Source organism: Macaca mulatta, chromosome 15 (genome assembly GCF_049350105.2).
Source record: "Macaca mulatta isolate MMU2019108-1 chromosome 15, T2T-MMU8v2.0, whole genome shotgun sequence".
NCBI lineage: Eukaryota > Metazoa > Chordata > Mammalia > Primates > Cercopithecidae > Macaca > Macaca mulatta.
The window spans coordinates 45,591,765-45,833,047 of NC_133420.1; the positions used below are offsets into that span (position 1 = coordinate 45,591,765).

At 39.8% G+C, this 241,283-nt stretch overlaps 2 protein-coding genes across 9 annotated transcripts; one reads left to right on the forward strand and one right to left on the reverse strand.

Moving 5' to 3' along the window:
- The first annotated feature begins 3,978 nt into the window (after positions 1-3,978).
- INIP (INTS3 and NABP interacting protein) lies at positions 3,979-39,852 on the forward strand. 6 transcript variants are annotated; one of them, XM_077968323.1, is made up of 6 exons: positions 3,979-4,109; positions 5,236-5,316; positions 11,315-11,417; positions 28,503-28,605; positions 34,443-34,533; positions 36,129-39,852. In XM_077968323.1, the coding sequence occupies exons 4-6, from the start codon at positions 28,568-28,570 to the stop codon at positions 36,222-36,224; spliced, it is 225 nt and encodes a 74-aa protein (XP_077824449.1). In that variant the 5' UTR covers positions 3,979-4,109; positions 5,236-5,316; positions 11,315-11,417; positions 28,503-28,567; the 3' UTR covers positions 36,225-39,852. The 6 variants fall into 6 exon arrangements, with proteins under 6 accessions (XP_077824449.1, XP_028690809.1, XP_077824448.1 ...); XM_028834976.2 differs by lacking the exon at positions 11,315-11,417 and adding an exon at positions 20,941-21,024; XM_077968322.1 differs by lacking the exon at positions 11,315-11,417 and adding an exon at positions 25,315-25,458.
- A 21,890-nt stretch (positions 39,853-61,742) lies between these two features.
- Positions 61,743-236,363, reverse strand: KIAA1958. 3 transcript variants are annotated; one of them, XM_015116995.3, is made up of 5 exons: positions 236,073-236,363; positions 150,927-152,121; positions 100,829-100,912; positions 73,029-73,201; positions 61,743-64,013 (listed from the first exon to the last, which is right to left on the reverse strand). In XM_015116995.3, exons 2-5 carry the CDS (start codon positions 152,095-152,097, stop codon positions 63,207-63,209), a joined length of 2,235 nt encoding a protein of 744 aa, XP_014972481.1. In that variant the 5' UTR covers positions 152,098-152,121; positions 236,073-236,363; the 3' UTR covers positions 61,743-63,206. The 3 variants fall into 3 exon arrangements, with proteins under 3 accessions (XP_014972481.1, XP_014972482.1, NP_001181725.1); XM_015116996.3 differs by lacking the exon at positions 100,829-100,912; NM_001194796.1 differs by lacking the exon at positions 236,073-236,363 and having other exon boundaries at positions 63,127-64,013; positions 150,927-152,128.
- Positions 236,364-241,283: the final 4,920 nt, after the last annotated feature.

The window sequence follows — 241,283 nt, forward strand, 5'->3', positions numbered from 1 at the left end:
GGCACGTGCCTGTAGTCCCAGCTACTTGGGAGGCTGAGGTGGGAGAGTCACTTGAACCTGGAGGCAGAGGTTGCAGTGAGCCAAGACCACATCACTGCACTCCAGCCTGGGTGGCAGAGTGAGATTCTGTCTCAAAAAAAAAAAAGCTAGTCAAGTGGAGCAGTGAGAGTAGAGAAAGAACAAAGAAATCTGAAGAAATCTGTAATTGGTTGTGATCAATTAGTTGTAAATACCACTGAACTCGGACCAGCCAAGGCATTTTGTGGATCCTGATGTATTAGTTATATAGTGATGTCTAATAAGTTATCCCAAAATTTAGTGGCTTAAAACAAGACACAGCCAGGCATGGTGGCTCACGTCTATAATCTTAGCACTTTGGGAGGCTGAGATAGGTGGATCACCTGAGGTCAGGAGTTCCAGACTAGCCTGACCAACATGGCAAAAACCCGTCTCTGCTAAAAATACAAAGTTAGCTGGGTATGGTGGCAGGCGCCTATAGTCCCAGCTACTCAGGAGGCTGAGACAGGAGAATGGTTTGAACCTGGGAGGCAGAGGTTGCCATGAGCTGAGATCGTGCCAATGCACTCCAGCCTGGGTGACAGAGTGAGACTCCATCTCAGAAACCAACAAAAACAACTACAAACAAGCCATATTTACTATCCTACATAGTTTCTGTGGATTGGAAATTTGTGAACAGCTTAGCTCGGTGGTTCTAGCTCAGGATTGGTTTCAAAGCTGCAATCAAGATGTCAGCCAGAGCTGCAGTCATCTGAAGGCCTGCCTAGGGCTGGAGGATCCACTTCCAAGGTGGATCATTACTTGACTGGCAACTTGGTGTTGGTTTGTTGGTGGAAGGCTTGCCTCAGTTCTTCTTTATGTGGGCTCTCCACATGCACTGCTTTAGTGACCCCATGACATATACATGGCTTTCCTTAGAGCAAGTGACCCAAAAGAGGCCAAGGTAGACACTGCAATCAGTGTCACACACTGACACTTCCACAATATCCCATTGGTTACTTGGGTCAAGTTTATTCAACGTGGGAAGGGATGACAATAGGAGGGCTGTCTTGGAGGCCACCACATTTTGTTGTATACAATCTTCATGATATTTCATATTAATACTCTGAGTTAGAATTTATTTTTAATAGAAAATAATAGCTTATAGATATGAGGCATCTGGTTTGATTTTATTTAATCTTTAAAACAATGGTATAAGGTAGGTGCTTTTAATAATACCCCTTTCCACAGATAAGGATGTTGAGGAACAGATAAATAACTTGTCCAAATGTTCACCCAGTAAGTGCAGGGCCAGGTTCTAAATCCAAGTTCTAAACTGTTAAGATTCAGGGTAATTTGTTACATAGCAATGGATGACTAATACCGTAATTGTCTCAAAGTGCTACACATTATTTTAAAGGTTGTCTAGCCTCATGCAGATCCCCAAATACTTTATCACAAAATACCAGAAAAGGAGGTTAGGGTGGTTTCAGTTGGAAATTAGGGACTATTGTCAACTCTACTTTGATATTGAAGGTCTGTAACCACAGTGGTTTCAGGATAAAGTAATTCACAGACTGCTATTAGTTAATAGAGCCAAGGGGCTATAACATGCACTCCTGTCTTGGATTTTCTCCTAATATATTTCTCAGCTGACCTTTTTTTTTTTTTTTTCGAGACAGGGTCTATTGCTCTGTTGCCCTGGCTGGAGTGCAGGAGTGGAGTGCAGTGGTGTGATCATAGCTCACTGTAGCCTTGACCTCCCGGGCTCAAGCGATCCTCCTACCTCAGCCTCCCAAATAGCTGGACCACAGGTACACACCACCATACCTGGCAAATTTTTTAGATTTTTTCTAGAGATGAGGTCTCACTATATTGCCCAGGCTGGTTTCAAGCAATCCTCCTGCCTTGGCCTCCCAAAGTGCTGTGATTATAGGCATGAGCCACCACACCCAGGCTCAGCTGACCTACTGACCACTTGCCAAGATACCCAGTACAACAGATTGTTCATTGTTTATATTCTAATAGTAAACATTTATTGAGTACTTATTATGTGCCAGGTGCTATTCTAAGTGATTTACGTATACCCAATCATTTATTTTTATTCCCATCTTATAGATGATAGAACAGAGGCACCAAAAGGTTAAACCAGGGCTCACAATCATTAAGTGTTAAAGCTCGAATTTGCATTCAAGTAAACTGACTCACTATTAACCATTGCGTTAGAGGTTAACACAGTGAGGCAAAAGTTCCAAAAACTCTAGGAGAAGACAGAAGGGTTTCAAGGGCTATGACCTACCAAGTAAAAGGCAAAAGAATCGGAAGCAAGTTAAATTTATCTTTCTCCTGATCATGTTCTTTCAACTCTCAGAGGCTGAATTTACTAGGAAATTATAAAATGTTGTTTAGGGTTAGAACTCTTTTTTCTCTCACCTCCTTAAATAAGCTTTGTTCAGAATGTCCATTTGAAACTTAGACTGGAACTTTCTGTACCCTAGTTTCTATATTGCCTAGCTAGGCCACAAAACAAAAAAAATTCTAAGGTTCTATCAGCCATTTAGATCTCAGTCATCTTTTTAGTCATACTAGAACTCACGAAGTCCTCTTAACTGAAAGGGCTCCTGGCCTACCATCAAAATGCTCATGTGTTAGGCTTTATATCTGGATTAAAGTAAAGTCAGCAAGAACTGGTCTCAGAGGAATTCTTTCCTCCAGAACAGAGGCAATGTGTGAGATTTAAGAACTCAGGACTTAGCATCTGGCAGAACTTTCAATTTGAATCTTAGCTCACTATTTGACATAGAGCAAGAAACACGAGTCTCAAATGTAAATCAGGAAACAACAGGACCAGAGCTGATGCACAGGAAGCACTTCGCATTGTAGAAGGCACTCAATAGCTGCTTGGTATAGAGTAAATACATGCTTGGTTTTGAGTAAATAAATACTTGGTATTGAAACGATTATTTCAGTCATTGATCTGTGCACAAGAAAATTGTGTATCATAAACATTTTACTCTTGAGCAAACATCGATTATTAAAAACACATGTTCAAATTCATTATCCATTCTATTTAATTAAATGCTTGAGGCGCTTGGGGAGCTTACATTTGTGATTTAAGTCTGTGTGTTTTACAAATGTATCTTTCAGAAGAGATTAAGACACTGCAATTTTAAGCAGGGCAGTGTGGCTCACGCCTGTAATCCCAGCACTTTGGGAAGCTGAGGTGGGCAGATCCCTTGATGCCAGGAGTTCAAGACCAGCCTGGGCAACAAAGCGAGACACTGCCTCTATAAAAAACATTTTTTTTAAATTAAAAAAAGTGCAATTTGAACACATGTAAATATAAGATTACCTTTTAATTCAAATGTGTAGATATCTATTGTGCTGGAATCAGGTGGGCAGCAGGTGATCTCACTCATGGCATCTTGGTGTTCTGCGATGTGGCACATCCACTTCTTAAATGCAGATTATTGCACTGTAATAAAAATCCTCCATGTTCAGTGCTTTCATTGTGTATAATTGTGTAAACTGTAGACAAAAAATATTCCTGAATTTGTGTGTGTGTGTGTATGTGTGTGCGCGGATGTGCAATCCGAGATGGTTGTTAAAGCTCGAAAGCGAGCTTAGCCTCTAGACTCGCCTCTCCTCCGAGGCCCAGCCAAGGTGGACTCGCACCGTCACAAGACCGGCCAGGCCGTGGCAATGAAGAAGAAGCCAGTCTTGGTGCTAGGGACCCAGTTGTTCTCCGTCCCGCCCCTGCCTGACAGCCCCGCCCTGCCCCGCCCCGAGCCACGCCCCACCCTGGCCCCCCGCCCCCCAACAGTACTGCTTGCATCTCCCGTGAGCCTCTTCGACTGTCACTCTTTGGAGAAAAAGTGACGTCTGCACTGAGGTGGCCGCTAAAGTGCGAATCGCGACGGGTGGTGGCCGTTGGGTCCCGGCGGGAGGCGGGGTTTCCGCTCCCTGGGGCGCACGTCAGTCAGGAGGCGGAAGCTCAGCGGGGGCGGGAAGGTTGTAGTGCGGTGAGTTGAGCTCCTTTTGCCTAAGTGGTCGCGCCCCCTTTAAGAGCCGCGATTGGAAAGCGAGGCGGTCCCGGTGTCCTCGGGTCCCAGGTAAGTACGACAGTCTGGCGGCCCCGGGGAATGGAAAAGTGTGGCCCCGGTCCTAACCTGCCGCCGCCGTCTTTGTTGCTACAGGCAGCGACCTCCCCTCCGACCTTGCCACCCAACATTTCTCGCTGCTACTTGCTTCCTTCGTCTCGTTCACAGTCCTGGCCCAGTCGGCTCTGCACGCCCGCAGGCAGGGACCTTTCTGGCACGCCAGTCTAGCCCTGTCACAAGATGGCCCTGTTGTCCTCCAGTCCTAACCCGGCATTGTCAGCCGCTGTAGACACCTAACGATTCGTTTATTAAAAACCGGTGCCTGTTTTCTATTTCTTATGTCTTTCCCGGCTCCCTAGACTAAGGCGTCACTCTTTGCTCCCAATGAAATTAATTATGTGCCTCCGGCACTGTGCCCACCTTTTAAAGAGCGCGTTTGTTAAGCTTTTTTTTTTTTTTTTTTTTAAATTAATAGTATATGGTTGCTTGAATAAGACTTTATTTTCCCATCGGATTATATGTTCCTTGAGAGTAGGAGTAGGATCTTGCTCATCTTGGATCTCCCCAGGATTTAGTACGAAAGCACGAAGTTTGGAAACCAGCAGCCCAAATAATTCTTACTAGCTTTATGACCCTGGGTACGGTCTCCTCATCTATAAAATGTTGATAAATAAATAAAGGAACTAATTTCGAGCATCTTACACAGTGTATGGTGTAGAGCAGGTACACTACTCCTTTTCTTTTTTTAGCTTTCAGCGTACACAGTAGTTGCTGGGTATGTGTTTTAGACGAATGCAGAGACACCATAGGTGAATGATTTTTTTTCCTAACAGCATGATTGTATTGACTCTTATCAATTGGTTGATATATTTGGTAAATACAACCTAATGTTTATTAAAGACAGTAATGCTAAATGGTATGAACATCTGCAAGAATAAACAATGCCGTATTTAATTAAATGCTTGAGACACTAGCAGAGTTTACATGTGGGATTTCAGTCCGTGTACATTTCAAATGTATCTTTGTGAAGAGGTTAAGAAACAGCAAACATTTCATTGTAAGGAGGGAGGCTAACTGTTCCTTTTAGTTTGTGATTAAAATATGGTGCATTGTATATGTGTGTACACATATTTTACAGGTGATTGTGAAGTGCTGACCAATTGCCACTGGACATAATTGAAACAAAATAGGAAAATGGCAGCAAACTCTTCAGGACAAGGTAATGACAGCGGGAATTTCTTTACTAGGAACATTTTCCCCGTATAGTAAATGTATTTGAATAAGAGAAAATTTAGCATAGGGCAGTTACTGTAGCCAGAATTTAAAAAATGAATAGCAGGACAGGAGCGGTGACTCACTCCTGTAAGCCCAGTAGTTTGGGAGGCTGAGGCGGGTGGACTGCTTGAGGTCAGGAGTTCGAGATGAGCCTGGCCAACATGGTGAAACCCTGTCTCGACTAAAATACAAAAATTAGTTGGGTGTGGTGGCAGGCACCTGTAATCCCAGCTACTAGGGAGGAGAATTTCTTGAACCCAGGAGGTGGAGCTTGCAGTGAGCCGAGATCGCGCCACTGCATTCCAGACTGGGCGACAGAGTGAGACTCCATCTCAAAAAAAAAAAAAAAAAAAAGCAAAGAAAAAAACTACATTTGAAATACACTCATGTGCTGAATAATGACATACTGCTTATAGGATGGTGGTCCCATAAGATTATAACAGAGCTGAAAAATTTCGATCGCCTAGTGATATCTTGATAATCCTGACCGTGTGTAGGCCTAGGCCAATGCATGTGTTTGTGTCATTTTTAACAAAAAAGTTTAAAAAGTAAAAAATTAAACATTTTAAAAATAGAAAAAAGCCTATAGAATAAGGATATAAAGAAAATACTTTTTTTTTTTTTTACAGCTGTACAGTGTTTTGTGTGTTTCTTGTTGTTGTTGTTTTGTTTTGTTTTGTTTTTGAGATGGAATTTCACTCTTGTTGCCCAGGCTGGAATGGTGCGATCTTGGCTTACTGCAACTTTTTTTTTTTTTTTTGATACGGAGTCTCGCTCTGTCGCCCAGGCTGGAGTGCAGTGGCGCGATCTCGGCTCACTGCAAGCTCCGCCTCCCAGGTTTCCGCCATTCTCCTGCCTTAGCCTCCAGAGTAGCTGGGACTACAGGCGCCCGCCACGCCTGGCTAATTTTTTGTATTTTTAGTAGAGACGGGTTTTCACCGTATTAGCCAGGATGGTCTCGATCTCTTGACCTCGTGATCCGCTCACCTCGGCCTCCCAAAGTGCTGGGATTACAGGCTTGAGCCACTGCGCCCGGCCAGGCTTACTGCAACTTCTGCCTCCCGGGTTCAAGCAATCCTCCTGCCTCAGCCTCCCAAATAACTGGGATTACAGGCACACGTCATCACGCTCCGGCTAATTTTGTATTTTTAGTAGAGACGGGGTTTCTCCATGTTGGTCAGGCTGGTGTCGAACTCCCGACCTCAGGTGATCCACCCACCTTGGCCTCCCAAAGTGCTGGGATTACAGGCTTGAGCCACCGTGCCCAGCCCAGGATTTTGTGTTTTAAGCTATGTGTTATTACAAAAGTCAAAAAGTTAAAAAAATTTAAAGGTTTATAAAATAAAGTTACAGTAAGCTAAGGTTAATAATGTATTATTGGAGAAGGAAAAATTTAATAAATGTAGTGGAGCCTAAGTATACAGTAGTATACAGTAACGTCCTAGATTTTTACATTCACTCACCACTCACTGACTCACCCAGAGTGACTTCAGTTCTGAAAGCTCATGCACAGTAAATGCCCTGTACAGGTATACCATTTTTTATCTTTTAAACTGTGTGTATGTGTGTGTGTGTGTATATGTGTATGTGTATGTGTGTGTTTTAAGATCTCGATTGGCTTTATTTGTGATTCTAGAATCAGGCAACACTTCATTTCATAAAATAGAGTAAGTGTTCCCTAAGCCATATTTTTACTCTACCTTTTCTATGTTTAGATGCACAAATATTTAGCATTGTATTACAGTTGCCTACACTATTCAGTACAGTAACATGCTGTACACGTTTGTAGCCTTAGAGCAACAGACTGTACCATACAGCCTAGGTGTGTAGTAGGCTATACCATCTGGGTTTGTGTAAGTACACTGATGTTTGCACAACACAAAATCACCTGACAATGAGTTTCTCAGAATGTATCCCTGTTGTTAAGCAACATATGATGGTAGATCTGGCATTGGATCAGATATACAACATCCTTTATATTATTAATCCTATATTTTAATCTATGTTAAGATTATTTACATTGAAATTGTATTCCCATTATTCACCTTGTGGCCTCTTCTGACATCTATATTCGCTTGCTCTTTTACTTGAAATCAGAACCACTGTTAAAGAAGTTTTATTGTCATCATGCATTATCCGTGCCTTTATCTTCATTGCTGTAAAAACTTTTGTACACATTTCACCTGTGTTAAGATAGCTCCAAAACAAATCAAGTCAGACACATTTGCTGCTATCAAGGAGTTTTTATTTTAAAATGTTTATAAAAGTAAAATTTACTCTCTATAAAGTATTGAATCTCATTTGGCAAGCAGTTAACTGCTTAACTACTGGAAGGACGCCTGTATTTCTGTTCTGTGTCAAGTCTGAAGTCCTGTTTGACTCTATGTATATTTGACCTATCTTCATATTTTTAAATTACTCATCTCTGTTCTGACTTTTTAAATCTTAGTTTTGTCTTAAACTTATGAACTCTTAAAAGTGTATACTCCTTTTGGTTAGGAGATCAAGACCATCCTGGCTAACACGGTGAAACCCCGTCTCTACTAAAAATACAAAAAATTAGCGGGGCATGGTGGCGGGCGCCTGTAGTCCCAGCTACTCGGGAGGCTGAGGCAGGAGAATGGCATGAACCCGGGAGGCGAAGCTTGCAGTGAACCGAGATTGTGCCACTGCACTCCAGCCTGGGCAGCAGAGCGAGACTCCATCTAAAAGTGTATACTCCTTTGGTCCAGCTTCTTTCATTCACCATACCGTCTGTGAGATTCATCTGTATTGTCATATTTTGCATGGATCAGTAGTTTGTTCCTTGTTATTGTGGAGTAGTATTCCATTGTATGACTATATCACATTTTGTTTATTCATTCTTCTGCTTGTGAGCTTTGGGGTTTTCTCAGTTTTGGCTGTTGTGAATAAAGCTGCTGTGAGCATTTAAAGTCTCTTTTGCAGATACTTTTTTTTTTTTTCTTTGAGATGGAGTTTTGCTCTTGTTGCCCAAGCTGGAGTGCAAAATAGCATGATCTCGGCTCACTGCAACCTCCGTCTCCCGGGTTCAAGCAATTCTCCTGCCTCAGCCTCCCGAGTAGCTGAGATTACAGGCACATGCCACTATGCCCGGCTAATTTTTTGCAGAAACAGGGTTTCACCATGTTAGCCAGGCTGGTCTCGAACTCCTGACCTCAGGTGATCCGTCTGCCTCGGCCTTCCAAAATGCTGGGAATTACAGGCGTGAGCCACTGCACCTGGCCTCAGATACTTTTTTTTTTTTAAGAGACAGGGTCTTGTTCTGTCACCCAGGCTGGAGCTCTGAGGTGGATGATAGCTCACTGCAGCCTCAAACTCCTAGGCTCAAGCAATCCTCCCGCCTCTACCTTTCAAAGTGCTGGGACTGCATGCGTGCATCACCATGCCTGGCTAATTTTTTTATTTTTTTGTAGAGAGAGGGTCTTGCTTTGTTGCCTGGGCTGTTCTTGAACTCCTGGCCTCAAGAAATCCTCCCACCTTGGCCTCCCATAATGTTGGGATTACAGGCATGAGCCACCATGCTGGGCCACTTGTACCATTTTATTATTTTAGTATACGTGCTGCCGAAGTGAGCTCTCTACTGTTTTATATTCTCTCTAGCAATATGTGAATGTTCTGGTTGATTCACATTTACTTTTGTCAGTCTTTAATTTTAGACATTCTAGAACATATGAAGTGACATCTCATTGTAGTATTAAAATGCATTTCCTTGATGACAAGTGCTGAGCACTTTCTTTGTACTTACTGGCCATTGTGAATCTTCCTTTACGAAGTGTTTGTTCACATCTTTTACTTATTTTCTAAAAATCGGCTTATTTCTTTTCTTAGCAGGTTGTTTTGTTTTCATTTTTCAGTCTGGATACAAATCCTTTGTCGGATATGTTTTGCACATATTTCCTCCCAGTCTTCCTTGCCTTTTCATTTTCTTAATGAGCTTTGGGGTTGTCTTATGGTGTTGTTCTTATCCTGTATGTCATGTGTTATTTTTCTCTGGCTGCTTTTAGGATTTTCTCTTTGTATTTCAGTGGTCTGACTGTGGTATGCCTAGAGGTGGTTTTCTTGTTTGGGGTTTGTTGAGCTTTTTGGATCTGTAGGTTGATGTCTTTCACTAAATGTGGGATGTTTCTATCCATTATTCAAGTACTCCAAGGCTCTGCTTATTTTTCCTCAATATTTTTTTCTCTGTTTTTCAGATTGGATAATTTCTAATGCTCTAACTTTAATAACTGTTCTGCCATCTCCAATCTGCTGTTAATTGAACATTTTGTTTCAATTTACTTTTTAGTTCTAGAATTTCCATTTGATTATTTTCCATAGTTCATATTTCTTTGCTGAAATACCCTTTTTATTTATTGTGTCTTTTTCACTTGAGTCCTTGAACATATTTATAATGGCTGATTTTAAATCCTTGACTGATAATTATATCATTGGGGTTATCTTGGAGTTGGTTTCTGTTGACAGCATTTCGGTGCATATGTGTCATGTTTTCCTTTTTCTTCCTATAACTCGTGATTTGTTATTGGGTACTGGACATTGTGGAAACTCTGGATTCTGTTATATTCTTCTGAAATGTGAATTTTGTTCTAGCAGACAGCTTGACTCAACTCAGACTCGACTCCAAAATCTTGTCTCTCCTGTGTTGGGCAGCAGCTGAAATCTTGCAGCGTTTTTCAGCTTCCACCATCTGCTTTATTGATGGGCTGCCTGGGATCTCCCCTGGGTATGTGTAGTTCAGCAGTGAGAGAAAACTTTGAGTGGATTTTATATGCATGAATTGGGCTTTATTCCTTCTGCCTTTCCCTCAAGCCTTGCCCCTAATTTTTTGGCTATTCTGTCAGCCCTGAACTTGAGTTCTTCTCTGACACCTCAAGCTAGTAAGGTGAGGCTAACCAAGCTGTTAGTGGATTAGGGAGTGCTTCAGGCAAAAGGCCACAAGTTCCCAAATCTCACCAGTTGCAGTTTCTGCCTGATATTAGTCAGACTCCAGTGCCTTTAAATAGTGAATTTTTAATATTTTAGTATTATATTTGTGGCAGGATTAGCCCAACCAGACTACTCTGCCAGTTGAAAGCTTGCTGATTCTGTTTTAGTTTATTAATTATATTTAGGACAAACTAAAGGTTACATGAGTTTTGTAGAATTATAGTATTGTAAAAATCAAGCTTACCAGCTGTAACCAGCTAATACCATTCTGTTCTCCTCTCACATAGCCATGTGTGATTTGTGTGCTCTGTGGACTAATCATAGGTCCACATTCCCTTGTGGTTGTTGACCTCTTTATTTTTCCATTAAATTATAAGGGCCCATATTAAAAATAACTTAATTTGAGCTCAAATGAAAACTAAGAGAAGTCTATTTTGGAAACATAATACGCTGCTAAAAACCACACAATGCACTCCAAATGAACATAGATTTTCAATTATCCCACTATTAGCACAAATCATTGAGATTTACAATATGCTGGTTACTTTTTTTGTAGTTGTAGTAAAAATGCAATCATTTTTAGTATTACCTTTGACTGATCCATAGTCAGGTCCACTATGAAACATCCCCTAATCTAAATAGAAATGAATTTAGCCTTTTGGCTTCCGTTGCTCCTTTGTCAGGGATCTTTGTTGGTGTCATGGAACTGCTGCTACTAGGAACCAGCAGAGGGAGTCCACATCGTGTTCTAGAGACTCCCAGACTCCAGTGAAATTTTAAAATTCTTATTTATTCAGATCTATTGTATTTTTTTTCTCTCTGTCTTTTTAATTTTTTTAAGAGGCAGGGTCTTGCTTTGTTGCCTAGGCTGGAGTACAGTGGTGTGATTGTAGCTCCCTGCAGCCTCCAACTCCTCAGCTTAGCATCCCAAGTAGCTGAGACTATAGGCACATGCTACCACGCCTGGCTAATTTTTTTTCCTTTTTTTTTTCCTGTAGAAACAGGGTCTCGCTTTGTTGCCCCAGCTGGTCTTGAACTCCTGAACTCCTGTTCTCAAGCAGTTCTCCCACCTTGGCTTCCCAAAGCATTGGAATTGCAAGTGTGAGCCACCGTGCCTGGCTGTATTTTACTTTCTGTAGTAAATAATTTCTGTACTGTTTGTATGTATAAGAATTACTTAATAGGGAGATTTATGCCAAGGGCCGTAATTACCTTAAAATGACAACTGAAAGAACCATGATTTAAAAAAATCTTTATGTGTTGTAATTTATTAATGTAAATAAATATATTTTACTTATTTTGTCTGGTGTAGAGAACAATTCCATTGTTTTGGGGACTAAGCCCTCTTTCAGATCTAGCAGTCTTTCATGCCGTCATAGTAATCAGGACTGCTAAATTTCATATGCTCTTGACAGTCACTGCCGTCCCATGTTCTTCATACTGTCCAATGTAGTGTGGAACATTTGGTAGGCTTTCAATCATGAGAATTTTAGTATGCAGAGGCAGACTGTCAACCTGGAGTTTGGACAAGATACCAAAAGCAGCAGAGTCTTTCATTATTGGTAAATGTCAAGGTCCTGTGATGATGTGGTGGCATCGGATTGGTTCAGCCTGATTTCAGAGAGACCTGGTGAAATACTGAGTAAGGAACATGAATTCTTTTGTTTGATTTTTTCAATTTTACAGATACCTGAAAATGCAACCATAAGATCTGCAGATCAGGTAGTAGGAACTATTGCTTTTGGGCCAGTCCAGGTGCTCTCAGCTGTGATTTCAGCATGCTGCATAGGCATGGAATTGCAAGGCTCCTGGGAAGTGTCTTGTTTGACCTCAGACCCAAGTACAAGTCTTCACCTAAACCATGGATGGTCCAGAAGGAAAGCAAGTTTATTCTTCAGGTTTATACTAAAGTATGCCACCTCTCAATTAAGAATTTGTCCCAGTGATGCATAAAAAGCATCTGAAAATTCTTGTATTTGTACCTTTTTAAAGATGAGAGTACGGATACAAAGACACAATTTGGAGTAGGTTTCTAAAGGCTAAATTTCTTTTTGTTGCATTTTAATTGCTACAGCAAAGAGAATAAATTAGATTTCTGATGCTAGGCCTGACCTGTAGGCTCCAGATTGAAATTGTAACTGGAAAGAATATTATGTAAAGTAATCTGAGACTGTATAGTTAGGAGAGAGTATGGGATCCCCACGTGCACTCAGAGTGGCCTGGGAGTCTGAAATGTGAATATAATTAGAAAGCTGCATGCTAAGTAGTTGTGGCCTATCTAGTGAGAAACTGTTCACTGATAGAGAATTGTCGATATGGGATGACAGGAATCTAGTGATGTTAACCTAATGACTAGGGAGAAAGAATGCTAGATAATAATAAAAATAATAGTGTGTATTTATTAAACAACTACCATGTGGCAGGCAGTGTTCTAGGACTTTTACTTACGTTTTTCTGTATTTCCTGTAACCACCCTTTAAAGCTGTTACTGTTATCTCCATTGGTCCTGAGGCATGGTGAGGTAATTTTCCCAATATTCAATAGCAAGCAGTAGTGCTGAGATGAGAACCCAAGTTGATTCCAAGTCCCAAGTTCGTTGTTCATTCTGTTTTCCCATACTGCCCTTCAGTAGGGGGAATTACAACATTCTGATGATAGCACTGATAGGAAACCACTGGGAGCTCGAGACAAGGGGCAAAAGACCTCTTCTAAATCTTTATTGGGATTAATCTAATCTTCTACATTGGTTGTTAAGCAGAAAATCCTTTAAGTGAAAAGGGCCTGTGAGTTTATATGTGAGAAGAAAAGAAAAATGAGTGGGGAAGAAAGATTGATTCAAGCAGAAGATACATCATCATCTTACCAACCTCAGTGGGTAGAAAAAGTGGCAGTAGTGTTAAGAGGAGTGAGTCCTTAGGTCTAGGTGAAAGAGAATATGAACACAGACAAATCACCTGAGCAGACATTAGGACTTGATTCCTTTTCTTTGTTATGTATTTTTGGTAAACTCTGAAAGGTGGCTTATGATTTAGTAATTTTTTAATCTTGCAAGATATAGGAAACGTTCGTCATTAACTAGATTTAGGACAGAGCAAGAAAATGGATTCTTTCCTAGAATCCGTTTAGAGACCCTGTCTCTAAAAAAAAAAAATTAATAAAAAAAATTAGCTGGGCATGGGGCTGAGGTGGGAGGATCGCTTGAGTATGGGAAGTTGAGGCTTCTGTGAGCCCTGATCATACCACTGCACTCTAGCCTGCACAACAGAGTGAGACCCTGTCTCAAAAATAAATAAATAAAAGAAGAAATGCAGCCCTGGCAACACCTTGATTTTAGCCCAGTGAGACCTCTGACCTATAGATCCGTAAGACAATAGATTTGTGTCATTTTAAGCCACGAATTTTGGGTAATTTATTACAGCAGCCATAGAAAACCAATGCATATTTAACTGCAAGAACCAAAAAAATCTAGGACCCCTCCATGACACCTTCTTCCTCATTCCTTCCTAGTCAATCCATCACTCTCCTCCTGAGTTAACTTCCTAAATAGCTATTGGATCTGTTTGTATCTCTGCATTTCCATCCACTAATAACTTTTATTATCTCTAGCTCTTTCTACTGTGATAGTTTCCTATTTTCTCTTGTCTGTTCTCGACATTGCAGTTAGAGTGATCTCTTTAAAGGCGGAAAGGTTATTTTGTTCCTCACCCCTAATTTTATGCCTTAGATTTCAGTTCAAGCATCACCTCCTTTGAAAGCCTTCTCTGACACTGCTCCCCCAACTTTCATGCTAGGTTAAGTTTATTTAGCATTCATTCCTACAATAATGATTGTTATAAATGCTCATCAAATGGTTTCTTTATTTCAGACTACTCATGTTAGATTTTAATGACACATTCATTCATGTGATTATTTGATTGATCTGTTTTCACCGGACAGTTTGAAAACCATGAGAGCTAGAATCATGTCAAGTTTTGCCTTATCATTGCATCCTTAGAACCTAACTTTGTGCCTGTGTGTGATAGTGTGAAAGACTGCTCGATCTGAAAGAGGGCTTAGTCCACAACACAATAAATATTTGTTGAATCAATAAAATAACTGAAAACATGTTAAACTAATAGTGCCATAGTGACATTCCTCTAATACTAAACATAGGTGTCTCAGGTATGGTACTTTAATGTACTATACAGTTGTGAAGAGTCTATAGCTTGTAGGATAACCACTCGACAGGATTTAAGTAATCTTTTAAAAATTATTGTTATGAAAGTGTAGTAGATTGTCCGTAACTATATAATCAAAATAATTTTCACTTTTAGCTTGAGATTTTTTTACAATAAGAAGAATTTCAGTTAGTCTTCATTTAAGTGTGATAGAGCTGTTAAAGGAAAATGATTATCAGCTCTTAGATTTTAAATGCAATCTGATGTAATGCTAGTTACTTGAGAGTGTTTTTAGTGACAAAGAAATGTGCGGGAGGAAAAAAAAGAAATGTGTGGGAGTCAAAATGTTTCCATGAATGAATGAGAAAATGAGAACATACGTGATTGTGAATGGAGATAGTGTTATAGTTCCAAAAGTGGAAATGTTTTTTCAAACAAAAGCCAGGCAACAGAGCGAGACCCTGTCTCTTAAAAAAAAAAAAAAAAGTTTGAAACAGATTTTTTAATTTGTTTTTTAAAAAGGTTAGTTATAAAGGGATATTAAATAATTCCAGCCAATTACTTAGAAACATAGCTTGGTTAAAAAAAAAAAAAAAAAAGAGGCCAGGCACGGTGGCTCACGCTTGTAATCCCAGCACTTTGGGAGGCCGAGGTGGGCGGATCACCTGAGGTCGGGAGTTTGAGACTGGCCTGACCAACATGGAGAAACACTGTCTCTACTAAAAATACAAAATTAGCCAGGCATGGTGGCTAATGTGTAATCATGGTGGCATGATTATGCGTGCCTGTAATCCCAGCTACTTGGGAGTCTGAGGCAGGAGAATCGCTTGAACCTGGGAGGTGGAGGTTGTGGTGAGCCTGAGATCACATCACTGCACTCCAGCCTGGGTGACGTGAGTGAAACTCCATCTCAAAAAAAATAAAAGAAAAATAAATAAATAAATAGTTTCTGCTAGGTTTGCTGTAATCCTGGTATTTTGGGAGGCTGGGGTGGAAGGATCACTTGAGCCCATCAAGACCAGCCTGGGCAACACAGCAAGAACCCTGTTTCTATACTATTTTAAAAAATTAAAGTAATAGTTCTTACCATACATGAGATAATATATTAAACATCTTTGTGCTTCTGAGACTGAAAAGAGATGCATTGAATTATATCAGGAGACTATATAGGTTAAAAAGAAACCCTCATGTAGTGAGTATAACATTGTTAAAAGTTATATATTGATGCCCTAGTTAGAGTAAGTTTGAACCCTGAAATTAACAGAATCTTACCATAGAAAATTGCGGGCTGGGTGTGGTGGCTCATGCCTGCAATCCCACTACTTTGAGAGTCTGAGGCAGGAGGATTCTTGAGGCCAGGAGTTTGAGATGAGCCTGGGCAACATAGTGAGACCCTGTCTCTACAAAAAATTGAAAAAAAAAAATTAGCCAGGTGTGCTAGTGCACACATATAGTCTTAGCTGCTTTGGAGGCTGAGGCAGAAGGATCGCTTGAGCCCAGGAATTTGAGGCTTCAGTGAGCTCTATTTTTAGTTTTTTGAGGAACCTCCAAACTGTTCTCCATGGTGGTTGTACTAATTTACATTCCCACTAACAGTTTACAAGGGTTCCCTTTTCTCCACATCCTTGCCAATGTTTGTTATTGCCTGACCTTTGGATAAAAGCCATTTTGACTGAGGTGAGATGATATCTCACTGTAGTTTTGATTTGCATTTCTCTGATGATCAATGGTGTTGAGCACCTTTTCATATTGCACTATTTCTTGAACAGGTCTCTATCTCACTGCCTGTCTCCGATCCTGGATTAACTTTTCCCTGCAGCAGGTCTCTTCTACCCTGTAATCTATTCTCTGTTACCACCAGAGGGTGTTCGAAACCGTGCCAAGATTGATCTCTGCCTCGTCCTTTTCTAAATACTCTCAGTAGCTCCTCATTGCCTATTTGATGAAACTAAGAATCTACATGTAATACAAGGTCCCTAAATATCTGACTGCTTCTTAACCTTCCCAGCTGCTTCTTTCACTGCTTTTTCCACACATAATTTGTGCTAGAGTCACTTGTATTTATTTGCCAATTCCCAAGCATTCCGTCCCATTTCATTCTTTAATGTCTGAAGAGATTTGGGGCATGGAGAAAATACTCATCACTGCTCATAATTTAATACTCAGTTTAATAAACCTACTTATCTAATACACTAAAGTTCTAAAATAAAATGTTTTAAAACATTTAGGTGTGGTGGCTTACGTGTGTAATTCCAGCACTTTGGGAGGCCAAAGTGGGAGAATCACTTGAGCCCAGGAGTTTGAGACCAGCATGGGCAACACAGGGGGATCCCATTTGTACAGAAGCTTTTAAAAATTAGCCAGGTGTGGTGGCACATGCCTGTGGTCCCAACTACTTGGGAGGCTGAGGTGGGAGGATGCCTTGAGCCGGGGAGGTCAAGGCTGCAGTAAGCCTTGATTATGCCACCTGCACTCCACCCTGGGCAACAGAACAAGACCTTGTTTCAAAAAACATTTTTTAAAAACATTTAGACATTGTTTACAAGCTTAGTTAAATTATGTTTAATAACAGTTTAAATTACAATTATAATTAATTATAATTATAGTGTCTGTTAAACTTCACTTTATATAGTGGTCAAAAATTTACCTAAAATTAAATGTATTTTAAAATACTAACCTGTTGGTTTAATTTATACATTCTATACTTGTTTTTTCTTTTCTTTTTTTTTTTTTTTTGAGACAGGGTCTCTCTCTGTTGCCCAGGGTGGAACGCAATGGCACAAGCATGGCTCACTGCAGCTTTGACCTGCCAGGTTCAAGCCATCTTCCTGCCTAAGCCTCCTGAGTAACTGAGACCACAAGTGTGCACTACATCCAGCTGATTTTTCTTATTTTTAGTAGAAACGAGGTCTCACTATGTTGCCCAGGCTGGTCTTGAATTCCTGGGCTCAAGTGAACCTCCTGCCTTGGCTTCCCAAAGTGCTGGGATTACAGGCATGAACCACTGCACTCGGCTGATATACTTGCATTTTTATATTTCCCTAGAGTTACAATACTCTTCCAGATTTCTATTTCTATACTTTTCCAGAATTATAGTAATTTTTCTATACCTTTGTAGGTTACAGTAATCTTACCACTACCAAAACAAAGCAAAATTTCAAATTACTGAGAGTTCAGAGTTGTTGATGGATTTGATTCTTAATTAAAACACAAGGTTTGGTTATGCCTAACGCTTATCCAAAGGCTGTGCTGATGGGAACCTAAAGTTGTGTTGGTGTGCATTAGTTCCCCTCTATAATTGAATGTTACCTGCTCAGGGGGATTTTTTTTTTAAGTTCATGCCTTTCTCCTAGACTGTTAGTTTCTTGCAGCCTAGAGTTATTCCAGGAATTGAAATATTCTTTATTTTGTGTGTGATCAGTGTTTCATAGCTCAGTGTTCTGTTGTCATTATAACTTGCCCTTTTCTGGCAGCAGTAGTGCCAGGAATTATAGATGTCTCCTCTCCTGAGCGATCAGGGATGAGTTACGTACTGTGAGCTCTCTAGGATATTGGACTAATTCACCCTTTTAGAACTCACAATGTCTACTCGGGCATTGTGTGTGATTATAGGCAGTCATCAGCCACTGCGTCTCCTTTAAAAATACATCCTACTGTATGTGTTCGGGCCTGTGCTGATCTGAATTTCTTGTTGTTGGTACATGACCTGCTTTTTTTTGGAACTGTTTGGCTTAGTCACACATAATTCCTTGCATCCACCCTACCCTCCTTGTACTGAAACAAAAAAGTACACGGCTATACTTCATAAATAGACATATACTTAACAGGAGAAACAAAATACCTAAGTGTTAACACCAACCTAGTTATTAATATAATAAGACACTGGATACCCTATTATTTTCACCCTTCTTTGCAACTATCATGTATCTTAGCTTTCCCTTTTGCATCTCATTATGAATTCATGGCTTATCACAGACTTAATTTATTCCATTTAGCTGTAATTATTATTCTCTTTTTAATGTTCAAATTGTGACAGCCTGGCTAACCTCAAATTGACTTTTTTGTCCTTTTATCACTTACCTTGGACCTTTTTAAAAAATTCTTCTCGGCCGGGCACAGTGGCTCACGCCTGTAATCCCAGCATTTGGGAGGCTGAGGTGGAAGGATTCCTTGAGACCAGGAGTTCAGGATCAGTCTGGGCAACACAAACTTTGTCTCTACAAAAAATAAAAAATTTAGCTAGGAGCATGACTGGTGGTGCCTACATGTAGTCCTAGGTACTTGGGAGGCTGAGGTGGGAAGATGGGTTAAGCCCCAAAGTTTGAGGCTGCAATAAGCCATGATCCCACCACTGCACTTGAGCTCTGGGTGACAGAGCAAAACTTCATCTCTAAGAACAAAAAATAAATGGATACATAAAAATGTTAAAAGTCTTCTTGCTTTCTGACAAGATAGTCCAATCCCATTTTGATATTTTTTTTTCTGCCCTAAGACATTGAACTAGTATTCTCCCTAAAACTCTGGGTTTTTTTTGTTTTTTTTTTTCGTTGTTGTTGTTTTGTTTTGTTTTTATAGAGACAGGGTCTCACTGTGTTGCCCAGGCTGGTCTCAAACTCCTGGCCTCAAATGATCCTCCCACTTTGGCCTCCCAAAGTGCTGGTATTATATGTGTGAGCCACTGTGCCTGACCTCTGGTTCCTTCTTAATGGAGAATAGTATTAGAGACCAAAATCTGTTCAACATGGAGTTGAGGATAAGGAGGGAGGCATTTTTACTGGCCGTTGTAGTGACAGAGCAGGAGACCATGTTTCTTTTAGGGCATATGTTAATAATGGCAGTCCAATTTAACATTACTAGATCTTTTTCCGTCTTACCATTTTTCTTTATTATAAGGTTGCATTGACCATGACCACTATCATATTGGCATATAACTTTCTGTGTGAAGATCCCTCTGCCAGGAATGCTTCTTCTCACCCCTTTTCACTAGTTGGCAAAGTTCTTGCCAAGTAAAATGAGAGGAGGAGGGAGTAGAATGCATTTCATTTAAAGCTCAACCTAGTTCAGAAATGTTAAATAAAACCAGAACAATTGAATATTCTTCTGATATCTTCCAGTATTTTTATTAAATTTGTTTTCTTCCACTAAAAAAAAAAAAAAAGGAAAAAAAAAAAACAATATCGAATCAAGCTATCCTGTCAGCTTGGTGTTAGATTTGAAAATCATTTGTCAAATTATAGTTACATCATACTCTCAGCATTTATAAATTTTTCATCTGGGGACAGTGGCTCATGCCTGTAATCCCAGCACTTTGGGAGGCCCCGAGCAGAAGGATCATTTGAGGTTAGGAGTTCAAGACTAGCCTGGCCAACATAGTGAAACCCTGTATTTACGAAAAATAAAGAAATTAGCTGGGCATGGTGGCATGTTCCTCCTGTAGTCCTAGCTACTTGAGAGGCTGAGGTGGGAGGATCGCTTGAGCCCAGGAGGTCAAGGCTACAGTGAGCTGTGATGGTGCTACTGCACTCCAGCCTGGGTGAAGGAGCAAGACCCTCCCTCTAAAACTAACTAAATGGATAAATAATTTTTTAGTACTTCTAAAAATTACTCTTCAAATTTCATAGTATTAAATTTTAAAGTGTTTTTAAAATTCGCGGCCAGGCGCAATGGCTCATGCCTGTAATCCCAGCACTTTGGGAGGCTGAGGTGGACAGATCACGAGGTCAAGAGATCAAGACCACCCTGGCCAACATGTTGAAACCCTGTCTCTACTAAAAATACAAAAATTAGCTGGGCGTGGTGGCACGTGCCTGTAGTCCCAGCTAATTGGGAGGCTGAGGCAGGAGAATCACTTGAACCTGGGATGCAGAAGTTGCAGTAAGCCAAGATCATACCACTGCACTCCAGCCTGGTGACAGAGCAAGACTCCATCTTGAGCACAACTCAGTTGTGCTCCTATTCATATGAACATTATCGATCAGATTATCTTTATATAGGCTTTTTAATGCTTTTTTCATTGTTGACTGTTCTTCATATAATTTTTATGTATGTATAATTACAGTGACCCCAAAATATTTTTGTGTGAACAAGTTAATCTTGAGGGAAATTGATACTGCTGTAAACAACAGATCAGGATTTTCCAATATGGCCATTTATTTTGCTCATGACAAAATTTAGACATTATCAGATTTTAAAAATTGCTTTTCAAGACTATGTGTGCTTTTCGAGAACTGTGTGTGTGTGTGTGTGTGTGTGTGTATGTATATATATATATTTTTTTTTTTTGAGACAGTTTCACTCTCTTGCCCAGGCTGTAGTGCAGTGGCAGTCCAGTCATGGCTAACTGCAGCCTTGAACTCCTAGGTTCAAGGAATCCTGCTGCCTTATCCTCCCAAGTAGTTGGGACTGTAGGCACACACCATCATGCCCTGCTAAATTCAAAAAATAATTTTTTTTTTTTTTTTATACAGACAAGGTCTCGCTGTGTTGCCCAGGCTGATCTTGAACTCCTGGCCTTAGGTGATCCTCCTGCCTCATCTTCCCAAAGCACAAATGTGAGCCACCTGGCCCTATTTTATATTTATAGTATCTCTAAATCGCTAAAAAGATGGAACCACATGATTATCTTCTAAGAATGTAGTAGCCTCCACTGAGAAAGAACAAGTCTTGTGCTATAGTTGACAAAAAGCATGTGCAATTTGTATATATAAATGGGAGAGTACCAATTTCCCTTGGAAAACATTCTTCACTTTACAAAGAACTCACCTTTGGATTCCTCTAAATGACACGTTCCAGTATACTTAAACATGTCTTTCCATAATTATCTTACCTTAATTCATATTACGTAACTTTTAGGGAAATGTCTATTGTATAAAATCAATAATACCTGTGTTTTACATCTTTCCATTTGATTATTATAAGAGCATGATTTGTTTGCTTATTTGGATAACAGGCTCACTATGAGGTAGTAAATAGAGCAATATATGAGAACAACATAACTCTCCTTAGTGGACTGCTTTTATTTTTATTTTTATTTTTCGAGGCAGAGTTTCGCTTTGTTGCCCAGGCTGGAGTGCAGTGTCACGATCTCAGCTCACTGCAACCTCTACCTCCCAGTTCAAGCAATTCTTGTGTCTCAGCCTCCTAAGTAGCTGGGATTACAGGTGCCTGCTACCACGCCTGGCTGATTTTTTGTGTTTTAGCAGAGATGGGGTTTCATCATGTTGCCCAGGCTGGTCTCGAACTTGTGAGCTCAGGCAGTCTGCCCATCTCAGCCTCGGAAAGTGCTAGGATTACAGGCATGAGCCACCGTTCCTGGCCAGTGGGCTGCTTTTATAACCAGGTTAATATATAGTTGATTAACAGTCAAAGGAAATTATAGGTATATATGTTTTTTGTTTTTTCTTTTAGAGACAGGGTCTCTCTTTTTCGCCTACGTTGGAATGCAGTGGTGCAAAAATAGCTCACTGCATAGCTCACCGCTCCTGGCCAGGAACTATATTAATGTTAGTTTAGAGCCCATAGTTACAGATTTTCACCTTTGATTTCCACGGAAACAGGGAGGTTACTATACCTACCTATGCTCTGATTGTCAGACATGCATGAAGTTTTTAAAAGCGAGGCTCTTCCTTTTTGACCAAGCCAATCAAGACATACAAGTATGTAATTTTTAAAAAAGTTGATGAATCATATAAAATTGTTTTTGTAGGTAGAAAATCATCAAATACAGGCAGTTTTAACTTAATGCATAAAAATTATAGTAGTTATTATGTTTATATAATATCCTTTATTATATAAACGTGAGTTGAGACTTGTGGTTTATGATGGGCACTGTCATTAGAGAGAGGTCTCTGCATCTATAAGGAGGTTTTTTAATAGTTGGAAGATACTTTATTATGCACTTATTTGTATAATACCTAATTTATAAGTCTTTTTGAAGATTGCCCTGATAAAATGGGAGCGAAATTGTCATTCAGTTGTTTGGGTAGTAGTTGAAGAAAAGATCTAAAGCTGTGGTTTGTGAACTCTACACCATGGCATCCTAGGACCCCATGGAGAAATCCCAGAGGCCTCATGGAAAATTGTTTTGAAAGCAAACACAAAACTACCTGTATTAGTTGGACACCACATGAAGTAGTTTGAGATAGTTTACAGTTTCAACAGTGCACTCTGTTCTTTTCAATGACATCATATCTTTGCAAAGTTAGGTTTTTAACAATTGCCTTGATAACCAACAAGTACTGTGTGAAAATCAGTGTGGAACAGGGAATGAGGATTGGTGGTGTCTGAACTGATTCTAAGGTTTGAAAAGTGATACAATGCCCAGGCACACATTCATTAGTAAGTAACTGTGGTTATTTAAAAATGAAATTAAATATTTTTTATTTTACATTATGTGCATTATTTTTTTAAACAACTACAAGATGTTAGGACACAAATACTTACTCGGTTGTTTGGACCTGACTATTTACTAAACAGAATGGTTATGTATTTGTTGGCCTGGGGTGTCATGCAAACATTACTGAGATACTAAGGCACACTGTGAATTAAGAAATTCTGGGAACCTCTGGTTTAAAGTAATTAGACTACCCAATCAGAATTCACATAGCTGAGCAAGTCATTGATACCAAGTGGAAAGGTACATTCAACTGAAATTTCTCATGGATAAAGTTTTTAAAGTTGCCACACCATTCTACTTGTTTAGTATTACGTGACAAACATCTGTACAGTAATCCCCCCTTACCCAGGGGGAATATGTTCTTTTCAAAAACCCCAGTAGATGCTGAAATCACAGATGGTACTGAATTCTTTATATACTACATTTTTTCCTATACATACACACCTATGATAAAGTTTATAAATTAGACACAGTAAGAGATGAACAACAATAATAATAAAATTAGCAATTATAACAATATACTGCAATAAAGGTTTCGCGAATGTGGTCTTTCTCTCTCTCTCCCCTTCTCTGTCTCTCAGAATATCTTACTGTGCTACCCTGACCTGTTTTTGTGCTGTGGTTGACCACAGGTAGCTGAAACTGCAAATATGGGCTGACTACTATACGTTTTAAATTTAATTCTGATTACTACTAAAGAGAAAGAATCTTTTTTAAAATTTTGTTATTACTTTCTTAGAGACAGGGTCTTGCTCTGTCGCACAGGCCAGAGTGCAGTGGCACATCATAGCTCATTCCATTGAGCCCAAGTGATCCTCCTGCCTCAGCCTCCTGAGTCACCGGGACTACAGGCATGCAGCACCACACCTAATTTAAACAAAAATTTTTTTTTTTGAGATAGGGTCTTGCTATGTTGTCCAGGCTGATCTCAAACTCCTGTCCTCAAGTGATCCTCCTGCCTTGACCTGCCAAAGTGCTGAGATTACAGGTGTGAACCACTGAACCTGGCCCATTTTTAAATAAAAATAATAATGCAAATAAGAAATAATTTCCTAAAAGATGTCTTAGGTATTAAAACACCTAGAAATTCAGAAAATCAATGAAAAGAATACTGTAGCCTGGAATTCAAACATTATTGAAGTCTGAAGAACAATTCCCTTCTCTATGTCTGTTTCTGGAGGGAAAGAAGGCTATTATATGAGAGTCACTGTGGTATTCTAAAATATAAGAAAGAGGCAGACCATTTTTCTGCTCCTCAAGATAGTTATCTGACCAGCTTTGTTAAAACTGGGAATCTAAGGATCTCTTAACTCCATTTTAGTTTGAAGAAAGATATTAACATTGAAATACATAGTTGCACACCAAATGGCAGTGGAGTCAAGGCTGGGGTACACTTTTATTTCTGCTCTCAATTTTCCATCCCTGCCAGATACTTGTTATTTCTGGTTCTAGTTGTTATTTCTGATTCTCTGTATCAGTGGACTTGTAATTACATATTGCTTTGCTAATTATGTTTCCTTAACATTATTTTGACAAAGTTTCAGTTATTATTTACATAAGGCACCTTTTACCATCACATTGCCATACACAGGCATAAATATCACAAATATTAAGATAGTTGAGGTTTTGAGAGCAGCAGACATTTGGGGAAAATTATGGAACCTTCATGTGTTGGAGCTGGAAAGAGCCTTTCAGGACTACTTTAATCATTTCTTTTTTTTTTTTTTGAGACAGTCTCGCTCTGTTACCCAGGCTGAAGTGCAGCGGTGTAATCTCGGCTCACTGAAACCTCCACCTCTCAGGTTCATGCCATTCTCCTGCCTCAGCCTCCCAAGTAGCTGGAATTACAGGCACCCGCCACCACGCCCGGCTAATGTTTTGTATTTTTAGTAGAGATGGGGTTTCACAGTGTTAGCCAGGATGGTTTCGATCTCCTAACCTCGTGATCCGCCCGCCTTGGCCTCCTAAAGTGCTGGGATTACAGGCGTGAACCACCGTACCTGGCCTACTTTAATCATTTCATTTAACATGAATTAATTTGCCTGTTTTGGGATACTTTGAGCAAACTGTCCTAAGCAAATAACAACTGTTTATGGAAGGATTTCCATAGGTAATGATGTTTTCTTAAGTCTGATATGAGATTGGAAGGAATTTTTCATTGATTGTAACTTTAGTATTTCCTACTTCTGTTCTGTCTCATTTCTTCTTACTGAATCCTAAATTGAGATAGAAGAATACCTTCTTACTGTCCTTTCAGAAATAACCAATTGTGTAAGTAATGCATTCTTGGAATTTGGTTGTTGTGATACCAAGATATAATAAGAAACACATATTTGGTCATTGACCATGGTTCCTAACATAGAGCTCCTAAAACTCATAATTTCCTGAGTAGTAGGGGTACTAGGAGAATGTTTCGTTCTGATATTTGTTTTTGTTTTGTTTTAAGTGACAGGGTCTTGCTCTGTTGACCAGGCTGGAGTGTTAAAGGCACGATTGTGGCTCACGGCAGCCTCTACTTCATGGGCTCAAGCAATCTTCCTGCCTCAGCCTCCCAAGTAGCTAGACTACAGGCACATGCCACCAAGCCTGGGTAATTTTTAAATTTTTTGTAGAGACAAGGTCTTGCAGAACCATTCTGTTTAGTACATAGTCAGGTCCAAACAACCTAGTAAGTATTTATGTCCTAACATCTTGTTGTTTTAAGTTGCCCAGGCTAGTCTTGAACTCCTGGCCTCAAGCAATCCTCCCACTTTTGGCCTCCCAAAATGCTGGGATTACAGCCACCCTGCCTTGCGCTGATATTTGTCCTTTAACCCATTTCCTAACACAGAGCTCTGAAGACCTTTGTGATTTCCTGGGTGATGGGAGCATCTTTTGTTCTAATGCGATGACTCTTTATGGGCCCTGGATGGAGGCTGGTTGCCAGGGAAACCAACCCTATAATTTGAGGGTTGGAACTTTCAGACCCACCTACTGACCTCTGGGGAAGGGAGAGGGACTGAGGTTGAGCTGATCACAAATGGCCAATGATTTAATCAACCATGCCTATGTAATGGAGCCTCCATAAAACCCCAAAAGGACAAGGTTCAGGTGAGCTTCTGGATAGCTGAACACGTGAAGGTGCTTGAAAGATGGTGTGCCGGAGAGTATTGAGGCTCTGTGTCCCTTCCCATGCGCCTGGCCCAATGCATCTCTCCATCTGGTTATTCATCTCTAACCTTTGTAATACCCTTTATTAATAAACTAGTGAATGTAAGTAAAGTATTTCCCTGAGTTCTGTAAGCCACTGTAGCAAATTAACCAAATCCAAGGAGTGAGTCATGGGGGCCCCCAGTTTATAGCCAGTCAGAGGCATAGGTGACAGCCTACTGCATACTTGCCACTGGCGTCTGAAGTGGCGAGCAGTCTTGTAGAACTGAGCCTCAGCTTGTGGGATCCAACACGATCTCTAGGTAGATAGTGTCAGAATTGAATTACAGGACACTCAGCTGGTGCCCACTGAAGAACTGCTCGGTGTCAGAAGTTTTGTGTTGAATGAGAGTATAGTGTTTTTTTTTCCAAAAACAGTTTGTTTTTTCCTCTGTCTCTCAAAACTGTATTAAATCTTTCCTTGAGTAGAAGACTTCTCCCGAGACATGCCTGTCTGTAAGACTGGGTGGAGCAGGTCGTGACGTGCAGCATGGAAAGGCCCCGCAGAGCTTCTTCTACCAGAAGATTAAGCTCTAAGAGATCAGGCAGGAAAAGGGGATTGGAGTTAGGATGAGAGTACATGACCAGTACCCTGGAAGGCTTAGAAAACTCTCTTCAGAAAGACCACAATGAGCTGAGCTCAGTTGCTCACACCTGCAATCCTAGCACTTTGTGAGACTGAGGTGGGAGGATCACTTGAGCCCAGGAGTTCAAGAGCAGCCTGGGCAACATGGTGAAACCTGTCTCTACAAAAAAAAATACAAAAATTAGTAGGGCATGCTGGCTCACACCTGTTGTCTTAGCAACTTGGGAGACTGAGGCAGGAGGAACGCTGGAGCCCAGGAGTTTGAGGCTTCAGTGAGATATGATCACATCACTGCACTCCAGCCTGGGCTACAGAGCAAGACCCTGTCTTGACGTATGTCTTCTTTTTTTTTTTTTAATGAATTATCTTATCCAAATAGAGGGAGTCTGCTATTACTAGAGTTTGATGACATAGCATGAGTGGGCAGAGAGGGGAAAATGGGAGATGATAGAAATGAACGTGCCAGAGATATATTTTGCCCAGAATCCTGGCCACAGACAGTATGCTAATGCCTGATTGAAGAACAGATTTAGCTGAAAACACTGCAAAAGGATTATGAATACTCCTCGTACAGCCTACACCATCCCTAGCCAGTCTCTGCTCCTCTCCCAAAGAGAGGAAAAAGTTTGCATCCTACCACCTAATTCTTCCTCTTTATAATCAGTATAAAATTCTTAGAATCCCTCATGTGGGTACCCTTAGGAGTACCTAGGTCTGCTCTGCTTGAAAAATGTGGTTTCTTCCCATATTCATTCTGCTGGCCTAATGATTCCAGTCTCCTGAGCCATCATCGTCCTTATCTTTTTTTTTTTTTTTTTTGTAGTTCTGTTTTTCAGTCCTTTAATCTTTTTGTTTCTCTAAATTAGGGATCAGAAACTCAAATGCTTACAGATAATGTAAACAAGGTGATAAGGACTGTAATGAGCTGGAGAGTGCCCAGCTAAAGGGGACAACTATTTCTTAGTTCAGGTGAATTGTTGCCATGGGGGCATGCACATCACTTGTTGCCAGATCTTGAGATATATTTCAAGAGAAGCTAGAAATCTGAGAAATTAGTGTACAGTTTCTCAATGTTTACATGTTAGTATTTAATTCTGATTTTAAAAACATAGCTAGGTGTTGCTCCTGGACCATAATGTGGCAGCCTCTACCCTATATCTTATGTAAGTGTGAAGCTGAAAATCCAGCCCAGTATAAAGTATTTGATACAGGCCATATCTCTTTGTATCCTGTCAGTTACACTCCATTTCTTTCTCAGAATTGCTTTCTGGTCAGTTGAAATTTTTTGACATGTTCCCTGAAACATTGTCTATTATATCTGAATGGAAGCAGTTGAGAAAAAGAAATATTTTGATCCGAGTATGTTTACTGTTTTTTCCCCCATGAAAAAGGCATGCGTAAAGAGGCTTCGAATAGAGGACGACGAACATCTGCCTTCCCAAAGATTGACGCTGCCGGATAGAGACTGCACAGGCCCCTGCAGCATTTGCGGCCTCAAAGATTTTGTTACAAAGCAAATGCTGTAACTTATACCTTGGTAGATTAAAATTCTTTAGAACTCAGTCTTAAAAGTCCTCAGCTACACTTTAAATATAATATGATATTACATTCTGCTTAAGTATTCGTGAATGATGCTGTTAAAAAGTTGCTGGGAAGTAGGCAGGAGGGAAGAAGTAACCATTTAGGGAAAGTACTTACTGGTGAATTCATTATCATGTTAGAGAATAGGAATTTTGCTTTCTTGGTTCTAGATGGCTTAGGTTTATAAAAATAGGTCTAAAATGTTTCTTATTATGTTTCTCTCTTTCTCCCCTTTCTCCTATTCCCCTCTTTTTTTTTTTTTTTTTTTTTTTTTTTAGGTTTTCAAAACAAAAATAGAGTTGCAATCTTGGCAGAACTGGACAAAGAGAAAAGAAAACTACTTATGCAGAACCAGTCTTCAACAAATCATCCTGGAGCTAGGTATTGACACTATAATGTGGTTTTTTGTTGTTTGTTTTTGTTTTTTGAGACAGAGTCTCACCTTGTCCCCCAGGCTGGAGGGCAATGGTGCAATCTTGGCTCACTGCAACCTCCGCCTCCCGGGTTCTAGTGATTCTCCTGCCTCAGCCTCCCAAGGAGCTGGGATTACATGCACCTGCCACCATGCCCAGCTAATTTTTGTATTTTTAGTAGAGATGGGGTTTCACCATGTTGGTCAGGCTGGTCTCGAACTCCTGACCTCAGGTGATCTACCCGCCTCGGTCTCCCAAAGTGTGGGATTACAGGCATGACCCACTGTGCCTGGCCTATAATGTGGTTTTTATATTCAGTGATACACAAAATTTCTTGGACGAAATAAATTGGCTGGCAATGATTTTTTTCTTTAACACTGCTATCTATTCATTGTGTTTCATTTCTATAGGGGAGGCTAAACTTTACATGTGCCCAACTTAGTTCTTATTGGGAGGGACCTCTGTAACAAAAGACAGATTAACCAGAGAAAAACAAATTTATGATTGCATGCAGCACACGTCGCAAGGGAGAAACCTTAATGAAAAGTAACTCAAAATCGTGGCTCAGAACTCTACTTATATAGCATCTTCAACAAAGAACAATAAATATGGCACAAACGAAAGGGATTTTAGGCTTCCAGGGGTGGGAAACTGAGAAGGTAAATACATGGAGAAAACAAATGGAGTAAGGCTTGTGGGCAGAGTCCTCTGCTGCTGTCCCTAGGCTAAGAGTCTACAGTTGTCTCCAGTAAAGGAGAAGTTATAGCCTATCTTTAGGCAGAAACTGGGGAGGGGTGAGAGAGAGCTTTTCCTCAGTTTGCTGCTGCCTGTTTTTTTTATTTTTAAGCAACCCTATTAACTGAGCTGCTGCTTAATTGCTGTCAGCTCAAAAATAATTTTATATCAAAGAAGCATATTTTAGGTGACATATTCTGGTTCCCTTCATTTCCTAGTCAGACTCAGACTTAACAATTAAACTATTTAGTTGATTAAATTGTAAACATTCTAACTAGAATATTTAATTTTCCCTATAGCCTTCAGCCTTTTTTTTTTTTTTTTTTTTTTTTTTTTTTGAGACAGGGTCTTACTCTGTCACCTAGACTGGAGTGTAGTAGCACAATCATAGCTCACTACATCCTTAGTCTCCTGGGCTCAGTGATCCCCCCCTGAGTATCTCACACTACAGGTGCACCCTACCACACCTGGCTAATTTTTTTGTTTTTTAGTAGAGACAAGTGAGGTCTTGTGTTGCCCAGGCTGGTCTCAAACTCCTGGCCTCAAGTGATCTTCCTGCCTCGGCCTCCCAAAGTGCTGGGATTACAAGTGTTAGCCACTGCACTTAGCCCTTATAGCCTTTTTTTTTTTTTTTTTTTTTTTTTTAAGAGTTTTGTATGGTTTTTTATTACTGCAATTGCTGCTGGTGGCCAACTTTTTAATCATTCTGCAAAGTAGGTCAAATTTAGGTAGCTTGATGATCTTTATTATAGGTATTCAGTCTCTGCCATATTTAGTATCTTCCCTCAGATCCATTATCGCCAGGCATGGTGGCCACGCCTGCATTCCCAGCACTTTGGGAGGCTAAGGTGGGCGGATCACTTGAGCCTAGTAGCCCGACAGCAGCTTGGGTAATGTGGCAAGACCCATCTCTACAAAAAATACAAACAATTAGCTAGGCATGGTGGTGCGTGCCTGTAGTCCCAGCTACCTGGGAGGCTGGGGTGGGAGGATCACCTGAGCCTGGGAGGTTAGGGCTGCAATGAGCTGTGATTGCACCACTGCACTCCAGCCTGGATGATACAGTAAGACTCTGTCTTAAAAAAAGAAAAGAAGATCCATTATCCCCTTCAGCCTCCACCCTAAGTCTCTTCCGTCTTTCTCTTAAAGCAATTGTCTGTACTCACCTTTACTTTCTCACTTATTCATGCCTCAACCCACTGCAGTGTGACTTCCAGGCTCTCCATCAAAGAAAATGTTCTTGCCTACGTCACTTGTAACCTTCCTGGGCTAAATCTGGCAGACCAGAGTCCTTTTCTTATCAGACATCTTGGCGTTATTTGACACCACTGATCACTCTCCTTCCTCCCTCCCTCCCTCCCTCCCTCCCTCCCTCGCTCCCTCCCTCCCTCCCTCCCTCCCTCCCTCCCTCCCTCCCTTCCTTCCTTCCTTCCTTCCTTCCTTCCTTCCTTCCTTCCTTCCTTCCTTCCTTCCTTCCTTCTTTTTTTGACAGGGTCTCACTCTGCTATGCAGACTGGAATGCAGTGGCACGACCTTGGCTCACTGCATCCTCTGCCTCCTGGGTTCAAGTGATTCTCATGCCTCAGCCTCCCAAGTAGCTGGGATTACAGGCATGTGCCACCACACCCAGCTAATTTTTGTATTTTTAGTAGAGATAGGGTGTTGCCATGTTGGCCAGGCTGGTCTCAAACTCCTGGCCTCAAGCGATCCGCCCACCTCGGCCTCCCAAAGCTCTGGGATTACAGGCCTGAGCTGCCGCACCCGGCCCACTCTCTTTCTTAAAGTACTCTCTTGGCTTCCATTTGCTCACTCTGAGAATATAAAACACAGTAGGAGGAGACTGTCTTGATTTCTTTTGTGGACATTTCTCTTATTTGTCCCTTGAATGCTGACAGCCCTTCGAATTCTGTTCTAGACCAGGCTTCCTACTCTGCCTCTTTTCCCACATGCTGTTACGTATGTGCTAGTACGCATTTGCAGCTCTAGTCCGTCCTTTCTTCTAAGCACCACCTCTGCCTCCCGGACGTCTCTACTTTGATGTCCACAGGCATTTCAGATGTGGTATGTCCCAACCTGAACTCATTCTCCCTTCCTGCTGTCCAATCAACTACTGAATATTCTTGTGTATCCTGTGTCAGTAAATGCTTCAGGCTGCCATCTACTAGTTACAAAGGCAGAAATGTGAACTTCAGTTGTTTACCATTCCTTTCACTTTCATCTCCAAGCATTCACCATTCTCTTGTGATTATACTTTGAAAGGTGTCTCACATCTGTCCATTTTCTTCATTGCTACCGATGCTATCCTGATTCCTGGCCACTCTCATTTCTTGCCTCAATTATTATAACTGCTTCAGATTTCCTGTGGTCTTACGCTTCTTGAACACATTCATCAGTTGTGTCATTTAGCAAGCTTTAATTGGGAAGTAACAGAAATATAACAAAATTGGCATAAACGTTAGGGTATCTGTTAGCCAGGAGTGTGAAGATAAGGTAGTTCCAGAGTAGCTTAATTCATTAGTGATGCAGCTTCATTCATCTTTCCTTTCGGCTTTACCCCATGGGTCAGTGGCTCCCTCGGGCCAGAATATGACTGCGGTGGCTTAGGCATCAGCCCGCACTGAGCCACCTGTAGAAGTAAAAGCCTGAAAGGTTGCTATGGTGTGTCCCATTTGTAAGAGTGTGGAAAACATTCTCAGAAGCCTTCCTGTAGACACCCATCAAGTCTGGTTGCCCAGATTATGTACCTTTCTCTTGCCTAAACCAGAAACCAGCTACGGGAATGACACTGTTTTACATCAATCAAGGTCTACCCCCCTGGGGCATGAGCCTGGCCTGCCTTGACGCATGTGACCGCTGATAATTGAACCAAGTTTGGGTTCCATCAGCAAGGAGGAAAGGAGATAAACAGCTCTGAGGCGGTGACCAACACTGTCTGCCACACTAGTGCAGTAGTGGTCTTTCTGAACTACAGGGTGATAGTTCTTTTTTTTGAGACAGGGTCTCACTCTGTCACCCAGGCTGGAGTGCAGTGACACAATCTCTTGACCTCCCAGGCTTAAGTGATCCTCCCATCTCAGCCTCCCGTGTAGCTGGAATCGCAGGCACATGCCACCACACCTATTTAATTTTTTTTTTTTTTTGGTAGAGATGGGGTCTCACTTTATTGCCCAGGCTGTTCTTGAACTCCTGGGCTCAAATGATCCTTCTACTTCAGACTCCCAAAGGCCTAGGATTACAGGCATAAGCCACTGCGCCTGGCCAAGAGGGTGATCCTTCTGATCATGTCACTCCCCTGCTGCTTAACACTCTTTGGAGGTCTCCTATTACTGTTAGGATAAGGTCTCCTTTTTTTTTTTTTTTTTTTTTTTTTTTGAGACGGCGTCTCGCTCTAGGCCAGGCTGGAGTGCAGTGTTGTGATCTCAGCTTACTGCAACCTCTGCCTCCCGGGTTCACGCCATTCTCCTGCCTCAGCCTCCCAAGCAGCTGGAACTACAGGCGCCCGCCACCTCGCCCGGCTAATGTTTTTTTGTATTTTTTAGTAGAGACAGGGTTTCACTATGTTAGCCAGGATGGTCTCGATCTCCTGACCTTGTGATCCACCCTCCTCGGCCTCCCAAAGTGTTGGGATTATAGGCGTGAGCCACCGCACCCGGCCAGTTCTACATTTTATGACATTTTCCAGAACACTATCCTTCCAATATATTAAGTGTCCTTATTTATTCTCCTGTTATTAATATACATCACACCTCAGCAGGATTGCTATTATCTGTGAGCCTTGTCCTGCATATACCCCTAGTGTTCAGTACAGAGCTATGCATCTAGTAGCTGCTCTAGAATCTGGTAAGTGTCTCTAAGTTTGATTGTTTATTCATAATAGTTCTACCTATGTGGAACATGGTTATGATAATTTAAGTTTAATTATTATTAATTTATTTATTTATTTTGAGACAGAGTCTTGCTCTGTCACCCAGTCTGGACGCAGTGGCACAATTTTGACTCACTGCAACCTCCATCTTCCGGGTTCAAGTGATTCTCCTGCCTCAGCCTCCCGAGTAGCTGGAACTACAGGCATGCGCCACCATGCCTGGCTAATTTTTGTATTTTTAGCAGAGACAGGGTTTCACCATGTTGGCCAGGCTGGTCACGAACAAGTTTAACTATTATACAAACAAAAGGGTATGGTTTTACCATTGACTGAATCATGTGATTTAACTGTTTTTTAAAATAATGTTAATAGAGATCATGATAGATCATGGTATCTCAAATCTGTTTGAGAGTAGGAGACCATAAGTTATAAATTTTAGGCTGGGCATGATGGCTCATGCCTGTAATCCCAGCATTTTGGGAGGCTGAGGCAGGCAGATAGGCAGATCACTGGAGGTCAGGAGTTTGAGACCAGCCTGGCCAACATGACGGTGAAACCCCGTCTCTACTAAAAATACAAAAATCAAATATAGCTGGGTGTGGTGGTGCATGCCTGTAGTCCCAGCTACTCAGGAGGCTGAGACATGAGAAGAGCTTAAACCCAGGAGGCAGAGGCTGCAGTGAGCTGAGACCACACCACTGCCCTCTCTCCAAAAAAAAAAAAAAAGATAAATTTTAAAAAAAAGATCATTTAAAATCTCAATAAATAACATAGACTTTCTTTATATAAATTCATGAAGATAGTGAGAGAAGGAAAAAAGACTTATTCTTGGAGGTCTTTTTCACCCCTATAAAGAATATATAATGAAAAGCTGTGATTCAGAAGTAAGGACATGTCTTTAAGAGATTTATTGTATAGCACAGTGACTGTAGTTAATAATACTTGAAAATTGCTGAGAGAATAAATCTTAAATGTTCCACAACCAAAAATGGTAAGTATGTGAGGTGCTGGATATGTTAATTAGCTTGATTTAACCATTTCACAACAAATACAAATACTAAAACATCACATTGTACACTGGAAGTATATGCAGTTTTTGTCAAGGATACCTCAATTTAAAAAAAAGAAGATAATTTACTACCATCCAAAAAAAAGTAAGGATGTTTCTGCCTTAAGCAGCCGAGTAACCAAGATTCCCATTTTAGCATTGCACTCTCGAGACCCTCTCTTAATAAGGACTTCCGGGATCACGCTGAGCAGCAGCATATCGCAGCCCAACAGAAGGCAGCTTTGCAGGTGAGCGAAGTGTAACTGACATTCTTGCCTCAGTGGAGGTTTCCTGGGTCTCAGAAGCCAGCACGTAGTTATTTTATATTTCAGTGGAGCAATATCAATAAAAATGTTCCACACATAATTGCAGTGGTTTGCTGATGTTCAGTCATGCCCAGTGGATTTGAAGGACCAGTGCAGCAGTAATGAAAGTCTCTTTTATGGTGTTGACTCGGTCATGATTGATTCTGTGCGTGTACATGTCAAGGGATTGCTTGTGCACAAAAAAGTTTAAAGATGTTTGGATGGACAGGAATGATCTTAAAAATTGAACTGGCTAGTTAAATAGTACATGCATTTTTTTTCAAATCTATCATGTCGTTATATCCTTTGATAGTTGTATTAGTTTATTATTGTTGCCTGGTTTTTTTGTTTTTTTTTTTTTATGCTCAGCACAACTGTTGTGCAGGAAATGTTTAAAAGCTAACTCTTACTATAGGACTAGGAATGTGATGCTTCATCAGTTAAAAAAATATTCTTCAGAGTAATAAATAGTTTCAGTGTTACAGTCTTATCTTGAATAATTTAAGATTTCCAGAGACTTTGGACAAGACATTTTTTTTTCATAGGCATAATTTAATCACTTGTATTTTTAAACCTTAGAATCCCAGAATTGGAAGGAACATTATGAAGACCGTCTCACTTTATTTTATTTTATTTATCTATTTTTTAGAGACAGGGTCTCACACTCTGTCACACAGGCTGGAGTGCAGTAGTGCCATCATAGCTCACTGTAACCTCAAACTCCTGGGTTCAAGTAATCTTTTTGCCTCAGCCTCCTAAGTAGCTGGGACTACAGGCACATGCCACTATGCCTAGCTAATTTTTAAATTTTTTGTAGAGATGGGTCTCACTGTGTTGCCCAGGCTGGTCTTAAACTCCTGGCCTCAAGTGATCCTCCCATCTCAACCACCCGAAGTGTTGGGATTACAGGTATGAGCCACCATTGCCCAGCCCTCCATTCACTTTACATGACCTAAAAACAGTCCTTTTTTTTTTTTTTTTTTTTTTTAATGACAGAGGGAAGTTACTGGTGGTTTTCTGTTACTTACATTTCAACATTCTCTACCAAATGTTGGTATTTTAATCACCAGTAATCTCACTGCCTTTTTCCCCCTCTCCTTCCCACTACTGCCCTTCTTTCTCAAGTTCCTGGTTTGTTGACCAAGATCAGAGTACTTTGGGATCTTTGATCCTCCTTTTCCTCACTGGAAGGAACAAAACAATTCATGTCTTTGAGTCATTTATTGACTGAGGACGATCACAGCTAGTAGATAGAGAGGATGAGAAATGAGTACTTGGTGTAACTTGTTAACCCAGATTCTGTATTACTGTCCACTTCCTGTCTATTTAAACACAACCAGCAGCAGCAGACTGATTTTAAAATAAATTCCGTCTCAGCCATAACAAGGAAAAATAAATGAATAAACAAATAAATTTGGTCTCAAGCATTCAGAAAGAATAAGTAATTTTAATGCCTTGGTTGAAGTTCGACTTGGTTGAATAATGACTCTGTTTCATAGCTTAATTGCCTTTTTTTTTTTTTTTTTGATCTTTCCCAGCATGCTCATGCACATTCATCTGGATACTTCATCACTCAAGACTCTGCATTTGGGAACCTTATTCTTCCTGTTTTACCTCGCCTTGACCCAGAATGAAGAAAATATTTGCGATGGAAAAGTGACTTTGTAATATCAAATGCCAAAGCTACTATCATTCAGTGCTAGATGAACTGTGACTTTCAGAAATTTGGTGAACTTTGATATTTTTTGTTTGTCTGAAAGAAAGGAATGTGTAACTGAAAGCAGAAAGAAGAGTAACCAGGATGGTGAGAGCTGTGGAAGCTATATTATCCAAGGAATTGATTATGTACCGTGACTGCAACTTTTTTGTAATGCTGTTTAACTCCCAATCAGACTCTGAATTGGATGGTCACAAAATCATTCCCCAACTCCTAGCAAGTTTGACTGAATATATCATGTCCACAGTAGATTTTCAAGAATCATTTATAGTACTTAACTTTAAAGAAACAAGGGTGCTTTTAAAAAATGAACCAATAGGCTTAAATCAATTACATCCATATTTGCTGTTTATAGGATTGCTATCAGTATACCTTTTGAGTTTATAGTCAACATGTATCATCCTGAAATATTCTTTCTGGACTCATAACTACTTCCACCTTTTTCACTTTAAAACAAACCCCAAGAATAAATTACTAACCAGTCTTAACCATCTTTTATAAACATATGCTCTTATAAATGTTGTGACTAAATGCAATTAAAAAGAATAGGAAATGTGGTGGTTTTTTAATTTGTACATCCTCTTATTTAGTGTTACCACACAGGTGATGAGTTTGTGTGGTTCTATTTTCCATTTTTGTTCCAACTGAAAACTTATTGACTGGGTGCGGTGGCTCACGCCTATAATCCCAGCACTTTGGGAGGCCGAGGCGGGCAGATCACTTGAGGTCAGGAGTTTGAGACCAGCCTGGCCGACATGGTGAAACCCTGTCTCTACTAAAAATATAAAGAATTAGCCAGGTGTGGTGGCGCACACCTGTAATCCCAGCTACTCGGGAGGCTAAGGCAGGAGAATCTCTTGAACCTGGGAGGCAGGGGTTGCAGTGAGCTGAAATGGCGTCACTGTACTGCAGCCTGGGTGACAGTGAGACTTTGTCTCAAAGAAAAAAAGAAAAAAAACTTATTATGGAAGTCAAGCTCCTTTTTAATTACTTTAAGTAGGAAGGGGTTATGTTAAGAAAGTCTCTCAACATGACCCATCTTTAGCAGTATCTAGGGTGGTTGTTTATGCAGTCCCACTACCCTACCCTAGTCCTACAGAATTAGAATCTGATTCAAAATAAAGTCTGAAAACCATGAGATAGAGAATTCTATGAAATATCTTGTACAAATTTTCATGATATATTTATATACTCATGGGTTTGTAGATCCCTAAAACTTAGAGGTCATTTAGCTAAAATCTACATTTTTTTTAACTTTTAATAGGATTGAAATGATATTTTACACTGTATCACAGATAGAGTATTTTATATAACTTTTTGTAACTGACCTCATCTTGGCCTTGAGTTCCATCCTCTCTGGTGGTAGGGTAAAACTGAAAATTCCAGTTTGGGTAAATATTTAGTGAAAGTTCTACTTTCTTTTCAGAGAGTTTGTTCCCTGCCTTCTTCCTTAGATATTTTCAAACACACAGCCCCATCCTACTCAAACCAAGTGAAGCAAGGATGGACAATTCTAGAATTGGCTGTGCCATGTAGGTTTTTTTTGAGAATTTGAACTGATTTCCTTCATTTTGATGAGGTGGCAACTGTCCCCATTGTAATGGTTACCATTGCAACGAGGATAGCCTTACTTCTGTGGCACAGAGTTCCTCAGGGGGCCTCTGGCTCCTGTCCTTCCTCAGGTCCATCCAACGACTCCTTGGGCCTCCTTATGGTAGCCCTCATTGTCTCCGGTTAATTTCACTAGGTTTCTGTTCTCTGTGATCTACAACACAACTGACATGGTTCTAAATCTGTCTCTAGGGAGATAACACATTAGTATATTTTCTATACTATTGAAGCCTCTACCTAAGGTATGACTTATGTAGCTCAGGTAAAGAGATCTTTTTACCAGTGGTATCCTTTCTAGTCTGTTAGCCTTTTAAATAGATGTGGCCTAAATCCTGTAGTCCTGGCTAGGAAGCACTTCTCTCCACCCCTCTGCTTTGAGTCACAAACTCAATTCAATTTCCTATGTATTTATTAATACCTACGGAGAAAGCAGATAGAGCACTGTGCTTTGGGGGACACAAAGGTGACTGGCACCTGCTCTTTTAGGAGGTCACTGTGCAGAGGATCCTATTCTGGTACACCAATAGTCATAAAGCAAGCCACAGCCTGGGCAACATAGCGAGACCCCTGTCTCTACTAAAACTTAAAAAAAAAAAAAGATTGGCTAGCTGCATGCGTAGAGTCCCAGCCACTCGGGAGGCTGAGGTGGGAGGATCGCTTGAGCCTGGGAGGTTGAGGCTGCAGTGGGCCATGATCACACAACTGCACTCCAGCCTTGGCAACAGAGTGAGGCCCTGTCTCTAAATCAATCCATCAAGCGAGCCAGAATGCAGTAGTGGCCTGAGAGAGGCATCCTGGAACGTAGCGCGGTCTCGCTAGGCTTAAAAGTATTCATGTGATTTTACCTGACAAGGGAAGGAAGAGCTACTCCATGTGCAGAGCAAGGTTTCAGAATGAGAAGAGAAGAGCAGGCACCGCAGAGGGTGAGGGAAAGGGCAGCAGTGGCCTGGGAAGCCCTCTGGTTGAGTTCAGCATTGCTTCCCTCAGATTCTGGGTGAATTTGAGGAACTCAGTTAATATCTTTGCATGCTCCTCCCTCTGTAGGATAAGACCAGCACGTGTTCTGCCTGCGTCAGAAATTGCCTAGACCAGTAGTTTTCAAAGTGCAAGCCTCACCCCATTACTGAGTTGAGAAGCCAACTTAATGGTTTAACAGGCTGTGTCCAGCATTTTTTCTGAAAAAATCAGAAACATCTGAGTGTACTGCATGTAGAAATAGGTGGTTTTGCCTCATGAATATTCTGTTTCTGCGTGTTCATATATGTGTATATTTTACTTTGTATTTTGTTCGTTTTTTAGGAGACGGTCTTGCTCTGGTTGTCCAGGCTGGAGTGTAGTGGTATAATCATAGCTCACTGCAAGACTCCTTGAATCCCTGGGCTCAAGCAATCCTCCATCCTTAGCCTCCCAAGTAGCTGGGACTACAGGCACATGCCACCATGCCCAGCTAATTTTTTTTTTTTTTAATTTTTGTAGAGACAGTGTCTTGCTATGTTGCCCAGGCTGGTCTTGAACTCTTGGCCTCAAGCAGTCCTCTCGATCCTCCCACCTTGGCCTCCTAAAGTGCTGAGATTACAGGTGTGAGCCACTGCACCTGGCTTACTTATTTCGTCTGCTGTCTGTTCCACTAGTATTTAAAGTCTTAGAGGGCAAGAATTTTTGTTTATTTCCTTCTCTTCCTCCATTCCTTTCTTCCTCTTCTACTTCGTTCACTACTGTATTCCACATAAAATGTATTTGGCATATAGTAGGTGTTCAATATGTTGAAGGAATGAAAGAAGTTATATGACTTGAGTTGCAATATAAAATGTATATTTTTTTTACTGTGAGTTATGGCAAAAAAAGTTTTGAAAGCCGCTTCTAAATAATGCAGATGTCAGTGCTTTGTATGACCCTGGAATAAAAACTGAAATGTCTTAGTGATTTCAAAGGCATATTTGTTTTCCTGAACAATCTATAAGCTGTCTCATTAAGTTGTCTCAGTTATTTGCTTGGTTTCGGCAATAGAAGCTCAGCCTTTATATGTGGTTAAAGCCTCTTGAGGCAAGGGATTTGGCAAATATGGTTACATGGAGAATAGAAGATAACGAGAGAGTATCAATTCATTAGTGCAGTCGAATCCCTCTCTAGAATCCCATCAGCGAGCACAAGTCCCATTTAAACAGCATTAAATGCAACAAGTATTTGCTGAGCGCTTTTCTTATTCACCTCTATATCCATGGTGACTTCTACACAGTTGATACCCACTGTTTTTTTTTAAAGAGATGGGGTCTCACTGTGTTGCCCAGCCTGGACACTGGGCTCAAGTGATCCTCCCACCTCAGCCTCCCAAGTAGCTGTGACTATAGGTGTGTGCCACCATCCTCAGCCACAGGCTTTTTTTTTTTTTTTTTTTTTTTTTTTACACAGGGTCTCACTCTGTTGCCCAGACTGGAGTGCAATGGCAGCATCTCAGCTCACTGCAACCTCTGCCTCCCAGTGTCAAGTGATTCCCATGCCTCAGCCTCCTGAGTAGCTGGAATTAAAGGTGTGCGCCACCACGCCCAGCTAATTTTTTATGGTTTTAGTAAAGATGGGGTTTGCCACGTTGGCCAGGCTGGTTCTTGAACTCCTGGCCTTAAGTGATCCCCCTGCTTCGGCCTCCCAAAGTGCTGGGATTACAGGTCTGAGCCACCGCACCTGGCTGCCCACAGGCTTTTTAAAGAAGTGCAAATAATGAACATGGTCAGTGAGGAAGAGGAGGAGGACAGTCACTGTCCTCAAGAGTCTGACAGTCTAGAGTGGGTGAGACAAGCACACTAAAAGCTAATCCTGGGAGCAGCCTGGAGAGGAGAGAATGGGGACGGGAGCCTGAAAGGACCAATAAAAGCTAAATCAGAACAAGCATTGGAACTTGGTTTTCAAGATGAGAAGGTTTCCAGGAAAGACAGCAACATTGAAAGCAAAGGAAACACCTGCACAGAGGCAGGAGGAAAGCAGGTTTGGGGGCATTGTGAGGAGACCAAAAGCTCGATTTGCCTGGAGCACAGAGAGACCTGTCTAGGCAGATAACTGGAAACGAGGCTAACCGGAGGCTAGGTTCATTCCACAACATCTGGAATTCCAGGTTGCGCCAGAGACTCTAGCTCAGTACACAGCTGGGAGACACTGAACATCTGTGGGCAAAGGCAGGTACAGAGATAAACCCATCCGGCCCTCATCAGCTCTTCGGAAAGGGGAACATGTGAGGCACTGAAAGAATATTACTCTTCGTGTCTGCAAATTCAGAGATAGGTGTGTTCTGTTTACATCTGCCTTTCAATTCCAGCCCCATCTGTCTTCGCAATCTCTTGCATTTAGTTGTTGGGTCCTTCCCCAAATTTCTCTTTGCTCACCTCCCTCTCCATCTACCTTTCTTTCCTCCAGTTTTCTTTTGTATCTCTACCTTCAAAAGCCTTTTAAGAAGGAAAAAGTGACCGGGTGTGGTGGCTCACACCTGTAATCCCAGCACTTTGGGAGGCTGAGGTGGGCGGATCACGAGGTCAGGAGATTGAGACCATTCTGGCTAACACAGTGAAACCCCATCTCTACTAAAAATACAAAAATTTAGCCAGGTGTGGTGGCACGCACCTGTAGTCCCAGCTACTCGAGAGGCCGAGGCAGGAGAATCGCTTGAACCTGGGGGGCGGAGATTGCAGGGAGGCGGAGATTGCAGTGAGCCGAGATCACGCCACTGCACTCTAGCCTGGGCAACAGAGGGAGACTCTGTCTCAAAAAAAAAAAAAATGGAAAAAGCAAGGCGTCCTCACACGATATTAATTTTTTCCCAAGAGCTCAGTGAGGTAGCAAGATGGATATTCTTAGAACTCTATTCAGCATGACTTTTCCATTTCCTAACATTACTCAGCGTTCTTGGAACGCTGTCTCACTTGACTTCGTCAACACCACTCTCTCCTGGTTTTCCTCCTACCTTATTGGTTGTTCCTTCTCAGGGTCATTTGCTGGTTTCCCCTTCCAAGTGCAAAAGGCTGGAATAGCCTAGAGATTAGCCTTTTCATCTTTTCTCTATCCACAGTCATTCCCTGAGTAATCTTATCCAGTGGCACGGCTTTAGGTACCAACTATCCTTTGATTACTTTCAAACTTATACCACCAACCCTGATACCCCACTCGGTGGTGGGTAGTCTCCAAAGATGGCTGCCATCAATTCCTCCCATCCCTGTCAACATATGCCACTGTTCTCATCAAAAGGTGGAGTCTGTTTTCCTTCCCTCACATATGTGCTGGCCTTGTGACCTGTTTTGACGAATAGGATATGGCAGAAGAGATGCTATGTCAGTTTAGACCTAGCTTTAAGAGGCCTGACAGCTTCTGCTCTTGTCCTCTGTGGACAGCCAACCACTATGTAAGACATCTGACTCCCTGTGATCGCCATGTTGTGAGGAAGCCCAAGCTAACTATGTGGAGAGGTCACATGGGGCACTGAGGTGCCAGAAATGTGAGTGAAGCCTTCTTGGACCTTTCTGCTCAGCCCAGCCACCAGCTGAATGCAGCCAGATGAGTAACCCCAACTGATGCCACATAGAGCAGAACTGGCCAGCTGTATGCAGTCAACCCACAGAGTTGTAAGAAATAAGAAATTGTTGCTGTTTTAAACTTCTGAGTTTTAGGGAAGTTTATTGTGCAGCAAAAGATAACAGAAACACCCTTGATCTCCGGACTCTCGTACCTAATGTCAGCATGTATTGTCAGTATCTCCACGTGAAAATCCAATAGGGATCCAAACTTACATGTCTACATGTTCACTGGATTTTATTTTATTTTTTTTGGTGCATTGGCTGGGAATCAAGACAATTGGTGTTTTTGTTTTGTTTTCTTTTGCTTTTTGAGACAGGGTCTCACACTGTCACCCATGCTAGAATGCAATGGTGCAATGATTGTGGCTCACTGAATCTTCAACCTCCTGAGCTCAGGTAATCCTCCCACCTTGGCCTCCCAAAGTTGGGATTATAGGTGTGAACCACCGTACCCAGCCTAAAATTGGGTTCTTGATATCTCACCCTCTCATGAGGGTGGGTGAGATATTACCCTCCCAGTGTACTATTCTGCCAGCATTCTCCATCTCAGTAGATGGCCATTTGCATGGGCATAAAGATAGGAGTCATTCTAGACTTTCCTTTCTTTCACATTCCTCTTTCAATTTTATCAGCTCTGGCCTCAACATATATCCAGAGTCCCATGAACTCTTACCACCTCCACCACTGTCATCTTGTTCCAAGCCACCATAATTATTTGGCTAGAATACTGCAACAGCCTTGTAAATAGTCTTCTACCTTCCATGTTTTTTCCCCTGCCCTCCATCCCATCATCCTACAGTTAACAACATTCAGCACAGCCTCCAGAGTGATCTTTTAAAAATAAGTAAGGCACATGAAAGATGGTCAACATTGCTAAGCATTAGGGAAAAGCAAATCAAAACCACAGTGAGGTTCTACTCCCCACTTACCAGGATGGCTACTATTTAAAAAAAAAAAAAAAAAGAAAGAAAATAATAATTGTTGGTGAGGATGTGGAAAAACTGGAACCCTTGAGCACTGTTGGTAGGGATGTAAAATGGTACACCCTCTGTGGAAATAGTATGGTGGCTCCTCAAAAAATTAAACTTAGAATTATCATCATTTGATCCAGCAATTTCACTTCTGGGCATATATCCAGAAGAACTGAAAGCAGGGACTTGCACAGATATTTGTACACCCTTGTTCATAACAGCATTATTCACAATAGCCAAAAGGTAGAAGCAACCCAAATGTTCATCAACAGATGAATGATTAAACAAAACGTGGTATATCCATGCGATGGAATATTATTCACCCTTGAAAAGGAATGACATTCAGATACATGCAACAAGATGGATGAACCTGTAAGACATATGGGACAAATATTGTATGATTCTATATACATGAAGTACCTAGAGTAGTCAAATTCATAGAAAGTAAACAGTGGCCAGGCACTGGGGGAAGGGGAGAATGAGGAGTTACTGTTTAATGAGTGCAGGTTTTCAGTACAAGATGAAAAAGTTCTGGAGATGGATAGAAAGTAGTATCAGTCACATAGCAATGTGAATGCACTGAATGCCACAGAACTGTACATTTAAAAATGGTTAAGATGGTAAATTTATGTGTATTTTACCACAATAAAAATTAATAAAAACTCTAATGAGTGTCCATCTCACTAAGAGTAAAAACCAACATCTTTACAATGGATTACAAATATACAGAATATTATGAGATGAGTCTATTTGTTGGAACAAACAAAACAGGAAAAGTGAAGGTTTTTTCACCTTGAATTTTAATGTATACTTTCTCTGATCTTTTTATTTTATTTTAGTTTTTGAGACATGGTCTCACTCTGTCACCAGGCTGGAATGCAGTGGTGCAATCTCAGCTCACTGCAGCTTCAACCTCCTGGGTTCAAGTGATCCTCCCGCCTCATCCTCCTGAGTAGTTGAGACTACAGGCTGCCACACCTGGATAATTTTTTGTGGGTTTTTCTTTCTTTTTTTAATTTTTAGTAGAGGCGAGGTCTCACTATGTTGCCCAGGCTGGTCTGGGATTCCTGGGCTCAAGTGATCCTCCCGGGCTCAAGTGATCCTCCTGTCTTGGCCTCCCAAAGTGCTGGGATTACAGGCATTAGCCACTGTGCCTGGCCTCCCCCTTGAATTTTTTGAGATGGAGTCTCACTCTGTTGCCCAGGCTGGAGTGCAGTGGCGCAATCTCAGCTCATTGCAACCTCTGCCTCCTGGGTTCAAGCGATTCTCTTGCCTCAGCCTCCTGAGTAGCTGGGACTACAGGCATGCGCCACCATGACTGGCTAATTTTTTTTTTCTTTTGCATTTTTAGTGGAGACGGGGTTTCACCATGTTGGCCAAGATGGTGATGAACTCCTGACCTTGTGATCCACCCGTCTGGGCTTCCCAAAGTGCTGGGATTACAAGTGTGAGCCATTGTGCTATGCCTGAATTTTTTTTTTCTTTTTTTTTCTTTTTTTTTTTTTTTTGAGATGGAGTCTCGCTTTGTCGCCCAGGCTGGAGTGCAGTGGCCGGATCTCAGCTCACTGCAAGCTCCGCCTCCCGGGTTTACGCCATTCTCCTGCCTCAGCCTCCCGAGTAGCTGGGACTACAGGCGCCCACCACCTCGCCCGGCTAGTTTTTTGTATTTTTAGTAGAGACGGGGTTTCACCATATTAGCCAGGATGGTCTCGATCTCCTGACCTCGTGATCCGCCCGTCTCGGCCTCCCAAAGTGCTGGGATTACAGGCTTAAGCCACCGCGCCCGGCCTTTTTTTTCTTTTTTAAGACAGAGTCTCACTCTGTCACTCACGCTGGAGTGCAGTGGCACAACTTCAGCTCACTGCAACCTCCACCTCCCAGGTTTAAGTGATTCTCCTGCCTCAGCCTCCCAAATAGCTGGGATTACAGGTGGGATTACAGGCGTGCACCACCAGGTCAGGCTAATTTTTGTATTTTTAGTAGATATGGGGTTTTGCCATGTTGAGCAGGCTGGTTTTGAACTCCTGGCCTCAAGTGATCTGCCTGCCTCAGCCTCCCAAACTACTGGGATTACAGGTGTAAGCCACTGTGCCTGGCCTCCTCCTTGAATTTTAACACACAGGTTCCCTTTTTCTGTTAGTGTTATTTAGCTCTTCTGTGGAGAGGTTGCTGGTCTATTGAGAATGGCCAATGGCCGGCCGGGCGCGGTGGCTCACGCCTGTAATCCCAGCACTTTGGGAAGGTAAGGTGGGCGGATCACGAGGTCAGGAGATCAAGACCATCCTGGCTAACATGGTGAAACCCCGTCTCTACTAAAAATACAAAAAAAAAAAAAAAAAAATTAGCTGGGCGTAGTGGCGGGCACCTGTAGTCCCGGCTACTCAGGAGGCTGAGGCAGGAGAATGGCGTGAACCCGGGAGGCGGAGCTTGCAGTGAGCTGAGATCGCGCCACTGCACTCCAGCCTGGGTGACAGAGTGAGACTCCATCTCGAAAAAGAAAAAAAAAAAGAATGGCCAGACGACAATTGGGATTTGAGGCAAAACTCTATATGCCTCCATCCAGCTGTGGAACTAGCATGTCTGAAAGATGATGAATGTCAGTCTCCGGCCCAGAGCCATATCCTTATTTTATGCAGCTTTAGATAAACCAGCCTGGTCCATCAACAGAAAATGGTTTGACCTGAGCAGCTCAGCCCCTCCACTCTGCCAGAAGGTGATGATGTTTTCTTAGCCCCTGCTTCAGCTTTAGTGTCAGGCGAAAGGAACTTTGAAGAGAGTCTTCTGGATACCTCTGGGACCTCAGGGCCTTGCCCTTGCGGTTCCTTCTGCCTGGGATGGTCCTCTTTCTGGTATCCATGTCGCTTGCTCCCTCAACAGCCTCAAGTCTCAACTTAAATGGCATCTTTTCAATGATGCCTTCTTTGACCACTCTATTTAAAATTTCATCTCCCTTTCCCAGTACACTCTTGCTTAATTTTTCTCTGTGGCACTTAGACTCTTTAACATAGAATGTAATGGGCCAGGTGTGGTGACTCATGCCTGTAATCCCAGCACTTCGGGAGGCCGAGGTGGGCGGATCACGAGGTCAGGAGATCGAGACCATCCTGGCCAACATGGTGAAATCCCGTCTCTACTAAAATACAAAAAATTAGCCAGGTGTGGTGGTGCACGCCTGTAGTCCCAGCTACTCGGGAGGCTGAGGCAGGGGAATTGCTTGAACCCGGGAGGCGGAGATTGCAGTGAGCTGATTGTGCCACTGCACTCCAGCCTGGCGACAGAGCAAGACTCCATCTCAAAAACAAACAAACAAACAAACAAAACCGACAACAACAAAACATAGAATGTAATTTATATTGTCTTCCTTCTCCATCTAGAATAAAAGTGCCATGCGTGCCGATGTTTTTGTGTTTTCTGATGCATTTCTCTATTGCTTAGAACAGTGCCTGGCACATCATAGCAAGTGTTCAAATATTCTAATGAATAAATGAAATCGGTCAGGCGTCCAAAGGGAAAACTGGCATCTTGGTCCTAAGCAATGGACTCTCTGGAGAGTGGACCCTCCTTCCAAGTGGACTTTCTCCCCACATGCACATAGACAAAAAACTATGCCTGTAATTGTAGGGGTCCTTGGACTCCCTGAAGCCCAGCCATGAGTCCCAGGTTAAAATCTTTTGATCAAAAGGAGGTTAGCTGCTACCTTAGTAGATGCTTCTCCAATACAGTGTTTTGGAAATCTCAATGCCACAGACATTACCAAGGCTCTTGGAGGATCTGGAAACTTGCAATATTGTAGCAAATACAGTGAAGCTGTCAGCATAGTTCTGTTAAGAAAACATGGGTTGTGCCAGCCCCTTGGTCTTCATTGCTGAGCCTATTCATTCAAGTTCTCTGAGGGAAACATCCACCATTGAAAATACAGGCTCTGAGGCCGGGCGCAGTGGCTCACGCCTGTAATCCCAGCACTTTGGGAGGCTGAAGCGGGCGGATTACGAGGTCAGGAGATCGAGACCATCCTGGCTAACACAGTGAAACCCCGTCTCTACTAAAAATACAAAAAACTAGCCGGCCGAGGTGGCGGGCGCCTGTAGTCCCAGCTGCTCGGAACGCTGAGGCAGGACAATGGCGTGAACCCGGGAGGTGGAGCTTGCAGTGAGCCGAGATCGCGCCACTGCACTCCAGCCTGGGTGACAGAGTGAGACTCCGTCTCAAAAAAAAAAAAAAAAAGAAAGAAAGAAAAAGAAAATACAGGCTCTGAGCAGTCACTGGCTGAGACACAGACCTCTATGCTAGGAGGTGCTGACCTTTATTAGATAAATGACTTCTTTTCCTAATTTAGCCACTCCATAAGTCAAATGCTCACAGACGGAAAGCTACTCCATTTGAATACATGTGGCTCCTTGGGAATGGCAGATGCCTTGCAGGTGACCGTGGTTGGTTTGTAGCTTTGTTCAACATTGCTGTCCTCTGAGGCAGCAGAATGCAAGAGGCCTAGCTTGCCTCTCAGGAGGAGCTCTCATATATCGTGTGCCAGATGAGAACTGAAGAAGCAGCATGAATTTTACGAGAGCAGGGTGTGTTGGCAGAGGAGCAGGTGGGAGGGAAGGGCGGGAGAGAGGGAGGGCATGGCGTAAATGCAAGATCCGACAGTCCACGTGGCCAATGTGGAACTTTATCAGAAAAGTTTTGGCAAGCCAGGAAGGAAGAAATGATAGAATAAGACTTGTGTGTAGTGAGGCTTCTAGGAAGCAGTTGGGGAGGGACTGGTGGAGGCAAGAGGCAAGGAGGCCACTCAGGCAACTTCTGAATAATAATTGGGCAAAGTTGTGTGCGCTGACCAAGTTGGTGGCAGTGAGGAGAATGAGAAGGGAAGATATTCAAAGGCAAGTAGAATGACTAGATAATGGAAACTGATTTTGGAGGAAGGAGAAGAGGAAAGAGGGAGGTCCTAGTATGACCTGTCAGGTTTCTGGCTTGGGCAACAAGGTAGGTACAGGTGCCATTTCCTTAGGAAGGAAAGACAGGGTGGGGCATGGGGTTGAGGAGCCTGTTTCAACTGGGATTCCACTGCAGGAGCCAGCCGGAAAGCCCCAAGGCTTCAGTCTGGAATGAATGAACGTCTCTACCTGCACCTGGAATGGTACTAGTTATGCACCTCAGTTCTTGAAGAACTGAGAAAATAGGGCCTCGAGTCGTTTTCTGTGTTCTGTGGTTCAGCTGAAGAAGCCCAGTTGATAAAGGTTTAGAAAATCTAGGTCTACAATGCAACAGACTAGAGAACCCCAAAATAAGGCCACACACCTACAACCATCTGATCTTTGACAAACTTGATAAAAACAAGCAATGGAGAAAGGACTCTCTACTTAATAAATGGTGCTGGGAGAACTGGCTAGCCATATGCAGAAAATTGAAACTGGACCCCTTCCTTACACCATATACAAAAATTAACTCAAGATGGAATAAAGACTTAAATGTAAAACCCAAAACTATAAAAATCCTAGAAGAAAATCTAGGCAATATCATTCAAGACATAGACACGGACAAAGATTTCTTGACAAAAATGCCAAAAGCAATTGCAACAAAAGCACATATTGACAAATGGTATCTAATTAGACTAAAGAGTTTCTGCACAGCAAAAGACACTGTCATCGGAATGAACAGACAACCTATGGAATGGGAGAAAATTTTTGCCATCTATCCATCTGACAAAGGTCTAATATCCAGAATCTACAAGGAACTTAAACAAATTTACAAGAAAAAACCAACCCCATTAAAAAGTAGGCAAAGGACATGAACAGACACTTCTTAAAAGAAGACATACAAGCAGCCAATAACCATATGAAAAAAAGCTCAGCCTCACTGATCATTAGAGAAATGCAAATCAAAGCCACAATGAGATACCATCTCACACCAGTCAGGATGGCTATTATTAAAAAGTCAAATACTCAAGCCTGTAATCCCAGCACTTTGGGAGGCCGAGACGGGCGGATCACAAGGTCAGGAGATCGAGACCATCCTGGCTAACCCGGTGAAACCCCGTCTCTACTAAAAAATACAAAAAACTAGCCGGGCGAGGTGGCGGGCGCCTGTAGTCCCAGCTACTGGGGAGGCTGAGGCAGGAGAATGGCGTAAACCCGGGAGGCGGAGCTTGCAGTGAGCTGAGATCCGGCCACTGCACTCCAGCCTGGGCGACAGAGCGAGACTCCGTCTCAAAAAAAAAAAAAAAAAAAAAAAAGTCAAATAACAGATGCTGGCGAGGTTGTGGAGAAAAAGGAACGCTTTTACACTGTTGGTGGGAGTGTAAACTAGTTCAACCATTGTGGAAGACAGTGTGGCGATTCCTCAAAGACCTAGAGGCAGAAACCATTTGGCCCAGCAATCCCATTACGGGGTATATACCCAAAGGAATACAAATTATTCTATTATAAAGATACACGCATGCGTATGTCCACTGCAGCGCTATTCACAATAGCAAGGATATGGAATCATCCTAAATGCCCATCAATGATAGACCAGATAAAGAAAATGTGGTATCTATACCCATGGAATACTATGCAGTCATAAAAAGGAACAAGATCATGTTCTTTGCAGGGACATGGATGGAGCTGGAAGCCGTTATCCTCAGCAAACTAATGCAGGACCAGAAAACCAAATACGGTATGTACTCACTTATAAGTAGGAGCTGAATGATGACAACACATGGACACATGGTGGGCACAACACGCTCTGGGGCCTGTCAGGGGTGGGGTGGAGGGAGGGAGAGCATCAGGAAGAACAGCTAATGGATGCTGGGCTTAATACATAGATGATGGGATGATCTGTGCAGCAAACCACCATGGCACACATTTACCTATGTAACACACCTGCACATCCTGCACACATACCCCTGAACTTAAAAGTTGAAGGAAAAAAAAATCTAGGTCTGCTTATGCTACGACCATGGAAGTAGACGAAACCATCCTGAGAAAGTGTATAAAATTGAATCCATATAAATGAGAGTGTCAAAGGATGAGGAGCCAGAGAAAGAATCCGGAGATGCTGCAGAAAAACCTGGAGACAGTGATACTTAAGATCGCATGGAAACCAAGAAGATCATTTCAGGGGGACGGGGAGCTATTTCCCAAAGTGCCACTGGTGATGCTAAGAAGTAACTCTTAGGGGTACATATGGGCAAATACTTTTAATAGCTATGTATAGTTATTGCAAGTAATATAGCATTTATATAGTAATATAAATAATAATAACCATAGCTAATAGTTACTTTTTGTTCTTTCTTTCCTTTTCTTCTCTCTCTCTTCTTTTTTTGGCAGGGTCTCATGCTGTTCCCCAGGCTGGAGTGAATTGGTATAATCTCAGTTCACTGCAGCCTCAACTTCCCCAGCTCAAGCGATCCTCCCACCTCAGCCTCTCAAGTAGCTAGGACTACACATGTATGCCACCAGACCTGGCTAATTTTTAATTTTCTGTGGAGATGGGGTCTCACAATGTTGCTGAGGCTGGTCTCAAATTCCTGGGCTCAAGTGATCCTCCTACCTCAGCCTCCCAAAGTGTTGGGATTACAAGCATGAGTCACCTCATCCAGCCTAGTTACTATTTTTTCTAGACAGTTACTCTGTACCAGGTATTGTTTTGAGTGCTTTGCATGTATTAATATTCTCATTCTTTACTTTAATATAAATTCAAGTAAAAATGAATCAATTTAAAGAAAATATCAAATAAATAATAGGACAAGTGGACTCAGTTATTACAAACATTGTGAAGGTACTACATAAATGACTGACCCCTGGGCAACAGTGCCCCAGCTGGATAGTTTACACTGAGAAGTAATGAGAGAGCAAGAGGCATCCGGCCAGGCGCAGTGGCTCACGCCTGTAATCCCAGCACTTTGGGAGGCCGAGGCAGGTGGATCACCTGAGGTCACGAATTCAAGACCAGCCTGGCCAACAAGGTGAAACCCTGTCTCTACTAAAAATACAAAACATTAGCTGGGCGTGGTGGCGGGTACCTGTAATCGCAGCTACCTGGGAGGCTGAGGCAGAAGAATCGCTTGAACCTGGAAGGCGGAAGCTGCAGTGAGCTGAGATTGCACCATTGCACTCCCGCCTGGGCAACAAGAACGAAACTCCATCTTAAAAAAAAAAGAAAAGAAAAAAGAAAGAGGAATCCATGGTACTGACCAATACCTAGTAGTCTGCACATGTACTGAGAATACAGAACAAAAGGAAACATCTGAAACGTAGTTTTCCCTGCCTAGTGGGGAGGTCAAATCACATCCTCTCAATTCTGGGCCATTATCCAAGGACACACAACAAAGCACAAATATATATTAACTAGTAACTGTCAAAAATGTATTTGTTATTGGTGGCCTTTAGATTCTTTAATAACGTCCAAAAAGATTCACTGCATTCTTTGAATCTGGCCAAACTCTTCAACGTGATTGCCATAGTTAAGTATATTAGAAACGTGCTAAATTACTTCCTTGATTGCATTTTGAACATTTCAGCAGCTGAGTACATTGTAAATGCCCCGGCAGGAATTTTTATTTCTCATCCTTATTTCTTTGGGATCCCCTGAGAAATACAGGAATGTTGTTTATTGCTGAAATACATCTTGTTTAATGTCTTTCATGTCTGTCCCTGGTGTCTAACCAGAAAAGATGGTGATGAAAAGTCTCCTAGGCGGAGGAAGGAATAAAACAGGGAAACTGAAAGGAAGAGAAGGAAAAGGAAATGTATTGAGGAGGGATGGGAAGATGGGGACACACATCTTCTAAAATACGCCAGGACATATTGGTCACAAGGCCTCTTCAGGCCCGGGGAGGCAAGGTTGTGACACATCAATGAGGGTGGTGGACGCCAGGCACCCAAGGGCCCTGAGGTATCTACCCCATGCCTCACTAGCGCTGCCCAGGAATGTCTGTCCCAGAGGCGGAGGCGAAGGCCACGTGCCATTCCAGCCCCTTGGACCTCCTGGCTCAGTTTGCCATCTTCACAGCATGACTGGATCCCATTTCAGTCCGGGCGTCATAACTACAGTTCTCTTAGGCCTGATCTGCTTACTGTCTGCATTCAAGGGAGAGAACAAAAGGTGTTCCAGGCTCCACCTTGTGGTAGGTACAAATGAGGCCAAGTTCAAAGCAAGGGCCTCAACTCCACCAGCTCTTATCATCACTGGCACCACCCAGCGTGTTCACCTGGAAAATCGACCTGCAATCTGCTCTTGCCAGCATCATCTTCTCAGGCCTCTCCTTTTAGCTAGAAGATTCTGTGGTTCTATGAGATCGATGAGGAGGCTTGTGGAATCTCTAGTGTTTCCTCTTACATGTTCCTCAACGGAAAATTTTAAACATACAGGAAAGAACAGGGAAGAGGGTAATGAACCCTCACATACTCATCACAGATAATTTAACAATTATCTGCTCAAGGCCAATTTGCACTTCATCTATGCCTCCATGTACTCTACGCCTCTAAATTATTTTGAAGGAAATGCTTAAATAATTTAGAATATACCTCAAAAAATAAACTCTCTTTAAAAACATTGAGTACAATAATTTTTAAAAGTGGATTTCTTACTTTCAGAGGCCAAGGTGGGCAGATCACTTGAGGTCAGGAGTTCGAGACCAGCCTGGCCAACATGGTGAAATCCTGTCTCTACTCAAAATACAAAAATTAGCCAGACTTGGTAGCAGGTGCCTGTAGTCGCAGCGACTCGAGAGGCTGAGGCAGGAGAACTGCTTGAACTCGGGAGGCAGAGGTTGCAGGGAGCCGAGATAGCGCCACTGCACTCCAGCCTGGGCGACAGAGAGAGACTCCATCAAAAAATATATACATATATATTTTTCAGAAACTTGTTTCTTAGAAATTATTTTTTAACTGCTCTCTCTATACAGAACAATACATTTCTACATTAAAAGTTTTGAGAATTAAATGTAGTCTCCAAAAGCCATAATCATTTAAAGAGCAGAAAAATATTAATTAGCAGCATGTACACAATGGTCAATATACATTCACCGTGATACTGTCCCACACGGGACCTCAGGCCTGCCCAGTGAGGCAAATCTAAGTCAGAAAACCAGAGGCAACTCTGCTGGAACAACTATTCCACCCAGAGGATTGACTCAGAGGCACAGAATATGGCTGTGGAATTCTCGTAACGTCCTAACATCGCAAACTACAAAGACAAACATTACCTCCAGGAACGTGACACTAAAACACTATTCAGAAACCAGACATGCCGCTGATTAAGTTAAAATAACTAAGTTTAGAAAACAGAAAGTATACATGAAATTTTTTTATTGTTCAAAAATCTGGGTTGAACAGTCAAGCTGCATATACATAAGTGAACCCAAAACAACAACAACAACAACTTTTAAAATATAACCCAGACCCTTACAAATTGTTAACAGACTACTGGACTATCAACTAGAGGGCTGCACTGGATGAACAAAAAAAAAATTCCTTCCAACGCTGACGCTCTAAGACAGAAAACAGGAGTGACACCCGCTTTCCCACTCACGTGCCCCCGCATGCACAGTGATGTATGCACAGGTGCGCCCATCTAGGGGAAGAAAGAAAAAGCTGGAGACGGTACAATAACATCATTCACATTACTGACCACTTCCTACATCGTTCAGAATGATGTTTCCAGTGTTAAGAAATTATGGATATCCTCTACATTAAAACAAAATTACAGAACAGTGAAAACATTAGGACAGTTTTGTTGCTATTATTTGGAAAATACAGCCCCATAGAAAATATTAAATTTTTAAATAAAAACATTGCGCTTATCTAAATAGTTCAATTGAACAGACTTTTGTCAGTTACAGCTAAGCAAGCGGGCCCTGGGACAGGTTATACTTGGAATCTACCCAGAAGAGATTCTCTCCATCTCTTTGGGAAGACGTTTTGCTCTGTTTCAGAATGAAAAACTAAGGAAATGAAAATCAATCAATGCCTATTCTATTGCTAAATTTAAAGCAAACATGCTGGTGTCGTTGAAAATTTAGTTTAGAGTTTAAATTGGCAAAAACTTAGGGCACAGATAAAACTGTTCTATTGCCAGGGAGAAACTGAGCATCGGAGCTGACGATACTCTACACTCCTGTGTGTTTCCAAGGCCTTCTAGTGCAAGCAAATGAAAACAAAACAAAACAAAACAATCCAGCTTTAGTTCTAACACTGACATTGTAGACTCCAGAAGTAATTCGGATTTTTAAAACTGCATTCATTCCCTTAATATCTGAATTTAAACAGCGTTCCATAAAACTTCAAGTACAGCTAAGGAAAGCACCTCACTGCCCCAGGCCATCTTTCTGCTGTTGAAATTGAACTTTTCTTGCATTTGTATTCTAAAACAAGTTTTTGGTTTTTTTTTCTTGATTGCTTTTTGAAACACAGACGTCTATTGTGCAATTTTCTGATTTTCTACCTGTTTTTAGTTCTGCGTTTGAGCATGGAAAAGCACGTGGGCTTCAGTCTACAAGCTCTAGTCTAGGCTACTCAACCCCCAACGGTGGGGACTCTTGGCTTTTCTCACTTGAAAGCAATGGACTCTTTCAGGATACAGTGTTTTAAATGGTGGTGGGGGAAAATTGAGAGCAATTTATATTTTATTTGTAAAAGACATACTTGAATTTTCTATTTATACCAGAATTATCATGCATTACTTCAGTAATAAAAATGAAGAAACATGATGCTGTGGTATGGCATTTATTACATCTTCTTGTATTAATTTAGCCATTCATATGAGGACTTTGGGTGCTTTTAGATATGTAGCTTCTAGCCATATTATCTATTTAAAAGCATACATACCCTTCCTCTAGTGGATAATGTCCTGGTATTTAACAGCCCAGAGCCCACTGAAATTATGATACTAAGCAAACACTGTTTTATTTAAATCAAGCCTTATAGGTTGCTGTACAATTTATTATCTTCATAAGACTATTACATAGCTCGTATATTTCCTGGATGGTTATCATAACTAAAAAATTCTGTATCTTAACATAAAAAATATGTATAAAATTCCAAAGTCACAACTTTTCCCCTCACAATTCTCTATTGTTTCCTGGCATTTGGTGCTATAGAGCAGAAGTCTGAAGCCAGATGCTCTTTGGTTTTCTTATAGGCAATGTGTTACTTTTGTTTTTTTTTTTGAGACAGAGTCTTGCTTTGTTGCCCAGGCTGGAGTGCAATGGCACGATCTTGGCTCACTGCAACCTCTGCCTCCTGGGTTCAAGCGATTCTCCTGCCTCAGCCTCCCAAGTAGCTGGAATTACAGGCGTGTGCCACCACACCCAGCTAATTTTTGTATTTTTAGTAGAGACGGGGTTGGCCACGTTTAGTAGAGACAGGGTTTACCATGTTGGCCAGGCTGGTCTCAAACTCCTGACCTCAGATGATCTGCCTGCCTCGGCCTCCCAAAGCACTTGGATTATAGGCATGAGTCACTGTGCCCGGCCCGCTGACTTTTTTATATGCCTCATTTTACTTTTTTCTCTACACTCATCCTTAAATGTGGTCCTTTCTTCCCAGACCCTGTTCATGTAATGTTTGTTGAATCCCTTTTTCAGTTAAATCCCAGGTCAATGCTAAGGTGATGAACATATTTCCAAGTCCAATTTCTAGTTTGCCACTTTTCTATTGAAGCAGCATCCTTTTCCTTCCTATTGCCTGGTTTTGTGGATCTCTGAACCAACATCATACATAAAAAACCATAATATTCACATGTTCTGCTACTCGGTATTTATTGTTTCTACCTTCACCTAAAGTGCTTTATTCTCGGGATGCCAGCATGGGTCTAATAGTCAGTCCTTCTCTGCTTTCTGCTCATGATTTAGCTCTAAGATTTATGTGGGACAGAATGAAGAGGAAATGGATTGGGGAGAAAGAAGAGAGGGTGGATATGAACTTCTCTTCCCAGGGTAACAGTGGTTAAGAGCATCGGCGAGTATTTCTCCGGCTCAGGAGCTCTGACTTCGAGTAAGGTGACAGACATGACTGGGGAAGAGGACAACTACTAAATAGTTTTCATGTTTTTAATTTCACAGGGCCTGTTTCATGAAGTAAGCCAGGAATTGAGCTACTTGGAAACTTTTGCCCCAAGCCACCTCCACATGCCTCATAAATTACGTCAATTCCTTCTAGATTCTAGAATTGAGATTTGGCCTTCCTCTGGGTTTTTCCGGGAAGGTACGAGAAGCTCACTAGGGTCTTCTGCGAGCCGGATGTCATTCTGCCAGATGCAGTTCTGTTTATTTTTGAAAATGGAAATCTTCCCAGCTATGATATGGAGGAGAGAGTTCTGGACTAGTTCTCTAGTCCTGAATTGATTACTTATTGTTTGGCTGATCTTGGATGGCCCCTTTAATATCTCTGGACTTAAATTTCCTTATTGATAAAAATGGGGAAATTTGACTAGATGATCTCGGAGTTTCCTATAACCTATTGCTTTATAAGTCTGAAAAGAGAAAATAAATATGCCCTGATAAAGGAGAAAAGAACACAAAACAAGTGAGTAAATAAGTATATTTTTCCATTTTGGGAGGTCAAGGCGGGTGGATCACTGAGGTCAGGAGTTTGAGACCAGCCTGGCCAACATGGTGAAACCCCATCTCCACCAAAAACACAAAAATTAGCCGAGTGTGGTGGCGCACGCTTGTAATCCCAGCTACTTGGGAGGCTGAGGGGAGAGGATGGCTTGAACCCAGGAGGCAGAGATTGCAGTGAGCCGAGATTGCATCACTGCACTCCAGCCTGGGCAACAGAGTGAGACTCTGTCTCAAAAAAGAAAAAAAAAAAAATATATATATATATATATACATTTTTCTATGACAGTGCTGTAGCCTACAGATTATAAAAATCCTCTGACCAAAATTAAATAGCAAAAGTAAAAAACCTGAGCATGTAATTGTGGCGTAAGTTGGCAACTCCTTTACTTTTCAAGCAGGGACGCCGATGTTGAAACAGGCGCAGCTTGTAAACTAAGTTTTATTAGAATAAATACACATGACCATCTTCCCTTTAAGGTCGATGACAGGTAATACAAATTACTTATTGGATAAAGACCGAAGGTTCTCAGTAGGCAGAAAATGCTGGGGAACCGCCAGGCTTTCCAGGAACGGTTCAATTCCCAAGTGACCAATCATTTAGTAAGAGAGTACATGGAGGGGTGACACAGTATGGCTTGAGATGAAATAGTTGCCAAACAAACCAAAACTGTGTTTAATTTTCTTTTAAGTTAATGGACTTCTATGGCCTTCAGGAGGCAGTTTTGTCTCATGGACTGAGCACTAGATTTGGAGGCAGAAAACCTGCATTCTCCAACTTACAAACTTAAATTCTCCAACTTATCGGTGAGATTTTGGGAAGTTTAACTCCTCTGAGCCTAGATTCTCAGTAAGTAATACGGAAATAATTAGACATACCTTGTAGAGCGGTTGTAAAAATTACATGAGAATATATGGCAGCTGCGAAAAAGCATGTAACACAGTGTTAGTCAAATCTGAGCCTTCTAGAAATTTTTATTTGAACAAATCAGTAGATGTAACAATAACCACAGTTAAATGCAAATTAATCAAATCAGTTATATTGACCACCAAGTATCTAGGAGCCCATTCTCACCTCAATGTGGGGAGGGAGAGTTATCTAATTGCTATGAATAGTAATGGAACTAAAATATATCTACATATTATCCAGTGATGTTTTGGGTCTTATTACATATTTCCTGAAATAATTAACTTCCATATGAGTTGTATTAGCTAAATAATAAAGGGCTTTCATTGAGCACAACAATCAGATTCTGGTCAACCACTGAACATGGGGAACTTCTGTAGATTTTTTGGACTGTAATGAACTAGAAATATTCAAAATCATAATAATAATGGGTAAGCTTTGTCTGAAGCATGGGCAGCCTTCCTCAAAGAAGTCTTGGGAAATTCTGTTATGTCAGAATACACATGTCAGATGGAGGAACTTCCAGAGATGTTCATTTAGTTATCATATCCCATGGCCTCCTCTTCTCTTAGAAGGGGAGGGCAGTGGTAGGTCACCACGAATCCCTCCCTCCTCCTGTTTTAATAAGGGTGATTCATTTATATGGGAAAATGCAACAAAGATTTTTACTTAGGAACACTGCCTACACGATGGAACGTTTTTCTTTTAACACAGAGCATTAAAAATTCACTCCAAAAACAAAAGCATTCAAAAATATATACAAGTTTGAAACTTTTAATGCATACTTCTGTTCAGAGCTGTTACCAGCTTTTAACTATGTATGGGCCTTATCTTAGACTACACTGGAGATCGTGTAGAGAAAATGAGGTCACTCTTCTCTGAGGTCTTCACTGTTTGTGTTCATTGATGCCTAAAGGTAACCAGTTACTACCTCAAAAGTTTTTAGCAATCTACATCTCATAAAAGCAACAAAGTGATGGATGTTTGATAAGGACAATATTTAAGCATTCTGTTACTTTATTTTAGTGGTAACGGTGTGGACTGTGTTAGCCTAAACTGAGAAAAATGATCAATATTCTGCTGCTTCGAGATAGCAAAATAATTTTAGAAGTTGTGGAACTTGAAAGTTAAAGTCTTATTCCTAAAGAAGGCATCCCAATATGGTGAGAAGCACTAAATTAGGAGATTAACTATCTTCAGGAATTGGGAATTCCTTCAGGAATTAGGAATTTTGCATCCTAGCTCTGCCACTTCCTAATTATATGACCTCGAGGAATTGTAGAAGTGCAACACGGTTCACCGTGGAGATCCATCCCACTGATGGCACTTTATAGCTAAGGAAATTGATATCGGCATTTGCCCAAGTGAGGAGTGAAGCAGCTCCGAGTCTAGTTATCTTTCAAGTACAGCGAGATGCTTCCTTTTCTACAAGAGTATTACTTTGTCCAGATTCTCCTAATGACTATGTCTATGAAAATGCTGAGTGTGGCATATAATGCTTGATGCTTTTAATAAGCTTGAATTAAAATAAAAATCAAAGTAACCAAATTTCACATTTCTTCAAACACCACTTATCAGCCAGGGCAAATTAATGTAGCATAAAATCCAAGGAAAGCTGGAAAATGCCACATGACCACGAAGACCCATCTTTCACAGCTTTGGTTAGGTACTTCCATAAAATTCCTGTTTGCAAACACACTAAACAATGGAAAAACCTTCTCATAAAGCCCCATAAGGCTTTTCTGTTCTTCCTTCACTTGTTTTTGCTTATATCTGAGGTATCAGAGCTTGGTTGTGTTGGAGGTAGAATTCATGGGTGAAATGTGTTAACTTGACCAGATTATCAGGTTTGGTTTCTTTTTCAAGTTTAACAGTTTAAGGGAGACAGAATCTCCATAATGGAAGAAATAAGTGGTATAATGCAAATTAGTTACATAATATTAGTTATTACCAAAAGCTATAACTAAGCTGGCTAACATTTATTGCGTGCTTATGATGTTCCTGGTACTGCCCTAAACTCTTTATATTCAATTGAATCATAACCTTTAAGGCGACATCCTAGCTTCTGTGCCAGAGTAAGCTTCCAACATGGAGTCTGCTTAGATTCGGCGGGCGGGGGGCGGTAGCCAGAAAGTAGGGCTCACTTTAGAGCAGATATGAAAGGTGCTGTGGACAACAGTTCACCTGAAGGACACTCTACGGATCCTCTCATAACACCTGCAGTACCACCAGCCCTGACACACAGCCCAGGGGCAACCTGTGCTTAAGTAAACTTGTGAATTCTTGATACGTATTTCTACTTGGGAGCACAAAAAACCCAAAGGTAAGTGGAGAAAATGCTCTTTACCGCCCCACTTCTTTCTCTGGGGATTCTCCTTTCTCTTGCATCAGGCCAAGAGCAGAAAATCCTGGAGTCCCCAGAAGGTAAGGTTTAGAGCTGACTGGAAGCCAGAACAACTGCCTTAGAACACCAACGAGGACTCCTACTCCGGCCCCCTTAAGATCTCGGAGGATGGATTTGGCCAAACACATGGACAGGCGCTTCACCATTTTATTTTTTATTTTTTTGAGATGGAGTCTAGCTTTGTTGCCTAGGCTGGAGAGCAGTGGCGTGGTCTCGGCTTGCTGCAACCTCTACCTCCCAGGTTCAAGCGTTTCTCCTGCCTCAGCCTCTCAAGTAGCTGGCATTACAGGTACCTGCCACCACACCAGGCTAATTTTTGTATTTTTAGTAGAGACGGGGTTTCACCAGGTTGGTCAGGCTGATCTTTAACTCCTGACCTCAAGTGATCCGCCCACCTTGGCCTCCCAAAGTGTTGGGATTACAGGCGTGAGCCACTGCACCAGGCCGCTTTGCCATTTTAGCAGGCTTACCAGGCTTAACCACATATTGTGTGTGTTTGTGTGTGTGTGTGTCTGTGTATACATTTATGTATACATGTGTATACACAGATTCACACACACACATATACATAAATGCATAATAAAGTACCTAGTACAACGGGTAGCACATGCTAGCACTTGATGACTGTGTTTACTTCCTCACTCTTGTTCCCCAAGGTGGAATGTCATAAACAGCTTTTAGGCTGCTCAGACACTGCTTTTATTCCATCAGATGCCACTGAAGATTTGCCCTCCTGATTTTTTATTATAATAATTCACTTCAGAACCCAGGGATTTTATGGAACAACAACTAGGTGATAGGCAACACATTTGAGGGAGAGATGATTATTGAGCTGATGAAAAGCCACTACCAACAGAAAGATTACAACCTCTGCAGTCGTTATTGCTACCTTTGAAAAGGTCAAAATCTGAAAAGATCCCAGTGATTCCTAATGGCAATTTCTTTTTGACTCTATTCAAATAAAAATGGAGGTTTTATTTAATTAGGCTACAGGCTTTGCCCAATAGTTCACATAGCTTGTATTTCAGTTTAAGTGCAGAACCAACAAAACAAAATATCCTTTGGGTGTTTAGCAAACTAAAGGAAATTGTACCTAATGTTTTGTGTATTTCTTTTAAATCAAAACCCTAAGATCACTACAGGAAACCACACCAGAACATTATGTGATATCAAGTCATACACTGATGATTAAATATTACCTGTTATTTATATACAGATGGAGAAATACCAAAATTAATCTCTTTTCAGGAAATGTCAACTAGTAAACAAACTTATAAATGCACAGTGACTAAAAAGGGAATAACATTAAATCTTAAGGCAGCATTGGTTGAGTCTTCTCTGGTAAAGGAAGTATTACATATCTCAATGACTAGCATATGATTTTTTAAGAAACCAATTAATTAAAATAAATACTAAAATAATGTTTTTAAAAAGAAAGAGGACTGATTTTAAGACTTCTACAAAATGAATTTGTATTAGAATTTTAATTTGGGATTAGAAAGCATATTAGGAGCATAATGGAATAAAGTTACAGGAGACTTTTCTCAAATACAAAGTCAAAGTCCCTAGAAATTATTGTTACTATTACTGTGCACTCTTTGGGCTCCTTTTTCAGTTGTGGTTGCACTCAGAGTAGTTATTAGAAAATTCTGCTGATTTTTAAATAATGTGGTCAGGTTGCATTTGACCTGAGTGAAATGGTTTCAAACTGCATTAGCTACCATGCTGCGCTCATTTTATAACTACATCCTTAATGCTGGGTTTGCTTACCTGCTGGGGTGCCTAAATCATCGTGTCCCAAGCATTGGTGCCAGCCTAAAATGATGACATCTAATTGTGGCTGAAAAGTTATACATTGACAAAAATATTCCAAAGCTCTTTAATAAAGAAATTTTGGGGATCTGTGTTTTTTGCAGCTTGTTTGGTTAGCTTTTCTTGGCTAAGACTAAAAATTACCTTTACTTGTTTTATAGATCCAGTGCTATATGCTGACAGAATAATGGGATGACACAAAGAACAGACAGAAACCTCAAAAAATGTTCCAAACGAGCTCTCACATGGTGCTGAGAAATAAAACATAGGCACTTCTGCGTCAGGAGGTTTTCACATTTTGATCACAGATTGGCTTCTCCAAGCCATTTTCCTTCACTACTAGAAATTCCCTCACGGTACAAACTGTCTAGTTCACTAGAAGCCTTGTTCTCACAGACACCCTTCTGGTGCGTGAATCTTTTGTCATAAAATTTTCTCATTGGCAGCTGAGATGGGGTTCCTCCCGCTGCTGGGAGCCGTGGGAGCAGCCCGAGTCCCTGTCAGATGACCGAATGTCGCTTGAGGATCTTCCCTGACACAAGGCTTCCTACCCTCCAGAACCACGTTATCCACCAACAAAAAAAACAAAGGCGTGTCAAGCGCAATCTGTCTGCTGGAAACAGGGAACGTGTCTGCCTCTCTCCAGTTCCTCCTTGTGAGTGTAATTCAACAAAGTGTACAGTCTTCCTAACATTCTAAAGCTACTGCGCTACTGGGAGTTTTTAAATGACTACTTAACAGTTTCCTTTTTTTTTTTTTTTTTTTTTTTAGAAAACCTGTGCTAGAAAGGCACTAGAGAAAATGAATTTCCTCACTCTTGCATGTAGCAATTATACATTGTGTTAGATTCTAAAAGCTAACAAAGTTGACACACATTTGGATAAACCATTCGAATGATTTAGACTCATCTAGTTTCATTTTAAAAAGCAAACCCCAAGACAAAGGGAGAGCGGGCCACACCAGGGGGAGAGCTGCCAGACCGGAGGTCACACCCAGTCAGCCCCTGCCTCCGCGGAGCTCCAGCTGCTCCAGCCCTGGCCGCCCCAGGGAGCGCCCACTGAGCAGGTGACAGGGCAGTGGCTGGGCCCCAGGGAGGGCTCACTGGCAGCAGCTGTGGGAGCCAAGCCTCCGGGAGACCTGAGTGAACGAGACAAAGGTGAAGTTCTCACAGTTTTCCAGCTTGACCTTCTTGGCTAAGTTTGGGACAATTCCCCGAAGAGAGCGCAGCCCCATTCTCTGCTCCTCGTACCACACGCTGCCCATGTCTGTGGCCTCCTTCCTGGCAGTCAGGTAGAAGGGGGATTTGGCCTCCATTTGGGTGGGCGGCCGGTGGATGTACATGTACTTGTAGAGGAGGCAGTAAGGGCACTGTTTGTGTCCCCGGGAATGCTCATGGTAGATTTTCCCGTGACACACTCTGGTGGAGCCGCTCCGACTCTCCCGCTTGACGCTGTCTGTCCGGGCAAAGTACGGCTGGTTTTGGGGGTCTTTGAGCAGCTCGATGTCACCGTACATCAGATCTGCATGCTCCTGCAGCGTCCGCATGTTCAGGTACTGGCTGTTGTACTTGACCACAGTGGACAGGAGAGTGATAGGGCTGTCATCCCCCAGACACCCTGCCTGCCACATCTCCTCCTCGTCAGAGAGGGAGAAGTAGACGATGTTGCGAGAACGCGCGCCCGACATGCCTGCCTTACTCAGCACCCACAGCTTCTCCTTGAGTTTCTTGGTGGAGGAGCTGAAGGTGCTGCTGGTGATGGAAAAGCCGACACCTGCATTCTTCAGGATGCGGTCCAGGCCTCGGCGAATAGCATGGAGTGAGGTGGCCAGGAAGTCTGAGCCGTCGCTCTTCTTAACGGTGACATAAAAGTTCTCAAGCAGCTCGTTCAACTTCACTGCAGGGATCTCAAATGAGACAAACATGGAGGTTACACACTTGACACTCACACAGCCAGACCCCTCCTTCCTTCTAATCCTCACCAGGGGCTGTGTTGAGGACATTTTGTGACCCCTTAGCAGGACTTAATGGAAAGAACAGTGAATTTCAAGCTGGAAGATCTAGGTTCCATACTTGGCTCCACCTGATCTCTTTAAACCTCAGTATTTTTTTTTTTTTTTTTTTTTTGAGAGGGAGTCTTGCTCTGTCGCCCAGGCTGGAGTGCAGTGGCACAATCTCGGCTCACTGCAAGCTCCGCCTCCCAGGTTCACACCATTCTCCTGCCTCAGCCTCCCGACTAGCTGGGACTACAGGCGCCCGCCACCATGCCTGGCTAATTTTTTTGTATTTTTAGTAGAGACGGGGTTTCACTGTGTTAGCCAGGATGGTCTCGATCTCCTGACCTCGTGACCCGCCCGCCTCGGCCTCCCAAAGTGCTGTGATTACAGGCGTGAGCCACCGTGCCCGGCCTAAACCTCAGTATTTCAATCTGCAAAACAGAACATCATAATCAATACCCTCTCCAAGGCTGTAATGCTTAAAGCAGAGGACTGTGAAAGGGTGTGTAAATAGTAATTAACACCCCCCATACACATATATACATGTGTGTCTGCAAACACATATATATACACACTTATTATTACTGGCTGTTTGTAACTTTCACTATTTCTCTTGGAAGGCCTGTGGTTTTGTTTGAAAATAGTTGCTTCCCTCTCCTTTAATAAAATTCAACCCAAACTCTCTGAAAAATTCCTGAATTAAACAAACTCTGAATAACTTCATCATTGATTTCCTTGACATCTGCACAGAACATTTGGTTACTAGACACAGTGCTGTAGGGTAAGACCATTTCCCTACATTGTCCATTTTGCACAGCAAGTTAATGCTCCTTGATTTTTCAGTTGAATTTATCTGAATAGGTCCTGAAATATCTGTGGTTTAATGAGCCACAGGCTTTCAATATCAGTTGTTTGTTTAAAATATATGAAAAAGCTGGACACGACGGCTCACGCCTGTAATCCCAACACTTAGAAAGGCCAAGGTGGGCGGATCACCTTAAGTCAGGAGTTCAAGACCAGCCTGGCCAACATGGTGAAACCCCATCTCTACTAAAAATACAAAATTAGCTGGGCACGGTTGTGTGTGCCTGTAGTCCCAGCTACTTGGGAGGCTGAGGCAGGAGAATTGCTTAAACTGGGAAGGTGGAGGTTGCAGTGAGCCAAGATTGTGCCACTGCACTGTAGCCTGGGCGATGAGAGTGAGACTCCATCTCGAAAAAAAAAAGTGAATGACTATCCTGACAGAATGAGCTCCTTATTTAGAGAGAGTCAGAAGAGAAGGGAGAGCTTGGCTATTAAGAAAGCTTTATTTTCAAGATGGAACTACAAAGGGCAAAGCAGCCCTTGCTCATGGTCTATTCAAGCTGAATACATATTCTAGGACAATTAGAAAGTCCCAATAAAATATTTTTTTTTTATCGAGTAGACACTGGACAGGTAACATTCATTCTTCTAACAGCCCTTAATCAAGGAGAAAATAAAAGCTGAACTATAGATTAAAAATTAACCAAACTGAAGATATTATATATCAAAATGTATGAGATATTGCTAAGTATACATAATAAATATACATCATAGTTTTGGATGACATTGTTAGAAAACTTTATTGAGAATAAGCAAACTGATTATTCAACTCAAAAAGCTAGAAAAAGTAAACTAAACTCAAAAATCGTAGAGTGGGGTTGGGCATGGTGGCTCATGCCTGTAATCTCAGCACTTTGGGAGGCTGAGGCAGGAGGATCACTTGAGGTCAGTTTAAGACCAGCCGGGCCAACATGGCGAAACCCCATCTCTACTAAAAAAAATATAAAAATTAGCCGGGCATGGTGGTGTGCACCTGTAGTCCAGTCCCAGCTACTTGGGAGGCTGAGGCAGGAGAATCGCTTGAATCCGCAAGGCAGAGGTTGGAGTGAGCTGAGATCATGCCACTGCACTCCAGCCTGGGCAACAGAGCAAGACTCTGTCTCCAAAAAAAAAAAAAAAGTAGAGTGAATCAATAAAAATAAATAAATTAATTAATGGACTAGAAAAGAAATAAATTGGGATAGATAAAAATGTAATCATTGAAAAGACCCATAAAGTTGAAAAACTTCTAGCAGGTCTGACTTTATAAAGGGAGTGAGAAAGGAGGAAAGGAAGTATGTATACACCTAAACCTTATTAGGAATAAGAAAGACTATATAGAAGATAAAAGAGTAAAGAATATGAAAGAACATCACATACTTTATACATATTAATATGAAAATCTAGATAACCTGAACAATTGTCTAGCAAAATATAATGGGTTCAATAAAAGGTAAAGGATCTGAAGAGCCCCAAAGAGTGTGAAATGATTGTCAAAGATGTATATTGTTCCTAAAAGTATGCCTTTATGGAATCAGTTCAGCTTTTCTTTTTCATTTAAATAGTTTCAGAGCATAGAAAAAGACAGAAAGGCTCTTCATTTTTTTCTAACCCAAATCTGACCAATATTACATTAAAACCCAAAGTATTTAAATATAAACTACCCCCAAGTAAAATTCAAGCAATTTTCATTTTGCATGTTATTAGATTAAATAGGATGTGTGAACATTAGTATCACCCACATCGAGGGCATGGCTCTGATACACACAGGTTCCAGTTCATATAGTACCTCTCAAAACAAGGACTGCCTGTGTAACCAGGTATTCCAGCTTTGAAAAGCATTTTTTTTTTTTTTTGAGACAGATTCTCACTCTGTTGCCCAGGTTGGAGTGGAGTGGCATAATCTCAGCTCACTGCAGCCTCACCTCCTGGGTTCAAGTGATTCTCATGCCTCAGCCTCCTGAGTAGTTGGGACTACAAGTGTGTGCCACCACACCCGGCTAATTTTTGTAGTTTTTAGTAGAGACGGGATTTCACCATGTTGGCCAGGCTGGTCTCTAACTCTTGACCTCAAGCGATCTGCCTGCCTCGGCCTCCCAAAGTGCTGAGATTATAAGCTTGAGCCACAGGGCCTGGCTAAAATGAATTGTAAAGTTTTGTTTTCCTTTCCTTAGCCTCAGAATGTAGCCTTGACATGTACCTTAAAACCCTTTGTTTCTCTCCTTTCCCACCAGACACTCCCTTACACCATGCACATTTATCTAATTATATACTTATTCAACTTACACTTATCTAACTATGTGCTTACTTAGAAGTTCCAGGGCTAATCTGGAGACAAACCAGGCCTGGAGACCCAGTTGCAAAATTCCAGAGATTACCTCAAGGCCACTGGTCAACAACCCAGCTATTGTTGAGATGAGGCCACCATGCTCCAGGTGGACCACGACTCAAGATAGCCACTGGAACAAGACACGGAGACCTTGTGCCCAGCAGCACTCCCGCATGCCTCCCGTTCCAAGTTCCTTTTTTATGCCCCTCTCTCCAGCCAAAGTTGAAAATGGTTTCTTTAAGGCACTAGCCTTGGCCATTTCCCCACTGCTAGCTCTGGAATAAAGTCACTTTTCTTTTACTGCATCTCATCTTTGTTGCTGGCTTTGCAAGTGGTGAGCAGCTATACCTGTGTTCGGTTACACCTGTATTATAAGTTAAACTTAGGACTGAATGGACTAATGACAATACATTCAACGCATTATGGGAAGACAGAATGAGGCATCGAACCTATCCTGTGGGCATCATGGGAAGTGTTTGACTCCTGAAGTGAACACAAAATGATCCCATCCTAATAAATATTTTAATATAATTGACATTCACACATTAAAACAAAAAGTAATATGAACTTACACATACTTGAAAAGTATTTGAAAAAAATGTGACCTCCATTACAAATTTTTAAAAATTCAAATTCAAATTTAGATAGGAAGAAAAAGATCTTCTTACTATGATGAAGCGTAATTTACAGGCAAGAGCTAGAAAAACTGTATCCACAAGGAAAACATTCGAATCTTTCTTACAAAGTCAGGAACAGGAAGAGCTTACTCAATATCACTGTTATTATATAATACTGTTCCGGAGGTTCTAACCAACCAGATAACACAAGAGAAAGAAGTTACATACACACACACATACATATGTATGTATATGGGAAAGGAAAAAGACAAAATATAATTGCTTTCTGATAATCTGGTTGTTGGTCAAGGAAACCCCAAGAGATTCAGCTGAAAAGCTATCAGAGTAGGTTAGTGGTATGCAACTATAAGAAAAACAGCTTTCTTATATACCAGCAATAACCAGTTAAAATAACTTGCCAGAAACCACTGTACTAAAACAAAGCTGGCTTTGGATTTTTATGTTGTCACTTGCAACTCCCTACTTGCAGGTGGTCAGCTCTCTTTATAGTAGTTGAGACTCCTTTGGTTGCAAGAGACAAACCAAACTGGAAGCTGAGGCAGAGAGGGATATCAGAACGAGTGGACTCCAAGGCCTCCAAGATTCTCATCTTTCATCTCTGCTGCTTTGTGCGGAGTGGCTTTTTTCACATAGCTGCAAGCACAGCCACCTAGCACTCCCCCAAATTTCCATCTTAAAGTTTCAGGTTTAGCAAGAGACCAACTCTCATTTTCAGGAGCAAAACACCAAAAAGAAGGATTCTGATTGGACCTAATCCAAACAACTTGCCAAAAGGTAGTTCATTCAATTCATTCTCCTAATGTGATGGCTTCTGCAATAACCATGTGGATTATATAGGAGAGGAATGGTTCCTGAATAAGGGATGCTGAGTAGAAAATCTTATTTTTTATGTTAGCGCTTTCAACAAAAAACAAAAAGCAAATCTTTGATAGTTTCCTGTGCCCCTGGGATAAATTCCAAACTGTTTACTTTGCATGCAAGTCTTCACAATCTGCTTCTGACAGTATGAGAAGACACCTACAATTCCCCTCCGTGTACACACACCCTTTGGCAACCAGACTTTGCTGCTTCTCCAATCAAGTAGAATCCATTTTCCCACCCCTTGAATCTGGGCTACCCACGTGACTTATTTTCACCACGTGACTTATTCCGCAGAATATGGCAGAAGTGACAATGTGTGAATTCCAAGCCTTCAAGGAATGTGTGAATTCCCAGGCTTCAAGGGGTTCTGCTTTTGCTGCTTTTGTCTTTTTTTTTTTTTTTTTTTTAAGACAGAGTCTCACTCTGTCACCCAGACTGGAGTGCAGTGGTGTGATCACGGCTCACTGCAGCATCCACCTCCTGGGTTCAAGCGATTCTCCTGCCTCAACCTCCTGAGTAGCTGGGATTACAGGTGCACAACACCATGCCCGGCTAATTTTTATATTTTTAGTAGAGACGGGGTTTCACCACATTGGCTAGCCTGGTCTTAACTCCTGCCCTCAAGTGATCGGCCCACCTTGGCCTCCCAAAGTGCTGGGATTACAGGTGTGACCGCGCCTGGCCTGCTTCTGTCTATAGGTTCTTACTGGTTTAGTGCATGGTGTTGCCCTGTGAGGAGGCCCAGTTAGACTGTGGGAATATGGGGACAAGTTGTTCCCATCTAACATCCAAAAGACTGCACCCATATGAGTACCCCAAGTGAGACCAGTAGGGGAGGTACTCAGCTGAGCTCAGCACAAAATGCTAACTCACTCATCAAATCATGAACAAATAAAATGGCTGTTGCTTTAGGTCCCTATATTTTTGGGTGGTTTGTTATGGAGCGGTAGATGACCAGTACACACCCTATTTCTGTAACCTGATCTTCTGTACCCTTTGTACTCTATTTTCCAGCTTCATCGAGCTTTTTGCCATAACTAGAAACCATAAGGCCTTTTCATGCTACTTCCTCTGCCGAGAATGCTTTTTTCTACTAACTGTCTCTATTTGGAAAATCTCTATTCATTCTTCCAGAATTAGCTCAAATATGACTTTCTACATAACTTAAGCAAAGTTATTCTCTCATATGGGATCCCATGGCACTTAATTTAAATTTTTGTTATGGTCCTTTCCATGTTGTACATTCTCTTATCTAGTTTATGTCTATCTCTTGAAGTGGACTGAAAGCTCCTTGAAGACAAGAACTATGTTTCATTTATGACTGGGTCTTTAACACATACCAGAAGTCCCAAAATATGTAATTGGCACTGTATAACCATGGGTTAGGCGGGGACAGTGGCTCATGCCTATAATCCCAGCACTTTGGGAGATTCAGGTAGGCGGATTGCTTGAGCTGAGTTTGAGACCAGCCTGGGCAACATGGTGAAACCTCGTCTCTACAAAAAATACAAAAATTTGCCAGGCATGGTGGTGCATATCTGTAGTCCCAGCTACTCTCATAAGGCTGAGGAAGGTGGATTACTTGAACCCCGGAGGTAGAGGTTGTAGTGAGCCAAGATCACACCACCACACTCCTGCCTGGGTGACAGAGTGAGACCGTCTCAAAACAAAACAAATGCATTAAACCAATGAATTAACCTAGTGTCAGGAGAACCAAGCTGACTTAAGATACAGAACATTTTTCTTAATTTCCACAGAATACCACAAGTTTCAAAGTAAAATCAGAGCCAAAGCAATTCCTCGAGAAATGTCAAGTCACAACACTTATATTGTTTGCACACAAAAAACAGTTCATTCTGGCCCGTGGTGTTTGCATCCTTAGTTTTCTCTGACTCAGTTTTAGTGGGTGATTATTCTCCCAGGTTACTAAGGTCTTCAATCGATTATAAAGACATTGCAAGAAACCATTTTCCTTTAGTAACCATTCTGAATTGATTCACCACGTCAAGACTCACTATGGATGATAAAACTGCTTCCTTGATGTAAAAATGACTAAAGAGAAGTCAGAGACTGGTCATGGGGCTGATGACACCAAGTGGGAAAGAGTAAAAAAAAAACTGGGCTGGGGATGGAGGCTCATGGCTGTAATCCCAGCACTTTAGGAGGCCAAGGCAGGTGGATCGCTTGAGCCCAGGAGTTTGAAATCAGCCTGGGCAACACAGTGAGACCTTGTCTCTAAAAAAATTTAAAAATTAGCTAGGCATGGTGTTGCACGCCTGTTGTCTCAGCTACTCAGGAGGCTGAGGTGGGAGAATCACGAGCATATTTTTTTATTTCTTCAAGTTCTTTTTGTTTCACATTCATTGATTTTAGACTTTCCTTGATAAGCATTTAAAGCTAAAATTTTTTCTCTATAGATATTTTAGCTACAACTCACAAATTCTGATAAGTGGTGATTTAATTTTCATTCAGTTCAAGACATTTTATAACTTCCTTTGTGATTTCTTCTTGGTCCTTTGGTTATTAGTAATATGCTAATTTCCAAGTACTGGGAACAGTCTAGTTAGATCTGTAATTAATTTATAATTTAATTTGGACAGGCGCAGTGGCTCACACCTGTAATCCCAGCACAAATATAATTGCTCTGACTCTTCAAAAAACCTGAGCACCTACATTTTGGATGTTTCCCTTATAAGAGTATTATCATATGACTGCCAGGAGCCAGGGTATGCTACCTACCTAGAACCGCTTTAGGACCCTTTCAGGTACTCTTTTTCATCAAGGATTCATCAGCTCATCTTCCCTTTTTTAATAATGTTATCAACATATGCTCTCAGAGAGGACCCTGCCTTTCATATGTGCTTACTGGTCACTGCTTCTGTTGCACTTTTTTTTTTTTTGGTCCCATGGATGCTGCCCTGTCTGCATGTACAGTAGAAAGGCCCCTCACACTATGTAGTGTACCATGGTGCCAGAAGTAGAAAGCAGGGTTTCCTGCCCTATTTCATCTGTTGTTCATTCCCTAAGCACATCACTCAAACCTGGAGATCTCACTTGCTCTTGGGCTTCAACTATGACATCCATTTGCAAGACTTTTCAATGTATACTTCCAGCTTTAACAGTTCCACCATGTTTTAAGTTCCACATTCCTAACTCTTTGTTGACCATTTCCATCTGCACATCTGATTTAGATTCAATGCAGTCAAATCAAAATACAGTACCTTTATGTTCTATCTCCACATGTCCAAGATTTTCTCCTTCAATTTACAAACCTCAGGCATTTCAAGTTGGATGAGTTTTTCAGTTTTCTTGTTTGTTTTTTAGAGGCAGGGTCTTGCTATGTTGCCCAGGCTGGAGTACAGTAGCTATTTACAGCCACGGTCATAGCACACTGTAGCCCTGAACTCTTGGGCTCATGCAATCCTCCTGCCTTAGCCTCCTAAGTAACTGGAACTGTTACAGGTGTGTGCCAGTACCCCTGGCTTTCAAGTTGGAAGAGATTTAAGAGCTCATTTTACAAAGGGGGAAATGGAGGACCAAGGACATTAATTAACTTTTTGCTCATCACTTCCAATTATTTCCCTAAAATACTACTTTCATTATGTTTCTTCTCTCTCAAACAACTTCAGTGGTTTCCCTTTTGTCTAATCCTTAGGATGCTTGCAGATTTTCTGGTCAGAGTGTTTTCCCTACTACAATAGTCCCTGTCTCTGCCCCTGTAATAATCCTTTCAAATGAAGTCTCTCCTTAGCAAAACCAAAACAAGATATTTCAGTGATTTTCCAGTGTTCACAAGATTTTAGCCTGGCACTTAAGGGTTATCAGAATCTGGTTTTATTGTCCATGATACCAAGATATGAGGCTTCTGCTGTAGGCAAGTGAGTCTGTCTCCCCAAATTTGATTCTTCCTCACATCCCTCAGCCTAGAAGGCTCCTGTCCTCATCTAATTCTACTGAAATCCTACCTTTCCTCAAAAAAAAAAAAAAAAAACTTAAATATCAATTATCTCTCCAGTTTTACCAAACTGAAATTAATTTACCCACCTGAACTTTTCAGGCATTTCCAATCTATAAATTCATAAAATGCTTGTTACATTCTGCTTTGTGTGTGGATTTTTTTCTATTTTATGTTCTTCCAAAGTTTCCCAAGGCAGAAAGCCACCGTTCTGTGTTCCCTACAATGCTTAGCACAGTGCCGGGCATTTGGAAGCTCAGTGAAGTTGGCTGAAAGAAGTAAACTCAAGAGTCCCTTACCTTGGTGATGTCTGTGTGGTCTTTGAGCCCGTTGGTCATGCACCAATATCGCCACACATTCAAGGCGTACCGCGTGGCTTTGGTAGTATTTGGGCTTACTGCACTGGTACACAGATCATTCAAGTCATCATTAATATTAAATACAGGAAATTTGTTGAGCTTAGTGGAATAAGCTAGAAATAAAAACAATAAAAGCATTAAAATAATTTGCCATTCCCTTCTTTAGAGAATTTTATCTTGGGATGCTAAAAAACAGAAAACTCTAAAAGACAACACCTTAAAACATGAAATGTCTATGAAAGTATATGTATATGTATATCTATATCTATATATTAGAATAAGTAGGAAAAACACTTATAGCATGGAATCAATGCAGTAAGCTTGCATTTAATCCCAACTATTTTACCATATATACTAGCTTATGTACTAATGCAGGCATTCCAATAATAGAAGTATAAAAATAAATGCTGAAAATCAAACACTGTTCTATCTAAAATTTTCACTGAAAAAAAAATAGCATTTCTATTCACAACAACAATCAAAAGAAAAGGAAGAAAGAGAAAGCAAATAAAAAAGTAGATACCCTCGCACATGAAGACCTATCATTTATTTGTAATTTACATTTTCAAATGTCTTGTGTGCCATCCTGGGCCGCCTTGAAGTAAATGGTGTTAGCTCTTTTTTTTGAGACGAAGTTTCGTTCTTATCGCCCAGGCTGGAGTGCAATGGCAGGATCTCAGCTCACTGCAACCTCCGCCTCCTGGGTTCATGTGATTCTCCTGCCTCAGCCTCCCGAGTAGCTGGGATTATAGGCACCTGCCATCACGTCTGGCTAATTTTTTATATTTTTAGTTTCACCATGTTGGCCAGGCTGGTCTCAAGCTCCTGCCCTCAGGTGATCCACCTGCCTCGGCCTCCCAAAGTGCTAGGATAACAGGCATGAGCCTCTGCGCCTGGCTCTGTGTTAGCTTTTTTTTTTTTTTTTTTTTTAAGTTTTGTTCACAAAATTGATAGAGGGGTTTAAATCCTGATTCCACAACCCATCAACTAGCTTTGAATCAGAAGGGAAGGTCAAGTGAGAGAAAAATGATAGGAAGAAGGGAGGAATATTTCAGAGGGGCTCACATCTCCTCAGAGGAGAGGGAACATAGTTTAACTTGCCATAATTACTTCAGATAAAGACAGGTCTCAACATGTCTACTTTAAGTGTTGGTTGCCAAAGGGATAACTAGCTCATAACCCTTAGCTGGCTTTTCTTAAGACCCTGTGATCTGCTAAAACCAGGCTTAATCTGTTCAAATTGTAAGTCAAGGTAGAGCATCTCAAAGTAAAAATACTTCATCTAATAGTTCTCACCCTCTCTGGACTATTGATGAATGTATTCAAACAAGGCGCTAACCGGCTAGGGCTGTGGGAAACAGCAAAATGAAAAGTTAATGCAATGACCAAGGTGAACTGCAAATTGGGTTCATTTTACCTCCCTCACTTCACCTTTCACTGCTCCCTCTGAGCATCTCCTCTATATCAAACTACCAGGCCTGCTGTCCCCAGGATCCATCCATCTGCACCAGGAAACCCACACTACACCTTCCCCATGCACTGCCTTAGCAATCTTCACATGGTTTTTGTTTTGTTTTGTTTTTGAGATGGAGTCTCGCTCTGTTGCCTAGACTGGAGTGCAGTGGCATGATCTTGGCTCACTGCAACCTCCGCCTCCCAGGTTCATGCGATTCTCCTGCCTCAGCCTCCCAAGTAGCTGCAACTCCAGGTACCCACCACTACACCTGGCTAATTTTTGTATTTTTAGTAGAGACGGGTTTTTGTCATGTTGGCCAGGCTGGTCTCGAACTCCTGACCTCAGATGATCCACCCACCTCCACCTCCCAAAGTGCTGGGATTACAGGCGTGAGCCACCGCGCCTGGCCTTCACATGGTCTTTGTGCCAATCAAAATACTGTCTTTTTTTTCAATTCGAAATCCACTTTTACACAACCTTTCCTCACACTCACCCAACTCCCTTATCCTCTTCTTCAGTTTATGCCTCACATTTGCTTTACTATTTTTTAGGAGTGTGTTCTCACTGTGTCCAGAAGGTCTCTTCAATTGGTTTGCATGCCCCTTAAGACTATGTCTTTGCTCTTTCAATCTCGATCCTGCCAAGAACTGTTGAATGCACTCTGCTTTAATAAATGTTTACAGCAAGAGAGGAAGAAAAAATGCTGGAAACTATCTGAAGCAACTGTGTCATGAAGTAGACTCCTCTCACCACCCCATCAACCTGGATAACTCCTATTACTTGTGGGACTTGCTTGATATTAATAAAAGGACTCTTGTATAAAGTTTATTATTGTTATACTTAGCACTAATTGAATGCCTACTATATGCCAAGAGGTTTTACATAAATTGTCTATAATCCATAAGCAAGTCCTTTGTTATTCCTGTTTTCGAGGTAAGGAAACTCAGCCTCATACCTGTAACTTCATACATTCACTCATCCAATATTTACCAAGGTACCCTCTCTGTGCCAGGCACTGGGCTGTTTAAGTTATGAAGTTAGTAAGTGGAAGAGCCAGGATTTGAACCTGGGTCTCTGACTCCATGTTTGAGTTACTACGGTGAAGGAATCAGTTACTATAAGAATAAAATTCTCAGTAAAGAATGCAATTTAGATATTAGCTTGTGCTTATGAAAAAATACCTTGGTTCCCCAAATGTACTCAGATGAACCTTCAATAAGAATAACTAAGTCTGCTTTGTTTAGATGACCACTATTGTTTCAAACACGATTAAGTTAATTATTACATTAAATAGCTAAATAATTTCTTTTTAAAAATTTTCTTAAAATCACAGGACAGAGACTATACACCGAAAATGGAAACCTAAATCCCAGAACACAGTGAAACAAATAAAGAATACTTGTCTGCTTATATAATGGGACAGAAATTATGTGAAAATGATTAAACGACGACATATATGGTTTGTTCATGATTATATTTATGGATTAAATTTCATTTACTTAATAAATTGCTTTCAAAATTTTGGAGGTAGGAGTTGTGTTATGCTGCTGAGGATATTTTTAAAAGACTATATTGGTGAAGAAACAAACAAAGGTAATAACTTATAACCTCATACAGGAAAAAGAGGGGACTACTGAAGGAAGACATGAATGATTTTTTCCACCAGAGGACAGGACAAACCCCAAGTGCAAGATGAGGAGGAGCTGGGTGTGAGAGAGAGAAGGGACTGTGAGATCGTGGTAGTGTAGGCTGCGGATGCCCTTACATCATCTGCCATCAGCACAAGTGCTGGCAAGTACGGCTGTGTGAAGTGAGGGATGTTTGCTGTGGAAGTCACCCTGAGGGCCAGAGAGAGGAAACGGGGCACTGCCTCAGGTAACTCTGGGCAGTCCCATTGGACACGGACAAGGGAAAAAGCAAAGCAGCTAAGAAAAGCAAAGAATTCCCTGAACGCCGCCATCTCTCAGGTAACACCTTCCTCGTGTCTATCACTGGGACAGTTCCAGTTTCCCAGCCTGTTGCCAGCTCAGGCACCCCGAAGGGAAGCCTATCCATGACCATTTCTTCAGCCACTCTCAGAGCTGCTTGAAGTCCACTTGCAGAACCCTGTGCTCAACCACAGCCTGCAGAAATGAGCTCCATCCAGGTGTTATCAGACAGGAGCCTTTAGCAATAGCTAAGGAAATCCCTATCAATTACCATTAATGATCAATCTAGACCTGAATCCTAAAATGTGAGTACATAAGCATCACTTGGCAATGGGGAAAACCAGTAGTGTGACAGTCACCAAGCTATGCAAGCAGAGAAGCTAATTCCGCATTCCCTACTCATCCCCTTGAAAGGAGAGTTAATCCGGAAAACCCAAAGACAAAAAATTAGACATTACAAATATATCATTAGCGATTTGAGAGGATAACATCCTTAAAATAAGAAGAGTCTTTACTGGAAAAGGAAAAATAGGAAAACAAGAAAGATCCTGGAAATTTAAGATGATTGAAAAAATATATTTTAAAAACAACAGATGAGCTGAGTACTAGAATGAACACGGCTAGAGGCAAATTCGTGATCTAGAAGGACTCTTCCCTACAGGGCAGGCAAAAACATTAAAAGATACAAGGGTGAAGTTAAGAGATTTAAAAGACAGATCCTGGAGACTGAATATCTATCTTAAGAATTCAAAGGAAAAACTTACAAGGATGAAAGAAATAATATAAGGAAAGTTCCATTAATCAAAGAAAGATCTGAAACTTTAGGATATTAAGGTTCATGAACTGTCAAATAGAAATACTGAAAGAAGACATACATGTAAACATATCTTGGTGAAACTTCCAAAGTCTAAGAACAAGGAAAAAATTCTACAATCTTTTCTGGTAGGCAGAAAAAAAGAAAAAAGCCACCAAGAGGCACTACAGCTGTCAACATAGTGAGAAGAATCAGATTTCTCATCTATAACACCAAAGGGTTAAAAAACAACAAAAAAAAGACATAGTCTCCTCAGAGTTGTGAGGGAAAAAGACTGTAAATGAAGAAATATATTACCCACCTAAAGCAGCATTCAAATGCTAGGGCAAAATAAAGATATTTTCAATCATAAAAGAAGCAGCATCCAAGCACACACCTTATCTTTAAAAAAATTAGTTACAGATAACTGCCAGCAAAATGAAAAATGGAAAGAACAAAGGGGAAAACAATAGGGCATAAGACATAACGAGGAGCAAACATTTATTTTTAACATTCAGTAATGTGGCAATAAAGCTGAATACAATTGTTAAGAAAGGACTGTATACTGTATGTAAAATATATCTCATTGAAGTTTTTTGCTTTTTAAAGAATTGTGAAATACATAAAGCATAATGGAATACAATCTTGAACCAAAAATCCAACACCTGCAATCTATCTAGCAAAAGTTAGAACAGGTTAACAAAAGAAATAAAGAACCACGAAGGAAAGCATGATGTATAGGAAACTTAAAATCATGCACGTGGAGGGCTTCCACTTTAGGACTATGATGAAGTCGCTGGTAGTATACTCTTCCTCCTGCCGAGAATCAACCTTGATAAAATCCACTGGAACACAACCAAAGGAACCAGAACTCAAGAAGCAAAAATCCCAGAAATTAGGGAAATGCATAGAGGTGATTCCTGCTCTGGTCACCATGTTTTTCTCTTAAGGCATTTGTGGAGCTGCAGTGCAGGACACAGAATCCAAACAGAAAGCAGCAGCCTGAAGTCTACAGCAATCTCAGTGGAACAGGTACATGAATATTCAAGTATGGGGCTACCAAGCAGCCAGCCAACACTTGAGAGACTGAGATCCTGGAGGAAGGAAACCACAGAAAAATGAGTCAATACTCTGCATATAATTTTCCTTCCAGAAATTGCTGATCCTAAGCCACATATGGGGAAATGATACAGAGAAGCCAAGCAGAAAGAAATCACCAAGAGGCAATTGTATGGCACTGAGGAGTCAAAAATAGTAATTCAGGTGGGGGCCTTCCAGAGGAAAGACGCCTTGGACAATCCCACTTTCATTTGAAATCCAGGAAGGGCTTGACTGTAAGAGTTACAGAAACTGGAAATAGATCAGTCTTGACTGCATTAAAGTGATCTACCCACCTTACATGCTGCCTAACAGAAATTTAAATCTTTTCTTGAGGAAGATAACATCTTCAAAAGTTTTCATACACAGTGGTCAGCATTCAATAACAAGTTAACAGGCACACCATAAAACAAGACCAAATGAATGAAAACTAAGAGAAAGATCAGGCAATACAAATAGGCCTACAGATAACATGGATTATTTAAGTTCTCTGACACAAACTTACAAATAATTTGAATATGTTAAAGAAAATAATGAAAAGACAGAGAATTTTACTAGGGCACTGGAATCTATTAACAAAATAGAAATTCCAGAATTCTTTCCTTTTTCTATTCTTGTTCCTCTTCTTCCCTTTTCTTCCTGAACTATGCACTTTGAAAGTTGCTGGTAGGGCAGGATGAGGTAGACATTTATACCACAGTATGTATATATTGAAGGAGATGCAATGGCCTCTAGTAAGGGCATGGAGGGCATCTGCATAGGAGAATTGCCTAGTGAGGTATGTTGGAACTTCACTAGGGTGAGAAATATCTTACGTTATGGGGGCAATGTGGCAATCTGGCAAGCAGTTACAGGGCTTGAGTCAAGAGAAAAAAGTATCCACAGAGGAGCAGCCTGGTATGTGGTGCCATAATCTGAGCAGGTTAAGAAGGGCATCCATGCAGCAGGGGGAGGTGTGAGGAGAGGTCCTGTGTGAAGTCAGGGCCTGACTGGGGTGAGTAGGCCTTCCATGCATGGGGGTGACCTGGTATGAGGTGTCATAGCCTAAGCAGCATGAAGAAGGTTTCCATGTAGGAGGGTGTCCTAGGATGAAATGTTAAAGCTTGAATGGAATGAGGCAGGTGTCTCTGGTTGGGAGGATGGCCCAGTGCAGGGCGTTATAGGTTTAGCAGATAAGGATGGCATCTGTGTGTATGTGGGTGGCAGAGCACAGTTGGGTGCTGGACTCTGAGTAGGCAAGGAAAGTCGAAGACTGAGGAACAGGATATAACTAAATGCAATACATGATTCTGATTAGATCCTTTTCCAATAAAAGACACTGTTAGGGCAACTGGCAAAACTTCAATAGGAATAGATGTTTAGAGGGAAAGAATGCATCAGGGTTAATTTCCTAATTTTGATGATTATATTATGGTTATGCAGGAAAATGTCCTTATTTGTAGAAAAATCACAGGAAATCACTTGCAGGTGATGCTACATCAGGCTGGCAACTTAACTTCAAAATTGGTTGAGAAAAAAATGTTCTCTGTAATACACTTGCAAATTTTTGGAGTTTAAGATTGTTTCAAACTTTAAAAATTATTAAAAAGGCAATAATGAATTGATAATTCAATAGATGGGTAACAAGCAGGTGTAACACATATAACAGATGATTTGTGAACTGAAAGGTCAATAGAAAACAAATTGAAGCAAAGAGAGAAAAGAATATAGAAAACATAAAAAAGAATATAGAGAAAATAGCAAAATAGACATATGGGACATAGTGAAATGTCTAATATATTTGTAATTAAGAGTCCCAGAAAGAAGAGAGAATGGGGAAGAAGTAGCATTTTAAAAATATTGGGTGAGAATCTTCCAAAATAAAATACCTCAGTCTACAGATTCCAGAAGCTTTCCTAACCAAGAAAAATAAATACAAGGAAAATTAAATGTAGGCACATAGAATAACAATGCTGACAACCTAAGTCAAAGAGAAAATTTTCTTTTTCCTTTCTTTCTTTTTTAGAGACAGGGTCTCACTCTGTCACCCAGGCTGGAGTGCAGTGGTGCTATCACAACTCATTGCAGCCTCGTGCTCCTGGGTTCAAGAGATCTTCCCGCCTCAGCTTCCTGAGTAGCCAGGACTACCAGCATGCACCACAATACCTGGCTAATTTTTGAATTTTTTGTAGTGACAGGGGTTTCACTATGTTGCCCAGGGAGGTCTTAATTTCTGCTTCAACCGATCTGCCTGCCTCAGCCTACCAAAATGCTGATATTATAGGTGTGATGTACTGTGCCCAGCCTTTTTTATTTTTCTTTTTCAACTTCCCACATAACACCACATTAAGAGAAAATTTTATTGTTTATTTTTTTGAGATGAAGTCTCTCGCTGTTGTCCAGGTTGGAGTGCAGTGGCATGATCTCTGCTTACTGCAACCTCTGCTTCCCAGGTTCGAGCGATTCTCCTGCCTCAGCCTCCCAAGTAGCAGGGATTACAGGCACGCAGCACCATGCCTGGCTAATTTTTGTATTTTTATCAGAGACGAAGTTTCGCCATGTTGACCAGGCTGGTATTGAGCTCCTGACCTCAGGTGATTCACCCACCTTGGCCTCCCAAAGTGCTGGGATTACAGGCGTGCGCCACTGCACCTAGCCCAGCATAAGAGAAAGTTTAACAAGAAACTGGAAAGAAAGGACAAATTACCTTATACAGCACAACATCAGACTGACTGATTTTTCAACTGAAATGATGAAAGTCAGAAAACAGATGATCTCTTTAGTATGCTAAAATAAAATTACTACAAGTCTAAAATTTATACTAAGCAAAGTATCCTTCAAAAATAAAGGTAAGGCCAAGTGCAGTGGCTCATGCCTGTAATCCCAGCACTTTGGGAGGCTGAGGTGGGCAGATCCTGAGGTTTGGAGTTCAAGACCAGCCTGGCCAACATGATGAAACCCCATCTCTATTAAAAATACAAAAATTAGCCAGGCGTGATCACGGGCACCTGTAATCCCAGTTACTCAGGAGGCTGAGGCAGGAGAATCACTTGAAACCGGAGGAGGTTGCAGTGAGCTGAGATCACACCACTGCACTCCAGCCTGGGCAAAAGAGTGAGATTCCGTCTCAAAAAATAAAATAAAATAAAAATAAAAAATAAAAATAAAGTAAAATGCAGCTGCAGTCACACAAAATAATGAGCAAATTCACTGTTAGCAGTCAAGTGCTAAAAAATAAAGGCAGATGTTCAGGCAAAAGGAAAAAAGATGGCAGCAAGTTAATGGACAAAAGAATTGAAGAATACTGGAAAGTGTGAACATGTAGGTGACTCTCAATGAATAAGCTGTTTAAAACAATACTACTGATGTCTTGTGTGGTTTTCAATATATACAGAATTAATATTATAATAACACAAATGAGGGTAACTGAAGCTAGTTTTGAAAAGTTCTTGCATTGTCCAAAAAATGATGAAAATGCAAAATTAAAGCAGACCTTAATAATGCAAGAGCACATATTTACATCTGTATGGTAACACTGTAAGAATAATAAAAGAATGTACAACTTATAGGTTGACAGAGGAGGAAAATGGGATAAAAAAAGACTTGCTTAATCAAAAACAAGGCATAAAGAATAGATGGAACCAAAAAATGTAAGATGATAGATCTAAACATAAACATATCCATTATTATAGATATTCCAATTAAAAGATAAATGTTTTCAGGCTGGGCAAAGGAACAATATTCAGCTATCTTCTCCTGGGGGAAAAATATAAGAACCTTACACATAAGAACAAATAGAACATAAAGATTCAAAGCAAAAGGATGAAAAAAGTTATACCATAGGAACAATAAGCAAATGAAAGCTGGTATACCTATATACTAACAGACAAAACAGACTAAGACAAGAAGTATTACTAGAAATAAAGAGGGAGGTTTTAAAATTCAACAGGAAGGTATATATAACAATCCTAGATTTTTGTATGGATCTGGTAACAATGCCTCAAAATACAGAAAGCAAAAACTGAAAGAATTAAAGATAAATAGGCAAATCTATGATTAAGAGATTTTAACATATCTTTTCCCACAACTGACAAAACAGGGAACAAAAAAATAGTATAGATATAGATGTGAACAATGCAAATATCAAACTGAACTTAACTGATACATAAAGAACACAACTGCAGAATACACATTTCTTCAAGCGTGTATGTCACCTTTACCAACATAGAAATGCTGGGACATAAAGCAAGTCTCAACATTTCAAAGGATTAAATAATTCAGAATATGATTTCTAATATAAGTAGAATAAAATGGAAATCAATTACAAGAAGATAATTTGACAAGCAATTCTATACTTCTAAATAATAAGTATATTATTTAATATAATATAAAAATATATGTATAGTATATATATAACAATTCTTTCTGGTAAAAGAAAAAAAATCAATGAGAATTAGAAAATATTTCCAACTGAATGATAATGACAATACATGTCAAAGTTGTGGGATGAAGTTATTGCCTAAAGAGAAAATAATAGCATTTAGTGCACAGACTACAAAAGAAGAAAAGTTGAGTATCAACTGTACCAAGAAATTTATAAGAACAATAAATCTATCCAAAAAAGTAGAAGGAAACACTACAATTAAGAATGTAAATCAATAAAATGAGAAATAAATGTATAATAAAAACTAAGAGATGGATTTGAAAAGACTATTAAACTAGCAAGAAAAAGAGAGAAGGCACAAATTATTGCACCAGAAATGAAGCACATGTTAATTATCACTATAGATCCTACAAATAGTAAAAAGACAGTAAAAAGATACTATGAATAACTTGATGTCAATCAATTTGAAAATTGGGATAAAACGGACAAATGTCTAGAAAAGCCACAATTCACCAAAACCGAGTAAGAAACAAAGTTTGAATAGTCTTATACTACCCATTAAAGAAATGGAGGCCAGATGCGGTGGCTCATGCCTGTAATCCCAACAGTTTGGGAGGCCGAGGCGGGCGGATCACTTGAGCTCAGGAGTTTGAGACCAGTGTGGGTGACATGGCAAAACTCCATCTCTACAAAACATTAAAAAAAAATTAGGCAGATGTGGTGGCATGCACCTCTGGTCTCAGCTATTTGGGAGGCTTAGGTGACAGGATGGCTTGAGCCTGGGAGGCAGAGGTTGTAGTGAACTGAGACTGCACCACTGCACTTCAGCCTTGGTGACAAAGCCAGACACTGTCTCAAAAACACACACACACACACACACACACACACACACACACACACACTAAAGAACCAAAATAAAACTTCAGGTTCATATGGGTTTCACCAGTAAATACTTTCAACTGCCAAACTCTGGTAGTGAACAAAAAAAGAGGGAACACTCACTTCTTTTATAGGATTGCGTAACTTTTCTATAAAAATAAGCAAAGAACAATACAATAAAGAAAATTATTGGCCAAATGAGCTCAAAAAGACAAACACAAACATCTTCAACACACTATGAGAAAATGGAATCCCTACCTCACATCATAAACAATTCCAAATGGATCATGGCTTCAATGTGACCAGTAAAACAATAAAGGAAGAAAGGAAACAGGAGACCAGCTTTATGACCATGGGATAATCACACATTTTTAAACAGGACATCAAAATCACTACCCCTAAAGTAAAAGATTGATCACAATCACTACCCCAAAAGTAAAAGGTTGATAAAGTGAATTCCACTAAAATGAAAATTAGACATTCATCACAATGCAGCATTAAGAGGTGAAAAGGCAAGCCACACAGTGGCAGAAGATGTTGTAGTACACTTATCTGAAAAATCATTTAGAAGGACAAACCCCCATGACATAAGTTTACCTATGTAACAAACCTGCCCATGTACCCCCGAACTTAGAAGTTTTTTTGAAAAGGAAAAAAATCATTTAGAAGGGAGACAGTCCAATTAAAAATGGACAAGATGGCCGTGCATGGTGGCTCACACCTGTAATCCCAGCAGTTTGGGAGGCCAAGGCTGGAGGATCACCTGAGGTCAGGAGTTCAAGACCAGCCTGGCTAACATGGTGAAACCCCATCTCTACTAAAAATACAAAAAATTAGCTGGGCGTGGTGGTGTGCACCTGTAATCCTAGCTGCTTGGGAGGCTGAGGCAGGAGAATTGCTTGAACCCAGGAGGCAGAGGCTGCAGTGAACTGAGATCGTGCCATTGCACTCCAGCTTGGGCAACAAGAGCAAAACTCCATCTCAAAAACTCCATCTCAAAATATCTATACAATGAATTATCATACAATAGCGACAAGGAGTGGACTACTGGAGTGAACTGTATGCAAAAACATGGAAGAATCCCACAAACATAATGTTAAGCAAAAGAAACCAGACACAGAAGAGTATATTGAAAGGGTCCATTTATGTAATTCAAAAACAGATCAAATGACTCTATGGTGAAGTCAGTGGTTACCTTAAGGAGGTAAGGGAGGGCACATGAGGGAAGCTTCTGGGGTTCAGGTAATAATTCTATGTCTCCCTCCAGGTGGTGGTTACAGCAATATATTAGCTTCATAAAAATTAATCGAGCTATACTTCAGTAAGTATAAGTACTTCAATAATTATTGCATCATTCAATAAGAAAACATTAAAAAATCCTTAAAAATTCCTTTAAAAATGCATATGCAAACCTAATAAATGAAGAGTTCTACCATGAACCTAGATGGGGGGACTCAATATTATAAAGATATTTAATTTCTTCATGTAATCTTTAATTAAATGTAATTCTAATTAAAATCCCCCCGTTTTTGATTGTTGTTACTTGTTAGGGTGTTTCTAAAGTTTAAGAAAGTAAATGTATAAGAAAAGGAAGGTAAATTTCAAAAATAATTGGGAGGCCTTGCCTGAAAAAAAAAATGTACCGTAACACCACTATAAATTGTAAATTACTATTTGTAAGTTAGTATTTGTAAGAAAGAGACAAATAGATCATTGCTACAGAAGAGAATCCAGAAAAGGTCTGCAAATAGCAAAATGAGGGTATAATAAAGACTCTAATTCAAATTGTTGGGGAAAGATGGACTCTTCAATAAATGGTATAATTGGTTGAGTTGGAAAAGCAAAAACAAAAGCAAATTTAGATACCTGTTTCATATCACACACAAAACCCACATATCTAAATAGCTTTTTTTTTTTTTTTAAAGCTGTTTCCTTAAAGAAGACAGATTTTCATGATTTTGGAATTGAGGAAAGAAAGTCTTTCTCAGCACAACACAACCCAAAAAGTATAAAATACAGATGATTAGATGTCAAAAAATTTGGAAAATCCTGCACTGAACAGATTTTAAAAGATAATAAACATAACTGGAGAAAATACTTATAAAACATAAACCAAGGACATATGGAAAGCTCCTACAAACCAACAAGAAAAATAACTTGCTAGCAAAAGGGCCCAGGATATGACAGGCAATTATTCACAGAACAGATACAAACAACAAAATGCATTAGTAATAGCCATTATAATTGAAATGAGATATATTTCATTTGCCAGATTATCAAAAACACAAAAAGGTCCATATCTAAATGTTGGCCAGGCTGCTGGGAGCTTGCACTCTCAGTCAATACTGAATGATGTCTATATCAGTACAACTTTTCGGTGGGCAATTTCGACTAAATGCAGAAATATACAAGTGTGCAAAGATAAATGAACATAGATGATCACCAGAACCCACTAGCAGATGATAAAATAATCGTGCATATATATATATATATATTTACATGCGGTCATTAAAAATTGTTACCCTTCTATATGCTAACATGAAAACAGTTCCACAATATATTAATTTAAAAAGAAAAATTCACTCTAGGACAATATGCATAGCAATATTCCAATTTTCGTAAGAAAAATAAAATTTAAATGATTTATAATTATGTAGAAAAATTCTGGAAGGAGACACATCACATTGGTTAGTGATTAGTTCCATGGAACTTTAAGTTTTGCAATATGAACATATTATATTTGCAAGTTAAAAAAATCAATAGGACTTTGGAAATGTATATATAGGAAAAATAAATAAAATGTGCTTTTTATTTAGCCCAGGAATTCCTCTTTTAAAAGTATCCTAAGGATTTAATCAGAGAAGTATACAAAAATGTATCCTCAAGGATGTTCTTTAAGGCAAATTTATAAAAGCAAAAAACTGGAAACAAATCCAATCTAACAACAGCATTATAAAATAGATTTTGGCACACCTGCGCAATGGAAAAATATGTAGCTACATAACAATCTACTTTCAAAAACTAAAGATCTTTTACAAACGTACAAAATAGTAAATACAACTGGATTAGTTTTTGAAGTATATTTTTGTTTTTTTTTTTTTGTTTTTTTTTTTTGAGACGGAGTCTCGCTCTGTCGCCCAGGCTGGAGTGCAGTGGCCGGATCTCAGCTCACTGCAAGCTCCGCCTCCCGGGTTCACGCCATTCTCCTGCCTCAGCCTCCCGAGTAGCTGGGACTACAGGCGCCCGCCACCTCGCCCGGCTAGTTTTTCGTATTTTTTTTAGTAGAGACGGGGTTTCACCGTGTTAGCCAGGATGGTCTCGATCTCCTGACCTCGTGATCCGCCCGTCTTGGCCTCCCAAAGTGCTGGGATTACAGGCTTGAGCCACCGCGCCCGGCCGAAGTATATTTTTGTAAGGAAGAAGTCCGAAATAAAACATGAAAATGTTAAACATTCTTATCTATAAGTAATGAGTCCTGTGATTTTTACTTCTGATTTGATACTAGTATTGACCAATTATTAGTAATAAATGTCTACTTATTGCCTTAGCATTTTCAAAGCATTATAAATCTTAACAAAGCAAATTGTGGTTTTACTTCCATTTTTAATTTTTATTTTTTTTTTGAGACAGGCTCTTGCTCTATTCCCTAGGCTGGAGTACAGTGGCATGATCACGGCTTGCTGCGTCCCCTATCTCCTTTCCTGGGCTCAAACGATCCTCTTGCCTCAGCCTCTCTAGCAGCTGGGACAAGTGCGCACCACCATACTAGACTAATTTTAAACTTTTTTGTAGAGATGGGGTCTCACTATGTTGCCTAGGCTGGTCTTGATCTCCTGAGGTCAAGTGATCCTACTGCCTTGGCCTCCCAAAGTGCTGGGCTGCAGGTATGAGCCACCACGCCTGGCCTTCCATTTTTTTATACGTTCACTCTAAAAATGTTTGCCGTCAAATTCAGTGTTTGCGTTCAAAATTATCTTTTGAGACGATATATCACCAACATTAAACTTTCCATACATATTAGCCATTGTAGTCACATCAAATCCTCTTCAAAAAGATAAGTATGAATAAATTGAAAATAAATAAGACTTTTAAAAAGGAAAACATTATTTGATTTGTAGTTATTACCCAACTTGAATTCTAATATTCTTTCCCTAGCAAGGAAATAAAATTTGTCACATTTTAAATGTAAAACTTGCAAGCACACTTAAAGATGAGTTCCTTGTTTAAGTACTACGAAAATATAAAGGTATAACTACCTGTAATTTATATAATCTATCATCATACAAAAATACAGTCATTGTTTCTATTTGGGATATTCAACTGTGAGTAAAGACTGGTGGACTATTCAGCCATGAAAGAAAAACATTTGCATTTCTGCAAAGTAATTTTGTATGAGAGATGTTGTATTTTCAGATGTTTTAACATGTTTTTTCATTATTAAATGATTTTAGTGACACAAAAAATGTGTCTGAAGTTAACCAACTTAATAATTCTGGAGAACCATTCCTATTTGGCTCAAAGAACACCATCATATGTGCCAAAGGTAATAAATGGTACATGGACAATTATATCTGACTAAAATGATTCTAAAAATAAGTAATTTTAGAACATGGCACCTCCTTAGCTTCGTATAATTAAAAAATTTTTTAAAATTATTTTTTAAAACAGAAAGAATCTCCCTTTGTTGCCCAGACTGGTCTCAAACTCCTGGCTTCAAGCGATCCTCTTGCCTTGGCCTCCCAAAGTGCTGGAATTACAGGCTTGAGCCACTGTGAAGAGCCTCAGCTTAGTATAACTTTGCACCTATTTTAAGAAGTGTCTGACAAGGGGATTACTGGAGGTAAAGAAAAATGGCCAACAGAGCTCCACACAAAAACAAGTGCGTTCATTGTTTGCAGCGGGGCTTTCTTTTCTGTTAACAGGATTTTCAGGCTTGGGGCTCCAGGCAGCCTAGGATCAATTCAACTGCAGATCCTATACTAAAGGACTGTTGCTACCCTATGATCTGTGTTGGCATAGTCACATGCGCAACGCTTCCCCTTCCAGGGCCTCCCCTCCATGTCAGTGGTTAGAAACGCTGCACATGGGCTGCTCCGCTCAATCTGCACTGACTGTATATCCTGAGGCCAGTGCACAATGTCCAGGTCGACAACATGTTTTTCAAAATGTGGTTTGTTTGTTGTAGCTACAAAAATCAGCCAGCTTTGCAGAAAACAATTTATTAAATGGATGAAGACTGGTCATCATGCCCAAATACAGACAAAACACTGTGACTCAAGCATGCTCTCATTATAGAGACACTGTTGACACTCATTAGCTGACTTTATTGGATTGCTTTTCTTATTTCCATAAGTTTTAGGCTGTACCAACAAATATCAAAAACAATAGAAAATTACACTACATTAAAGGCAAACATACACACAATGGAATAAACTAGACATAAAACTAGATTTTTATTTAGAGCACAAGTATACAGACAAATACGAAGCAAAAACAGTGAGCTGACAAAGATGAGAACATCTTAGTGTAAAAAATCAGTGAGCAGCAAAATAAAGATGAAACTGAGAGTACTCTTAACAAAAAATTCTATTACAAATATTGACAGGCAGTAGATTATCTGACCAAAATCATCAGTCACATATTTGACACAGTAACAGAAATTTCCCTCTATTTCAATTCACCTTTCTCCTCTTTCACAAACTATAACTAGCAGCTTTTAAAAAGTTTCAAAATATGATTTGAGTGAAACAGGCACATGTGCTTTTTTCATGTAAATCAGTTAAAAACCAAGTGCCCAGAAAAAATATATAAAAATAACAATCTATCAAATTTGGGGAAAAGTAAATGCATCCTCAAAGACCAGTACTATATTTTGTCAAATAGCAGAGTTGATCTGTTGAAACAATTTTCTCCAAGTATTAATTGTGGTTATTGTATTTCTAAGCAGATGCCTGGTCTTAAATTACAGTGACTAAACTGATAAATCTTTTTATTCCCAATTAACTTCCAAGGGATAAAGTAAAAGTGAAAGAAACCTTAAATGCATTCTTAAGATTTATAAGAAGGATGGAAGACCTTGTTGAAGTTGAATACAGCATTCATTCTAGTAAACCATGAAAGTTCTTCATTTTAATAGATAAGTCATATGTAGTAAGTCTGTTGAATCTAAAACACTTTCGATCATTTTCCCACCAGGTTTCAGGCCTACAGGGTTAGAGTCACATTTTCAGACTACAACATAAAAAGTACAAACTATTACCGGTCATGGAGCTAATCTAGCAAATGTCCATCTAACTTTGGCGGTGAAAACATTTAAAATTGTGGGAAAAATTGGAAACTCTATAAATTAGAAAACTAATAAATATATATGTATTTGATTTAAAAACCGCCCGAGGTAAAAAGGCCTCAGGACAGAAATACAAAATGTACATAAGACCCCAAGGTGGGAAATAAATCCAAGAGCAGGACTCAAATAAATGTGCCCATTGCTAAATTGTTAATCATCAGGATGTATCATGCCATCATCTTTGGTGTCCAAAATATGAAAGGAATTCTTGGTACAAAGGCTCTGCCTGAAAATCTCTGACGTAGAAATACTTTTGTGTGACTCTGGAGGCCAATGGACAAAGGCAGAACTTCTTTAGACCACACATAATTAAATTTATTTTTATTGCTTTATCACCTCACGGAGGGGCAAATGTCTACAGCATATTCTAGAGAAAAGGCTCACAGTTAAAATCTGCCTTTGTTTTCCTTTAAGCAAAGAGGTGGTGGGGACCTTGATGAATTAGTTTCAATAGTCTTGGAATTAACTCAGTAATTTCAGCAGCAATGTATCCAAATACAGCATTGGCTGTTGCTGCGTATCTGACAGTCACACACACAGTTTCTATACAATTCAGGAGACTACCCCTTTATTAAAGGAATCTTGTAATCATAAGCCCATTGAACTGACAGAAGGAAACGCTGCACCAAGTGTGGAGTTCTGGCATGTTGGTGTAAAAAGGCTCTTCAGGAAGCAGCCTTCTTTTCTTAACACTTTATGACAGTTTCCCCCCACTCATTTTAGGAGTATAAATAAAAGTATAGTGGTATTTCCCTCACATTATTTTTTAACAATGTGTAGTAGAGTCAATCTGTCGAAACAATTTTGTCTTTACTTTCAGTTTGTTTGGAATTGCTGAGGCAAGATAGAAACACCAGGTACCAGACAGGTGGGCATGAAGAAATCCTGATGGCCATAATATGGCAACCAAGTATGTTAAGTAAATCTGTGTAAATGCTGAATGTAAAAGCTAACAAGTGGGAACTGTGAGGTTTCAATGGTTCTTTATAAAGGAAATAAAACTACTGAATATTCTTTTTTTTTTGGGGGGTTGGAGCCTCGCTCCCTCACCCAGGCTGGAGTGCAGTGGTGTGATCTCAGATCACTACAACCTCCACCTCCCGGGCTCAAGCAATGCTCCTGCCTCAGCCTCCCAAGTAGCTGGGATTACGGGTGTGAGCCACCATACCCAGCTAATTTTTGTATTTTTAGAAGAGACTGGGTTTCGTCACGTTGGCCAGGCTGGCCTCGAACTCCTGATCTCAGGTGATCCGCCCGCCTCAGCCTCCCAAAGTGCTGGGATTGCAGGTGTGAACCACCATGTCCAGCCTGAATATTATTAAATGAAATTCAAACAATAAGCCATGATAGCCAACAAAAATAATGTATGCACCTCATAGTCCTCTGCTATTACACTATTCAGCCTAAAAATATCCAGATCAAGGGAAATTCTACTGCTCTATTGTCATTCGATTGGATTTTTCTGTAAGATACTCAAGTACCAAAATAAAAAAGTGTTTAAAATTCTAGAGGAGAGAGTACTAGAAAAATTCAGAGTTCTTGCTTTCTTTCACTTTTTGCAAATATTTTCTGCTTTCAAAGAGCTTGGAAAGTGTCCAAGAAAAGTTGACCTAGCCTGGAATTATAAATATGATACAAGATTTTCAAGTTTGGCACCACTTTGACAACTACAATATTTCCTTCTGTAGAGGCCACTAAGTGCTGGCTCAAAATATTAAACAATGAAGTACATAGTTACTTAAGTCACACATAGAAATATTGACTGGCATAGCCTTTTAACAGTTTTTCAGTTTAACTACAAGTGATAGCAGCAGTGGTTAACAACTCCACATCAACACCACAAACGTACATATGAAAGAGCACCTATAACAACATGCAAAATCTCAACATCACTGAATATTACACAATGCATAGAAATCGTAATGATTTTTGGCAAGGTGTTTTTTTTTGTAACAAGTGTTTTATAAAACAAAAGTTATTTTGTTATAAATGCTATTTAAAAAGTTGTAACAATCTAATGAATTATAGATATAAAAGTTCAGTTAGATAAAGTTAATCTGAGTGGGTTAATACTAAACATGGACCTCCTACTTCATCCAATATAAATAATCAATTATAAATTAATTTCTAGCAGAAGAATACTAACAGATTTATAAAAGAATTACAGAAAATAAATGGACATAAAAATCACTAAAATACAGTATACACAACTACTGTTAGGAATCTATATTGCTGATATCTTCCTAATTCTACTCATCACAAACAAACAATGCCAAAGCATTTTCAAAGCTCTTATTGAAATGAATGTATAATGGTAAAAATGCTGTCTAATCCCAGTGTAATACCAAGACAAACATTAGAAGTCTAACATAATTCAACATTATATAAAAAGACAAATCACACTGTACCTTTTTAAAAAACATCTAAAATTTGAACTTTTTTCAACTATGATCTGGTAAATATGATTTGTAAAATAAAAATTTGTGAAATGTTTAAATATTTATGCTTGAGTTCCTTTTCAGAAGAGTAAGCAAGATGAGAAATACAAATAATTTGCATTTAAGTAAGTTTGTATTTCTACATCTACTTACTGTAGGCCTCTTTCCTTAGTTACTATTTTCCCCCTTTACTATCTCTAAATTAATTTACTTCAGAAACTTCTTAATTATGTTGATAGAAATTTGATCCTTTTGACTGAGGATATGTCCCAAAACTTTAAATATGATTTTTAAAACTTGCCATAGACTAAAAAATACTGTGGGTTGCATTCAGAACCAGTAGTATATATGCTATGTAGCTCAATATCCAAGTGAATATCAAATTAAACAAAAATGTACTTTTTTTGTTCATAATCTATAACTAGAATTGATATTCTTGAAGACTGTAGTCTCACCTCCATAACTGAAAACAAAATATAAATGGGGTAGGCTGAGAGGTGTTCGTTAGAATCAAAGAACAATTACATTTACAGATTTTCCTATCAAACTCCAAAAAGAAAAGTTGCTAAAACTAAGATGTAACACAACACAATGAAAAGTGAAATGTCACATTCAAAAACAGCCTATTGGAACCTGGCAGCTTGAATCTACTCCTAAGAGAAATCTGTGGGTTTTAAAAACAATTAAAATTTGGAAAACAAGAAGTAGAAATACAGGGTTGTTTTCCCTCTCTAAACTCTACCTACGGACAGGAAGTCAGGGTGCCTGGTTCTAGTACTGGCTTTAACCCCAACAAGGGAAAGCTCACACCCTAACAAGGTGTGCGCACCTCAGCATTCACCTCCTTTCTCTGGGGCTGTTGCCTCTTCTGTAAATGAAGGGTAGATTAGGCCAGAGCAGTGTCAATGCCTGTAATCCTAGCACTTTGGGAGGCTGAGGTGGGGGGATCACTTGAGTCCAAGAGTTTGAGACCAGCCTGGGCAACACAGTGAGATCTCATGTCTATAAAAAATTTTTAAAAATTAGTCAGGCATGGTGGTATGAATCTGTAGCCCCAGCTACTCGGGAAGTTAGGTTGGGAGGACTGCTTGAGCCCAAGAATTCAAGGCTGCAGTGCCACTGCAGTGAGTCTTGATTGTGCCACTGCACTCCAGCCTGGACAACACAGCAAGACCCTGTCTCGAAAAATAATAAATAAAAAGGTGGATTAGATGTTTCCAATTTTACTTTCCAGCTAGCACACCTGAAGGATGCATTCCAGAGGTAATAGCAGCTCAGTCAGTCTAGTGAGTCTCAGAGGAGGGGAGGGGATAGGAAACATGAGACCTCTGGGGAATTTGTTTGAGGTTGTGTTGTATTGGCTATTTCTATCTCCTTGCCTTCTCCACTCCCCACCTACATGAGGACGTGGTGACTCCTACTCTCCACAGCATGAAAATCACTGGGTTAGATGATCTCTTGGGTCCTTTCCAGATCTAGCCTCTATGACTAATAATTCAACAAAGACAATGGTTTACATTAATACTCAGACCTAATTAATATTCTAATCAAACTGGGATTCTGACCTAATTAATACTCTGGTTCTAACTCACAAAAGTCATTGTTTACATAAGAACTCAAGTGTATTAAAACGCCATTAAAAAAATAATTTTCAAGTTTTTGCTCAGCTTTGGCAGGCCCAACTGGTCAATTTACAAACAGGCTGGACCATGAAAATTTTAAATGTCTTCCTTTTCTGTTTAGAAAAGTAAAAGTAGAGTTCTTGGTATTTCATCAGTATCATCTCTTCTTTTCTGTTGTTACATCACTAGAAATACACCAGCTCCCAACAGGATGATATCTGTGATGTATTTCTTTATTCCAGTTCTGATAGCAAGGATCTCTAAAATTATCCTAGCTTCATCATTTTGCTTTATGAAAGGCTATGCACTCAGTATCATCTCAACCAGATGCAAGTGGGAAGGGAAAGCAATGTCTGAATACCATGCATTAAACAACAACTGAGGATGCCTTTGCCAGCGTGCATTTCTTAACTGATCACTGTCTATCTGTACCATATCATATGGTAGATGTACAGAGACATAACTTGTATAATAGAATTCTATTTGGGAAACATTAAACTGACAGAGAACTTGCTAATTCTTTCAGTACTTGTAACTATTTTTAAATGAATGAATGCTTTAAAAGATATCTTGCTGCAAGAAATTACACATTCCCCTTGACTTTCCTCCCTCGGCTTAGGTATATATTTCTTCTATCATATGGGAGAGTTTTTATTTACAGGTGCTTAGTATTACAGCTTTATTTTGGCTAGAGAAGTAAGGATCAAAATATACCTTTCCTACAGATAAAGTCAGTCAGAAGAGGGATGATTAAGATCATCGTCTGTCTCACATTAAACTACAGATAGTCGAACCAGGAAAACTCTGAATAGGTTCACAGTCTACCTCTGATTCATATTTAGTATCTGGTCAATGGCAATCGATATTGGCTTGTAGGCATTCCCTCTGCCTAGACCCTCCCGCTTCCCTGCCTAAATTATAAAGCACTTTCTTGAAATTGGGGTTTTGGCTTTAACTGGGGTAAAAATAAATTACAATCACTTAAATATATACTTCCTTGTGTATATACACACTTTCCTCCATGACAAAGTTAGGTGTTTTTTAAAGAGTGACACAAACTTCTGCTGTCTGCTGGTAACCAGGGGTGAACAAACTGGTTAATATCTCATCTCAAAATACTACAGTAATGGGGCCTCAATAACGTTGTGCTAACAAACGTGCTGCTGATGGCACTGATCTCAATCAATGAGGAGCTGAATTAATATTGATGATTTTATTACACCTGGGATTTCATTTATAACTTCAGAGGGTCTACAGAAGCACAGCAAATCATTTCTTGAACATGCAGCTATAGCAGAAAAAGAGAGTGCTTAATGGGATCTGGATCTAATTTCAGATACGGATGCTCTTACATATTAACTGTGACATGGGCAAGCCATTTGACTTCTCTGGATCTCCTCAATTATAAAAGGGAAATAATAATACTTACCTAATGGGACTATTGTGAGAATTAAGTGAAACAACTTATAAAGCAGTCAGTACAATGGCACACTATCAGTGCTCAAGAGATAATAGTCATTGATGACAGATCTGCACATTCCGATGCATATGTGCATCTACATGAACACAATGGATGGTACAGAAATGCCTTCACTTTATTGATTTTAAAACAGGCTCTAAGAAAGATTCTCCAGAAAATACTCAAAGCAGCATTATGTATTCTGCAGCAAACCTACATATTCAATGAATAAATAATGGATAAATTGCATGAGTACAAAGTTTGGAAAACTATGCAAAATAGTATTAGCATAGAGTTTTTTGCTGGGCTCTCAAAAATGAACTACCTTTTATTACAATGTCTTTTATAAATTCCTTGACAGCGGGGACTATTTTATGTATCTTTATACCCCTCCCAGTTTGCCCCCTAGCTGTTCAATAAATATTTGTTGATCTGACTACAAATTTTCATCTCAATAAAGTCACTGATTTCATGGCATCTGGAAGCTAAGCCATATGATTTAGACAAGTAAATGCTATGAAAGTTTCAGCTAACGGTAATCTAACTGAAAAACCAAAGAGATCAAATGTATGCTAGAAGATTTTCAGACTACTCTTTTGTAGAACAGGCAGTGATTTAACATAGGGAAAATTTAGCCATAGGGAAAAATAATTATAAATATCCTAAATTGCTGATATATATTTATAAGTCATCTTCAGACCAGCCCTAATAACTGTATCAAATGGAATCTAGAATAAGCTGTCTTGAATAAATATCTTATCTCTAATTTTTTCAAACATTAGTTTTTTTTTTAATAGCTAGCACCTATGGTTTTCAACAGTCACTCACATGAATATGAAAACAAAGACCAAATTAGGCAGCTATGCCATCCAAATGTTGACAGTGTTCAGTGTTTTTGTTGTAGGTAGTGCAAAACTTTCAGTTATGTGAGGAACACTGGAGGGTTTCTTACATGACATTACATTGATCATAAAGTTAAGCACTGCAAATATGGCTTTATTTGAGCCACAGGATTGCCTGAAAAGGCAGCACATTCAGTTGTAGTGAACACCTGCTGGACTGTTGACTTTTTGCTAAAGTATATATGCAATTTTGACACCTGCCTCTGCCACAGCATGAACATGATTTTTTCTTAATATTACAAATAATAAAAATGGCATCTGGCAGTACTATCTCCTCAGTATCATTTAGATGAAAACACAAAATTGAGAGGTAGTTGTAGATTTTTCATAATATAATTAACTCCAAGAGATAACACCAGCACTTTGGGAGGCCAAGGCAGGAGGATCTCTTGAGGCTAGGAGTTTGAGACCAGCCCGGGCAACACAGCGAGACCCCATCTCTACAAAAAATTAGCCAAGCGTGATGGTGTGCACTTGTAGTTCTAGCTATTTGGGAGGCTGAGGCGGGAGGATTTCTTGAGCCCCAGAGTTTGAGGTTGACAGTGAGCTATGACTGCACCTCTGCACTGAAGCCTGGGCAACAGAGCAAGACCCTGTCTCTATTGAAACAAACAAACAAACAAACAAACAAACAAACAAAAAAAGACAGATACTGTAATTTGGCTATGCTTCTACCAAGTCATTACTCAGAAAACAGTTTTCTGAAACTAAAAGTCATGATGTTCCTATTTGGTTTGAGTTATCACAGAAAAATATAAATAAATAAAAATAATTTACATTCTCAATTTAATTGTGTTCTTCTAAATGAAGATGCAATATGATTAAGCAGGACAAAGATTTTCATTTTAGTACCTCAATAAACACAGATAGGGAACTGACATTTTCTAGTTCTGCTTTCTCAGTGCAGACTGAGTGTTCTTCTTCCTTAAGACAAACTTACTGTGCTGTCAGAAACATACCAAAAATTTAGAAACTGTCAATTAAAAATTAGATGCACCATAACATTTTAAGTGTTTTACAGAGAACTTTTTTAAAATATGAGAGGTAACCACATAAAAATAACTATATATTTTTAAAGAGTTCCCTTAAAGTAAGCTGTCTGATGCCGTAAGGACTAGCTATAGAATAAGAACAGGAAGGTTCTGTAAAGAGAACTGGGAGAAAGAGGCTCTGTGGCTCCAAATGTATAGGTGTGGGAGAGGACTAGAGGACATGCTGCCACCATGAAAGATCACTCAGCATTCCTTTTGATCAGACATCCTTCAGAGATGTTAAGACACTGTGTCCCCAGCTCTGGCTCAAACCACTGGAAATTAATTATGAGTTGGTACTGAGAAAGGTAAATAGAAAAAAAACTCTGGAGTGAAATGACAGACTACCGTTTCTTTAGCTATGACCTAATTGACTTATCTTGATCTGACCATAAAATGAAGATAACTCACCTTTTCAAAGTTGCTGAAAAGATTAAGATAATGTATACAGAAATAAATATGTAAGTATTACAATATGTCTGAAGAAATATTTGCCAAAATGTTAATGGTAATCTTTGGCTGGAAGACTTATGAGTATATATTTTGTTTTCTTTATCCTTATCTGTGTTTTCCTTTTTTTTTTTTTTCTCACAATTAGTAACTATGACTTACATATGTGATGCATGTAAGTCACTTAGCACAGTGCTGGCATGCATGCTGGCTCAAAAATGGCAGCTTTCATCATTATCAATACAAAAACATAAAGCAAGACATTGCCCTCTCTTCTTGTTTCTAGATGTATAAATGAATGCTTCTCTATGGAGGAAAAGTCATGAACATGAGGTTAATTCCACCACACAAAGTCCACAGCTGACTTCCCACTCCCGAGCCAGATGAAAGGTCACAGCTTAGAGGAACGGGTCTTTATGTGCTTATGACTTGGTGTTGGAAGGAGTTCCCTGACCATGGGAGAGCTCAGCTCTGTGATGATTTAGCAAAGCAATTCAGAATGAAATTTGTCCTGGTTATACATTAAATTAATGTACAAAATACCACCTACCTTTCTAGCTAATGTGAACTATGAGGTTGCCTTGAAGAACAAATATTTCCCAATAGAATTCCCAGGTCCAACAAAACAATCAAGATTTGGGGTTTATGTGTGTTGCTGATTATACAGAATAGGAACCTAGCTCAGCTTTATTGTGGCTCTAATGTCTAAATTTATTTTATTTTTGAAATATCTTAACTAATAATTCACCACAGGCTTCAAGACTTGAAAACAAAGACCTTGGAAAAACTGCCACAAATGTTTAACCAAAATTATTATAATAATTGCAGGATATCACAGATAAATGCATTTATATTTACTATAGAAGAATCTCACACATTTTCAAGAATGCCTTGAATTCAGCAAAATCTGGTAACAAAATATTGTTACCTAAAATGAGTGCCAATATTATATTCCTTGGATCTCAATTACAGAATCAAATACCCAGCCTTGCCCCAGGAGAAAAGAGACTGTTTAATGTTTCTAAGTAAGTAACTCAGGGAATATGAACTTTGAAGAGGATGAGTTTTTTTGTTGTCTCGACTACTGCTTCTAGATTTTTAATAAGACTTTCCACCCTTTACCTTCTCTTTATACATAATTTAATGCTTGGCAACATTTTCAAAGCTTTGGTAGGTTTAAATTTCTTGTCAAAGTTCATTTATGCCCATTTCTTAGGGACAAAAAAAGAAACACTCTTTCCAGGTTCAAGCACAATAGTTAAAATGAGCTATGTAACAGTCTTTTTAGCCACAATATCAGACTTTGCATATTATTTTCAAATCATGTAGCTCCCAAAAAGAATGGCACCTTTATTCCCTCCTTCTACCCTTTCCCCCCACAAAATAAAAGATGTTAGCTAAACATCTAGATTTTCATACATTGTAAAAAATGAGGCACAGGAGTTAAAACTCAAGTTAAAAAAGAGAAGGTGTAAATTATTTTGATGTTGAGCTTATACAACACTTTTATATTCTGGATCTAGCTGAATACAGTTTTGTGTCAGCAGTAAAGTTAATGTCTCCTCTTGATTAATATAGAATTTTAAAAATTAAAAAAATAAAGCCATTTATTAAGGAGACAAAAAATGGGAGTTGGGGTGGGAAGGAAAAGCAGGAGTTGAGGACGCAAGCATGTAAGTCTAGGATGACTCTCAATTTCCTTTATGACAGTTTTTAAAAAACAGAATTCCCTCCCTATGTGTTGCCTGAGAACCACATATGGTTTTGTAAAGTCTGTAACAGTAATTACATTTGATCACTCACAAGTACATTTGTCTTAAGCCTATAAATACTATGTTAGTAATACTAAATTATCTCCATTGGCTTATTTGTAAAAAGAAAAATATATTATATATTTATATTTTTATAAAGTGAATTAACACTGAGGGCACAGGAAGGGGAATGAGAAGCGGTGTATAATCACAGTTTCTCTGGACATGGTAACCAAACTGGAGTCTTGCTCAAGCCACCTGGTCAAGCGGTGTCTGAGGAAGAGTCATAGGAGGCGGAGACAATGAAATTGCCATTGTTGGAGTGGCCGGCCACTGACTGGGCAGCCTGCTGGCTCAGATTGTTACAGATCAGCACCAGCTGGTTGCTCTGGGCTTCAGACAAGGTGCTGCAGCTCTGATACACACTGAAGTTGGTTTTCCTGCCAGGGATGTTGCCCTTCTCACACATGGTCTTCACCATCTTGGCCAGCTTGTTCTTGCCAAGGGCCTGGCAGTTGTACCAATGCAGAGCGGCCAAGTTAACGACTGGCTTGATGGATAAGTAGAAAGGGGCATCCTCGTAGCGCATGGCGGGAGGCCGCCGCTGGGCATACTCCTTATAGTCCTGGACAGGGCAGGTCTGTGGGGCGTGCTGGGTGGCATACACACGGGAGTCTGTCCCCCCTCTCTTGGTTTTGGCATTCAGGTCTCCTGTGTCCTGACCCATCCACTCCAAGTACTCCAGACCCGTCTCTGTTACCCGGAGCCGGATATCACCCCATTTTAAGGTAGATCCATGGAAGCCTGTGCAATGCCCAAAAGCTTTTGTGTTGTTGAGCCAGACTAGGTTGAGCAAACCCTCGGGATTATATCGGCTTAGTAGTCCCCTTTTCCGCAGGATGAGCTCGTCAGCAAAGGTGAGCTTCATGGACTTGTGTGGCTTATTTCCTTTTCCTTTACAGCGGAGTTCAATTTGCTTCTGCTTCAGGGCCTCTTGGGAACGCTTGAATTCCTTATCCCTGGTGATGCTGTAGCCATACCTGTGTTCCTTTAGGTACCTTTCAAGCCCACACTGGTAATTGGCCAAGCTGTTGGGTTCGTATTCGGACCCATCCTTCTGCCTGGCATCAACAAAGAAAGAAGCAAGGTAGGCATCCAACTCCTTGCAAGGGATGACATAAATCTCTCTTGTTTCAGAAGGATACTTGGAGATGAGGAACTCACGGAAATTGCGGAGCGCGGTCTGCGTGCTCCGGATGGTTTTCTCGTTCTGCTCCCTGCTGAGCTCAGCTGCTCTTTCATCCTGGTCTGCAACAAATTGGGGGGGGGAAGGATAGAGAGGGTGTTGATGAGTTCAGACAATGCACTTTCTACTCTGAAATAAAGTTTCCTTTTATAATGACAAGGGAAAGGAAGAATCGATTTTACAGAGATCACTGATAAATGTTATTTACATACCTGTCACGTTATAATAGCCAACTTCGGTTTCACAAATGATCTACTAGACAAGCATATCGCCCATTACAAGCAAAATGAGCTTCCTATGTCACTGGCACACAGTTTAGTGCATGAAGGTTTGTGGAAAGACAGAGATTAGAGACAGCCTTCGTTTTAGGAAAAATGTGGGACAGAAATGTGTTATTTATCCTACTTCTGCGTGCAGAGGCCCCATTAGTGCTGACAAACCCATTCTGAATCATTTCATTTGTGAAAACACAGGTTGTACTGGTTCCATTTTACTGAACTAAAATATCTGTATTTGTTATTTTAATGCATCACTAAAAATCTGTATTTAAAAATGACAAAGCAAATTATTTATGGCACTTAATTAAATACTTGTTCTTCTACATCAATTCAGGTAAACATACTTTATAAGCATTCTGCATGTAATTTCAGGGCATTTGTAATAAGTGATGAGTGGAAATATTTGGTATTTTGGAGGGTAATGAGGATAAAATGTTGTAGCTACAAAGACAGGACAGTTACATTTGAATTAGGCTATCATAGTCAAGATGTAAAGAAGGCGTATGTCTCCAGGACCCATCGTTTCTTTTTATTACTTTATTATTTGGACTCTGCTAAAAAAGGACTTGAGGTGCATCTTTCTGTTTTGGATCATCCATGATTAAGTAATGCTGCCCTAGAATAGCTGTCTTCACAGATTCCTGCGCTTCAGAATCATCCAGGATGCTTGATCAAAATGCAGATTACCACGTAGGAGGTGTAGGAATCTGTATCTTAACCAGCATCTCTATGTTCATGATGAGGTTTGAAAGAATACATTTTGAGAAACAAAGTTTTAGTGCTTGTGTCCTAGGCAGGAAATCTTACTCTATTTTCACCAATTTTTAAATAATAGTTAAGTTCAATTACATCATTTACACAGTTTCATTTCAGTAAAATGTAATTTAATTTAGGATCTTAACATTAACAATAAAACATTTTGTCAAAAATTATCACTATTTTGTTAGACATGGTCTGGTGAAACTCAAAAGAAACCCTAAAGAAAGCATACAATTAAAAAAAAACAAGCTACTCTATTGACTGCTGAGAGGCAAACACAGAGATTAATTTCAAACAACATAAAATACATAATTTCTGATTCCTAAAGTATAAGGTAAAAGTATTTTGTTTACCTTAATTATGTTATCTAGAAAAACTGTATTAACTTGTAAGGTTGCTTAGTGGAAGTCTTTGTAATTATTACATACAATGATAAAATTCCTAATAAACTGAATTTTATTTACACACTACTTTGTGTATTACTATACATATATATGAATAGCCATGTTATTTTAAAATGACAATCATAAGTCATAATTGCCAAAATCCACATAACTTTACAAAATATAAACTAAAAATTCACTAAACAAGTTAGCTATTTTTGTAAGAACATTTTTGAGGGATCACATTTCCAAATTCAAATATACAAAAGTAACTTTTATGCTTCAACACACTTAACTTTTAGTCATGCTATTTTCTTCCAGTTGAAATTGTTTATCTATTAACAATAAAGGTGTTTATCTTTCCATCAAAAACATGGAAGCCACAGGTTGAATGTAACCATTTGCCATGCTGGTTTCCTTGACTGTTTACATGGAAAGCCAAAAGGGCCAGCACATCTGTTTTTCTTGGCTACTTGTTCAAATACCTATCACAGCAGTCTTCTAACTTCAAACAAAGATTTTCTAAGAAATAAACAGTCACAGACAACTTTAGGAGAAAAATTTCCAGGTTCTCAACTTTCACATGGGATCTTTTAAAAACTTTGTCTGAGATGCAGACTGAGTTTGTACATGGTGCCATCCCAAACCTACTATGGTACATATTCTGGGGTATATTGATTTATAAATTTTGTTTGGCTCCTCAAAGTCAAAAGACTTTTGACTTCTACCCATTAGCATTTCCTGTCTTTAAATAATTAAATCCATAGCATTTCCTGTCTTATGGATATTTTGACAAAGGTGAAATGTACCATTAGAAACAGTGTTTGGGGCCTGAAGTGGGGTGTTCTGAATTTAGGACATATGAAGCGGTTATATGTTAGTGAGGTTGATTCGTCTAACTAGAACTAGAATATTCTGCAGAACTACCAAAAAGCTCAAGATAAAGTAGCAGCTTAAAATTTTATTAATTTCTTTCAGATGATTCAGTGTGCTTTTTATTCACAAGGTATTTAATATTATCAAATCATATCATGAAATACTGATTCTAGTTACAGTTGCTCCTCCTCTTTTTATTTATTTATTTATTTTTGAGACAGGGCCTTGCTCTGTCACCCAGGCTGGAGGGCAATGGTATAATCTTGGCTCACTGCAACCTCCGTCTCCTGGATTCAAACGATTCTCCTGCCTCAGTCTCTCACGTAGCTGGGATTACAGGCACCCGCCATCATGCCTGGCTAAGTTTTGTATTTTTGTAGAGATGGGGTTTCACCATGTTGGCCAGGCTGGTCTTGAACTCCTGACCTCAGGTGATCTGCTCATCTTGGCCTCCCAAAGTGCTGGGATTACAGGCATGAGCCACCATGCCCGGCCTCCTCCTCTTCATTTTAAAAAATATTCATCTATTTCCTACCTCCTTTTTTACAAAATTGAAACATGTTGAAAAACCTTTGGATGTCAATTTAAGAGTGAGTGGTAAAGAATATTCTAAGTTCTTTTAAGATATATGTGAGCAAAAAAGTTTAAGTCTGTTGGATTTAATTAAGCAGCATTAGTCAGTCTGCTATTAGTGAAACTGGTGAAGACAACCACAGAAGGGTCCAGAATGCTGGTGTGGATGTCATCACCTGCCACAGTCCCCTGGGTGAAGCTCTCCTACTTCTGTATCTCCTCTGCATTTCAGCACCATGCTAACACACATGAAGATGACTGACACATTTACACCTGTTCAATTCATCTTCAGTCAAGCCTTGTTTTCAAGCCTTCCCTTCCTTTCTATTGGGCCTCAATCTTAGTTGACAAACAGCCATTTCACCTGCAGGAAAATAAAACTAAAGACAAATATCACACAGTGTGATGTTGTCTGCTTTTTTTCTGTTTGTAGGAGGTTTTTAATATATTCTAGAAATGAATGTTTGTTATATTTATTGCAAATATCTTCTCCAATCTGTGGCTTGCCTTTTCATTTTTTATGGCATCTTTTAATAAACAATAATTCCTAATCTTATATAGTCCAATTTATCAATTTATTGCCCTTATGATTCATGCTTTTTGCATCCTGTTGAAGTAAGGCACCTGCTCATCTCAACCCTTTGTTACCAAGTTTCCCTCTTCACAACAACCAATGTTACCAATTGATTATATATAATTTTCAAGGTTCTATATTTCTTATTCTTTTCCTTTTAAAATGGGGGTGGGGGAGGAATATACTATAAACCCTATTCGATACTCTGCTTTGTTCCATGCTTTCCTAACAGCATAGAATGAGCCACATGAGGTGGTTGAAAGGGTAAAGACACCATCGCTGATTTTACATGAGTAAGAGGGAAGGAAACAGTTTTAAAGTTAATAGGAATAAGATTTTTAGTTAATAACAAAATCAAGTAAGACCAGAGAAGACTGACAATAAAATACAAAACTATTACAACTGTCTTGCATTTACCTCTAGTTTTAGAATTTTTTCTGACCCATTCCTTTTAAAAACTTTTTAATAGGTGTAACACACATACAATGAAATAGACTAGTCATTAAGTGCATGGTGATTAATTTTCACAAATTGAATACACCTGTGAATCCAGTGCCCAGATCAAGAAAAAGAACATCACCAGCACCCCAGAAGCCTTTTTCATGTCCTCTTCTTCCAGTCACTCGCTCTCACCAAGAAAACCTGCTATCCTGACTTGAAACATCATAGTTTTGTTTGGCCTATTACTGTAACACATATGAATGGACTCCTAGAAGGTAAGCTCTTTTGTGTCTGGCTTCTTTTGCTCACCATTATGGTTTGTGAACTTCATCCATATTGTTGTGTATTTGTAGATAATTTATCCTCATTGCTGCACAACATTCCATTGTGTGAATATATTATAATTTATTTTTCCATTCTACTGGATAGTGCATTCTATTAGTTTTCAGTTTTTGGCTATTTCCAATAAAACTGCCATAACATTCTAGTGGATGCCTTTTGGTGATCATGTGCATGCATCTCTCTTGGGTATATACGTAGGAGTGGAATTGCTGGGTCACAGGAAATCATGTGTTCAGCCATAATACCAAAGACAATTTGCCAAAGTGGTCATATCAATTTACTTTCCCCACCATGAGGAAAAGGTGCTCCATTATCTTCAGCAACACCAAACACTGTTAATCTTTCTTACTTTAACCATTCTGGGCATGTAGAGGTGCTCCACTGTGGTTTTAATTTTCATTTGGATATCCTCTTTCGTGAAATGCCCGTTCAAATATTTTGCCCATTTATCTACTGGATTGTCTGCTTTTTTTCTGTTTGTAGGAGGTTTTTAACATATTCTAGAAATGAATGTTTGTTATATTTATTGCAAATATCTTCTCCAATCTGTGGCTTGCCTTTTCATTTTTTATGGTATCTTTTAACAAACAAGAATTCCTAATCTTATATAGTCCAATTTATCAATTTATTTCCCTTATGATTCATGCTTTTTGCCTCCTGTTGAAGACATTTTGCTTATTTCAAGGTTATGAAACATTTTCCATTTCTTCCAAAAGTTTACTGTTTCACTGTTCACATTTTGATGTGCCATCCACCTAGAACTGACTTGTGCATTTTGATCTGCCATTTACCAAAAATCCACCTGTATGTTCTGAAATAGAAATTAAGATTTTTTCAGTATGGATCATGATCCATTTGATTTTAATTAATTAATAAAATTTGAACAGGCAATACAAGCATATAGGACAGTTTCTAAAAGCTACAAATGGGTAGAGTAAAAGTAAGGCACCTGCTCATCTCAACCCTTTGTTACCAAATTTCCCTCTTCACAACAACCAATGTTACCAAATGATTACATATGATTTTCAAGATTCTGTATTTCTTATTCTTTTCCTTTTAAAATGGGGGTAGGGGGAGGAATATACTATAAACCCTATTCTATACTCTGCTTCTTACCATTATATATTAGAGATAACACCATATCATTATGTATACAGTCACCTTAATCTTTCTTTTTTTTTTTTTTTTTTGAAACGGAGTCTCACTCTGTAGCCCAGGCTGGAGTGCAGTGGCCAGATCTCAGCTCACTGCAAGCTCCGCCTCCCGGGTTCACGCCATTCTCCTGTCTCAGCCTCCCGAGTAGCTGGGACTACAGGCGCCCGCCACCTCGCCCGGCTAGTTTTTTGTATTTTTTAGTAGAGACGGGGTCTCACCATGTTAGCCAGGATGGTCTCGATCTCCTGACCTCGTGATCCGCCGTCTCGGCCTCCCAAAGTGCTAGGATTACAGGCTTGAGCCACCACGCCCGGCCACCTTAATCTTTCTAATAGCTGCATTCTATTCTGGTATACCTATTTTCGGTATATATATTTGTTATATATATCTATTTCTGGTATATCTTGTATATATATTTTTCCGGTTTCCTAACTCCCTACAGTTAGGCATTTGCATTATTTGCATTCTGTTGCTATTACAAACAACACTGCAATGGGTATCCTTGTAGATAGAATGTTTCCCATGCATGGGCAAGTATATTTATAGAATCAATTTCCAAGAGTGGAACTGCTATATTGCTACTGCCCTGCACATATGTTGAACTAACTTATACTCCCATGATAAGATATAAGAGTGCTGCTTCAATCACACCTTCCCAGATACATTATCAAACCTCTTCATCTTTGCTTATTTAATTGTAATACACATTATGATTTTATTTTGCATTTCTTTTAGAAGATTTAACACTTTTTCAAGTACATACTAGTTATCTGTATTTTCTCATTTTCTGTGAATTTTGTCATCTGTCCATTTTCTTTTTAAAATATCGATTTATAGGAGCTCTAGACATATTTAAGAATATTTGTATTCATATTTAGTCTTAATTCATTAAAGCAAAATTTGTTTGAGACAGGGTCTCACTCTGCAACCCAGGCTGGCACGCAGGGATGTAATCCCAGCTCACTGCAGCCTTGTCTCTCCGACATAGCTGGGCCTACAGACACACACCACCACACCTGACTAATTAAAAAAACACGTGTTTTTGTTGTTGTTGTTGTTAGAGATGGGGGTCTCACGACGTTGTCCGGGCTGGTCTCAAACTCCTGGGCTCAAGCGATTCTTCGGCCTCAGCCTCCCAAAGCATTGGGATTACAGGTGTGAGACACCCTGCCTAAAAAGTCTTAATTCTTAATATCTGTTATTTACATATTATTAATTTAGCCTTATAATATTATTATAAGCATTTTAAATATATATTTAACCTTTTGTCTATAATATATACATTATATATATATATTTTTTCATTTATCTTTGTCGTTGTGACTCTATTTTTTCATCACTCTGATGGCATCCTTATCATATGCTAAATTCCTAAATGTATTTGGGTCTATTCTGAATCTTTAATTCTATTCCATTAACTGGTATCCTTATTAGGGCAAAGTATACTACTATTTAAAATTAGGTATCATAAGAATTTGTCTTAGTAATTGACAAGCCTATTCAATCTCCTCCTTACTCTATTATTTCAAAACATTCCAGGACATTTTAAAACTTTTGTATAACAAATAAGCTTTAGAATCAGCTCCTATATTTAAAAAATCCTGTTGGTATTTGCATTGATAAAATTAAATATATACTAAGTTTAAGAAAACCTGACATATTTATGATTGGGAATCTTCCTCTATAAGAATAGATTATTGCTGTATTATTTATTTTTCGTATCTTTTGCATCTCCCAAGTAGCTTTTTGATTTTCTCCCCACCCCACCTTTTTTTTAATCTTAAAGAGTTTTGTTAGATTTATTTATTCCTAGGTATTTTCTGTAGTGCTATTCTTACTGCAAATCGAAACTTTTCAGTTTATTTTCTGTTAATTGTATATAAGGTTATTAACTGTTGTATATTTATATTGTACCCAACTAACTACCCAAGATTTTTAGTTGATAATCTCAGGTTCTGCAAGTATACAATCCAAGTATTCCAAGTATACATCATTTGCAAAACTGGTAACTTTATCGCTTCTTTTCCATTTTTATGCTCCATATAGCCTTTTGTTTTCTAAGCACTTCCAAAACAGGTACCTCTAGAACATGTTAAACAACAGTGATAGGTTGTGGCTCATTACTGATATTAAAGAGAAAATCTCCCAGTGTTTTACTTTAAAGAATAATGATAACTTTGGGGTTAAATGATACAGATATACTGATATGGATCTATTTAAGACTTATTAAATAATTTCCTATTCATATTTTAATAAGGCATTTCTTAAAATAAAAAATTCATGTTAAATTTTACCAAATGGGTTTTTAGCATCTATGGAGATGATACAATTTTTCTTTTGCTCTATTAAAAGATTTCCTAATATAGAAGCATTATTTAATGTCTTATGAATCCCACTTGCTTGTGGTATATTCCTTTAATACGCTGTTGAATTCTGCATGTTAATATTTTATTATTTCTGCATTGGTATTCATAAGCAAATTTTGTCTATTTTATGTTATTTCTGTTATGTATTACTATCATGGTTCTGCTGGCATAAGAAAATGATTTGAAAGTATTAACTATACTTGAAATTCTGGTAGAATTCACATGTGGAACCATCTAGGTCTGATGCTCTGTGTATGTGTGCTGGAGGGGTTGTGAGGAGAGGAGGCTTAGCTCTTTGTTCATTTACAGTTTCTAGAAAATCACCTACTTCTTCCAAGCTTTTAAACTGATTTGCATAGAGTTGTACATAGTAATGTCTTATGATAATTTTAATTTTGGGGGGGGGGGGCTCGTGATTATTTCTTATTTTCATTTATTGTCTTCTATATCTATGCTTCCTCTTCCTAATCTCTCCTCCATACCCCTTTTGGTTATCTACCAGTTTACCTTATTAGTGTTTTTAAAGATTTAGATTTTGGGTATTTTTTCATTGGTTCTACTTTTTTCTAATACTCTGTTTTTGTTAATTGTCTTTCCTTCTGCTTTAAGTCTTTTTTTCTAACTTCTTGAATTGGATGCTTAATTTCTTTCCCTACTTATTTATATTAATAAAAGTATTTAAGTATATAAATTTCCTCTGAGTACTGGTTTATCTGCATCTCTAGATCTTGCTATATAATGCTATTATTCTCATCATTATTTTTATCTAGTTACTATGCATTACTGATTTCATAATAAAAACTTTTGAATACAAAAATTTTAGTGTTATAACATTTCCAGGAGGTAGGTTCATTTTATTTCCTAATTTTGTTAAAAATGTCTAATTTTGCTTCATTGTGTTCTGAACCATTATTCCAACTATTTTCTACTTTGGACATTTTACTCAGATTTTTCACCAATGTTCCAACACAGCAGAAGGTAACACACTGTGGAAGAATAGTGTATTTTACAAGATGTCCATTCTCTCCACCTTTGTTCTTCTTGGCTCAATTTGGTCATTTAATGTGTGGGTTTTCTGGCCAGGCAAGGAGGCTCATGCTTGTAATCCCAGCACTTTGGGAGGCTGAGGCGGGAGGATGGCTTGACCCCAGGAGTTGGAGATCAGGCTGGGCAACACAGTGAGACCTGGTCTTTACCAAAAATTTAAAGATTCGCTGGGTGTGGTGGTGCATGCCTGTAGTCCCAGATACTTGAGAGATTAAGGTAGGCGAATCCCTTGAGCCTAGGAGGTTGAGACTGTAGTGAGTCACGATCATGCCACTTGCACTCCAGCTTGAGTACCAAAGTGAGACCCTATCTCAAAAAACAAAAATTACATATATATGTTTCCCAATCTCTGTGCATTTTGCACTTGCCTCTGTAAGTCAAGTTTCAATTTTCCTTACATCCTTTTCTAGTCACATAACTTCACCTTAAAATGTTTTACAGAAAATTCCTATATTTACTGACACGCTTATTAAAAATTTATCATGTCCTTTAAACTATACTAGTATTTTATTAGAATTAGCTTTGTTAGTTATCTGATTATAAAGTTACATAGACTTTGAGTAGTCTGCCCCACAGCTCCGTTTCTTTTTTTTTTTTTTGGAGACAGAGTCTCGCTCTGTCGCCAGGCTGGAATGCAGTGGCACGATTTCATCTCACTGCAAGCTCCACCTCCTGGGTTCACGCCATTCTCCTGCCTCAGCCTCCCGAGTAGCTGGGACTACAGGCGCCTGCCACCAGGCCCGGCTCATTTTTTGTATTTTTTTTTAGTAGAGATGGGGTTTCACCATGTTAGCCAGGATGGTCTCGATCTCCCAACCTTGTGATCTGCCTGCCTCGGCCTCCCAAAGTGCTGGGATTATAGGCAGGAGCCACCGTGCCCGGCCAGTTCCGTTATTTTTTAGAGTGTCAACTGTTTTCAGAAATGTATGTATCATTTGATAGCAGTTACCTGCACAGCATATAGTTGGGTTTTGGCTTGTGATCCAATCTGAGAGTCTCTACCGAGTTTATAGTTATATTGTGATTATATGAATATATATGAGATATGTGTGAATATATGTCAAGCTCTCTGTTTTCATTGCTGCATCAGGGCTCTTGCTCAGCTCCTCTTTCTGTTGGCCGAATCCTCCGCCTTTTGTTGGCTTCATCTCAGGCAGAAAAACAACAGCCAGAGGCTGAAAAGAGACTATCTATTTCACTATATCCTTTTAAGAGTAAAGAAACTTTTTCCAGTTTTTATTCTACTGTAAATTTTTCTAGTGTTATCACTGTTGTTGTAACTTTGCATCATATCATAAATCCTCTTTCTTCTTTTTTTTTTTTCTGAGGAGGAAGGAACTCTTGCTACATTGCCCAGGCTGACCTTGAACCCTGGGCTCAAGCAATCTTCCTGCCTCAGCCTCCTGAGTAGGTGGGACTACAGGTGCATGCCACCCCACCCAGCTTAAATCCTCTTGATCTCGGGCTCACTGCAACCTCCACCTCCAGGGCTCAAGCGATCCTCCCACCTTAGCCTCCCAAGTAGCTGGGACCACAGGCGTGCGCCACCACGCCTGGTTAACTTTTTGCATTTTTGGTAGAGATAATGGTTTTGCCATGTTGCCCAGGCTGGTCTTGAACTCCTGAGCTCAAGTGATCCACCTGCACTGGCCTCCCACAGTGCTGGGATTACAGGCGTGCGCCACCACACCTGGCCAAATTATCTATTTTTATACAGCATATTTTGATACTCCACTACAAATAATGTCAAAATTAATATACCATATGCTTCCTTTTCTATCTCTAACCATTTTCTATTATGTTATTTTTCTTGGTCTATGTAATTGTTAGCTTTTAATTATATTATTTAGTTTATCTAATGTTACCTATATACCATCAAAGGTTTATAAACCCTATTAGTTTGATTATTACTTTTAAGTAATATCTTTTGCAACTTGTTTTATACCATTTCCCACTTACTACCCTCCCAACTTTTAACAATTATACATTTCTTCATTGTCATGGTTTAAAATAATTACCATAGTTAGAAATAATTTAAAATACTGTTTTTAACCATAATTCCCACATTTTGGTCTCAGTCTTGTAATTAAATGGAGAGAATCAAAGCTTACCACAAGTGTTTTGCCAGTCTCCATCTCTCAGTTGGCTAATTTTGTCCTCTAATAGCTAATTCAAAAAGTATTAATGAAAACTGTTTTCCTGAGGTCCTGAATTCTTAAGAATATCTTTACACTTTTATTGTTTTTATAACTGAGCAACAGTTTGATTAGGTTCAAAATTCCCCACTCATACTCACTCTCCCAGAACCCCAAACATCAGTGGCATTGTTCAGATGTCTTTTAGAATTCGATGCTGTCTTAGAAAAGTCAATGGTCAGCATTATCTTCCACCTTTACAGGTCTCTAGATTGCCTGTGCATTTTTTTTTTTTTTCCGTCTTGGATATCTAAATGAGTATCTCTTTATCTATGGGGGGCAATAACTTTACTAGGAAATGTCTCAGTGCTGATCATTGTACATTAGTCTTTTTTTCTGGTACAGAGTATATCCTTTCAAGCCATAAATTCAAGTATCTCTCCATTGCCTTGTCTCACCGGCAGAGCACTTCCCTCAAAGATGGCAAGTGTATAGGTGTTTCTTTACTCCGATCTGCCTCCTATGCTACTCTCTGGTGTCAAACAGGGTTCAGGGAAGCCCTCACCACCAACCTAAGTTCCCCATTCCAGTTCTTCAAAAGTGAATGTTAATTTTACCACTGAGCATGGACCACCTCAGTGGAAAACTGAGGTCTCTCTCTTACTTCCATCTGAAATCTACATTCTTACGTCTTTTTTTTTCTTTTATTTTTTAATTTTTGCTGTGTCACTCAGGTTGGAGTGCAGTGGCGCAATCCAGGGTTCAAGCGATTCTCTTGCCTCCGCCTCCTGAGTAGCTGGGACTACAGACGTGCGCCACCATGCCCGGCTAATTTTTGTATTTTTAGTAGAGACAGGGTTTTGCCATGTTGGCCAGGCTGGTCTCGAACTCCTGACCTCAGGTGATCTGCCCGTCTTGGCCTCCCAAATTGTTTGGATTACAGGCATGAGCCACAGCCCCCGGCCCCCACGTCTCTTGATGCCATATTCAAATTCCAGTATCATCACTGCATTCAGCACCCCTTCTTTATATACTACGGTTCTGGGTTACAGAAGACTTCCAGTTTTATTTAAGAAAACGTTTGTGAAGTGATTTCCAAGAGAAGTGGCTGAAACATCTTTCTTCTGTGTTCTCAAAGCCAGAATTCTGATCCAGTTCTTAGCATTTGAATGAGATTGCTGTAACTTCTAGTCCCTAACTTGGTGCTTTGGATTTTACAGGGATCCCATAAATGTCTGTTGAAAGCTTTCTAATCACAATGCTTTCTGATCTATAAAGAAGGGTTTTAATCCTGAAGATCTGGGTGTTCATCAGTAACTCAGTGGTCAAACTTCATTGAAATTTTCTTTGAATGTACATGGTAAGAAATACAACTTGAACTCAAAATAGCTGTTGTTTATCTAATGCTGATGATAAAAAATTTTCTCAACACAAAAGAAGATATACTATAAAAATGACTTAATTTTCTGAAGTATGTATATGGTTTAGCAGGTGAACTGAATGAGTCGTTGTTACTAATGAAAAATATATGCGTTGAGATGGGCAAAATGGTCTCATTAAGGAAGCTGTGATTAATAACAAATTTAAAAAACTGAATATGGATAAAATCCCAAAGGCCTAGAAAACTGAATGGCAACTACAAATATGCAAGTACAAATTATTTTTTTCTAAGCAGATCAGGTATTTATTTAACAATTAGAAATGAAATTTTAGTCTCCAACTCCCAGCGCGAGCGACACAGAAGACCGGTGATTTCTGCATTTTCAACTGAGGTACTGGGTTCATCTCACTGGGGAGTGCCGGACGATCGGTGCTGGTCAGCTGCTGCAGCCCGACCAGCGAGAGCTGAAGCAGGGCGAGGCATTGCCTCACCTGGGAAGCGCAAGGGGGAAGGGAATCCCTTTTCCTAGCCAGGGGAACTGAGACACACAACACCTGGAAAATCGGGTAACTCCCACCCCAATACTGCGCTTTAAGCAAACAGGCACACCAGGAGATCATATCCCACACCTGGCCGGGAGGGTCCCACACCCACGGAGCCTCCCTCATTGCTAGCACAGCAGTCTGTGATCTACCGGCAAGGCAGCAGCGAGGCTGGGGGAGGGGCGCCCGCCATTGCTGAGGCTTAAGTAGGTAAACAAAGCTGCTGGGAAGCTCGAACTGGGTGGAGCTCACAGCAGCTCAAGGAAACCTGCCTGTCTCTGTAGACTCCACCTCTGGGGACAGGGCAATAACAAACACAGCCGAAACCTCTGCAGACGCAAACGACTCTGTCTGACAGCTTTGAAGAGAGCAGTGGATCTCCCAACACGGAGGCTGAGATCTGAGAAGGGACAGACTCCCTGCTCAAGTGGGTCCCTGACCCCTGAGTAGCCTAACTGGGAGACATCCCCCACTAGGGGCAGTCTGACACCCCACACCTCACAGGGTGGAGTACACCCCTGAGAGGAAGCTTCCAAAGCAAGAATCAGACAGGTACACTCGCTGTTCAGAAATATTCTATCTTCTGCAGCCTCTGCTGCTGATACCCAGGCAAACAGGGTCTGGAGTGGACCTCAAGCAATCTCCAACAGACCTACAGCTGAGGGTCCTGACTGTTAGAAGGAAAACTATCAAAACAGGAAGGACACCTACACCAAAACCCCATCAGTACATCACCATCATCAAAGACCAGAGGCAGATAAAACCACAAAGATGGGGAAAAAGCAGGGCAGAAAAGCTGGAAATTCAAAAAATAAGAGCGCATCTCCCCCGGCAAAGGAGCGCAGCTCATCGCCAGCAACGGATCAAAGCTGGACGGAGAATGACTTTGACGAGATGAGAGAAGAAGGCTTCAGTCCATCAAATTTCTCAGAGCTAAAGGAGGAATTACGTACCCAGCGCAAAGAAACTAAAAATCTTGAAAAAAAAGTGGAAGAATTGATGGCTAGAGTAATTAATGCAGAGAAGGTCCTAAACGAAATGAAAGAGATGAAAACCATGACACGAGAAATACGTGACAAATGCACAAGCTTCAGTAACCGACTCGATCAAATGGAAGAAAGAGTATCTGCGATTGAGGATCAAATGAATGAAATGAAGCGAGAAGAGAAACCAAAAGAAAAAAGAAGAAAAAGAAATGAACAAAGCCTGCAAGAAGTATGGGATTATGTAAAAAGACCAAATCTACGTCTGATTGGGGTGCCTGAAAGTGAGGGGGAAAATGGAACCAAGTTGGAAAACACTCTTCAGGATATCATCCAGGAGAACTTCCCCAACCTAGTAGGGCAGGCCAACATTCAAATCCAGGAAATACAGAGAATGCCACAAAGATACTCCTCGAGAAGAGCAACTCCAAGACACATAATTGCCAGATTCACCAAAGTTGAAATGAAGGAAAAAATCTTAAGGGCAGCCAGAGAGAAAGGTCGGGTTACCCACAAAGGGAAGCCCATCAGACTAACAGCAGATCTCTCGGCAGAAACTCTCCAAGCCAGAAGAGAGTGGGGGCCAATATTCAACATTCTTAAAGAAAAGAATTTTCAACCCAGAATTTCATATCCAGCTAAACTAAGTTTTCATAAGTGAAGGAGAAATAAAATCCTTTACAGATAAGCAAATGCTTAGAGATTTTGTCACCACTAGGCCTGCCTTACAAGAGACCCTGAAGGAAGCACTAAACCTGGAAAGGAAAAACCGGTACCAGCCATTGCAAAAACATGCCAAAATGTAAAGACCATCGAGGCTAGGAAGAAACTGCATCAACTAACGAGCAAAATAACCAGTTAATATCATAATGGCAGGATCAAGTTCACACATAACAATCTTAACCTTAAATGTAAATGGACTAAATGCTCCAATTAAAAGACACAGACTGGCAAACTGGATAAAGAGTCAAGACCCATCAGTCTGCTGTATTCAGGAGACCCATCTCACACGCAGAGACATACATAGGCTCAAAATAAAGGGATGGAGGAAGATTTACCAAGCAAATGGAGAACAAAAAAAAGCCGGGGTTGCAATACTAGTCTCTGATAAAACAGACTTTAAACCATCAAAGATCAAAAGAGACAAAGAAGGCCATTACATAATGGTAAAGGGATCAATTCAACAGGAAGAGCTAACTATCCTAAATATATATGCACCCAATACAGGAGCACCCAGATTCATCAAGCAAGTCCTTAGAGACTTACAAAGAGACTTAGACTCCCATACAATAATAATGGGAGACTTCAACACTCCACTGTCAACATTAGACAGATCAACGAGACAGAAAGTTAACAAGGATATCCAGGAATTGAACTCATCTCTGCAGCAAGCAGACCTAATAGACATCTATAGAACTCTCCACCCCAAATCAACAGAATATACATTCTTCTCAGCACCACATCGTACCTACTCCAAAATCGACCACGTAATTGGAAGTAAAGCACTCCTCAGCAAATGTACAAGAACAGAAATTATAACAAACTGTCTCTCAGACCACAGTGCAATCAAACTAGAACTCAGGACTAAGAAACTCAATCAAAACCGCTCAACTACATGGAAACTGAACAACCTGCTCCTGAATGACTACTGGGTACATAACGAAATGAAGGCAGAAATAAAGATGTTCTTTGAAACCAATGAGAACAAAGATACAACATACCAGAATCTCTGGGACACATTTAAAGCAGTGTGCAGAGGGAAATTTATAGCACTAAATGCCCACAAGAGAAAGCAGGAAAGATCTAAAATTGACACTCTAACATCACAATTAAAAGAACTAGAGAAGCAAGAGCAAACACATTCGAAAGCTAGCAGAAGGCTAGAAATAACTAAGATCAGAGCAGAACTGAAGGAGATAGAGACACAAAAAACTCTCCAAAAAAATCAATGAATCCAGGAGTTGGTTTTTTGAAAAGATCAACAAAATTGACAGACCACTAGCAAGACTAATAAAGAAGAAAAGAGAGAAGAATCAAATCGACGCAATTAAAAATGATAAAGGGGATATCACCACCGACCCCACAGAAATACAAACTACCATCAGAGAATACTATAAACACCTCTACGCAAATAAACTGGAAAATATAGAAGAAATGGATAATTTCCTGGACACTTACACTCTTCCAAGACTAAACCAGGAAGAAGTTGAATCCCTGAATAGACCAATAGCAGGCTCTGAAATTTAGGCAATAATTAATAGCCTACCAACCAAAAAAAGTCCAGGACCAGATGGATTCACAGCTGAATTCTACCAGAGGTACAAGGAGGAGTTGGTACCATTCCTTCTGAAACTATTCCAATCAATAGAAAAAGAGGGAATCCTCCCTAACTCATTTTATGAGGCCAACATCATCCTGATACCAAAGCCTGGCAGAGACACAACAAAAAAAGAGAATTTTAGACCAATATCCCTGATGAACATCGATGCAAAAATCCTCAATAAAATACTGGCAAACCGGATTCAGCAACACATCAAAAAGCTTATCCACCATGATCAAGTGGGCTTCATCCCTGGGATGCAAGGCTGGTTCAACATTCACAAATCAATAAACATAATCCAGCATATAAACAGAACCAAAGACAAGAACCACATGATTATCTCAATAGATGCAGAAAAGGCTTTTGACAAAATTCAACAGCCCTTCATGCTAAAAATTCTCAATAAATTCGGTATTGATGGAACGTACCTCAAAATAATAAGAGCTATTTATGACAAACCCACAGCCACTATCATACTGAATGGGCAAAAACTGGAAAAATTCCCTTTGAAAACTGGCACAAGACAGGGATGCCCTCTCTCACCACTCCTATTCAACATAGTGTTGGAAGTTCTGGCTAGGGCAATTAGGCAAGAGAAAGAAATCAAGGGTATTCAGTTAGGAAAAGAGGAAGTCAAACTGTCCCTGTTTGCAGATGACATGATTGTATATTTAGAAAACCCCATTGTCTCAGCCCAAAATCTCCTTAAGCTGATAAGCAACTTCAGCAAAGTCTCAGGATACAAAATTAATGTGCAAAAATCACAAGCATTCTTAAACACCAGTAACAGACAAACAGAGAGCCAAATCAGGAATGAACTTCCATTCACAATTGCTTCAAAGACAATAAAATACCTAGGAATCCAACTTACAAGGGATGTAAAGGACCTCTTCAAGGAGAACTACAAACCAATGCTCAGTGAAATAAAAGAGGACACAAACAAATGGAAGAACATACCATGCCCATGGATAGGAAGAATCAATATCGTGAAAATGGCCATACTGCCCAAGGTAATTTATAGATTCAATGCCATCCCCATCAAGCTACCAATGAGTTTCTTCACAGAATTGGAAAAAACTGCTTTAAAGTTCATATGGAACCAAAAAAGAGCCCGCATCTCCAAGACAATCCTAAGTCAAAAGAACAAAGCTGGAGGCATCACGCTACCTGACTTCAAACTATACTACAAGGCTACAGTAACCAAAACAGCATGGTACTGGTACCAAAACAGAGATATAGACCAATGGAACAGAACAGAGTCCTCAGAAATAATACCACACATCTACAGCCATCTGATCTTTGACAAACCTGAGAGAAACAAGAAATGGGGAAAGGATTCCCTATTTAATAAATGGTGCTGGGAAAATTGGCTAGCCATAAGTAGAAAGCTGAAACTGGATCCTTTCCTTACTCCTTATACGAAAATTAATTCAAGATGGATTAGAGACTTAAATGTTAGACCTAATACCATAAAAATCCTAGAGGAAAACCTAGGTAGTACCATTCAGGACATAGGCATGGGCAAAGACTTCATGTCTAAAACACCAAAAGCAACGGCAGCAAAAGCCAAAATTGACAAATGGGATCTCATTAAATTAAAGAGCTTCTGCACAGCAAAAGAAACTACCATCAGAGTGAACAGGCAACCTACAGAATGGGAGAAAATTTTTGCAATCTACTCATCTGACAAAGGGCTAATATCCAGAACCTACAAAGAACTCAAACAAATTTACAAGAAAAAAACAACCCCATCAAAAAGTGGGCAAAGGATATGAACAGACATTTCTCAAAAGAAGACATTCATACAGCCAACAGACACATGAAAAAATGCTCATCATCACTGGCCATCAGAGAAATGCAAATCAAAACCACAATGAGATACCATCTCACACCAGTTAGAATGGCGATCATTAAAAAGTCAGGAAACAACAGGTGCTGGAGAGGATGTGGAGAAATAGGAACACTTTTACACTGTTGGTGGGATTGTAAACTAGTTCAACCATTATGGAAAACAGTATGGCGATTCCTCAAGGATCTAGAACTAGATGTACCATATGACCCAGCCATCCCATTACTGGGTATATACCCAAAGGATTATAAATTATGCTTCTATAAAGACACATGCACACGTATGTTTATTGCAGCACTATTCACAATAGCAAAGACTTGGAATCAACCCAAATGTCCATCAGTGACAGATTGGATTAAGAAAATGTGGCACATATACACCATGGAATACTTTGCAGCCATCAAAAAGGATGAGTTTGCGTCCTTTGTAGGGACATGGATGCAGCTGGAAACCATCATTCTTAGCAAACTATCACAAGAACAGAAAACCAAACACCGCATGTTCTCACTCATAGGTGGGAAATGAACAATAAGATCATTTGGACTCAGGAAGGGGAACATCACACACAGGGGCCTATCATGGGGAGGGGGGAGGGGGGAGGGATTGCATTGGGAGTTATACCTGATGTAAATGATGAGTTGATGGGTGTAGCACACCAACATGGCACAAGTATACATATGTAACAAACCTGCACGTTATGCACATGTACCCTACAACTTAAAGTATAATAATAATAAATAAATTTAAAAAAAATAAAAAAATAAAAAAATAAAAGAAATGAAATTTTAATGAGCAAGCAGCAGAATGTTTCTTATGGCTCCCCTGAACTAATGCACCCAAAAGCCTAATCAACATCTGTACCCAGACCTAAGATGTAACTTAGGATCTGTCTCCAAACCTGCCTATCTGCCTACTCAATGTTTCCACCACCTACCCAGGTGCTGAAGCCTGAAACCTGCACACCATCCTTGATACCTGCTCTCCCTTTCTGCTACACCTAATCAATCAGGTCCTGCTGAGCTACCTCATTCATTCATTCAAGCACACTGAGTAACTGAGACATGCCAGGAATTAAGTAGGCTGGGTCTACAGGGATGGATATAAGGGAAACAGTCCTTGCATTTGTGGAATTTACCATCTAATGGCAGAAAACAGACAATAATACAAATAAGTACATCTTGGACAAATTGGCAGAAGTGCTATGAAGAAAAATAATGAGTGTTATCAGAGAGGATAAGTGACACATTTAAGGATGGATATTCTAGGACGTTCTCTCTAAAAATATCTTTTAGTTAAGACCTAAAAATGAGAAGCCAGTCACGCAAAGAGCGGAAGGAGGAACAGGAGAGGGAACAGCATAAGAGAAGTTCCTGCAATGGAAACAAAATTTGAGGAACTGTAAGAGTATCACTCACTGTGCCTGGAGTGAAGTGACTAAGGGCAAGAATGGTGTGAGGAGAGGTTCCGAAAGCCCACTGGGGCCAGGTCAGGCAGGGCCTTGCGTTTTATCCTAAGAAAACTAGTTGGTCAGAAAAGTACATGGTCAGATTTGCACTGCTCTGTTATGATATAAACCTACCCATTTTCTCCCACATTAAGAAAATCTTCAATAAACTCTGCCTTGTATAAGTAGGAAGGGCAGGGGCTTGGCTGATGTCTGGATGACCCAGTATGATATATTCTCAGAAAACGAAATGATCCATAACCTCAGTTACCTCAGTGGAAGCAGGAGGTCAGAGGCAGAGGGAACAGGAGAACATCCAAGTCAACCACCGCTTCACTTTTCCCTAACCCATCCTCAGATCCCGCAAAAAATCATACTTTGTAAAAACTGTAGAAGATTGAAGCTAATCTTATCCAAATCTTAAAGAACCAGGAGACAGCAGGTGATCAGACTCACATTGTCCTACATATTTATTTCATTCCATCTCACACCTCTCTGTTAGGTTGTGACCTCCTCCAGGAGAGAGAAATGCTTAGAGACAGCTTTAGCAACGTTTAAGAGCAGACAGCTTCTCTCTCTCTCTCTCTCTCTATATATAAATTTATATAAATATATAAAAATATATAATGTATTATATAAACATAAAATATGATATATAAATTATATGTTATATATAAAATATATATTTATATTTTTATATATATAGTGTTCACACCCTGCTAAGTCAATTATTTTTCATGTCTTTGTCATCTGTGAATCCAGAGTACTCAGCATATGTTCTGATTTTTAAATGCACAGATCCACCATATATATTTCAAAGGATGAACATCCTAGGCTTTCACTTGAGTATGATAGGAAGGAGAGAACTTCTGGACATGCATGGTTTTCGAAAATGCATTTTAAAAATGTCTTTCCTCTAGAACTTGCATTTGCATTAGCTCCCTTCTACCTACCTGCTATAGCCTGCTGGGCTACTATTTTAGCAGTCCTTGCTGTCACTGCATCACTAGTTTGGTTTTGCTTATAAATAGGAAGGGTGCACAGATTCTCTTTGAAGAAGGTATGGGTGACCTTAGTTCTTTGAATGAAAGGTTGTATTTCTTGCCTGTACCATTCACAAGAACCACTTAAATTTATTCAAAGCCTCTCTAAAGGAGAAGCCATCCCATAATGTCCAGCACAGTGAAATGAGCCTTCAGTAAATGTAGCCAACAGATCGAAAAGTTTTAGGTTAATGACTTCTAAGAGATTTGTGACCTGGAGAGGGGTCTCAGGAAGAGCCTCAGCACTGGCTCAGGACAGCCTGAGTTAAGTTTTTATGCAGACAGCTTTTCTGTACTTATTTACATAGTCTCCATGCCCCATTAATCTAATTATTTCCTCTCTTGTTAGAAGATGGCATGGAAAAACACATAATTAGTGCAGTATGTTATATTCTCATTTAATTTGGGGAGATTTATGTTAGATTTAAATTCAGATCCATTTGCTTCTATTGCTACAGTACTCAATTTAAAATAAAAACAAATTTGGCGATCACATTCCTTCGTGATTTTACTAAAGCAATACATCTGAAGCAATAAGAAACATTTCCTGATGTTTAAACTTCTCCTTTATTATCTTCATTTAAGAGAAGACTATTTTGTCTCATTTTTCACTTGATAGAGAAAAGAAATGTCTGAATTCTCTTTATATACCAGTGACTGGTAAGTCCATGAGCTTATTAAATAAGAATTTATTTTAAATTTGAAAAGCAAAAAGAAAGCTGGTGAGCAGATTTATATTTATGAAGTTGTAGCTGAAATTAATATTTAATCCACATTTGTAAGTACCCACTATGTCCCCTGGCATTTCAAGAAGACCTGTGGGATGTAGTCAAAGGCAAGTCCCTGATGCTTATGAAGATTACATCATAGGTAGATGATTGACACACATAAAACGAATTAAAAAGACCATACATGGCACTGTGCAATTACGCATTGAGTTTATGGTGTGGGCTCTAGGCCCTATAGGAATTCAGAAAGAGGGAGAAGAAAGAGAAGTCCAACAGATCTTAAGCTGTATGGGGGCTCTAATCCATGGCGGAACTGGGTGGGACTTGGGTTGGTTTTAAAGAGTGGGTATCATTTGTTTAGGAAGGGCAGTAGAATAGGGCATCTTAGGAAGAAGCTGCACGAGCAAAGGGAAAGAGATGGGAATGAGTCTGGCTTGTGCTCATAGGCTGTAAGACACCAATCCTGATTTTGGGGTAGGGGAATAAAGCTAGACCAATGGGATAGCCACGTGAAATGTTTTTATAGTAATATCAATACATATGCAAGAAGAAGAGACTGAATATGTTAAATGCAAAAACCTTCAAATGCCAAGCACTTGAATAAGGTGCTTTTTAAAAAAATAAATCAACACCCATTTCTCTGCCTCTAACATTCCTCATTCTTCCTTTGCTGTTAGGTTCTTCCATACATCTATTTGTTTACTTGTTTTGTGTCTGTCTCTCCCCAGTGGACCATGAGCTCCAAAAGAGCTGAGGCTTCACTGCTTTATTCTCAGGGCCTAGGAAAGCACTTGAAAAAAGTAGTAGGATTCAATAAGTATTTGTTGATTGAATTAACACCAAAGCAGAAAGGGAGGTTACTGAGATAACTCCATGTGTAATTATACAACTTCACTTCACTTACCCACTTCAGACCAACCATACTGATTGTATTTAGAAAGCATTAAAAACAAAAGTGAGTGGCATAACATTAAATGATGGGACTCACAATGAGAATTCCATAATCACCTTATTCTTTGTTAGGACCGTTCAGAGAGTCAGAGAAGGTGGTGTGGACATCTTTATTAAAATGACTTACAAGGCCACTGGAAGCTTTTCCCAGGGATAGTTCCTTAGGAAATAAGGACCCGTTAGCCATCACACAAATTACTACAAGACAATATCTTTACCTTACTAACAGGATAAGGAAAAAAACAAATAACACTTCAACAAAAGTCCATACCAGAATGAACATACCCATAAAATCAACGGATAGCTCCCTCACTCTCCCTCCAACTTCCTTTTAAAAAGAGATTATATTGATGTTACGGTGTTGTCTATCCGGTATTGTACTAGCTTCTTTCATAGATGCATTTATCTGAAAGAAATCAAATTTTCTTATGACTCCTTCCATGTTCAGGGAAACGATCTTGGTATTTTTAAAAATATGATCCCTGGTTGGTGATCGTAGGAAATAGGCCAACTTCAATTTTATTTATTAGTGGTTACAAAAATCGTATTTGCCAACATCCGTGTTTCATTTTTGAAAATATTATAGCAACAGCTCCTAATAACTGCAATTTTTTGGGGGAAAAAAACAGTAAGCTATATTTACTTTAAAAGTGGAAAATTAATTGTAACAACCTTATAACTTTCATAAAATGTAATAAAAAGTCAGTATCTTCTTTCTTTTTTAAACACCCAACTCCTTGCATATTATGCTTTCTCCTAGAACTTTAAAACAAAGGCTGTTTTCTAGGATAGTTAACATCACTAATTGAAGCCTGATTTGTATGCTGTTATAGCTGTCTGACCAGCAAATTATTTTTATGCTTGGTTAACCTTTTCCAATAGTGGAAGTAAAACACATTTTTTACATACATGTTCAGGAGCTCTAAAATTTGGAACGATAGTATGTTAGTCCTGTATGATTCTTGGTAGTATTTTCACTGAAGCAGAATCACTTAAATAAACATTAGTCATCTGCTCCTTTCTCTTGGATGTACGCTATGTGATTCTACAGCCTCTGAGGAACTTTCTCCTTAATAAAAGTTTAGACAACAGAAATAGAACACAAAATTTACCAGTACTTATTAAACCAACACATGGTCCTAAAGAAGAGGGAAAAAGCTTCCGCCGCTTTCTCATCTTTATCAACTGTGGTCTTCATATATTCATTAAATCAGGCGCTGTGTGTGTTGGAAGGTGGGGGTGAGACATCACATGTGTACAGGAGACCAGGCACTGACCTTGCAGATCCTCAGAACAGGGAATCAACTTATGGCCAAAAGAGGAGTCTGCATTTTTCACAAGTCCCCAGATGGTTCTAATATCAGTGTGGTCTACTAAGCCACACTTTGAGACACAGTCCCCCAGAAGACCTAGAAAATGACTCCTCCTTTCAAATAAGCTTTAGATCCAACCTCTGCCACACTGCTGGAATAGCAGATTTTCTGGTCTGAAAGTTTTTATTTCCCAGGCAGAACAGTTGCTAAATAATGTTTATTTAAATGATTTTTGTTCAGTGAAAAACAGTATCAACAATCATGCTGGACTGACTGGTCCTATTATTAGACAAAATAATGAGTTAAAGAATTCTTTCTTTCTGAAACCCACTAGATTCAGATATTTTCTTTTTTAACTTCCCTAAAGTTATTCTTAAGTTCAAAACTGTCTACCCAATGGCCAAAGACCATTTTCCAATTCTTATCTTAGCTGACCCCTTTCAGGGTACCTGACACAGAAAGCATAGCCAATGGTTAAAGGCTCCAGCTCTGCCAACAAGAATGCCTGGGTTCAACTTCCAGCTCTGCCACTTAACGAGCTATGTGAAATCTGTGAAAGTTCTGTAAGCTAAGCCTTGGTTTCTTCAATTGTAAAATGAGTAAAAACTGTACCTATCTCTTAAGAGTTGTATGAAGATCAAATACAATAGGAAAGTAAGCCACTTAGCTCAGTGTTGGACATATAAGTCATCTAGTTCAACTCTTTAAACATATTGCTGCTTAGAAAAGGTGTTCCACGCTCTTACACTGTTGGTGGGACTGTAAACTAGTTCAACCATTGTGGAAGACAGTGTGGCGATTCCTTAAGGATCTAGAACTACAAATACCATTTGACCCAGCAATCCCATTACTGGGCATGTACCCAAAGGATTATAAATCATGCTGCTATAAAGACACATGCACATGTATGTTTATTGCGGCACTATTCACAATAGCAAAGACTTGGAACAACCCAAATGTCCATCAGTGATAGACTGGATTAAGAAAATGTGGCACATATACACCATGGAATACTATGCAGCCATAAAAAAGGATGAGTTCATGTCCTTTGTAGGGACATGGATGCAGCTGGAAACCATCATTCTGAGCAAACTATTGCAAGGACAGAAAATCAAACACTGCATGTTCTCACTCATAGGTGGGAATTGAACAATGAGAATACTTGGACACAGGGTGGGGAACATCACACACTGGGGCCTGTCGTGGGGTGGGGTGGGGGGAGGGATAGCATTAGGAGATATACCTAATGTAAATAACGAGTTAACGGGTGCAGCACACCAACATGGCCCATGTATATATATGTAATAAATCTGCACGTTGTGCACATGTACCCTAGAACTTAAAATATAATAATTAAAAAAAAAAAAAGAAAATGTGTTCCAATTCATGAAATCAAAGTATTCCTACCTAGATCTAGCCCGAGCTCCTCCTCTACTGTTACTTTAATTTCAGGCAAATATTTGCTAATTATTCCAAGCTAGATTCTACAAAGGCTACTGAAGCCAGGCATTCATGTATTTAATATAAAAGAATATCCTGCCATGGACATATGTGAACAACCAGAGTTAATATCTATATCTAAAACAGCTTTTAGGAGACCTTCCGTTCCATAAAACTGAAAATTCTGTGATGTGATAAGCTAATTGTGTCACTGTAAGAGAACCTATGTGACTGTATGAATTCAGTCCAGTTCTAAACAAAGGTGGAATCACAGAATGCTCTCCTTTAAGAATGCTACTTTTTTTTTTTAAATTAAATTACGACAATGAAATTTTTCCTTAATGGTTCCTTCCCCTCAAAAAGAGATGTAACGTTGTAGGTGTGACCTAATAGGCCTTAGGACAGCCCTGCTGTGCTAGAAGGCAGAGAATTCAAACAGGCTTCACACGTGGAGGAGATACAACATTAGGTGAACCCACCAAGACACAAAAAGGCAAAAAGGAGACCAGATGACAGGTGTGGATAAAAACTAGATGAACCTCCTCAAAACTCAGTGAATTCCAGTTCCAAGTTACAGAGAAGAAATTAAGTATTCTGTACTACAGCCAAGGTGAAAGAAGAGTAGAACAAGAGAATAAATATTATACTATATTAATCACAATAAGAAGCACTTTCGTCTCAGCCAAAACATATTCTTAAATCAACTTTAGAATGCAGCTGCATTTGCAGGCTTAGCAACATGAAACCCACATGACTGTAATTAATGTAATAAATCATGTTGTGGACTTTTCTACAGAATCTGACAGTACTCATTGATATATTGCTTATTAGAGACTGCAGAAATTTCTCCCCCACTTTTTTATTATATGCCAGAGACACTGAATCAGGAGTATCTTCTTCTGAGGTGTCTGAAATATCTGCTGCTGGTATAATACATAAAATATATAGTGAGCTGCTGCCACCAGATTTTGATATACAAGACATCATAGACAATTTCCAAAAAGAACCTTGTTTTTTAACTCTCACTTTCCTTGAGTCAAGGCAGTTGTAGAAGATACATGGATTCATTATAGATGTGACATTTACATTTTCCACTGTTTCAGCCATGAAGCCACAGCTTTGCTCCTTTTCAGCTCATTCTTTAATGACTCCATTAGTATATAGCACAGAATATTCTAAACAGGCATTATTTCAACAACCTATACATGTTGTTCCATTGTTTTCAACACTGACTCTTCAGAAAAAAGTTTTTATTGAACATTAAATCATTTTCAAAGCTAAAAATGAGTCCTTTCACAGTTCTGAAGCAATGACTGCATTTCACTTCAGTGAGTTTACAAACCCTTAAATCTGCTGTACGTAAGCATCTTCTAATTTAGGAATAAACTTTAGTTTAAAAAACAGATAAAGGGTCACTATACACATAAGGAAAATGTTACATGATGCATTTTCCCTTAATAAAAATAAATTCATTAGTTTTATCATAAAAGCAATATATGGTTAATACAAAATTTTTCCCCACAAAATAAAAAAAGTATGAAGAAAGTAAAAACTGTTGGTAAATCTATCATCCAAAGATAGCCACTGAAAGTTCTGTGATGCATAGCTTTCCAATGCAAAACTTTAATTTAAAATACTACTTTCCCTTTTTTTTTGCTCTAGTCTTGCTCTGTCACCCAGAGTAGAGTGCAGTGGCTCAATCACTGTAATCTTGAACTCCTGGGCTCAAGCAATCTTCCTGTCTCAGTCTTACCAACAGCTGGAACTACAGGCACACGCTACTGCATGCCACGAATTCTTGAATTTTTTGTAGAGATGGGGTCTCCTTATGTTATCCAGGCTGGGCTGCTCTCAAACTCCTAGCCTCAAGCGATCCTCCCACCCAGGCATCCCAAAGTCAAAGTGCTAGGATTACAGGTGTGCGCCACCATGCTTGGCCTAAAAATAGTACTCTTTAATTACCAAGAGTCTAGTCCATTCTGTCTTAATTATACACTTCAGTTTTCTTTTGTGTCCTGTTTTGTTTTTCTCAGGATATATTGCTTTGTGACATGTTCAAGAGAAAAACTACTATTAACACAGTAATGCCTGGATATTTCTGATGTATTCCTTTTGATCATATAAAATTATAGATTTTAAGACTTGAAGAAGGGTTGGGCACTGGTTTTATTTTCCATGGGTGACACAGAAATTCCTTACTTAGCTACTGAGAATTCCCTATGCTCACTCTTGCCCTCATTCAAAATGTTCTTCACACAGCAGCCTGAGTTTATGAGCTTTCTGGATTCCCAGTTTGTCCACGTCACTCCCCTGCTTAAATTCCTTCCCTGAATTTCTATTGTCCTTAAGTGAAAGTTCAATCTTCAGTATCTCGATCCACAAGGCTCTGGTCACCTCACCAGCCCCATCTGAAACCAAGCTCACATGGTTTCCTCCATGCCAATGACAGTGGCCTCAATGCACGTTGTCAAATATGCTTTCCTTTCAGAATCTTAAGGCATCTTCTCTCTCAAAGCATTTGCACGAGCCGGCCCCTCTCTCAGGAATACGCTCCCGGCCTCCACTTCCAAACCTCTCATCCTTCATTCTCAGGTCAAATGTCACTTCCTTAAAAAAAAATCTTCCATTATCCTCTCCTTATGCCAACCAATTCTCTGCTTTTTCCTACCACAGCATGTTTAACAATTTATAATCATCTATATCTGTGACTACTTGATTAATGTCTAAAACTTAAGTAAAAGCTCAATGAGGAGCTCAGACTAGAATGCAACTTTTATTCCCCACTGTTTCATCCATGGTTCAAGAAATGAATAGCAGGCACTCATTAGTTAATATTTGTTAAGTAAGTGAATTAACTTGACTATCAGAAAATAAACACTAAAACTATGTAAGAAAAATATAAAGCCAAAAGAAAACAGAGAAAATGAAAGTGATCTCCTTTTTCATTTCTAGAAACTTTACTATTTGCATATTTGCTTCAACATTCAACAAAAACATATTCAGCATCTAAACATGGTAGGCACGGTTTTAAGCATGTCTGTACGTGTCTTTCTCAACTGTTAACCACTCTGATTTCCATCTAACAAAGCAGTTAGAGATTGGAACAAGAAAAAGAAGAGCAGGAGGAGAAGTTTTGACAATGAAGTTTTTGGAGGAATAAAGCAAACTGAGGGAAAGTTGGCCCATGTCCTGGAACAGTCAAGAAGGAGGATGCTGAGACATGTAAGAGAAGCATCACCATGGCAAGGGGGCTTACTGGTTAAGAGCATAAATCTGGGAATCAAACCACCTGGGTCAAAATTCCAGCTTCCCCACCTTCTTACTGTGTGACCTCCAATAACTCTTTCTGTGACTTAGTTTCTTCATCTGTAAAATGGAGTTAATTATAGTCCTATCTTCAGAGAGTTGTGAGAACTGAGTTAACATAAATAATTAGTGACATAATAAGCACACTAGAAGTGTTGGCTATTATTATTGCTATTTTGCATGTAGTAATCAAAGAGAGCCAACAGCATATGACTCTGCAGACTGAAGGGGAGTCTGGGAAGTTAAATAAGATCACCTTTGTTAACAGTTCATCAGTATGACAGTCAGAACTCATACTGAGTATTTGAAAGGTGCTTTTCACGAGTTTACTGAAATTTTATGGCTGCAATGACTGAGAACAAAACATTAGAGGTAACATCTGATGAATCTAAGAGATGCAATACTGTTACTATACCACAACAGAAATAGTTATCACAAACATTTGATTAGAAACCATTCCTTCCTTTAAATTTACACTCAATTTACATATCTACATTTATTGCATATCTTAATCAGTAAGGATCAAAATATGAAGGCATCTTTTACTAAAAATGCATAGTACAAATCAAAAACAAAAAGGCATTATTAATCAATTTGAAACAAAAGATGTATGGCACATAAAGCAAAAGGAAAACAGATAACACATAAAAATGGAAATGCACAAAGCTATAATAAATTACCTGCTTCTCTTCTGAGTTAGGCTATTAATATTCATTAAATTCCACCCAAGAAGTAATAACCTAATGGATAGGAGGATGCTGATTTCTAAGTGGGTCAACGGACAATAGCAAAACATATTTTTGAGAAGTTCATTATAAAATAAAAATTATGTTGTTCCATGACACTATAAAGAAAAAAAAATAGGTATTTTCCTATATGGATTAGCATTCTATACTCATTTATAAGTACAGGCAAAACAGGAAAATAAAGCTTTTCTTTCAATTATGATATGGTTGCCTTCCATAACACAGAATAATAATTTAGTACAATTAATTCTAACAGTATACAAAGTGTTAAAAAGCTAGTGACCTGTAACATAAATCTCAATATATCCTAGAGACTAAAAATATTCTGTAAAATATAATTTCAGGTACTATTTTTTAAAAAGATATATTTATATTTCTTTAATCAAACTCTAAAGTCAGATTCATAGAAACAGTATACCCTAGAACAATAAGTATTATTTTCCCTGCTAAATGAAGGGTGAAAATTAATAATTGAGTTATTAAAAAAAATTCTCAACTATAATCAGTCATTTCATTTACTGTCCTAGTTAGAGGGCCCAGCTTTTTTGATTGTATACCCCATATGTAAAAATGTTTTTGGCTGGGCGCAGTGGCTCACGCCTGTAATCCCAGCACTTTGGGAGGCCGAGGCGGGCAGATCACCTGAGGTCAAGAGTTCGAGACCAGCCTGACCAACATAGAGAAACCCCGTCTCTACTAAAACTACAAATTAGCCGGGCATGGTGACACATGCCTGTAATCCCAGCTACTCAAGAGGCTGAGGCAGGAGAATCGCTTGAACCCGGGAGACGGAGGTTGAGGTGAGCTGAGAACGCACCATTGCACTCCAGCCTGGGTAATAAGAGTGAAACTCCATCTCAAAGAAAAAAAAAAAAAGAATGCTTTCAAACAACAGCCCCAGAATATATATATATTTATTTACACTATGTATAAGTCCTACTGCCAATCAATATATTAAAGGTTAGTAAAGCTTAATTTCATCTTTTTTTTTTTTTTTAAATGGAGTCTCACTCTGTCGCCCAGGTTGGAGTACCAGTGGCACAATGTCAGCTCACTGCAACCTCTGCCTCCTGGGTTAAAGTGATTCTCTTGCCTCAGTTCTGCCCGCCCAGTAGCTGAGGTTACAGGTATGCCCCACCACGCCCAGCTAATTTTTGTGTTTTTGGTAGAGATGGGGTTTCACCATGTTGGGCAGGCTGGTCTCAAACTCCTGACCTCAGGTGATCCACCCACCTTGGCCTCCCAAAGTGCTGGGATTAGAGGCGTGAGCCACTGCACCCGGCCAGCTTAACTTCTTTCTTAGATTAAATAAAAATCAGGAAATCTAATGTTTTCTGCTGGCACTGCAATGGATCACTGTGTGACTATCTTAGAGAGCACTGAGCCCTATCACTCAGTGCTATAGCTTCATCACTTCATTAGGGATTATCTTGTATCTCATTGTTTTTCTATTATTATCACAGTTATGTGTCCTTTTATACGGAAACTAACAAAATTCTGTTTCTATCAATCACTTTGAGAGATGAAGAAAGGAGGTCAGAAACAGTTTTATTTATGTATCACAGGTAAAGTGAAAGTATTAATATTTATTGATCACTGCTAACTTGAGTGAAAATATATAGATGTCCCTATGTTTTAAAACTCTCTTATATTAAGTATGGCAGAAACACATAAAAAGATGCTCAAGATTGTTAGAGAAATGCAAATTAAAACCACAATGAGGTACCACTTCACACCACTAGGATGGCTATAATCAAAAGTCAGATAGTAACACATGTTGGCAAGGATGTGGAGAAACTGGACCCACAAACATTGCTGGTGGGAATGTAAAATGTCACAGCCATTTAGGAAAACAACTTGAATGGCAGTTCATCAAAAAGTTAAAATGGTTAGCATACGACCTATCAAGTTCACTCGTATATCCCCAAGATAACCGAAAAACCTATCCACCCAAAAGCCTGTATATGACTATTCACAGCAAAGCATTATTCATAATAGCCAAAAATGAAAACAACCCAAATGCCCATCACTTCCTGAATGGATAAACAAAGTGATATATGTATATATGAGGAATATGATTCTGCTGTAAGAAGAAATGAAGTACTGACAGATACTATAACACAGATATATCTTGAAACGTTATGCTAAGAAACCACATAGAAAAGGTCCCCTATTGTACAACTGTACTTACATAAAATGTCTAGAATAGGCAAATCCATAGACTAGTGGCTCCCAGGGGCTGAGAAGGGAGTGAGAGAAGCAATGGGGTAATGAAATGTTCAGGAATTACACAGTGGTGATGGCAGCACAACAATATACTTGAAACCATTGAATTGTACACTTCATTTTAATTGTGCACTTTAAAGGATGTATTTTATGGTATGGATTATATCTCTGTAAACTGGAAAACATTTGGCAGAAATTGCTGCCGTCCAGCAACATCTATGTTCCCCACCTTCCAGAACTTTCCAACTATACTACATTTAAAGGTCTCCCTTGGCTGGACTCACTGGTTCACCTCTGTAATCCCAGCACTTTGGGAAGCTGAGGTAGAAGCACTGTTGGAAGCCAGCAGTTTGAGACCAGCTGGGGCAACGTAGTGAGATCCTGTCTCTACAAAAAACAATAAAAGTAGCCAGATGTGGTAGTGCATGCCTGTAGTCCTAGCTGCTTAGGAGACTGAGGTGGGAGGATTGCTTGAACCCAGGAGCTCGAGGCTGTAGTGAACTACGATCATGCCACTGGACTCCAGCCTGGGTGACAGAGCAAGATCCTACTGTCTAAAAAACAAAACAAAACAAAACAGACAAGTCTTCCTTGCAGTTGGTGCTTGAGGAAGGTATTCTACCACAAGAATTGTCTGAAGCCCTTAGTTTCTGCCCATCTCTGGATCTTGACAACTTGTTTTACTTACTAACTCTACAAATATAGGCTGGGCTCGGTGGCTCACACCTGTACCCAGCACTTTGAGAGGCCAAGGTGGGAGGACTGCTTGAAGCCAGGAGTTCAAGACCAGCCTGGGCGTAGAGGAAGATCCTGTCTCACAAAACAAAACAAAACAAAAACCAAAAAACAAATATAGTCCCAGTGCACCTCTCCATCCCCAGTCAGACATAAACTCTTTATCCCCAATTATGGAACAATTCTTTCAAATTTTGTTAGTTTTTAGACCAGTAATCTAAGCCCCCCGAAAAGGTGGGCATGTGGTCCAGCTGCTGTTAAATCTGCCATCACGTCATATAAGATAATTTTCAGCTTTCATTGACCCCCTCCGTGGCCTTTTAGTTTGTGGTCGGGAAATGGTTATGGGCCAAGCTGTATCAATTTCACATATAAGGGGGTTACTGATGTATATTCAGAACCTGCAGTTTAGTTCCACCACCTGGCAGAGCTGGAACCCTGAAAATAACATTGACTGGTGCAAATAAGGGATGTGTGAGCCCCTTTGCTTTCTGTCATGTAAAAAGATTTTATTTTTAATTTCAATTTAATTTTAAAAGGCAATACACATCATGACAAAAATTAAAACCAAAAAGTACACAGAATAAAAAGTATTCCACCTCAAAACTCTCTCAGTTCCTACTCTTCAGGAGTAACTACCATAAACCATTTAGTGTTATCCTTGCCAACCCTTTTCTATGTGTACTAAAACAAACAGCTTTTTTGTTTTATAAAAACAGGCTATTGCATACATAGTTTTGACAGTTTTTATACAACATTGGCAAAATGAACACAAGTCCATTCAGTCCATATAGACATACCTCATTCTTTCTACCACATGGTATTCCATTGTCCCATTACCTGAAAACCACCTGCCCTATTTCAGAGTGTGGCTGCTACTCAGATCCAATTAATTGTCGCCAAAAGGGAATTTTCTAGGTTTTAGCACTGTCTTACCCAGGCTACCTCTCTTCTACTAAGGTGTTATCTTACTGTCTTATTTTTAAATCCTGAACCAGGATGACTAATGAAAACTACAATTCCCATCCTGCATTGCTACTAAAGTACTTCCAACTTATGGCATCAGCAGCTAATAGTTATCAATCACTGACTATGTATCAGGCACTTCTCTCTAAGAGCTTTACTTTGATTAACTTGTTCCTTACAATGACCCTATTAAAACATACTGTGACTTTCCTTATTTTATAGATGATGAAACTGAGGAACAGAAAGCTTAAGTGATTTGCCCAAAGTGACGTGGGTAGAAGTGTTAAAGCCAAGCAGTCCTGATCTAAATTCTACGCTTCTTTTTTTGAGACAGGGTCTCCCTCTGTTGCCCACGCTGGAGTGCAGTGGTGTGATCTTGGCTCACTGCAGTTTCAACCTCCTGGGCTCAGGCAATCTTCCTGTTAGATATGAGTTCTAAATTTCTTTTCAAACAATTAATATGTCAGTATGTTCAATTATTTGTCTTCTACTTTTAAACTTAACTTCCTCGTAAAGCAACCTTTTTCGATTACCTACTCCACCCTGACTCATTCTGATTACCTGCTCCACCCCGACTCATTCCGATCACCTGCTCCACTCTAACTCATTCCAATTAACCTGCTCTGCCCTGACTCCCGTCATTCTCTTTAAATTAGCCAATCAGAATTAGTTTAGCCTGTGCGGTCTAACCCTAGCCAACAGGGGAATGACACAGCAGCAGGGGCTACGTGCATCAGGGATAAGAACCCCTTCCTCTCCCTTGTCCAAGTGTGCACTCACCATTGCTCCATCTGTAAGGGGGCACCCTTCTATACAAGTAACTTGCCTTGCTGAGAATTAAAAAGAAAATTTTATATTTGAGTACTATTCCTTTTGCAGCACCAAAACTTTATATATAACATTCCCACCTCGGTCTCCAAAGGAGCTGGGACCACAGGCACACACTATCACACATCGCAAATTTTCTTTTCTTTTTTGTGGAGACAAGTTCTATGTTGCCCGAGGTGGTCTCAAACTCCTGGGCTCAAGCAATCCTCCAATCTCAGAATCCCAAAGTGCTGGGATTACAGGCACGAGCCACCACAGCTGGCCTCATGCTGCTTTTTAAGAACAATATGTAGTTTAACATGACAGTTACATTCCTAAAAAGAAAAAAAAAAATCCACTTATCAAATGTTGAATTAAAAAGGAATACTTCTATAAAAAAAAGGAATGAAGTCATGGTTTTAAATATATAATAGCAAATTTTTTTTTCCTATATGAATTCCAATTCTAAAAGTTGTTTTTATTGCTTTAAGTATATAGCCATAAAAGCTAAACCATCACCAAGTAAATCCAGCATTTCAATGCATTTAAGTTTTGCTCATGAGTTACAGCCCTTCTTTTCCTTATCACCACCAGGAGTAACACAGCAGAGTTCTTACATATATCTGTCACCTTCAAAATTATAATGCATAAAGCCCAGAGGCTCCTAGAGATGCTGGATGTCAGGGTGACAGTAGGGTGAATTATAATTAATGGTAATCTGTATTAGACATATCAACTTTCTTAATCAATCATATTATACACAATTATGAAATTTTGCTGTAAGAGAAAATGCCTGAACTTTATTCATTGGGACCAACTACATCTTTCAAAATTCAATGTTTCATCATTATGTTGGCCCCCACCTCCACTCTCAGTAACTACTGCCCGGAAATGTTCTGAGGTCTGCCATGGTTAGTTAGCAAGAGGTTAAAGAATGGTGTCTGGGCCAGGCGTGGTGGTTCATGCCTGTAATCCTAGCACTTTGGTAGGTTGAGGCAGGTGGATCACCTGAGGTCAGGGGTTTGAGACCAGTCTGGCCAACATGGTGAAACCCTGTCTCTACTAAAAATACAAAAATTAGCCAGGTGTGGTGGCTGGCGCCTGTAATCCCAGCTACTCAGGAGGCTGAGGCAGGAGAATCACTTGAACCTGGGAGCGGGAGGTTATAGTGAGCCGAGATCGCACCACTGCACTCCAGACTGGGCAACAAGAGTGACATTCCGTCTCAAAAAAAAAAAAAAAAAAAGGTGTCTGGAGCTTGATGGGTCAGGATTGTCACCTAATGAGGATTCTAACAAAGCTTTGGAGGAGAGTTGATGGCATGTATTAAAAATTAAGACATAGCAATGAAACTGTAGCCTTGAACTGTTCTCAAATCTTAAAGTGAATAAAATCGTTCAGGGACCTCATTAAAATGCAGATTTTGATTCAGTAGGTCTCCTGGGGCCTGAAATTCCACATTTTAAGTAAGCCCCCAGATGATGCCAATGGTCAGGGGACCACACATGGCAGTATGAGAGACCAGATCACACTATGCAGGGGCTGCATCCAAGGTGGAAGCCAGTCATCTGCTGGAACCTTGGAAAGGCTCCGGGCTGAGGGACAACTGGTAAGACAGGGTGGCAGTAACAAGCGGATCTGAACCCAGGAGACTAATGAAAAACTTATAATGGCTGTACCAGCCAGTACATCCCTACTCCCCACTATCCTACCCCAGCTCCTTTCCAGAAAAAAATCAGAAACAACTTTGCTAAGGAAATGGTACCCATCACATGGGAGAGCCAAGACCTCTAACTTGGGTACTGGTATCTGAGCCCTGTCAATGGAGGCCTGCTGACCAAGTGCCAGCTCTCTACCTGCTCTGGAAAGGGAGCCCTGCCAATCAACATGTCCCATCCTACTTTTCACAACATACCCCATCCTACTTTCAGGCCTAGTGGGACAAAAACCTATTTACACAACTGCAGCAGAAACCTACACCAGATTTCTGTTCTGCATTCTTTTTTTTTCCTTTGTTTTGAGATGGAGTTTCACTCTTGTTGCTCAGGTCGGAGAAATCTCGGCCCACCGCAACTTCCACCTCCCGGGTTCAAGCGATTCTCCTGCCTCAGCCTCCCTAGTAGCTGGGATTACAGGCACACACCACCATGCCCAGCTAATTTTGTATTTTAGAGACGGGGTTTCTCCATGTTGGTCAGGCTGGTCTTTAACTCCTGACCTCAGGTGATCCGCCTGCCCCAGCCTCCCAAAGTGCTGGGATTACAGGCATGAGCCACCGTGCCCAGCCTGTCCTGCATTCTTAAATATGAACAAACAAGTAGACAAGGCATCACAAGAAAACTGGCAGAATCAGAGAAAAATGAGAGAAAAGGAACAGAAAAACTGAAGGAAACGATCACTCAAGAACAGAAGATCACCTTTTAAAAATTTCTAATTAAAATTCTCAACAAGATTTGGGAGTTTTTGTAGCTATAACCCTTGCCAAAGGAACAAGTATTGAGGATCTCTTTCAATCATATTAGAGAGCTGGGCACAGTGGCCCATGCCCATAATCCTAGCACTCTGGGAGGCCGAGGTGGGAGAACTGCTTGAGCCTAAGAGTTTAAAACCTGCCTGGGCAACATAGGGAGACCTCATCTGTATTTTTTTTTTTAAGTCGTATTAGAGGAAAGAAATTTTCAGCAATTTAAGGACTCCAAAAGTTACTTCCTACCAATCCATTCTTGGGAAATTATTTGATGGATTTCACCAAAACAAGGGGAAAAAAGGAGGAAACATGAAGTTAGGAGAACAGTGGATCAACCCAGGGGAAACCTCAGGGTGGGGGTATCAACTTAGGTTTAGGGTAAATCAACTAGTCCAAACTGTAGCAGGAAACTAGCATGGGAATCTCATGGGCAAACAAATATGGTGAAGGCACATTGTTCTCTTGTCAAGAAAGGCCACCAGCCTGTAATCCCAGCACTTTGGGAGGCCGAGACGGGCGGATCACGAGGTCAGGAGATTGAGGCCATCCTGGCTAACACGGTGAAACCCCGTCTCTACTAAAAAATACAAAAAACTAGCCGGGCGAGGTGGCGGGCGCCTGTAGTCCCAACTACTCGGGAGGCTGAGGCAGGAGAATGGCGTGAACCCGGGAGGCGGAGCTTGCAGTGAGCTGAGATCCGGCCACTGCACTCCAGCCTGGGCGGCAGAGCGAGACTCCGTCTCAAAAAAAAAAAAAAAAAAGAAAGGCCACCAAAAGCTTTAGGAAAACATACACACAATAACAAAACAAGAATATATTTCACTGATTCTAAGATACACTTCTGCACATTTTAATAATTCTGAGATTTGTCTCTAAATTCCTGGGGATTACAGTTTAATTGGTAGCATGCTTTTCTTTCTTTGCGGAACATAATAATACTGCTTATAGTCAGTAACATTTCAGATGCAATGAAATACAGTACTACTAATAATGCTGGGATGGGCTTATTGAAGACTTACTCTCTGTGCCAGAAATTGTTCTAAGCCCTTTACATGGATTAAGTCATTTATCCACCCAACAACCCTTAGAAACATTCCTCTCTGAGTGCACCAGAGCTTGTGAAATTCATCGGGATGAAAAGAAATGCAATCTTAGAATATGAATAGCTAGGAACAATATTTACACTGTGGGTGAAAATAGCATAAAAGGTGTTACTGGTTCTGAATATTTAGAATCAACCTATGGATAAAGCAGAAAAGGCTTAGTTACAGAGAGTAAAAATATTAACAAACTTGTGATGATAAGAAGATTGTGAGAAGCAGGAGCAGGGAGGAGAGAACAGTGGAAAGAACAGGGACACTGATATCCCTAATATCCTCATCCTTAGGTGGAGAAAATATATTTATTTCCTCTCATTATTTTAACTTCTTCTATTGCTTACTTATGTTTTTTAATAACCCAACAATCAAATTGGAAAGTTAACGAAAATGAGTTAAATCCTCATCTTTCATTACAAAGAGTCTACAGATATTTTATTCAGTTAATAAATCAAGAAACAGAGGTATATGCATTTGTTCAGATTTTTGGAGGAATCGAAAACAAGTTTCCTTTGAAGAGCTGGCATTGGGATGAAAACTAAGGTGAGACATTGTTACTATTCAGGAATATTATTTTATTGATTGCCATATATATGTATTACCATGATAAAAATAAAGAAAATTGAAAAAGGCAATGAAAATGATTTCTTTGGGTCTAAGAAAGCAATCCTATCGATTTTAAGGCAGTACTAAAAAAGCAGAGTGATATGTGTATCATAACAGTCAATAAGCCAACTAAGGTGCATCAATCATTATATCAGATTTACTTGATTATAAATCTGATCACTGTTCTTACCTAAAGTAAAGCTTAAAATAGCCTTGAAGCCATAAAGCATATTTTTTCATTTTTGCCATGCTCTAAAAATACTTCTGGGCCAGGTGCGGTGGCTCATGCCTGTAATCCCAGCACTTTGGGGGGCCAAAGCGGGTGGATCACTTGAGGTCAGGAGTTCGAGATCAGACTGGCCAACATGGTGAAACCCCGTCTCCACTAAAAAGACAAAAATTAGTCAGACATTGTGGCGCACGCCTGTAATTCCAGCTACTTAGCACGCTGAGGTGTGAGAATTGCTTGAACCTGGGAGGCGGGGGTTGCAGTGAGTCAAGATCACGCCACTGCATTCCAGTCTGGGCGACACAGTGAGACGGTCTCAAAAAAATAATAATAATAAAATAAAAATACTTCTGGTTCCAATATACTCTTTTGGGGATACAAGCCATTAGTTACATAAATATGATCTATATTGAAAGAGAAGCTCTTGCTGGACCTAAAATGAAGTGGATAACCTGCATTCTGCCCACTCCTGCTGAGACCCAAGATGGTCAGGCAGCTCTACCTGTGGGGAGAAGGGGGCTGCTGCTTTGCTAATGAAAACAGACACGGGAATAACGTTTGCATTCATGGGATGCTGGAGCTAAGGCCTCACTGCCCTGACACTGACTTGTTTGCTCTGAGGTTGTACATTATTTCATCTTTTCAGACCTCAAGGAATGGATACCAAGCTAGAAAGGTCAACACCTCTTCAGTTCTGAAGTGGTTCCTGGCATCCTCACAGTCTTAGTCAAATCCAATTCATTGAAAGGAAATTATATTCTGACGTTTATAGCTATTTGCTGGTTTGCTGCATTTGGGTATACTTCACATATTTGGAAGTCTCAATCACACACAGGCAAACTTTAAATACATCTCAATAACAGAGTTTTTATTTCATTGGTATAATATGAAAATGCCCTTGAAGAAATAAAAAGCCAATTGGGAAGATTTTGTGTGTGTGTGTGTGTGTGTGTGTGTGTGTGTGTGTGTGTGTGTGTGTGTGAAATACCAATATAAATGATACTAAAATAGGATTTGCAAGCATTTTAAAAAGCTACTGAAACATAATTTTCTCAGAAAATTATGCATTTGTACAACACAGAGCAATTTGCTTTTCTACTTTTGCCTTTCAGATACTAGTAAACACATATACATTTAGTTCTTAAAGGTCACTAGTCCACAAAAATAAGCAGTATTACAATTTTAATACAGCTAGGCTTGTTATTTTTAGCTGAGTAAAAAGTGTTTCGAATAAATTATGATATGGGATGGGTTAGCCTCTACACTTTTAATTTCTACCTAAGAAAGACTTGCCTCTCATTTATCACAGTGGCTTAATTGTTCATTTAACCACTGTTATTCATACATCATCCTTGATGAATATGTTATCTAAAGGCAACCAATTTAGTCTTACAAAATCATTTACAATTTGATTAACAGCATCTCGGTTCTGGAAATATTTAAAAGTTTTGTTTTGTTTTGTTTTCAAACTAGGGATGTTTGAGATGTCTTTCTTTCATTAGAATGTAGGCAGCATGAGAACAGGAATCATGTTTTTTCTCTGTTTGTTGCTGTATCCAAAGTACCTAACCTGAACTTGGCACTTTGTGGGCTTCCAATGGGTATTTGTTGGATGAATGATCATTACATGCTTCGGAACTCTTCAAACTGCTTTATCCTACATATAGAGGACTTAACACTATGACTTCACTGCAGATCTTTGTGCCCTGAAGACCTTTTGGTATTACTTAAAATAGTGTTGTGCCTTTGGACAGGGAGTATGTGGGTGACAACAGAGACTCTAAGAGGCAAAACACTCACAGATCACCAAGTTCTGTATTTTTAACTCCTAAAACACCTACCTGTCTCCTGCTCTCCAATGCCTTCACTGTTATCTCATGTGAGTACTTACTGCCATTTCCCACCTGGATTACTGTCACCCTATAAAACAGCCCTCCTGTCCCAGCCCCTACTTCCCCAATACTAAGATAATGAACTGTGTCCCCCTGAGTTCCACGGAGGACAGTGACATCATATGCACAGCCTTTCACAGGTGGCTTTCCAGCCCATCTTTCCAGCAGCAACTCTCCCGGCTCCACTGAGATATATTCTCAAGCTACAGTCAACTCCTTGCTGGTCTACCATCTTTGCTCACATTATTCCTTCTACCTGAAATACCCTTCCATGTATTCCCTGAGGCTGAGTTAACTACTCTTCATGTATCTTCAGCTATATTTTATACACCTCCTTCTTATACACTTGAAGTTGCTGGTTTGTCTGCCTCCTTTATAAACAATATCCTCGAAGCAGGAAATTTAATATTCTTCATCTCCACCAGTCTTTGATCCTGAAAACAGGTTTGATAAACTGAAGTGCAAGTGACTTGTGCAGATACTTAATAGAAAAAAGACTAAGGGACATGTCTCTCTGCTCCTGAAACAGTCAATCCTTCTGTTAAACTCTAGGTCCTCTTTGATTCTCATTTTAAAAATAAATGACCTCTTTAGGATATAACCTAGCAGTCTCGACTTTGGATAAGTGATCAGCATGATGTGACACCAAAGGAGAGGAAGGGGAAGCAGTCAGCACTTTAGACTACTCCCGTAGCTACGCAGGCAAAGGCAAGGGCAGGGAGCACGGTGCAGGTCACCAACCCTGTCCCTCTCAGTTCACAAGGAGGGGGCCAGGTTCCCTCTCACCCGGCATAACTTCAAACCATCTACCTTCTTTGTGTGTCATTTCCATCAGTAAAATAAAGGAAACCACCTCTCACTTTGTGTAACTCAGGCAATGTTGATCCTGGAATAAAACTACTGCATAGATAATAGACATTTTTGTGTTTTCTATTTATTCCAACAGAAGAGCTTTAAAAAAACTTTCCCATGACAGCATCTCATCACAATCGTAAGGAGAAAACCCAAAGTGTTAAAATTTGTGAGGATAATTCTCAAATTCCTTGTCCATAAACAAATACACTAGAAGACAGTGGTAGTAACGTTTGCTTTCTAACAAAAATATTCCATATTCAGTAATAGCAATAATGTTACAATGCCTTCGTAAATATTCCACAATTTTATTTATGCTTCACGATCTATTTTTAAAAGTAATCACTTTTTTTTTTTTTTTTTGAGACGGAGTCTCGCTCTGTCGCCCAGGCTGGAGTGCCGTGGCCGGATCTCAGCTCACTGCCAGCTCCGCCTCCCAGGTTCACGCCATTCTCCTGCCTCAGCCTCCCGAGTAGCTGGGACTATAGGCGCCCGCCACCTCGCCCGGCTAGTTTTTTGTATTTTTTAGTGGAGACAGGGTTTCACCGTGTTAGCCAGGATGGTCTCGATCTCCTGACCTCGTGATCCACCCGTCTCGGCCTCCCAAAGTGCTGGGATTACAGGCTTGAGCCACCGCGCCCAGCCAGTAATCACATTTTTAAACATTCAAAAAGTATACGGAATACCAGCTAGAGTATGTTTACCATGAACCAGAGGGCTTTGTATAGCTCAACTTAATCTATATATATATCAACCCCATAGGATTGCTTTATTATCTTTACCTTACAGATGAGAAAACTAAGCCACAGAAAGGTTAAGTAACTTGCTAAAGTAACCCAGAAAAGAAGGGAGCAGGGCTGGGATATGAATCCAGGTTGTTCTGTGAAAAAAAAAAAAGTTCACACCTGAAGCACTGTGCTAAGGTTGCCTCCTGTTAACATAAATTCATGTTCCCATCACTCAGATTTTTTTTTTTTTTTTTTTTTTTTTTAAGAGACTGGGTCTTGCTGTTGCTTAGGCTGGTGTGCAATGACACAATCATAGCTCACTGCAGCCTTGAACTCCTGGGCTCAAGTGATCCTCCCACCTCAGCCTCCCAGAGTGCTGAGTGCCCACCATAAATGTTCGTATTTCACTATATATGTTACATACATATTTTAAAAAATTATAGATACAGTTCAAGTTTCCCATGTACCTGTTTCCATCATCCCTTCCTCAAAGAAAACCACTACTGTATATCTGGAGTGTCTCCTTCCAGTCCATGTTTAAGTGTGTGTGTATGTGCAACACACACTACATCGTAATGTTCACGTGCTTTAAACAGGTATGGTGTTATTCTAATATATAACAATATTCTGCAACTTTGTCTTCCAAGATTTATCTACATTAATAAGTGTACATCTGGCTGATTCGTCTAGTCCACTGAAAAATATATCACAATGTATTTATCTATTTCTCTACTGATAGACACTAAGGTTGTTAACTGATTTTTTTTTCTCCTGTTATCAAGAAGTCGCACTGTAGACCCCATACATATCTCCTTTTATATACTATAAGAAAGTCTAAGGCATTTAAAAATTGAATTCCAAGGTTGTATGATACGCACACTTTAAATTTTATTAGATATTGTAAATTGCTCTCCAAAGTAGTTGTACCAATTTGTATTTCCACCAGCATGTCCCCATTTTCTCATACCTTCAATAACACTTGGGATAGTTAAGTGTTTTTTGTTTTTGTTTTTGTTTTTTCTTTGCCTTTCTGATGGGAGTAAGATAGTACACCTTGTTGTTTTAATTTGCATCCCCGAGCTCCCCCAGTTTGATGTGGATGTATTTGACTGGCAAAGCCTAAGGTCACAGGACTGCCCTTGCTGAAATGTAAACCTGGAAAGCAAGTTTCTGGCATCTCCTATGGGGAGGTACAGATGCACAAAGGAGGGAATTCTCTCACATAGACAGGAAGAGTGCTCAACAGACAGGAAGAGTGCTCAATGTTACTGGGTGGCCAGATGAAATGACAATGTAGCCTGTAATCCTGAATTTCCTAGATCACTGCTTCTTAAGCTCTAATGCATATACAAAGTCACCTGGAGATCTTTTTAAACGCAGATGATGGTTTTGTGGGTCTGGGATGGAGCCTGAGATTCTGCATTTCTTTTTTTTTGGAGAGATTCATTCAATAAACATGTAACATGCACCTGCCAATGCCAGAGAATACTATATGTGCTGCTTCAGTGACAGCTATGTCCCATGTCACTGAATCCTTCCCTCCACCCTTCATAGGAAGCATAGAAGCTCATTCCACAGAACTAGTGGGTGCTGAACAGAAGCTGTCATCTTTGGTTATAGATTCGTTTTTTGTTTGTTAGTTAGCTTTTTCAGGGCTATCACTGTTTCTCCTCCCTTTAGTTGAAATAAGAGCTGTTCTTTGGACTATGCCACTGGATCTGATCTTCTAAAAGATTAGAGGGCTGAGTTGTCACTTGCCTATTACAGTCCTTTGTCCTCTAGATCTCACATGTGGATGGTGAGTAAGATCTGAAAGTGTCCTGAGACATGGCTTAGGTCTTCAGAGATGTCTAGGTTCCCCTGAGCTGCTGAATCATTCAGCAGGTGAGAACAAATCACTCTTACTGCCATTCATATTCTGCTCTCTCTGCTTTCTCTTGGTCCCTTGGCCACTCGGAGAGTGGAGCCTGGCCACCCGGAGCTTAGAGTCTGATGTGTTTATTTTTATTTTTTTCTCAGATCTCTCAGAGATGAATAGAATCAGATGTATTTGAGTTGATTCCCTACTCTGGCCTTGAGACCTTAGTTAAGTCATTTCACTTCTCTGAAACTCAGTTCCCTCATTTGTAAAGTAATGATAATGTCTGCCTGTCAGGGTTATTGTGAGGACCAAATGCAAAAATGTAGGCAAAGCACTAAAGAGAGTACCTGACATACGATAAACATTCAATAAATGGATAATAGCCACCTTTATTATTTTTATTTTCATCACCATCACTAGATTGTGCTCAATACTCTGTGAGAAGTAGATTCTAGTTTCATGTAGTTACACCCATGTGTCTACTAAAATATGATCCGTGGACCAGCATCACCACCAGCACTACCTGGGAGCACATTAGAAACACAGAGTTTCAGGAGGCCACGAGGAAAGACCAAAAATGCCGTGTCTGCCCGGCCTCCCCCAAGTCCTCAGTGCCCAGGGCCAGCTCGGGGAGCAGGAGCGGAGATTAACAGGAAAGTCTGGAACCTTATTTCCCTCACTCATCCAGGAAGCGAACCTTGGAAGTGATCTTTGGGGGGAATCTTCCCCACATGTAGGAAATCGTACACTAAAAGGGAGGGGAAGGAACACTGAACCCTGCTCACAGGCCTGATACCTTTCAACTCTAGTTATCCCATTTATCCTCTGCCACAATCCTGTTAGGAACTGGCGAGCTGAGATCTCAGAGAACGTGCAGCCACCCAAGAACACCACCAAGGTGAGGTGAAGGGACTCACTGGAAGCCTTGTTTCCTTGGTCATGTCTGAAATCAGACCAGACTCAACTCTTCCCTGACAGTATCAGGCTTAGGAAAGGAAAGGTGTGGCAGTTACACTGTCACATTTTTTGCTCATTACTTGAGTAGTAAAGAGTTGGGATAGCACAACAGGTGACTGTAGTCAATAATAACTTAATTGTACATTTTTAAATGACTAGAGGAGTATAATCGGATGGTCTGTAACAAAGGATAAATGCTTGAGGGGCTGAATACCCCCTTCTCCATGATGTGAGTATTACACATTGCATGCCTGTATCAAAACATCTCATGTACCCCATAAATATATACACCTACTATGTACCCACAGAAATTAGAAGAGATGGGATTTCACCATGCTGGCCAGGCTGGTCTCGAACTCCTGACCTTAGGTGATCTGCCCGCCTTGGCCTCCCAAAGTGTTGGGATTACAGGCGTGAGCCACTGTGCCCAGTTAGTCTTGTTTCTTCTTTTAAGAAGAGGCATATATTTCTCACAGAATAAAGAAATATATAAAGTATGTGTCCATGTATATATATACATGTGTATGTATACACAAGCACACATATTTATACACATTTCCACACTTAGAACACTTTTCCAATATTCGCTGCCTTTAAATAAAACACGTAACAACTCTTCCTATCTGCCCACATAAAAAAACCTAAATGCTCAAAAGAAAACAAAACAAACCTCCCATAAACAGTAGTAGGAATCTCTGGTTTACTGCCCCTCTCAAGAATAATACCTAGAATGTTCTTGGAAGAATACTTCCACCCCTCGCCCACACTCAGCTATGCAGTTTGTGTAGGCTTGGTCTTAATACCATTTCCAGGGTGGGGGCCTGATCCCCCTGTGAGTCGTTTAGCGGTGACTGGGAATGCTGTGACACAGGTTCTGTCTACTGCTGGACAAGAAACCAGCAGCACAACCATCTTGGATCCATGCAGGGATCAGGTATAACGGGTGAATCTAATATGGAGGAAGGCAAGGTGGCAAATGGCAAGAGGGAAATTTGATACTGTCTGAGCCCGGGTGAAAGTTGGTTTGAAAATCTGTCCTTGGGCTATAAGGCAGTTAATTCTCTCCTTTAACTGATCTTAACTCAGATTTTCTGCTTTTGACAAGAGAAACCATTATCTATTGTGTCAACACAGACCAAATAACTGGCAGTAATACATACCTTAATCAATTTTTAAAAGCTCACTGAACTCAATTTTACATGAGTAATTTTTCAAAAAGCATATTAAATGATTTAGACTACATTTCTCTTTCTGAATGCATTTTTTGTATAAAATCACCATGAATTTATACAAATAAATACTCAAACAGTAAAAATTAGAAGAAAAAAATAAAGAGATCAATAAAAACAGAACTGAAAATAGACCCTATAATAAACAAAAATGTGGTATATGAATCAATTCAGTGAAGAATGAGAATTATTCAACAAATGAAGCTGAGACATCTATCTGCAAAAATAGTAACATGAGGTTCTACCCCAAAACGTATTCTAATTGTAAAGTCAAATGTCAAAAAAAAGAAAGGAAGAGGAGAGGAGAGGGAAAGAAAACCATAAAAGAACAAGAGGGAAATACAGAGAAATATTTATGTGATCCCAATGTATGGAAAGGACTTCCTAAGCAAAATACCAAAGACAGAAAAGATTGATTGACTGATAAGATGCTGAAATAATCGCCTTCATAAAAATTAAGAAAATTCATACCTCAAAAAAGGTCATCAACAAAATTAAAAGCTAATGGTAAAGTGGAAAATGCAGTTCCAATACACATGAGAGACTGAGTTACTTGGGAAATGTATTTCCAATATACATGACAGATTATGAGTTACTATTTCTAATATATGCAGAATCCATATGAAGCTATCAGAAAAAGATAAATATATATTTTTAAAAGAAAAAATATATATACATACAAATTTGATATGCAAAAATTGATTGCTTATACCACAGAACTTCTGGGAAAAGAGTTGATTAATAAAAGGGATCCTTGCACAAAATCATAAAAGAAGCTATGTGTATGTGAGTATATTGAAGAAATATAATATACACATAAAACCCTAACTCATGATGCAATCGAGATTTAAATGTCATTATGACAAATGCCCCAAATTTACATAAAACCTCAAAAATTAATGGAATCCAAGCTACTAGTAGGTAGTCAATAATTCTTCTAATAATAGATGCCTTCTTTACTCATTGTTTGCTAAGATTTGGATTGAGCAGTATGGCAGGATTGACATGAAAATTAATGATTTTATCTATACCTTGATTAACATTTTATAATTTTATGAGTTCAGCTCTGAACAGAAGTAGGGATGATTTTCCACTATGGGAATCAAATTTAAATGGCAACAGTAAAACCAAACAAAATGGAACAATTTCTCTTTGTTTCTGGCTGACTCAATAGTGATTTGTCAAATTATTTATTTTAAAAATGTTATCTAAAGATATGCAGTATTTCTACAATGATCTGATAAAGACCCAGTACAGAGCATCCACTTTAAAAGAGCCTGACTTAGCTTTCAGAACCTGTCTTCTTTGCTTAGTCCCAAGTACGCTTTACATATTAACGATGTAAGGTCCATTTGTAACAAAGTCATTCACGTGAATCTGGGTATGCTAGATTCTAAATTTTTTAAAATCTATGTTAGAAAGAAGATTACCTACTATAAATAAACATGCAAACACAAATACATAAATAAAACTTTAGAACACAGAATCTAATTAGGTACTAGAGTAAAAAGTAAATTTTATGTTAACTTTATACAGTTCACTCAAAAGAAAAATGTGAGTCTGAGTTTTATTTGTCCCACTGCTGTTTCCAGTTCAAATAGTATTTCTCCAAAGTTAATGACATCTTAGCAATAGGATATCCTTCCTCAGAACAATGGATCAAAACATGAGGACCATCCTTGGAAAATCGTCATAACTAGTCTTCATACTGTTTTTCTTAAAGGTTCACCTCCAAGCCAAACTAATCCTCCTCTGAGAGTAAAGCCAAATCACAATTTATGACCGTACATATTACATGCTCTCCTTGGGCATGCCTGCTTTTTATAGCTAATATAAGAAGTGCAATTTCCATGAGGGAAGAAAAAAACCTAAGAGAATGTAATATACGCAATAATAAATGGATTAGTATTTTTTTTCAAATAGGCTGAATTTCTTTCCCAAAATAATGAGACAGTAATATATTCATATATGGTTTAGCAAAGCGCCTCAGGGCCTCATTTACTATCCATGAGGCAGATGCAGAAAAGTCTTGCATCTTGCTTTGCAGGAATGAGTCACTGAAAAGGTATGCAACACAACTAATACTCTCACCAAACTGGGTACACTGGATCACTTGGCAAAATACATTTCTGAATTCCACCCTATTAAAATAATAATTTTAAAAAAGGCAGGAGAGCTCAAACAAATAAATAAACTAGAACCAGGTTCATAACAATTTAAGTGAAAAGGTACTACTTATATCCTACATATATTAAGAGTCAGATTTCCTGGAACAAAGACTTTCACCAGCCTAATAAAGATAACATTTTCTCTCATGATGAGATTAGCCAAGGACCACACTGCTATTCAATGATCAAAGTATAATTCATTAAAATATTTTTTAAAAGAAAGAAAGAAAAGGACTTATCCATGGGATGGAAGAAAATATTTGCAAATTATACACCTGATAAGGATCTCATATTCAGAATACATAAAGAACTCCAAAAAGTCACCAATAGGAAGGCAATTTTAAAATAGGCAAAAGATTTGAGTAGATATTTCTCAAAAGAAAATATACAAATGGCCAACAAGCACATGAAAAAAAATTTCAATACCATTAGTCATTAGGGTAATGCAAATCAAAACCCCAATAAGATACTACTTCACACACCCAATAGGATATTTATTATTTTTTTAAACATGAAAAATAACAAGTGTTGGTGACAATGTGGAGCAATAAGAACCTTTATAGATTACTAGTGAGGCTGTACAATGATGGAGCTGCTTGGGAAAACACTTTGGCAGCTCCTCAAAAAGTTAAATATAAAGTTACCACAGGACCCAGCAATTCCACTCCTAGGTAGTTACCCAAGCAAGATAAATATACACACTCACACAAAAACCTGTTCACAAATGTTCACAGCAGCATTATTCATAACAGCCAAAGTACGAACACAACCCAAATGTCCATCAACTGATGAAAGGAAAAATAAAATATGGTATAGTCATACAATAAAATATTATTTGGCAATAAAAAGGAAAGAAATGCTACAACATGGATTAACCTTGAAAACATTATGCTAAGCGTAAGAGGGCGGTCACAAAAGACCACATAATACATGATTCCACGTATATGAAACATATAGAAGAGGAAAATCCATAGACAGAAAGTAGATTAGTGGTTGCCAGGAACTAGGAGGAGGGAAAAAGTGACTGTTAAAGGGTATGGGGTTTCTTTTTGGGGTGATGAAAATATTCTGAAATTAGATAATGGTGATGGTTGTAACAATGCTATGAATACGCCAAAACCCATTGAACTGTACACTTTAAAAGAGTGAATTTTATGATATGTGAATGGTATCTCAATAAAACTATTATTTAAAAAAGAGAAAAGTGAATAAACTGAAAAGCATGATCTTCAATCAGGAGAGAAATATTTTCAGTGAATATCTTCTTAATAACACCACGACTATGTCTTCACAAAAATCATAAACTGAAGGTCTTCTTTGGGAATCTTAAGGTTGAAACTAAAACTGGAAAAAAAGTTTGTAAAGCAACTTAATCCAAGGAAGTTTCAGGATAAAGGCACAGGTGCCTCAGGCTTCTAGGAAGCATTTCCCAAAATACACGACGTTTTTGAGAAGGGCTGAAATAAACTAAAACATGCCACAGATTTCTGCACATTTGTTTGTCCTTGTCCACGTTTCTATTCTAACCTACTAGATTTGAATCACGAAGGCAAAAGCATGAGACCCAACCCCTTTATATACTAATGGCCCAGATTAAATAAATATTGAATGTCAGAATTAAAGAACATTAGAACATTAGAATTACAGGTGCGGGGGCCTCGTACAATTATTTCACTCTCCTCTCAATCCATTCCAGTTAGGCTCACAGATTCCAGAAATCCAAGTTTCCGTATTCTTTTAAATTTTAAGAGAAAAGATCAAATACCTCTTTTAGAAATGTCTATTGCTTTTTAAAAAACTTATTAACTACCACACCAACTAAAATGAATAGCAATGTCAAGTTGGCTCAGTCAAATAAATAATAATGGAAAAGCATTAGGTCTATTGTCAAGATATGCCTTACTCAACATCATTTTGGCTTCAAACAACAACTAAACACCTTGCTACTGATAGAAAAACGTATTTTTAAAACTTTCAAAAATAACTTTACTATATAAAAATTCAGCTGACAAGTATCAACCTTAAATCTAACGCTACAATATCAACAGAACAATCTTACAGCTGTCCTCTCAGCCCTAAGGTATGCCAACTGGTTATGGCCTTAATTCTTATGAATTTCCTTTATAGTATCACCTGGACATAAGAGTCATTGTTTCTATCTTTCCATGACTAACAAAGGACTGAATTCTAGCAAACTGGAGTGAATGGTTTTAGAAGTGCTGACGGCGCAGAATTCTGGCGTGCGTGGATGAGGGACTCGCTGTCGCCTCATATGCCATACCTGGTATGCACTGTGCTGTGGCCTCAGTGGTTATGGCTGGAGCGACTGGGGGCTGCTGCTGACTGGAGCTCACTTCTGGCTCTGTGTTAACTGAGGGAGAAAGGGCTACCTCACAGGAGGAGACCTGGCTGGGCAGATGGGACAGGAACTCTTCAGAGGCAACTTGTTCATCCTGTCCAGGCAGCTGCAGGGCAGACAAGGGGATACTGATCTGTTTGTTAGGATGGGATGTGCTCACAGGCATTTGCATGGCCACCTGTTGGTTGGTGCCATGGGTACCAGGGGGGCCTCTGTTTGGTGAAGCCAGAGATACCCTAGCAGTCTTCTGGACAACTGGTCTGGAGATCACAGAGGGGGATGCAGACATACCGTGTGGGTCTAGCTCCGTGCTGATGGCGGATGTGACATGGGGAATCAGTTTAGCAGACCCTACACAGGAGGGACCAGCGTGAGTCTGAGGCTTGGGTTTTGCCATCTGTGTCAAGGATAGGGCTGGTCCATCCACTCCTCCTGTCAGTTCTGCATTTGCCACAATGTAATAATCTTCAGGGATTTCTTGTTTGATTTTCTTGATGATGACATCATTGCTGCATTCGTCAACCATCTGCGCCTGGGAGCTTGAATGGAGGGAAGATGGGACTACCCCAGGTCTTTTGCGAGCAACGCTTTGAGGCCTTTGGGTTTGGGGTTCAAAGTCACTATCCTCATCTGTAACAGAAGACTCACAAACCATGTCAAACAGGGTGTTCTCATCTTCATATTCTTCAACAGTTTCATCCAGTTCAGAGGGCTCACTACAATAGGAGAAGTCACAAGAGTCTCTGGTCCGGTTACAGTCTAGCTTTGCTTTCACTGGTCTCCCAGGGTACCTTTCAACAGGGCTAGTCTGTGTCTCAGAGGGCACCCCGATTATACTGGGACTATCAGAGTTAAAACTTCTGTTATCCTGGAAACAGACCCTCTCTTGGGACCCAGCTCTGCAAGTAGCTGTTAGCGGCCAGTGATAAGCATGGCCAGCACTACAGCCCCACATTGCTGTCAGGTTCCCATGGGAACCTTCAGAAAGCAAGTGTTTCAGGTTTGGAATGAGGCTGCAAATAGTCCCATGGCTGTGGGCCCAGCTGACCAATTTGGACAGATTCTCAGATGAGGTATGAAGACAATCCTCCATGTTACAGGATCAGCAGTGTCACTCCTAAAGGGAAATAATCAAAAGAAGAAGCCATTATTACCCAAGATATTCCTATAGCTCGATTACTTCAGTCTGTTCCAAATATGATCATTTGGCATAAAAAAGAAATGCACTTCAAAACCGAATTTAGTTAATGTCGCTGTAGATGAGCAGGGACTGGAAGAGAATATCAGGAAAAGTAAAAACAGCTGATGACTCATGGTTGTGGGATTTGGAGAAAAATTTTGTTAGTTTTCTTTATTGTTGTAATAATTCCTGCCTAAGGGGGGAAAAAGGAGAGAAGGAAAAAGAAACAAGTAATAAAGAAATGAGCTTTTCCATGGTACATTTTACTTCCAGAGTCACCGACAGAGAGGTTCAGATGGTCCCTCAATAATAAAATTGTGTCTATTACTTGCATTAACCAAGAGGATGCAGCTCCAATGACACCCTTTGATGTCAGAAACTTCGCTACTAGAGGCAGAGCCAACAAAGGAGGTTTGGATCCATCTTAGGATAGAGGTCAGAGAAAGGACGCCAGTTCTCTGCTGGGCACCAGACGACAATGCAACTAGGAGTCCAAGGAGAGGATCAGGAGCTCGATTTGAGAAATGGGAAAGAAAAGTATTCAGCAGAGGAGGGAGAACAGACCGGGAAAAGACCTGCTGGAGGGGCAGGCTGTAGACCGAAGCAGCAAGGATGGGGAAGCAGGAGGCCCTGCTCTAACCACTCTTAGGATCAGGCTTCCTGTCTCCTGGCTGCCTGCAATTCCTGAAATATTGCCTTTCATCCCACCATTAGAGGTTACAAAGTATGTCTGGTGTTTTCCACCATCTGAGGGTCCCATAAAGCCAAGCATAACCAACCATCAAATAGAAGCAAATCATTCCTTATTAGGCAGGAGACAAAAAGAAGCCCTTGTTAGGAGTCCCTGAAGAGTGAGGACAACATGATGGGTAGGAAAGTGAAAGGTGACATGTGGAGTCTGCAAGGGGCTAGAAAGGTTAGTAAGGCTTTGCCAAGAGGCGGGTCCTGGGAGCACTGGGCAGGGAGGCACAGGAATCTTTATGTGTGATTTTATTGGCCCTGGCTATCTGCAGATGTGGGTAACAAGAGGTGACTTGCTGGTGCTCTGCACTCAGGCACCACGGTCTAACCACAATGTCAGGTGGTTACACCAAAGTGGACAGACACCTGAGCCATTCCCTGACCTGACTCCATGGCACCCTGTCAGGGAGGTTAGGTAGGTTCAAATCCTTTAACATACTATTAAGGTCTCTGTTGATGTGGCCATGGCCACCTCTCAAGCCTCATTTCCTATGACCATGTCCTCTTCCCATACTTCTTGTGGTCCCCTCTTCTCTAAACTCCCTACTGGTGAGAAACTCATTCTTCTGCTTGATATGCTGCCCTTCTCTTTCCTCACCTGGCCAGCCCCTTCAAAACTGAACCTGAGGCTACCTCCTACTGGCATCTTTCCAGACCCCCTTTCTGCATCAGAGATTTATTTAGCTTCCCTTCACCCATGCCTGTATCATCTCAAGGGATTTGCCTTTGCTGTACTATTATCATTGATTTGCTTGTCTGTCTCTCAGACCTAATAATTTCCTGAAGGCAGAAACTATGACTTAATTATTCACTCAGTGAGGACCTACTTGGGGATATGGAAATTCATAAGGTTCTTGGGACATTATAACCTATTGTCTAGTATGCAGTTGTTGTCGAATAAACGAATGAAGAATGAATGAATGTTTACATACTGCCAGCACCATCAACACTTACAAAGTGAACGTATAAGACTCTCAAGTAAGACACATAAATTTTCCTCGTATCACTTTTATTGTAATCATTCAAGGGATTAGACGATTTTCTGCCAGATAGTGTAACCAAAACCCAGCCACCTTGTATATGCAGAAGAGTGACAGATGAGCACCCAGAGTTCATGAAGCAGCCAAGTAAACGGAAAGAACAGTGACTGGCATGGGAATCAGGAACGTGAAATCCCAAGCCTGGAACTGCTCCCTGTGGTCTCAGACAAGGCACTAATAATCTCTAAGCCTAAAATGCCAGGACTACATGATCTTACGTCTCCTTCATACTCTAGAAATTGACTTATTTATGTTTCTTTCATATAACTTTGGTTAAAGTAGAAATGTAAAAAAAAAAAAAAAAAAAAAAAAAGGACATAGACTGGTTTGTTCTGAACTTTTTTCTTTCTTTTTTTTTTTTTTGCAGGGACAGGGGTGTCCCTAGGTAGCCCAAGCTGGTCTTGAACTGGGCTCAAGCAATTCTCCTGTCTCAGCCTCCCAAAGCTCAGGGATTACAGGCATGAGTTACTGCACCCCAGTCTGTTTTGAACTTAACATAGCTATTAATATTTAACTGGTGTGGCAGAGACTGCTAATTTGCCTACCCAGTGTCTGTTCTCGCTTAGTCCTCACAGACAGTCCAAATTTGTTGAGGCAGCAGTGTGCTCACTTAAGTATTTTTCCCAGCTTCCCCTGGAGCAACGATGGCTCCATGACACAGTCATGGTCAAGGACACGTAAATGGAAGGGATTTGGATCATAATCCTGAAAGACAAAATTCTGAATGCCATAGTTCCAAATGTTGAAATCCCGAAAGATCAAAATCCCTAAAGTCTAACATCCCCAAAATCACAATCATACGATAGCTACATCATGTTAAGTAGAACTATTACCTTGTTATTGTCTTTATTTGGAAATTAAGTATGGTTTAAGGAAATACATTATGAGTGATAAACTGACATGGGGTGAACTTGTGGACTTAAATTTAGGTGTCAGTTTGACTGGATTAAGGAAGACTTAGAGACCTAGTAAAGCATTATTTGGGTGTGTGTCTGTAAGGGTGTTTCCAGGAGAGATTAGTGTGTGAGTCTGAGTGGATTATGTGAAGATCTCGCCTGAAAGTTGGCAGGCACCATCTAATCAGCTGGGGCCCCAGAGAGAACAAATACAGAAGGTGAATTGTTCTCTCTCTCAGAGCTAGCACAGGCTTCTCTTTCGCTGCCTTGGACATCAGAACTAGAGGCCTCCAGCCTTTGGACTCTGGGACTTATGCCAGCAGTTCCCAGGTCCCGGCCTTTCAGCCTCAGGCTGAGAGTCACATCATCAGCTTCCCTGGTTCTGAGGCCTTTGGATTTGGACTGAACCACTATACCAGCATCCCAGGGTCGCCAGCTAGCAGACAGCCTGTTGTAAGACTTTTCAGCTACATAATCACATGAGCCAGTTCCCCTAATAAATCCCCTCTCATGTATATATGCATATTCTATTAGTTCTGTCTCTCTGGAGAATCTTGACTAATACAGATTTGGTACTGGCAAAGCCAAGTATCATTCCTTCTTACTGAATTCCTTACAACACAACAGAAGAGACTACGAAATGTTCCCTTGCAAAAGGGCTGTGATAAGTTAAATATACAAGGTTACTAAATGGTGAAAGATAAAAGTTTAAATGCTAATCATTATTGGTGCTGCACAAGCAGAAAATTGCTTAACTGCAGCAGCCAAGCAATAAGCACTTTCAGATGGATAGTATATACTTACAAAATTTGTAGACCACAACCACTCTCCGAATACAAGTGCAGCAAGTGTTTCAAAGATCACAGAAGTGAAAACACAGGCCAAAAGTACAAGAAATCTCCTGGCCAAATTATTCAATAGTGTAAGACTTCTGCCCCTTCACGTATAGCACCATGCTTCCATTCAAAAAACACCCTTCAGCAGAGAATAAAAAGAATTCAACAAGCTCAGTGACCTTCTGAACCAAAGATACTTGTTGATACTGAGGTTCCTCAGTGTTAAACAAACAAACAAAAAACTTTAAACGGTGAACTATTCTTGACTAGTGATTTGACTGTCAAAGAATACAGGTTTCTTATATTTACCACTAAATCTAACATACAAGAACTAGTACATGCTTCACTTTAGCTAAGAAATTGCACTTTCAAAATTGTTCCCACTGTTTATCAGCTATATACAATTCATGTCCCTGTTAGATCTGAAAATTCTAGAACTTATCCACTCAATTATGTATTAATGACAAGAAAAAGTAAAGCACTTAATAAATGCTTATTTGGGCCAGGTGCAGTGGCTCACGCCTGCAATCCCAGCACTTTGAGGGGCCAAAGTGGGCGCATCACTTGAGGTCAGGAATTTGAGACCAGCCCGGCCAACAGCCAACGTGGTGAAACCTCGTTTCTACTAAAAATACAAAACAAAATTAGCCAGGCATGGAGGCGCACGACTGTGATCCCAGCTACTTGGGAGGCGGAGGTTGCAGTGAGCCAAGATCATGCCACTGTACACCAGCCTGGGCGACTAGAGCGAAACTTGTCTCAAAAAAAAAAAAAAAAAAAGAATTCTAAAAGTGAATTTCAAAGTGTTACCAATAGTTTGTGTTTCCCATTCAGCCTAATGCATTTGGCAGGAAATTCAGATGAGTGGATTGGCTACAATGATATGGCAACGATACAAACTTCAGTTAAAAGCTTCGTTTGCCTGCACTGGCATTCCTTTCAGCAGATGACATTCCAGAAGCTTTTAATGAATTAAAGCCATATTGCCTGAAGAAGCCAGCAAAGTACTGACTAGTTCAAAAATAATTATGTGCACAATAGGATAAAAAGACACTTAATGCAATGGTGTTGCTGTTCCATCACCAGTATTGCTTCCGCCAAATTTGTGGTCTGTGTATGGAGTACATGTAGAATGGATTTCCATCTACCCACAAAACAGAAGCATGGCACAGAAAACGGGGAAATTTAATAGGCAATGCTCATGTTGTTGTATATGGAATCATACAAGAATTTCAAAAAGAACAGTACCACATGTAGAAGGAACATGAACGTATTCTCCAATGACAGCCATGTCCTAAAAGAAAAAAAGCAGCTATTTGTCAAGATGCAAGACTTCAAAATATAGTTAATGATCATGAAAGTCGGCCAGTTCTTACAGACTACCTCCATGCAACTGCCATAATATATCCCTGTAACACACATTTTGATATGTCAATTTTTTTTTTTTTTTTAAGTTTTCCTACTCTTAAATCCGCAGCCCTATTTTTTTTTCTTTTTTTTTGAGACAGAGTCTTGCTCTGCTGCCCAGGCTGGAGTGCAGTGGTGAGATCACAGCTCACTGTAACCTCTGCCCCCCAGGCTCCAGTAACCCTTCCACCTCAGCCTCCCTAGTAGCTGGGACCACAGGTGCGCACCACCATGCCTGGCTAATTTTTGTATTAAATTTTTTGTTTGTAGAGATGGGGTTTTGCCATGTTGCCCAGGCTGGTCTTGAACTCCTGAGTTCAAGCGATCTACCTCAGCCTCCCAAAGTGCTGGGATTTCAGGCTTGAGCCACCATGCTGGGTCAAGCACTATTTCTCTTACAATGTGCTATGCTATGTATTTCATCTTATCATTTCCAAAACTGGAGGTAGAAACATTGGGAAGACTCACAGAGTTCTAATTTATTTTATGTACTTTTTGCAAATTTGACTCCAAAAAGGTACATTACCACAATGTTGACTTTGTGTATAAGCATCGTGCGTGTACATAAAAGCACCAAAATGTCCTTAATAAATGAAGAGATGTCCTTTCATACATCTGCATTTGTGAAAAATAAAATTTCTCAAGATCTTAGCTCTTCAGGTAACTGCATATGCAGTGGTGACCCATCACAGTTTTGATGGATCTCATCAAAAGACTTAGGTTGTCCGTCACAGTATTTCAGACGACCTCAGTTGTAAAAGCTATTCCTTCATGAACACGGTTCATCTGCTCATAACTGTTAGACCCATGCAACTGTCATTAGTATACCTGCGTGTTTCTGTTTATAAAAATTTGTATGCTAATACTGCCTATTTTATTTTATAAAGTGACCTATGAAGTGTTCTGCCGTGTTTTTATGTTTCTCAAATAAGTCCCTTTTTAAAAATGTAAAATAAGTGTCTTTTACATTTTTTCCAGAACTGCATTTTTGGGATTTTGATCTTTCAGGATTGATTTTCAGGATTTTAGACTTTAGGGATTTTTATTCAGGATTATGGTGCTGATAGTTGTTTCTTTCCAGATTATGATCAGCTCCTATATGGAAGTCACTGGGTGGGGTTTTGGGAAAGCCCTTGAAACACAGATTTGTCTGGTTTTTACCTTTTCCCCTTAGTTCTTTCCCTTTCTTTCCAAGTGGAAAAAGACAGGATGACCGGAGCTACGGAGGACTCCTGGGAACATGAAGAAGAACTTAAGAATGGCAGAGAACATCAAGAAGGAGCTTCATTCCCTGGTGACACCATTGAGCCAAAACATCAGCTCTGAACTGCCTGCTTCAGGGATCCTTATTCATAAGGGAAAGATGTACTCCTGATCTTGTTTAAGCCACTGTTGTTCGAGTTTTCCCTTGTTTTTGTTTGTTTTGTTTTGTTTAACCCTGTCTTATGGAGCTGGGGAATTGTTACATATAGCTGAACTCAATTACTAATTAATACATGCCAAATAATACATTCCTCCCTGATTTTTGATACCTTAGAGTATAATCCTTCATTTACTCTGCACCATACTCTGGTACAATTGTTACTCAGATTAGACTCCAAAATTAAATTCCTGGAAGGTCCTTAATTCTATGTCATAATATTTTTACCACTTTTCATTTTTATTGTAATAAAAAATAATTAATATGAGCATATTATTAATCATCTAAATAATCATATAGCCATGTACTGCCATGTAATTTCAACACCCCTTTGCCTCACATTAGGGCCCACCTTAAGTGACATCACTCAACTTCCAATTTGGTAGAAAACCTGTTCATGCTGTATTCATCTTAGCACATATAAATAAAATACAATTTCTCTTTCGCACTAATAATTTTAAAACAAAAGGCATCCTGATTTGACATCATAAAAATAACATAATGTGACGGTGGAGTAATATACTACTTTTAAGTGTCGTAGGGCAATGAGAAAAGAAAAGGAGTTGAAATAAATACTACATGTTCATAGAAAATCATATACATTACAGCACAATATTTTTTTGAGGCAGGGTCTCACTCTGCTGCCCAGGCTGAAATGCAGTTCACTGTGTTCTTGAACACCCAGGCTCAAGCAATTATCCTGCCTTAGCCTCCTGAGTAGCCGGGACTACAGGCATGCAATTTATGGCACAATATTTGAATGAAGATGTTGGAACAGTCTAAAAATGTAAAAATGTGGCAGAATCAAGGCACCAAATTATAAAGGCACGTAGAACTCTTAAAGAATCTATTAACCAGGTAGAAGCTACTGTACAATAGTACCTTTGCTGAAGGCCCCCATAGCTATAATAATAAAATGCTAAAGTGAAAATAAAAGACAAAGTGGATAAAATTATAAATTTTATTAAAGATTACACATTTAATTTTATTAATATTCACTAACCTTTAAGAATCAAAAGGTAGGCCGGGAGTGTGGCTCACGCCTGTAATCCCAGCATTTTGGGAGGCTGAGACAGGCAGATCATGAGGTCAGGAGATTGAGACTATCCTGGCTAACACGGTGAAACCTGCCCCTACTAAATATACAAAAAATTAGCTGGATGTGGTGGCGGGCACCTGTAGTCCTAGCTACTTGGGAGGCTGAGGCACGAGAACCATGTGAATCCGGGAGGCAGAGCTTGCAGTGAGCCAAGATCGTGCCACTGCACTCCAGCCTGGGTGACAGAGCGAGACTCTGTCAAAAAAAAAAAAAAAAAGGATCAAAAGATAGTAAACATTAAGTTGCTTTTATTACATTCTTAAATCCGTTGCCAATCTCATGGAGAGGCTCTTAAACTTTGAGTACCATAAAATGAAAATATTTTTCCAGAATTACTATTAATATATTTCAACCTGGCAACCATGTTGACTAGTAGTTTTGAGAGCATAATTAGCTGACATATTAAGGCAATTAAATATATTGAGTCAAAAGAATAGTTATCACTATACTTCAATATATTGTAAGTTTCATACAAATTGAAATCAACAAGACAACCAAAGTATTTTCAAAATTCTGAGAATAAAGTTTTTAAAATCTACTGATTTCCCATCAGCAGTCAATGATAACCTCTATGCTGAAAAACAATGCTGCTTCTACATTTTCAAGAATTAAAAAATGACTTCAGGTGGCATTTTCCCATATCTGACATGGGCAATGACTGGATAAGACACTTACAGAGTTATCAAGTGACACCTGATTAAAAACTGAAATTCAGGCCAGGTGCAGTGGCTCATGCCTGTAATCAATCCCAGCACTTTGGGAGGCCAAGGCAGAGGATCATTTGAGCCCAGGGGTTTGAGACCAGCCTAGGCAAGATGGTAAGACCCTGTTTCTACAAAAACAAAAACCAAAAAACCCTGAAATTCACGGAGTTCCAGCTGGTGGAGTTTAGATTAAGTATAATATACCATGTTAGCAAAGCTATGAACTTAGGCAAGTAGACATTCTATGTATTAGCATATATATTATGAAAGCCAAACTCAGAAGCACATTAAATATCAAATCAGACTTTCACCATTAAACCCAAAATTAATCATTAGGTTTCAGAAGAACAATAACACAACAATGCTTACAACTAAAGCTAATGTTTTTTAGACAATTCTTATTTGCCAAGCACTGTTAGGGCCTGTCACACCAAGAATCCTAATTATTATCAATAATTCTAATTTGACTAAGTTAGTTAAATTATCCTAGTTTTATAAATAAATAAATCACTTGCACAAAGTAAATGGCAGAGCCAATATTTGAACTTAAGTATTACTCTAGAACCCATGCTCTTATTTATAGTACATGGCCATTGGTATTATAATAGTAGGAAGACACTGTCTCAAGTCTGGTTCCCTATAAATTAATGTTGTTAATTTGATCTTATCTGGTTTGACAGACTTAAGTTGAATTTGTAAGTATATTTTGATTTATAGCTATATCAGAACTATAAATTTTAAGTTTACATGTATTTAAGTAGCATTATAATAAAAATTATTTAAGCTAGCACTAGTCACAAAGAAGGTCCATGAAAATACTTTTTCTTTCAAAAGTTTGAGAAAAATTTCTTTACAGAAAAAAAAGGTATGAAAGGATTATGTCACTTTTTCAAAAAATGATAAAACTAATTAGCAATGAAATAAGTGAGTCCCTAGTTAGCTTCGGCCTGACTTCAGTTACAACAATCTACCCAAAAATCCTTGTAATCTCTCTCTTTACAAGGTTTTGAACCTTTTAGAGTTTGTTGTTGCTGTGTTTTAATACCACCAGATGTCAACTGCTGATGCATGACAAAAATGACATAAAAAGAAACAGAAAACCTAAGTAACTACATACCTACGAAAAAAATTGACTGAAAACTAAAAACCTTCTCCAAAAAGAAGGCTCAGGTGGTTTCACTGGTAAATTCTATCAAACATTCAAGGAAGAAACACCACAAAAATTATGCAAATATTTTCAAAAATATGGGGGGAAGAGAAAGCACTTCCCTCAACTTGTTTGAGAATGCCAGCATAACTTTAATACCAAAACCTGACAAAGCCAATATAATAAAGATAATTAGAGATCAATATTCCTCATGAGCATTGATGGTAAAAATCCTTTACAAAACGTGAGCAAATGTAATTCAACATAGTAGCAGTCTACAGGAAAAAAACCACACAATCATTTCCATAGATGCAGAAAAAAAGCATTTGACAAAATTCAGTACCTATTTATGATAAAACAAACTCTTAGCAAACTAATAATGGTAGGGAATTTCCTCAAACTGATAAAGAGCATCTATAAAAAATCTATAGCTAATATTTAATGTAAAAGACAATTACTTCCTTTTAAGATTAGGAATAAGGTAAGAATGCCCACTTGTATCACTCTTATCCAATATTGTACTAGAGGTCCTAGCACTGAAATAACATAGTTGGGGAGGGAGGAGAAAAGGCAGAAAAATTGGAACAAAAGAAGTAAAATTGATCCTATAATATATGTAAATAACATGGCTGTTCATGCAGAAATCACCGAGAATTCACAAAGCAACTGCCAGAACTCATAATTGAATTTAGCAAAGTAACAGGACACAAGATTAATATTAAAAGCTCAATTATTTCCTACATACTAGCAGTAAAATATTTAAAAATTATATTTAAAGAAATTCTACTTATAGTAGTGCCAAAATATATGCCAAAGAATAATTCTTACAAAAGATGCCCAAGACTTCTATACTAAAAACCACAAAACAATGCTGACAGAAATTAAACATGACCTAAATTAACAGAAAGATACACCATATTAAGGGACTGGAAGAATCAAAATCATTAGGTTTGCAGTTATTCCCAAATTTATCTATAGGTTTGATACAATTCCAATCATGAAGGTCTTGGAAGTCATCAGGCTCACACCTGTAATCCCAATACTTTGGGAGGCCAAGGTAGAAGGATCACTTGACTCCAGGAGTTCAAGACCAGCCTGGGCAACATCACGAAACTTTGTCTCAATTTAAATTCTCTCTCTTTCTTTGAGAGAGAGAGAAAAAAAGTTAAGATGAAAGGGAATTAAATGTTTGAGCTTAAACTGTGATTTAAAACACATTCATAAAGGCTAGGTGGCTCATGCCTGTAATCTCAGCACTTTGGAAGACCAAGGTGGGAGGACTGCTTGAGCCCAGGAGTTTGAGAACAGCTTAGATGACATAGCAAGACTCCATCTCCACAAAAAGAAAAAGAAAAAAAAATCCTGAAGTAACTTCTACCTCCCCTAAAACAAAAACAAAAAGAAGGAAAAGACATACAATCAATTTTGACAGATGTCAACAGTATGTTTCAGATTACCTATAAACCTTGTTTACAGAAGAATGAATACAGAAGGAAGTCAGACCATTCAAGTGCAAAGCAGAGAATCAGCAACATTCTCCACTGACCAACACAGATAAATTCTGGGTCTCTTCAAAGGGCCTCAGTGGCAGAAGTTCCAAATATTCTGAATAGGTGAGGATCACATTAGGCTTTCTAGAATCTCAACTGCCCTGCCCTCAACCCAAACTGATAGACATAAAACCTAAGAAGTTCTCCCCCAGACTATTCTGGGTGTGTGTGAGATAACCCCTCATGTGAGCTGGGACAGTGCAGGGGTGAAGAGCCTGGACTCCACTGCCAGATGGCCTGGGTTTAAATCCTAGCTCTGGCCACTTGCTAGCTACATGACCTTGGGCAAGTTATTTTACCTCTGTGTCCCTTAGTTTCCTTATCTGTAAAATGACAACAATACTGACGTCACAGTGTTATTATGAGAATTAAATGAATTTATATCTATAAAATGTGAAAAAAATAATCACTTTGTAATTGTTCACCTGAAATTAGCGGCTTTCCCCCAACTCTGGTGGTCTACCATGCAACTACAGAGAATAATACACAATATAGCACAATATACTCACGAAGTGAGGCCCAGACAGTGAACATATACAATACAGCACAGTGTACTTAGGCACAAATGAAGTTCTCATTTAACATTCTAACTCCTTAGACTCAAGTCACTCCTAAATTTAAAGCAACATTATAAAACAAGGCTCATTTACCCAGACATCTCTGTCTCTGGGAGCCATGCAAATAGGCTCTTAGACCAACTATATGATCTATTCTGCAGCTCTCTGAACCATTGATCCGTCAATCCCAGAGTTTCTTTTTTTTTTTTTTTTTTTTTTTTTTGAGACACAGTCTCACTCTGTCACCCAGGCTGCAGTGCAATGGCACGATCTCAGCTCACTGCAACCTCCGCCTCCCAGGTTCAAGCTATTCTCCTGCCTCAGCCACTTGAGTAACTGGGGATACAGGTGCCCACCACCATGCCTGGCTAATTTTTGTATTTTTAGTAGAGACGGGGTTCTACTATGTTGGCCAGGCTGGTCTCAAACTCCTGCACTCAGGTGATCTGCCCGCCTCAGCCTCTCAGAGTGCTGTGATTATAGGCATGAGCCACTGCACCCAGTCCGAGTTTCTTTTAAGATAAATCATATGGGCTTTTCAGCAGAATTTCTATACAATAAATATTGTATGACAGTGGGCCACTAGGCACTGGGAACACTGCCATTAATAAGACAGTCATGAACTGTGCTCACATGGAACTCATGGTGGCAAGGCAGGAAGAAACAAAGAACTAACGATACAAGAAATAATTTTGCTGCAATTCTATTAAGAATTTTGCAAAGACAGGCCAGGTGTGGTGGCTCACACCTGTAATCGCAGCACTTTGGGAGGCCAAGGCGGGCGGATCACGAGGTCAGGAGATTGAAACCATCCTGGCTAACACAGAGAAATCCCGTCTCTACTAAAAATACAAAAAGTTAGCCGGGCGTGGTGGCGGATGCCTGTAGTCCCAGCTACTCGGGAGGCTGAGGCAGGAGAATGGTGTGAACCTGGGAGGCGGAGCTTGCAGTGAACTGAGATTGTGCCACTGCACTCCAGCCTGGGCAACAACAGTAAGACTCCGTCTCAAAAAAAAAAAAAAAAAAAGATTTTTGCAAAGACAGTATCCTGAGTGCTAAGTGAGCATAAAACCATAAAAACCTGTTCCATTTTCAGTGTAAGCTTCTCTGAGAAAGTGGTATTTAAGCTAAGAGCTGAAGAATTAGCAAGACTTCACAGATGAAGAAGGGAGGGGACAGACAGACCTTTAAAACCAGAGTTTATCCATGTGTTTTCTTCTCACAGTCTCACTAGATGAGGCTCTCCTCCAACCCTGTGGATCTGGTTATCAGACAATTAATATAGAAATTAATATCTCAGTAAATGGCATTACCATCCCTTCAAACGCTGAAGCCCAAATCCTGCAAATCACCCTTGACTCCAACACATCCTTCGCATGTCTACGTAGAAGAACCTGTAGGGCTGGTTCAATTCCAGTCAGAATGAAAAGCACAACCAGAAGTCCTATGAAAGATTCTGGAAGTCTTCCATGATACCTATCAAAAGTTATCCACCCTTAGCAACTACCTTCCAACATTCTAGCATCCCACATAGACTCAGGATAATAGATGCCATGATCGAAAGTAATTCTTACCCTAACCACTTCTACCATACTTCACCTACCCATCTCCTAACAAATGCTGCTCACCAGCTCTTTGACAAACTGATCCAGTTAAAGTTCTAACTTGAAATACAGTTATGCAATGCAAACTAGTTATACCTTTGCCAAGACAATCAATTTTTTAAATAATCTGTAATATAATTCCTACGGTCGTGCAAAACAAACACCTTGATCTTAGTCAATAATTTGATACTGATACTATATCAAAAATGCAAGGCCAGGTGTGGTGGCTTATACCTGTCATCTCAGCACTTTGGGAGGTCAATGCAGGAGGATCACTCGAGGCCAGGAGTTTGAGACCAGCCTGAGACCCTTTCTCCATAGAACATTTTAAAAATTAGCCAGAGGCAGTGGCGCGAACCTGTAGTCCTAGCTACTCGAGAGGCTGAGGCAGGACGATTGCTTATGCCTAGGTGTTTGAGGTTACAGTGCACTATGATCACACCACCGCAATCCACCCTGGATGTCAGAGCAAGACCCTATCTCTTCAAAAAACAAGAAAAGAAAAAGAAAAAGAAAAAAAGCAGCTTCAAAAATATCAGTGCAGGCCAGGCCAAGGCAGAAAGATCGCTTGAGGCCTAGAGTTCAAGACCAGCCTAGGCAACACAGTAAGACATTGTCTCAAAAAAAAAAAAAAAAAAAAAAATCAGTGCAGCTATCTAATATACTTACAAATACCTCAAATTTCTTAAGAACTTCCCCAATTATTCATGTTTTTTAATTTCTATAATTTATACTAAGTAGGTTTTTATTATACACTATCAGAAAAGGATTAAAATGAATTGCAATGGCATTCCACTCACTAAAATTGTTCCACATGTGATGACTGGCAATATTATTCGATCACATTTTAAAGTGGTTTTCCCATCTATGGGCGTAATTTGACATGATTCATACTTTACAGCCCACTCAAAGAAGTATAGTAAATAGAAAACCTGAAAATTCTGTCTCAGAGTGAGTGATGTTTAACATTTTTAATTGCCTTTAACATAGCCTCATTCTCCTGATGGAATTTTCCAAGGCTTAACAGAGTAACAGTGTCTCATAACAAAGAATCTGTCCCAGATGCTTGAAAATACAGTCTCACCTTGGGAAATAAACTATAGGCGGGCTGATCCCAGATTTCAGAGAACAAAGTGAAATACATGTGCCTCCCCAGACTCCACTGGAACTGCCCTGGCCAAGGTCACCAATAACCTCTATACCAAGACATTCCATTGACACTCCTCAGTCCTCTTCTCTTGGCTCCTCAGCAGCAATAAGAGCTGTCCTCTGCTTCACTCGAAACCCTCTCTTCCCTTAGCTTCCATGATACTGCCCTTCCTTATTCTGCTATTCTTGGTTTCCTTTGCTAGAGCACAACACTCTATTTTGACCTTTAAAACCAGAGTTTATCCATGTGTTTTCTTCTCACAGTCTCACTAGATGAGGCTCTCCTCCACCCCTGTGGATCTGATTATCAGACAATTAATATAGAAATTAATCTCTCAGTAAATGGCATTACCAACCCTTCAAATGCTGAAGCCCAAATCCTGCAAATCACCCTTGACTCCAACACATCCTTCGCATGTCTACGTAGAAGAACTTGTGGGGCTGCTTCAATTCCAAGAACTCATCCCTGGCCGCTGGTTTTCAAAACTACTATGTTTTACAAAGCTTCTGGTTTGCATTGCTGCTACACTTCTGAAGGGTGTAGAAAAAGATGAAACCTGCAGGCATGTACTTTCTTTATGTAGAGTGGGTGAACCTTAAATTAGCATTTTAAATGTGGTAATAAGTTAATATTATATAACACTTTGTACCCGAAGTGTTGTACCCAAAGTGTTATATAATATATAAATTAATTCTTATATCTTTACTAGCTCTCAGGAAGGGAGGACAGGTCTTTCTTATTACTGTGAAATATTTGCTCATAGGAATGAGATCTGAAGCTACAGTGTATATCATTTTAATAGCCCTTCCATTCTGACTCTTATTTTTAGGTATGTGGATGGTGAGTGCTGAAAGTGGTATAATTGTTCCAGATGAGAGATGGTGAGTCAGTGACAGTGTTGGGAATGTGAGTAACCTATTTTTATTCATAAAACGAAATATTTTAGAAACTCTGAAATAGGCTTAACAGACATCAAGATGACTTGAATTTCAGGTCACTGGTAATAGGATTAAGCCTCCCGATTTAGGGCCATACCACTCATTCTACAAAATATTCAAAGAAGGAGAGAGGTCATTTTCCTGAGAAATGCAAAAGAATTTTAAAAACTGACATGATTTTGGTTCAGTATTATGGTCCCTTTGCAAAAGCACAAAAATGTCCTTACCTCTTCCCATATAGTTCTAGAATGTATATTCTGACTCATTAATCTACTTATCTATTTTATAATTAATACTATACCATTTAAAATTACTGTAGCTGAATACGTTTTTATATTCAAGAAGGCAAACCCCTTCTCATTATTCTTATTTTTCAAAATTGTTTTCTAATTCCTTTTGTTTTTTTTTTTGGAGACAGAGTCTTGCTCTGTCTCCAGGCTGGAGTGTAGTGGCGCGATGATCTCGGCTCACTGCAATTTCCACCTCCTGGGTTCAAGCGATTCCCCTGCCTCAGCCTCCTGAGTAGCTGGGACCACAGGCGCGCACCACCATGCCCGACTAATTTTTTGTATTTTAGTAGAGATAGGGTTTCACCATGTTGGCCAGGATAGTCTCGATCTCCTGACCTCGTGATCCACCTGCCTCAGCCTCCCAAAGTGCTGGGATTACAGGCGTGAGCCACTGCGCCCGGCCTCTGACTCCTAACTTTTATGCAAAGTGTCCAGTATGCCGTATCATAATAAATGTATTAGATATTTATTCCTATAACATTTTCTTATGCTATGTTAAAAATGTTTTCTGCATGTCTTAGTTGGAAAAGTTGTTGAATTTTATCAAGTATTTGGTCAACTATAAATACAATATTTTTGTTTTTCATGTCTTAAGTTACATTTACGATTTCTCAGTGTTGACCTACCTCGGATTCCTACGCTACTTCTCAGTTTCTGTCATTGGCGCATTGCCCTTTCTCTGACCTTTAAAACTAGGTTCATCAGCGGTCCTGGCATTACTTTTGTCATGGTGCTGTCTCATGAGATGATGCTTTCATCCACCTCTGTGAATCTGGTTAGCTGACATACATACCCTAATGTTTCCCTAATTAATCTCTCAGTAGCTGGCAGAGACATCTTCCTGGCTGCTGAGGCCTGAATCCTAGAATTAGATTTCTAAATATTTTTTAGGATTTGAGACATCATTACACAAATACACTGCTTAGGGGCTGGACAGATGTGTGCCAGGGCCAGGCATCTTTGTGCTCTGTGATCCTTCTCTAAGCCCTGAATGCAGGCTATAGGAGGGTAGAAATTTTGTCTAGCACTGTGTCTTCAGCACCTCAAACAAAGCCTAACACACAGAAGGCACTCAAGAAACAATGAATGGGGCTGGGTGTGGTGGTTCCTGTAATCCCAACACTTTGGCAGGCCAACAAGGGGGATTGCTTAAGCCTGGGTGTTCAAGGCTAGCCTAGGCAATAGAGTGAGACCCTGTCTCTACAAAAGACTGAAAAAATTAGCCTTGTGTGGTGGTGCGTGCCATTAGTCCCAGCTACTTGGGAGGGTGAGGTGGGAGGATCACTTGAGCCTGGTAGGTTGAGGCTGCAGTGAGCTGTGGTTGCATCACTCTGTCTCAAAAAAACAAACAAAAAACACAAAACACTGAAGGAATACTGAAGGAACAAATTCAATTGGATTCTCATGAATACTCTGATTTGAAAAATGTCTACCCACCTGATCTGTCCACCTGTCCGCTCAACCTTCTACTTAAAGCATTGTGTCTCCCTGCCCCACTACCCCCTGGCCCAATCTGACAAGAACAGAGGGCACTCCTGCCCATTCAGGATTACATTAAGCATAGCAATGATTCAGAGAGGGGAGGGAGTCAACAATCCAACTGCAACACTCACTAGATTAAAATCTTTCAACAAGCATGCATTGTTTTCATTGCAATCATACATTTACTGAAAACTGACTCAGAAAGCCTGTATAATCTTTTGCCTAGTTCACTAAAGAAGAATAAGTGGGCTGAACTCAGTGGCTCACGCCTGTAATTCCAGCACTTTGGGCAGTTGAGGCAGGAAGATTGCTTGAGGACAGGAGTTGGAGGACAGCCTGGGCAACACAGTAAGACCCTATCTCTACAAAAAAACATGTAAGCAATTTTTACAAAGAAGCCTAAGTGAAGAGAGGGCTGTACTATATACAATTTACAACAAAATTGGAAAGCAAAGCCTGTGAATTAAGTAGGAGTTATGGGAATATGAAAGTGCATGTGTATTTGGTAGCAAAATTTTCAAAACTGAACCCCAGTCCCCCTTCAAAGAACTCAGCCAGTAGCTACCTGTGTGCAGGCAGCAGACTTTGCCCTGGGTATGGAGGCATGGTAGAGAGAAACTGACAGCTGGGTCAACCTTGCAGGTAACAAGGACAGAAATTGACAGGCAGCTGAGGTCTACTTAAGGGAGATTCAAGATGTCATGCAGCATTTTAAACTTCACTTGGTGCTATGGTTTGAATGTATCCCCTCCAAAATTCATGTTGAAACTAATCCCCATTGTGGTTTTAAGAAGTGAAGCCTCTTTTTTTTTTTTTTTTTTTTTTGGAGACGGAGTTTCACTCTTATCCCCCAGGCTGGAGTGTGCAATGGTGCAATCTTGGCTCACTGCAACCTCTGTCTCTCGGGTTTTCAAGTGATTCTCCTGCCTCAGCCTCCCAAGTAGCTGGGATTACAGAAATGTGTCACCATGCCCAGCTAATTTTTGTATTTTTAGTAGAGACGGGGTTTCACCATGTTGGCCAGGCTGGTCTTGAACTCCTGACCTCAAGTGATCTGCCCGCCTCGGCCTCCCAAAGTGCTAGGATTACAGGCGTGAGCCATCATGCCAGGTCAAGAAGTGAAGGCTTTTGAAAAGAGATTATGTCATGAAGGTTCCACTCTTATGAAGAGATTAGTGCCTTACAAAAGAGCTGGAGGAAACTAGCTTAGGTCCTTCTGCTATTCGAGGGCACAGCAATTGTCCCCTTTCTGTCCCTTCTGCCATGTGAGCATACAGTGAGCATACAGTGAGAAGATGGGAAGATGCCATCCATGGAGTAGAAGACAATGAACCTGCTGGAACCTTGATCTTGGACTTTCCAGCCTCTAGAGGTGTGAGAAATAAATTTCTGTTCTTTATAAATTACCCAGTCTCCAACATTTTGTTACAGCAGCAGAAAGGAGCTGAGACACTTGTTTTCCAACAGGCATTTATCAAGGCATGGGGCTGAACACCATGATCACCCACTCTGTGTGGTACAATGTCTCAGTCTTACTTGTTCCTCATCTCTCCCACTTGCCTGGCCTCTGCTCATAGGATCTCAGGAATGTCTATGGCAACTAAAACTATAAATGACACTCATTCTTAATGAGACATTCCTTCAAAATACTGCCTGCAGGTAAGCTCTAAGACAGATGCTCTGTGCCCAGGAGATGGAACAAGCAACCATGCCTACCACCTCCAAACCAGGCCTTGCTGCTCCAGTTTGGGGACAGTCTATGTTCCTTTTGGAAGAACTCACCCACTAATTTTTCTGGGAGGGATAAAGTTAGGGGAGAAGACTTTTCTTTGACTTGTGTTAGGTGCTCAGCACTAATTAGCTTTCTGTGTCGTCAGAATCTAGTTCAATCTTTTTCCCTTCTTGCAGTACTTTTGTTTTTAGTTCTTCTGAAATCCTCCTCTCTTGTTTTCCAGAGTCCTCACAGATTTTAACTCTTTTCTTAGTTGTCATTTCATTTGGTTTTAAGACCTTTGGGATCAGTTGACTAGGAGCCAATGCACACACTGTAACAGTGGCTCCAAATCAGGCTGTGCAGTGAAATCATCTAGGGTTCTTCCAAATCAGGCTGTGCAATGAAATTGCCCAGGGTTCTTTCAAATCAGGCTGTGCAGTGAAATCACCTAGGGTTCTTGTTAGAAAATACAGGACCTGTTTCTTAGCTAAACCAGAGAGATTCTGATTCACAGACCAAGAGGTTGGGTTTGGGAATCTGTGTTTTTATCTAGTGTTTGCAGCCAATATAAGAATGCATTTGAGAACCATGGTTCTACATAATTTTAAATGATAGATATATTATAATTAACCAAGCCTTTACTTTTGGACATTTTGTTTAGCTCTATTCTAATTATTATTATTATTATTATTGAGATGTAGTCTCACTCATCACTCTGTTGTCCAGGCTGAAATGCAGTGGCGCGATCTCAGCTCACTGCAACCTCTGCCTCCCGGGTTCAAGCGATTCTCCTGCCTCAGTCTCATGAGTAGCTGGGATTATAGGCACACACCACCATGCCCAGCTAATTTTTGTATTTTTAGCAGAGATGTTGGTCAGGCTGGTCTCGAACTCCTGACCTTGTGATCCACCGCACCCAGCCTATTCTAATTATTAACTAATGTAAGTGCCTTAATCAACATTTTTTATATTCACCTTTTTTTTACATACCTCTGTGTCATTTTGATAAATGCTCAGACATAGAATCAAAAGAAGAAATTTCTGTAGTTCTTCTGGTCAAATTGCCTTTAAGCTAGGATCTGCTGCAGACTGATCCTACTTACAGTACATGATACCATCTATTTCCTACCTCTCTGCCTAGGTATGATGGCATTACTTTTTTCAATCTTTGCTAGTTTTAGAGGTGAAATTGTATCTTATTGCTGAACTACTTTGTAACTGTGAAAATATTTATTCATTCAATAAATATTTCTTGAACACTTATCAGGCCTTGTGACCAATGTGCACAAAAAATAAACGCGTTTCTTACTTTCACTTATGTAGAAAGTATCTGATTAATCCAATAATGAAACAAATAAACCTAGTTACTGGTACTTATTATCAACACAGTGATAAGCGATGTCATTAGATCTTATAAAGCAGAGATTTGACCTATTTAGAAATGTCTGCAAAGGTTCCCCTGAGAAATTAAGTTAACAATAAAGATAACAGTACACAGTGATGTAGCACTTACTATGTTGTTCCAAGCTCTACTCCAAGCACATCAGAAATAGTTTTTTTTTTTTTTTTTTGAGGGAGTCTTGCTCTGTCACCCAGGAGGCTGGAATGCAGTGGCGCGATCTCGGCTCACTGCAAGCTCTGCCTCCCAGGTATATGCCATTCTCCTGCCTCAGCCTCCCGAGTAGCTGGGACTACAGGTGCCCGCCACCATGCCCGGCTAATTTTTTGTATTTTTACTAGAGATGGGGTTTCACCGTGCTAGCCAGGATGGTCTCAATCTCCTGACCTCATGATCCGCCCACCTCGGCCTCCCAAAGTGCTGGAATTACAGGCATGAGCCACCGCACATGGCCAGCACATCAGAAATATTAACACATTGACCTTTACAAGGCAGTACTATTATTACGTCCATTTTACAGATAAGAAAACTGAGTTGGAAAGTTTAAGAAACGTGTCCAATGTCACAAAGCTAGTAAACAAGGGAACCAGGGCCAGGTGTGGTGGCTCACACCTGAAATCCCAGCACTCTGAAGCAGGAGGATGGCTTGAGTCCAGGAGTTTGATCGAGACCAGCCTGGGCAACACAGCAAAACCCCATCTCTACAAAACATATAAAAATTACCTGGATGGGGTGGCATGTTCCTATAGTCCCAGCTACTTGGGAGGCTGAAGGCAGGAGGAACACTTGAGTCTGGGAAGTCAAGGCCACAGTGAGCCATGATCATACCACTGCTCTCTGGCCTGAGCGATAAGAATGAGACCCTGTCTAAAAGTAAGAAAAGAAGGGGAGGGGAGAAGGGGGAGGGGGGAGGGGAGAGGGGAGAGGGGAGAGGGGAGGGGGAGAGGGGAGAGGGGAGAGGGGAGAGGGGAGAGGGAGACGGGAGCGGGGAGAGGGAGGCGGGAGGCAGGAGGCAGGAGGGAGGAGAGAGCAGAGGGGGAGGCGGAAAGGAGGGGAGAGGAGGGGGGAGGAGGAAGAGGAGGGGGGAGGGGGGAGAGGGGAGGAGGGGGAGAGGGGAGGAGGGGGAGGGAAGGAGAAGAGAGGGGAGGCGAAGGGGGGAGAGGGGAGTTGAAGGGGGAGGGGGGGAGGGGAGGAGAGGGGAGGGTAAGGGGTGAGAGGGGAGGGGAAGGGGAAAAGCAGAGAGGGGAGGGGAAGGGGAAAAGCAGAGGGGGGAGGGGAGGGGGAGGGGAAGGCGAAGGGGGAGGGGAAGGGGGAGGGGAGGGGGAGGGGAGGCGAAGGGGGGAGAGGGGAGGGGAAGGGGGAAAGGGGAGGGGGAGGGGAGGGGAGGGGTAGGGAGAGGGGAAGGAAGGAGAGGAGAGGGGAGGCGAAGGGGGGAGAGGGGAGGGGAAGGGGGGAAGGGGAGGGGGAAGGGGAAGGGGGAAAAGTGGAGGGGGGAGGGGAGGGGGGAAAGTGGGGGGGAGGGGGGAGTGGAGGGGGGAGGGGGGGAGGGGAGGAGAGGGGGGAAGGGGTGAGAGGGGAGGGGAAGGGCGAAAAGCGGAGGGGGGAGGGGAGGGAGAAAGGGGGGGATGGGGGAGGGTAGGGGAGGGGGGAGAGGGGAGGAGAGGGGAGGGGCAGGGGGGAGAGGAGGGGAGGGGAGGGGAGGGCAGGGCAGGGGAGGGGAGGGCAGGGGAGGGGGGAAGGAATCAGGATTCAAACCAAAGTGATCTAACCCAGAGTCAGTACTACTAACCACTGTCATCTCTCAAGTGACGTTCCTGAACCCTGTGCGCACACCAGGCTCAGTGTTCCCCACTCTTCCCCATCAGAAAGGGGTGATGTGCTGCACTACTCCGAAGAAGTGGCACACAGCTCCAGGCCAACTTGAATGGCACAAAGCTCCATGCCAACTTGAATTGTACACAGCTGCATGCCAACTTGGAGCTAAGAGTTGTTGAAGATGATCATGAATGGATATCTCCTCCCTCTCACTTCCCAAGCTGTAGCCAATGCTCCACCCTACACATGCAACCCCGGAATATCTGACTAAGGTGCTGGAGAGGGAAGGAGGAGGGTTTTCCTTGTTTTTAAGTTAGTAATCCCAAATTCACCTATGTTGATGATTTCCTGCTAATCATTCTGTGTTATAACATATTTGAACATTAATCATCACTGTTTCATGAGGATGTGAGGAAAAAATATCCACCATTTTCGGTTTTTAAACCTCTCAAGTGAAGAGTGACTGCCTCTTATAATGACCCTCCCTGGCACAGGCCTGGTTCCCACAGGCTGGCAGTCTATTTTTCTATTTATAGTTAACACATTAGGCCTGTGAACACTGAGAGTGGATTACTATGAACACAGTGTAAGCTGAGTGAGCATTAGAAATAAGAACGGTAAAGGTTTAAAACCAAAGATTCTTAATCCTCTGTCAGTCTACCCAACTTTTTGAGAGTTTAAATTATGACAACTTAAAGAAGATGTTCCAGAGATTTCTGTGAGGAACATTTACTTACTGTGGGCCCTAGACATGTAAGTGAACTAAATTGTCTAACAGATTGTTAAGCAAACACTCAATACTCTCACGAATAAAAGTACAGGGATCCTCGTGGTCCAGATGCTCATTAACCATGATCCTTTAATCATGTGGCAAAAGTTGTCACACACAAAAATATTCACCAATGAGCTGACCAGTCCCCACTCAAACTACCCACCTGGTATCTACTTCTGGGAACCTGTTTAAGTCACTCTGATTTTTAGATGCTGCAAACATGAGACTATAAAAGTAGAATGAACATAAACTGAAACTATAAACCACCAAAGATGCAGGATTTGAACAAGTCACTTAACAATGCTAGAGAACTGCTTTAATCACATGCAAAGCCATTTTAACAAAGGAATGTCTGGCAGAGTTAGACCAGATACAATTAGACCAAAGAGCAACTGCGGAGAATTCTCAAGGATGATACAATAGGTACTTCAAAAGAGAATGAATTAACTCTCTAAGAACTAAGAGAGGCGCCTGGGAAAACTAGAGAAGCCAAGGGACATTTCTGCAAAAACAACCCTCTCTTCTTGACCTGGTAAAGGATACTGTAGTACGTTCTTATATAATTTTGTCAGAAAAACTATGTCCCTAAAATGAGTACTGAAGTCACTTCTTTTACATTTTAAGGATTAGCACAGTTTCAATTATGTAAATTTTGTTGAATATAAGATTTTTAAAAAATACTTTTTACCATCTTCAGTTTATTTTTTCAAATTAAAGCCTGTGCTATATCAACATTAAATAGGAATAAAATTCTGATACTGGCTAACAACATGGATGAAACTTAAAAGACATACTAAGTGCAAGAGGCTAGTTCAAAAGACAAATGCCGTATGATTCCACTTACATATGAGGTGCCTGGGGCAGCCTAATTCAGAGAGACAGGAAGTACAACAGTGGTTACGTGGAGCTGGTGGATCAGGGAATGGGGAGTTATTTTTTAATAACACATCAAATTTTCAGTTTGGGGATGATGAAAAAGTTCTGGAGATGGATGACAGTGATAGTTATATAACATGTGAATGTATTTAATGCTACTGAACTGTACAGTTAAAATCATTAACATCTAACTTTCATATTATATATATTTTACACAATTTTTAAAAACTCATAGTAAAGCAGGGAAAAACAAAACTGTAACCTCCCTAACTTTAAAAAAAAAAAAAAAAGCTATGCAGTAAAGTGTTAATTCAGCAGACCAGGGCTGTTCAAACCCCATTCATTCAAAGAAAGGAGGACTGGCCCATGACAGGCTCCTGAGAGAGAACCTCTGAGTTTGTGGAATATACTCTTATAAGAGTATTTTGCCAGTAGCCTTGAGCCATACTGCACCTGTCTGACCTCTGAGGGGTTGGAGACTGAATAACTAAGGTCAGTCGCACAGGTTCACACAGGTGATGTAAGTTTACATGACTGACAAATAAAAATCCTGGACACCAGGGTTGAGTGAGCTTCCCTGGTTGGTAATACTTCACATGTTTTGTCACACATTGTCGTTGGAAGACAGTCCTCATGTGACTCAACTGGGAGGCCTACCTGGAATCTGAAGCCTGATTCTCCAGGACTTCATCCACCTGCCTTTTCCCTATGCTGATTTTAATCTGTATTCTTTCGCTGTAGTAACAGTAACTGTGAGCATAACAGCTTTCTGAGTTCTGTGAGCCCTTTTAGCCAATCACTGAGCTTGAGGTGGTCTTGGGGACCCCAACACAAAGCCCCAATCAAGTTTCCTCACTCTCTATGATAAAATTTGTATCCCTACTTCAAGTGGGTTCACTTTAAATGGCCCTTCAGTAACAGAATGTGTAGGGGACACATTCAAACCGTAGCAGTTATCTTCCCTTACATATATTCATCAGTGATCCTCACTAGACGGGTAACCCAAAGTTCAGACTTGCTAGAATAGTTATTCTCAGCCATGGTGCTTTACCATTGGTTTCTGCAGATACACTCAGAATGGTTACTAGTTACTTGTCAACAGATTTACCTCAAACTCTCCATCAAAGGCTCCAGACAGCCAAAGAGAAGGCATCCCAAATTATCAACATGGCTCTGAGGCCTCTAAATCTGAACACTGCCAGGCTTACCTCTCAAGCCTAATTCCTTCCCATTCAAACATAGAGCTCCAGCCACATCAAACTCAGTCCAGTTAGCCAAATCATGGTATCTCAACTCTAGTAGATCTTGGCAAATGCTGCCATTCTTTGGCTGGCAAAACACCTTCCTACTCAAATTTTACAACTCGATTTACAGCAGGATTTCTCAACCTCAGCACTATCAACTTTGTGAGCTGGATAATTATTTGTTGTGTGAGACTACCTTGTGCACTGTAATACGTTCTGCAGCATCCCTACCCACCAGATGCCAGTAGCATACACCCACCTCCAAGTCGTGACAACCAAAAATGTTTCCAGACATTATCAAATGCTTCCTCCCTTTTCATCCCCATTTGAGAACCACTGACTTAGACTCATTTCTGCAGCTCTTCCCTTCGCCCCATCCAAGACTTGGTCCATTGCTTCCCTGGAGCCCTATGTTACCCTACTTAAATGTCTACCTCTACCAGAGTATTAGCTCCTTCAGCAGAAGGCTTACGGTTTTATTACTCATTACGCTTTCAGCTCCTAGCCCGGTTTCCAGCACATACTGAGGCCTCAATAAATACCTGTGGACTAACTAAATGAATAGAACAAAGCAGTGTTGAAAATCCATAAAGTAAACAATGAGTGAAGGCAAGAAAGTGGGAAGTTAAGGATATACAGAGAACAGCAAACACTTCCATTTTCTTGAGACTAGAATAGGCTAAGGGAAGTAGCAAGATACAAGTTATGAAAAATAGTTTGTAATAGCATGGAGAGTTATAAAGCCCAAGCAAAATAATCTGAACTTTACTGAGAAAGAGAAATGAGGATATGGAAACATGTTTGTTACAGTCCTTTCCACAGTGCTATTACTGAGTTTATATATTTGTCAAGCAATATAAAGGTGCATATGTAGTTACAATCTCTTTTTTTTTTTTTTTTTTTTTGAGCCAGAGTCTCGCTCTGTCTCCCAGGCTGGAGTGCAATGGCACGATCTCAGCTCACTGTAAGCTCCGCCTCCCAGCGTCACACCATTCTCCTGCCTCAGGCTCAGAGTAGCTGGGACTATAGGCGCCTGCCACCACGCCCAGCTAATTTTTTTTGTATTTTAGTAGAGACGGGGTTTCACCGTGTTAGCCAGGATGGTCTCGATCTCCTGACCTCGTGATCCGCCCATCTCAACCTCCCAAAGTGCTGGGATTACAGGCGTGAGCCACCGCGCCCGGCCTGTAGTTACCATCTGGAATGAAATCTTTTTCTTGACATGTCAGAAAACTAAATACGATATAATCTGGCCATCCAGATACTTGCTATTATGTTTATATTAGCTTGCTAGAGCTGCTATAACAAAATACCACAGACAGGATTCCTTAAGCAACAGGAAGTTATTTTTTCACAGCTCTGAATGCTAAAGGTCTGAGACCAAGCTGTCAGCAGGACTGGGTTATCCCAAGGCCACTCTCCTTAGTTCTTAGATGACCGTCTTCTTCTGGGGTCTTCACATGGTCTTCCCTCTGTGCCTGTACAAATCTCTATCCAAATTTCCACTTTTTTTTTCTTTTTAGAGATGGAGTCTCACTCTGTCGCCCAGGCTGGAGTGCAGTGGTGTGATCTCAGCTCACTGCAAGCTCCGCCTCCCGGGTTATGCCATTCTCCTGCCTCAGCCTCCGGAGAAGTTGGGACTACAGGAGCCCGCCACCACGCCTGGCTAAATTTTTATACTTTTAGTAAAGACGGGGTTTCACCATGGTAGCCAGGATGGTCTCGACTTCCTGACCTCGTGATCCGCCCGCCTCGGCCTCCCAAAGTGCTGGGATTACAGGCGTGAGCCACCACGCCCGGCCCCAAATTTCCACTTCTTATAAGGACACCGGTCATATTGATCAGGGGCCAGCCTAAAGACCTCATTTTAACATAATTACCTTTTTAAGGACCTTCTCTCTAAATATGACTACATTCAGCCCATAGCAAAGACAGGAAATATTTGGAAAAACAAGATGCTGAAATCATTCATTTATTCCAAAAACATTATTAAGACTACTATGTAGCAAATACTATGCCAAGGCACCAAAGAATCAATGTTATCCTAAAGTAACATTCCTTGTCCTCACAGAGCTTACAATCTAGTAGCTCAAAATCTAAACAAAACAAGTAATAACAATACAGCCTGATTAGGACTTTGTTGACACAAAGGGTCAAACTATGGAAAATACTTGGAGAGATTTATTCTTAGCCAAATATGAGTGACCATGGCACATGACAAGCCTCAGGAGATCCTAAGAACATGTACCCAAGGTTGTCAGGCTACAGCTTGGTTTCATACATTTTAGGGAGGCATAAGACACCAACCAATACATGTAATATGTATATTGATTTGGTCCAGAAAGGCAGGATGCTGCAAAGACGGGGCTTCCAGGTCATAGGTGGATTCAAAGATTTCCTGAATGGTTGGGTGCAGTGGCTAACACCTGTAATCCCAACACTTTGGGAGGCCAAGGCGGGCAGACTGCCAAAGCTCAGGAGTTCAAGACCAGTCTGGGCAACATAGTGAAACTTATCTCTACAAAAAAATTAGCTGGGTGTGGTGGCACTTGCCTGTAGTCCCACCTACTCGGGGGGCTGAGATGGGAGGATTGCTTGAGCCCAGGAGGTTGAGGCCGCAGTGACCCAAGATGGTGCCACTCCAGCCTGGGAGAAAGGGTGAGACCTTGTCTCCAAAAACAAAAAAAAGATTTTTCTGACTGGCAATTGGTTGAAAGGGTTAAGCTATTATCTGCAGACCGGGAATCAACAGAAAGAAGTATCTGGGTTAAGATAAGAGATCCTGAAGCCCAAGGTTTTTATAATACAGACAAATTCTCCAGGTAACAGGCTTCAGAGAGAATGGATTGTAAATGTTTCTTAATCAGACTTAAAAAGGTGCCAGAGACCCTTAGTTAATTCTCTCCTGGACCAGGGAAAGATCTGGAAAGGGAAGGAATTTTCTACAGAATGTAGATTTTTCCCCACAAGAGATAGCTTTGCAGGGTCATTTCAAAACATGCCAAAGAAATATATTTTGGGGTAAAATACTTCAATTTCTTTCCGAGCCTGCTGTCATGTTGGTATCTTACTGCTACAAAGAGTCTGTTTTGTCAGTCTTAATGTCTCTATTTTAATGTTAATGCTGGCCAGTTGTGTCTGAATTCCAAAGGGAGGAGGGTATAACGAAGTATGTCTGACTCCCCAACCCCGCATCATGGCCTGAACTAGTTTTTCAGGTTAACTTTGGAATGCCCTTGTCCCAGAAAAGGGGTCCATTCAGTCGGCTGGGGAGACTTAGAATTTTTTTTTTTTTTGGAGACAGACTCTAGCTCTGTCACCCAGGCTGGGGTGCAGCTGCACAACCATGGCTCACTGCAACCTCTTGGGTTCAAGTGATTCTCGGGCCTCAGCCTCCAGAGTAGCTGGGACCACAGGCGCACACCCCACTCCCAGCTAAGTTTTTGGTATTTTTAGTAGAGATGGGGGGTTTCACCATGTTGACCAGGCTGGTCATGAACTCCTGATCTCAGATCTACCTGCCTCAGCCTCCCAAAATGCTGGGATTACAGGAGTGAGCTACCGTGCCAAGCCAGGGAGTGGTGGCATGCGCCTGTGGTCCCAGCTACTCAGGAGGCTGAGGCAGGAGAATCGCTTGAACCCAGGAGGCATAGGTTGCGGATCATGTCACTATACCCCAGCTTGGGCAACAGAGCAAGACTCTGTCTCAAAAAATATATATATATATTTTTATTTCTGGTTTACAACTCTGATGGGAAAGCGCAGGGTGTCAAGAAGCACAGAGAGGCTAGTTCCTTAACCTAGTTCCCAATGAGTCAAGGAGTGCTTCCTAGAGAAAAGACGAGCTCATACTTGAAGGATAACCATGATTAAATTACACAGGGCAGAGAGAGTGAGAATATTCCAGGTAAGAGAGGGCATGAAACTCTGAGAAACATAAAATTCAGTACAGCAGAAGCGTATAATATACAATCATATTTCCTCAATTCAGACTATATTCCTTTCTACAGGGAAAACCTCAAAACTGGAGTTCAGTTTGGGAGGCCACATGGGTTCATGGCTTCACACAGGAAGGAATTCAAGAGCCAGCAGACAGAGTCAAGTGAACTCAAGTTTATTAAGAAAGCACTGCACTCCAGCCTGGGCAACAGAGTGAGATTCTGTCTCAAAAAAAGGCAAAAGAATAAAAGAGTGGCAGTTGTATAGGAAGAGCAGCCCTGATGGCTATTTTTATGGTTTTCCTTAATCATATGCTAAACAAGGGGTGAAGTATTCATACGTTTTCTAGGAAAGGGGCAGGGAATTCTTGGAACTGAGGGTTCCTCCCCATATCAAACCATATATGGTAGCTTCCCTACATTGCCATGATGACTGTAAACTGTCAGAGTGCTGGCGGGAGCTTCCTCTAGTATGCTAATGTATTATAATTGGCATATAATGAGCAGTGGGGACAACCAGAGGTCACTTTCATTGGCATCTTGGTTTTGGCCAGATTCTTTACCTCATCCTGTTTTCTCAGTGGGGTCTTTATGACCTGTATCATATGAAACCAGTCCTGCAGAACTCCTATCTCATTTCTGGGTCATCAATATTACACATATCCGCCAGCTTCCAAGTAAGTATAAATTTGGCTCACTCAAGGACACTCTACTACTAGGTGCTCTAAAATGCCCTCATTTAAGATCAGGAGAGACTCACAAAGCATCTGACAAGTTTATGTATTTCATACATCAATAATATCCCAATCAATAAAGGCCAAGATCCAAGAATGGCAGCCATTATTATTTGCAATTCACTTTAAAAAAAAAAAAAAACAAAAAAAACCAAACCTATGTATCACTAATGAAATATTTATCTAAAAATGCTAAGACAAATCTTTCATGAATATGGGACCCAAAAAGAAACAAACAAAAAACAACAAAAGTGCTACCCAGACCGGAAGTCTGCCTTTCCAATTCATCTCCCTGATGCTCTGTAAGTAGAAAAACTCCCTCCTGGCAAATAGCACGAATCCTATGTGTTAAAATGACATGTTTCAAAGGGATGACAGCATTTCCATTTACATGTATTTTTCTGCCGCTAAATAAGTGATAAATGTCAAGTAAAACATGATCATTTCATATGTTCAAAAAAAGTAAAAAGAAAATGCATATTTTAATAGAATGGCAATAACAAGAAAAGCCAAACCCTGACTTGACAGCTTCTTCCTTTCCAGTCTTATTCTTTTTCCCATTCTCCCTCAATATAGTTTAAATTCTGACTTCATTACAAATACCTAAGTTCCTAGACAAGCAAAGCAATTTACCATACAATCAAAAGGTGAATATTAGGTACTGCTGGGGAACTTAACAATAAAAGACATCAATGATCCATAGTTTTACACTCCAAGATCTTAAAAATCATCAGGTAACAACCGTTTCTGTGACCATGTACACTTCTTATTTTCTGCGAAACAAGCAGATTTGGGATCATTAATGGAGGTCAACAGTAGACCGGAAAAACTAATGATGAAGCTGAAAAGGTCATGATGATTCTGGAAGATTCTGTTTGAATTCACAAATGTCCAGTATCAACAGTCCTTGAGGTTTTATAAGTACCTTAAAAGTCTGAGCCCTCACATTAATGAACTGAATCCTAAGCAGAGTTTTTGATCACTGGGGCACTCAGGATTTCAGAAACAATAAATTTAAAAATAAGATTAATAGGATGGTATAGTGTGGAAAGTTAAAATTAAAAAAAAAAGATTAAAAATTAGATTGCAGCTGGGGAAAATTTCTTTTCCTAGGATGAAATTTCACCGCTTTTAAAAGCAGAAGTGTCTCTTTTGAAAAGGGCGCCAGGCAAAAATAATGGCAGTACATCCTCTACATTTCCTTGGTCAGCTGCTTTCCTACAGAGCAGTCTCCTGTATACTGAAAGCCAGCATGTGGAAATGTATAAGCTGCAGAGTTTAACAAACACACTTAAGAAAAATTAGGCATTTCTACTGACCTTGACCCTCTCCAGGATGGTGGCGTTGATTACAAAGCTCTGACTTTTAATGTGCTTAACTGGGATTCAGCAACTGTGGGCTTCCCCTAAATAGTCACATGACTTTGAGCAAGTCCCTTCACCATTCTTGACTCATTTATTTATTTATTCATAACTGAACCATTAACTGAACACCTATTCTCTTCTAAGCATTGTGCTATGTCAGAAATACAGCATTAAATAAGATAGATGTGGTCCCTACTCCAACTGAATTTAAAGTCTAGCTAGAAATGCCTACAACTAAGCAATTACAAAATAGCACGGCATGAGTTATAGTGAGAAAGTAACTAGAACTCTGAGTTTTTCATCAGTAAAACAAAAGGACTGAATAGTGGTCTCGCAGGGCCCTCGCAGATCTGACATTCGCTTCAAGTCTAATAGTACAGAAAAATTTTGAAACTTTTCAAATCACTAAACATTTTCCCTCTATAGTAAAGAAGGGCTACAGATAAGAAAAGGGCTAAACAATGAATCTAGTATTGTGCAAAGTTGTGGGGAAAGAGGATTTTAGTGCACAAAGGTTGGATATACAGGAAAAAAGGGCATCTTTATTAAGAAAACAGAGACATAGACAAGGCTTACCATCCATATCCTTTAGTTAATGGGCAAAATAGCAATACAAATATAAGGAGAATAGATAGTTCCATGACAGACATTTCATATACGTATTCATCAAAAATAAACTTTAGGCATCTTCTACACACAATAAACTGTGCTAGATGCAACAGCACAGCAAATATAAATTGGACATGGGTATTGACTTTTAGAAGCTCAGAACTTTGGGAGGCCAAGGCGGGCGGATCATCGAGACCAGCCTGACCAACGTGGAGAAACCCCTTCTCTACTAAAAACACAAAATTAGCTGGGCATGGTGGCGCATGCCTGTAATCCCAGCTACTCAGGAAGGCTGAGGCAGGAGAATCACTTGAACGCAGGCGGTGAAGGTTGAGGTCTCAAAAAAAAAAAAAAAAAAAAAAAAGAAGCTCAAAAGCTCAATGGTAAAGTTAATGATAAAATTAAGCATTTTACAAATTCCTTTGTACAAACCTCAGAAAACTAATATCCCACACAAAATACCATACAACCAAGGTGTTAGCAAGATTTGACCCACTCAGCATCCATTTACTAATGGCTATTAGTGGTTAATATTTTGCTCAGAGATACATGTGAAGTTGATGGTTACTTCTGAGTGCCCATAAAATGTTAAGTCCAAATATTTTACTAATATTTGAACTTTTGGTTTTTCAAAAAAATGTGCACTTACAAAGTGTTTTACTGCTGCTTTAAAACAAACAAACAACAACAACAACAACAAAAACAAATAGGCTAAGAAATTTGGGTTGTTACTGTCAGAAGGCCTCTGGGTGAGCACTATTCAAGCTGCTCAGAGCTTTGATATGCTCAAGACAGATCCAGGTCATGAAGAATGCTTGATTTATGAGATCTGTGGGTAGCAAACTGTCTAAAGCCTCAGAATTTCTTTTCTGAAATACCAAAACAAAATGAAGTGAGGAACTCCTGAAGCAAGTCATGTAATTTTCCAGTTTCCCTCTATTACGACTAAACTTAAACTTGTATCATTTTGCAGATGGTAACCACACCAAACTCTTCGGCCCCAAAATACTGCCGGCCATACCAGTCTCACCAGCCTGAGCACTGTGCTTCTTAAATCTCATGCAATGGCTTGCAGGCCTTCCTTCTAACAAGAACCTTTATTTCTTTAGTGTTATGAATCAGTCTGTGCTGAACACTAAGCCCAGCTGTTTTCAATATCCCCCTCTTTTTGTCTTGGTTTTCCCAGGGCAGATGCTGTAATAAATAATGGTTCATCTCATGCAGAGAGAGAGGGCTCTAAATTAATTTGCCAAGAACTATTCACTAGCAGTCAATTCATAAATAGATCAATTCACTGAAGATACCAAATTTATACTTTTTCACTTTTTGAAGATTTCAGTGAAATTTTAGAATGATTTACACTCTTGTTTCATAGCAGGATTTTAAAAACTAATTTGCAAAACGCAAAGAGTTGTAGAGTAGTTTAGTCTTCATATGAATATATTCTTCAAGAAAATATTCAATAAATGTGAATATATTCTTTATAATGATTATATTCATGAATATATCCTCTTTATGAATATATTCATGAATATATTCTTCTCTACCCTATTGGGAAAACTTTTTAATACAGTTTAAAATTAATGAACATGAATATATTCATGAACATTTTCATAAGTTTATATTCATATTCATGAGCGATGTTCTTGACCATACTGGGACATTTTTGAATCTGGTTTAAAATTTAATAAAGATCAATATATTCATTAAGAACATATTCATATTTTCATCAGCATATTTTCATATGCATGGTCTGTACTCTTGACCATACTGGGAAATATTGAACTCAGTTTAAAATATGATGAATATCAATAGATTTATTAAGAGTACACTCATATGCATTCTACAAAAGTATACTTACAAGGCAACTAACCCATCCAGTAATTTTAACCTTTAACAAAATGAACGTTCCTTACAGCAGTGCTAAGAAAAATATACTTGCTTATTTTTGGCAAATAGGCAAACTTCCTTATAGAAGAGCTCTTATCTCCAACACACATCAGCCCCAAGATTTATTCAGTGAAACTCTTTTGGGCATATGCCAGCGATGTCCCAGTATTTCTCAGATCTCACAGGCTCTGTAACATCTGCTTTTGTTGTTTTATTCTTTTTTTTTTTTTTTGAGATGGAGGCTCACTCTGTTGCCAAGGATGGAATGCATTGGTGCGATCTCGGTTCACTGCAACCTCTGCCTCCCAGGTTCAAGCAACTGAATCCTCAGCCTCCAGAGTAGCTGGGATTACAGGGACCCACCACCACACCCAGCTATTTTTTCTTGTATTTTCAGTAGAGACAGGTTTTCACCCTGTTGGACAGGCTGGTCTTGAACTCCTGACCTCTGGTGATCTGCCCACCTCGGCCTCCCAAAGTGCTGGGATTACAGGTGTGAGCCACCATGCCCAGCCTTTGTTGTTTTATTCTAACATACTGATTTGGTATACATCTAGGACTAACAGGGTTTTTTCCTGAATGTAAGACCTTCCATCAGTCCTGTGAGGTGATTATCACCCTCTACCTTTGGGTATTATTTTTGCTCTACATTTTAGGATTGCATTTCATCATTTTTTTTTTCATTTAATTTTCTGATTTGGGTACTCTGTTTCATTCAACTATTTTAATGCTAGATGAAAATGTCCTTAACCCAATCAATAATATTTATCAAAAAACCATAAAACTTTGAAACTGAAATGAGACTGCCATTAAAAATTTAATAAGGATGCTTAGTCTCATCATCATTCAAAATTGTTCCAGATGTTGTAGCCTATGCAATAAGGCAAAAAATACTGGAAAGGAATCATAAAACCAGCATTATCTCCAGATGATACCACAGTTTACCTAGAAAAAAAAGTAATGGATCACAAAGAAACCATATCAAAATTAATAAACATAGATTATGAAACTCCAGGCCAGGCTCAGTGGCTCACCCCTGTAATCCCAGCATGTTGGGAGGTGGGGGTGGGCCAACCGCTTGAGCCCAGAAGTTCAAGATCAGCCCAGGCAACACAACTAACAACAACAACAAAAAAAATTATTCAGGTGTGGTGGCGACCTGTAGCCCCAGCTACTCAGGAGGCTGAGATGGGAGAATCACCTAAGCCTACGAAGTCGAGGCTACAGTGAGCCATGATTGTGCCGCTGCACTTCTAGCCTAGGTGACAGAATGACACCCCACCTCAAAAAAAAAAAAAAAAAAGAAATTCCAAACAGCTTAGAAATCTAACTTAAAAGCAAAAGGACTAGAAAAATAATTGCATAATTTTGAAATGTTTAAGGCATTTTTCTGCTTATTAAGCGTGACTAAACATTTTAAATATGTAAATATTATAAATATTACAATAATGTGATCATAGAAAACATTCTGGTGGGGCTTTTACCCCCAACTTTTTATTACTATCAAACACAGATAAAATTTGACAGACTAGTAAAATAACTGGCCATATAACCCCCACATAGAGTCAACAATTGTTACATCTGGACATCTTTATCTATCCATCTATATATGTGTATACATTTGTGTAGATATGTAATTATGCATGCATACATGCTGTCTTGCTGAACCATTTGAAAGTAAATTAGAGATATAACACATCATGGGTTTCAATTTAAACACGAGTTGTTTTCTTTTCCTAAATTTCATTGCTATCTCCTTCCCTTCGAATCCCTCTTTCCCCATACCAGCACCCTTCTATCTGGATAACCCAAATTGGCAACCTATTATATATCCTTCCATATTTATTCCATGCTCGTATAATGTCACTATTTTACAAAATAATGCATATTGCTTTCCTTATTCAAATGTATCTAGGAGAACTCCTTTAAAGTCAATTAACATAATTGTACATTGTTTTCAATAACAACTTCATTAAAACATATTTCGCATATCATAAATATATCTATTTATGGCCCAGCACAGTGGCTCAGGCCTGTAATCCTAGTACTCTGCAAAGCTGAGGCGGGTGAATCATTTGAAGTCAGGAGTTCAAGACCAACCTGGCCAAAATGGTGAAACCCCGTCACTCCAAAAAAACAAAAATTAGCTAGGCATGGTGGCGCATGCCTGTAATCCCAGCTACTGGGGACGCTGAGGCAGGAGAATCACTTGAACCCTGGAGGCAGAGGTTACAGTGAGCTGAGATCGTGCCACTGCACTCCAGCCTGGGTGACAGAGGAAGACTCCACGCACCCAACCCTCCCCCCGCAAAAAATATATATATACATATTTTTAAGTCCAATTCAATGGATTTTTATAAATTCACAGGCTGTGCAAATCTGAATTTAGAATTACAACCAATTTTAGAACATCTTCATAACCCTAAAAAGACACCTCCTGACCATTAGCATTTATACCTAATTACCACCTTCCAACCCCACTCTAAATCATAACCACCACCCATCTACATTGAGTCTCTATAGATTGGTCTATGCTACCCATTTCATGAAAATGGAATATGTAGTCCTTTATGACTTGATTCTTCCACTTAGCATAATGTCTTCAAAGTTAACTCATATGGTGGCATATATCCTTTTTATGTCCAAGTAATACTCCATTGTGTGGAGAAACCATATTTCATTAATCCCTTAATCCCTTCATCAGCTGATGGACATCTGGGTTGTTTCTACCTTTTGACTGTTATCAATAATGCTACTATGAGAATTCACATACAAGTTTTTATGTGGACAAATGTTTCCAATACTCTTAGGTATAAACCTAGGAGTTGAACTGCTGTATCATATGGTAACTCTATGTTTAACATTTTCAGGAAATGCTAGACTGTTTTCCAAAGCAGTTGCATAATGTTAAACTTATACTAGCAATGTATGAGGGTTCCAATTTCTCTACATCCTCGTCAAAACTTGTTATTGTCCATCTTTTTATTACAGCCACCCCGGTGGGTGTGAAGTGGTACTTCATTGTGGTTTTGATTTGCATTTCCCTAATGACTGATGCTGCTGAACATATTTTTAGGTGCTTATTGACCATTTGTATATCTTCACTGGAAAAATGTCTTTTTGTTTAGTAACATATGTTTTTTATGAGAATCAATGATTTAATACTGTAAAACACTTAGAAGAGTGCCTGGCACACAGTAAGCACCCAATAAATCTCAGACAATATATTAATATAGTACTGTTACCGTTATTGATTATTCAGTTTTTCTAGATTCAATACCATAAGGATACACTGAAATGCCTCAAATAGTTGAACTTTTACCAAGTTTACCTTATATTACTAATAGCTTTTGCTTTATGTTTTTGCCTGATATGACACTTGATGCCATTTGGTTCATACATGATCATAAATTGTGCCCCTTGTCAGTATATAATATCTGTCTTTAAGTCATTTAGTGCTTCTAACCTGAAATCCACTTTGTCTAATGCTGTTCTGCTTTGAGGAAATTTGCTTTTGTTTTTTGCTATTTTCCTGCTTTTTCATTTCTGCTTTATTTTCACCTACTCATTTTGCTTTGAGAATTGCTTGTAAACATTATTCTCCAGAGGTTTATTTAGTTCAGTCTGACACTTTTTTTTTTCTTTTTTTGAGACAGGGTCTTGCTTTGTCACCCAAGCTAGAGTACAGTGGCACAACCAAGGCTCACTGCAGCCTCGACCTCCTGAACTTAAGCAATCCTCCCACCTCAGCCTCCAGAGTAGCTGGGACCATGCATGCTACTACTCCTGGTCTAATTTTTTTTTTTTTTTTTTTTTTTGTAGAGTTGGGGTTTCCCCATATTGCCCGGGCTAGTCTCAAACTCCTGGGCTCAAGATACCCTCCTGCCTTGGCCTCCCATAGAGCTGGGATTACAGGCATAAGCCACCCGTGCAACCTGACATACCCTTTTTAATACCAAAATTCGGTCTGCTTACATTTAGTCTAATAATTGATACAATGATCTTATTCCTTCCCCTTACTTTTATTATTATATAATGTTTTCTCTTCTTCCCTCTATTTGTGTTGAGTTAGTCAAACCGCCATTCTTTCCAACTTTTTTTCTTTTGTTAATGTGAAAATTTCCCTAAATGTCTCCATTCAAATAATAGTTTCACTTTCCCTGCTCTAAATATTATCTGAAAACAGGACGCCAATTATTTCTCCAACTTTGAGAGTGGCCTCGATATAGCGATAGATAACTGAAATACTGCCAAAGAATTTTCCTAAGTGGTTACACTAATTCCTATTTCCACCAGCATGTAAGAGCACTCCTGTTGCTCAATATCCTTGTCAACCTGCATCATCATCAGTCTTTTGAATTTTAGCCATTCTGGCAGGTGTACAGTAATAGCATCCTACTGAGGTTTTAATTTCCATTTTCCTGATGATTAATGATGTTAAGCATCATATTAGTTAATTAGATATCTTTTTGAGGGCATACTTTCTATTTGGTTGTCTATCTTAGTCTTACTGATTTATAGAAGCTCCTTAAAGATTCTAGGTATGAACCCTTTATTAGTTATATGTGTTGAAATATCTTGTCCTGGCCCAGTGCAGTGGCTCATGCCTGTAATCTCAACACTTTGGGAGGTTGAGGCGGATGAATTATGTGAGCTCAGGAGTTCGAGACCAGCTCGGCCAACATGGTGAAACTCCGCCTCTATGAAACATATAAAAAATTCAGTCAGGTGTGGTGGCTCGTGCCTGTAGTCCCAGCTACTCGGGAAGTTGAGGCGGGAGAATCACTTGAACCTGGGAGGCGGAGGCTCCAGGGAGCCAAGATTGCACCACTGCATTCCAGCCTGGGTGACAAAGGGAGACTCTGTCTCAAAAAAAGAAAAGAAAAGAAATACCTTGTCCCACTCTGTGTCTTCTTGCTTTTCACTCTTTTTACTGATAACTTGCTTTTCACTCTTTTTACCAGTATTAAAGAAGTCCAAGTTATAAACTTTTCCTTGATGATGACTGCTTCTTGTTCCTATTTGAGATATTTGTTACTACTCCCAAGATAGGCATGTTAGCTTCATAAATCTTTATTATTATTATTATTTATCTTCAACGTTTGGATCTAAAATTTTACTTGGAATTTATTTTAGTGTATGATACAAGATTGGGTTTTTTGTTCTGTTTTGTTTCAGGAGATGACAGGGTCTTGCTCTGTTGCCCAGGCTAGAGTGCAATGGCTCAATCACAGCTTACTACAGCCTCAAACTCTTAGGCTCAAGCAATCCTCACCTCAGCCTCCCAAGTAGCTGGGACTATAGACTTGTACCACCACACCCAGGCGGTATCCATTTACTTTTTTCCCATATGAATATCTAATTGACTTGCACCATTTATTGGTAAGACCACAGATGTGTGAGTCTGTTTCTGGACTTTCTGTTCTGTTGGTCTATTTACCCATCCTTGCACATCCCTTTTTAATTATACAAATTAAAAAGAAACTTGGACACCCTATAGAGCAGGGGTTAGCAAATTACAGTCTGCAAGCCATGTAGCCTGCAAAGTCTAAAATATCTGATATCTAGTCTTTTACTGAAAAAGTCTGCCGCGCCTGCTACAGGCTAAATCCTAACTCCTCTAACTTTGTTCTTCTTCAAGATTGCCTTCACTGTTCTTGGTCTTTTGTTTACCCATATAAGTTTTATTTATTTATTTGAGAAAGGGTCTTGCACTGTTTCTAAAAATAAAAAAAAATATTGAGACTAAGCTTATCCAAAGATCCACAATTTCCTGGTCTTTGCACTGTGGCTTGGTCTCTAAAATGTTCATGGGAAAGAAAGCCCAGTGCCAGTTTCTTTCATTTTACTTCCAGTAGAGAGCCAGGCGCTTCAGTTACATTAGCCACTCATTGAAACCAGTGGTCAATTAACGGAGTGGAGATGAGAATGGAAGGAAGGGAGCCACATTCCATTATGTTCATCACGTTCATAAATTCTTCTCTTCTTACGTATGACAATATGACACAATCCACCAGAGCCATGAAGAAAAAATCAGAACTGACTAAAACAATGTTGACAATTTCTCAACAGTAAAAATCACAACCAAGTCACAAATGGCCAACAGGTAGATGAAAAAAAGTGTTCAACATCACTAATCATCAGGAAAGTGCAAATTAAAACCACTATGAGATATTACCTTACACTTGTTTAAAAAAGCTACATCAAAAAGGATGAAAGATAGCAAGTGTTGTTTAGGTTGTGGAAAAAAAAAAGAGAGAGAGAACCCTTGTACACTGTTAGTGAAAATGTAAATTGGTTTAGCCATTATGGAAAAGAGTATGAAAAAATATTAAAAATAGAACTCCCATATGATCCAGTAATTCTACTTCTGGGCATATATCCAAAGGAAATGAAATCAGTATGTCAGAGATACTGCACCCCCATGTTCACTGTATCCACAACAGCCAAGACATGGAGGCAGCCTAAGTGTCTATCGAGAGATGAATGAATAAAGAAAACATGGTATATTTATATAATGGACTGCTATTAAGCCTTAAAAAAAAGAAAGAAATCCTATCACTTGTGACAACATGGATGAATCTTATAAACATCATGCTAGTTAAAATAAGACAGGCACAAAAAGACAAATACCACATGGTCTCACTTATATGTGGAATCTGAAAGAGTTGAACTCATAGAAGCAGAAAGTGGAATAGTGGTTACCAGAGGCTGTGCAGTGGGATGACTGGAAAAATGGTGGTCAAAGGATATAAAATTTCAGTTAGATAGGAGGAATAAGTTCAAGAGATCTATTGTACAATATTGTCACTATAGTTTATATCATATATTTGAAAATTGCTGTGAGATTTTAAGCATTCCAATCACAAAAAATAAGTGTGTAAGGTAATAGAGATGTTACTTAGTTTAATTTATCCTTTCTACAATGGATGCGTATATCAAAACATCATGTTGTACACCATAAATATATACAATTTTTACTTGCCAATTAAAAATTAACATATAACAAAGTCAAAAGACATAAACAAAATAAAACAACCCCAGGAAAATATTTGAGTAATCCTTCAAGAGGTTGTCTTCTTAAAATACAAAGAGTTTTCATAAATCAATAAGAAAAAGATTGGCCGGGTGCAGTGGCTCACGCCTGTAATCCCAGCACTTTGGGAGGCTGAGGCAGGCAGATCACCTGAGGTCAGGAATTCAAGACCAGCCTGGCCAACATGGAGAAACCCCATCTCTACTAAAAATTCAAAAAATTACCTGGGCCTAGTGGTGGACACCTGTAATTCCAGTTACTTGAGAGGCTGAGGCAGGAGAATCACTTGAACCCAGGAGGTGGAGGTTGCAGTGAGCCAAGATCATGCCACTGCACTCCAGCCTGGGCAATAAGAACGAAACTCCGTCTCAAAAAAAAAAAAGAAAGAAAAAGAAAAAGATGAATATCCCAATATAAATATTGGCAAAAGATACAAACTAGTATTTCACAGTAGGAAAAAAAAGTCAACGCATGCTCACAAAACGTATTTAAAAATACACAATCTTACTAATTAAAAATGCAAATTAATATATCCTGACATCAGTTTTTGGCTGACTAGAATGATACTAAAAAGTGGAATAATAAATCAGTGCTGAGGGCAAAAATGAGGAGTGGAAGGCCATCTCATCCACTGTTGGTATTTTCATTCTAACATGCCGCTGTTAGACGCTAGGCCCCTTTGGTGACAAGATAAATCCATGGATATGCAGCTTTCTGAACAGTAATCTGGAGACATGTATAATAATCTCTTACTATGAGCTAGGCACAAGTCCAAGCTCTATGTCATGACACAGGTACTGCCGCTATTCCCCACTTTACAGATGAGGAAACTAAGGCACAAAGAGGTTAAGTAACTTGCCTAAGGTTACAGAGCTAGGAAATGGTGAAGCCAGGCTTCAAACCCAAGCCAATGGCTCCAAGGCTCTGTACTTAGCAGCTATGTTCTGCTGTCTCTCCTGCACATATTTTATAGTATGTATACTCATTGATCCAGCAATTCTTTCAGGAAGTCATTCCTTGATATGGTTTGGCTGTGTCTCCACCCAAAATCTCAGCTTGAATTGTAATCCCCATAATCCCCCACAATCCGGATCCACGAGTCAAGGGCAGGACCAGGAAGAGGTAACTGGATTACAGGGGCTGTTTCCCCCATGCTGTTGGCATGATAGTGAATGAGTCTCACAAGATCTGATGGTTTTACAAGTGTCTGACATTTCCCCTGCCTGCACTCATTCTATCTCCTGCTACCCTGTGAAAAGGTGCCTTCCGCCATGATTGTAAGTTTCCTGAGGTCTCCCCAGCAATGGGAAACTGTGAGTCAATTAAACCTTTTTTTTTTTTTGAGACGGAGTCTCGCTCTTTCGCCCAGGCTGGAATGCAGTGGCGAGATCTCAGTTCACTGCAAGCTCCGCCTCCTGGGTTCATGCCATTCTCCTGCCTCAGTCTCCTGAGTAGCTGGAACTACAGGTGCTCACCACCACGCCCAGAATTTTTTTTTGGAGGGGGGGATTTTTAGTAGAGACCGGGTTTCACCGCATTAGCCAGGATGGTCTTGATCTCCTGACCTCGTGATCCACCCGCCTTGGCCTCCCAAAGTGCTGGGATTACAGGAGTGAGCCACTGCGCCTGGCCAAACCTCTTCTTTATAAACTACCCAGTTCCAGGTATTCCTTCACAGCAGCAGGAGAATGGATTAATACATTCCTTAAAAAATTAAAAACTTTACGTACATATAAGAATACTAATTGACACATTGCTTAAAATGGTGGAAAGTGGAAACTATAGTATGACATAATATTGAGTGAAAATGCAGGTTATACATAGATACACACATATTTTATAAATCTGGAAGGGTATACTTAAATTTGGCGGGGAGAAAGGTAAGATTATTGAAGAGCTTTCATTTTTGCTGCACTACCTGAATATTTTATAATCAGGTATCTGAAAAAAAAAACCAAAATATACATTTAAAATTCATATTAAAGTGTTTTATTATATGGTAGATTATTATTTTTCGATTTTGAAAGTTTTGTGAACAGATGGCCAAGTTTTGTTGCACTGATTTTCAAGGGCTATTTCAGGGTGATTATTAAGAAAAGAGGCATTACAGTTGCGTACGGTTCTTGATTATCATCTTAGTGTACTGCTAAATCCCATTATGAAGAATTCATGGGCAGTCTGCTGGAAGGTACACTAGTTTATACCACACACAGTGGTATGCTAGCAGACTGGAGCAACTAATCCCACTAACACTATGAAATGAGACGACTTGAATGCTGGCCCGGTTTTTGATGGTGCAATCCTAACTCCAGAGCTGGACTACCAGTGCTGTGGTAATCCCACTACTGTTTTACACACACATCAGAACCTTTTATTAAAACCGACTCCCTCCAGGAAACAGTCATGGAAAGGATCACTCCAGTCCCTAATCTCTTGCATGCAATGATATTTCCTAGTGATAGAAAGGAAAGAAGTAGGGCACTGGCCACTACCCTAGGGATAAGGGCCATAATAGAAAAAAAGAGTTTTCCTCTAGTTTAAGGACAAAAAGAAGCCCCTTTGAAGGTATCTCTAAATGTTAAATTGAAAAGTATCGTTTATTTTACTTAAAATATAAAAGATTTGCTAAAAGATTTAAAATGCATCTCCCTTTCATTGTGCTACTCTTGCAAATTATTTGAAGACTGGAATATAGCTTTTATAAACTATAATCTTCCATATATAACCCATTCAGAGGACATCAGCCTACAAAAGCTACTCTGCAACTTCCAAGCCTGAATCACGAACTCAATTCACCTCCTCCTCACCACCAGAAGCTAAAAAAAATTAGAAACAGTTAGACAATGTTAGGTATTTTTAATCCAAACAGGCTCCCCAAGGTATCTATTGAGGTCATCAGTCTCCTATGAGAGGAATGTGAAGCCGTCCCTCAAAATGAGGTCTGATAGCAACCCCAGCCATGGCAGCAGCAGTTCCAGTGCACAAGCTTTGCTCCAAGAGCTAGGGTCCTTGGTCTCCCACTCTCCTCCAGTTGATCAGACATTAATGAAGTCATGGTTTCAATACATCAACAAGAGTGTTAAAACTTTGGACTTTGATCCATTTGTGTGGATAAAGTGAAAATCCATCTGATACAGACTTTTTAAAATACGAAATAAGATACATGAACAATTCTGTAAACTTTAAAGGGTTGTAATTATCAAAATGGGAACCGGTTCACTAGTTCATCAGTGGAGAAAAACAACCTGAATTATGGACTATGTCTTCAAAAGACCTTTTAACCTTCAGTATCTAAAATGGAATAAACAATTTAGCTTCTTTTTCTAAATTTTAAAAAGTCTCCATTTTCCTCATTAAACAAGTAACACAAGCCAATTTATTTTTATTTTTAATTGGAAAATAGCAGAAAAGCAGTATCATATGACCTAACAGATATTCTCTGTTAACAATGTGGTAATTTTCCCTCTAGTCTTTAATCGCATTTATTAGGATCACAGTTAGTCTCCTTTTAATTATTTTTTTGAGATGGAGTTTCGCTCTTGTTGCCCAGGCTGGAGTGCAATGGCGTGATCTCAGCTCATCACAAACCTCTGCCTCCCAGGTTCAAGCTATTCTCCTGCCTCAGCCTCCCCAGTAGCTGGCATTACAGGCATGTGCCACCTTGCCTGGCTAACTTTGTGTTTGTAGTAGAGACAAGGTTTCTCCATGTTGGTCAGGCTGGTCTTGAACTCCCAAGCTCAGGTGATCTGCCTGCCTCGGCCTCCCAAAGTGCTGGGATTACAGGCATGAGCCACCGCGCCCAGCATTTCCTTTTAAACAAAATTGTAATTAGACTAAATATTACTATTTCCATCTTGTTATCTTAAGCATTTTCTATGTTGTTGCGCAATCACAGGCTATATGTCATTTCATCAGCTGTAACTCAGAATAAGCTGAACATAAAATATATAATGGAATTACTGACAGTTTCATAACAGTCTCTGAAATATTTAGTTAGAGACAAACATATTAAGAATTCTAGGCTTCTAAAAGCTAAACTTAATTTCTGGCAAGCATGACTGGTAATTACAACCAAAAGCCAAATATTGTGGAGTCCTTTTTTTAGACTAAGCAATCTTACCACTCAGCATATATAATCACTGAAACACTTCCAGCATAATGATATCCGTTCAGCTACTGGCAACCATAAATGTCTCTGAAAGCCAGAGAAATGTAAAAATTCTCTAATATGATTTGCGAAGTGAAAGTTATATTTAAAAAAATTGAAAGTATAAAACTGTGGTCATAAATACAATATTCATTCAGAGAAAATCCATAACCATACATATTTTCACCTATGAGAAGTAGCTATATAAATCACCACAAAAAATAAAACCAATCCAATAATGAAAAAATGTAATCTGTTCAACAGTCCAAATTCATATAAGCACATCAAAGTATTTTCAAATTCTGTATAAAATCAGAGGCAAAATTATTTATATTTTCAAAAATAGATACTTGAGCCCCTAAGAGTACCAGAAAATAAGAAAATGTTCAGAAAACGAACTGATACGAGCACACCAAAGGGACAAAGTGCTCCCAACAGCTAAAGCTAGAGCAATTTAAGCAACAAAATAAAGTAGTATGGGTTCTAATCCGAAGTATAAAATAAATAGGAATTCATATTGATATAAATAAATAAATGGGAGAGAACAGACAACTCTACAGAAGAATGCCAAATAATTTATGTCAATACTGCCTCCACAAGAAAGTGGAGTCTAACTTCTGGTCCCTTCAGTGTGAGCTGCACACAGTGACTTCCTCCCAAAAAGTGAATTAGGTAGGCAAAAAAGTACTTTTAAGCCTGACAAATACCTACCTCAGCCAAGGGTTCAAGGCATCAACAGTGATAATTCATGTTGATAGCATGTAGCGTCGATATGATGTGGTAAGAATGGTATTTTACCTCTGTGGCCTTAATCCTAAGAACACATAATCCCCAGTTAACTCATGAGAAAAATATACAAACCCAAACTGAGGGATGCCTTACATTCTCTAGAATACCTTACCAGTATGTCTTAAACTTGTCAAGGTCATCAAAAACAAAGAAAGTCTGAAAAACTGCCACAGCTCAGAGGATCCTAAGGTGGCATGATGACTAAATGTACTGTGGTGTTATCGATGGGGTCCTGGACAGAAAAAGGATGCTAAGTAAAAACTAAGGAAATCCAAATAAAGTATGGACTTCAGTTATAATAATGTGTCAATATCAGTTCATTAATTATAACAGATGTACCACATAAATGTAAGATGTTAATAATAGTACTCAGTGTGGGCCATATGGGAACTCTCTGAACTATTTTTGCAACTTTTCTGTAACTTTAAAACTATTCTAGAAATTAAAGCCTATGGCCAGGCGCAGTGGCTCAAGCCTGTAATCCCAGCACTTTGGGAGGCCGAGATGGGCGGATCACGAGGTAAGGAGTTCGAGACCATCCTGGCTAACACGGTGAAACCCCGTCTCTACTAAAAAAAATACAAAAAACTAGCTGGGCGACGTGGCAGGTGCCTGTAGTCCCAGCTACTCGGGAGGCTGAGGCAGGAGAATGGCGTAAACCCAGGAGGTGGAGCTTGCAGTGAGCTGAGATCCGGCCACTGCACTCCAGCCTGGGCGACAGAGACAGACTCCGTCTCAGAAAAAAAAAAAAAAAGAAATTAAAGCCTATATACAATATGTATTACATATGTATTAGATTAAAATGGACATATAGACATAGGTAGGTAATACAAACATAGACACATCTAAATTACAAGAAGGCAGGGAATTGTTTTGTTCGCTCCCCTACACTCCATTGTTAGACCATCTCCTGGCAATTAAATAAATATTTTTGGAATGAATAAATGTGCATATATGCTTTGTAAAACTGGTTTTATTTCTATAATTCTGCATTATTCCTTTATTTGTATAATTCTGTGTACCAAAAAAAAAAAAAAAAAAAGTTCTTAAGGAAAAGTCTCACCTAATACTGGTCAATAAATTAGCAAACATTCACAAAACAACCCATTCAACAAACATTGATTGTATCTTTCCCATAATCCAGAAACTATGCTGAATGCTGGGGACTCAAAAACAAAAAAACAGGCCAGGTGCGGTAGCTCACACCTGTAATCCCAGCACCTTAGGAGGCCAAGGCGGGCGGATCACCTGAAGTCAGGACTTCGAGACCAGCCTGGCCAACACAGTGAAACCCCGTCTCTACGAAAAATACAAAAATTAGCCGGGCGTGGTGACAGGTGCCTGTAATCCCAGCTACTTGGGAGGCTAAGGCAGGAGAATCGCTTGAACCCAGGAGGTGGAGGTTGCAGTGAGCCAAGATCATGGCACTGTACTTCAGCCTGGGCAACAGAGCAAGACTCTGTCTCCAAATAAATAAATAAATACATGCATATGAAATAAACACTCCAATTGTGAGGAAGGAAGGTGAGAGCTGGCTGATACACAGATGACAATGATACAAAATGGGTAAGTATGAGGTACCGGCATTGGCTATCATGAGAGCATGTCAGGAATACTTAACCCTGCACGAGGTGGTACGTGGCAAAGGATTCCTGGGCAAAGAAAGGCAAACAGGCCCCAAATGACTGATGAGGAGGGGGATGCGGAAACATTCTGTCATGTGGGACCCTAAGTGCAGGGCAAAGCATAGTGACAGCTGGTGCTTGAAAGGCAAAGAGGTACCAGACCATCAAGTCAGAGGGTTTTTAGAGGGGCAGTGAGGTAGATATGGTAAGATGGGTGACTTTGATCGATCACATGTTTCTGGAGACATGGGGGCAGGGATTAGGCTTCAAGCATGAGGTTGTGAGAACAAGCCACGCAAAGATGGTGAATTATTAATACAACAGTGAGGAGGAGACAGAGCTGACAACTATTCAGAAGGTAATATTGGCAGATTTGGCAACTACTGAGTATTGAATGGCCATGCCTCTTAACTCATTTTCTTTCTTTTTTTTTTTTTTTGAGAAAGGGTCTCACTTGGTCACCCAGGCTAGAGTACAGTGGCACAATCTCCACTCAATGAAACCTCCGCCTCCCAGGTTCAAGTGATCCTTCCACCTCAGCCTCCCCAGTAGCTGGGACCACAGGCATGCACCACCATGCCTGGCTAAGTTTTGCATTTTTTGTAGAGACAGGGTTTTACCACGTTGTTCAGGCTGGTCTTGAATTCCTGGATTCAAGAGAGCCACCTGCCTCAGTCTCCCAAAGTGCTGGGATTACAGGCGTGAGCGAGCTATCACGCCCAGCCTCTTGACTCATTTTTCCATTTTACCGCTTGCCCTCTTCAACCAATTCCCCCCAGAACAGAGAATGTTATGTTTTGAAACATAATCATCCCATTCCCAGTTTAAAACCATGCAGTGGCTTCCCATTACATATTCCAAGGCTACACTCCTTAGTGTGGTCTCCAAAAGACAATATAATCACATTCCTGCTTTCTTCTTCAACTTCATCCTGTGTTACTCTCCTCCAGTCACATTGATTTTCTTTCAGTTCCTTGAAAATATCAAGCTCCTTCCTGTTTTATAGCCATTCCTTATGCCTACAAAAATGCTCTTTCTCCTGTTCGTTCCATGGATCTCAAATAAAATCCTTTCAAAAGGACCAACCTAAAGAAAAGGTCTCTCTCCTACCACTACCAATCACTCTCCACCACAGTACCCTTCTGTGTGTACTTCTTTCTTTGTACCACGATAGTCTACATGCACAGTTGATTCTTGTTATTTGTGGTAACTATATTTTATAAAGTCACTGCAAACACTGAATAATTGTGTGACAGTCACCCTATCTCTAAAGACAAAGAAAATTCCTGACAAAGAGAGCAGTCAGTATAAAAGAACAAATTCGTCTTAATGCCCAAACAATATTATCTACTCGAAAGTTAAGATGATAAGTTGGTATAATCAACATTAGTGCCCGAATAGCTGCATCATAAACACCTCCCAGGCTGTAGAAGCAGTAACTTCAACTTGTTCAGTACCCCCCGGAGCTGTCCAAAGAGGATTTCTTTCTTAAAACCCTATAAAAACAACTTAGATAAATAAAGATACTGCTATGGTTTGAATGTCTGTCCCCTCCAAAACTCATTCTGAAATTTAATTGCTATTATAACAGTGTTAACAGCTGGGACCTTTAAGAGCTGATTAGGCCATGCGGGCTCCACCTTCACGTGCGGGATTGGTGCTGTTATTTAAAAATCACGTTTCTCCCCATCTTGCTCTCTCGTACCATCTTGCCTTCTGACATATGATAACCCAGCAAGAAGCTCCTCGCCAGATGCTAGCATCTTGATACTGACTTCCCAGCCTCCAGAACTGTGAGCCAACAAATTTCTGTTCATTATAAATTACCCAGTCTCGGCTGGGTGAGGTAGTTCACACCCGTAATCCCAGCATTTTGGGAGGTTGAGGCAGGTGGATCACTTGAGGCCAGCAGTTCGAGACCAGCCTGGCCAAAACCCCGTCTCTACTAAAAATACAAAAGTTAGCTGGGCGTGGTGGTGTGCCCCTGTAATCCCAGCTACTTAAGAGGCTGAGGCATGGGAACTGCTTGAACCCAGGAGGTGGAGATTGCAGTGAGCCAAGATAGTGCCACTGCACTCCAGTCTGGGCAACAGAGGGAGAATCTGTCTCAAGAAAAAAAGAGTATTACACAGTCTCAAGGTATTCTGTTACAGCAGCACAAACAGACTAAGACAGACACTAAGACCACTGACAGTCAATGACTGGAATGGGAGAATTCATCAATGGAGATATATCAGAATAAAGAACATAAAGGCTGGGTGTGGTGGTTCATGCTTGTAATCTCAGCACTTTGGGAGGCTGAGATGGGAGGATCACTTGAGCCCAGGATTTTGAGACTAGCCTGGCCAAGAAAGTGAGACCCCATCTCTTAAAAAAAAAAAAAAAAAAAAGAATAAAGAACATAAATGAAGCTTTCCAACTTCTTTCACTTCCAAGAACCCTAAAAGCCCCTGAATCCCTTTGTCCTATTCCTCCTCTTTTATGCTCACCCAGATTCAGTAAATTGAGGGTCTGTTCATATTTTGGTTATGCAATATAATAAGTATGCAAAACAGTAACAACAATCAAGGACACAATGTGGCTTTTCTCATTCAGAGAAAGTAAAATTATGAAATTCTATGCTGGAAAATTACATAAAAAAGAAATATGTAATAAATTTCCCTTCATATAATAGGTACTAGACAAAATTACTTTTATATATGAATAATTGCAGCAATAAACATGGATAAGCAGGAGTAATGGCATCATTAGGAATAGCAAAATTATTCAAGCAATGAACAGACCACTGGTGGTCCCCAGAATCAGTCTACTTCCCCATTACTGGGAACATACCATTATGAATAAATGAAAACCGCAGGATATGCTCATTTTCCCAAGATTTGTATGCTTACAGGCAGGTCAAGTGCTATAGATTTCAGGAGAGAATGTATTTCTAGTGTTTATGGTCCTGAGAGGATGGGTAAGGGTGACTACTGATAAATCACAGCAAAAGAGAAGATGAAATGTGTTCAATGTCACCTCAGAGTCAGCAGAGTAAAAACATTCTCTCATTAATCCCTACATAGAACACCTACCTAAACTTTCATTGATGCAACCATCTCTGACACAACAATTAAAGAGTCAACATGTACTAAGCCTTAAATACAATGTGTTGTCATCTCCTGTGGAGGGAATTCTGGGGAAATGAAACACATAGCAAGTCTATTCAAGGAGATGGAGGTCCAAAGATGGTAAATCAACTGGTTTAGATACAAATGAAACCTCATCATAAAGACAATGTTCTATATAGAATGATATTAGGTTCTCAGGCCACTCAAAAAAATCTCACTGAGCCTATTCTGCTGAGCAGAAGTATAGAATATTCCCAGATAACATAGCCAACCAGAATTATATTATCATTTCTATGAGAAAATGTAACCCTAGTTTACCACAGCGATAAGCCTTGACTCCTTTGGAAGCATCAGGGCGCTGAGAACCAGCAACCCTAGGATTCCAGGGCTGCACTAGGGTCATTAAGGACTTGCTAATCCTCTTCTACAGTGGCTATTTAAATTTAAAATAATTAAAATTAAATATAATTAAAATTTCAGTTCCTTAAGAAGCCACATTCCAAATGCTTAAGAGCCAGATGGCTAGTGGCTACTACACTGGACGGTGCAGAAGGAGAACATTCCCATCACTGCAGAAAGATCTCTGAATAACACTGCACTAGTTAGGAAAGAAGAGTTCTCACTTTTCTAGAGCATCATAAAAGAAAGCAGCTTTCTGTATATGGCTGATGGGTATGGTAGTACGACAATGTGAATGAACTTAATGTCACTGAACTGTATACTTTAAAATGGTTAGGATAGTAAATGTTATGTCATATGTATTTTACTACAATGTTTTAAGGCTGCTTTCTCCGTCACAGTCGCTCCGTATTTTTCAAGATATACCATAAACTGAAACCGGTCACTAAACTAGACCCCCTTCAAGTGTGGAGCACGCCAAAGCCATGAATTTGTAAATGGCTGTTCAATATGCAAAAGAGAGTCAATTCCTATAGTCCAGTTCTAAAGCCCATGCTTTGGTTTTCTCAGTTTTCACATGTCCTTGGTTGGGCCTTGGATCCATCCACATTTTGTTTCAATAGCACCATAACTAGAACCCCTTCTCAAATCTCACACACACACATACATCTCTTTCAGAACTGTATTAATCCCTCAGAACTCTTAACGTCTGTGCTACTGGTGACATTTTGTTGGCTTCTGGGTATATGGAGATATGGATGGGAAATGGTTGATTAACATTTTAAAACATAGTTGAAATCAACAGGAAATAAGATAGGATGAGGGGCACGTGCACACACACACAAACACATACACACACACACCATTCTTTAGAAACTCGACTAGAAGGGGTACATCAGTTGGCTAGAATAGCCACTGAAGCCTTTTGTATATGTGGAGGTGGAGAGAATTAAGTAGGGAGAGTCAGGGGACTTGGGAACTATGGCCCCAGAGTAAGAATAACAAATCTCTGCAATGCAATCTGCAGTTGTGCTTCATTACCTACAAACCTCAGTGTTCCCTCAGTTATGAAATTTTACTTGAGTCCTGTCTTAAACCATTTCTGGGGTTTGCATATTATGTATATTCTCTACTTGGGACATATTTGATACATGTGGTAACTTCTGAGAACATAACTCCCCATCGAAACAGTGTCTATCCACCCATGAAGTCAAGGAGTAAAAGCAAACAATCCGAATCCAATTCAGGATTATTCTCCCCAGGACTTTCAAAAGCATAAAACAAGGCGAGGAAATTCTAGGCCAGAGACCAGATCTGATAAATGGTTTAAATTTCATTTAACCCAGGACAAATCTAAAATCACATACCTACTGGTTGGTGCTTTATTTATTTATTTATTAAGACACTTTGTCACTCAGCCTGGAGTGCAGTGGCACGATCTCGGTTCACTGCAGCCTAGACCTCCCAGGTTCAAGCAATCCTCCCACCACAGCCCCACAAGTAGCTAGGACTACAGGTATACGTCACCACACCCGGCTAATTTTTGTATTTTTTTGTAGAGACAGGGTTTCACCACATTGCCCAGGTTGGCTGGTTAGTACTTTAAAATGAACACAACCAATTTCCAGGTAACTGAAAAATCTCAGCATCCCAACAGAACCACCCTCAATCCCTAGCATTTGGATGTAATGCCACTTCTCAAATAAGGAATCATAAGTGCAAAAAAGAAATTCATTTGTGAGGGGTGGCTGTGAGGATGAGAGCTATGATGGTACCTGGCTGTGCTGTGGGTAGAAATGACATTGCCCAGTCGTCATCGCATAGCCTTGTATCTTGCTAATTTAAGCTACCCACACCTGTTAACTTGAGCGTACTCCCACCATCCATTCTAAAAGCAATCTGGGCCATGTGGATTAAAATTCTACTTCACCTGCTGTAACCAAGAGGTAGATGTCGGGTGTTAGGGTCCACACAGTAGGAATGAGCACCTGCTCTGGTATCCTGGGCTGTTCCAAGGACCCACTGGGGACTGAGCTGACACCTTCTCAACTTTAGAACATTTAGGACTTTAGAACATTCATCTTGCCCAGCTTTAGTCTCAGGGCTGGGTAAAGCAGCTGAGCTTTTTGACTATAACCAAGGATGGAGCCATAAATAAGTAGATATGGTAAGTGAAAGTAAGATAATTGGTCCCAACTGGGTCAATGAGGGTCAGGACCCAAGATCAAAGCAAGCCACGAGAATGATCGCATATATCAAGCCAATCATACATCCTTGGAATGAAACCAAGGAGGACAGAATCATGGCCCCAACAAAGGCCCAGGCTAGGCATATACACCAGATAGATCTACATAGCACAGTGACTGGACAAATATAAAATGTGACTCAGGTGAAAGGAAAGCACGCCCAGAGCTACTTAGAGGTGGGAGAGATACTAAACAGGACAAGGTGAGACCTGGGTGACTACTGCTGGAGTATTAGGGATAAAGCACTAAAAAAGAATCAGATCCCTTATCTGAAACATGAAATACTAGAGGACAGCAAAGGTGGTCTACAGTTTCTTAGGAAAGAGTTCTGTAAGTGGCCAGGGGCGGTGGCTCACGCCTATAATCCCAGCACTTTTGGGAAGCCAAGGCGTGCGGATCACCTGAGGTCGGGAGTTCGAGACTAGCCTGACCAACAAGGAGAAACCTCATCTCTACTAAAAATAGAAAATTAGCCAGGCGTGGTGGCGCATGCCTGTAATCCCTGCTACTCAGGAGGCTGAGGCAGGAGAATCGCTTGAACCCGGGAGGCAGAGGTTGCAGTGAGTCGAGATCGCACCATCGCACTGCAGTCTGGTCAACAAGAGGGAAACTCAGTCTCAAAAAAAAAAAAAGTTCTTTAAAGTCAGAATTCTATGCCCAGCAATGATTATTCAAGTGTATGGAGAAAAATAAAAACATTTCACTAAAGGGCATACAGTAATCAGTCTAATAGACTTTAACAATGGGGATAACAGAGAATTTATCCTATTGATTTTTTTAAAAAACTAAATTAGAAGAAAAATTCAAGACAGATATAAAAATCAGAGTAACAATTAAACCTGGGTATATATTTTTTCAAATACAGAATACATGTTCTTTTCCAGTGCCTGCAGAACATTTCTCAAAAGTTATCATGCAATATGCCACAAAGAAAATCTCAAAATTCCAGAATGCAAAAATCATATAGGCCATATTTATGACTGAAATGCAATAAAACTAAAAATTAACATGATAATCTAAGAGAAAATCTTTTTAAAAATATTATTCTAAATAATATAGACAATTTAGAGGGCCTGGCATGGTAGCTCATCCCTGTAATTCTAGCTGTTTGGGAGGCCAATGTGGGAGGGTCACCTGAATCCAGGAGTTTGAGACCAACCTGGGCAACACAGTGAGACCCTGTCTCTACAAAAAATTTAAAAACTTAGCCAGGCATGGTGGCACACACTTGTGGTCCCAGCTACTCCTAAAGAGGCTGAAGTGGAAAGATCACTTAAGCTCAAAGAGTCTGCAGTTACAGTGAGCTATGATCACACCACTGCACCCCAGCCTGGGCAACAGAGCAAGACCTATCTCTTTAAAAAAAAAAAAAAAGAAAGAAAGAAAAAAACAGTATAGGCTATTTAGAAATACAAGAAACTGAGACATTAAAACCTAAGGAAAACAGGCAAAGCAAAGAACCCAGGAAGATGGATTGTCTTACATGCCTTTATTAGAAATTTTTTTCTAATTGAAAAATAAATTGTTTAAATATTAAACCCAACAAGTTTAAAACATGATAAAAGAAACAAGAAGAAAAGGCTTATAAGGTAAAGGAGAAATTAAAGAAATAGAAAACAAAACAAAGAAGAAGATGGCACAGATTACATCATGAAGAAAAAAAGGATTTAAAGAAATCATTTATTTAGCACCTCCTAACTTCCAAGTACTGCATGCCAGGTGCTAGGGATATGTTTCATATGTTGAAAAGGACCAACATATGCTATCTTGATCCAAACCACAGATGGTCTAAAAAGGATTCCTAGAAGGAAAACTCAGGACATCAGTATTTCTAGCTTCCATTTTTATTCTTTATATTTTGACTTTGTTCTTATTGGGAACTAAAAATTAACATTTATTTGTATTCAGTATTTTCTTGATGGTCTGGATTTCCTCTTTTAGAATCACTTACAGTGTATAATTACTGTGAAAAATTCATTGATTTCTCAGTTTCAACACCCTGTTCATTTCTCTGTTTCTTCATTTTCTTTTCAATCAGTGCTTCTGCTTCTTCTGCCATTCTCCTATCTATAGTTTAAGTTTGGGGATATTAATTTATATAGAATACCACAGCTCTTACTGTAAAAGTTAACCTAGGACCAATATAGCCACTCACTTGGAGTAATACAGAGTATCATGTAGATGCTGGTAAAAGCATCGAGCATATGCTGTTGCTTTATCAGACACGATAAATAATGCAGAACTAATGCAATATATCAATTTCATTCGGCCTCTAGTTATTTGAGACTATACTACATTCATTATCTTATCTACAACTGAAGGTAGTACTTCTACTCAAAGCCAGTGCTAAAGACTGAATTAGATTTCGTTAGCAGTAATATGCACATAGCATGTTCATCTACCTCCATCTTTTCCATTTTCCATCTTAAGTGTTTTGGAAATGCAAAAGCAAATTAATTTGCCATCTCCTTACTACTAACCAATTTAATCCATCAAGCACAGTGTAAAATGATGAAGAACTGCTTTCAGTTTGCTATTTTCCCATACATACAAAACTTAAGAACTCCTTGATCTTAATTAAGATGACGTATCACCAAGGGGACTGACCCCCTCTTTTCTATTATACTAGTCCACTTCCTGCAATATTGTATAATTAGGAACAAGAGACAAGCTGATGTATTTATATCAGCACTTACTGAAATACTAATTAAATGCTATAATAATACAACAATTACATGAACATAATCTACTGGGGTCCAATTAATACCATATAGTTACTGATTGTTTTATCAGAAACAAGTTGGTACAGAAATGTCTTTTAACTCCAAAAGGTACATCAGCATTTCTCACTGTTATGATTTGCAGCAATCATATGTATCTGCTGGAAAAGCCTCAAAGAACTGAAGGATTTGGGATTTGTTTTCCTAATCAGCATGCCTATTTTGCCTCTCTTACACTGTAATTATTAGTTCAGTAATCACTGAGCACCTACGTACCAAGCACTAAGGAAGGCAAACCTAGGTAAATTAATGTTCAAAAAAGACACAAGGATAATTCAAAACAATGAATTCCTAAAAGCCTAAAAGTCATCTATGTCTTCGATAAAGCTTTTGTTACTGTAAAATTATATTTAAATACTTGGTGCATATGATATCCTGGTGATAACCATCATGTAAAAGCTACATCATAAAACTTCCAATCAGACCCTGAAAATAGTTTGGGGAGCTATGAGCATAAGTTCAGACATCATAAAGAAACACCTAATTTGTCTTCAAGCTCATGTAAGTATGATAATAGCATATATTAGTAAAAAACACATGTTTCATAAAGCAGTCCACAGAGAAATCATGAGCTAGTCTGGGCATGATGGCTCATGTCTGTAATCCTAACACTTTGGAAGGCCAAGGGTGGGAGGACTGCTTGAGCTCAGGAGTTCAAGACCAACCTGGGTAACATAGTGAAACCTTGTCTCTTGAAAAAAAAATAAAAATAAATTAGCCAGGCATGGTGGTGCATGCCTACAGTCCCAGCTACTTGGGAGGCTGAGGCAGGAAAATTGCTTGAGCCTGGGAGTTTGAGGCTGCACTGAGCTATGATTGTGCCACTGCACTCCAGCCTGAGCAACAGAGTTGAGACCCTGTCTCTAAAAAAACATGAACTAAAAATAGCAAAGAATGAATTTGGTTCCAAAAACCAGTCAATAATGTTAGCTTTTTTTAAATTTTAGCTCCCCAAATGTTTATTTGGTTTCTACCAGCATCTGCTTAGTTAACTGTTTTACGTCCAAACTTGGCTACCTTTTGTCATACTGTTCTTTCCGATTTTACTTTTTTAAAAATGCCTTTATTGGAATATAACTGAAATACAATGAATTACACATATTTTAAATGTACAATTTGACAAGTTTTGACATGTAATAGCCATGAAACCATCACCATGATCAGAAAAAATGAACATACACATCACTCCTAAATGTTTCCTTTATAGCCTCTAATTCCTCCCTTCCACCCTCCCCATCTCACACTTGCTCCCAAGGCAAACACTCATCTGTTTTCCATCTCTACAAATTAGTTTGCATTTTCTAGAATTTCAAATAAATAGAATCATATGGTATCTGTTTTTTTGACCTGGCTTCTTTCACCTGACATATTTTGAGATTAATCTATATTGTTGGGTGTATCAATAGTTCATTCTTTTTATTGTTGAGAAATATGCCCTCGTACGTATATGCCACAATTATTTTATCCATTCACTTGCTAATATCCATTCACTTGCTAATAGATATTTGGATTGTTTCCAGCTTTACAAATAAGGCTGCTATGAACATTCATGTACTTATATAAGTCTTCATACATATACATGCTTTCCTTTTTCTTTTTTAAATTAGCCTCCAACTTAGTCCTTCAAACCTTTTCATTTTTTTAAGAGTCAAGGTCTCTCACTGCAGCCTTAGACTCCGGGCTCAGGTGATCCTCCTGGCTCAGCCTCCCAAGTAGCTGGGACAGCTTGCATGTGGCACCGCTCCCAGCTGCTTTCCTTTCTGTTGGGCAAGCACTTAGGGTCAGGTGGGAAGTGTATGTTTTTAACTTTCTATAAGGTGAAAACTGTTTGCCAAAGTAGCTGTACCATTTTACATTTCCACCAGCAGTGTATAAAAACTGTAGTTACTTAATATCCTAGCCAACACCTGGTCAGACTTTTTAATTCTAGCCATTCTAATAGAGATGTAATTCACTCTGGTTTGATTTGCATTTCAATGACATCAAACATTTTATCATGTGCTTACTTGTCATCTGTGTATCTTCTTGGGTCTGTTCAAATCTTTTGCCCATCCTTTTTATCTGAGTTCCTCGTTTTTTTTAGTAGAGTTTTAAGAGTTTTGTGTAAAGTCTAGATACAAATCTTTCGTTGTATAATTTGCAAAATATTTTCTCCCAATGGTTTGTATTTCTACTCTCTTAAGAGTGTCTTCCAAAGAGCAGAAATTCTTAAATTTTCTGAAGTCCAATTGATCAAATTTTACTGTTATGAAATTTTGCTGGTGTCATCTCTAAGAAATCATTGCATAATCCAAGGTTACAAAGATTTTCTCCAATGTTTTATTCTAGAAATTTTACAATATTAGGTCTTAAATTAATCCTATGATCCGTTTTAACTTTTATATATGGTACACGGTATAGACTGAAGTTCACTTTTTAGAAGTGCAAAAGGTTTACTGGAAAAAAATTTTCACAAATAAAATGAAGTTCACTTTTTGCATATAGATATACAATTCTTCAAGCACCATTTGTTGAAAAGATTATCCTTTTTCCACTGAGTACCTTTTCACCTTTGTCAAATATCAACTGGCCACATATGTCTGTGAGTCTATTTCTGGACTCTCTATGATGTTCTACTGATGTATTTATTCTGTTAAATTAAGTTCAGCCTAAAGCTGCCTCCTTCCACATTTGAAGTTCAGTCTAAAGGTTTCTTCCTACATAGAGAACTATAACCTAACTCGATGTGTAAACAGACTGCAACACACTCTTGTACCAATCACTGAGTTTTAGCCAATCACTGAGTTTTAGCCAATCAAAGGCAGCCAACTTTTCAAATTGTTTTCAAGTAAGGCAAACAGGGAGCTGTAACCAATCAGCTGTTTCCATACATCACACTTCTGTTTTCTGTACATCACTCTCCTTTTTCTGTTCACAACTCTTCCACCACATGGCTGCACTGGAGCCTCTGTGAACCTGTTCTGGTTCAGAGGGACTGCCCAATTCGTAAATCATTCTTTAATCAATTAAATTCTGTTAAATTTAATTTGTCTAAGGTTTTCCCTTTAACAATTCTTACACCAGTAGCACACTGACTTGATTACTGTGCCTTTATAATAAGTCATGAAGCCAGGAAATATAAGTCCTAAAACTTTATTCTCTTTTTAATGTGTTTTGCTCTAAATCCTTAGCATTTCTGTAAGAGCTTTAGAATCAGTTTGTCAATTTCTACTAAAAACTTTGCTGAAATATTAACTGAGATGGCAATGAAACTACAGATCAAGTTGAGTAAAACTATCAATCTTAACAATATTGCATCTTCTGAACCATAAAAACAGTATCTCTCTTGACTTATTTAAGCCTTTTAAATTTATATCAGCAATGTTTTACAGTTTTTAGTGCATAGATCTTACATGTATTTTATTAGCCTTATCTCTAGTTAGTGTTTTTGATGTTATTACAAATGGTATTTGCAAATGTCAATGTTCAATTGCTTGTTACTAATATATAGAAATACAACTGACTTTTTTTTTTAAGAGACAGGGTCTCACTGTGTTGCCCAAGCTTGTCTCGAACTCCTAGGCTCAAGTGATCCTCCTGCCTTGGCCTCTCAAAGTGCTAGAACAATTAACTTTTATGTATTGAATTTCATCTTGCAACCTTCCCAAATTGATTAATTAGTTCTAGAATTTCTAGTATTTCTTCTGTACATTCCACAATATTTGCTACATAGACAATCACGTTGTCAGTGAATACAGACAGTTGTACTTCTTCCTTTCTAGCCTGAATTTTCTTCCCTAAATCTGAATTATTTTCCTTTATCTTCCTTTATTTCACTGTCTATAAACTCCAGCACAAAGTTGAATGTTCTCGATCTTAGGGAAAAGCATTCAATCTTAAATTATTAAACATGAAGTTAGCTGTAGGTTTTTCATACATGCCTTTATCAGGTTGAAAAGATCTCTTTTATTCCACAGTTTGCTAAGAGTTCTTTTTTTTTTTTAATCAGGAATAGATGTTTGATTTTGTCAAATTATTTTTCATCTACGGCAATCAAATGATCATACGGTTTTCTTTTTTAGCCTGTTAATATAAACTGCTTTCCTGAGTTTTGAGTGTTAAATCAAGCTTGCATTCCATACATTTACTTGGTCATGATGTGTTTTTCTTCTTACGAATTGCTGGATCATTTGTTAAAATTTTGTCAGGTATTTTTATAGCTATGTTCATGAGAAATATTGGTCTATACTTTTACTTGTAATATGCTTGCCTGGTTATGGTGTCTGTAGTATAGAAACACAAGGGAAGTATTCTTTCCTCTTTAATTTCTTAGAAGAGTTAGAATATAATTAATACCATCTCTTCCTTAAATGTCTGGTAGAATTCCATAGCAAAGCCATCTGTGTCTGCAGTTTCCTTTGTGGGAAGGTTTTCAACTACAAGTTCAATTTCTATAACAGATACAGGACTACTCAGGTTTCTATTTCTTCTTGAGTGAGATCTGGTGGTTTGCGCTGTTCACTGAATTTATCCATTTTATATAAGTTGTCAAATTTACTGGCATAAGGTTGACCGTAATAGTCTCTTATTATCCTTTTAATATCTGTAGAATTTATATTGATATTACCTCTCTCACTGGTAATCTGCATGTCTCCTAATTTTTGATTAGTCTGGCTAGATATTTGTATTTTAAAAAAATTTTAAATTAAGCTTCTCAAAGAACCAGTTTTTGGTTTATTTTCTATTCCATTTCACTGATTTATGCTCTGATATTTCTTCTACTTTTTTTGGTGTCATTTACTGTTTGTTTAGTATTCTAATTTCATAAGACAAAACCTGAGGTCATTGACTTTATTTGCTGTAATTTTCCCCAAAGTACTACTTTAGCTATATTCCACAAATTGTGATGCCCTGTCCTCACTTCTTTATGTAGCTTAGATTTTATGGTATATCATTTAAAATAATCCTTTGTACACACTCAATTCTCTCAACCCTTTTTTGCTTCAGCACAATTTACTGACTGCTTTCACATCAAATTTAAGACCACTAAGCTCAAATGGATCCTTAGTGCATTATACTCGTCTCCCTAATCCAGTGACTCTCAAACTTTTCTGTACATCAGAATAGCTTGTTAAAATACAGACTGTCCGTCCTCACCCCCAGAGTTTCTGATGCAGTATGTATGTCTGGGATGGATCCCAAGAATGTGCATTTCTAACACATTCTCAGACGATACTGGTGCTGTTGGTCCAAGGATCACACTTTGTTCAAATCCATATTTACTCTCCCACTTTCCTAACTGAACATCTCTTCAAATCTCCAATTCCTTTTGCCCCATCCTCCCTCTTACTGAGAAAACAGAAGCAAGCAGCAGATAATTTCCACATGCTCTCAATGCCGCATCTACCTGCCTACCTCTCTTGACACCATCCCCTGCTTGATCACTCTGTTCTATCTGTAAAAATCTTCCTTGCTTTTTTGCAAACGCATCAACATTGTCCCCACTTCAGGGACTTTACACTGGCTGCCTGGAATGCTCTTCTCCCCAGATAGTTACACGATTTGCTTCTTCACAACCTTTAGATCTGCGTAAGTGTCTCCTTATTAGAAAGGCCCGCCGAGACTACTGTACAAAAATTAGCAAACCTCCCCTACACATGCCTGGCACTCCCTATGCCCCTTACACTGAAGTGCTTTTCTCCATGGTACTTATTATCACCTGACAGTATACTTTGTTGTTTATGTATCCATTATCTATGTTTACCTACGTGGAGAATTTGGGTAGAAGAGAGGTATAAACAGCCGAATTCTTTGGAATTAAAGCGATTTAATGATAAGAGAAGAGACAGTATATGTAACCCATTTATCTGAGAAACCCGTGAAAGAGGGAAACAGGGACAAGGAATGGCAGGCTCAAGCAGAGATTTCTTAAGATGCAAAGGCAGATCTGAAAGCACAGGTGCCAGGATCAGTGTACAGAGAAATTTTAAACACGATGAAGACTTAAAAGGATGTGTGGGAATCAAGACGGCTTAAATATCTCAGAGAATTGGGCTCGCAGAGATTTTTGCTTTTGCTTTTAAGGCAGGTATCTACTGAGAGTTGACTGTATGCAGGGCGCTATGGGGAAACAGTTCGTGCTCACTGTGACATTTGATTCAGTTAATCTTCACAACAACCCTAGGAAGTAGGAATTACCATCCAGGCCTTTTTGCACACAATCAGAGACATCCCACTGACAGATCTGCCCACTATAAAAATACAACACCAGCTTCTCCTCCCAAACAGTTTCATCCTTCCTTTCTCCCTTACCTTACTTACAACTGATCTAACAAGGTCTCCAACTCCAGGGTCTTGTGCAGTCAAAGATCTTAGGAGCAAATTTGTGTGGAAGGGGCTGAACCACTTCCTTAAGCACTCAGATGGTTATTAAGCTGCCTACACGGGTAATGAACCGCTTATGCTCAGAGAATCCAGAGGCCACCCTGACCCGCACAAACCACCTCTGTTGACCGACTCCCAGTGTCTTCATGTTAATTCACCCTCTGTTGAGCTCTTGGAGCTATTCCACATATTTTTTCATCACAGCGGCTTCTCCATATCTTTTCTTCCCAATCTTCTTAGTTGCCCAATTTCACTCTCATCCCCTCCACTTTCAGGAAAAGCCTCCATTCACCAAAAACAGAGGGCACCCAACAGAAAATGTTTCAACCTCTCTTTCTTCCACTTCAAACTTTCAACTTATTCTCAGGAATGTTCTTCTCCTCTACTGAATCACTATTCCTGGAAATGGTGATAAATGTATGGCTTCCTTTTCAACATCCATAATCCTTTTTGCCTTACTTTACTTATTACACTGACTCGCACCTCCCAAACAATGGTGAAAATAAATGTCCTCATCTTGCTCCTGACTTCACCTGCAGGCCTTCAGTGTTTCCTCATTTGGACATCTTCAGTGTTTCCCCATCAAGAATGGGCCTGGCGGGAGGCCGAGGAGGGTGGATCACCTGAGGTCAGGAGTTCAAAACCAGCCTGGCCAACATGGTGAAATCCCACCTCTATTAAAAATACAAAAATTAGCCGGGCATGGTGGCACGCACCTGTAATCCCAGCTACTTGGGAGGCTGAGGCAGGAGAATTGCTTGAACCTGGGAAGTGGAGGTTGCAGTGAGCCAAGATCGTGCCATTGCACACTCCAGCCTAGGCGACGCAGCAAGACTCCGTCTCAAAAAAAAAAAAAGAATGGGCCTGGCTTGGCTTCTTACAAGGATGCTTATTTTAAATGTCTCAAGGATAGAAATTCTCTGTGATAAGCTTTCTCCATACACTATTCTGCTAACACTGACCAAAATAAATAAATAAAATAAATGTATCTACATTGCTCTTTTTAAAATTTTTTACCATATGTTATCTTTCGAGGCATTTTAATCACAAGTCAGCTATTTCTTGAAATGTTTTAGTATCTTCTTTATCAAATAATTTTCTTTCTGAAATGACTATAAATGCAGGCTATGTTTGCTCATTTTGCAAAAGTACTATATCAGTGAATGGCCTATAAAAGTGAAAAAATTTTAAATTGAACCACATAGTTTAACTAGCGGCCAGCAGGGCCAAATAGTCTTATAAAAATCTTACTTAAAAAATTAGACAATCAGCTTTATGGTACAAACCAGGCAACAGAAAACCGATTTCAAAAATAATCCTCAGATGTTTAATAATGTATATTTTTACAACATGACTTTCAGCTGTTGTTTCACCTTTTAGCTAGGCTGAATCTGATTTTAACCATGCTTCTGGCATTGTATATATATGCAGGGAGCAAATGCAATCTATTGAAGCGAAGCAGTGTGTGTAAAAGGGCTCAATTAAATGGTGGAATGTTTCTTGTAAATTAAAGCCCTATTGAATAATCATCTTCCATGCAAATTATCTTTCTTAGGGTGTTCCAACAATGTGCCATCATCGTATGTAGCTCCTTTAATACATGCTTATTTGTAATGCTTGACATAATGAATTCTCCCTCTTTATTCCCTTAGAAATGAGAATGAGAATTTAAGCTTTTTAATTTTTCCTTGCTAGACTGCCTTTGTGAATACACTAGTAAGACACTATTTTTTCATAACCTACAGTGCAGAAGAATGATTTAACTAGATGCATACTAGTAGTATATTTGTCCAAAAAAGCAAGTTAAATGGATTTCTGATGGAAAAATAGCACGTTAATCTCTCCTTTCTCAAAAAAGTAAATTTTCCCTGGAAGCTCAGAAGCTCAGACTCCTAATCCTTTTCAAGCCTGTAAGGTTTCTACTCTTAAAAGAAAGTCATATGCTAAAATGTAAATACACAAAACAGAGACTGTTTGCCTAATGCATCAAGAGAGTTCACATATCTCCTAAAATGTATACAAAATTATAGGCTGTATATATAGATATGTATTGAATAAGAAAGGAGTCCAAAGATTTTATCCAATTATCAAAGGGGTCAAAAACCCACAAAAATATTTAGAATTACCGCATAAAGCTAAAAGATAGAATCTCGCTTATAATCTCAGCAGTTCAGGAGGCTGAGGCAGGAGGACTGCTTGAGCCCAGGAAGTCAAGACCAGCCTAGGAAATACAATGAGACCTCATCTCTTAAAAAAAGAAAGAAAGAAAAACAGATACAGTATCTTAGGGTTATACTTTGATCTTATAGGTATAGATGTTTGATTGATATCACACAAAACAAAAATTCCCATTCAAAAGAACCAAACTGGCCAGGCACAGTGGCTCAAGCCTATAATCCCAGCACTTTGGGAGTCCAAGACAGGAGGATCACTTGAGGTCAGGAATTCAAAACCAGCCTGTGCAACACTGTGAGGCCCTATCTCTATAAAAAATAAAAAATTAACCAGGCATAGTGGCACATGCCCATAATGCTAGCTACTCAGGAGACTAAGGCAAAAGAGTAACTTGAGCCCAGGAGTTCGAGGTTACAGTGAGCAGTGATCGCACCACTGCACTCCACCCTGGATGAGAGAGAGAACTTGTCTCCTAAAAAAAGAAAAAAAACAAACCTAAACCTAAAATACTCAGTCAATTTCACACATCTTTCCTACACATTCTCTTATATGCATACGACATATCAACCTAAGCCCTGAAAAAAGTGACTGGCAAAGGATACAGGGGCTATTTGAGAGTCATATGCCACTCCTTGGACCACAGCCTAGCGCATCGGCAGAGAGTTGGGATTGAAAGACAAATTCAGTGTCACAATTTCATGCTTCATCTGGGTCTCTGTAATGTATGGCCTCCTTCCCTCTACCCACAAATACTTCTAAAAGTCCTTAGCTTAACTATTAACTAAATCATAAATTTTGAATTGCACTTAGAAAATTTTTCTCAGAGGTCTAATGTAATGGCCTAGAAATATTCCAAGTTCAATTAAATACCACAATTGCTACAACAGCAATGACCACGGAGTATGTAAGTATCTGGGTCCCGTTATGAACTCACTACCAAACCTAACACACTTCTAGTTAAGCATAATCTCAGGTTCTATTCAGAATTAATATGCCCATAGAAACCCTAAATTACAACCCATGACTCGGCAAAAAAAGGCAAAAACTTTCTAATAAAGCTAGTGTGGCAGAAACACTGCAGACTATATCTGCATGTATCCAGCTGTGTTTACCAAAAAAAAAAAAAAGGCAGCAGTTTGAGCACATAAAGACCTCTGAAATTTTAATACTTAAGAAAATAGTATCAGCACTGCAAAAAGATTCCCTATTTTTTCCAGTAAAAAAAGTAATAGAAACTTGTGCAACCCCCAAGTACCCAAGTAGTCACAAACATGTATAAACACGTAACACATCAGGGACACACTACACATATAAAATTATCCTTAATTATCATGAAGAAAAAACATTCTAACATTTGTTTTTTTGCTTTGTTTTGTTTTGAGACGGAGTCTCGCTCTGTCACGGAGGCTGGAATGCAGTGGCGTGATCTCCGCTCACTGCAAGCTCCGCGTCCCGGGTTCATGCCATTCTCCCACCTCAGCCTCCCGAACAGGATTACAGGTGGGATTACAGGCGCCTGCCACTACGCCCGACTAATTTTTTGTATTTTTAGTAGAGATGGGGTTTCACCCTGTTAGCCAAGATGGTCCCTATCTCCTGACCTCGTGATCCGCCCACTTCGGCCTCCCAAAGTGCTTGGATTATATGCCTGAGCCACCGCACCTGGCCTCTAACATTTGTTTTTACAAACTGTCACAGTACTCTAAGTTAAATTTCATTTTTCTCCATACTTCAGATTTTACCAAAAGCTTTACCCTACAGCAGTTCAAAAATTATAGAAACAAATAATTTGTTCATTCTTAATTATATTCATTATATGAGTTCAGTGGTCTTCTATCTCTTTGATATTAAGGGACACTCAAATGCTAGAATTTGGCGACACATTTCAAAGGAAAGGGGTACATGCTCACTCTCTGTTCTCTATTTGATCCCCCTTCACTGCTGTTTGTCAGTTTAAATCGAACTTTTTATTGCCCTGACCTATATACTCACAAAGCAAAGTTCTTGCCTGCTCCAGTAAACAAGCAATCTTTCCTACAGCTGCCTGGACCCCATGCTTTTGCCTGGACCCCATGCTCTGCCTTTCATCACACATCCTGTCCCACCTTTCATCACCTAACCACTCAGGCCGTTTACCTAAATCACAGGATTTCTCCAAATGAAATGAAAGTAAATATCCTTTTCAACAAAATTTGATAACCATCTGTGAAGTGCTACAACAACATACAATTTGAAACCACTATGCTAATTAAAATTAGCTTTAAAATGTTCTTAATACATTACTACATTGCCTGCAAAGTCAAAATAGAGACATATATAAACTTTACACCATACAATTCAAGGATTTGTTAAGCTTAATTTTCTCTGCTATCTAGTGTTCAAATATACTCTCTTCTAGATATTTAAGCCTCAGTAATAATATAACCAATGTGCCTGGCACTGTACCCACACGAATTCATCTAATCCTCATGACAACCCTATAGGCTATATACTTAGTATTATACTCATTTTATATATGCAGAAACTAAAACACTGAGAAGTTATGTACTAATAAGGATGAGAAACAGGATTCAAAACCGGGCAGTCTGAGTCCAAAGTCTGGTCTTAACCAGGGTGCTAGCCTAAAGAACTCATTATTGGAAGAATAAAATCATGTCATTTTCAGCAACATGGATGAAACTGGAAGTCATTATCTTAAGTGAAATAAGCCAGGCACAAAAAAGAACTATCACATATTCTCACACATGGAAGCTAAAATTTTGACCACATGGAGGTGGAGAATGGAAAGACAGATAACAGAGACTGCGAAAGATGAGTGAGGGGACCAAGGGGAGGTTGAAGAGAACTGGTTTAAAAGGTACACATAGAATAAGAAGGAATAAATTCAATGTTAGATGGCAGAGTAGGGTGACGATCTTCAACAAAAATGTATTGTACTCCAGCAACAGACATGCTAAATACCCTGACTTGATCACTACGTATTATACACATGTAACAAAATTTTACATGTACCCCATAAATTTGTATAAATAAAAAATATATAGACATCTACACATATATACATATACATACGTACATATATATATAATATTTCATTATTGGCATCATATTTGCTATAGTGGTTTTGGCGCTGAGAAGATTTGCACAAAACAGACTCAGATTTCATCATTTTCAAAGATTTTCTTGTCATAATCTTATCATAAAGATAAGATTAGGTAAATCATGAATCACAAAAATCACTCCAGTGCTGGATAACCTGATTAAATGGCGATGAAACATACAATGAAAAGGAACTAGAAGCTAGAGTTCCTTCATTTCTCCAGATCATTTCCCCATCTGTAAAATAAGGGGATTAAAAATAGATAATCTATTTTTAATAGATAAAAGGCAGGGCATGGTGGCTCACGCCTGTAATTCCAGCACTTTGGGAGGCTGAGGCCAGCAGATCACCTGAGGTCCGGAGTTCTCATGAGACCCGCCTTGCCAACATGGCGAAATCCCGTCTCTACTCCAAATACAAAAGTTAGCTGGGGGTAGTGGCATGCACCTGTAATTCCAGCTACTCGGGAGGCTCAGGCATGAGAACTGCTTGAGCCCAGGAGGTGGAGGTTACAGTGAGCCAAGATCGCACCACTGCACTCCAGCCTGGGTGACAGAGTGAGACTCTGTCTCAAAAAAAAAAAAAAAAAAAAAAAAAAGATAATCTCTACAGTTCCTTCTGGTTCAAACCCTGAAAGATTAATACATAATTAAAGAGCCAACAACTCCTTAGATGATTTAAGACACTGTTGCCCACCATCAATAAAGTCAGGTTACAATCAACTTGAGAAAGACCTAAGTACTTGATTTCTAAGGTATTAAAAGACAGAAATATGCAAAATACTTCGTCTTTAATTATGCTTTTTATTATAAAATATAACCAAATTATAGAAAGTATGGCAAATATATATATAATTTATAACCCCAGCACATTAACACTGTTAGCATTTTAGGGTATTTTCTTCCAATCTTTTCCTTATGCATAGCTTTGCATGATAGTCATGATCAGGGAAGGAGGGAAAATGGGAGAAGAAAAATTCTTTTTATTTCCTACTTGAACAATTTTTAACAGGGATTTTTCATTTTGCCAGAAGGTTCTACATGATCTGCCCTACCCACTACCACCAGCAATTACCTGTCCAAACTCTTGCAACTCTCTTCCCTTGAAGCTCTCCCCTCCTTCCCTCTAGTGTAGCCCTTGATTTTTTTTTTTCTTTGAGACAGGGTCTCGCTTTGTTGCCCAAGCTGGAGTGCAGTGGTATGAACACAGCTCATTGCAGCCTCAGCCTCCCTAGTAGCTGGGACTACAGGTATGCACCACCACATTTGGCTAATTTTTTTAATTTTTTGTAGAGAAGGGGTCTTGTTTCCCAGTTGGTCTCGAACTCATGGGCTTAAGCGATCCTCCTGCCTTGGCCTGCCAAAGTGCTGGGATTAAAGGAGTTAGCCACCGCAACCACCCAGCCCTTGAAATTCTTGTTCCTAGAACATATCAGGGCACATTTCCAACTGACCCTTTGTGCTTGCCGTTCCCTTTGCCTCAAATGCTCTTCCCCCAGATACCTGCATGTCAAGCCCTCTTACTTATTTTAAGTCCTTACTCAAAAGTCACTTTCTCTGTGAAATATTCCTTGGTAACCCTAATCTAAAATGTCAAGACCTTACCCTGAAATATTTCATATCCCTCTTTCCTGCTTTTCTTCTTCCTTCTTAGCACTTACCCTTTACATGTTATTTTACTTGTTTCTTCTCTATCTCCACTACTAAAATTTAAGCTCTATGAGGGCAAGTATTTTGTTTTTACTGATTTCCTAATATCTAGAAAAGTACCTAACACACGGTGAATGCCCATTAAATATCTGTTGGTTAAACAGTCCCTATAATCATCATTGTAAACGGCTAGATCCAGTTTTATCAAGGATTTAGCCAATAATTCCCCTACTGATGGACATACTGGTTACTGCCAATCTTTTACTATTCTAAATAATGCTCGAATGCAGGGGTCAGCAAACTTTTTCTGGAGTAAGTCAGATAGTAAATATTTTCTGCTTTGCAGGATCTCTATCATAACTACTCAATTCTGCCACTGCAGCACAAAAGCAGTCACAGACAACAAATGGTGTGGGGTTGCAGCAGACAAAATTTAGACTGCTTCACTGAATGTTTTTGTGCATGTATCTCTATCTTTTCAATTATAATTACTAGATAAATTGGTATAAATATATTTATGGCTCTTAACATACTGACAAATTGCTTTTCAAAATGATAATCATGGAAAGCGGGACAACTAGAACATTTACACACCGCTGGTGTCGGTGCCAGTATAAACTGATATAATTACTTTGGAGAACACATTAAAGCTCAGCATATATACCCTATGACTCAGCAATCTGTCAGGATATTTATTTTGTTTCAGAGGAATTGTGTTAGATACTGGGAAAAGCACGAGGAATAAATAATGTCTTGTTTATTATTTGAGTACTAGTCACATGTATTCAATTTGTAAGTTAATCAACTATACACATTGATATGTTCATCTTTTGTAAGTATATTATACTTCAAAGTTTTATAAGAAAACAAGGATGCCATATTCCCATCAGCAATACATTGAGAATAACTTCCTCCCCTCCTCCTTTCTACTTACCACACAATGGGTATTATTTCACTTTATATTTTTGCTAATTTGATAGTGTTTAAAAAAAGCTTCTGGATTGCCATAGTATTTTGTCTGTGATTATCATGGAGGCTAAACATTTCTCTTCTATAAATGGCTCTTCATTTTATTATTCATTAGGGTTTTATTATTTTTTTGTAAATCGTGAAAATAAAACAATACAAGGTCATAAAGACATCAACTCTTTGTCTATCATATTGCTGCAAGTATTTTCTTTTTGTTTGTTCTTTCAAGAAAGAGTGATTTTTAGTAGGGCCTGCTCCATGTGAGCCCCCATGCTGGACCCACTAATGAACAGTTATTAGAAGCCATAGATGGGAGTTGGGGTCTAGCATTAGGGTTTCGAATCTTGGCTCTTCTGTGCAGTCTGCTGTGTGACCTCATGCCCTTCCTGTCTCTCTATGCCACAGTTTTCTCTGCCTGAAATGCTTGGCTACCAGCTCTGCAAGGTGTTGGTTCCTCTTTATTTTTTAAATCTGAAATGGAAGATTTTCTTCTTAGAACAATTGAAGACTTGACTGAAAGAGGCCTTCCTTGTTACTCTCCATTGCAGCCCTGGTTGGCTGCCTTCTTGGCAGCGTTCTCACTTTTCAACTTGGTTTTATTTTGTTTTTTCAAGAAACAGGATCTTGCTCTGTTGCCCAGTCTAGAGTGCAGCGGCGCCATTATAGCTCACCATGGTCTTGAACTCCTGGGCTCAGGTGATCCTTCCACTTCAGTCTCCCAAGTAGCTGGGACTATAGGCATGAGCCATCATGACTGATTAATTTTTCTTTCTTTTTTTTTTTTTTTTTTTTCTGTAGAGACAAGGGTCTTGCTGTGTTGCCCAGGCTGGTCTCAAACTCCTGATCTCAAACAATCCTCTCACCTCAGCTTCCCAAAGTGTGCTCCTTCCTTTTTAATGCCATTGTTTTATTTAAAAAATAAAGTTTTTTGAGTTTTTTTGTTTTGGAGACAAGGTTTGGCACTGTCACCCAGACTGGAGTACAGTGGCATGATCACAGTTTACTGCAGTCTCAACCTCCTAGGCTCAAGAGATCCTCCCACTTCAGCCTCCCACCTCAGCCTCCCAAGTAGCCAGGACCACATGTGCATGCAACCATGCTGGGCTTTTTTTTTTTTTTTTTTTTTAGAGATGGGGGTCTCCCTATGTGGCCCAGGCTGATCTTGAAACTCTGGGGATCAAGCAATCCTCCTGCCCCAGCCTTCCAAAATACTGGGATTACAAATGCGAGCCACCAAGCCCAACCAAGTTTAAACTTTCACATGGTCAAACCAACTAACCTTTTTATCAGTGCACCGTTTTTCTCAAAAATATTATACAGAACTACATTTTTTTATATTCAACAGAATATTGTTTATTATGTAATGTGCAAGGACATGCTTATTTCTCAAGCCAATAGTATGTTCTTAGATGACTAAATAAAGTAACTGTAAAATATCTATTTGATAATTAACAGGAAAGCATCAAATAAAAATAATACTAAGCTGACCACGGTGGCTCATGTGTGTAATCCCAGCACTTTGGGAGGTCAAGGCAGGAAGACTGCTCAAGCCCAGGTGTTCGAGACCAGCCTGGGCAACACAGTGAGACCTTATCTCTAAAAAAAAAAAAAAAAAAAAGAAAAGAAAAAAAATTAAATGGTATTAAGGTTAATTAATAGGATAAATTTTGACACCAAAAAAATAATTTGTAAAGCCAGGCGTGGTGTTTTGCCTGTAATCCCAGCACTTTCGGAGGCCAAGGCAGGCAGATCACTTGAGGTCAGGAGTTCGAGACCAGCCTGGCCGACTTGGCGAAACCCCATCTCTACTAAAAATACAAAAATTAGCTGGGCATGGTGGTGCACACCTGTAATCCCAGCTACTCAGAAGGCTGAGGCACAAGAATCGCTTGAACCAGGAGGTAGAGGTTGCAGGGAGCTGAGATCGCACCACTGTATTCCAGGCTGGGCGACAGAGTGAGAGACTGTCTCAAAAATAATAATAATAATAATTTTATTATGAATATATACTTTTCAATGGATATATTCATATTCATTAACAAAATTCAAAAGGAAAATATTTCTAAGACTACACTATCATATGACCCAAACTTTTAAAACAGAACATTCCTTAAAATGCTGCCGTGAAGGTAGAACGGGAGTATCTTCAGCTAAAATTTCACAGAAATCTTCAAAGGCTATTTACTATAGAAAACCATATGGAAGTTTCTAAAGACAGAACTACCACAGTAATCCAGCAATCCCACTACTGAGTGTTTATCCAAAGAAAAGAAAACCAGTGTAACAAAGAAATCAGTGTATCAAAGAGATGATCTGCACCACCAAGTTTATTGTAGCACTTTCACAATAATTAAAACATGGAGTCCAACCAAATGTCCATCAGTCAATTCACGGATAAAGAAAATGTGGTGTATACATACACAATGGAATACTATTCAACCATAAAAAGGAAAGAAATCCCACCATTTGCCACAACATGGATGAGCCTGGAGGACATCATGTTAAGCAAAATAAGTCAGGCACAGAAAGATAAATGCCACATGTTCTCAGTCATATGTGGGAGTAAATTTTTTTGAGCTCATGGAAGTAGAAAGTAGAACTGTGTGTATTAGAGGCTGGGAACAGCAAAGGGAGAGGAGTGGATAGAGGCTAGTTAACAGATAAAAAATTACTGCTAGATAGGAATGAGCTCTGGTTCTGTAGCACTGTAGGATGAATATGGTTAACTACTATTTATTGCATATTTTCAAAAGGCCAGAAGAGAGGACTTTGAATGTTCCCAACACAAATAAATAATAAAATGTTTGAGGTTATGGGTGTCCTAATTACCCTAATTTGATCATTATACATTGTATACACACATTGAAATATTACTCTGTATCCCAAAAACATGTAGAATCATTACATCTCAACTAAAAATAAAAGGGGGAAAAAATCACTCTACACATAAAATTTATGCATTTTATGTAAGTTATACCAACATAAAAGAAACTTTAAAAGAATCTTCAAAGGTTGTTTAAACAAGATTTTGGTAAATCCGTTAATTTTATGGATTTGTAAGTTGGATTGATTGATCCTTCCTTGAATTGGCTGTAGTAAACTAGACTAAATTTATTGTAAAACTTCAGAGTTGAAAAACTTAAGCAAATTTTCCAGGGAGGGAAAAGAAAAATTTCTCTGTATCAGCTTGGGTTCATCCAGATGCCAGAAAAGGATTCCTTTGGCAGATTTCTAAAAACGACTGAACCGCCACCTTTACTTAAGCTATGTTTAAAGAACATCTTTACTAAAAATGATTTTAATCTTGTTTTCTCCAGGAGATAAACTATAGTTATATGGTAAATTCACTAATGTAGAACTCTTTGTTTTCAGAAGATGTCAGATAAAGAAAGTCAATAACTGTACCAGAATTGTCATGAAAATGTTAACAACCTTAGTCATTTAGAAAAGAATTAAACTCCCTGCAACAAATATGTATTGGCTTATCACTATAAATCAGATACACTAGAAAAGCTATTACTAATCAGATTATTGCATATCTTACCCTTTCTTGCCTGATGGTATTTGTCCCCTTTGACCAATTGGGAAAATAAGTCTTCCAATATAACAAAAAAAACCTACTTAAAAATAAATAAAGGACTCCTAAGCAAGCAAGACAACAGACTCAAATCTAATCATATGAATATGTTAGAAATGGTGGGGGGAGGGGCAGTGGAGAGGCTGGTAGAAACAGAAACCTAAAAAGGTGGTAAAACTGTATTGAACCTATACAAGTGAATACCACTGAAACTGGAAATCTGAATAAGAGTGGTGGATTTTATCGACGTCAGTGTATTCATTTGCTAGGGCTGCCATAACAAAATACTACAGACTGGGTGCCTGAAACAACAGAAGTTTATTTTCTGACCATTCTGGAGGCTAGAATTCTAAGATCAAAGTGCTGGCAGGCTTGGTTTCTTTTGAAGCCTCTCTCCTTGGCTTGCAGATGGCCTCCTCTTTGCTGTTTCCTTTACAGAGTTTTTTCCCCTGTGTGCATGTCCCTAATGTCTCTTTTTGTGTCCAAATTTCCTCTTATAAGGACACCACACTGGATTATATTAGGGCCCACTCCAACAACCTTATCCTAACTTAATCACCTTTTTAAATGCTCTAGCTTCTAAATACAGTTACATTAAGGTACTGGAGGGTTGGGGCTTCAACATACGAATTTGCAGGGACACTACTCAGCCCATAAACCGTCAATATCCTGGTTGTAACATTATAATTTTGCAAAATGTTACCACTGGGGGAAGCTGAGCAAAGCATGCAAAGAACCTCTCTGTATTGTATCTTACAACTGCAAGTGGACCTACAATTATCTCCACGGGAAAAATAAAAACACCCACAGATAGGAGGATAACAAAATAAGTGAACAATAACAAAAGACAAAATGTTCAACAATATCAGGTGATAGGACAGTCCTATGGACACCAGATAAGTAGGCAGGGCTAAAACGCCCACAAAAATAGAACCTACACAGAATAAGCAACTGAGCAGATGAAGGCAGAAAAAGGAGAGTTCTAGTGATTCTAAGAGCTGGGAAAGAAGAAATTACCATCAAAAAGAGAGGATCCTTTTTAAGTGAAATTGTATCTAAGAACAACCAGTAAAGTTTCTGAGTTTCTGGGGGAGAATGCAAGACCACGAGGACCTAAGAGGCTTTAGGAAGAACACTGTGGACTAGAATCCAAATCAAACAAAGAGGCAGGAGTGGGAATAAAGGAAAGAGATACCCAAAGAAGGTTAATCTCAGAGAACATCACAGAGGAGGCCACATCAACATTGAAATATACACTCAGAAAAAGGCAGCAATAAGTGAACTTGCTAATATTTTACAATTTCACAAACAGAACCCACTTATGTAACCAGCAACCAGTTCAAGAAACAGAACCTTTCCAGCAGCCCAGAAGCCTCTACTTTCTCTGTTCTCGTCAATACTCCCCCAAGGGTAGCCCCTATTCTGGCTTCTAACAGAACAGAATGATTCTGCCTGCTTGAGGACTTTCTATATATGCAGGCATACAGTGTAAGCTCTGCTCTGTCTGGCTTCTTTAGCTCAACATATGTCTGTGAGATTCACACATACTACTGCATGCAGCTGTAGACTGTTTATCATTCTCATTGCTCTACAGTATTCCGTTGTGTAAATATACCATGATGTATTTATTCAATCTGAGTCAGTTTAATATTGCTGTATAACAAATCACCTAAAAATTTAGTGGCTTAAAACAACAATTTCTTGTTTCTCACAATTGTATGTTTTCTGGGTAGTTTCTCCTCTGGCTTTCCCTGGACTTGTTCATGTGGCGACTTTTAGCTGGAAGGAAGGTCAGCTAAACTACAAGGTCAAAGATGGCCTCACTCACAAGTTTGTCAGTAAGTACTGGTCATCGGCTGGGCACCACGATTCTCTTCCATGTAACCTCTCCTACTCCCGGACATCCCTATATAGTGGTCTCAGGACATTATTCCCCGGAGGACGTAAGCACTGATCAAGCTTGTGTTGCACAATGCTTGCAAATGTCCAACTGGCCAGAGCAAGTTACACAGCCAAAGTCAGACTCACTGTGGAAGGGAACAACAATGACTGATGGCCATTTGGACAGATTTCAGTTTGAAGCAACGACAAATGTGCTGTGAGCATTCTAGTCCATATATTTGGGGAGTATGGATCATAGAGTAGAACTACTGAGTCACAGGATTTGCAGCATATGTCCAGCTTTAGTAGATACAGCCATAGAGCTTTCCAAATTGCTGTACCACTTTACATTTCCATTCCAATTTACACTTCGAACAGCAGAGCAGGAGAATTTCAGCTACTCTACATCCTCATACTTGGTATTTTTTATTTTTCTCATCTAGCCATTCTAGTGAGTGTACAATGGCACCTCATTTTTATTTTAATTGAGTGGCCGTATTTTTAAAATACTCCAGCTAAGCAACAAAGGAGAAAATCTTCAAACCATAAAAGCAGGAAAACTATATTTGCCAATTTCCACCTCCATCACAGAAAGCTTCTCCAAAAGTACAGGTAAGACCATCTAATTTAAATATGACCAAGAGAGAACAATTAAAAAGTACAGTAAGAAAAAAGATGAGAACTGTAACATATTTCAAAATGAATAAGAGAAATTAAGAAAATAGCCAGGGACAGTGCCTCATGCCTGTAATCTCAGCACTTTGGGAGACCAAGGCAGGAGGATCACGAGCCCAAGAGTTCAAGACCAGGCTGGGCAACACAGTGAAACCCATCTTTACAAAAAAAAAAAAAAAATTCAGCTGGTAGTGATGGCACACATCCATAGTCCTACCTACTTGGGAAGCTGAGGTGGGTGAATTCCTTGAACCTTGGATGACAGAGAAAGGCCCTGTCTCAAAAAGAAAAACAAGAAAAAGGGGAAAAATTTTTAAATGATAGAAGCTATGGAAGAACAGCATAGATCAGAAATTGAAAAACTAAAAAACGAATCTTGCCAGATAACGAGAGGATGTACAATAAGAAATGACAAAGTTCATGACAGAACAGGAAAGAAAAAACTCAGAAAGGAAGTGAAAACTAGCAAGAACACTAAACTTGATAGATAGGTGCAGTGGCTCATGTCTGTAATCCCAGCATTTTGGGAGGCCGAGGCAGGTGGATCATTCGAGCCCATGAGTTTGAGACCAGCCTGGGCGACACGGTGAAACCCTGTCTCTACAAAAAATACAAAAATTAGTAGGGCATGGTGATGCACATCTGTAGTCCCAGCTACCTGGGGCTAAACTGGGAGGATCACCTGAGTCCAGAGATGTTGACACTGCAGTAAACCACAATGGTGACACAGCACTCCAGCCTAGGTGACAGTGAGACGGTCTCAAAAAAAGAGAGAGAGAGACATAGATACCACAGAAGATACACTGAAGGCACTAAAGCATAAAATAGAAAAAAATAAAGCAAATATAAAAAGTAAGAATAATATTAAGGTATAGATATAAGAAGATCCAACATACATATAACAGGAGGCCCAAAAGAGAGAAAACGAAAATAATGGAACACTACTAAAAAACTATAATTGATGAAAATATGAAAAAACATTTGAGCCAATGTAATAAAAAACACTATGTATCTAGGAGAATTAACAGGGAATGGCTAACAGACATTCTAGTAAAATTATTGGCTTTAAAGATGAAGAAAAAGCCCTTGGGTATCTAGGCAAAAAGATAAAATTAAAGAAAGAAAATCATATTGGTATTAGAGTTTGACAACACATTTTACCAGAATAGAATAGGACTCAGCAAACTAAGGCCCATGGACCAAATCCAGCCCACTGCCTGGTTCTGTAAATTAAGTTTTATTGGAACAGTCATGCTAGTGCATTTACACACTATCTAGAGCTGCTTTTGCAATGCAATGGCACAGTTAAGTAATTGGGAAACCTATGACCCACAAAACCTAAGATAATTATTATTTGGTCTTTTACAGAAAAAGTTTGCCAACTCCTGCAAGAGAGTAACATTTTTAAAGATACTTGAGGGGGAAAAAAATGTGAGTCAAGTATTTTTATTCAGTCAAAGTGACCTTGAACTATAAAAGCCACAGATAAACAGTGTTAAATATGAAAGGCAAGGGATACATTTCACATGAGCCACTTATAAGAATTCAGTGAACTTCAGACTACTAAATGATTACAGAAGCCTTACCATAAGGACTTCTGTTGCACACTGAATACACTTAACTGTAAAACTAAGACTAACGCAAAGGTAACACAGTAGCACGATTCGCATGTGGCAAACAGACAGAATTGAGAAAACTAGGGGAACAAGAACTGACTGACCCAGGGGCTTGATTATGTATGGAAAATGGGATTAAGAATAAAGAAGGAATCAGAGATAACTCCTAAATTTCTGGACTGGGAAAATGGATGGAAGGTGGTACCAACTCACTCAGCTAGGGAATAAAAGAAAAGACACAGATTTGAAGAGGACAGTAAGTCTGGGGCATGTTGAATGTGAAATGTTTGTGGAAAATTAAGTGAATATATCCAGTCATAGTAGGACACAAAGATGTGCATTTCAGGAGGAAAGCCCTGACTAGGTATTAGATTCAGGAATCATCAGACATGTGTGAAAAGACCAAATAATGCATAACTTACCATGAGAGCAGCGAGATGAATAGCTGAAAAAAAAAAAAAAAAAAGGCACCAAAAGAAACAGGTCCTCAGAACTCAGAAGAAAACAGCATTAGTGCTTCCACTGAATTTGGCCACAATAATATTCTCTAGTATTCCAAAACAACTATTAAGAATTTTGGCCAGGCACAGTAACTCAGGCCTGTAATCCCAGCACTTAGGGAGGCCCAGATAGGAGGATATCATGAGCCCAGGAGTTCAAGACCAATCTGAGCCACACAGGCTCATCTCTACAAAAAAAAAAAAAGTTAGCTGGGTGCTGGGCGTGCACCTGTGATCCCAGCTACTCAGAAGGCTGAGGTGAGAGGACTGCTTGAGCCCAGGAGGTTGAGGCTGCAGTGAGCTGTGATCACATTACTGCACTCCATCCTGGGCAACAGAAAAAGATCCTGTCTCAAAAAAAAAAAAAAAAGGATTTTGTACTTTAAGTCATTCAAAATAAAGCATTTAAAAACAATGAATACGAAGAGCGAAAAAGCAAAAAGCCTTTATCTATTCTTAATGACTATATATAGAGCTGATCATACTGCTATGTATTTCGGCCTGGGACTCAAGTGACAAATTGACAACAGAGTAAAAAAGACATAAAAGATGAAACCGCTACAAAATTCCACAAGTGGAGTGAGGTATGTATGTACATATGTAGGGAGGTAGGTACATATGGGTGAAAGGCAGTAGGCAGAGGGGTGGACTGTGTTACGGGATGAACTGTATTCCTCTCGAATTCATCTGTTCACATCCTAAACCCTGGTACCTCAGAAGTGTGACTTATAGGGGAAGTAAGGCCTGGAATAGAGGTAATTAAGGTAAAATGAAGTCACATGTGTGGGTCCTAATCCAATATAAGTGATGTTCTTAAGAGAAAATTAGGACATACACATACACAGAGGGAAAACCAAACGAAGACACCTTAGGAAGACAGCTATCCATCAGACAAGAGAGGCGCTTTAGAAGAACCCAACCCTGCCAACACTTTGATCTTATACTTCTAGCCTCCAGAATTGTCAGAAAATAAATTTTTGTTGTTTAAGACAACCAGCCTGTGATTCTTTGTTATGGCAGCCCTCACAAATTAATACAAGCTGAGAGGAGGAAGTAGTCCTAGCTGGTTAAGAATTCACACATATTGTCAACTCCATCCCATAAATACGAAGTCCTATAATAGAAAAAACGGTAGAGCTTTTGATACATGGTGATAATGCCTTAAATCACACAAGGAAAATATTTTTTAAATAATTAGTATTTCCAGAGGAAAATATAAGAAAAAACTGAAAGGATATAATATTTGCAATTAAAAAAGGACAGAAAAGGTTAAAGTAATATCAGTTTTGAAGAAAACCAAGAATAAAAAGAGAAGTCAAGCAAGATGTATCCTATGCGTGAAATGAAAGTTAACCAAAGAGTAAATGAATCATCTAAAAACAACCCAGCAAAGCAAGGGAAAGCAATGGAAGCAACTTTGGATAATTATTTAGAATTAAAAAGAGTTGTATTTTATTTTAATGTTTAGTTAATGAATTCCTTGATGATTAACAAAAAACATTTTTCAGGCCTCAAGTGAAAATATATTTCCAGTAGGTTTTAATGGAACTTTGGTTCTTTGCAGGTTTCTTAAGGAAAAAAACAACAACAAACAAACAAACAAAAAAAACAGCTAATAATCACTAGCCATTCCACACATACTAGTTTTTGTCCTATGTCTCGAGCTAAAGAGGCCACAGATTTCCAGAGGAGAGTAAGGTGGAGGAGAAAGCTATTCTCTAACTTGCAGCAACCAAGGGGGGACTTGCTCCCTGGTGCTAGGTTGGCCAAAGTTCATGCAGAGAAGAAAAAAAGCTAGAACAGAAATTCAGCATTTTATGGTAAGATTTTTAACGTTTTTAAACATTGCTTCAACGTTTTAACATCTTCTTAAACTTTTTTAAAGTTATGGTTGGACGTGATGGTTCACACCTATAATCCTAGCACCTGGGAGGCCAAGGCAGGACGATCATTTGAGTCCAGGAGTTCAAGACCAGCCTGGGCAACACCGCAAGACCCCATCTCTACAAAAAATAAGAAAAATTAGCTGAGTGTGATGGCACATGCCTGTAGTTCCAGCTACTTGGGAGGCTGAGATGTGATCCCTTGAGCCCAGGAGTTTGAAGACGCAGTAAGCTATGGTTGCACCACTGTATTCCAGCGTGGGTGATAGAGTTATGACCACATCTCTAAAAAACACAATGTTATATCTCATGTCAAAGTTGTATAATTTCTCTTTTGATACATAGTTACTTCCTTTCAGTATAACAATATCACAGTTGTCCTAGACAAGGATTCTTTGCTTTCTATATATTATTTTCAAGTGTGATAATACGTTTCTGAAATACATCTTCTTTGTCACTAGAGCCATTAGTATTACCAGTATGAACACTAATGGTAAAAAGCTCTCCAACTGTTTTAAGTGTAAGACTTTGCAAAACAAACTTGAATACGGCTGCATAATTTGCCTTTCTCCAGAAAAGCCTATTAAACGTTGTTGGCATTGGATACAAAATCAAATTCAAAAATTTGCATTTTCAGTACTTTTGGTTTCTTGACCTTTATTTGAATTTGAGACTAAGCTTTACCAAACAACAGAATTTACACAGTAACTAGCCAACCACAGTCCTCATTATGGAATCTATGCAGTGCATTTGTTACCTAGGAAACGGACCAGAGCACAGGCAGAGTGCAATTTCAGTCTAGCAAAAGAATTCTCCAATCATGCTAGTAAATAAAGTCCATAAATCAACTAATCAGAAGCAAAGTCAAGAAGTATCACGTAAGAGTTAAGCTCAATGGAAACTTTTTTAAAGGAAAAGAAACCTGTGGGGCTTCCTCAGGCAACTATGGAGATCTCTGAAGTAAATATTATGAGCAGGTTTCTTTACAAACACAAACTGTCAGAAAATAAACTGTTCAAAATAAATGGCTTCTCTCCAATCTTCAGCTTCTCTATTTTTGACAGTACTTAAGAGAAAAAGCTTCTTTAGAGCCAGCCTCATACATCTGGTACCAGAATATTAATCCAAGAATGAAATCTGCATTTTCGGCAAGCAGCATGGGGTTGGTGCTGTTGTTAAACAATGCAGGATGATGATAACGGCTGGAACGAGAGGTCACTGTCCACACCTCTCACAGCGGGACCTGCTTCCCCACTAGGCTACAAAAAAATGTGAAAAAAAGACTTGAAAGTCACAGATCTATCACAAAGAATAAAATTGTTACTTTTCAGCTTTCCATTTATTACTAATGAAAACACTAGTCATTTGAGCATTCTAGTTAACATAAAGTGGCCATTTTAAGCTTCCTGTAATGATACCACATTGATAACCAATAAACAGGAAAATGCTAGAAAAGTCCATGGATTTTAAAGCCTATCAAATTTAACTGTGGACGGCTTAGTGTTGTTTTAAAAAGAGAAGTTGGTAAATGTCAGCTATATTTAAAAATCCAGTTTTATACAAATTCAAATTTTCTGGAAGTAGCACGTATTTGTCAAAACAAGTCAAAAAATTTCAAACATGAAAAATGAAAAATAATTTATATGCCTTCCTGAACACCAACTTACCAGAAAGGAAATCAGTTGAAAATACATAAGGTTCTCTGGAATGCTTCTGATTACACTAAAATATTATTGCTAATCATACAAAAACAAAAAATTAGTATCTACTTATCAGTCAAAAAAACACACAAAAACATAAACAAAACTAGGGTGTTATCTTTTAGCCAGCCCACATAAAGACTACACTGATGATCTCAGAAAACAGTTAGGCACAACTACAACTTTGCCAAAACAATTCTCAGTACAGGCCACACTCTGTTAATGCTTAGTTACACAGTGACTCTTTGTTAAATCTTATCACTACCACTGACAGCCTTGTAAATATATAAATAAGCAATTCAATTATTAGCTTATCTTTTTTTAATACTTTAAAGAGCTAAGGAAGAGTATGTATACCTAAGTGCTGAAATTCTGAGAGTGGTCTAGAACTCCATTCCTGGATTCGCGATAAAGCCTGATCAAATTTCAGTACCTCTCCTCTTTGGGCTATTACTATGAATGGAGAGGGACAAGGAACGCTAGTCAAGGGCCTACCAGAGCCACATACTGAGCTCTGTGCCTCTGTGCAGAATTTAAATTCATTTACCTAATGCAGACTGGAAGTCAAAGCAGAAACCAGTAAAATTTTGTCAACTAAAAGGGATTGGCTTGATCACTGCTAGGTTTTAAGTAATGTGTGTATAAATGTACACTCCAGGCATTTACAGTATTAGGCATGCAATAATATTAATCTGTTTAACTGGGGCAAGAATCTAGGATAAATTTTTCTCCTAGAAAAAAACCACTATTTTAAGCATACTAAACTTTTTATAATGACAAAAATCAGTTTGTCTTTAAAAAAGTGCATTAAATTGTACAGTTTTCTAAATTTTAAACCTTAATGAAAATTTAAATAATACATAATTTTCCACGTTTTTCCTTCAAGTTTAGATGATAATGCTTTTTGTTTTTTTAGGAAAACCTCCATTTTCTACATATGACTGTCTATATAATTGTATGCATGGCCCCCAAAACTGCTTCTTCGTTTTTTTAATTTCCTGGGTAACTGTCAGACTTAAGTTTGTCAATATAAATTCTCACACGGGGGGCAAAAAAGAGTTTCCAGAACTGAGCAGTAGATTGAGATTAATACAGTTATAAATCCATACCTGCATATTAAAAATCTGAATCTGTAAAATTTATTTTCTGGGTGCTTATTCAACCTCGTTTATCATTTGAATATCTACAAATACACAGCAACCGTTAATGAAGAAACTTAGCTAGCTAATCAAATAAGACAAATCAGAAACATTACCCTACCGTATTTTTCAAAACACGGTATCCATATCCATGCACAACCGAATCGCTGGGTTATATACATAGGATAAAATAGGAAAAGCACAATCCTAGGGGGAAAACTCAATTCTGACATTTATGATTTCATGGGTTGTGAAAGATCTCATATCTTAAATCAGTAGAAATAAAGGCTTCAGCCTGAACGGAAAGCTAGATCATTGTTTATTCCACTCCAATTTAACCTCCACCATGCAAGCTGTCACTACCTGACTGGCTTGTTAACTGTTTATTTCGTCGGGAGAGGATTCCGTCTTGCGAATCCTAACAAGTACGGGAAAAAACAAAACTTTACTCCTAAACTTCAACACACACACACACACACACACACACACACACTAAATATACATAATTGTAAAAATCACAGCCATGTTCATTTTTTAAAGTCTCCATCTAAAACCTTAAAGAAAAAAAAAAAAAAGACTTGAGGGAACCAAAAACATTCTTTGATTTTGGTTTGACGTTGCTCAGTCCAACCTCCTCCTACCCAGGGGAATACATTTCTCGATATATTTGATAACAAACACAAATCACTGTGCGCAGCCTCAGATGGGGGTGGGGGACGGAAGAGCCTTTTGGAGAAAGCCCTCCTCCGTTAGAAACAATAAATAAGGGAGCGAAGCCATGCACGTTCCTTCACACACGCCCCAAACGCACCTCGGCGAGCCTCCCGAGGAGGGAAACTAGTGGGGCAGAGCCCTGAACCATCTCTCTTTCTCCATAAGCATCTCAAGACTTGGAAACTAACAGGACAGACCTTTTCTTCCTCCTTCCCGCCCTCCTTCCCACCTCCAACAGACCCAAGAGCAGAAGCAGGGGCGCCAGCCCCACGCACTGCGCCTGCAGCCGCCGCTGAGACCCGAGCTGCCGGGCGGCGGGGCGGCCCGGGGCAGGCGGACTGGAGCCGCCGCCGGGGGTCTCTGCGCCTCGCACCCCCAAGCCCGGCGCTGCCGACGAGCGGCCGCCCGGGTCCCTGCCCTTGCTCCGGCCTCGCTCCCCCGAGAGGAGACAAAAGGAAGGTTCAGCCGGGTCACCGCGCGGCCGCTGACGGGGAAGCAGAGTCGACCCCTGCGCGGCCGCCCCCCACACAAAGGGGCTCCCCGCCTGGGTCGCGACGTCGGCGCGCTCGTCCCCGCCCAGCGCGCGGGCTCTCACCCACCTGCAGGTGTCTGTGCGTCTGTCCATAGGAACGCGGGCGGCGGGGGGGGCCTGCGGGAGCCGGGCAGCCCGGGCTGGACGGGGCGGGCCGGAGGGGCGCGAGGGCGGGAGGAAAGCGGCCGGAGGAGCGGGCACCGAAGGCAAAAGGCGCGGGGAAGGCGCCCGGCGGGCGACGGACCGAGGCGCGGGGCGGGGGGCGGGGGCGCCAGCCTGGCTCGGCCGACCGGCGCGCGCCGCTCCGTGCGCCCCGAGCTCCGCGCGCCCGGCTCGGAGCGCGGCGGGCGGGCAGGGGGCGGGGCGCGGGCGGGCCGGGGCGGGGCCGGCGGGCGGGGCGGGGGCTCGGACCTGGGGCTCCAGCCGGCACCGGAAACGCGCCGTGGTCGGCGAGACCCACAGGAAGTGTGTAACGACACCTCCTACGGCACGCACCAAGCTTGCAGTCGTCGCTGCCCGGAGGAGGTGTAGACCGAGCCTCCTGCTGCACACACGCGCGCACGCGGCGGCTGGCGCGCTGCCCCTGGAGGTTTGGAGCAACCGGTCCTCCGCGCGCACGAGCTCAGTCTCTGCTGCCCCGACAGGTGTGGAACCCGCCATCCCCGCTATGGTCCGAGGAAGTGTGCAGCACCGCCCCCTGCTACACGTCCCGGGCCCGCGGTCCCCGATGCCCTCCGGAGCTCTGTGCACCTCCACTGAAATGCAAGGAGCAGACAGAACCTACACCGTCCGTGAGGTGTGTGAGTCCCCTTATAACGCATTGAGTAGAGTTACCTCTCCGCCCAGGGATGTGCGTTAACACTTTCACCGAGATGCTATGTACAGTCCACAGTCACACCCTTATCCCATCGAGGGAGCGGGGATGCTTAATGACACCTGAAATACACTAAAACTAGGTCCTCCAGCAAACCAGGGACACAAGAGCACCACCTACACGACTCAGCACAGCAAAGCTGAAGCTGGACTTACTAGGTGCTACCAGGCTTGGTCCACCTTTATTTTACCTAACACTTACATAGTACATGCTGTGTGCCCACAGTTTGCACTGAGTACCTAGCGAATATTAATTTATTTAATCCTAAGAACTCTGAACAGTGGGTGCCATTAATATTGCCATTTTATGGATAAGGATTAACATTGCCATTTTATGGATATGGATGAGGCACAGAGAAATTAAGAAATATGTTCAACATCACATATATAGTAGCTAGAGGAGCCTGGATTCATTCCAGACAGTCTGGCTTCAGAGTCTGCTCTTAACTCCCTTTCTATGTACCGCACTGACCATCTCCAAAACAGTAATCATGGTAATAAATAACATTTATACCGTATCTGATGGGCCTTAATTAGTGCCCACATCTTGGCCTCACCTCACCTGTGACAGGCATACCCCAGTCACTTGTACCCTTGGAGTAGGTAAGGGAAGAGAAGAATGTTTTTGAGGCAGAAAAAGAGGCTAACTTCTTAGCAAAGGAGAAGATATCCAGGGTCGCCCAGAATCCAGGCAGGTAACTTCATTGCCACATCAAGCATGTTCTCCTTTAGGGTAGCTTCTGCCAAACCCTCTCCATCTCTAGAGCTGATTCAGGTTGATGTTCTTAACACTCCTCTATCAGCACTCTTCCAGGTCTAGGCTGAAATTTGAAATCTGTGTAAACTTTGACACAATAATGTTTGTACAAACAAAAAAGACCAAAAATGAAAACCCCCTAGTTAATTGCTGCATATTCTAAAGATGGGATCTTGTGGAGAAATTGGAACTCTTATGCAACGCTGGTGGGAATGTAGATGGTACCACCTCTATGCAAAACAGTGTGGAAGTTCCTTAAAAAACTAAAACTAGAGCTAAAATATGATCCAGCAATCCCACTTATGGGTAAGTGTCCAAAAGAATTGAAAGCAGGATATCGAAGAAATATTTGCACACTCATGTTCATTGCAGCACTATTCACAATAGCCAAGAGGTTGAAGCAGCCCAAATGTTCATCAACAGATAAATAGATAAATGAAAATGTAATATATACATATAATGGAATATTATTCAGCCTTAAAAATGAAGGAAATCCTATCACAGGCCACAACGTAGATGAACCTTGAGGATGTTGTGCCAAGTGCAATAAACCAGTTACAAAAGGACAAATACTGTTATGATTTGACGTATATGAGGTATGTAGAGGTATGTAAATTGTGTGATTATGTCAAACTCGTGGAAACAGACAGTAGAATAGTGGTTGCTAGAGGGTAGAGGGAGGGGAAAATAGTGATATAATGTTCACTGGGTATAGAGTTTCAATTTTGCAAGATGAAAAAGTTCTAGAGATGTTACACAATAATGTAAATATAACACCACTGAACTGTACACTTAAAAGGAGTTACAAAGGTACATTTTAAATTGTTTTTGCCACAATTAACTTTAAAAAAAATCTAATTTTATTTGTTTAAAGGATATTTCATCATAATGAATTTTTTTAATGATGCAGGCATCCAACCATGATGAGGTACCTTGTCGAACAAACTAACTCTGCCACTGAGGACTGTAAAAGCTGTTTAAAAAAATAAATAAAAAGTCTGTTTAAAACAATTGGAGAGCAACCGTGTCATCCAAGGCTTGAGAGTCCAAGAGCCCCCAGGAAGAAGGGAAATACTTTGAAGTGAGTCCTGCATTCTCAGCCACTCTTCCTTCTCAGGGCATTGTTGATTTGTGTCTAGGAGTGTGGAAGTCAGAAAGAAGCACCCTAGAGCTTACTGGCAGTCTTACTGGCCTGGTGATACAAAATTTGGAGTCAGGTCTATTAAGGCAGCTAGGACTTGAGAAACCAAGATCCCAGATAAAGCAATCACAGTAAACCTAATGGGTTGGCTGAGGGCCGTAATCCCGGCACTTTGGGAGGATGTGGCAGGAGGATTGCTTGAGACCAGGAGTTTGAGACCACCCTGGGTAACATAGTGAGACCCCCATCTCTACAAAAAGAAAAAAAAAAAAAATTAGCTAGGCCTGGTGGCCCACATCTCCAGCTCCAGCTACTCAGGAGAAAGAAAGAGAGCGAGAGAAAAGAGACCTGTGGGATTATGCTTTTATTAGGTCCATAGGCATTATGCCCTTAAAAAACCACATGCGCAAAGGAGGGGAACTTATTTGCAAGGCTCTGGTGTTGACCATTAAGTTTTTGTGGTGTTCTGTTTTGTTTTGAGACAAGGTCTCGCTCTGTCGCCCAGGCTGGAGTGCAGTGGCATGATCTCAGCTCACTGCATCCTCTACCTCCCTGTCTCAGTCAATCCTCCTGCCTCAGCCTCTTCAGTAGCTGGGACTAGAGATGTGGGCCACCATGCCCAGCTAATTTTTTTTTCTTTTTGTAGACACAGGGGTCTCACTATGTTACCCAGGGTGGTCTCAAACTCCTGGCCTCAAACAATCCTCCTGCCGCACCCTCCGAACCTGCCGGGATTACAGCCCTCAGTCAACCATTAGGTTTTTTCATGGTCAGCAGCTGAGGGATATGTTGTGTTTGGGGGTCTATAAGATGAACAAGTGGGCTGTATCAACCACACCAGGAGGGGAAGTTTGTTTTGTTTTTGTTTTGTTTCTTGAGACAGAGTCTTGCTGTGTGGCCCCGGCTGGAGTGCAGTGGCGTGATCTCAGCTCACTGCAGCCTCCTCCGCCTCCTACATTCAAGTGATTCTCGTGCCTCAGCCTCCCAAGTAGCTGGGATTATAGGTGCGCGCCATCCTGCCCGGCTAATTTTTGTATTTTCAGTAGAGGCAAGGTTTTACCATATTGGCCAGGCTGGTCTTGAACTCCTGACCTCAAGTGATCCTCCCACCTTGGTCTCCCAAAGTGTGGGATTACAGGTGTGAGCCACCACACCTGGCCAGAAGGGTAAGTTTTAACAAGGCCAAAGGTGACGGCAGGGGCCAGGGGGTGAGTATACAACTGGGTTTCCAAAGACTTAGGCCAGGCCTAAAAATGAATACCAAAGCAGCAACTATATTAAAAAATTTATGACACTGGTACATGCTTCAACATGGATAAACCTGGAAAAGCTTACAAAGCTATGCGAAAGAAGCCAGTCACAAAGGGTCATATATTATATGATTCCATTTATATGAAGTGTCTAGAATATACAAATCAATAGGGAGAGAAAGTAGACTAATGATTCCCCAGGGCTGAGAAGTTTCGGTGAAAATGTGAGGTAACTACTACAGAGTAAAGTTTCTTTTTGGGGTGATGAAAATATTCTAAAATTGGATGATGTTTATGAAACTCTGATTATACTAACAACTACTGAATTGTACATTTTAATGGGTGAACTGTATGGTATGTGAGTTATTTCTCAATAAAACTGTTTCAAAAAGAAAGCATCAAATACAAATCCTAGGCCAGGCATGGTGGCTCATGCCTGTCATCTCAGCACTTTGGGAGGCCAAGGTGGGAGGATTGCTTGAGCCCAGGAGTTTGGGACCAGCCTGGGCAACAAAGTGAGACCCCGTCGCCACAAAAAAATTAAACAATTAGCCGGGCGTGGTGACACACGTCTGTAGTCCCAGCTACTTGGAAGGCTGATGTGGGAGAATCGGTTGGTCCTAGGAGCGTCAGGGCCACAGTAAGCTGTGTTTGTGCCACTGCACTCCAGCATGGGTGACAGAGCAAGACTGTCTCCAAAAAAAAAAGGAAAAAGGAGTCCAATAGAGGGCCCAGTCTGAGGAAGGGGCACAGGTGCCAAGTCCAGCTGTGAAGGTGCCATGGCGTGAAGGAGCCATGTCCAGCAAGAAGGACCCCCTAAAACAGTTCAAGAAGCAGGCCAAGAAAATGGATGAGGAAGATAAGATTTTCAAGTGAAAGCAAAAAGAGGTGCTAAAACAAAATGATTTATCCCAACAATTGCAGAATACAAGTTCCTTTCTTTCATTATTTTTATTTGTTTTGAGACAGAGTCTCACTCTGTCACCCAGCCTAGAGTAACGTGGATCATAGCACACTGCAGCCTTGACCTCCATGTTCAAGCGATCCTCCCACATCAGCCTCCAATAGCAGGGACTACAGGTGGGTGTCATCATACCCAGCTAATTTTTTTTTCTTTCTTTCTTTCCTTTTCTTTTTTTTTGAGACGGAGTCTCACCGTGTCACCAGGCTAGAGTGCAGTAGTGCGATCTCGACTCACTGCAACCTCCACCTCCCAGGTTCAAACGATTCTCCTGCCTCAGCCTCCCAAGTAGCTGA

What these genes read in the sequence shown, in the direction of transcription:
- INIP (XM_015117060.3), top strand. Translation starts at nt 5,292, where the DNA reads ATGGCAGCAAACTCTTCAGGACAAG. An exon ending in AGCAAACTCTTCAGGACAAG is followed by an intron (nt 5,317 to 28,502) that starts GTAATGACAGCG and finishes TTTTTTTTTTAG; the next exon opens with GTTTTCAAAACAAAAATAGA. An exon ending in AACAGAAGGCAGCTTTGCAG is followed by an intron (nt 34,534 to 36,128) that starts GTGAGCGAAGTG and finishes GATCTTTCCCAG; the next exon opens with CATGCTCATGCACATTCATC.
- KIAA1958 (XM_015116995.3), bottom strand. Translation starts at nt 152,097, where the DNA reads ATGGAGGATTGTCTTCATACCTCATCTGAGAATCTGTCCAAATTGGTC. An exon ending in CACAGCACAGTGCATACCAG is followed by an intron (nt 100,913 to 150,926) that starts GTATGGCATATG and finishes AATTTGTTGCAG; the next exon opens with ACCAGGATGAAAGAGCAGCT. An exon ending in ACCACACAGACATCACCAAG is followed by an intron (nt 64,014 to 73,028) that starts GTAAGGGACTCT and finishes GTCTCATTTGAG; the next exon opens with ATCCCTGCAGTGAAGTTGAA.